The 288,358-nt window shown below is 46.6% G+C and overlaps 3 non-coding genes across 3 annotated transcripts; 2 read left to right on the top strand and 1 right to left on the bottom strand.

The window, feature by feature from the left end:
• Window positions 1-166,926: 166,926 nt before the first annotated feature.
• On the bottom strand, window positions 166,927-167,000 carry trnai-aau (transfer RNA isoleucine (anticodon AAU)). The gene has a single exon. It is a non-coding gene; the product is annotated as a tRNA-Ile (tRNA).
• An 81,250-nt stretch (window positions 167,001-248,250) lies between these two features.
• On the top strand, window positions 248,251-248,332 carry trnal-uaa (transfer RNA leucine (anticodon UAA)). The gene has a single exon. It is a non-coding gene; the product is annotated as a tRNA-Leu (tRNA).
• Window positions 248,333-251,937: 3,605 nt separating this feature from the next.
• On the top strand, window positions 251,938-252,019 carry trnas-cga (transfer RNA serine (anticodon CGA)). The gene has a single exon. It is a non-coding gene; the product is annotated as a tRNA-Ser (tRNA).
• Window positions 252,020-288,358: the final 36,339 nt, after the last annotated feature.

The following is a 288,358-nucleotide window of genomic DNA, read 5'->3' as shown; positions in this document are numbered from 1 at the left end:
GTCAGAGAGAGAGGAAGGGCGGGACGGGAGGGAGAGAGATTCAGTCAGAGAGAGACGGAGGGTGGTGGGGACTAAGAGACCAAAGTAGGGGGATCGAGAGTGAGAGAAGATGGAGAGAGAGCGAAGGAGCAGGGAGAGACAGAGGGAGAGAGAGAGGGAAGGGAGAGATAAGGTGAGGGAGGGAGAGAGAGGAATAGGGGAGGTCATAATGAGAGAAGGGTCAGAGAGAGAGGGGATAGAGTGAGGGGGACAGAGAGAGGGTGACAGAGAGGGGGAGAGATAGAAAGGGGTCATAAAAGTGACAGAGAGAGGGGGACAGAGAGGGTGACAGAGAGAGAGGGGGACAGAAGAGAGAGGGGACAGAGAGAGAGGGGGACAGAGAGAGGGGTGTCACAGATAGAGTGACAGAGGGGGGACAGAGAGAGAGGTGTCAGAGAGAGAGAGGGACAGAGAGAGGGGTTGACAGAGAGAGAGGGGGACAGAGAGAGAGAGAGGGGGACAGAGAGAGAGGGAGACAGAGAGAGAGGGGACAGAGAGAGGGGGACAGAGAGAGGGGGGAACAGAGAGAGAGGGGGACAGAGAGAGATTTGGCAGAGTGAGATTGCGACACAGAGAGAGGGGGACAGAGAGAGAGGGACAGAGAGAGAGGGGCAGAGAGATGGGGGGTCAGAGAGAGGAGGAGAGAGAGAGAGGGGGGACAGAGAGAGGGGGACAGAGAGAGGGGGGACAGAGAGGGAGGGGTCAGAGAGAGGGCGACAGAGACGGCGGGACAGAGAGAGAGGGGGACAGCGGGTGTGAACAGAGAGAGATCGGGGCAGAGATAGAAGGGGCAGAGAGAGAAGGGCAGAGACAGGGGAGCAGAGACGGGGGGACAGAGACAGGGGGGCAGAGAGAGAGAGGGGGTCAGAAAGAGGGTGACATAGAGAGAGGGGGACAGAGAGAGAGATGGCGAACAGAAAGAGCGGAGGACAGAGGGAGAGGGGACAGAGAGAGAGGGACAGAGAGAGGGGGGGGGAAGAGAGAGAGGGGCAGAGAGAGAGGGGGTCAGAGAGAGGGCAACAGAGTGGTGGGACAGAGAGAGAGGGGGACAGAGAGAGGGAGAGAGAGAGAGGGTGACAGACAGAGAGGGGGACAGAGAGAGTGGGGGACAGAGAGAGAAGGGGACAGAGAGAGAGGGGGACAGGGATAGAGGGGGACAGAGAGAGGGGGAGAGAGAGGTGGGGAGAGAGAGGGGGGAAGAGAGAGAGGTGGCAGGGAGAGGGGGACAGAGAGAGTGGTCAGAGAGAGATGGAGAGAGAGAGGGGGACAGAGAGAGGGTGACAGAGAGAGGGGACAGAGAGAGTGGGGTCAGAGAGAGAAGGGGACAGAGAGAGTGGAAAGACAGTGAGGGGGTAGGGGGAGAGAGAGGGGGGGCAGAGAGAGAGGTGGCAGGGAGAGGGGGGAAGAGAGAGTGGCGGTCAAAGAGAGGGCGAGAGAGAAGGGGACAGAGAGAGAGAATAGGACAGAGAGAGAGGGGGACAGAGAGAGGTGGAGGGAGAGAGGGTGACAGAGAGAGAGGAGGACAGAGAGAGTGGGGGTCAACGAGAGAAGGGTACAGAGAGAGGGGGAGAGAGAGTAAAGGGGGTAGAGAGAGCGGGGCAGAGAGAGGGGGACAGAGAGAGGGTAACAGAGAGAGAGGGGGACAGAGAGAGAGAGGGAGAGAGAGAGAGCTGGGGCAGAGAGAGAGGGGGACTGAGAGAGGGGGACAGAGAGAGATGGCGACAGAGAGATGGCGACAGAGAGAGGATGACAGAGAGAGGGGGGAAAAGAGAGAGAGGGGAGGACAGGCAGAGTGGGGGACCAAGAGAGAGAAGGGAAACGAGAGAGGGGGGCAGAGAGAAAAGGGGGGTCAGAGAGAGGGTGACAGAGAGGGGGTCAGGGAGAGGTGTGACAGAGAGTGGGTGACAGAGAGGCAGGGCAGAGAAAGTGGGGGACATAGAGAGAGGGGACAGAGAGGGGACAGAGAGACGGTGTGGCAGAGAGGGGGTGACAGAGAGAGAGTGGGACAGAGATATGGGGGACAGAGAGGGAGGGTGACAGAGAGAGAGGTGGACAGAGAGAGAGGAGGGCAGAGAGAGAGGGGGACAGCGAGAGGGCGAGAGAGAGAGAGGGGGGAGAGAGAGAGAGTGGGGGACAGAGAGAGGGGGGACAGAGAGTGGGGTTCAAAGCGAGGGGGGACAGAGAGAAGGGTGACAAAGAGAGGGGGACAGAGAGAGAGGGGCAGAGAGAGAGGGGTCAGAGATAGAGGGGAACAGAGAGAGGGTGACAGAGAGAGTGGGGGACAGAGAAAGAGGGAGAGAGAGAGGGGAGGACAGAGAGAGAGGGGGACAGAGAGAGAGGGCGACAGAGTGATGGCGAGAGAGAGGGGGGTACAGAGAGAGGGGGGAACAGAGAGAGGGGAGGACAGAGAGAGAGGGGACAGAGAGAGAGGGGGATAGAGAGAGAGAGGGAGAGAGAGAGTTGGGGCAGAGAGAGAGCGGGACAGAGGGAGAGGGAGAGAGAGAGTGGGGGCACACAGAGAGAGGGCGACAGTGAGATGGCGACAGAGAGAGGATGACAGAGAGAGAGGGGGGAAAGAGAGAGAGAGAGGGTGACAGAAGGAGAGGGGACAGAGTGAGTGCGGGACAGAGAGAGAGAGGAGGGCAAAGAGAGAGGGCGACAGAGAGAAAAGTGGGGTCAGAGAGAGGGGGTCAGAGAGAGGGCGACAGAGAGAGGGGGAACAGAGAGAGGTGAGACAGAGAGAGGGGGACAGAGAGAGGTGGGGCAGAGAGAGGACAACAGAGAGAGGTGGGCAGAGAGAGGGGGGATAGAGAGAGGGGGGATAGAGAGAGGGGGGGACAGAGAGAGAGGGGACAGAGAGAGAGGGGACAGAGAGAGAGGGGGAAGGAGAGAGAAGGGCACAGAGAGAGAGAGGGGCAGAGAGAGGGTGGTCAGAGAAAGGGCAACAGAGAGGGGGGACAGAGAGAGAGGGAGACAGAGAGAGAGGGGTACAGAGAGAGGGGGAGAGAGAGAGAAGGGGACCGAGAGAGAGGGGGACAAGGAGAGAGGGGGACAGAGAGAGGGCGAGTGAGAGAGAGGGGGACAGAGAGAGAAGTGGTGAGAGGGAGACGGGTAGGAAAGAGAGGGGGTCTGAGACAGGGGGAGAGAGAGAGGGGGGTACAGAGAGAGAGAAGGGACAGTGAGAGTGGGGGACAGATTGAGAAGGGAACAGAGAGAGAAGGGGACAGAAAGAGAGGGGGACAGAGAGAGAGGGAGAGAGAGAGAGAAGGGGGTCAGAGAGAGAGGGGACAGAGAGAGTGGAGGGCAGAGAGAGAAGGGAACAGAGAGAGAAGGGGACAGAGAGAGAGCGGGAGAGAGAGAGAGGGAGAGAGAGATAGGGGCACACATTGAGAAGGGGACAGAGAGAGTGGGGGTCAGAGAGGGCGAGAGAGAGGGGGACGGAGAGAGAATGGGACAGAGAGAGAGGGGACAGAGAGAGGTGGAGAGAGAGAGAGGGTGACAGAGAGAGAAGTGGACAGAGAGAGACGGCAAAGAGAGGGGGACAGAGAGAGGGGGAAAGAGAGAGAGGGGAGGAGAGAGTGGGGGACAGAGAGGGGGCGTGTGAGAGAGAGGGGGGACAGAGAGAGAAGTGGACAGAAAGAGAGGCGTAGGAGAGAGAGGGGGAGAGAGAGAGGGGGAGAGAGAGAGAGATGGGTACAGAGAGAGAAGGGGACAGAGAGAGTGGGGGACAGAGTGAGAAGGGAACAGAGAGAGAAGGGGACAGAGAGAGAGTGGGAGAGAGAGAGAGGGAGAGAGAGATAGGGGCACACATTGAGAAGGAGACAGAGAGAGAGGGGGACAGAGAGAGAGGGAGACAGAGAGTGGGGGCAGAGAGAGAGGGGGACAGAGAGAGAGGGTGACAGAGAGATGGCGACAGAGAGAGGATGACAGAGATAGCGGGGGAGAGAGAGAGAGAGAGGGTGACTGAGAGAGAGGTGATAGAGTGAGTGGGGGACGGACAAAGAAGGGCACAGAGAGAGAGGGGCAGAGAGAGTGGGGTTCAGAGAAAGGGGAACCGAGAGAGGGGGGATAGAGAGAGAGAGGGACAGAGAAAGGGGGGCAGAGAGAGGGGTGATAGAGAGAGGGGACAGAGAGTGAGGGGGTCAGAGAGAGGACGGCAGAGAGAGAGGGGGACAGGGATGGAGGGGGGCAGAGAGAGTGGGGGACAGAGAGAGAAGTGGACAGAGAGAGAGGGGTAGGAGAGAGAGGGGGACAGAGAGAGGGGACAGAGAGACAGGGGTACAGAGAGCGAAGGGGAAAGAGGGAGTGGGGGAGAGAGAGAGGAGGACAGAGAGAGAGGGCTACCCAGAGATGGCGACCGAGAGAGGATGACAGAGAGAGAGGAGGACAGAAAGAGAAGGTGACAGACAGACAGGGGGTCAGAGAGAGAGGAGGGCAGAGAGAACGCGAGAGAGAGAGAGGGGAGAGAGTGATGGTGGGGACAGAGAGAGGGGGGACAAAAAGAGGGGGGCAGAGAGAGGGGTGACAAAGTGAGGGGGACAGAGAGGGGGGAACAGAGAGAGGGGAGGACAGAGAGAGAGGGGCATAGAGAGGGTGTCACAGAGATGGCGGCAGAGAGAGTGGGGGACAGCGTGAGAAGGGAACAGAGAGAGAAGGGCACAGAGAGAGAGGGGGACAGAGAGAGAAGTGGACAGAGAGAGCGGCAGAGAGAGAGGGGGACAGAGAGAGCGGGACAGAGAGAGAGGGGAGGAGAGAGTGGGGGACAGAGAGGGGGCGTGTGAGAGAGAGGGGTGACAGAGAGAGAAGGGAACAGAGAGAGAGGCGTAGGAGAGAGAGGGAGACAGAGAGAGGGGGAGAGACAGAGAGATGGGTACAGAGAGAGAAGGGGACAGAGAGAGTGGGGGACAGAGTGAGAAGAGAACAGAGAGAGAAGGGGACAGAGAGAGAGGGGGAGAGAGAGAGAGGGAGAGAGAGATAGGGGCACACATTGAGAAGGGGACAGAGAGAGAGGGGGACAGAGAGAGAGGGAGAGACAGAGTGGGGGCAGAGAGAGAGGGGGACAGAGTGAGAGGGTGACAGGGAGATGGCGACAGAGAGAGGATGACAGAGATAGCGGGGGAGAGAGAGAGAGAGGGTGACTGAGAGAGAGGTGATAGAGTGAGTGGGGGACGGACAAAGAAGGGCACAGAGATAGAGGGGCAGAGAGAGAGGGGTTCAGAGAAAGGGCAACCGAGAGAGGGGGGATAGAGAGAGAGAGGGACAGAGAAAGGGGGGGCAGAGAGAGGGGTGATAGAGAGAGGGGACAGAGAGTGAGGGGGTCAGAGAGAGGACGGCAGAGAGAGAGGGGGACAGAGAGAGAGGAGGGCATAGAGAGTGGGGGACAGAGAGAGAGAAGGGCAGAGAGAGAGAGAGGCGGCAGAGAGAGGGCGAGTGAGAGAGAGGGGGACAGATAGAGAAGTGGACAGAGAGAGAGGGGTAGGAGAGAGAGGGGGACAGAGAGAGGGGACAGAGAGAGAGAGGTACAGAGAGAGAAGGGGACAGAGAGAGTGCGGGAGAGAGAGAGAGGAGGACAGAGAGAGAGGGCTACCCAGAGATGGCGACCGAGAGAGGATGACAGAGAGAGAGGAGGACAGAAAGAGAGGGTGACAGACAGACAGGGGGTCAGAGAGAGAGGAGGGCAGAGAGAACGCGAGAGAGAGAAAGGGGAGAGAGTGATGGGGGGGACAGAGAGAGGGGGAAAAAGAGGGGGGCAGAGAGAGGGGTGACAAAGAGAGGGGGACAGAGAGAGAGGGGAACAGAGAGAGGGGAGGACAGAGAGAGAGGGGCATAGAGAGGGGGTCACAGAGATTGCGGCAGAGAGAGTGGGGGACAGCGTGAGAAGGGAACAGAGAGAGAGGGGCAGAGAGAGAGGGGGACAGAGAGAGGGGGACAGAGAGAGAGGGGAGGAAAGAGTGGGGGACAGAGAGGGGGCGTGAGAGAGAGAGGGGGACAGAGAGAGAAGTGGACAGAGAGAGTGGCGTAGGAGAGAGAGGGGGACAGAAAGAGGGGGAGAGAGAGAGAGAGATGGGTACAGAGAGAGAAGGGGACAGAGAGAGTGGGGGACAGAGTGAGAAGGGAACAGAGAGAGAAGGGGACAGAGAGAGAGGGAGAGAGAGAGAGGGAGAGAGAGATAGGGGCACACATTGAGAAGGGGACAGAGAGAGAGGGGGACAGAGAGAGAGGGAGAGAGAGAGTGGGGGCAGAGAGAGAGGGGGACAGAGAGAGAGAGGGTGACAGAGAGATGGCGACAGAGAGAGGATGACAGAGATAGCGGGGGAGAGAGAGAGAGAGGGTGACTGAGAGAGAGGTGATAGAGTGAGTGGGGGACGGATAGAGAAGGGCACAGAAGAGAGGGGCAGATAGAGAGGGGTTCAGAGAAAGGGCAACCGAGAGAGGGGGGATAGAGAGAGAGAGGGACAGAGAAAGCGGGGGCAGAGAGAGGGGTGATAGAGAGAGGGGACAGAGAGTGAGGGGGTCAGAGAGAGGACGGCAGAGAGAGTGGGGGACAGAGAGAGAGAAGGGCAGAGAGAGAGGCGGCAGAGAGATGGCGAGTGAGAGAGAGGGGGACAGATAGAGAAGTGGACAGAGAGAGAGGGGTAGGAGAGAGAGGGGGACAGAGAGAGGGGACAGAGAGAGAGGGGTACAGAGAGAGAAGGGGACAGAGAGAGTGGGGGAGAGAGAGAGAGGAGGACAGAGAGAGAGGGCTACCCAGAGATGGCGACCGAGAGAGGATGACAGAGAGAGAGGAGGACAGAAAGAGAGGGTGACAGACAGACAGGGGGTCAGAGAGAGAGGAGGGCAGAGAGAACGCGAGAGAGAGAGAGGGGAGAGAGTGATGGGGGGGCAGAGAGAGGGGTGACAAAGAGAGGGGGACGGAGAGAGGGGGAACAGAGAGATTGGAGGACAGAGAGAGAGGGGCATAGAGAGGGGGTCACAGAGATTGCGGCAGAGAGAGTGGGGGACAGCGTGAGAAGGGAACAGAGAGAGAAGGGGACAGAGAGAGGGGGGACAGAGAGAGAGGGGGACAGAGAGAGGGGGACGGAGAGAGAGGGGGACAGAGAGAGGGGGGGGACAAAGTGAGGGGGACAGAGAGAGAGGGGGACAGAGACAGAGGGGCAGAGAGAGAGGGGATCAGAGAGAGATGGGGACAGAGAGAGGGAGAGAGAGGGAGGGTGAAAGACAGAGAGGGGGACAGAGAGAGTGGGGGAGAGAGAGAGAAGGGAACAGAGAAAGAGGGGGACAGGGAGAGAGGGGGACAGAGAGAGAGGGGCAGAGAGTGGGGGTCAGAGAGAGTGGGGATAGAGAGAGAGAAGGGCAGTGAGAGAGGGGGGCAGAGAGAGGGCGAGTGAGAGAGAGGGGGACAGAGAGAGAGTGGACAGAGAGAGAGGGGTAGGAGAGAGAGGGGGACAGAGAGAGGGGAAATAGAGAGAGAGATAGAGAGGTACAGAAAGAGAAGGGGACAGAGAGAGTGGGGGACTGAGTGAGAAGGGAACAGAGAGAGAAGGGGACAGAGAGAGAGATGGACCGAGAGAGAGAGGGACAGAGAGACAGGGTGACAGAGAGAGAGGAGGGCAGAGGGAGAGGGGGACAGAGAGAGGGCGAGAGAGAGGGGGAGAGAGAGCGAGGGGGACAGAGAGAGAGGGGAAGAGAGAGGGGGTCAGAGAGAGTGCGACTGAGGGGGGAACAGAGAGAGGGGTGGACAAAGAGAGGGGGGACAGTGAGGGGGTGACAAAGAGAGGGGGACAGAGGGGGAGGGGAACAGAGAGTGGGGAGGACAGAGAGAGAGGGGACAGAGAGAGAGGGGACAGAGAGCGGGTGGGACAGAGAGAGAAGGGGACAGAGAGAGAGGGCAGAGAATGAGGGGTCAGATAGAGGGCATCCGAGAAGGGGGGACAGAGAGAGACGGGGAGAGAGAGAGATGGGGACCGAGAGAGGTGGAGAGAGGGAGAGGCTGACAGACAGAGTGGGGGATAGAGAGGGGGAGAGAGGGGGGAGAGAGAGAGGGGCAGAGAGAAAGGTGGCAGGGAGAGGGGGACAGAGAGAGTGGGGGGTCAGAGAGAGGTGGAGAGAGAGAGGCTGAAAGAGAGGGGGGACAGAGAGTAGGGGTCAAAGAGAGAAGGGGACAGAGAGAGGGGGAGAGAGATTGAGAGTGGTAGAGAGAGGGGGGCAGAGAGAGAAAGGGTGACAGAGAGTGAAGGGGACAGAGAGAAAGGGGCAGAGAGAGGGGCTCAGAGAGAGTGCGACAGAGAGAGGGGGTGACAAAGAGAGGGGGACAGAGAGAGTGGGGGCAGAGAGAGGGGGGCAGAGAGAGGGTGGCATAGATATGGGGTACAGAGAGGGGGACAGAGAGGGAGGGGGACAGGGAGAGGTGGGACAGAGAGGGGGGGAAGAGAGAGAGAGGGTGATAGAAGGAGAGGGGACAGAGTGAGTGCGACAGAGGGAGGGGGGATAGAGAGAGGGGGGACAAAGAGAGGGGCGAGAGAGAGAGTGCGACAGAGAGACGGGGGACAGAGAGGGGGGGACAAAGAGATGGGGACAGCGAGAGGGGTGAGATAGAGAGGGGGACAGAGAGAGAGAGGGTGGCAGAGAGAGAGGGGGCAGAGAGAGGGGGGCCAGACAGAGGGGTGACAAAGAGAGGGGACAGAGAGACAGAGGGGCAGAGAGAGAGAGGGGGGCACAGAGATGGCGACAGAGAGAGGATGACAGAGAGAGGGAGGGAAAGAGAGAGAGTGGGGGACAGAGAGAGGGGGGACTGAGAGAGAGGGGGACAGAGAGAGGTGGGGACAGAGAGATGGGGGGACAGAGAGAGGTGACAGAGAGAGGGGGGGACGGAGAGAGAAGGGCACAGAGGGAGAGGAGGGCAGAGAGAGAGGGAGACAGAGAGTCAGGGCGACAGAGAGATGGCGACAGAGAGAGGATGACAGAGACAGGGGGAACGAGAGAGAGAGGGTGACAGAGAGAGAGGGGACCGGGTGAGTGGGGGACAGAGAGAGAGGAGGGCAGAGAGAGGGGGGGACAGAGAGATGGGGGGACAGAGAAGGAGGGGACAGAGAGAGAGGGGGACGGAGAGAGAAGGGCACAGAGAGAGAGGGGCAGAGAGAGAGGGTGGACAGAGAAAGCGCAACAGAGAGGGGGGACAGAGAGAGAGGGAGACAGAGAGAGAGGGGGACAGAGAGAGGGGAGAGAGAGAGAAGGGGACAGAGAGAGAGGGGGACAAGGAGAGAGGGGGTCAGATAGAGGGGAGAGAGAGCGGGCAGAGAGAGAATAGGACAGAGAGAGAGGGGAACACAGAGAGGTGGAGATAGAGAGAGGGTGACCGAGAGTGAGGAGGAGAGAGAGAGGGTTTCAGAGAGAGAAGGAGACAGAGAGCGGGGGAGGGAGAGTAAGCGGGGTAGACAGAGAGAGCGGCAGAGAGAGAGGGGGGACAGAGAGAGGGGAACAGAGAGACAGGGGAACAGAGAGAGTGGGGGACAGAGAGAGAGAAGGGCAGAGAGAGAGGGGGCAAAGAGAGGGCGTGTGAGAGAGAGGGGGACAGAGAGACGGGGGACAGAGAGGGGGGACAAAGAGATGGGGACAGCGAGAGGGGTGAGATAGAGAGGGGGACAGAGAGAGAGGGTGGCAGAGAGAGAGGGGGCAGAGAGAGGGGGGCAGAGAGAGCGGGGCCAGACAAAGGGGTGACAAAGAGAGGGGACAGAGAGACAGAGGGGCAGAGAGAGAGGGGGCAGAGAGATGGCGACAGAGAGAGGATGACAGAGAGAGGGAGAGAAAGAGAGAGAGAGGGGGACAGAGAGAGGGGGGACTGAGAGAGAGGGGGACAGAGAGAGGGGGGACAGAGAGATGGGGGGACAGAGAGAGGGGACAGAGAGAGAGGGGGATGGAGAGAGAAGGGCACAGAGGTAGATGAGGGCAGAGAGAGAGGGAGACAGAGAGTCAGGGCGACAGAGAGATGGCGACAGAGACAGGATGACAGAGAGAGAGAGAGGGAAAGAGAGAGAGAGGGTGACAGAGAGAGAGGGGATAGAGTGAGTGCGGGACAGAGAGCGAAGAGGGCAGAGCGAGAAGGCGACAGAGAGAAAAGCGGGGTTAGAGAGAGGGGATCAGAGAGGGGGCGACAGAGAGGGGGGGACAGAGAGATGTGTGACAGAGAGATGGGGACAGAAGTGGGGGCAGAGAGAGGGGGCGGGTTTATATACAGAACCCACGCATTTCCCCCCCCACACGCATTTCCCCCCCACCACATTTACCCCCCCAAGGCATTTCCCCACCCCACGCATTTCCCCCCAATGCAGTGTTCTTTCTCCATCCAAATACAGCAGGACCCTCAAATAAATGCCCCCCAAAACACATAAGCCCTTCCTCCCCTCTGTGTCTATATATATATATATAGATAGATATATAACGTTAAGCCCCTCCTCCCCCCCGTGTCTCTATATATCGATATATAACGTTAAACGTCACACAACACTAGCTTTTGTCCCAGTCCGACACTGGCATCTCCATCATTGAAATATAAAGATCACCGTTGTCTGTGTGTGTCTGTGTGTGTCTGTGTGTGTCTGTGTGTGTCTGTGGATTCCTTGTGGCAGAAGTGATTTAATTCTCTCTGTCTCCGCGTTGTCCTGAGCTTCAGCTCCTGGATCCAATCTCCTCCTCACCCCCAGGGTTAGAGGGGGTGGGGAAACACACTGAGAAATAAAAACAAATCAAATTGAAATAAAATACAACAGTGGCACCAAAAGCACAGCAAGATCCCACAGCTCTCTGCCTTCCCCAATCTCCCATGTGACCCTGGTTCAGTTTAATTATTGCAGAATGAATGAATGAATTGCTGGCCATCACAGTGACATTGAAATACACAGACATCCCCGCAGAGCGGTTGGCCTGAGGCTACAAACATTAATAACCACGTACGCACAGTGAGATCCCACAAGCAGCAATCTAACCCCACACACATCGTGGGTGATGCTGGTTAAGGGTTGACGTATTTGTGTCAAATCCCAAGGCCCCAGTTACCTTAGCCCCAGGCTTCAAACCTGTTCAAAAAAGATAAGGCCGCAATCCGACAAGACCCAGTTGAGCAGAGGTCCTGGTAAAAGCCAGCCCGCACCCCCGACCCCTCCCCAGAGAGAGGAGATTAAACCTCGGGGTAATACACAGACAAAACTCACCTGTGCCCAACAGGCTGCAGCCTTTCAAACAGGCCTCAGGCCTCAGGCCTCAGGACTGCGTTTCCCCCCCTCTGGAGGAAGCTCATGTTTGAAGGTTTCCTGCTCCCAAACACACACTTTTCAAATCCTCAAGTGGCCAGGAAGATCCCTTTGGGAGGAAAGAGGCAGCATTAATGGGAAGGATGAGCAGGAAAATCTTTCACAGGGAGATAGCGCAGCGAGATCCCGGCTTTTCCCCTCTCAGTGAGACAGACAATTTCTCAGGAATATCCAAACACAAACACAAGTTGTGTTTTCATGTTGAAATGTTCTTGAAATGACGGGTTTGCTGATAAAAGCCACTCACTGCCTGCAACGATGGCATTAGGGCAATTGACGCACAGCAAGATCCCACAAGTGACAGTGCTGCAGAAGCACGATAATCTGATCATTTTTATTATTTCCTGTCACCCCAGAATCAAATATTGCAGCTATTTCACAATCTCACACTGCCCCCCCCCTCCTGTTTCTCTTGCTCTCACCATTTTCCATTTCTTTCTCTCACTCTCCTCTCTCTCTGTGTCCGATTCGATCACCCTGCCCTCTCTGTGACCCACTTTCCTCTGATAGTGTGACAATTCTTTCCAGAGGGTCAGATATTTTGGGTTCGAGTTCCCTCCTGAGGGAGTCCTGTCTCCCAGATCCTGGGGGTTTCCCCTGTTTGTGTCACCGATGCCCCGGTGACTTTAACCCCAGGCTTCAAACCCGTGATCTGACAGGTCCCAGTGAACCAGAGGTCCCGACAAATCAGGCTCCCACCCCCCAGCCCATCCCTAGAGGAGATGAAACCTCGGGGGAAGAAACAGACCCCCCACTCACCTGGGCCCCACGGGCTGCAGCCTGGCCAACAGGCCTCAGGCCTGTGCTCCCCGCCCTCTGGTTGTTCTTGTCCAAGGCTTTCCTGGCCCTCAGGCATTTTGGATCTTCACTTTCCTGCTTTCCCGACAAAAGTTCCTCGGGATAAAAGAGAGAAGAGATGAGTTGGTTGGGGTGGGGCGGTCAGGGGAGCTTGAGCAGTGTGATGCAAAATTACACAGCAAGATCCCAGTTTAAACACAATCCCACCACTCTCTTCTCCCGTCCCCAAATGCACTTCATAACCTCACAGCAACATCAAAATAAAAACAAATCATAAGAAAGTAATTAACCAGAGGCTGGAAACATTATTAAACACACACACACACACACACACACATACAGTCACAACCAGAGAGGGAGGGCTGCTCACTCTCCATACAGAGAGAGAGCAGGGTATGAGAATGAATCTGACCAATTCCTTGCGCACATTTATTCTGGGTGAGGGGTTAGTGGAGCCCAGCCCTGCCCTCTCTTTGACACGTTGCATCGTCTGTCAGTCTACCCCTGGGATGGGCTCTGTCTGAGTGACATGTTAATTCCCAGGACAGGAGCCTTGTGGGATCTTGCTGCCCACTGAGATGTTCATTCTGGGGCAACAAAGTGTCATCTTTCCCAGTTGCGACAACTCTCTTTTTGCTTACTGAAGCCTTATTAGTTGTGTCAGTGTGGTTTGAAAATATTAAAGATTACTCCCACACTAGCGTCTCAGAGCCTGGCTGTAGGTAGGCTTCCTGAGACACACACACACACACACACATACACACACACACACACACACACACACACACACACAGGGCTGGGAATGGAAAGGGTGGGTATTTGCTGAGCTTTTCTTGGGATTTTCCTGCTGTATGTGTGATTCCTAGAATTAATCTCTGTCTCTGTCCCTGTGTGTGTCTCTCTCTCTGTCACTCTCTTTCTCTCTGTCTCTGTCCCTCTCTCTCTGTTCCTGTGTGTGTGTGTGTGTGTGTCTCTCTCTCTCTTTCTCTCTGTCCCTATGTGTCCCACTCTCTCTCTCTCTCTCTCTCTCTCTCTCTGTCCCTGTGTCTCTCTCTCTTCTCTCTGTCTCTGTCCCTCTCTCTCTGTTCCTGTGTGTGTGTCTCTCTCTCTCTTTCTCTCTGTCGCTGTGTCTCACTCTCTTCTCTGTGTCTCTGTCTCTCTCTCTCTCTCTCTCTTTCTGTCTCTCCCTGCCCTGCTCTACACCCAGCCATTTCTAACTTGATTTTGAGTCTTTTATTTCCTTTCCCTTTCTCAAAAATATTGGCAGAGTTTGGGAATTTAAATCATAGATCACGTGCCTGCCCCTCAACACCCACATTTCACCCTCACAGCTCCCCTGCCCCCATACACACAGAGACACACACAGAGAGACAGACACACACCGACACACACACACAGAGACACACACACCCCGACACACACAGAGACAGACACACACCGACACACACACACACACACACAGACACACGCACACAGAGACACACACACCGAGAGACACACACCGACATGCACATACACAGAGACACACGCACCCTGACACACACACAGAGACAGACACACACACACGGACACACACACACACACACACAGACACACACACAGACACACACACAGACACAGACACACACAACAGACACAGACACACGCACACACAGACACACACACAGACACAGACACACACAACAGACACAGACACACACCGATACACGCACACAGACACACACACAGGCAGACACACACACCCCGTCACACGCCGAGACACAGACACACACCGACACGCGCACACACAGACACACACACAGAGAGGGGGACAGAGAGTGGGACACACAGGGACAGAGAGAAAGAGAGAGGAGAGACACACACACCCCGACGCACACACACACACACACACACACACACACACACACACACAGACACACAGACACGCACCGACACACACACAGCCACACACAGAGACACAGACACACGCACACAGAGGCACACATACAGAGTCAGACACACACCAACATGCACACACAGGCACACACCGACACACACATGGAGACACAGACACACACCGGCGCACGCACACACACACCCCGTCACACACAGAGACACAGACACACACCGACACGTGCACACACAGACACATACACAGAGACACAGACACACACAGAGATACAGACACACGCACACAAAGGCACACAGACGCGCGCACACACACACACAGACACACACCCTGACACACACCGACACACACACACAGAGACAGACACACACCCCGACACACACACACAGACACACACTCAGACACACCCCAACACAGGACATGGGCACTGTACACAGATTTAGTCTGGGGGTGGGGGGAGAGAGTCAGTGAGGGTCTGAGCTCAAGTATCATCACAGAACTGTCTCTGTGTGTGAGAGATAGTGAGACCAAGCCTCTGTGTGTGTGTGTGTGTGAGAGAGAGAGAGAGAGTGAGACCAAGCCTTTGTGTGTGTGTGTGTGTGTGTGTGTGTGTGTGAGAGAGAGAGAGAGAGAGAGTGAGACCAATCCTCTGTGTGTGGGTGTGTGTGTGTGAGAGAGAGTGAGACCAAGCCTCTGTGTGGGGTGTGTGTGTGAGAGAGAGTGAGCCAAGCCTCTGTGTGTGTGTGTGTGTGTGTGTGAGAGAGAGAGAGAGAGAGAGAGACCAAGCTTCTGTGTGGGTGTGTGAGAGAGTGAGACTGTGTGTGTGTTTCCATCGGAGTGCCCAGTTTCCACGTCAGTGCTGTCCCTTCATAATGTAACTGTGTATAAACCACGTGTTTATGTCCTTGTCCCAGTAATGATCCACTAAACTATACACTGTCTCTCACTCTCATTTACTCACACTCTCACACGTGTACACACACACCCTCACACACCACATTCATTCCCTCGCACACATGTCCTTTCACACACTTGCAGACATCCAAACCGACATGCACACACACACACACACACGCAGTCACTCACAAATGCACACTCAAATATTTTCACACGCACCATCACAATCTCTCTCTCACACTCACACACAAACATACACTCTCTCTCTGTCTCTCTGACATACACACACTTTCACTCACTCATTCTCTCTCTCTACACCCTCTCTCTCACACACTCGCTTCCACCCGCACTCTTACACACACACTCTCATGTACACTTTCTGACACACGTACCCCCACACACTCACATTCACCATCTCATACATGCTCACTTTCACACACTCACACTCTCTCTCTCTCCAAAACTCTGTCTCTCTCTCACACACACTTGCAAATTCGCTCACACATGCCCTCTCTCTCACGTGCGCACTCACTCTCATTCACTTGTACACACACTCTCTCTCACATGCACACACACTCGCATGCACTCACTCTTTCATATACACTCACACACTTCCTCTCTCACTTTCACCCTTTCTTTCTCACACTCACACACACTCTCATGCGTGAGCACATCATATCTCACACACGCTCACTCTCTTTCTCACTCACATGCGCACATTTTCTCTCTCTCATGCGCACACTTGCACACAGGCATTCTCTCTCTCACACACATGAATTCTCTCTCTCACACACACACAAATTCTCTCTCTCTCACACACACACGCGCATTCTCTCTCTCGCACACTCATTTTCTCTCACGCACGCATTCTCTCACACATGCATTCTCTCTCTCGCACACTCATTCTCTCTCTCACACACTCATTCTCTCTCACTCACGCATTCGCTCTCTCTGTCTCTCCCATACTCATTCTTTCTCTCACACGTGCATTTTCTCTCTCACAGACGCATTCTCTTTCACACTCATTCTCTCTCTCACGCACACATTCTCTCTCAAACACTCATTCTCTCTCTCACACACACATTCTCTCTCTCAAACACTCATTCTCTCTCTTTCTCCCACACTCATTCTCTCTCTCACGCGTGCATTCTCTCTCTCACAGACGCATTCTCTCTCACACTCATTCTCTCTCTCTCTCACACGCATTCTCGCTCTCTCTCGCACATGCATTCTTTCTCACACACGCATTCTCTCTCTTGCATTCTCTCTCTCACACACGCATTCTCTCTCTCGCACACACGCTTCTCTCTCTCACATACGTGCATTCTCTCATGCACACTCATTCTCTCTCATGCACACTCATTCTCTCTCATACACGCATTCTCTCTCTCACACACACATTTTCTCTCTCGCACACACGCGTTCTCTCTCACACACGCACGCATTCTCTCTCTCACACACATTTTCTCTCTCACACGCACGCATTCTCTATCTCACACACGCATTTTCTCTCTCTCACACACACATTTTCTCTCTCACACACATGCATTCTCTCTCATACATGCATTCTCTCTCTCTCACATGCACTCATTCTCTCTCTCACACACACGCATTCTCTCTCTCACACACACATTTTCTCTCTCACACACACATTTTATCTCTCACACACACGCATTCCGCATTCTCTCTCACACACACACATTTTCTCTCTCTCACGCATGCATTCTCTCTCACACACGCATTCTCTCTCTCTCACACACGCGCATTCTCTCTCTCACACACACGCATTCTCTCTCTCACACACACGCATTCTCTCTCAGACACGCATTCTCTCTCTCACACACACGCATTCCGCATTCTCTCTCTCTCACACACATGCATTCTCTCTCTCACACACACGCATTTTCTCTCACACACACACGCATTCTCTCTCACACACGCATTCTCTCTCTCACACACACGCATTCCGCATTCTCTCTCTCACACACATGCATTCTCTCTCTCACACACACGCATTCTCTGTCATACATGCATTCTCTCTCTCTCACATGCATGCATTCTCTCTCTCACACGCATTCTCTCTCTCACACACACGCATTCTCTCTCTCACACATACGCATTCCACATTCTCTCTCTCTCACACACACATTCTCTCTCACACACGCATTCTCTCTCACACACACACATTTTCTCTCTCACACACATGCATTCTCTCTCTCTCATACATGCATACTCTCTCTATCACATGCACGCATTCTCTCTCTCAAACACACGCATTCCGCATTCTCTCTCACACACACACGCATTCTCTCTCACACACACACGCATTCCGCATTCTCTCTCTCACACACACGCATTCTCTGTCTCACACACATGCATTCTCTCTCTCACACACACGCATTCTCTCTCTCTCACACACATGCATTCTCTCTCATACACACATTCTCTCTCTCTCTCACACACATTTTCTCTCTCACACACACGCATTATCTCTCATACACGCATTCTCTCTCTCACACACACGCATTCTCCCTCTCTCACACGCATGCATTCTCTCTCTCTGTGTCCCCCACTCTCTCTGTCCCCCACTCTCTCTGTCCCCCACTCTCTCTGTGTCCCTCTCTCTCTCTGTGTCCCTCTCTCTCTCTGTGTCCCTCTCTCTCTCTCTGTGCGTCCCTCTCTCTCTCTGTGTGTGTCCCTCTAACTGTATCCCTCACTCTCTCTTTCTCTGTCTGTCCCTCGGTCTCTCTGTCCCACTCTCTCTCCCTGTGTCCCTCACTCTCTCCCTGTGCCCCTGACTCTCTCTCTGTGTCCCTCTCTATCTTTCTCTCTCTGTCACTCTCTCTGTGTTCCCCCCTCTCTCTATATATATATGTATCCCTCCCTTTCTCTCGATCTCTATCTCTTCCTGTCCCTCTCTCCCTCTTACTGTCCCTCTCTCACTGTCCCTCTCACTGCGTCCCTCACTCTATCTCTTTCCCTCTCTCTCTACGTCCCTCACTCTATCTCTGTCCCTCTCTCTGCGTCCCTCACTCTATCTCTGTCCCTCTCTCTGCGTCCCTCACTCTATCTCTGTCCCTCTCTCTCTGCATCCCTCACTCTATCTCTGTCCCTCTCTCTCTGCGTCCCTCACTCTATCTCTGTCCCTCTCTCTCTGCGTCCCTAACTCTATCTCTGTCCCTCACTCTATCTCTGTCCCTCTCTCTCTCTGCATCCCTCACTCTATCTTTGTCCCTCACTCTATCTCTGTCCCTCACTCTATCTCTTTCCCTCTCTCTCGACGTCCCTCACTCTATCTCAGTCCCTCACTCTATCTCTTTCCCTCTCTCTCGACGTCCCTAACTCTATCTCTGTCCCTCACTCTATCTCTGTCCCTCTCTCTCTGCGTCCCTAACTCTATCTCTGTCCCTCACTCTATCTCTGTCCCTCTCTCTCTGCGTCCCTCACTCTATCTCTGACCCTCGTTCTCTCTGCGTCCCTCACTCTATCTCTGTCCCTCTCTCTCTCTGCGTCACTCACTCTATCTCTGTCCCTCTCTCTCTGCGTCCCTTACTCTATCTCTGTCCCTCGTTCTCTCTGCATCCCTCACTCTATCTTTGTCTCTCTCTCTCTGTGTGTCCCTCACTCTATCTCTGTCCCTCTCTCTCTGCGTCCATCACTCTATCTCTGTCCCTCACTCTATCTCTGTCCCTCCCTCTATCTCGGTCCCTCACTCTATCTCTGTCCCTCTCTCTCCGACCCTCTCTGTCCTTGTCCCTCTCTCTCTCTCTCTCTCGGTCCCTCACACTCTCTCTGTCTGTCACTCACTCTGGGTCCCTCTCTCTCTCTCGATCAGTGTCCCACTCTCTCTGTCCCTCGCTCTCTCTCTCTGTGACTCTCTCCGTGTCTCTCTCTCTCTCTGTATTTCTCTCTCTCTCTGTACGTCACTCTCTGTGTCCCTCTGTCTCTGTCTTGTCCCTCTCTGTGTCTCTCTCACTCTCCCTCTCTCTGTCTCTGTCCCCCTCTCCCTCTCTGTGTCCCTCTCTCTCTCTCTCTCTCTCCCTGTCCCTCTCATTCTCTCCCTGTCCCTCTCACTCTCCAAGTCACACTCTCTCTCTCCCCCTGTCCCCCCCTCTCTCTCTCACTGTCCCTCTCTGTCTCCCTGTCCTTCACGCTCTCTCTGTCCCTCTCTCTATCTCTCTCCCTGTCCCTCACGCATTCTCTGTCACTCTCTCTCTCTCTCCCTGTCCCTCTCTCTCTCTGTCCCTTTCTGTCTCTCCCTGTCCCTCACCCTCTCTCTCCCTGTCCCTCTCTCTCTCACTGTCCCTCTCTCTCTCCCTGTCCCTCTCTCTCTCTCTCCCTGTCCCTCTCTCTCTCCTGTCCCACTCTCTCACTCTCCCCTGTCCCTCTCTCTCTCTCTCTCTCTCTCTCTCCCTCTCTCCCCCTGTCCCTCTCTCTCTCTCCCTGTCTCTCTCTCTCTCTCTCTCCCTGTCTCTCTCTCTCTCCCGGTCTCTCTCTCTCTCCCTGTTTCTCTCTCACTCTCTCCCTGTCACTGTCTCCCTCTCACTGTCCCTCTCTCTATCTCCCTGTCCCTCAATCTCTCTCCCTGTCCCTCTCTCTCTCTCTCCCTGTTCCTCTCTCTCTCTCTCTCTCTGTCTCTCACTCTCTCTCCCTGCCTCTATCTCTCTCCCTGTCCCCCCTCTCTCTCTCCCTCTCTCTCACTCTCCCTGTCCCTCTCTCTCTCTCTCTGTCCCTCTCTCTCTCTCTCCCCGTCCCTCTCTCTCTCTCTCCCTGTCCCCCCTCTCTCTCTGTCCCTCTCCCACTCTCTCTCTCCCTTTCTCTCTCCCTGTCACTCTCTCTCTCTGTCCCTCTCCCTCTCCCTGTCCCTCTCTCTCTCCCTGTCCCTCTCTCTCTCTCTCCCTGTCCCCCTCTCTCTCACTGTCCCTCTCTCTCTCCCTGTCCCTCTCTCTCTCTCTCTCCCTGTCCCTCTCTCTCTCTCCTGTCCCACTCTCTCACTCTCCCCTGTCCCTCTCTCTCTCTCTCTCTCCCTCTCTCCCCCTGTCCCTCTCTCTCTCTCCCTGTCCCTCTCTCTCTCTCTCTCCCTGTCTCTCTCTCTCTCTCCCGGTCTCTCTCTCTCTCTCCCTGTTTCTCTCTCACTCTCTCCCTGTCACTGTCTCCCTCTCACTGTCCCTCTCTCTATCTCCCTGTCCCTCAATCTCTCTCCCTGTCCCTCTCTCTCTCTCTCTCCCTGTCCCTCTCTCTCTCCCTGTCCCTCCCTCTCTCTCTCTCTCTCTCCCTGTCTCTCTCTCTCTCCCTGTCCCTCTATCTCTCTCCCTGTTCCTCTCTCTCTCTCTCTCTCTCTGTCTCTCACTCTCTCTCCCTGTCTCTCTCTCTCTCCCTGTCCCCCCCCTCTCTCTCCCTCTCTCTCACTCTCCCTGTCCCTCTCTCTCTCTCTGTCCCCCTCTCTCTCTCTCCCCGTCCCTCTCTCTCTCTCTCCCCCTGTCCCCCCTCTCTCTCTGTCCCTCTCCCACTCTCTCTCCCTCTCTCTCTCCCTGTCACTCTCTCTCTCTGTCCCTCTCTCTCTCCCTGTCCCTCTCTCTCTCCCTGTCCCTCTCTCTCTCTCTCCCTGTCCCCCTCTCTCTCTCTGTCCCTCTGTCTCTCTCTCTGTCCCTCTCTCTCTCCCTGTCCCTCTCTCTCTCTCTCTCCCTGTCCCTCACTCTCTCTCTGTCCCTCTCTCTCTCCCTGTCCATCTCTCTCTCTCCCTGTCCCGCTCTCTCCCTGTCCCACTCTCTCACTCTCCCCTGTCCCTCTCTCTCTCTCCCTGTCCCTCTCTCTCTCTCTCCCAGTCTCTCTCTCTCTCCCGGTCTCCCTCTCTCTCCCTGTCCCTCTCTCTCTCTCTCTGTCTCTCACTCATCTCCCTGTCTCTCTCTCTCTCCCTGTCCCCCTCTCTCTCCCCGTCCCTCTCTCTCTCTCTCCCTGTCCCCCTCTCTCTCTCTCTGTCCCTCTCCCACTCTCGCTGTCCCTCTCTCTCTCCCTGTCACTCTCTCTCTCTGTCCCTCTCTCTCTCCCTGTCCCTCTCTCGCTCCCTGTCCCTCTCTCTCTCTCTCTCCCTGTCCCCCCCTCTCTCTCTGTCCCTCTGTCTCTCTCTCTGTCCCTCTCTCTTTCCCTGTCCCTCTCTCTCCCTCTCTCCCTGTCCCTCACTCTCTCTCTGTCCCACTCTCTCTCTCCCTGTCCATCTCTCTCTCTCCCTGTCCCTCTCTCTCCCTGTCCCTCTCTCTCTCTCTCCCTGTCCCTCTGTCTCTCTCCCTGTCCCACTCTCTATCTCACCCTGACCCTCACTCTCTCTCTGTCCCTGTCACTCTCTCTCTGTCCCTCTCTCTCTCTGTCCCTCTCTCTCTCCCTGTCCCTCTCTCTCTCTCTCTCCCTGTCTGTCCCTCTCTCTCTCTGTCCCTCTCTCTCTCTCCCTGTCCCTCTCTCCCTCTCTCCCTGTCCCTCTCTCTCTCTCTCTCTCTCCCTGTACCTCTCTCTCTCTGTCCCTCTCTCTCTCTCCCTGTCCCTCTGTCTCCCCCTGTCCCTCTCTCTCTCTCCCTGTCCCTCTCTCTCTCCCTCCCTGTCTCTCTCTCTCTCCCGGTCTCTCTCTCTCTCTCTCCCTGTTTCTCTCTCTCTCTTTCCCTGTCCCTCTCTCTCTCTCTCACTGTCCCTCTCTCTATCTCCCTGTCCCTCAATCTCTCTCCCTGTCCCTCTCTCTCTCTCCCTGTCCCCCCTCTCTCTCTCCCTCTCCCTCACTCTCCCTGTCCCTCTCTCTCTCTCTCTGTGTCCCTCTCTCTCTCTCTCCCCGTCCCTCTCTCTCTCTCTCTCCCTGTCCCCCCTCTCTCTCTGTCCCTCTCCCACTCTCTCTCCCTTTCTCTCTCCCTGTCACTCTCTCTCTCTGTCCCTCTCTCTCTCCCTGTCCCTCTCTCTCTCCCTGTCCCTCTCTCTCTCTCTCCCTGTCCCCCTCTCTCTCTCTGTCCCTCTGTCTCTCTCTCTGTCCCTCTCTCTCTCCCTGTCCGTCTCTCTCTCTCTCTCCCTGTCCCTCTCTCTCCCACTGTCCCTCTCTCTCTCCCTGTCCCTCTCTCTCTCTCTCTCCCTGTTCCTCTCTCTCTCTCCTGTCCCACTCTCTCACTCTCCCCTGTCCCTCTCTCTCTCTCTCTCTCTCCCTCTCTCCCCCTGTCCCTCTCTCTCTCTCCCTGTACCTCTCTCTCTCTCTCTCCCTGTCTCTCTCTCTCTCCCGGTCTCTCTCTCTCTCCCTGTTTCTCTCTCACTCTCTCCCTGTCACTGTCTCCCTCTCACTGTCCCTCTCTCTATCTCCCTGTCCCTCAATCTCTCTCCCTGTCCCTCTCTCTCTCTCTCCCTATCCCTCTCTCTCTCTCCCTGTCCCTCCCTCTCTCTCTCTCTCTCTCTCTCTCCCTGTCTCTCTCTCTCTCCCTGTCCCTCTATCTCTCTCCCTGTTCCTCTCTCTCTCTCTCTGTCTCTCACTCTCTCTCCCTGTCTCTCTCTCTCTCCCTGTCCCCCCCCTCTCTCTCCCTCTCTCTCACTCTCCCTGTCCCTCTCTCTCTCTCTGTCCCTCTCTCTCTCTCCCCGTCCCTCTCTCTCTCTCTCCCTGTCCCCCCTCTCTCTCTGTCCCTCTCCCACTCTCTCTCTCCCTCTCTCTCTCCCTGTCAGTCTCTCTCTCTTTGTCCCTCTCTGTCTCCCTGTCCCTCTCTCTCTCTCTCCCTGCCCCCCTCTCTCTCTCTGTCCCTCTGTCTCTCTCTCTGTCCCTCTCTCTCTCCCTGTCCCTCTCTCTCTCTCCCTGTCCCTCACTCTCTCTCTGTCCCTCTCTCTCTCCCTGTCCATCTCTCTCTCTCCCTGTCCCGCTCTCTCCCTGTCCCACTCTCTCACTCTCCCCTGTCCCTCTCTCTCTCTCCCTGTCCCTCTCTCTCTCTCTCCCTGTCTCTCTCTCTCTCCCGGTCTCCCTCTCTCTCCCTGTTTCTCTCTCTCTCTCTCTCCCCCTGTCCCTCTCTCTCTCTCCCTGTCCCTCTCTCTCTCTCTCTCCCAGTCTCTCTCTCTCTCTCCCGGTCTCTCTCTCTCTCCCTGTTTCTCTTTCACTCTCTCCCTGTCACTGTCTCCCTCTCACTGTCCCTCTCTCTATCTCCCTGTCCCTCAATCTCTCTCCCTGTCCCTCTCTCTCTCTCCCTGTCCCTCCCTCTCTCTCTCTCTCTCTCTCTCTCCCTGTCTCTCTCTCTCTCCCTGTCCCTCTATCTCTCTCCCTGTTCCTCTCTCTCTCTCTCTCTCTCTCTCTGTCTCTCACTCTCTCTCCCTGTCTCTCTCTCTCTCCCTGCCCCCCCCCTCTCTCTCCCTCTCTCTCACTCTCCCTGTCCCTCTCTCTCTCTCTCTGTCCATCTCTCTCTCTCCCCGTCCCTCTCTCTCTCTCTCTCTGTCCCCCCTCTCTCTCTGTCCCTCTCCCACTCTCTCTCTCCCTCTCTCTCTCCCTGTCACTCTCTCTCTCTCTGTCCCTCTCTCTCTCCCTGTCCCTCTCTCTTTCTCTCCCTGTCCCCCTCTCTCTCTCTGTCCCTCTGTCTCTCTCTCTGTCCCTCTCTCTCTCCCTGTCCCTCTCTCTCTCTCCCTGTCCCTCACTCTCTCTCTGTCCCTCTCTCTCTCCCTGTCCATCTCTCTCTCTCCCTGTCCCGCTCTCTCCCTGTCCCACTCTCTCACTCTCCCCTGTCCCTCTTTCTCTCTCCCTGTCCCTCTCTCTCTCCCTGTCCCTCTCTCTCTCCCTGTCTCTCTCTCTCTCCCGGTCTCCCTCTCTCTCCCTGTTTCTCTCTCTCTCTCTCCCCGTCCCTCTCTCTCTCTCTCTCCCTGTCCCCCCTCTCTCTCTGTCCCTCTCCCACTCTCTCTCCCTTTCTCTCTCCCTGTCACTCTCTCTCTCTGTCCCTCTCTCTCTCCCTGTCCCTCTCTCTTTCCCTGTCCCTCTCTCTCTCTCTCCCTGTCCCCCTCTCTCTCTCTGTCCCTCTGTCTCTCTCTCTGTCCCTCTCTCTCTCCCTGTCCGTCTCTCTCTCTCTCTCCCTGTCCCTCTCTCTCTCACTGTCCCTCTCTCTCTCCCTGTCCCTCTCTCTCTCTCTCTCTCCCTGTCCCTCTCTCTCTCTCCTGTCCCACTCTCTCACTCTCCCCTGTCCCCCCCTCTCTCTCTCTCTCTCCCTCTCTCCCCCTGTCCCTCTCTCTCTCTCCCTGTACCTCTCTCTCTCTCTCTCCCTGTCTCTCTCTCTCTCCCGGTCTCTCTCTCTCTCCCTGTTTCTCTCTCACTCTCTCCCTGTCACTGTCTCCCTCTCACTGTCCCTCTCTATCTCCCTGTCCCTCAATCTCTCTCCCTGTCCCTCTCTCTCTCTCTCCCTATCCCTCTCTCTCTCTCCCTGTCCCTCCCTCTCTCTCTCTCTCTCTCTCTCTCTCCCTGTCTCTCTCTCTCTCCCTGTCCCTCTATCTCTCTCCCTGTTCCTCTCTCTCTCTCTCTCTCTCTGTCTCTCACTCTCTCTCCCTGTCTCTCTCTCTCTCCCTGTCCCCCCCCCTCTCTCTCTCCCTCTCTCTCACTCTCCCTGTCCCTCTCTCTCTCTCTGTCCCTCTCTCTCTCTCCCCGTCCCTCTCTCTCTCTCTCCCTGTCCCCCCTCTCTCTCTGTCCCTCTCCCACTCTCTCTCTCCCTCTCTCTCTCCCTGTCAGTCTCTCTCTCTCTGTCCCTCTCTGTCTCCCTGTCCCTCTCTCTCTCTCTCCCTGTCCCCCTCTCTCTCTCTGTCCCTCTGTCTCTCTCTCTGTCCCTCTCTCTCTCCCTGTCCCTCTCTCTCTCTCCCTGTCCCTCACTCTCTCTCTGTCCCTCTCTCTCTCCCTGTCCATCTCTCTCTCTCCCTGTCCCGCTCTCTCCCTGTCCCACTCTCTCACTCTCCCCTGTCCCTCTCTCTCTCTCTCCCTGTCCCTCTCTCTCTCTCTCCCTGTCTCTCTCTCTCTCCCGGTCTCCCTCTCTCTCCCTGTTTCTCTCTTTCTCTCTCTCCCCCGTCCCTCTCTCTCTCTCCCTGTCCCTCTCTCTCTCTCTCCCTGTCTCTCTCTCTCTCCCGGTCTCTCTCTCTCTCCCTGTTTCTCTCTCACTCTCTCCCTGTCACTGTCTCCCTCTCACTGTCCCTCTCTCTATCTCCCTGTCCCTCAATCTCTCTCCCTGTCCCTCTCTCTCTCTCCCTGTCCCTCCCTCTCTCTCTCTCTCTCCCTGTCTCTCTCTCTCTCCCTGTCCCTCTATCTCTCTCCCTGTTCCTCTCTCTCTCTCTCTCTCTGTCTCTCACTCTCTCTCCCTGTCTCTCTCTCTCTCTCCCTGTCCCTCAATCTCTCTCCCTGTCCCTCTCTCTCTCTCTCCCTATCCCTCTCTCTCTCTCCCTGTCCCTCCCTCTCTCTCTCTCTCTCTCTCTCTCCCTGTCTCTCTCTCTCTCCCTGTCCCTCTATCTCTCTCCCTGTTCCTCTCTCTCTCTCTCTCTCTGTCTCTCACTCTCTCTCCCTGTCTCTCTCTCTCTCCCTGTCCCCCCCCTCTCTCTCTCCCTCTCTCTCACTCTCCCTGTCCCTCTCTCTCTCTCTGTCCCTCTCTCTCTCTCCCCGTCCCTCTCTCTCTCTCTCCCTGTCCCCCCTCTCTCTCTGTCCCTCTCCCACTCTCTCTCTCCCTCTCTCTCTCCCTGTCAGTCTCTCTCTCTCTGTCCCTCTCTGTCTCCCTGTCCCTCTCTCTCTCTCTCCCTGTCCCCCTCTCTCTCTCTGTCCCTCTGTCTCTCTCTCTGTCCCTCTCTCTCTCCCTGTCCCTCTCTCTCTCTCCCTGTCCCTCACTCTCTCTCTGTCCCTCTCTCTCTCCCTGTCCATCTCTCTCTCTCCCTGTCCCGCTCTCTCCCTGTCCCACTCTCTCACTCTCCCCTGTCCCTCTCTCTCTCTCTCCCTGTCCCTCTCTCTCTCTCTCCCTGTCTCTCTCTCTCTCCCGGTCTCCCTCTCTCTCCCTGTTTCTCTCTCTCTCTCTCTCTCCCCCTGTCCCTCTCTCTCTCTCCCTGTCCCTCTCTCTCTCTCTCCCTGTCTCTCTCTCTCTCCCGGTCTCTCTCTCTCTCCCTGTTTCTCTCTCACTCTCTCCCTGTCACTGTCTCCCTCTCACTGTCCCTCTCTCTATCTCCCTGTCCCTCAATCTCTCTCCCTGTCCCTCTCTCTCTCTCCCTGTCCCTCCCTCTCTCTCTCTCTCTCCCTGTCTCTCTCTCTCTCCCTGTCCCTCTATCTCTCTCCCTGTTCCTCTCTCTCTCTCTCTCTCTGTCTCTCACTCTCTCTCCCTGTCTCTCTCTCTCTCTCCCTGTCCCCCCCCTCTCTCTCTCTCCCTCTCTCTCACTCTCCCTGTCCCTCTCTCTCTCTCACTGTCCCTCTCTCTCTCTCCCCGTCCCTCTCTCTCTCTCTCCCTGTCCCCCCTCTCTCTCTGTCCCTCTCCCACTCTCTCTCTCCCTCTCTCTCTCCCTGTCACTCTCTCTCTCTCTGTCCCTCTCTCTCTCTCCCTGTCCCTCTCTCTTTCTCTCCCTGTCCCCCTCTCTCTCTCTGTCCCTCTGTCTCTCTCTCTGTCCCTCTCTCTCTCCCTGTCCCTCTCTCTCTCTCCCTGTCCCTCACTCTCTCTCTGTCCCTCTCTCTCTCCCTGTCCATCTCTCTCTCTCCCTGTCCCGCTCTCTCCCTGTCCCACTCTCTCACTCTCCCCTGTCCCTCTTTCTCTCTCCCTGTCCCTCTCTCTCTCCCTGTCCCTCTCTCTCTCTCTCCCTGTCTCTCTCTCTCTCCCGGTCTCCCTCTCTCTCCCTGTTTCTCTCTCTCTCTCTCCCTGTCCCTCTCTCTCTCTCACTGTACCTCTCTCTATCTCCCTGTCCCTCAATCTCTCTCCCTGTCCCTCTCTCTCTCTCTCCCTGTCCCCCCCCTCTCTCTCTCTCTCTCTCTCTCTCTCCCTCTCTCTCTCTCTCTCTGTGCCTGTCCCTCTATCTCTCTCCCTGTCCCTCTCTCTCTCTCTCTCTCTGTCTCTCACTCATCTCCCTGTCTCTCTCTCTCTCCCTGTCCCCCTCTCTCTCCCCGTCCCTCTCTCTCTCTCTCCCTGTCCCCCTTCTCTCTCTGTCCCTCTCCCACTCTCGCTGTCCCTCTCTCTCTCTCCCTGTCACTCTCTCTCTCTGTCCCTCTCTCTCTCCCTGTCCCTCTCTCTCTCCCTGTCCCTCTCTCTCTCTCTCTCCCTGTCCCCCTCTCTCTCTTTGTCCCTCTGTCTCTCTCTCTGTCCCTCTCTCTCTCCCTGTCCCTCTCTATCCCTCTCTCCCTGTCCCTCACTCTCTCTCTGTCCCACTCTCTCTCTCCCTGTCCCTCTCTCTCCCTGTCCCTCTCTCTCTCTCTCCCTGTCCCTCTGTCTCTCTCCCTGTCCCACTCTCTATCTCACCCTGACCCTCACTCTCTCTCTGTCCCTCTCACTCTCTCTCTGTCCCTCTCTCTCTCTGTCCCTCTCTCTCTCCTTGTCCCTCTCTCTCTCTCTCTCTCCCTGTCTGTCCCTCTCTCTCTCTCTGTCCCTCTCTCTCTCCCTGTCCCTCTCTCCCTCTCTCCCTGTCCCTCTCTCTCTCTCTCTCTCTCTCCCTGTACCTCTCTCTCTCTGTCCCTCTCTCTCTCTCCCTGTCCCTCTGTCTCCCCCTGTCCCTCTCTCTCTCTCCCTGTCCCTCTCTCTCTCTCTCTCCCTGTCTCTCTCTCTCTCCCGGTCTCTCTCTCTCTCTCTCTCTCTCTCCCTGTTTCTCTCTCTCTCTTTCCCTGTCCCTCTCTCTCTCTCACTGTCCCTCTCTCTATCTCCCTGTCCCTCAATCTCTCTCCCTGTCCCTCTTTCTCTCTCCCTGTCCCTCTCTCTCTCTCCCTGTCCCTCTATCTCTCTCCCTGTCCGTCTCTCTCTCTCTCTGTCTCTCACTCTCTCTCCCTGTCTCTCTCTCTCTCCCTGTCCCCCTCTCTCTCTCTGTCCCTCTCTCTCTCTCTCCCTGTCCCTCTATCTCTCTCTCTGTCCCTCTCTCTCTCTCTCCCCGTCCCTCTCTCTCTCTCTCCCTGTCCCCCCTCTCTCTCTGTCCCTCTCCCACTCTCGCTGTCCCTCTCTCTCCCTGTCACTCTCTCTCTGTCCCTCTCTCTCTCCCTGTCCCTCTCTCTCTCCCTGTCCCTCTCTCTCTCTCTCTCTCTGTCCCCCTCTCTCTCTCTGTCCCTCTGTCTCTCTCTCTGTCCCTCTCTCTCTCCCTGTCCCTCTCTCTCTCTCTCTCTCTCCCTGTACCTCACTCTCTCTCTGTCCCTCTCTCTCTCTCCCTGTCCATCTCTCTCTCTCCCTGTCCCTCTGTCTCCCTGTCTCTCTCTCTCTCTCTCTCCCTGTCCCTCTGTCTCTCTCCCTGTCCCTCCCTCTATCTCACCCTGTCCATCACTCTCTCTCTGTCCCTCTCACTCTCTCTGTCCCTCTCTCTCTCTCTCTGTCCCTCTCTCTCTCCCTGTCCCTCTCTCTCTCTCTCCCTGTCTGTCCCTGTCTCTCTCTCGGTCCCTCTCTCTCTCTCTGGCCCTCTCTCCCTCTCTCCCTGTCCCTCTCTCTCTCTCTCTCTCCCTGTACCTCTCTCTCTGTCGCTCTCTCTCTCCCTGTCCCTCTGTCTCTCCCTGTCCCTCTCTCTCCCTGTTCCTCTCTCTCTCTCTCCCTGTCCCTCACTCTCTCTCCGTCCCTCTCACTCTCTCTCTGTCCCTCTCTCTCTCTCTGTCCCTCTCACTCTCCCTGTCCCTCTCTCTCTCTCTCTCTCCCTGTCTGTCCCTCTCTCTCTCTCTGTCCCGCTCTCTCTCTCTCTCTCTGTCTCTCTCTCTCTCTCTCCCTGTCTCTCTCTCTCCCTGTCCCTCTCTCTCTCTCCCTGTCCTTCTCTCTCTCTCTCTCCCTGTCCCTCTCTCTCTCTCCATGTCTCTCTCTCTCTCCCTGTCCCTCTCTCTCTCTCCCTGTCTCTCTCTCTCTCCCTGTCTCTCTCTCACTTTCGCTGACCGTCTCTCTATCTCCCTGTCCCCCCCTCTCTCTCCCTGTCCCTCCCTCGCTACCCCTGTCTTTCTCTCTATCTCCCTGTCCCTCTCTCTCCCTCTCCCTGTCCGTCTCTCTCTCTCCTTGTCCCTCTCTCACTCTCCCTGTCCCTGCCTCTCTCTCTCTGTCACTCTCTCTCTCTCCCTGTCCCTCTCACTCTCTCCCTGTCCCTCTCTCTCTCTGTCCCTCTCTCTCTCTCTGTCGCTCTCTCTCTCCTTGTCCCTCTCTCTGTCTCTGTCCCTCTCACTCTCTCCCTGTCCCTCTCTCTCTCTCTGTCCCCCCCCTCTCTCTCTCTGTCCCTCTCCCTCTCCCTGTCCCTCTCTCTCTCTCTGTCCCTCTCTTTCTCTCTGTCCCTCTCTCTATCTCCCTGTCCCTCTCTCTCTCTCCCTGTCCCTCTCTCTCTCTCTCTCTCCCTGTCCCTCACTCTCTCTCTGTCCCTCTCTCTCTCTCTGTCCCTCTCTCTCTCTCTCCCTGTCTCTCTCTCTCTCCCTGTCCCTCTCTCTCTCTCCCTGTCCCTCTCTCCCTCTCCCTGTCCCTCTCTCTCTCTCTCTGTCCCTCTCTCTCTCTCTCTGTCGCTCTCTCTCCCCCTGTCCCTCTCTATCTCTCTCTCTGTCCCTCTCACTCTCTCCCTGTCCCTCTCTCTCTCTCTGTCCCTCTCTCTCTCTGTCCCTCTCTCTCTCCCTGTCCCTCTCTCTCTCTGTCCCTCTCTTTCTCTCTGTCCCTCTCTCTATCTCCCTGTCCCTCTCTCTCTCTCCCTGTCCCCCTCTCTCTCTCTCTCTCCCTGTCCCTCACTCTCTCTCTGTCCCTCTCTCTCTCTGTCCCTCTCTCTCTCTCCCTGTCTCTCTCTCTATCCCTGTCCCTCTCTCTCTCTCTCTCCCTGTCCCTCTCTCTCTCTGTCCCTCTCTCTCTCCCTGTCCCTCTATCCCTCTCCCTGTCCCTCTCTCTCTCTCCCTGTCTCTCTCTCCCTCCCTGTCCCCCTCTCTCTCTGTCCCTCTCTCTCTCTGTCTGTCCCTCTCACTCTCTCCCTGTCCCTCTCTCTCTCTCTGTCCTTCTCTCTCTCTCTCTCTGTCCCTCTCTCTCTCCCTGTCCCTCTCTCTCTCTGTCCCTCTCTTTCTCTCTGTCCCTCTCTCTATCTCCCTGTCCCTCTCTCTCTCCCTGTCCCTCTCTCTCTCTCCCTGTCCCTGTCTCTCTCTCTCTCCCTGTCCCTCACTCTCTCTGTCCCTCTCTCTCTGTCCCTCTTTCTCTCCCACTGTCTCTCTCTCTCTCCCTGTCCCTCTCTCTCTCTCACTGTCCCTCTCTCCCTCTCCCTGTCCCTCTCTCTCTCTCTCCCTGTCCCTCTCTCTCACTGTCCCTCTCTCTCTCTCCCGGTCCCTCTCTCCCTCTCCCTGTCCCTCTCTCTCTCTCTCCCTGTCACTCTCTCTCTCTCCCTGTCCCTCTCTCTCTCTGTCCCTCTCTCTCTCTCTGTCCCTCTCTCTATCTCCCTGTCCCCCCCTCTCTCTCCCTGTCCATCTCTCTCTCTCCCTGTCCCTCTCTCTATTTCCCTGTCCCCCTCTCTCTCTCTCCCTGTCCCTCTCTCTCTCTTCCTGTCTTTCTCTCTCTCCCTGTCCCTCTCTCTCTCTCCCTGTCCCTCACTCTCTCTTTCTGTCCCTCTCTCTCTCTCGCTCCCTGTCCCTCTCTCTCTCTCTCCCTGTCCCCCTCTCTCTCTCCCTCTCCCTCTCCCTCTCTCCCTGTCCCTCTCTCTCTCTCTCTCTCCCTGTACCTCTCTCTCTGTCGCTCTCTCTCTCCCTGTCCCTCTGTCTCTCCCTGTCCCTCTCTCTCCCTGTTCCTCTCTCTCTCTCTCCCTGTCCCTCACTCTCTCTCCGTCCCTCTCACTCTCTCTCTGTCCCTCTCTCTCTCTCTGTCCCTCTCACTCTCCCTGTCCCTCTCTCTCTCTCTCTCTCCCTGTCTGTCCCTCTCTCTCTCTCTGTCCCGCTCTCTCTCTCTCTCTGTCTCTCTCTCTCTCTCTCCCTGTCTCTCTCTCTCCCTGTCCCTCTCTCTCTCTCCCTGTCCTTCACTCTCTCTCTCTCCTTGTCCCTCTCTCTCTCTCCCTGTCTCTCTCTCTCTCCCTGTCCCTCTCTCTCTCTCTCCCTGTCTCTCTCTCTCTCCCTGTCTCTCTCTCACTTTCGCTGACCGTCTCTCTATCTCCCTGTCCCCCCCTCTCTCTCCCTGTCCCTCCCTCGCTACCCCTGTCTTTCTCTCTATCTCCCTGTCCCTCTCTCTCCCTCTCCCTGTCCCTCTCTCTCTCTCCCTGTCCCTCTCTCACTCTCCCTGTCCCTGCCTCTCTCTCTCTGTCACTCTCTCTCTCTCCCTGTCCCTCTCACTCTCTCCCTGTCCCTCTCTCTCTCTGTGTCCCTCTCTCTCTCTCTGTCGCTCTCTCTCTCCCTGTCCCTCTCTCTCTCTCTGTCCCTCTCACTCTCTCCCTGTCCCCCTCTCTCTCTCTGTCCCCCCCTCTCTCTCTCTGTCCCTCTCCCTCTCCCTGTCCCTCTCTCTCTCTCTGTCCCTCTCTTTCTCTCTGTCCCTCTCTCTATCTCCCTGTCCCTCTCTCTCTCTCCCTGTCCCTCTCTCTCTCTCTCCCTGTCCCTCACTCTCTCTCTGTCCCTCTCTCTCTCTCTCTCTCTCCCTGTCTCTCTCTCTCTCTCCCTGTCCCTCTCTCTCTCTCTCCCTGTCCCTCTCTCCCTCTCCCTGTCCCTCTCTCTCTCTCTCTCTGTCCCTCTCTCTCTCTCTCTGTCGCTCTCTCTCTCCCTGTCCCTCTCTATCTCTCTCTCTGTCCCTCTCACTCTCTCCCTGTCCCTCTCTCTCTCTCTGTCCCTCTCTCTCTCTGTCCCTCTCTCTCTCCCTGTCCCTCTCTCTCTCTGTCCCTCTCTTTCTCTCTGTCCCTCTCTTTCTCTCTGTCCCTCTCTCTATCTCCCTGTCCCTCTCTCTCTCTCCCTGTCCCTCTCTCTCTCTCTCTCCCTGTCCCTCACTCTCTCTCTGTCCCTCTCTCTCTCTGTCCCTCTCTCTCTCTCCCTGTCTCTCTCTCTCTCTCTCCCTGTCCCTCTCTCTCTCTGTCCCTCTCTCTCTCTCCCTGTCCCTCTATCCCTCTCCCTGTCCCTCTCTCTCTCTCCCTGTCTCTCTCTCTCTCCCTGTCCCTCTCTCTCTCTGTCCCTCTCTCTCTCTGTCTGTCCCTCTCTCTATCTCCCTGTCCCTCTCTCTCTCTCCCTGTCCCTCTCTCTATCTCTCTCTCTGTCCCTCTCACTCTCTCCCTGTCCCTCTCTCTCTCTCTGTCCTTCTCTCTCTCTCTCTCTGTCCCTCTCTCTCTCCCTGTCCCTCTCTCTCTCTGTCCCTCTCTTTTTCTCTGTCCCTCTCTCTATCTCCCTGTCCCTCTCTCTCTCCCTGTCCCTCTCTCTCTCTCCCTGCCCCTGTCTCTCTCTCTCTCTCCCTGTCCCTCACTCTCTCTGTCCCTCTCTCTCTGTCCCTCTCTCTCTCCCACTGTCTCTCTCTCTCTCCCTGTCCCTCTCTCTCTCTCACTGTCCCTCTCTCCCTCTCCCTGTCCCTCTCTCTCTCTCTCCCTGTCCCTCTCTCTCACTGTCCCTCTCTCTCTCTCCCGGTCCCTCTCTCCCTCTCCCTGTCCCTCTCTCTCTCTCTCCCTGTCTCTCTCTCTCTCCCTGTCCCTCTCTCTCTCTGTCCCTCTCTCTCTCTCTGTCCCTCTCTCTATCTCCCTGTCCCCCCCTCTCTCTCTCCCTGTCCATCTCTCTCTCTCCCTGTCCCTCTCTCTATTTCCCTGTCCCCCTCTCTCTCTCTCCCTGTCCCTCTCTCTCTCTTCCTGTCTCTCTCTCTCTCTCCCTGTCCCTCTCTCTCTCTCCCTGTCCCTCACTCTCTCTTTCTGTCCCTCTCTCTCTCTCGCTCCCTGTCCCTCTCTCTCTCTCTCCCTGTCCCTCCCTCTCTCTCTACCTGTCCCTCTCTCTCTCTCCCTCTCCCTCTCTCTCTCTCTCCCTGTCACTCTCTCTCTCTCCCTGTCCCTCTCTCTCCCTGTCCCTCTCTCTCTCCCTGTCTCTCTCTCTCTCTCTCTCCCTGTCGCTCTCTCTCTCTCTCTCCCTGTCCATCTCTCTCTCTCCCTGTCCCTCTCTCTCTCTCTGTCCCTCTCTCTCTCTCCCTGTCCCTCTCTCTCTCTCTCCCTGTCTCTCTCTCTCTCTCCCTGTCCCTCTCTCTCTCTCCCTGTCCATCTCTCTCTCTCCCTGTCCCTCTCTCTCTCTCCCTGTCCATCTCTCTCTCTCCCTCTCCCTCTCCCTGTCCCTCTCTATCTCTCTTCCTGTCCCTCTCTCTCTCTCTCCCTGTCCCTCTCTCTCTCTCTGTCCCTCTCTCTCTCTCCCTGTCCCTCTCTCTCTCTCTCTCCCTGTCCCTCACGCTCTCTCTGTCCATCTCTCTCTCTCTCCCTCTCCCTCTCTCTCTCTCCCTGTACCTCTCTCCCTCTCCCTGTCCCCCTCTCTCTCTCCCTGTCCCTCTCTCTCTCTCCCTGTTCCTCTCTATCTCTCTGTCCCTCTCTCTCTCTCCCTTCTCTCTCCCTGTCCCTCTCTCTCTATCCCTGTCCCTCTCTCTCTCTCTCCTTCTCTCTCTCCCTGTCCCTCTCTCGCTCCCCATGTCCTTCTCTCTCTCTCCCTGTCCCTCTCTCTCTCTCTCCATGTCCCTCTCACTCTCTCTCCCTGTCCCTCTCTCTCCCTGTCACTCTCTCTCTTTCTGTCCCTCTCTCTCCCTGTCCCTCTCTCTCTCTCTCTGTCCCTCTCTCTCCCTGTCCCTCTCTCTCTCTCCCTGTCCCTCTCTCTCTCTCTCCCTGTCCCTCTCTCTCTCTCTTTCCTTCTCTCTCCCTGTCCCTCTATCTCTCTCTGTCCCTCTCTCTCTACCTGTCCCTCTCTCTCTCCCTGTCCCTCTCTCCCTCTCTGTCTCTCTCTCTCTGTCCCCTCTCTCTCTCTCTGTCCCTCTCTCTCTCTCTCCCTCTCTCTCTCCCTGTCCCTCTCTCTCTCCATATCCCCCTCATTCTCCCTGTCCCTCACTCTCTCTCTCTCTCTCTCTCTCTCTCTCTCTCTCTCCCTGTGCCTCTCTCCCTCTCTGTGTCTCTCTCTCTCTCAGATAGCCCGGAGTAAGCTGCAGCCTGGAATCTAATCGCGGAGTTCAGAGTGGTTTATATACAGAATAACAGATCGCCTGGAGTGAGTTACAGATTGGAATCAAATCGAGGTGTTCAGGGTGGTTTACACACAGAATAACAGGTATCATTTAGTGAGTCACAAAATCGCGGAGTCATACACTCCTAGGGATGTATAGCATGGAAACAGACCCTTTGGTCCAACCCGTCTATGCCGACCAGATATCCTAACCTACTCTAGTATCTTTTTCAAGCACTTGGCCCATCTCCCTCCAAAACTTTCCATTTCATATACCCACCGAGCTGAACTTTAAATGTTGCAATTGTACTACCCTCCACCACTTCCTCTGACAGTTCATTCCATTCATGGACCACCCTCTGAGTGAACAAGTTGCCCCATCGGTCTCTTCCATATCTTTCCACTCTCACACTAAACCTCTGCCCTCTAGTTCTGGACTCCCCTACACCGAGGAAAAGGCTTTGTCTATTTTTCCTATCCATGCCCGTCATGATTTTATAAACCTCGATAAAGTCACCCCTCAGCCTCTGATGCTCCAGGGAAAACACCCTCAGCCTATTCAGCCTCTCCCCGTCACTCAAATCCTCTGGTTTATGTAACAGAATAACAGATATCCCGGAGTGAGTTCCAGCCTGGAATCGAATTGAGGGGTTCAGAGTGGTTTATATACAGAATAACAGATAGCCCGGAGTGAGTTACAGCCTGGAAACTAATTGAGGGGTTCAGACTGGTTTATATACAGAATAACATATATCCCGGAGTGAGTTACAGCCTGGAATCTAATTGAGGGGTTCAGGGTGGTTTATATACAGAATAACAGACATCCTGGAGTGAGTTACAGTCTGGATCTAATTGAGGCCTTCAGAGTGGTTAATATACAGAATAACAGATAGCCCAGGGTGAATTACAGCCTGGAATCTAATTGAGGGGTTCAGGGTGGTTTATACACAGAACAACAGATCTTCCCGGAGTGAGTTACAGCCTGGAATCTAATTAACGGGTTCAGAGTGGTTTATATACAGAATAACAGATATCCCGGAGTGAGTTCCAGCCTGGAATCTAATTGAGGGGTTCAGTGTTTTATATACAGAATACCTGATAGCCCGGAGTGAGTTACAGTCTGGAATCTAATTGAGGGGTTCGGAGTGGTTTATATCCAGAATAATAGATATCCCGGAGTGAGTCACAGCCTGGAATCTAATTGAGGGGTTCAGGGTGGTTTATATACAGAATAACAGATAGCCCAGAGTGAGTTACAGCCTGGAATCTAATTGAGGGGTTGAGAGTGGTTTATATCCAGAATAACAGATAGCCCGGAGTGAGTTACAGCCTGGAACTAATTGAAGGGTTCAGAGTGGTTTATATACAGAATAACAGATAGCCTGGAGTGAGGTACAGCCTGGAATCTATTTGAGGGGTTCAGAGTGGTTTATATACAGAATGACAGATAGCCTGGAGTGAGTTACAGCCTAAAATCTAATTGAGGGGTTCAGGCCTGTTTATATACAGAATAACAGATAGCCCGGGGTGAGTTACAGCCTGGAATCTAATCAAGGGGTTCAGGCTGGTTTATGTAACAGAATAACAGATATCCCGGAGTCAGTTAAAGCCTGGAATGTAATCGAGGGGTTCGGGGTGGTTTATATACAGAAAACAGATACTCTGGAGTGAGTTAAGGCATGGAATCTAATTGAGGGGATCAGGCCTGTTTATATACAGAATAACAGATAGCCCAGGGTGAGTTACAGCCTGGAATCTAATTGAGGCCTTCAGAGTGGTTTATATACAGAATAACAGATAGCCAGGAGTGAATTACAGGCTGGAATCTAATTGAGAGGTTCAGAGTGGTTTATATGCAGAATAATAGATAGCCCAGGGTGAGTTACAGCCTGGAATCTAATTGAGGGGTTCAGTGTGGTTTATACACAGAATAACTGATAGCCCGGAGTGAGTTACAGCCTGGAATCTAATTGAGGTGTACAGAGTGGTTTATATAAAGAATAACAGATAGCCCAGAGTGAATTACAGCCTGGAATCTAATTGAGGGGTTCTGAATTGTTAATATACAGAATAACAGATATCCCAGTGTGAGTAAATGTCTGGAATCTAATTGAGGGGTTCAGTGTGGTTTATATACAGAATAACAGATATCCCGGAGTGAGTTACAGACTGGAATCTAATTGAGGGGTTCAGAGTGGTTTATATACAGAATAACAGATAGCCTGTAGTGAGTTACAGCCTGGAATCTAATTGAGGGGTTCAGAGTTGTTTATATACAGAATAATAGATATCCCGCAGTGAGTTCCAGCCTGGAATCTACTTGAGGGCTTCAGAGTGGTTTATATACAGAATAACAGATAGCCCAGGGTGAGTTACAGCCTGGAATCTAATTGAGGGGTTCAGAGTGGTTTATATACAGAATAACAGATATCCCAGGGTGAGTTACAGCCTGGAATCTAATTGAGAGTTTCAGGGTGGTTTATATAAAGAATAACAGATAGCCCAGATTGAGTTACAGCCTGGAATCTAATTGAGGGGTTCAGAGTGGTTTATATGGATGATAACAGATAGCCTGGAGTGAGCTACAGCCTAAAATCCAATTGAGAGGTTCAGAGGGGTTTATGTACAGAATAACAGATAGCCCAGGGTGAGTTACAGCCTGGAATCTAATTGAGAGGTTCAGGGTGGTTTATGTAAAGAATAACAGACAGCCTGGAGTGAGTTACAGTCTGGAATCTAATTGAGGGGTTCAGAGTGGTTTATATACAGAAGAACAGTCAGCCTGGAGTGAGTTACAGCCTGGAATCTAATTGAGGGGTTCAGAGTGGTTTATATAAAGAATAACAGATAGCCCAGAGTGAGTTACAGCCTGGAATCTAATTGAGGGGTACAGAGTGGTTTATATAAAGAATAACAGATAGTCCAGAGTGAGTTACAGCCTGGAATCTAATTGAGGGGTTCTGAATTGTTAATATACAGAATAACAGATATCCCAGTGTGAGTAACTGTCTGGAATCTAATTGAGGGGTTCAGTGTGGTTTATATACAGAATAACAGATATCCCGGAGTGAGTTACAGCCTGGAATCTAATTGAGGGGTTCTGAGTGGTTTATATACAGAATAACAGATAGCCTGTAGTGACTTACAGCCTGGAATCTAATTGAGGGGTTCAGAGTGGTTTATATACAGAATAATAGATATCCCGCAGTGAGTTCCAGCCTGGAATCTAATTGAGGGGTTCAGAGTGGTTTATATACAGAATAACAGATAGCCCAGGGTGAGTTACAGCCTGGAATCTAATTGAGGGGTTCAGGGTGGTTTATATACAGAATAACAGATATCCCAGAGTGAGTTACAGCCTGGAATCAAATTGAGGGGTTCAGAGTGGTTTATATACAGAATAACAGATATCCCAGGGTGAGTTACAGCCTGGAATCTAATTGAGAGTTTCAGGGTGGTTTATATAAAGAATAACAGATACCCCAGATTGAGTTACACCCTGGAATCTAATTGAGGGCTTCAGAGTGGTTTATATACAGAATAACAGATAGCCCAGGGTGAGTTACAGCCTGGAATCTGATTGAGGGGTTCAGAGTGGTTTATATAGATGATAACAGATAGCCTGGAGTGAGTTACAGCCTAAAATCCAATTGAGAGGTTCAGAGGGGTTTATGTACAGAATAACAGATAGCCCAGGGTGAGTTACAGCCGGGAATATATTTGAGAGGTTCAGGGTGGTTTATGTAAAGAATAACAGACAGCCTGGATTGAGTTACAGCCTGGAATCTAATTGAGGGGTTCAGAGTGGTTTATATACAGAATAACAGTCAGCCTGGAGTGAGTTACAGCCTGGAATCTAATTGAGGGGTTCAGAGTGGTTTATATAAAGAATAACAGATAGCCCAGAGTGAGTTACAGCCTGGAATCTAATTGAGGGGTACAGAGTGGTTTATATAAAGAATAACAGATAGCCCAGAGTGAGTTACAGCCTGGAATATAATTGAGGGGTTCTGAATTGTTAGTATACAGAATAACAGATATCCCAGTGTGAGTAACTGTCTGGAATCTAATTGAGGGGTTCAGTGTGGTTTATATACTGAATAACAGATATCCCGGAGTGAGTTACAGCCTGGAATCTAATTGAGGGGTTCAGAGTGGTTTATATACAGAATAACAGATAGCCTGTAGTGAGTTACAGCCTGGAATCTAATTGAGGGGTTCAGAGTGGTTTATATAGAGAATAATAGATATCCCGCAGTGAGTTCCAGCCTGGAATCTAATTGAGGGCTTCAGAGTGGTTTATATACAGAATAACAGATAGCCCAGGGTGAGTTACAGCCTGGAATCTAATTGAGGGGTTCAGGGTGGTTTATATACAGAATAACAGATATCCCAGAGTGAGTTACAGCCTGGAATCTAATTGAGGGGTTCAGAGTGGTTTATATACAGAATAACAGATATCCCAGGGTGAGTTACAGCCTGGAATCTAATTGAGAGTTTCAGGGTGGTTTATATAAAGAATAACAGATAGCCCAGGGTGAGTTACAGCCTGGAATCTAATTGAGTCCTTCAGAGTGGTTTATATACAGAATAACAGATAGCCCAGGGTGAGTTACAGCCTGGAATCTAATTGAGGGGTCCAGAGTGGTTTATATACAGAATAACAGATATCCCAGGGTGAGTTACAGCCTGGAATCTAATTGAGAGTTTCAGGGTGGTTTATATAAAGAATAACAGATACCCCAGATTGAGTTACACCCTGGAATCTAATTGAGGGCTTCAGAGTGGTTTATATACAGAATAGCAGATAGCCCAGGGTGAGTTACAGCCTGGAATCTAATTGAGGGCTTCAGAGTGTTTTATATACAGAATAACAGATATCCCAGGGTGAGTTACAGCCTGGAATCTAATTGAGAGTTTCAGGGTGGTTTATATAAAGAATAACAGATAGCCCAGAGTGAGTTACTGCCTGGAATCTAATTGAGGGCTTCAGAGTGGTTTATATACAGAATAACAGATAGCCCAGGGTGAGTTACAGCCTGGAATCTAATTGAGGGGTTCAGAGTGGTTTATATAGATGGTAACAGATAGTCTGGAGTGAGTTACAGCCTAAAATCCAATTGAGAGGTTCAGAGGGGTTTATGTACAGAATAACAGATAGCCCAGGGTGAGTTACAGCCTGGAATCTAATTGAGAGGTTCAGGGTGGTTTATGTAAAGAATAACAGACAGCCTGGAGTGAGTTACAGTCTGGAATCTAATTGAGGGGTTCAGAGTGGTTTATATACAGAATAACAGTCAGCCTGGAGTGAGTTACAGCCTGGAATCTAATTGAGGGGTTCAGAGTGGTTTATATGAAGAATAACAGATAGCCCAGAGTGAGTTACAGCCTGGAATCTAATTGAGGGGTACAGAGTGGTTTATATAAAGAATAACAGACAGCCCAGAGTGAGTTACAGCCTGCAATCTAATTGAGGGGTTCTGAATTGTTAATATACAGAATAACAGATATCCCAGTGTGAGTAACTGTCTGGAATCTAATTGAGGGGTTCAGTGTGGTTTATATACTGAATGACAGATATCCCGGAGTGAGTTACAGCCTGGAATCTAATTGAGGGGTTCAGAGTGGTTTATATACAGAATAACAGATAGCCTGTAGTGAGTTACAGCCTGGAATCTAATTGAGGGGTTCAGAGTGGTTTATATAGAGAATAATAGATATCCCGCAGTGAGTTCCAGCCTGGAATCTAATTGAGGGCTTCAGAGTGGTTTATATACAGAATAACAGATAGCCCAGAGTGAGTTACAGCCTGGAATCTAATTGAGGGGTTCAGGGTGGTTTATATACAGAATAACAGATATCCCAGAGTGAGTTACAGCCTGGAATCTAATTGAGGGGTTCAGAGTGGTTTATATACAGAATAACAGATAGCCCAGGGTGATTTACAGCCTGGAATCTAATTGAGGGCTTCAGAGTGTTTTAAATACAGAATAACAGATATCCCAGGGTGAGTTACAGCCTGGAATCTAATTGAGAGTTTCAGGGTGGTTTATATAAAGAATAACAGATAGCCCAGAGTGAGTTACTGCCTGGAATCTAATTGAGGGCTTCAGAGTGGTTTATATACTGAATAACAGATAGCCCAGGGTGAGTTACAGCCTGGAATCTAATTGAGGGGTTCAGAGTGGTTTATATAGATGATAACAGATAGCCTGGAGTGAGTTACAGCCTAAAATCCAATTGAGAGGTTCAGAGGGGTTTATGTACAGAATAACAGATAGCCCAGGGTGAGTTACAGCCTGGAATCTAATTGAGAGGTTTAGGGTGGTTTATGTAAAGAATAACAGACAACCTGGAGTGAGTTACAGTCTGGAATCTAATTGAGGGGTTCAGAGTGGTTTATATACAGAATAACAGTCAGCCTGGAGTGAGTTACAGCCTGGAATCTAATTGAGGGGTTCAGAGTGTTTTTTCTTTACAAAATATCAGATACCCCGGAGTGAGTTACAGCCTGGAATCTAATTGAGGGGTACAGAGCGGTTTATATACAGAATAACAGATAGCCCAGTCTGAGCTACAGCCTGGAATATAATCAAGGGGTTCAGGGTAGTTTATATACAGAATAACAGATAGCCCAGGGTGAGTTCCAGCCTGGAATCTAATCAAGGGGTTCAGGCTGGTTTATGTTACAGAATAACAGATATCCCGGAGTCAGTTAAAGCCTGGAATGTAATCGAGGGGTTCGGGGTGGTTTATATACAGAAAACAGATACCCTGGAGTGGTTTACAGCCTTGAATTTAGTCAATGGGTTCCCAATTTGAAACCACAGAAGGTCAGTGTGGGATTTGAGAAACCCTTCATTTGGGATAACGCCTCTCCAGGCATTATTCTGATCCAATGCTCCAAATCTACAATTTAGTGGCTGAGCTCTTTCAGGTTTTGTATATTATGTTTCTCTCATATATTAGGAGCTTGGAAAGTAAGGCACACCTTACTGGAATGTCACATTGTCTCTCCGCATTCACTGTAAACAGGTTCTGGGATTTACATTTTAACCATCTTCAAAGAGCTGTCTCCATTTCCTATCTCTGCTGGCATCAATGAATGGAAATGGCTTTTGACACATTGCCCCCTCTCCCTTGCTGAAAGTATTCCTGACACAAATCAGTCAGGCAGACATTTTAGATTTGTCCACAGCCACCATTTTATATCCGCAAAATGATGACATTGAGTTTATAAATTAGGAAAAGCAAGAGAGACTGGTAACATCAATACAGTTTGAAAATATATAAAACATTGAACATGCACACAGAATCACAGACACACCGAATCACACACACAAGGATACAGACACCTTCCAAAAGTTGTCTCCATTTCCTATCTTGCAAGAGAATTCATGTCATGATGATGCATTCATGCAGGACAGTAAACAGCTTTTGAGACTTTCCCCATTGTGACAGAAATTCAGCCCCAATCTGAAACTTGGAGATATGTTACAGGACAGAAATGAACCAGCAGCTTTCTGTGTTTCTGCTCCCAATGTAACATTTGACCATTTAGTTTATCTTGTCTTCGGTCTAACATCCAACAAGGATCACTTCACAGATCCATTAACAGATCCCCAGGAGTGATTTCCAGACAGGAATCTAATTGAGGGGTTTCGGGTTTACATACAGCATATGAGGTACCCAGGAGTGAGGGACAGACTGGAATCTAATCGAGGGGTTCGGGGTGGTTTATATACAGAATAATAGAAAGGCCGGAAAGAGTTACAGCCTGGAATCTAATTGAGGGGTACTGGGTGGTTTATATACAGAATAACAGAAAGGCCGGAAAGAGTTACAGCCTGGAATCTTATCACTGATTTCGGGGTGGATTATGTACAAAGTAACAGGTTACCCGGAGTGAGTTATGTCCTGGAATGTAATTGAGGGGTCAGGGTGTTTTATATACAGAATAACAGGTAGCCTAGAGTGCGTTACAGCCTGAAATCTAATTGAGGGGTTCAGAGTGGTTTATATACAGAATAACAGATATCCCATTGTGAGTTACAGCCTGGAATCTAATTGAGGGGTTCAGGGTGGTTTATATACAGAATAACAGATAGCCCGGGGTGAGTTACAGCCTGGAATCTAATTGAGGGGTTCAGGGTGGTTTATATACGGAATAACAGGTAGCCCAGAGTGCGTTACAGCCTGGAATCTAATTGAGGGGATCAGGGTGGTTTATATACAGAATAACAGATAGCCCAGAGTGAGTTCCAGCCTGGAATCTAAGCGAGGGGTTGAGTGTGGTTTATATCCAAAATAACGGATAGCCCAGAGTGAGTTACAGCCTGGAATCTAATCAGAAGAATAACCCATCCAGACCCATTTCCCCACATTTACCCCTGACTAATGCACCTCACCTTCCCATCCCTGAATACCATGGGCAATTTTAACATGGTTTGGATTGGATGGTTAATATACAGACTAACAGAGCCCAGGAGTGTGATCCAGACTAGAATCTAATCAAGGGTTTCAGGGTGGTTTATATACAGACTAACAGGTAGCGCGGAGTGAGTTATCGAGTTACAGAATCATCGAGATGTGTTATAAACGAAAATTGCTTCTTAATAATCGCTCTAGACAAATTCAGGAAAACAAAGTTTTATTAGCAAGTCTGCAGAGTTGGGCACCCTTCTGAGAAAAAGGTGCGCTGAGGTTTACAAAGTTTCTCATTATATACAGCACAAGTCCCTCCCCTCTTTGGCTCTAAAGAGTCACGAGGTTCACATTCTAAACCGTCAGTATTTTTCCATTCTGCACCCTTGTCACAAAGTCTGCAGCGCGAGTTGTTTTTTTTTCTACCCTGTAGTCTTATCGGTCAAGGACTTATTCTTCTCTGTCTGTGTTAGTGGTCTTATCAATCTGTAGCAGATGTCTCTTGAGTTGTTTTTCTATCCTGTAGTCTTATCAGTCAAGGACTTATTCTTCTCTGTCTGTCTTAGTGGTCTCATCAATCAAGGACTTGTTTTTTACTCTGCTCACAAAATGTCAGCATTTGCATAATTTAAATTATCCCACTTTTGAGTGTACAAAATGTTCTTACAAAAGAAGCATGTCTTGTCCTTTATTATAGAGAAGACTGTTTTACCCCACCCCTATGGCTCTATTCCCCTTAGTTTTTAGGGTCATGCACATCTTAATTGTTTGAACTGAAATCGCCTCTCACAATTCCACCCTTTTTCTTTTTAAGATGTGCATGACTAAGATAAGCCTCCTCCCATCAAGGGCCCGGGAAATCCTTGGTCTTTCGCAGCAACAGAACCTTAAGTTCCTGCGTTCCATGTTGGGGTACCGCCACTGCCTGGAATTGGGAAATATTTTTCTGTATTAAAGATTGAACGCAGAGGGTCAGGCAGGGTAATATGAGTAGAAACATTACGCCCCCCCCCCAGCCACCAGTAACGCCGTGCGCCACCAACTACCACCTAGGAGACCATCCCACCATCCGATGCCACCAAGAGGACGCCAGGATTGCACCGGCACATGGGCCAATTTCCGAATTTTATCGGAAATTTTCAAAACCGCTTTACCATTATCGTCAATTTGCAGACAGCAGTTAGTCAGGTTAAACTTCCCGCACACGCCCCCTTCCGAGGCCAACAGATAATGCAAAGCAAGCCGGTTTTGATATATAGCAGCCCTCATCTGATTCTGCTGCTTAGCCAGCAACTCTAGGGCCAGGGCGGTCTGGTTAGTAATGACCTCTACGACTGCTTGGAGCCTGATAATTCGATTTAACATATAGATAGGAGTACGATATCCCCATGATCCGTCCTGTGCCCACGTAGCCGGCCCGTAGTATTCAATAATCCGGGCCGGTGGCCACTCATCCCCCCAATCACCGACTTGGATATCCCTTGGCGACCTACGCAGGGAGTCAAAGAGTTTAACTCCCAAATCATCGTCTTCCTCCCGGGGTAATAGGAAGAATTCAGGTCGTATTAGACCCAGGAAGCATACTCCAGCCCATCCCATGGGGAGTTTGGAGTATGCCTGATTACCACATATCCAAAATAGGCCATCTGGAGCAGGCCCTCCCTGCCTCACAACGTCATCCCACAGCTCCTTTACTCCAGGGACGCCCTCATAAGGACCAGGACCACCGCAATTCCAGTATTCGGACTCTTGGCCCCGTGGCAGAGTCTGGACAGGATTATCCCAGCATCGATTCCCCTGGCAACCACCGCTCCAGACTCTCATCATGTCATCGGAAGAGTCAGCACTTAACTCGTCAGAGGAGGAATCAGTACGTAACGGAACGCAATTTTGATGCTCTCGGTTTGCAATGTACCAAGTAATATCCTCAGGCCACCATACTTGTGTGGTGGCATTCTATACACTCTGACAGGGACTAATTCCTACCTCCACGGTCCCCTTGCCTTCAACACATAACTGGCCCTCAGGGCTATTTGTCAGTCTCCACCCCTGGCTTTTCATTTCGTTGACATGCGTCCAATTGTATTTAAGCAATTCCCATATGTCTAAGCTTTGACCAGACCACGGCCATTGTTGTGACATATGCGGCCCCCCACAAACCCAGCAATTTCTAACATTTAAAACAGTGGCAATCCTAGAGGTGAGATCAATAAACAGGTTTTGTGTTACATCAGGGAGCTTAATCTTCTCTTCTACCTCTTTGTATACAGATGGCACTTTAGAGACAACGACCGTTCTCTGACGGTCCTGCTCTTTCTCCAACTCCCGATCAGTGTTCTGTACTCTGGTCTCCTTGACTCTGTCAACCTGCTCTCTGAGCAACATGGAGGGTAGGCCCCACTACCCAGCTTTGTTAACACACACCCAGCGGTCATTTTTAGGGCATCCACGGACTTTGCCACCGTATCCTTTATTATACACTTGATAATAGGGTTTTCCACCCTCCCAACATTCTTGCCGTGCATTCACATCGTAACACCGATCGTTCACATTGGAGTGAGACACAAATGATCCCGAGTAGATCTGACTCCCAAGTCTCACCGTAGTCCGACATTTGTCACATCTCCCCTCGCCCTCTCCCACATACAGGAGTAAACTGATCAATATCCCCACCAATACAGTCCAAGTAGAGTTCATTGTCACTGCCTTTTCAGCTTTACCACCAACGGCTTGTCCCCTGGCCCGCATGTCCAAGTGCTCTCTCCTTCTGGTGGAATAGGCCCCTTTATCCTCGATGCGTGGGTCCACCCTTTTTCTTTCGTCCGAACAGCGGCTTCAGTTGTTAATAGGACCAGGAACGGTCCTTCCCACTGCGGCTGGAGCTTTTCGGCCTTCCAGGTCTTTACAAGTACCCAATCTCCGGGCTCCACCTTATGCAAGAGGAAGTCGAGCGGCGGAGTCTGAGCCAGGAGACCCTTCCTCCGGAGTTCTGTAAAAGAACGGGATAAGGCCAGTAAATAGTTTCTGACAAATACATCTCCCCCTTGTAGAGTGGGACACCCATCAACCTTACTCCAATATGGTAATCCGAATACCATCTCATAGGGGGAGACCCCGATATCCCGGCGAGGTGCTGTACGTATCCTCAATAGGGCAATGGGAAGGCACTTTGGCCATGGTAAGTTAGTTTCTGACATCAGCTTAGTCAATTGGGTCTTGAGCGTGCCATTCATCCTCTCAACTCGACCCGAGCTCTGGGGATGGCAGGGTGAATGGAATTTCCATTGTATACCCAGGGCAGAACAGATCAAACGGTGTAGCTTAGCAACAAAATGTGTCCCGCAGTCTGAGTCGATAGATTCCATTATGTCATATCTCGGGATTATGTTCTCTAACAATAGTCGGGCCACGGTTGGTGCATCGGCTTTGGCAGTTGGGAAAGCCTCTACCCAGTGAGTGAAATGGTCTACTATTACTAGCAGATACTTCCATCTCTGTACTGGGGGTAATTCTGTAAAGTCTATTTGGACCCTCTGGAATGGCCTAATTGAGAGGGGCTGACCACCAGCTGGCATAGAACGCATGGCTTTCTTGTTAATACGCTGGCAAGTGGGGCATCCGACTATTTCTTGTTGGGCTAACGTGTATATCCCCCTGCATACATAGTTTCTCAGGATCGTGTCACACATGGCTTGCACCCCCCAATGGGTCTGATGGTGTAATCGGTGCAGAATACCCCGGGTGATCTGTTTGTTCAGTACTTGTCTCCCATCAGGAACCGTCCACTTCCGGTTAGTTTCTAGCCGGGCACCCAATTGATCCATTTTATCAATCTCCCCCTGGGTGAAGACGGGTTGTTTAGCGAGCCCTTCCCTCAACGGTATTAATGTTAATAATTGGACGGGTTTTTCGACTGCTGCCCGCTTGGCTTCCTCATCTGCCAGCCGGTTTCCCACCGCTTCCGGTGTCGACCCCTTCTGGTGACCGGGTACATGGACTACTGCGAGTTCTGTAGGTAACGGCAGGGCTTCCAACGTTAGGCTGATCATTTGTTCGTGAGCTAATTCTTTTCCCCGGGAAGTTATCAATCCTTGCTCTTTCCAGATTTTCCCGAAAGTATGAACGATTCCGTATGCATACTTTGAGTCAGTATATATGGTCCCCACTTTCCCTTCCAACAACTTCAGGGCCCTCTGGAGGACGTACAACTCACAGGATTGGGCTGACCACTGCCCGGGCAGTCGTCCGGACTCGATCGTCTGTTTCATTGCACCATCTACGACAGCATAGCCACTGTACCGTACCCCACTGATGCACCGGGAGGACCCGTCGATGTACAGTTCCTGTCCTTCACCCAGAGGGGCCTCTTGCAGGTCCTCTCGGCTTTTGGTCTGCATGTCTACAAATTCCACACAATCATGCTCCTGTTCCCCATCCGTATAGAAACTGGGCAGGGTTGCATCTGAGATCTTTTGCAAAATTGAGATCGTCTCCGGTCATCAAAATCGTCTCATACTTCAGGATGCGAGAGTCTGTTAACCAGCGGTGAGCCTTCTGAGTCAGTATGGTACTAACCGAATGTGGGGAGTATACTGTGATTCTTCCTCCAAAGGTAAGATTCCGGGCCTCTTCTACTAACATTGCCGTAGCTGCCACTGCCTGTATACAGGTCGGCCATCCACATGATACAGGGTCTAACATTTTTGACAAAAATGCAACCGGCTGACATTTCCCTGCACGCAGCTGGGTAAGCACACCCTGGGCAATTCCGCCGGCGCTATTGACATATAACTGGAACGGTTCCTTCAGGGCGGGTAAAGCCAATACCGGAGCTCGGATCAGTTTACTTTTAATAATATTAAATCGCTGCTCCTCCTCATCTGACCAGTCCACCTTTTGTCCTTCTTGTCCCAGTTTGTCGTACAAAAATTTTACTAGAGTGGTGTAACTTTCAATCCATATCCGGCAATACCCTACTCGCCCCAGGAATTGTCTGATTTCCTTCTTCGTCCTGGGAATTGGCATACCCGTAATCCCTGATATCCATTCTGGCGTTTTACGGCGATGCCCCTTACTGACTTGATGGCCCAGATATCTTACTTCTTGCTCCACAAACTGGAGTTTTGTCCTGGAGACGCGTAGGCCCTGTTTCCCCAGGAAGTTCAGCAGGGCAACGGTGTCTGCTCGTACCTCCTCTTCTCTTGGTCCTGAGAGTAAGAGATCATCGACATATTGGAGCAATTGATTCTCCGCGTTACACCGAAATCCTCCTCAGATCTGTTCCAGTATTTGTCCAAACAAGTTGGGTGACTCCGTGAATCCCTGCGGCAAGACTGTCCATCTTAACTGTCGCTTTCGTCCTGTGAAGGGATTCTCCCATTCAAATGCAAAAAGGTTCCGACTTTCTTCGTCAAGGGGGCAACTCCAGAAGGCATCCTTCAGATCTATTACGCTGAACCATTCATGTTCGGGGGAATTTTACTCATTAACGTGTAGGGATTGGGTACCACCGGGTATCTAGACTGGACTACTTCATTCAACCCCCGCAAGTCTTGCACCAACCTATACGTCCCATCCGGCTTCCTCACAGGGAGTATTGGAGTATTGAAAGGGGACATACATTCCTCCAGCAGTCCATCTGTGATTAATCTTTCTATCACAGGTTGTAACCCTTCCCGTCCTTCCATAGCAATCGGGTACTGTTTCCTTCTTACCGGGCCTCTTCCTGGTGATTTGGAGAGGTTTGATGTTTAGACCCCCTCTGTTCCCCTCTCGGTACCATACGTCCGGGTCTATTTGTTGATCATCTTCTTCGGTGAGGGCGAACAACCTTACCACCATTTCCCCGTTACTTGGTACCGTTCCGATCCCTAGTTTGACCTTCAAGTCTCTTCCTAACAAATTAAACCCCGCCGATGGCAGTAGAAGGAGGTCTCGTTTATTAGTTCTGTTTTCATACCCTATTTCCACGTCCTCCACTACTGGGACTTGCAATTTCTTTCCTCCAATGCCAGATACCCCCATAACTGTTCTTCCTGCTCAGGCGCCGGGGGGGTATTTGGATTATACTTGATCTTTCGGCTCCCGAGTCCACCATAAATGTGATCTCCGACCCTTGGGGCCCTACTTTCAAGTTTACCAGGGGTTCCTGTCGAGAGTCCTTTTGCCCCAAGGGTAGGAACCCCCGACCCCCCTAATCTTCCTCCATCAGGGCGTACGACCGCACCTCCCGCTTGTAGCGGGGGCACTCTCGCTTAAAATGTCCCTCTTCATTACAGTAGTAACATCTGAGTATCCTCCTCGTTTCCCTGTCACGGCCTCGAGTTCCTCCACCCTTCCTTTGTTCCAGCCACGGTCCTCTTTTCCTCTGCTCTTGCCACGACTCTCCCCTTTCCTGTTCCTGCCACGGCTCTCCCTTTTCCCTCCTTCCAGCTGTCACTTGCTGCACCGTCTGCATCATTAACTTTGTCGCCTTCTTTTGCTTCTCATCGTCCCTTCTCACAAACACCTTTTGCGCCTCCCGTAGTAGTTCACTTAGAGGTTTACTATCCCAATCATCCATTTTCTCTAACTTCTTTCGTAAGTCCGGCCAGGCTTTTGATACAAACTCGACCCGTATGAGTTGTTGTCCCACATTCGTCTCAGGGTCCACCCCAGCGAACTGCTGCAAGTTCTTCCTAATCCTGTCTAGGAAGTCCGTAGGGGTTTCCTCCGGGTTTTGATGATTACCAAAGGCCTTGGTAAAATTGTGCCCCTTCGGGGCTGCCTGCCTTATTCCTTTTATCCAATATTCCCGCATGTCCCTCATGTTGCGCCGTCCTTCTTCCGTTTGCTTATCCCACTCGGGGTCAGTGAGGGGAAACTTCTGCTCCCCTCCTGCTCTTCCGTCTCTCTCCCAGACCAAGATCGCAGCTTGTCGTATCATCTGTCGCTCCTGGCTAGAGAACAATGTTCCCATGATGGAATACATCTCTTCCCACGTGTAAGTATTCGGCCCCAGGAACTGATCTAATTGTTCAGCCAGGACCATGGGGTCCTCTAGTAGGCCCTTCATCTCCCTCTTGTAATTCCGCAATTCAGTACTCGTCAAGGGGACGTTCACATGTCCCGTCCCTCCTTCCTCACCTCCCATGGGCACTTCCCGGAGTGGATTCATTCTTGCAAGGGACAGAGTTTTGCCTGCGACTCTTTTCAGCCTGAGATCTAGTCTGTACTCCTGAGGCTCCTGGTGGTTCCTCCCCGTTTTCTTCCCCTTCCCCTGAATCGTCGTCACACGAAGGAACATTTTGTGGGGCAGACGGGGTCACGTAGGGCGGCGGTAAGTGATCTAAAGGTTCCCATTCTTTCTGCCCTTTCGAGTCTTCATTAGTTACCTTCATTTTGCAAGATATTGTGACCGGTAGCCAACAAAGGGCGTAATCACTTTCCTCCCGAATAACATTAGGTTTTGAATTGACATATAAAATTAGAGCTTGCCAGACCCAGTCTTCGTCAGTGCCGAATTTCGGCCACCACACTGAGTCTCCCTGAATAGGTTTCAGGGACCACGTTTGACAGTATTTCACCATCTTTTTTCTAGATTTTCCTTTTCTCCTACCCTGATCCCAATTATTTAACATTCTTCCTAACGGACTATCGTCAGGTACCCCGGGGTATTGTTCATTATCTACGTTCAAGCCTGCCTTTCCCTTATTTGCCTTGGATCCCTTATTTCCCATTGCTGAGGACTTTGTAAAATCGGAGATTTCTGTATTATCCCGTGATAATCTATCACTATTTAGCCAATTCCCGGACCTTCAGTCCCGTGATCGCCCAGGTCCCTTTGCAGGCACCCCCGGTCTTTGGATTCCTGTGTCCTACGTCTCTGTGAAACAGATCACAGGCACCCCGTAGGTCCACGTTCCTCTGCAAACACGGTCTCTGCAAAATCTCCCACAGACGAGCCCCGGTCTCTAGATTGCTGAGTCCCACGTCTCTGTAGAAAAATCTACAGGCACTCCGCAGGTCCCCAGTCCTCCAGAAACACGTTCCCCACAAGTTTTTTCTTACCTGGGTTCGGTGCACCGAAATTACTCGATCGTTAACCGACCCCACCGCCTCGGTCACAACCCCTCCTTTGTTTTCCTGAGCCTTCCGGTTATCGCTCGCTCAATCTGCGCGGGGCGACAAGCAAGGAATCAGGGACTGCCGAACTCGGCAGGGTGCACCTTCTCCGATGTCCTTCCTCAGCCCCCCTTGCGGCCGGAGCGTTGATCGGACGAGCCCCCAAGTTTGTTAGAAACGAAAATCGCTTCTCAATAATCGCTCTAGACAAATTTAGGAAAACAAAGTTTTATTAGCAAGTCTGCAGAGTTGGGCACCCTTCTGAGAAAAGGCGCGCTGAGGTTTACAAAGTTTCTCATTATATACAGCATAAGTCCCTCCCCTCTTTGGCTCTAAAGAGTCACGAGGTTCACATTCTAAACAGTCAGTATTTTTTCCATTCTGCACCCTTGTCACAAAGTCTGCAGCGCGAGTTGTTTTTTTATTACCCTGTAGTCTTATCGGTCAAGGACTTATTCTTCTCTGTCTGTGTTAGTGGTCTCATCAATCAAGGACTTGTTTTCTTACTCTGCTCACAAAATATCAGCATTTGCACAATTCAAATTATCCCACTTTTGAGTATACAAAATGTTCTTACAAAAGAAGCATGTCTTGTCCTTTATTATAGAGAAGCCTGTTTTACCCCACCCCTATGTCTCTATTCCCCTTAGTTTTTAGGGTCATGCACATTTTAATTGTTTGAACCGAAATCGCCTCTCACAATGGGGGAGATATTAAATGAATATTTTGCATCAGTATTTACTATTGAAAAGGATATGGAAGATATAGACTGTAGGGAAATCGATGGTGACATCTTGCAAAATGCCCAGAGAAACAGAGGATGAAGTGCTGGATTTCTTGAAACGGTTAAAGGTGGATAAATCCCCAGGACCTGATCAGGTGTCCCCGATAATTCTGTGGGAAGCTAGAGAAGTGATTGCTGGGCCTCTTGCTGAGAAATTTGTATCATCGATAGTCACAGGTGAGATGCCGGAAGACTGGAGTTTGGCAAACGTGGTGCCACTTTTTAAGAAGGGTGGTAAAGAGAAGTCAGGGAACTATAGACCGATCAGCCTGACCTCGGCGGTGGGCATGTTGTTAGAGGGAATCCTGAGGGACAGGATGTACATGAATTTGGAAAGGCAAGGACTGATGCGGGATAGTGAACATGGCTTTGTGCATGGGAAATCATGTCTCACAAACTTGATTGAGTTTTTTGAAGAAGTAAAAAAGAAGATTGATGAGGGCAGAGCAGTGGATGTGATCCATATGGACTTCAGTAAGGCGTTCAACAAGGTTCCCCATGGGAGACTGATTAGCAAGGTTAGATCTCATGGAATACAGGGAAAAGTAGCCATTTGGATATAGAACTGGCTCAAAGGTAGAAGACAGAGGGTGGTGGTGGAGAGTTGTTTTTCAGTCTGGAGGCCTGTGACCAGTGGAATGCCACAAGGATCGGTGCTGGGCCCTCTACTTTTTGTCATTTACATAAATTATTCGGATGCGAGCATAAGAGGTACAGTTAATAAGTTTGCAGATGACACCAAAATTGCAGGTGTAGTGGACAGCAAAGAGGGTTTTCTCAGTTTAAAACAGGATCTGAACAAGATGGGCCAATGGGCTGAGAAGTGGCAGATGGAGTTAAATTCAGATAAATGCGAGGTGCTGCATTTTGGGAAAGCAAATCTTAGCAGGACTTCGACATTTAATGGTAAGGTCCTAGGGTGTGTTGCTGAACAAAGAGACCTTGGAGTGCAGGTTCATAGCTCCTTGAAAGTGGAGTCGCAGGTAGATAGGATAGTGAAGAAGGCGTTTTGTATGATTTCCTTTATTGGTCAGAGTACCGAGTACAGTGGTTAGGAGGTCATGTTGCGGCTGTACAGGACATTGGATGGGTCACTCTTGGAATATTGCATGCAATTCTGGTCTCCTTCCTATCGGAAAGATGTTGAGAAACTTGAAAGGGTTCAGAAAAGATTTACAAGGAGGTCGCCAGGGTTAGAGGATTTGAGCCACAGGGAGAGGCTGAACAGGCTGGGGCTGTTTTCCCTGGAGTGTCAGAGGCTGAGGGATGACCTTATCGAGGTTTACAAAATTATGTGGGGCATGGATAGGATAGGATAAATAGACAAAGTCTTTTCCCTGGGGTCAGGGAGTCCAGAACTAGAGGGCATAGGTTTAGTTTGAGAGGGGAAAGATATGAAAAAGAGACCTGAGGGAGAACTTTTTCACGCAGAAGGTGGTACGTTTATGGAGTGAGCTGCCAGAGGAAGTGGGGTGGAGGCTGGTACAATTGCAACATTTAAGAGGCAATTGGATGGGTATATGAAGAGGAAGGGTTGGAGGGATATGAGCTGTGTACTGGCAGGTGGGATTAGATTGGGTTGGGACATCTGGTCGGCATGGACAAGTTGGACCGAAGGGTCTGTTTCCAGGCTGTACATCTCGATGATTCTGTAACTCTGTAACTCACTCGGGCTACCTGTTAGTCTGTGTATAAACCACCCTGAAACCCTCAATTAGATTCCAGTCTGTATCACACTCCTGGGTATCTGTTAGTCTGTATATTAACCATTCAATCCAAACCCTGTTAAAATTGCCCCTGGTATTCAGGGATGGGTAGGTGAGGTGCATTAGTCAGGGGTAAATGTGGGGAAATGGGTCTGGATGGGTTATTCTTCTGATTAGATTCCAGGCTGTAACTCAATCTGGGCTATCTGTTATTTTGGATATAAACCACACATAACCCCTCGCTTAGATTCCAGGCTGTAACTCACTCTGGGCTATCTGTTATTCTGTATATAAACCACCTCGAACCCCTCGATTAGATTCCAGTCTGTCCCTCACTCCTGGGTACCTCATATGCTGTATGTAAACCCTAAACCCCTCAATTAGATTCCAGACTGGAAATCACTTCTGGGGATCTGTTATTGGATCTGTGAAGTGATCCTTGTTGGATGTTAGACCGAAGACAAGATAAACTAAATGGTCAAATGTTACATTGGGAGCAGGAACTCAGAAAGCTGCTGGTTCATTTCTGTCCTGTTACATATCTCCAAGTTTCAGATTGGGGCTGCATTTTTGTCACAATGGGAAAAGTCTCAAAAGCTGTTTACTGTCCTGCACGAATGCATCATCATAACATGAATTCTCTTGCAAGATAGGAAATGGAGACAGCTTCTGGAAGGTGTCTGTGTCCCTGTGTGTATGATTCGGTGTGTCTGTGATTCTGTGTACATGTTCAATGTTTTATATATTTTCAAACTGCATTGATGTTGCCAGTCTCTCTTGCTTTTCCATATTTATAAACACAATGTCATCATTTTGCTGATATAAAATGGTGGCTGTGGACAAATCTAAAATGTCTGCCTGACTGATTTGTGTCAGGAATACTTTCAGCAATGGAGATGGGGCAATGTGTCAAAAGCTATTTCCATTCATTGATGCCAGCAGAGATAGGAAATGGAGACAGCTCTTTGAAAGTGGTTAAAATGTAAATCCCAGAACCTGTTTACAGTGAATACGGAGAGACAATGTGACATTCCAGTAGTGTCTGCCTTACTTTCCAAGATCCTAATATATGAGAAAAACATAATATACAAAATCTGAAAGAGCTCAGCCACTGAATTGTGGATTTGCAGCGTTGGATCAGAATTATGCCTGGCGAGGCGTTATCCCAAATTGAAGGGTTTCTCAAATCCCATACTGACCTTCTGTGAGTTCAAATTGGGAACCCATTGACTAGATTCAAGGCTGTAAATCACTCCGGGCTACCTGTTGTTCTGTATATTAACCACCCTGAACCCATTGATTTGATTCCACTTCCTGTCATGTTAAGCTCATGTTCCCAACACAATTTAATCTCAATAATGATCAATGTATCACTGGTCCTCCAATCTGCTGGCACTACCATCATGTTAACTTACTGATGTTTACGTACATGATCAGCTGTAGCATCTGAACAATACTGCTTCAGAATTTCTCATCATTTCACACGGAAACATTCAGCTTTTTCTATTCTTACTGCAAATCACCTTCCAAAATATTCTCTTGCACCTGCCAATGTTTTCAATATAATTCACAAAACACTGACAGCAGGGTAGATGACATGATAGGATGTAGCAAACTGTTACACTCAGTACCTTCATGTTACAATGTAATAATATTCAGTCAGAAACATGCCCTGGGTCAGGGATAAAGCCTGCCTGGGTCTGGAAGTGGGGACTGGGCAGAGAACGGGGTTTTCGTCTGTCACTGAGTTAGTTTGGAAATCTGTGCTGCACATGGGCATTTCTCCACATTATATTCAGTTTCTATATGTGGGACAGAGACAGAGTGAGGGACAGAGAGAGAGAGAGAGAGAGAGAGAGTCAGACAGACAGAGAGAGAGAGAGGGACAGGGAGAGAGAGAGAGGGACAGGGATAGAGTGCGGGACAGGGAGAGAGAGAGGGACAGGGAGAGAGAGAGTGAGGGACAGGGAGAGAGAGAGGGAAAGAGAGAATGAGGGACAGAGAGAGAGAGAGAGACACAGAGAGAGAGACAGGGAGACAGTGAGGGACAGGGAGAGTGTGAGGGACAGGGAGAGAGAGAGAGGAACAGGGAGAGAGAGAGAGACAGAGAGAGAGAGAGAGAGAGAGAGAGAGACAGGGAGAGAGTGAGGGACAAGGAGAGAGAGAGAGGGACAGGGAGGGAGAGGGACAGGGAGAGAGAGAGAGACTGGGAGAGAGTGAGGGACAGGGGCAGAGAGAAAGAGACAGAGAGAGAGAGAGACAGGGAGAGAGAGACACAGAGAGAGAGAAGAGAGAGAGATGGGGACAGAGAGAGAGAGAGACAGAGAGAGAGAGAGACAGGGAGAGAGAGGGGGACAGGGAAAGAGTGAGGGACAGGGAGAGAGAGAGAGAGAGAGACAGGGAGAGAGAGAGACACAGAGAGAGAGAGAGACAGGGAGAAAGTGAGTGAAAGGGCGAGAGTGAGGGACAGGGAGAGAGAGAGAAACACAGAGAGAGACAGAGAGACAGGGAGAGAGAGAGACACAGCGAGAGAGAAAGGGAGAGAGAGAGAGACACAGAGAGAGAGAGAGAAACATGGAGAGAGAGAGAGACACAGAGAGAGAGACGGAGAGAGAGAGGGACAGGGAGAGAGAGAGGGACAGGGAGAGAGAAGAGGGACAGAGAGAGAGAGAGACAGGGAGAGACAACGAGAGAGAGAGAGAGGGACAGGGAGAGAGAGAGGGACTGGGAGAGAGAGAGGGACAGGGACAGAGAGAGAGAGGGACAGGGAGAGAGAGAGACACACACAGAGAGAGAAAGGGACAGGGAGAGAGTGAGGGACAGGGAGAGAGTGAGGGACAGGGAGAGAGTGAGGGGGAGAGGGACAGTGAGAGAGAGACACACAGAGAGATTGAGGACAGGGAGAGAGAGAGACAGAGAGAGAGAGGGACAGGCAGAGAGAATGAGGGACAGTGAGAGAGAGAGAGAGGGACAGGGAGAGAGAGAGAGGGACAGGGAGAGAGTGAGGGGGAGAGGGACAGAGAGAGAGAGACACACAGAGAGATTGAGGGACAGGGAGAGAGAGAGACAGAGAGAGAGAGAGAGAGGGACAGAGAGAGAGAGACAGAGAGAGAGGAGCAGGGAGAGAGAGAGAGAGGGTCAGGGAGAGAGAGAGTGAGGGACAGGGAGAGAGAGTGAGGTAAAGGGAGAGAGAGTGGGATACGGAGAGAGAGAGACAGGGAGAGAGTGAGGGACAGAAGAGAGAAAGAGGGACAGGGAGAGAGAGAGACACAAAGAGAGAGAGAGACAGGGAGAGAGAGAGGGACAGGGAGAGAGTGAGGGACATGGAGAGAGAGAGAGAGACAGGGAGAGAGAGAGAGGGACAGGGAGAGAGAGAGTGGGAAACGTAGAGTGAGAGGGACAGAGCTGACAGTGTCACACACAGTGGACAGAGAAACAGCGTCACACACAAGCAGTGGACTCTATCGGAAAGATGTTGTGAAACTTGAAAGGGTTCAGAAAAGATTTACATGGATGTTGCCAGGGTTGGAGGATTTGAGCTCTAGGGAGAGACTGAACTGGCTGGGGCTGTTTTCCCTGAAGCGTCGGAGGCTGAGGGGTGACCTTATAGAGGTTTACAAAATTATGAGGGGCATGGATAGGGTAAATAGACAAAGTCTTTTCCCTGTGGTTGGGAGTCCAGAACTAGAGGGCATAGGTTTAGGGTGAGAGGGGAAAGATATAAAAGAGACCCAAGGGACGACTTTTTCACACAGAGGGTGTTACGTGTATGGAAAGAGCTGCCAGAGGAAGTGTTGGAGGAAGGTAGAATTACAACATTTAAGAGGCGTTTGGATGGGTATATGAATATGAAGGGTTTGGAGTGATATGGACGGGTGCTGGCAGGTGGGACTAGATTGTGTTGGGATATCGGGTCAGCATGGACGGGTTGGACCGAACGTTCTGTTTCCATGTTGTACATCTCTACGACTCTAACTTCCATACCCTTCATTTTATTATCATCCATGTGCCTATCCAGAAGTATATTAAATGTCCCTAATGCATCTAATTTTACTGCCAGCACTGGCAGTGCAGTCCACTCAGCCACCACTCTGTATAAAACGAACCTACCTCTGAGATCTCCCCTCAAGCATCCGCTAATCACCTGAAAATTATACCCTCTTGTAATAGCTATTTATGTCAGGGTAGAAAATCTCTCTCTATTCAGTCTATGACTTTCGTCACCTTGTTTACTTCTGCCAAGTCACCCCTCACCCTTCTTCACTCCAATGAGAAAAGCCTTAGCTCCCTCAACCTTTCTTCATAAGACATGCCCTCCAGTCCAGGCAGCATCCTGGTAAATCTCCTCTTTACCATCTCTAAATCTTCCACATGCTTCCTGTAATGAGGGGACCAGAACTGAACACAATATTCCAACTGGGGTCTAACCAGGGCTATGTACAGCTGCAGCATAACCTCAAAGGATTAAAACTCAATCCCAAAACGAATGAAATCCCACACAATATATTCCTTCTTAACAAGCGCATCAGCTTGGGTGGCTACTTTGAGGGATCTAGGGCCTTGGAACCCAGGATCCCTCTGTTCCTCCACACTGCAAAGGATCCTGCCTTTAACCCTGTATTCTGCATTCAAATTCAATCTTCAACATAAATGACTTCACTCTTTTCCAGATTGAACTCTATCTGCCATTTCTCCGCCCAGCTCTGCATCCTGTCAATGTCCCGTTGCGACCTACAACAGGCTTGCACACTATCCACCACTCCAACAAACTTCGTGTCATTGGCAAGAAAACAAACCAACTCTTCCAGTCACACATCCAAGTTATTCGTAAAATCACAAAGAGCAGAGGTCCTGTAACCACTCCCTGCAGACACCACTGGTCAGTGAGCTCCAGGATGAATTCTTTCCATCTGTCAGCACCTTCTGTCTTCTGTGGGCCAGTAATTCCGTATCCAGACAGACGGGTTTTCCTGTATCCCAGGCCTCCGTACTTTCTGAATGAGACATAAAGATGTTTTGTCACATTCTCAAAAGATTCAATAAGACTTGTAAGGCATGACCTGTCCCTTACAAAACCAGGCTGACGATCTCTGATAAAACTATGGTTTCCCAAAGAATAATAAATCCTGTCTCCCAGAGTCCTCTCCAATAGTCTGCAAACCACAGACAGAAGACTGGCAGGTGTGCAATTCCCAGGATTATCCCTATTCCCTTTCCTGAGCAAGGGAATAATATTTTCCAGCCTCCAATCATCTGGTCTGACTCCAGTGGACAATGAGGGTGCCCAGGTCATCACCAGGTACGCAGTAATCCACTCCCTCACTTCGTGTAGTAACTTTGGACGCGTCCAGTCTAGTTCAGTGACTTATCTATCCTTATCTTTTACAAAATTCTCAGCACATCCTCCTTCTTAACATTCACCTGTTCACGCTGTGCTCACAAACGACAAGGCCCTTCTCAACAGTGAATACTGAGGCATAGTATTCATTAAGGACCTCCCCTACCTCCTGTGACTCCAGGCACAAGTGCCTTCCACTATCCCAGATTGGCCTTATCCTCACTCTGAACATCCTCTTGTTCCTCGCATAAGTGTAGAATGCCTTACGATTTTCCTTAAACCTTCCCAACAAAATTTCTCATGCCCTCTTCTAGTTGCCCTAAGTCCATTCCTCGGTTCCTTCCTGGTACCATCAGAGAATCCCTACAGTGTGGAAATGGGCAATTTGACCCAAGAACTCCATATCAACCCTCCAAACCGTATCTAACCCAGCCCCATTCCCCGACCCTATTACTCTCCATTTGCCCTGTCTATTGCACCAAACCTACCCATCCCTGAACACTGTGGGTAATTTAGCATGGCTGAGTCACCGAACATCCACATTCTTGGGCTGTGGGGGGAAACCGGAGCACCTGGAGGAAACCCACGCAGACACGGGGAGAATGTGCAAACTCCACACAGACACCTGAGGCTGGAATCAAAATGTAGTCCGTGGTGCTGTGAGCTAGCAGTGCTAATCATTGAGACACCGTGCTGCTCCATGTTCCCCTCTAGAAACTTGTCTGACTCTTGATTCCTCGACATTAAGTAAGCTTCCTTCTTCCTGTTGACTAGATGCTAAAGTCCATGTGGACAACGTTGACTGCTCTGCCTTCATCTATCTTTGGCTACCTCCTCGAAGAGTCAATCCGGTTTGTGCAACATGGTTTCCCACTCACAAAACCATGCTAACCATCTTGAACCAGCCCTTGCCTTTGTAAATGTAACGAGTTCCTTTCTCTCAGAATCTCCTCCAACAACTTCCCTATCACTAGGCTCGCAGGGCTGTAATTTCCTGGCTTTTCCCTGCAGTCCTTAAGCGATGGAACAGCATTAGCCGCACTCCAGTCTTCCAGTGCCTCACTGTGTCTGTTGATCATATAAATATCTCTGTTATAGACACTGCAATCTCTTCCCTAGCTTCCCACAATATTCTCGGATTAACCCAATGAACTACTGAGGATTGATCTACCTTTATTTGTTTTAAGATTCCAGCACTTTCTCTTCTTTGGTGAGGATTCTTTCCAAGACATCGCTACTTATTCCCCAAGTTCCCAAGCTTCCATGTCTTTTGCCACAGTAAATACTGACAGGACTATTTTGTCTAATATCTCACTAATCTCCTCTGGTTCCACACATGGGTGACCGTATTGATCTTTAAGGGGCCCTATTCTCGAACAAGTTATTCTTTACCCCTTATTGAAACTTGCGCAAAAGCCTCTGATAATTCAAATACACCATATTCCCTATACCACTACACCACTCCTGCAACCTTACAATTCTACCATTTATATTCACACCACCAAATTAAATCCAGTAGGCTCAAAATCAAATTCGCTTTTATCAAATGTGTTTCTAAGTGGCCAGTTATTGTATATTGACATATCCTTTCTAACAATTTCCGAATGATCTCGACTTACTGTTAGGCTAACAATATTTGGTTTCAGACTGACAGCAGAAAGGGTTGAGAGAGTTCTTGTTTATCAATCTGAAAAATGTAGCTTACAGGGTCAGCAGGTAATAGAGAAGGCAAATCAAATGCTGACATTTATTACAGAGGGAATGGAGTCTAAAAATAGGCAGGTCTAGCTAAAACGATGCAAGGTACAAGTCAGACCACACCTCGAATATTATGAACAGTGTGAGTGCCTGAAGGAAAGATATTATCACATTGGAGGCAGGTCAGAGAAGGTTCACTCGGCTGATCCTGGGAATCCAGGGATTTTCTAATGAGAAGAGGTGGAGGACGTGGAGGTTGAGCCCATTGAAGTTTAGATAATGAGAGAGAAATGGAATGAAACATACAAGATTCTGAGGGGGGGCTGATCGGGCAGATGCTGGGAAGTTAGAAAATAGAACAGTACAGCACAGCAACAGGCCCTTCGGCCCACCACGTCTATGTTGTCCAAGATACTATTCGAACTCATATCATCTGCCTGCACTTGGGTCCATATCCTTCTATTCTCTGCCTGTTCATGTTTCTGTCTAAATCCCACTTCAAACCTTTACTCACATTTCCGCTTCTACGACCTCCCTCGGTAACATCCACTCTACGTTAAAAAAAAACTTGTCTCACACATCTGATTTAAACTTCCTCTTTCTCACCTTAAACCTATGCGCTCCAGTATTTGAAACTTACACATTGGAAAAGAGATTCTGACTATCTACATTATTTATCCCTGCTCCAAATGTTATATTCCTGGACCTGGACACCTGTCAGCCTCTGATACTCCCACAAAACAATCCAACTTTGGTTAATTTCCTCTAACACCTAACACACCCTTAAAAACCCTAACACAGGCAATATGCTGATAAACCCGTTTTGCACCCTCTCCAAAGCCTCCCCATCCTTCCTATTGTGTGGAGATGAGACCTGCACACAGTACTCCAAATGTGGCCAAACAAACGTTTTATACAATCACAGCATCAGATGCAAATCACTATACCCAACATTGTGACTGATGAAGGCTAGTACTCCATTTGCTTTCTATCCCATCTGAAACACTTCTGTTGCCATTTTCTGGGAGTTACTGACTTGCACCAAGATCCTTCTGTATATCAATATCTCCGGAATGACGGTTCCATCATATCTGTTCACTGTCATTCCATCTGCCTTATGGTGAATACAGGGTGTCATTCCTCAGTACTGGGGGGTTGAACAGATGGGTAGAGGTTACAGAGATTCGGAGGCGTACAGGGGCTCGATGATGTTAGAGTAAAACAGAGTTACATCTGATAAAGAATGTCAGAGGGACAAAGGGGTTTGGGGATTGGAGGAATTTACAGAGATAAGGGAGCTGGATTAGATTCTGGAGATAGGGATAGGGATGGCCGTAGGGAGAGGCAGGCAGTCTGAGAGGCACAGACGGGGAGTGTGTCCAGGAGAAGTGTATTGTGAATACTAACAGACATATGGAAGATTGTAGTGACTGAAGAAGTTTATAGTTATAAGAAGGCTTCTCGGTTCTGAAGGTTACAGAGATCGGAAGGCAACAGAGAATGCCAGGTTACTGGGATGGAGACAGTTACACAGATGGGAAGGGCTGCACAAACTAAAAGAGGTTCCTGTGGTCGCGAGTGGAATGGTATCGGGAATGAGGGTGAAATTTTACAAGATAAAGATCAAAGAATTGGAGAAGGTTAAGGAGATTACAAATTTTTCACAGCCAAGGAAGGGTTGGAGGAGCTGGAGAAGATTACATAGGTAGAGACGGATGGAGAGGTTAAAGACAAATACATTGATATGGAGGGTGGTATTGGTGGGAGAAGCTTACAGGGAGAGAAAGGACTGTCAGGTTTTACCAGGATGAAGGAATTTAGTATCTACTGCAGATGTTTAGGAGTTAGGGTGTTAGGGATTGGAGAACCTGAGAGAGACAGAGAGAATGGTGTGGACTAGAGGAGATTCCAGACAGAGGTAGGATTATCGGGATTTGAGGATATTACAGAGATCACGAAGACAGCATGGGCCAGGATTGATGCCTGTGATCCCCTGTGCTGTCGCATTGAGGACCAGTATAGCAGAGGTGAAACCAGGACCCTCAAAAGATGGTGGGAATGAAACCTAGAATGTTCCTAGCCTAGATCTGTGTCTATGTCCGGTCTTCCAGGTCTGAATATAGAGGTCGACGACCCCCACGCTGTGCTGTTTACTGTGAGTGATCTTAACGGCTGCAGGAATTACTGAAGGCTCCAGATCTCCCTCTCCATCTCTCTCTGGCTGACCAACCAGCTTCAATGAGGTGATGGATGAGACAGGAGTTAGGAATATCCTGATTACCTGTAATAGACAGAAATAGACAGAATGGGAAATTAGACTGATGCAATGAGGATAACTCATGCAGAGTGGCACAGAGTCCAGCAGAGTTCTCGAAAATCCCAGTCTCCATCCCTTGCCCGTGCTGCTGCATATCTCTGGAGTGGACAATTCTGTTGACTCAGGATCTCAGACCATCTGTAAAAGGGAGAAACACTGACAGAGGCAGCAAATAGACCGACACAGCGAGGGATACCAGATGGAGAGATACTGAGTGATATCACATTATTAGACACTGCATTAACAGGGAATTGTTTGAATTTGTAACAAAGACACTGGGATAATTGTGAGGGGATTCAACCTTCCTATCTCATCATCTCTTTGGCGGTGGGTCACAGATGAGGCTGACTCTCTCCCACTCCTGGGCAGTGCGGGTCCTGAGTTGGCTGTACAGACCGATGTGGCCTTCCACAGACTCTGTTACACTTGGGGCAGAAGGTGGCCATGGGAAGGGGACAGCGCGGTCCTTGTGCTGTTTTCTCCTGGATTCCTATATTTCCCCACAACAAGTCTCGAGGTGCTCGACACATTCCCAATGCTCCTTCCCCACTTCGGATGGTCTTGGGCCAGGACTTAACAGATTTGATTAAGAAACGAAAAAAAAACCTATCAATTCTGAAGAAGCCAACGTTCAGAAATATGGACTCATTTGTTAAAGAGATCGCTAGGGAGTCTCCGAGCAGGAGGGGTGCAGTAGGAAAAGGAAACGTCAGCGTTTAATCAGATGATCAGAACAGGGAGAATTGAAGGTCCTGGAGGTGGTGAGGGTGTTACAGAGAGGGGCAAAGGCCTGAACAATGTTACAAAGCCAGTACGAATTGCTGCAGCTAGAGCTGTTTGCAGAGGTAGGGATGGACATTTGTATTTTCATTGATTCATACATGGCCTGAGGATGTCACCAGATGGACCAGCATACATTACCCCACTGCTCATTGCCCAGAGGCAGCTCAGAGTCAGCCATATTGCTGTAGGACTGGAGACACATGTGAGCCAGAGCAGGCAAGAATGCCAGATGTCCCTCTCCAATGGACATATGTGAGCAAGTTGATTTTTACCAGATAATCAACAATGCTTATACGGTGGCCTCACTAATGTCCTGTACAGATACACCATGACATCCCAACTCCTACTCTCAATGCTCTGCCCAATGAATCTTAACCATCACAAACGCCTGCTTCACCAGCCTGTCTACCCGTGACGCTACTTTCAAAAAACTGTACCTGAGTCCCTGGGTCACTGATTGACAACAGTACCCAGCCCGAACATTAATTGTACAAGTCCAGCCTGGTCTGCTTTACTACAATACAACATCTTGCATTTCTCCACCTGTTATTCCTAACCTCACTGGTCCAGCAGTACTGTTGATTCCATTGTACTCTTCAATAATCCTCTTCACTGTCCACATTATCACCAATTTCAGTCTAACTCACAAACTTGCTCACCATGACTCCTGTACTATCATCCAAACTGTTTATATAAAGGATGCACAACAGTGACCCAGCACCGAACCCCATGGCACACCGTTGGTCACAGGCCTGCAGTTGGTGTGGCAACCCTCTATGAACATGCTCTGTCTCCTACCGTCAATCTGTTTTGTATCTAGTTAGTGAGCGCTCCCTGGTTATGTCTGATCTAAACTTCCCAACCAGTCTGCCATGCAGAACCTTGTTAAAGGCCTTGAGAAAGTTCATGTGGACATCGTGTACTGCTCTGCTTTGATCTCTCACTTGTCTATCTCCACACTCACATTTGAGACAAAATTTCCCATTCACAAAGCCATGCTGACGATCATTAATCTGTTCTTACCTTTCCAAAGACATGATGATCGTTTCCCTCAGAATCTCCTCCAACAAATTACCACCCTGCCATCAGTCTCACTGGTCAGTCGTGGCTGTTGATGATGCAAATATGTCGGGGAGGGGCCCTGCAATTTTCCTCCCTCGCTTCTCACAAGGCGCTGGGATATATCTGATCATGTCCCAAGGTTTTATCTAACATTTATCATGTTAAGACATCCAGCACCTCCTGTTCTCCAATGTGAACTCTTTTCAAGACATGCCTATGTATTTTCCCAAGTTCCCGAGCTTCCATGTCTTTCTCTACAGTAAACCCTAATGCAAAATATTTGTTCAGTATCTCCCCCATCAGCAGTGATTCACACAAACAGCCTCATTGACCTTTCAGGGGCCCTATTCTCTCACGAGCTATTTTTTAGCCCTGGTTGAAACTTGTCAAAATGCTTCTGAAATTTCAAATATCCCTCTACCGCAACTAGCCTCCCCCAACCTTATCTATTTTGCCATTTAAGGTCACACCAAAATATAGAATTCAACAGATTTAAAAATATTCCCCTTTTATAAAATCATACATCTCCCATTGTTTCTAAGTATCTAGTTATAATTTATTGTCATATTTTTATAGCACATTCCAGCATGTTCCCGACTTACTGTCAGGCTAACACCATTTGGTTTCAGACTGACTGCACAAAGGGTTTTGGGAATCCTTGTGAATCAAACTGAAACAGGTAGCTTACAGAATCAGCAGGTCATAGAGAAGGCAAATCAAATGTTGCCATTTATTACAAAGGGACTGGAATCTAAAAATAGGGAAGCCTTGCTAAAACGATACAAGGTACAAGTCAGACCACACCTAGATTATAATGAACAGTACCCGTGCCCTCAGGAAAGACTTTCTTGTATTGGAGGCAGGCCAGGGAAGGTTCACACGGCTGATCCTGGAGATGGCAGGATTTTCGAATGAGAAGAGGTGAAGTAGATTGCCCTTGAACCTATTGGGGTTTTGAAGAATGGGAGAGAAATTGAATGAAACATCCAGGATTCGGAGGGGCTTTGACAGGTTAGATGTCGTTAAATTAGAAAATCGAACAGTACAGCAGAGTAATAGGCCCTTCGGCCCACCATGGCTGTGCTGACCATGATGCTGTTCTAAACTAATCCTATCTGCCTGCACATGGGTGATATCTCTCTATTCTCTGTCTGTTCATGTTTCTGTCTAAATGCCCTTCAAATGTTTGCTCTCGTTGCCACCTCTCCCACCTCCTGAGCAACTTCTACCCTCTCGGTAAAGACAACTGGCCTTATTCATCTCACATAAAACGTTTAGCTCTCACCTTAAACCGATGCGCCCTAGTATTTGATATTAATACATTGGAAGGAGTATTCCAACTATCCACACTATTCACCCCTCTCCTAATGCTATATACCTGTACCAGGTCACCCCTCAGTCTCCGATATTCTCGCAAGACAATCGAACTGCGTCCATCCTCCTTACAGTCAACACATTCTCATCCAGGCAATATTCTGTCAACCCTCTGTTGCAACCTCCCCAAAGCCTTCCTGTGGTGTGTCGATGAGAACGACACGCAACCTTCCAAACATGGCCGAATGAAGTTTCATTCAGTCACAACATGACATGCAAACGTCAGTACTCAATACTGTGAACAATGAAGGTAAGCATACCATACTCCCCCTCTACCACCACATCCTGTTGTGTTGTTATTTTTAGGGAGCTATGGATTTGTTTCCAATGTCTCTCTGTTTATCAATGTTTCCAGCTAGTCAATTGCTGTATTTGTCTCTTCCATTTGACTTCATAAATGCATCACTTCACACCTGTCCCGATAAAATTCAATTTGCCACATCTCTGTCCAACGTTCCAGCTGAAAGTTGCAACTGCTGCAACCTTGAACACTCTTCCTAACTATCCACAATTCCCCTAACTATCCCTAATCATTACATGCCTTTCTAAATGTCGTCTGCAAAAATTACCATTCAAACTGCTGACCTTTTCATCTGAATCACAGATATAAATTACACACAGACATCACAGCACTGATCCTTGTGAAACAGCATTGACCACAGACGTCCAATCAGAAATTGACCACTCCACATGCCTCTGTCTACTATCACCAAGAAGATATTGCACCCAACTTAACAACGAGCATGGATTGTGATTTGATCTTCCAGATCCCCTGTGCAACTTGGAAGCTGTCTATTCAAAACGACTCTATATTTTGATTCCCAGATTAAATTGGCTGTCTCACTAATGCACTGACTCCATCCTTTCTTCACAACAAAACGGGACCTTGTTTGGTTTTTTGCTGATCCTGCCTAAATCCCTACAACCCCTCAATAATCACATCACTGTCATGATCATTCTGCAGCCACACCTCCACAATAACAGTTCGATCATATCTGTTCCCTTCAGTTAATGCTGTCATTCCATCTGCCTTGTTGCAAATGCATGGCACGTGTCACCGAGAGAGGGCCTTTGAGGGATGGTTAGAGGTCACAGAGTGGGAGAGATGTTTGGGAGTGTGACGACGTTGCAGGGTTAAACATAGTTACAGTTGCTACAGAATGTTTGCAGGAGAAAACATTTTATTGTTTGGAGGAAGTTAGAGAGAGAAAGCGTCTTTGATTAGACTTCAGAGATAGGGATGTGTATAGGGTTGTGGATTGTTATATGGACTATGTTGATCAGGGCGTAGAAACATTCACATATTCCAGGATGTCGTACATTTAACAACAGTTGTGGGATCTGGAGAATATCACAGTGAGAGGGAGGATGGTATGGACTGGAGCATATTACAGGGAAAGGGTGGGGAGTATGGACTGGAGAATGTTACAAGCACATGGAAGATGATATAAGCTGGAGAATGCTGCAGCAATAGAGAGGAGTATATGGGCTGGAGGATGTTGTACGGACAGGGATGAAGTTGTAGACTGGATACAGTTAGAAGGAGAGATGAATTTATACATTGGAAGGTATGTCAGAGAGAGCGAGTGGTGTGCATGCTGCAAGATACGACAGGGATAGGGAAGCTTGTAGGGATTGGAGGAGAGAGAGTGATAGACAGTCTTGTGAGAGACCAGATTCACTTATGAGCATAGGATTTGCTGCAGTGAGCAGACCCTTTTGCAGACATAAATGAGGATACAATGGCTACAAAGCAGTCACACCTACACATAGGTATAGAGGAACTGAAGGAATTGAAGAGATTACACAGGCTAGGAGTGTTGTATGCAGTGGAGGAGATTAACCTGAAAGGGATGGTTTTAGAGACTCAACAATGTTAGGAAATAATGGGAGTTGCAATGGTGAGAGCAGGTTTCAACAATTCGGAGGATTGACAGATAGCAATGGTACAGTAAAGGGAATTGTAGTGCCTTCCCTTTCATAAGCAATCCATAAGCACTTACAACAGCATGTTTGACATGTGCATTATCTCTCGACCATTCATCAGACAGCGCTGCAAATACTTCACTGACTCTGCCGACCAGCTTAGACTGAACTAGCATTACCCAGAAGACCTCGGACCACTCTACCTGTCTATGCAATTTTTTAAATGAAATACAGAGTTCCTTGACAGTAGAGTCATAGGTAGTGAGGATAGTGAAGAAGGCGCTTGGTATACATTCCTTTATTGGTCAGAGTATTGAGTACAGGAGTTGGGAGGTCATGTCGCGGCTGTACAAGACAGTGGTTAGGCCACTTTTGGAATGCTGTATGCAACTCTGTTCTACTTCCGATCGGAAGGATTTTGTGAAACTTGAAAGGGTCCAGAAAAGATTTACAACAACGTTCCCAGGGATGAGCTATAGGGAGAGTTTGAACAGGTGATGGTTGTTTTCCCTGGAGAGTCAGAGGCTGAGGGTGACCTTATAGAGGTTTATAAAATCAAGAGGGGCATGGATAGGGTAAATAGACAAAGGCTTTCTCCTGGGGTGTGCGAGTCCAGAATTACAGGGCAAGGTTTAGGGTGAGAGTAGAAAGATATAAAAGATAAAAAGGGGCGACTTTTTCACGCAGAGCATAGTACATATATGGAATGAGCTGCCAGAGGAAGTGGTGGAGGCTAGAACAACTGCAACAGTTAAAAGGCATCTGGATGGGTATATGAATAGGAAGGGTTTAGAGTGAGATTGGCCAGGTGCTAGCAGGTGGGACTACATTGGGTTGGGATATCTGAGCTGCAGGATGGGACCATGAATGGGTTGTGGAACCTGGAAGGTGTTATGATTTGAACCACAGGTAATGTTTGATTGGATCTTTCAGCCGATCTTACAGATGGTACAATTGCAACATTTAAGAAGCATTTGGATGGATATATGGATAGAAAGGGTTTGGAGGGAGATAGGCCAGGTACTTGCAGGTGGGACTAGATTGGGTTGGAATGTCCTGTCGGCATGGCTGGGTTGGAATGAACGGTCTGTTTCCATTCAGTACATCTCTATGACTGTAAGATCAGCTGAATGGTCCAATCAAAAATTACCTGTCGTTCAAATCATAATATCCTCCAGGTTCCACAAGCCATCCCCTGTCCCATCCTGCAGGTTCAATGAATCCCGGAACCTCTAACCTTCTGCAAGTCCCACGTCCCTTCCAACATTTGTAACATTCTCCAGGTTCTGCAGCCCTTCATACCTCGCAACATGGCCCAGACTCTCCAACTCCTCCTTCCTCTGCAATGTTCCCCAGAAGAGCACTGGAGGATGGTGGGGGTTACAGAGTTATGGAGGGACATCAGGACGGGAGGACTTTGCAGACATTAGGAATATTGGGACTTGAGGAGGTTTCACAGTTTATGAGTGTTGGAGGGACTGTAGGAACTTACAATGATAGGGATAGTTTTAGATTGGAGGATTCTGCAGAAAACCTTTACGTGGTTAAAGCCAGGATTCTTAGCAGCGTGCAGGAACAAAGGGATCCTGTGTCCCTCAGGTTCCCACCCAAGTTGACAGGCTGTTAAGAAGGCGGATGGTGTGTTGGCTTTCATTAGCAGGGGCATTGAATTTAAGAGATGTGAGATTTTGGTGCAGCTCTCCAGAACCCCAGTTAGACCACACTTCGAATATTGTGAACAGTTCTGTTCACTTCATTATTGGGAGGACGTGGAAGCTTTAAAGACAGTGCAGAGGAGATTTAGCAGGATGCTGCCTGGACTGGAGGGCATGCCCATAGAAGGTAGATTGTGGAAGCTAGGGCTTTTCTGATCACAGCGAAGGAGGAAGAATGGTGACTTGATAGAGGTGTACAAGGGAATGAGAGGCCGAGATAGAGTGGATAACCAGAGACTGCTTCCCATGGCGAAATGGCTATCACAAGGGGACACACGTTGAAGGTAATTGGTGAAAGGTTTAGCTTAGATATCAGAGGGATATGGGCCAGGTTATGGCAGGTAGGACTAGATTGGGTTGGGATATCCTGTCGGCATGGACGGGACTGGTACATTATTTACACAGAGTGTGGTGGGTGCGTGGAATGGACTGCCAGCCATTGTTGTAGATTCAGACACATTACAGACATCTGAGCAACTCTTGGATAGGCACATCAATGATAGTAATATGTAAGGTATGTAGGTTCGTTTCATCTTCAGAGTAGGATAAAAGGTCAGCACAATATTGAGGGAGGAAGGGCTTGTACTGGAATGTGCTATTCCATGTTCTAAATAGCAAGGGTTATGATGGCAGCAAGAGGTTTCGGGAAGCGGGAGAGGATGCGATCTGAATGAAGTGACACAAATAGGAGGTGTTGCTCAGGTTGTATGAGGTAACAGAGACAGCAATGGTCTGATCTGGAGCAGATGACCCAGACTGGGAGAATTGTGGGGACAGGAGGTGCTTTCACAGGGATGGAGGAGCATAGAGCCACAGGAGGTTCCAGAAATGTGGAGAGCTGTCGGGCCTACAGGAGGACATGGAGATGGGGAGGTTGGGAGGAATGGAGCAGTTTACAGGGATAAGGATGTTGGTAGGATGGGGTGTTTTACACAGACAGGAATGTTTCAGGTGAATGGAGCTGAGTACAGAGATAAAGTGGGTTGTACAGATTGGAAAAACCACTAGACGTATGGAGGGTAGTCGTGACTGAAGATGTTTATAGACACAGGAAGGCTTCCTCTACAGGTTATTTAAATAAAGAGGGTGTGGAATCAGACAGATTCGCCAAGTGATAAAAACAGCAATTTTGGTTGGAGACAGTTTCACAGATTAGGGAGCATTAGTAACCTCCTCCAGTTTGGTCAGAGTGGGAAGGGTTGTAGGGGAGGGTGATGTTTACACATGGAAGAGCTGGAGAAGATTGTGGAAATGAGTAGATGGATGGAGACACTGGAGGAGCTTACATTGACAGGGTGGGTGCTGGCAATGAAAAGATATCACACAGATAGTGGATCTTGTAGGAACTGTATTGAAAGAGTCACAGGCATTGGAATGACTTCTGCAGATTGGGAGTATTACAGGGACTGAGAGGATTGTAGGGTCTCCACAGATTGATCGTGTCTTTAAGAATATGTAGACACGGAAATCTTAAACCCAATGTATGCAGTCTTCATTTCAAGACCAGAGCCTTATTATCCCTCATCAGCCAAGGATCCCTAACCCTTCCAGCTTTTCCCTTTATCCCAATGGGGCATACTGGTCCTGGATTCTTGAGATCACACTTTGAAAAGCCTCCCATTTGCCAGTTGTTCTTTTTCCTTCAAACAGACTCACCCAATCGATTAGAATCATAATGTGGAGGTGCTGGTGTCGGACTGGGGATCACCCAACACTCGGTCCCAGTCCAACCGGTTTATTTGAAAGCACTAGCTTTCAGAGCACTGCTTCTTTATCAGGTGGTTGTGGAGCACAATCCTAAGGTACAGAATTCATAACAACAGGATGGCAGTGTCATGGAATATAATATCAAACAAATTTAGTTTAAGCCTTTCATCTGTTACAGTGATCACCAGCCCTTCCAAAGCGAGTTGGATTATAACTGGGCATTGTGCAATTTTAAATTCACGACATTGACGATGGCCAGATCCTGCAGAATGGCCCCAAACCTGGCCCTGTTCCAGTTTTCCTCTTCAATCTGTAGTCCTGCTGATCTTTCTCCATAACTATGTTAAAACGAAGACAGTTGTGGGCACTGGACCCAAAGTGCTCTCTCAATGACACTTCAGTCACTTGCCCGACCTCGTTTTCTGAGGGGAGGTCCAGTGTTGCACCTGCCTGAGTAGAGTAGGGCCCTCTGCATATTGATTTAGGAACCTTTCTTGGACACATTTGAAAAATTGCTCTCCGTCCAGGTCTTTTTATACTCGAGGTGGCCCAGTCAATACAGGGAATATTAAAATCTCCAGCCTGCACTCCTCTATTATTCCTATAGTTATCTGCAATCTCTCTACACCGCTGCTCCTCTGGTATCTGTTGGGTCTACAACAGTCTACAGTACAGTCCCAACAAAGTGACCACCCCCCTTCTTCTTTCTAACTTCTAACCATGTGGAAGTTTAACTGAATATATGTTTTAAAAATTGGAATTAACAATCCATAAGTAAACATTGATAAAAATCCAAACACTTGACCTTCAGAGAAAGACAACAGTTCACTCTCATTTGGTCTGCACGAAATACCCACAGCAAAGTGTTTGCCTCTCAATTACCCTGTGAAATGGGCGAGCCAGCTGCTTAGCTCAAGGGCAGCAAGGGATGGGCAATAAAGACTAGTCAGCCAGAGACACCCACATCCCAAACCTGATTTTTTTTAAAAATCCATTCAGATTGGTCCCAGCACAGTTCCAGTGGAACAATGTCCTGGGCAATCACGTTGGTAGATTTATGGACAGGGCTTTAAACTGACAGAGAGGATGCAGGGACAGGCTTCAGGTGAAAGGAGCTTTCCAAATCCAAAGAGAAAACGTGAAGCATCAGAGCAGCGTGGGAATGTGACCGAAGACAACAGAAAGGAACAGGATGGGACAAAGTTTAACTAAAACTGTAGATCAGCAAATCCATTTGTAACAGGCAATTTAGGGAACGAGGAAATTATGTTTTTTTTTATGAATGGACAAAGTCTCTGCAACAAGATAGATGGATTTGTGACACAAAGATAAAAGATTAGATTAGATTACTTACAGTGTGGAAACAGGCCCTTCGGCCCAACAAGTCCACACCGCCCCGCCGAAGCGTAACACACCCATACCCCTACATCTACATCTACCCCTTACCTAACACTACAGGCAATTTAGCATGGCCAATTCACCTGACCTGCACATCTTTGCAGGACTGTGGGAGGAAACCGGAGCACCCGGAGGAAACCCACGCAGACACGGGGAGAACGTGCAAACTCCACACAGTCAGTTGCCCGAGGCTGGAATTGAACCTGGGTCTCTGGCGCAGTGAGGCAGCAGTGCTAGCCACTGTGCCACCAGAGAGATGTGGTTAACGGGTGAACAAAAGATGGAAAATAAATATTCAATGGTTCACAACCTTGTGCAAATTTAGGAAAAATGGACGACGCTAACAATAATGGGTAAGAAAGGCATTACAGAGAAAGCATTTGGCATCAGATCATGAAGTAGAGTCAGTCTGAATGTTAATTCTGGTTCCTACTTGCCAAGGACACAAGCAGCAGAACAGTTTTAGACCACCCACCAAACAGCATTTCATGGCTCGTCACTGCAATAAATAGGAATTCATTGGAATTTTTAATAAATGCATGGTGAACATTTAGTGAAATGTCAATATTCGCAAATATGACAACAGTGATATTGGAAGGGGAGTTCAGAGAATTTTTTTCAGTGTTTCTTAGAATAACACATTGTGTAACTGGCGAGGGACGGAACTGTCTCAGAGTGACTGTTGTGTGATAAAACATAGTGAATGAGTAATGTCACCTGGAGAGATCCTCTGGGAAATTGTGATAACGTGCAGTTTAAAGAAATATAAAGTTTTAAAGTGAATCACAGAAAGGACAAGTAGAAACAAAAATAGCCAATTACATGGGTTTGAGAGGAGAACTGACCAAGTTATCAGGCTAAACAGACTGAAACATGTGTCTGGAAATGAACAGTGGAAAACATTTGAAGGAACAGTGTAAAATACTTAACAAAAGGAAATTCCACTGAAACAGACAGAAACTCAGCAAGAAATCCCCACCGGTCCCTCACTCAGGACAAAATGGATCATATTAGATTATAAGGCTGAGAAGATCACCACAAAGTACTTAAAATCCTGAAGTGAGAGAGAGTTTTAGGAATAAGTTTTAAAAGGGATTGCAATGGGTCTGCAAGCAGGAGGAGGGCAGTGGAAAGGGGAATCGTTGTCAGGGTTTATTGACACGATAGGAACAGGGAGAGATGAAGGTGCTGGAGATAGTGAGAGAGTTACAGAGAGTGGTCAGGGCCTGAACGGTGTTTCAAAGCCAGTACGAATTGCGACAGCTGGAGAGATTTGCAGAGGTAGGGAGAGACATGTGTATTTTTATTTATTCATTTGTGGGATGTGGGTGTCACTGCCTGGACCAGCATTCTTTGACCCCATGCTAATTACCCAGAGATTGTTGGGGCCCTGGTGGATATATTTAATACTTTGCTGGCAACAGGTGAAATGCTGAATAACTGGAGGATCGCTAATGTGGTTCCGTTGTTCAAAAAGGACAGCAGGGATAGGCCAGGTAATTACAGAGCAGATAGTCTGACAGCAGGGGGAGGGATATTATTGGAAACAATTGTGAGGATGAATCAACACTTGCAAAGGTAAGGATCAACTCGGTTTAGTCATCTCGATTTGGCAGAGGAAGATACTGTCCGAGGGATTCAGATTAGTTTTTTTGAAATGGTGTTTAAGTATATTGATGAGGGCTGTTCAGATGATGTGGTTTACATGGACTTGAATAAGTCCTTAAACATGGAAGGCAGGTCCAAAAGGACTGGGTTCCAAGGCAAGTTGGCAAATTGGATGCAAAATTGGTGGAAAGAATACATTCACCAGCGGGTGTACCACAGAGATCTGTGCAGGAAACATTGAACATTTATAACTCGGATGTGAAAGCAGAAGGTTTCATTAGTCAGTTTGCAGATGACATGAAAGGTGAGGGTGTTGTTCACAGTGAGGAGGATGGTCTCCATTTGCAGTCCGATGTCGATCGGATGATAATCTAAGCAGAGTTTTGATCTGATTGAAGTGAGGTAATACTCTGTGGGAGGTACGATAAGAGAAGTACAGACATAATAAACGGTCGGTCCTTGCCGAGTACTAAGGAATACAGGGACCATGGTGGACAAGTCCATAGATCCCTGAAGGTGTCAGCACAGGGAGACAGGGTGGTAAAGGCACCTCAACTGGGAGCGGGAGAGGGACCCATATCCTGGTGGGGTGAATTGCTAGAGCTGTTTGAGAGGATATAACCTGGTCTGGCAGGGTATTGGACCTTAAATAAACGTAAGTCCAGAAAGAAGATTGAGGCTGGTACACGAGTTAAAGACAGCAATTTCAGCAGACAAGGCAGGCAAGAACATAGCAGGGAATGGGGGAAAACTGATGATTAAACTGCATTTATTTCAATGCAAGGGGCCAGACAGCTAAGGAAGATGACCTCAAGGCATGGATGGGAACATGGGACTGGGATATTATAGTTATTACAGAAACACAGCTGAGGGATGGGCAGGACTGGCAGTTCATTGTTTCAAGGTGGAGATGCTACAGGAAGGGGAGGCAAGAGAGGACGTGTGGTGGTGGGTTTTTATTGCATGAATCATTACAGCAGTACTTAGAGAGGATATTCCTGTGGGATCGCCCAGTAAAGCTATGTTAGTGGAACAGAGAAATAAGAATGGGTCATCACTTTGATACGATCGGACTGCTGACCCCGAATAATCTGTGGCAGACTGAGGAACAAATATGTCGGGACATCTTAAATATCAACCATAATAATAAGGCTGTTATGGTTGGGGTTTTTAAACTTTCCAAACCTAGACTGGGAGTGCCAGTGTTCAGTGTTTGCAAGGGAGGAATTTGGAAATTGTGTTCCAGAAAACTCCTAATCAATATGTAAATGGCCTGAAAAGATAAAGGGGCAAAACCTGACCTCCACTTGGTAATCAAGGTAGGGAAAGGGACTGAGATTTGAGTGGGAAAACATTTTGCCAAAGTGACCACAGTTCTAGTAATTTGAAAAGGACAGGCCTGGTCCACAAGTGCAAGTTATAAAATGGATCCTGACCAATCTTGATCGTATTAGCCAGGAACTTTCAAAATGTGATTGGGGAAGGGAATTATTTACAGGGAAAGGGAAGTTTGTCAAGTGAGAATATTTTAAAAGTGAGATAAACTGATCGATCAGTGCCAGCATTTTCCTGTTTGTGTGCAGGTCAGTGCTGACATCATGAGGGAACACTGGCTGTCTATCGAGGGTTTGGTCAAGGAAAAGGGGGCAACATGTCAGGTATAGCCAGCTGGATCAAGGGAATCCCTGAGGATAGACAGGGGCTGTAGGAATACACTTTGAGTAGAAAACAGGAATGGAGAAAGGCTAAATTAAATAGCCTCAGCAGAGAAGGAAAGGGGAATCCAAAAGTGATTGCATCAGTATATTAAGAGTGCATAAGTAACTCAGGACAAAATAGTGTCCATTAAAGATCAGTGAGGCCATCGATGTGTGGAACTGCAGGATATTTGCTAAGATCGTAAACTATTTTTTCACTCCAGAACTTACTGTGGAGAAAGACTGGGGAACTCAGGGAACAAGAGTAATACATTAGACCACAATAGGTGTACTGTGCAATTCCAGTCTCTCTGCTACAGGAAGGATGTTGTGAAACTTAAAACTGTTCAGAAAAGATTAACAAGATATTGCCCGGGTTGTTGCTGAATAAGCTGGGGTTACTGTCACCGGAGAATCGGAGACTGAGGGATGACCTTACAGAAGTTTATATAAACATGAGGGGCATGGATAGGGTAAGCATTCAAGGCCTTTTCCCAGAAGTTGGGGAGTCCAAAACTAGAGGGCATAGGTTTAAGGTTAGAGGTGAATGGTTTACAGAGGGACTGAAGGGACAGCTTCTTCACATACATGGTGATGGGTGCATGGAATGATCTGAAAGAGAAAGTAATGGAGACTGATACAATTACAACATTTAAAAGGTATCTGGATGGGCATCGGAATAGTAAGGGTGTAGACGTATTTGGGCCAAATGCTGAAAAAGGGAATGGATTTATTTAGATCTTCTGGTAAGCCTGGACGAGTTGGGGACTGAAGGGTCTGTTTCTCTGCTATACATCTCTATGACTTGAAAAGAGTGCATGCTCTAAAAGAGGTGGTGCTGGAGGTTTTAAAACACAAAGCTATGGCTAGTCCCAGAATCTGATTAAGTGTATCACCGGAAACTGTGGGATGCTAGGGACGAAATTGTGGAGCCCCTAGCAAAGGTATGTGTACTACTGACAGCCATGTGTGATGGGCTGGCAGGCTGGAGGGTAGCATCATGGACAGTGAAGGAGGTTTTCTGAGATTGCAAAGGGATCTTGATGAAGGGAGTGAATGGGCTGAAAAACTAGAAATGGAATTCAATCTGAATAAATACGAGGTAATGTATTTGGTAAAACAAACAAGGGTCGAATTTAAACAATTAATGTTAGGGCCTCAGTTAGTGTTTTAGAGCAGAGGGACCTCTGGGTTCAGGTACATAATTCTTGAAGGTTGCATCACAGGATGGATAAGACAGTGCTTGGCATGCCTGACTATTGCTCAGTCCATTGGGTGGAGGATTTGGGACCTCATGTGGAGATTGCACAGACATTTGTGAGGCCTGTTCTACAATACTCTGTCCAGTTCTGGTCACCCAGTTAACAGGGAGGATATTACTAAGCTGCAGGGTGTTCAGAAGAGATTTACCAGGATATTGCTGGGTATGGAAGGCTTGAGTTCTGAAAAATGGCTGGATAGGCTGAGTGTTTTTCCACTGGAGCCTGGAGGTTGAGACATGATGCTATAAAGGTTTATGAAAAAAATGAGGTATATAGATCATTTTAATGGTAGTTGCCTTTTCCTCAGGATGGGGGAGTCTCAAGAGGAGGGGCCACATTTTTAAGATTAGAGGAGAGAGATGTTCAAAAAAAAGACATGGGGCGATTTGCTGCACAGAGGGTGGTTTGAGTGTGGAATGAACTTGCTGAGAAAGGGGTTGATGTGGGTACAATTACAATGTTTAAAAGATATTTGGATAAACAGGTGAATAGGGAAGGGTTGGATTGATATGGGCCAGCAACAGGCAGCTGGGAAGAGTTTAGTTTTAGATTATGGTGGGTATCAACTGAAGGGACAGTTTCCATGTTGTATGGCTCTATGGCAAGAATATGGTTTGATTCCATTATTGAAGAAAGGATCAGGGCTGGGTCCACTGATGTGCATCATCTACATAAACGATTTGGTTGAAAATATAGGAGTGATTGTGCGAAAGTTTGTTGATGATCAAATGAATGGTGTAATGGGCATTAAATACGGTTATCAAAGGAGATCTTGACCAACTGGGCCAGTGGGCCAAGGAATGAAAGATGGAGTTTAATTCAGATGTTGGATTTTGTTAAGACAAACCAGGGAAGAATAATAGTTAATGGAAGGGCTCTGGGCAGTGTTGTCGAACAGAGAGAGAGAGACCAGGGGGTGCAAGTTACATTGTTCCTCGGAAGTGGCATCACAGGTGGACAGGGTGGGGAAAGCAACATTTGGCACATTTGCCGACCTTGGCCAGCACTTTGTGACATACGTTGGAGATATTTGTAACATTGTCCTAAATATTTCCCTTGGGCAGAGAAGGCCACGGGGTGACTCTAAAAATGGTGAATAACCAAGGGTAGGGGAGTCCAAAACTAGAGGATGTAAACGGGAGGTGAGATAGCAAGGATTTAAAGAGGGAGCTGAGGGGGAACATTATCCACAGAGGATGGTGCATAGACGGAATAGACTGCCTCAGGGACATGGGAGAAACAAGAACAATGACAACACGGAAAGGAATTTGGGCAGGTAGATGGAGAGGAGAAGGTTTGAAGAGATAAGGGCCAAATGCAGGCAAATGAGACTCGTTCAGTTTAGGTAACATGGGCAGCATTGAGGAGTTGGGCCACAGGTTCTGTTTCCGTGCTGTATCACTCTGTATCCAGTTAAAGCAGATTAGTGTACCAAAATAAGGCATGTTGTAGACACTGAAGCAAGTTACAGCGATGGGGATGGTAGTCTGGAATGCAGTACGTCTCAAATATGTGGAGGGAGTATCGGGAAGGGAGGAGGTTACAGAGACAGGGACTATTGTAGGAGTTAAAAATGACTGAAGACACTGGTGCATAAGCCATGCCATAGTTACTGTGTTGTAGAGTCGTGAGTCTTAGTACAGTGTTGGAGGGAGAACACAGAACAGAAAGATCCCAGGCAGCATTCACAACCTCTCGTTGGAGGCCTCCTCTCCCTTCTGTTGTCCTGATGCTCACTAAGACAGCACAGGCCTGGATTGATAACTATGAACTCCCCATGCTGTCTCAGTGCAACATAAGTTAAAATAGACGTGCTGATTGAGTATGGGGTGTGTTTATGCTGTGCTCCCCATCTAGCACTGTATCTATGTCATGTCTTGTTCGCGATGTTTGGAGCCCTTTCATTGCTCTCTGCTCTGTGCACGATGAGTGATCTTACCTCACTGCAGGATTTATTGATGGCTCCAGATCTCCCTGCCCTTTGTCTCTCTGGCTGACCAAACATCTTCAATGAGGTGATGGATGAGACACGCAACAGTTGGGAAGTCTATTAAGTCAGCAGCTTCATGAGTTCCTACAGGAGACAGAGAGATAGACAGAATGGGAAATTAGACTGATGCAGTGAGGGTTACACAAGGAGAATGGAAGTGAACCCCACAAATATCTGGAAAATCCCAAACTCCATCCCTGGCCTGTGCTGTTGCGTCTCTCTGGAGTGGAGAATTCTGTTAGCTCAGGATCTGGAGTAGCTGCAATAGTGAGAGATGCTGACAGAGGCAGCAATTAGACCCACACAGTGAGGGATACCACATGCACAGCGACTAAGTGATATCACTGGAGTGCTGGAAGACCCCAGGATCACACAATCATGTTGGAAGAATGGGTTTAGCTTCATGTGTCAGTGCTCAGGGATGAGCAACCAGTGAGCAGGTGAAGTGATGGCCTAGTAACATTATTGTTAGGGCATTTGTCCAGAACCTCAGCTAATGCTCAGGGGCAGCAGGTTTGATTCCCATCATAAGATATGGTGGAATTTAAAATCAATAATTTTAAAAATAGCAATGAACAATCCATAAACAAATATGAAACCATTGCTGGTGTACAAATATCACAATCCCTTAGACTAGATTCCAGACAGTTTGGAAACAGGCCTTTCGGCCCAACCAGTCCACGTCAACACTCCGAAGAGTAACCCACTCAGACCCATCTCCCTCGACCTCATACACCTAACATTATGGGCAATTTAGCATGGCCAATTCGCCTGGCCTGCGCGTCTTTGGACTGTGGTAGAAAACCAGAGCATCCGGGGGCAATTCATGCAGACATGGGGAGAACTCCACACAGTCACCCGCGTCTGGAATCGACCCTGGGACCCTGGTGCTGTGAGGCAGGAGTGCTAATCACTGAGCCACTATGCTGCCCACTTGCCCTTTCGACAACGAGATCTGATCATCCTCATGTGGTCTGCATGACATACCCACAGCAAAGTGTTTGCATCTCAAATGCCCTCTGAAATGGCCGAGCACGTTACTCAGCTCATGGGCAGCTAGGGCTGGGCAAGAAAGGCTGGTCAGCCAGAGACACCCACATCCTCTACCTGATTTATAAAAAAACAAATCCATTAGGATGGTCCCACTGGAACTGTGCTGGGACCAGTATCCTGGCTAATCATGTCAGTAAGTTTATGGACAGGGCTTTAAACTGACAGAGAGGATGCAGGGACAGGATTCAGGTCAAAGGAGCTTTCCAAATCCAAAGAGAAAAGGTGGAGCATCGGAACAGCACGGGGATGTGGCCATAGACAAGCAGAAAGGAACAGGATGGGACAGTGATTCACCAAAACTGCATCAGTGAATAGGATTGTGACAGGAAATTGTGGGAAAGAGTAAGTTATGTTTTTTTTTGAATGGACGAAGTCTCATCAATAAGGCAGATGGATTTCTGACACAGAGATAGAAGAAATTTAGACACCAGAGAGATATGGTTACAAGATGAACAAGAGTTGGACATAAATATTCAATGGTTCACAACTTGCAGAAACTCAGGCAAAATGGACGACGCTAACAATAATGGGTCACAAAGGCATTACAGAGAAAGCATTTGGCCTCAGATCATGAATTAGAGTCAGTCTGAATATAAATTCTGGCTACTACTTTCCAAGGACACAAGCAGCAGAACAGTTTTAGTCACCGAACAGCATTCCATTGCTCATCACTGCATTACACAGGAACATTGGAATTTTTTGACAAACACATTGTGATAATTTTGGAAAACTTCAATATTTGTATAATCTGGGACAACACACGGTCAACATTGATATTGGAAGAGGAGTTCAGAGAATTTTTTTTCAGCGTTTCTTTGAAAAACACATTGTGCAACTGGCTAGGGACATAACTCTCGCAGAGCGACCATGTGATGAAACTTAGTGAATGAGTAATGTCACCTGGAGAGATTCTTCGGGAAATTGTGATAAAGTGCAGTTTAAAGAAATATAAAGTTGTAAAGTGAATCAAAGAAAGGACAAGCTACAACTAGAAATGAAAATAGCCAATTACATGGGTTTGAGAGGAGAACTGACCAAGGTAAACAGGCTAAACAGATTGAAACATGTGTCTGTAAATTAACAGTGGAAAACATTTGAAGGAACAGTGTAAAACACTCAACAAAAGGACACTCCATTGAAACAGTAAACACCTCAGCAAGAAATTCCCACTGATCCCTCACTCAGGACAAAAGGGATTATACTAGATTATAAGGCTGAGAAGATCACTACAAAATGCTTAAAATCCAGAAGTGAGAGTGTGTTTTAGGAGTAAATGTTAATGGATTGGAATGGGTCTGCTCGCAGGAGGAGGGCTGTGAGAAGGGGAACCATTGTCAGGGTTTAGTGACACAATAGGAACAGGGAGAGGTGAAGGTGCTAGAGGTGGTGAGAGTGTTACAGAGAGTGGTCAGGGTCTGAACGGTGTTACAAAGCAAGTACGGATTGCTGTAGCTGGAGGGGTTTGCAGAGGTTGGGAGGGACATATGTATTTGTATTTATTCATTCATGGGATGTGGGTGTTACTGCCTAAACTAACATTCTTTGACCCCTCTGCTAATTACCCAGAGGGTAGCTCAGAGTCAGCCATATTGCTGTGCGTCTGGAGTCACATGTCGGCCAGACCAGGTTAGAATATTTGATGTCCTTCCCGAAAGGAGGTTAGTGAACTAGATGAGTTCTTCCTACTGATCAACAATGTTTTATGGTGGCCCCACCAATATCTTTTACAGGCACAACATGACATCCCAACTCTTGCTCTTAATGCTCTCTCCAATGAAGGTAAACATCTCAAACGCCTGCTTCACCAGCCTGTCTACCTGTGACACCACTTTCAAAGAACTGTGTACCTGCATCCCTGGGTCACTGACTGATAACATTACCCAGTATCCGAACATAAACTGGACAAGTCCCACCCTGGTTTGTTTAACCAAAATGGAACACCTCACCTTTATCTAATTAAACTTCATCCGCTATTCTTCAGCCCACTATCCCAGCAGTACTGTTAATCTTGTTGTATTATATATAATTTACTCCACTAACCACTTACCACGAATGTCAGTGTCACCCATGAAGCTTACTTACGAGGAAACCAATATTCCCATCCAAACCATTTATCCAAATAACAAACAACAGTGGGCCCACTACACCGCTGGTCACATACCTCCAGTCAGAAAAAACATGTCCCCCTTCACCCTCGTGGCTCCTACCATCAAGTCAGAAAAACAACATGTCTCCCATCACCCTCTGTCTACAGCCATCAAGCAAATTTTGTAACCAGTTCACGAGCTCCTCCTGAATGCCATATTCTTTTTGCACTGATCTGAGCTTATTACCCAGTTTACCAGACAGAATTTAGAACACAGACCAGTTCAGCCCAAGACCCTTCGGCCATGATTTCCTGCAAACCTTTATCCAACTGTAAGATCAAACTAACCTACATACCCTTCATTTTACTATTATCCATGTATCTGTCCAAGAGTCTATTAAATGTCCCAGATGTATCTAATTTTACTACCACCATTGGCAGTGCATTCCAACCACCTACCATTCTCTATCCTCTGATCCATCCTCCAATCACCTTAAAATTACACCCCCTTGTGATAGCCATATATGTCATAGGAGGAAACGTCTCTGACTATTCACTCACTCTGTGCCTCTCATTACTTTGTTCACTTCTACCAAGTCGCCCCGCCCCTTTCTTCACTCCAATGAGAAAAGCCTTAGCTCCCTCAAACTTTCTCCATAAGAAATGCCCTCCATTCCAGGCAGCATCCTGGTAAATCTCCTGTGTACGCTCTCTAAAACTTGCACATCCTTCCTGTAAAGAGGGGACCAGAACTGAACACAATATTCCATGTGTGGTCTCACCAGGTCGCTATAAAGATGCAGTAAAACCTCACGGCTCTTAAAATCGATCCCCTTGCTAAAGAAAGCCAACACAACATTAGCCTTTTTAACAAACCTACCAACGTGCGTGGTGATTTTGACATGGACACGGACCCCATGATCTCTCTGTTCCTCCACACTGCCAAGTATTCTGCCTTTCACCCTGTATTCTGTATTCAGGTTCGACCTACCAGAATGAATCACTTCACACATTTCCAGATTGAACTCCATCTGTCACTTCCAGCCCAGCTCTGTGTCCTGTCAATGTCCCATTGCAACCGACAACATCCCTCCCACATTACCCACGACTCCACCAACCTTCAGGTGATTGGCAAACTTACTAACCCACTCTCCAACATCCACGTCCAAGTCATTTACAAAAATCACAGAGAGCAGGATCCCAGAGCCGATTGTTACAGAACCCCACTGGTGACTGAGATCCAGGCTCAATACTGTACATCTGCTGCCATACCCTGTCTTCTCTCAGCCATCCAATCCTGTATCCAGACAGACAAATTTCCCTGTATCCCAATTTTCATTCTTTTCTGAATGAGCCATCAACGTATTCTGCCATATCCTCAAAGAATTCAATAAGGTTTGTGAGGCATGACCTGACCCCTCACAAACCCATACTGACTGTAGCTAATTTAACTATGGTTTTCCAAGTAGTCATAAATCCTGTCTTTAGAGTCCTCGCCAATCATCTGCAGAACATAGACATACGACCAAATCTGTAATTCCCAGAATTCTACCTCCATAATATGGTCCAGACTCTACAAATCTTCCCTCCTCTGCCATGTTCCCCAGAAGGGCACTGGAGGGTGGTGGGGGTTACAGAGATAGGGAGGAATATCAGGACAGGAGGATTTTGCAGACATTAGGCGGTTTGCAGTGCCAAAAGGAGGCTTCAGTAATTGTGAGGTTTCATGGTGATGATGGCATTTGAGGAGGGAGGGAGGGAGGGAGGGAGGATAGTAGGGAAATGAGAGGGTTTCACAGTTTAGGTGGTTTGTTGGGACTGCAAGTGGTTACTGAGTTGGGGAGGGTGTAAGCACTGGTGGATATTACATAAACGTGTGGTTTTGTTTGCAATAGCAGGAAGAGGATTCAGGAAGCTGGAGAGTATGGGGTCTGAACGAGGTTACACAGAGAAGAAGGACCATAGAGCCACAGGAGATAACAGAAATGTGGAGACCTATCGGACCTGCAGGAGTTCATGGAGCTGGGAATGTTGGGAGGGATGGAGAAGCTTACAAGGATAAGGATGTTAGTAGGACAGGACTGGATCACCGACAGGGAGTGTTTTAGAGAGCTGAGCAGATTACAGAGATAAAGAGGTTTGTATCGACTGGAAGAACGAACAGAGATATGGAGGGTAGTCGTGACTGGAGATGTTTACAGACATAGGAAGGCTTAGGTTCTGGGGGTGATGGAGGCTGTGGAACCTGGATTTCGTTTCAGAGATTGGGATAACAATTTTGGTCAGAGACAGTTTCACAGATAAGGGAGCATAGCACAAACAGGAGGAAGTTGTAGAGGAAGGTGACGTTTAAACAGATAGTGGTGTAAGAGCTGGACAAGGTTATGGAGATGGGTAGATGGTGGAGACACAGGAGGAGCTTACATTGACATAGGGGTGATAGTGACAGGAGGGTGTTAAATAGATAATGGGTTTTGTAGGCACTGGATTGGGAGAGGCACAGGCATGGATTGAGTTTGACCGATCAGGAATACTGCAGAGATCTGAGAGGATTACACTGATAGGGATGGTGGTCGGGTCTCCACAGAGTGTTGGTGTTTAGGGAATGGAAGAGATTTGGTAGATAGGGAGGGATGTAAGAGCTGCAGGAGCTTATGGAGAGTTGAAGAGTTGGAGCAATTTGCAGAGGTAGGTTTCTCAGGCAGGAGTAGGTTATAGATAGTGAGGGTTGTGTGGTCGGAGTAAGTCAAAAAGAGGAGAGTTTTCGCGTCTGGAAGAGGTTAAACTGACAGGGAGAGTTGAAGCAAAACTGTATGGAGAAGGTTACACAGATAGGGAGGTGAGTAGGGACTGAAGGTGAATACACAGACATGGAGGGTTGTATTGTTAGATGGAGCTGAGAGGGATAGGGACCGGTGTAGGGATTTACACAGATAGGGAAGGTTGGGTGTTTGGAGAAGGTTACACTGATACAGACAGTGTTAGGGAGTGTTTAGTGGACTACAGAGGAGCTCAGAGAGAATGTATTATGGGGATTGGAGGAGATTACAGACACAGAGATGGGTTCGGGTTGAAAAGAGCTTCTACAGATCCTCGGTGCTGTAAGGCTGGAGGGAGGTTATAACAGTGAGTGTTGCCAAGACTTAATTACTTCACTGATATAGAGCAGGTCTCAGCACGTAACTGTCAAAGGGAAGTTGAGACAGTCCAGATGAGTTTACAGAGATACAAATGTTTCAAGAGGGAACAATGATTGGGACTGCTGTGCCAAATGGTAATAGTTATAGGGAGGGTTCTAAAAGCAGGAAGAGGTGACAGACATATCGATCTTTGTAAGGACTGGAGAAGCTTACATAGGCAAGGGGTGTTTTAGAGTCTGGAGGAGATTACAGTGTTAAGGAGAATATTGGGGAGAAGGCCAGGTGTAAGAGACGGGGATGGTTGACAGGGCTGGACAATAACCTGAATAGAATCGCCATCGTGTGCAACCAGGCCATTCGGCCCAACCTGTCCATTCCAACCCTCTGAAGACCATCTGACCCAGACCCAACCCTCCACCTGTACATTAAACCCTGCATTTCTCGTGGTGAACTTACTTAAACCACACATTCCTGAATACTGCAGTCAATTTATAATGGCCAATCCACTGATGGCGCAAATTTTGGACACACACAGCAAGGCAGTGACACGCAAGCACACACAGTGAGAGGGATAACGCAGACACACAGCGAGGGAAGGACATGCAAACACACACACACACACACACACACACACAGTGAGGGGGATACATGCAGACACACAGCAAGGCAGCGACACGCAAACACACACAGTGAGGGAGATACCCGCATTCACACAGCAAGGGAAGGACATACACACGCACACAGTGAAGGGGATACACACAGACACACAGCGAAGGAAGGACACACACACACACACACACACAGTGAGGGGGATACCCGCAGACACACAGTCAGGGAGGGACAATCACACATAGTGAGGGAGGGACACACACACACAGTGAGGGAGGGACATCACACACAGCGAGGGAGGGACAAGCACACACACAGCGAGGGACACACGCACACACACAGCGAGGGAATGACGCGCGCGCGCACACACACACACACACACACACAGTGAAGGGGATACACGCAGACATACAGCGAGGGAAGGACACACACGCAAATCGAGGGAGGGGACTCACAGCAAGGAAGGTACACACACACAGTAAGGGAGGGGCACGCACACTCGAAGCAAGGGAGGGACACGCACACATGCAGCGAGGGAGGGACACGCACACAGCTAGGGAGGTACACTCACATACACATACAGCGAGGGAGGGACACGGACGCACACAGCAAAGGGGGGCATGCATACGCACACACACACAGACACAGCGAGGGAAGGACACGCACACACAGTGAGGGGAGGACATGCACACACACAGAGTGAGGGACACACACATGAGGGAGGGACACACGTACACAGCGAGGGAGGGACACACAGCGAGGGAAGGACGCGCAACACACAGACACACACACAGCGAGGGAGGGACATGCACACACACAGAGTGAGGGACACACACACATGAGGCAGGGACACACGCACACAGCGAGGGAGGGACACATACAGCGAGGGAAGGACGCGCACACATAGACACACACACAGTGAGTGAGGGACACGCACAGACACACAGCGAAGGGGAACGCACAGTCACAGCAAGGGAGGGACACGTACAGACACAGCAAGAAAGGGATACGCACACACGAGGAAGAGACGTGCACACACATAGTGAGGGAGGGACATGCACACACAACGCGGAAGAGGCACACATACATCGAGTGAGGGACACGCACAAATACACACAGTGAGGGAGATACATGCGACACACAGCGAGGGAGGGATACACACACAAAGCGAAGGAGGGACATGCAAACACACAGTGAAGGGAATACAGGCAGACACTCAGCAAGAGAGGGACACACACACACTGTGAGGGACAGGGACACACACACAGCGAGGGAGGGACACACACACACACATACTGAGGGATGGGGACACACACACAGCAAGGGAGGGACGCGAACATACACACAGTGAGGGGGATACATGGAGACACACAGCGAGGGAGGGACACCCACACACACACACACACACAGCAAGGGACGGGGACACACACATGCAAAGCGAAGGAGGGACACGCACACATAAACACACACACACAAACACAGAGCAACGGAGAGACATGCACACACAGGAGGAAGGGTCAAACATACACACTTATGCTGAGGGGAATACTCACAAACAGACAGTGAGGGAGGGACATGCTCATACACTGCAAGGGAGGGACACATACACACATGTCGAGGGGGAGGGCATGTGCACAGAAATTGAGAGGGGGCACACACACACAGCGAGAGGGGACACACACAGACACGGCAAGGGTGGGACACACGCACACAGCAAGGTAGTCACGGACTCACACACACAAGGGACAGACACACACACACACGAGGGAGGGGTATACACAAACACACAGAGCGAGAGAGCGACACGCACAGAAACAGCAAGGGAGGGACACGCACACACACGGGGAAGGAGGGACAAGCACACACACGGCGAGGGGGAGGGCATGTGAACAGAAATTGAGAGGGGGCACACACACACAGTGAGAGGGGACACGCACAGACATGGCGAGGGAGGGACATACGCACACACAGCAAGGGGGGACAGGCACTCACACACCGAGGGGGCGATGCAGATTCACAATGATGGGCATATGCACAAAGAGTAAGGGAGGGACACACACACACACACACACACACACACACACACACACACACACACACACGGGACGGACACACACTCACAGAGCAAGGGAGTGACACGCGCACACACAGCTAGGGGCACACACACACACACACACGCACAAAGCAAGGGAGACACACACACACACACACACACACACACACACACTGTGGGAGTGACACGCAGTGAGGGAGGGACACACACATACACACACACAGCGCGAGGGAAGGACACTCACATACACTTAAGAGGGACACACATACTCACAGCAAGAGGGGGACACGTACACACAGCGAGGGAAGAACACGCATATGCGCAAGCACAAAATTACAGACACAGAGCGAGAGAGGGGCACGCACACACACAGCCAGTGAGGGACATGGACAAACACAAACACATACAGAGCAAGAGAGGAACATGCGCACAAACATTGAGGAGGATACACATGCACTCACAGCGAGGGAGGGCCACACAAAAACACGCACAACAAAAGACACACACACACACAGAGCAAGGGGGTAACTCACACATACACAGTGAGGGAAGAACACGCACACACACACACAGCAAGGGAGGGACACACACACACACACACACACGGACAGCGAGAGAGCAAAATGTGCATTAGGAAGCACACAAACACAGACACACACAGCGAGGGAGGGAGGGACAAACACACGCACACACACACAGAGGGGGAGGGACACGCGCATGAGGAACCAAACAAACACAGACACACACACAGCGAGAGAGGAAGACACACACACAGTCAGAGAGGGACATGCATACACAGCGAGGGAGGGACACACACAGAGAGCAAGAGAGGGACATGCGCACACAAAGCCAGGGGGGAGACATGCTCACACAAAGAGGGGGAGACGCACACACACACAGACCAAGGGGGGAACTCTCAAATACAGAGCGAGAGAGAGAGAGAGACACACACACAAACACACACATGCACAGTGAGGAGGGGGACACACACACACACACACACACACACACACAGAGCAAGGGAGGGACATGCATACACAGCGAGGGAGGGACACACACAGAGAGCAAGAGAGGGACATGCGCGCACACAGCCAGGGGGGAGACACATGCTCACACAACGAGGGAGGGCCAACACACACACACACACACACACACACAGAGTTAGGAGGGACACACACACACACACACAGAGCAAGAGAGGGACACGTACACACCCACCAAGGGGGGAACACACACGCACACAGCGAGGGAGACACACACACACACACACACAGCGAGGGAGGGACACACACACAGAGAGGGAGGGACACGCACACAGACACAATGAGGGAAGGACATGCACCCACAGTGAGGGAAGGACATGCACGCGCACATACACAGAGAGCGAGGGATACACACACAGTGAGGGAGGGACACACGCACAGAGCGAGGGAGGGACACGCTGAGACACACAGCAAGGGAGGAAGCATGGACACACACAGCGTGGGAGGGACACACACACACACACACACACAGCAAGGGAGCGACATGCGCACACATAGCGAGGGAGGGACACACAGCGAAGGAGGGACAAGCACACACACACCGTGAGGGGGAGGGCATGTGCACACAAATTGAGAGGGGGGACACACACACGCAAAGCGAGGCAGGGACATGCACAAATACACACACATACACAGCGATAGAGGGGCACGCACATACACACAGTGACGGGGATACATGCAGACACACGAAGAGGGAGGGACACACAGCGAGGGACAGGGACACACACACACACAAAGCGAAGGAGGGACACGCACGCATACACAAATACAGCAAGGGAGGGACATGCATGCACACACACACAGCGAAGAAGGGACACGCAGAGATGCACACACACACACACACACACACACACGGAGCAAGAGAGGGACACGCACACGCACAGCGAGGGAGGGACACACACACACACACACACACACACACAGAGGGAAGAACATGCACACACAGCGAGGAAGGGACACACACGCACGCAGCAAGCGAGATACACACTCAGCAAGGGAGGGACATGCACAAACACACAGCGAGGGAGGGACTCACACACACGCATGCACACACACATACAAACACTCAGATCGAGGGAGGGACACGCAAACATAGCGAGGGTAGGACATGCACACACAGCAAGGGAGGAACATACACAAACACACACAGCGAGGGAGGGACATGCTCATACACAGCAAGGGATGGACACACACACATATGCGCGCGCACACACACACACACACAGGAAAGGAGGGACAAGCACACACACGGCGAGGGGGAGGGCATGTGCACCGAAAGTGAGGGGGGCACGCACACACAGTGAGAGGGGACACGCACTGACACAGCGAGGGAGGGACACACGCACACAGCAAGGGGGGACATGCACTCACACAGTGAGGGGGATACACAAAAAGAGCAAGGGAGGGGGACACATACATGCACACACAGCGAAGGGAGAAGCGCACACACAGTGAGGTGGATATACATAAAGTGCAATGGAGGGACACACATACACACACACACACACACACAGAGACAAGGGACGCACACACACACACAAAGAGCGAGGGAGTGACACACGCACATACTGCAAGAGGGACACACATACTCACAGCAAGAGGGACACACACACAGAGCAAGGGAGGGACATGCATACACAGCGAGGGAGGGGCACACACACACAAAGAGCAAGAGAGGGACACTCACAAACACAGCAAGGGGGAGACACATGCACACATAGCAAGGGAGGGCCATGCACACATGTGCACAGCAAGATGGACACACACACACACACACACACAGAGCAAGGGAGGGATACGTGCACACACAGCCAGGGCGGGATATGCACACACAGCGAGGGAGGGTCACACGCAAACACACACACACACACACACAGGGCGAGGTGGAGACACATGCACACACAGCGATGGAGGAACACGCACATACACACACTGAGGGGGATACATGCAGATACACGGCGAGGGAGGGACACACACAGCGAGGGACTGGGACACACATGCAAAGCAAAGGAGGGACACACACAGCGAGGGACTGGGACACACATGCAAAGCGAAGGAGGGACACACACACAGACACACATACACAAACACAGAGCAAGGGTGAGACGTGCACACACAGTGAGAAAGGGACAAACACACACATTTATAGTGAGGGGAATACACGCAGACACATAGTGAGGGAGGGACAAGCACACACGTCCAGGGGAGGGCATGTGCACAGAAATTGAGAGGGGGCACATACACACAGCGAGAGGGGACACACAGACATGGCAAGGGTGGGACACACGCACACAGCAAGGTGGTCACGGACTCACACACACAAGGGATGGATACATACACGCAAAGTGAGAAAGTGACACGCACAGATACATACACACACAAACACAGCGCAAGGGAGGGACATGCACACAGGCACACATGCGCACAAGGGACAGACACACACACACAAAGTGAGGGAGGGACACGCACAGATACACACACACACAAACACATAAACATAGAGCAAGGGACGGACGTGTGCACACACAGTGAGGGAGGGACACAAACACACAGCGAGGGAGGGACATACAAACATACACAGTGAGGGGGTTACCCGCAGACACACAGCAAGGGAGGGATACACACACACATGCAGTGAAGGAAGGGACACACACATGTCAAGGGGGAAGGCATGTACACAGAAATTGAGAGGGGGCACACACACACACAGCGAGAGGGGACACACACAGACAGGGCAAGGGAGGGACACGCGCACACAGCAAGGGGGACACGCACTCACACACACAAGGGTCGGACACACAAAGCGAGAGGGGTTCACGCACACACATACACACACAGAAACACAGAGCAAGGGAGGGACGTGCACACACAAACACAAGGGATGGACACACGCACAAAGCGAGGGAGGGACACGCACACATACACAAACACAGAGCAAGGGACGGAGATGCACACACGCACACAAGGGATGGAAACACACACGCAAAGCAAGGAAGGGACACGCATAGCGAGGGGGGCATACACGCGCACACAGCGAGGGGGGACACACGCGCGCACACACACAGACACACAGAGATACAAACACACACAACGAGGGAGGGACAAGCACACACACGGCGAGGGGGAGGGCATGTGTACAGGAATTGAGAGTGGGCACACACACACAGCGAGAGGGGACATGCACAGACACAGCGAGGGAGGGACACACACACAGCGAGGGGGGACATGCACTCACACAGCGAGGGGGATATACACAAAGTGCAATGGAGGGACACACACACAAAGAGCGAGGGAGTGACAAGTGCACACACAAAGCAAGAGTGGGACACGCACATACACTGCAAGAGGGACACAAATACTCACAACAAGAGGGACATGCGCATGCACAAGCACACACACAGAAACACACACAGCGAGAGAGAGAGACACACACACACAGCGAGAGAGGGACACGCGCACACACAGCCAGGGAGGGAGATGGACACCCAGCGAGGGAGGGTCACACAGAAACACACACACAGAGTGAGAGAGGGATACACGCACACACGAGGTGGAGACACATGCACCCGCAGCGAGGGATGGCCACGCACACACACGCACAGCAAGAGGGATACACACCCACACAGCAAGTAGGGGAAACTCACACTTACACAGCGAGAGAGGGACACACACACACACACACACACACACACACACACACACACATACAGAGCGAAGGGGGATACGCACACACACACACACACACACACACAGCGAGGAGGACCCGCACACTCACAGCGTGGGAGAGAGACACACTTACCCACACACACACACACACACACACACACACACACACACACACAGAGGGAGGGACACGCACGTAAACACAGACCCAGAGCGAGGGAGGGATGCGCGCACACACAGCGAGGGAGGGACACACACATACACAGCGAGGGAGGGATACGCATACACAGGGAAGGAGGGACAAGCAGACACACGGCAAAGGGGAGGGCATGTGCACAGAAATTGAGAGGGACACACACGCACACGGCGAGAGGGAACATGCACTCACACACTGAGGGGAGATGCACACATACAGTGAGGGGGATATACACAAAGAGCAATGGAGGGAGAGACACACACACATACACACACACACAAGGGAGGGACACACACACACACAAGGGAGGGACACACACACACACACACAAGGGAGCAAGGGAGGGACACACACACACACACAAGGGAGGGACACACACACACAGCAAGGGAGTGACACGTTCACACACAGTGAGAGAGGGACATGCGCACACAGTGAGAGAGGGACATGCGCACACACATAGAGTGAGGGAGGGACACACACATACACAGCAAAAGGAAGGACACGCGCACATACACACAGCGAGGGGGGACATGCATACTCACAGCAAGGGAGGGAGACGCACACACAGAGTGAGAGAGAGACACATACACACAACACGAGGGAGTGACACACACGCAAACAGCGAGTGAGGGACACGCAGAGAGGGGGGACACACACAGACACATACTGTGAGTGTGTGACACACACACACACACACACACACAGAGCAAGGGACACACGCAGCAAGGGAGGGACTTGCTGAGACACGCAGAGAGGGAGGAACACGCACACGCAGAGCGAGGGAGGGACACGCGTGCACACAGCGAGGGGGGACATGCGCACACACAGCGATGGGGGACACACGCACGCAAAGCGAGGGGGGACACGCGCACACACAATGAGGGAGGGACACGCGCACACACAGCGAGGGAGGGTCACACGCACGCACAGTGAGGGAGGGACACGCGCACACACAGCGAGGGAAGGATGCATACACACAGCGAGGGAGGGACACGCGCACACACACACAGAGAGGGAGGGACACGAACACACACGCACAGCAACAGGGACACACACACACAGAGCAAGGGGGGAAACTCTCACACACACAAAGCGAAGGAGAGACACGCACACATACAAAAAGCGAGGGTGGGACCACACACACACACACACATACACACGCACACACACACACACACACACACACACACACACACACACACAGCGACAGCGAGGGAGCAACATGTGCATGAGAAAGCACACAAACACAGACACACACAGCAAGAGAGGGACACACACACTTACAGCGAGGGAGGGACACACACACACACTCACAGCGAGGGAGGGACACACACACACACTCGCAGTGAGGGACACACACACACACACTCACAGTGAGGGAGGGACACACACACACTCGAGGGAGGGACACACACACACACGCACTCGAGGGAGGGACACACACACACTCGAGGGAGGGACACTTACACACACACACACACACACACACTGCATGAGGGACACACACATCAAAAGCGACATGCACACATTGAGAGAGGGACACGCGCACTCACACACACACACTCACACAGCAAGGTAGGGACACACAGACACATACTGAGTGAGAGATACGCATACACACACATTCAGAGCGAGGGGAGGACACCCTCACACACTGCAAGAGGGGCACACACACTCACAGCAAGAGCGACACACACAGAGCGAGGGGACACACACACACACACACAAAGTGAAGGAGGGAGACACGCAGACATACGCACAAACACACACACACACAGTGAGGGAGGGACACGTACACATCCACAGTGAGGGAGGGACACGTACACATACACAGTGAGGGAGGGACATGCTCATACACAGTGAGAAGAGTTACACACACACACACACACACACACAGAGGGAAGGGGACATACACACACACACAAACACAGAACAATGGAGGGACACGTGCATACGTAGTGATTGTCTCCTCGGACGTGTAATCGTCCAGCTCTCACTCCAGTCTGCTCTCTCACAGGGTCACCGCCTCTGTGACTCCCAGGTACAACTAGGCCTCAATCCTCAGTGCTGATTTATATTCTCCCAGATGTGAATCAGCCTCAAGCTCCTGCTCCAAGTTGCTCCCTCACACGGTCACTCCCTCTGTGACTCGGTGCTGATTTCAAGCCTCCTGCTCTGATTTTTATCCAAATCCAAGTCCCAGTCGGCCTTGACCCTCGCTGCTGATTTATATTCTCCCGCTCTGTGCTGCTCTCTCTCAGGTTCTCTCCCCTTGTGTGTCCTAGGTAATGGTAGGCCTCAAGCCTCAGCTGAGATTTATAACATCCCATTCCACACTGCTCTCTTACAGGATCGCCGTTGTGCCTGGAAGACAGTGGGAAAGAGGAGGATTAGACAGAGCAGAGGGTGTTACAGTGATTGAGGGAGCTGTAGGGGATGAAACAGGTTATCTGGGGAGCTAGGCTGACCTGCAGTAACTAAAGAACGTTACTGGAAGATACAGCGAGAGTTGCAGACACTGAAGAAGGCAAAGGAAATAGAGAGATGACGGCTTGTTCATGACGGAGCTTTGTAGAGTCTAAAGGACTTCAAAGTTTGTGAGAAGATTTGTCGCTCGGGTGCTCATTGTTGTGGTTCTGTTCGCCGAGCTGGGAATTTGTGTTGCAGACGTTTCGTCCCCTGTCTAGGTGACATCCTCAGTGTTTGGTAGCCTCCTGTGAAGCGCTTCGGTGATGTTTCCTCCAGCATTTATAGTGGTTTGTATCTACCGCTTCTGGTTGTCAGTTCCAGCTGTCCGCTGCAGTGGCCGGTATATTGGGTCCAGGTCGATGAGCTTATTGATAGAATCTGTGGATGAGTGCCATGCCTCGAGGAATTCCCTGGCTGTTCTCTGTTTGGCTTGTCCTATAATAGTAGTGTTGTCCCATTCAAAATCATGTTGTTTGTCATCTGCGTGTGTGGCTACTAAGGATAGCTGGTCATGTCGTTTCGTGGCTAGTTGGTGTTCATGGATGCAGATCGTTAGCTGTCTTCCTGTTTGTCCTATGTAGTGTTTTGTGCAGTCCTTGCATGTGATTTTGTACACTCCATTGGTTTTGCTCATGCTGGGTATCGGGTCCTTCGTTCTGGTGAGTTGTTGTCTGAGAGTGGCTGTTGGTTTGTGTGCTGTTATGAGTCCTAGTGGTCGCAGTAGTCTGGCTGTCAGTTCCGAAATGTTCTTGATGTATGGTAGTATGGCTAGTCCTTTGGGTCGTGGCATGTCTTCATTTCGTTGTCTTTCCCTGAGGCATCTGTGGATGAAATTGCATGGAGTTTGACCCCACCCCGCAGCTCACCAATAGGATAAACAACACACTGAGAAACCTCCAAAGAAAATGGACAGATAACCAGATTTGACATCCAGAGAATGAAACCTGAAAGCAACAACACCCTCAGAATCTATGGACTACCCAAAGTGCACAAACCAGACATCCCTGACCCATAGTATCACTACCAGGGACACCATCACACAAACTGGCTAAAGAACTACAGCAGAAACTGAAACACCTGATCTGCGGATCCAGACACTCTATACAATCAACACAGGAATTCTTGGACATCATCAGAAATATACACATAGACAAGGAAGAATCTATGGTCTCATTTGATGTAACGGCACTGTTCACCTCTATCGACAAACCCCTATCCAGAGAAACAATAGCCAACCTGCTGGACTGACACAACAGACAACAGGACGGTGAACCTATCAACAAAGACTGCATACTCAAACTACTGGACTTGTGCCTCACAACACACTTCACATTCAACAACCAAATATATGAACAAATCAACGGCACACCCATGGGCTCACCCATCTCTGGACTCATAGCAGAAGCGGTAATGCAAAGGTTAGACCAAACAGTTTTACCGCAAATTCACCCAAACTCTGGGTCAGATATGTGGATGACACCTTTGTAATCATTAAAAACACAGAAATAGAGAACACACACCGGATCATCAACGCCACACTCACAGGAATCCGATTCACTCGAGAGGAAGAAAAGGACAACCAACTCCCGTTCCTAGACGTGATGGTACAGAGAACACCGAATGGAGAATTCACCACAAAGGTTTACAGGAAAGCAACACACACAGACCAAGTCCTGAACTACGAAAGCAACCACCCCAACACACACAAAAGAAGTTGCATCAAGACACTGTTCAAAAGGACCACAACATACTGCAGTACACGAGAACTGCAAAAAGAGAAAGTAGAACACCGATACAATGTATTCGTCAAAAACGGATACCCCCACAATTTCATTAGGGATTGTCTGCATGGATTTGCTAGACGACTGTCATCTGATATTGATGAGGGCAGTGCAGATGATGTGGTTTATATGGAGTTCATTAAGGTCTTTGACAAGGTCCCACACGGAAGGCTGGTCCAAAAGGGAAGATCCCATGGGATCCAAGGTAAGTTGGTAAATTGAGTCCACAATTGGTGGAGGGTTGGTTTTGTGATTGAAAGCCTTTGCCCAGTGGGTGTACCACAGGGATCTGTGCAGAAGCCATTGCTGTTCCTTATGGACATTAATCACTCGGATGTGAAAGCAGAAGGTAACATTAGTAGGTTTGCAGATAACATGAAAGGTGAGGGTGTTGTCCACAGTGAGGGGGATGGACTCAGGCTTCAGTCTGATATCGATCAGATGATAAACTGAGCAGAGTAATGACAGATGGAGTTTACTCCTGATCACTGTGAGGTAATGCACTGTGGGATGTCTCATAAACGAATGATAAACATCATGAATGGTCGGTCCTCCTGGAGTACTGAGGAATAAAGGGACCTTGGTGGGCAAGTAGCTGGATGTCTGAAGGTGTCAGCACAGGTAGACAGGGTGAGGAATACACCGGAACTGGGAGCAGGAGGGGGACCCACATCCCAGTGGGGAACGTTGCTGGAGCTGCTCGAGAGGATTTAAACTCGTCTGACAGGGCTGTGTGACCCCAAAGAGTCGTAAGGCCCGAAAGAAAGTTGAGGCTGGTACAAATGTTCAAGAGAGCAATATAAGTAGACAAGGCAGGCAAGAACATAGCAGACAATTAGGGAAAACTGGTGGATTAAACAGCAGTTATTTCAATGCAAAAGGCCAGACAGATAAGGCAGATGAACCCAGAGCATGGATGGGAACATGGGATTGGGATCCCATAGATATTACAGAAACACAGCTCAGGGAGCAACAGGAGCAGCAGCTCAATGTTCCGGAGACAGATGCTACAGGAAGGATAGAACAGGAGGCAAAACAGGTGGAGAGCTGGTGGGTTTGATTGGGGGGAAACATCCCAGCAGTACCTAGAGGGAGGATTCATGTAGGATCGCCCAGTTAAACGATATTAGTGGAGCTGAGAAATAAAAATTGGTCATTAGTTTTCTAGGGTCGGACTACAGCGATAGGCAATGGGAGATGAAGGAGCAAATAAGTCAGGAGATTTCAGATATCTCTTAGAATAATAGGGTTGTAATGATAGGGGGATCTTAACCGTCCCAAACCTGGACTGGAATTGCGACTAAGTTAAACATTTGGATGGAAGGAATTTGTTAAGTGTGTTCCGAAAACTCCCAGTCATTATGTAAGTGGCCCAACTGGAGAATGGGGCTAAACCTGACCTCCCCTTGGGAAACAAGATCAGGAACGGGACTGAGGTGTTAGTGGGGGAGCACTTTGGAAAGTTACCACAATTATATTATTATGAAAATAGCGGTGGAAAAGGACAGGCCTGGTCCACAAGTTAACTTTATTCAATGGAGCAAGATAGGATGAGACAGGAATTTTTAAAGTAGATCTGGGGAGGCTATTGGCAGGGAAAGCGAAGTCTGGCAAGTAGGAATATTTTAAAACCGAGATGAAAGGAGAGTTCAGCGCCAGCGTGTTCCTGTTAGTGTGCAGCTCAATGCTGACTGAATAAGGAAACACTGGCTGTGTTTCGAGGCTGTGGTCAAGAAAAAAGGGGTCACATGTCAGATATAATTGGCTGACTCAAGGGAATCCCTTCAGGAGCATCGGGGCTGTAGAAATACACTTAGGATGGAAATCAGGAATGTAAAAAGGGGACACGAGATAGCTTTGGCAGAGAAAGTTAAGGAGAATCCAAAGATACTCTACAAGTGTATTAAGAACAAAAGAAGAGCTCGGGACAAACCCGGTCTCCTTAATGATCAATGAAGGCAACGATGTGTGAAACTACAAGATCCAAAAACAAATATTTCACTTTGGAACTTACTGTGGATAAAGACTGGGGCATTCAGCGAACTAAACAGTGTTTGGCCTGACCACTATTGGAATAGTGTGTGCAATTCTGGGTCTCAATGCCATCGGAAGGATGTCGTGGAACATGAAAGGGTTCAGAAGAAATGACCAAAGATGTTGCCAGGTTGGAGGGTTTGTGCTTCAGGGAAAAGCCTGAATAGGCTGACGCTGTTTTCACTTGAACATGGGAGGCTGAGGAGTTAACTGATAAAAGACGTTTAAAATCATGATGGGCATCGATAGGGTCAATAGACAAGGTCATTTCCCCAGGCAAGGGAAACTTTTCAAAGGGGTCTAAAGGACAACTGGCTCCCGCAGAGTGGATGGAATAAGCTGCCAGAGCAAATAGTGGAGGCTGATAGAAATACATTTAAAAGGCATGTGGATGGGTGTATGAATAGCAAAGGGTTCAGAGGGATATTGGCAAAATTGTGGCAAATGTGACTAGAAACGTCATACAGGAGTTGGTCTGAAGGGCCTGTTTCTGTGCTGTACATCTCTATGATTCAATGTCTTGAAATGAGTCCACATTATAGAAAAGGAGGTGCTGGAGGTTTTAAAACACAAATTTAGATAAATCCCCAGGACCTGATCAAATGGATCACAGGACATTGTGGGAAGCTGGTGAAGAAATTGTAGGGCCTCCAACAGAAAAAAGGGGTCACATGTCAGATATAACTGGCTGCATGTGATAGGCTGATAGAGTGGAGGGTGGCATTGTGGACAGTGAAGAAGGTTTTCTGAGATTACAAAGGGATCCTGATGAAATATGTGAATGGCTGAAAAACTGTTGATGGAGTTCAATCTGAATAAATGTGAGGTAATGTATTTGGTACAACAAACACGGGCAGGGCTTATACAATGAATGGCAAGACCTTCAGTGGTATTGTAGAACAGAGGGACCTCAGGGTTCAGCTACATAATTCTTTAAAGTTTGTAACATGGAGAGACAAGATAGTTTTAAAAAAGGTGCTGGCCTCACTTGCTTTCATCAATCAGTCCTTTGGATATAGGAGTTGGAAGTCATATTGAGATTATACAGGCCATTGGTGAGTCCTCTTCTGGAATACTGTGTCCAGTTCTGGTCGCCCAGTTATAGGAAGAATATTATGAAGCTGGAAAGGGTTGGGAGGAGATTTACTGGGATGTGGCTGGGTACGAAAGGCTTCAGTATAAAGAAAGGCTGAATAGGTTGGTATTTTTCACTGAAACCTGAATGTTGATAGATGACCTCATAGAAGTTTATAAAATCATGAGGGGGACAGATAGAGTTAATGGGAGTTGTCTTTTCCCATGGACAGGGGAGTTTCAAGACAAGGCACTACATTTTTAAGTTTAGTGGAGAGTTGTGGACGAGATGCTTTGGAGGGCATTTTTAACCATGTGGGAAGGGAAATTGCAGTCTCTAAAGAAGGAGGCCACCTGGTGTGTTCTGTGGTGGAACTGCTCCTGCTGGGAGCAGATACGGCAGAGGCGGAGGAATTGGGAATACGGGATGGCATTTTTGCAAGAGGTTGGGTGGGAAGAGGTGTTATCCAGGTAGCTGTGGGAGTCGGTGGGTTAGTAAAAAATATCGGTGTCACGTCGATCATCATTAATGGAGATGGAGAGGCCCAGGAAGGGGAGGATGGTGTCAGAGATAGTCCAGGTAAATTTAAGGTCAGGGTGGAATGTGTTGGTGAAGTTGATGAGGTGGCGCCAATGTGGTCATCAATGTAGCGGAGGAAGAGGTGGGGAGGGGTGCCGGTGTAATTACAGAAGATCAACTGTTCTACATCGCCAACAAAGAGACAGGGATAGCTGGGGCCCATACGTGTTACCATGGCTACCCCCTTTGGTCTGGAGGAAGTGAGAGGATTTGAAGGAGAAATTGTTAAGGCTGAGGACCAGTTCAGCCAAACGAATGAGAGTGTCGGTGGAAGGGTACTGTTGGGGACGTCGGGAGAGGAAAAAACGGAGGGCTTGGAGGCCCTGGTCATGGTGGATGGAGCTGTAGAGGGATTGAATATCCATGGTGAAGATGAGGCGTTAGGGGCCGGGGAAAGGAAGTCTTGGAGGAGGTGGAGGGCGTGGGTGGTGTCTCGAACGTATATGGGGAGTTCTTGGACTAGGGGGATAGGACAGTGTCGTGGTAGGTAGAGATGAGTTCAGTGGGGCAGGAGCATGCTGAGACAATCGGTCGGCCAGGGTGGTCAGGCTTGTGGACCTTGGGAAGGAGGTAGAACCAGGCAGTGCGGGGTTTCCGGACTATGATGTTGGAAGCTGTGGGTGGGAGACCCCCTGAGGTGATGAGGTTCTGTATGGTCTGGGAGATGATGGTTTGGTGATGGGGGGGTGGGGTCATGGTCGAGGGGGCAGGAGGAAGAGGTGTCCTCGAGTTGGCGTTTGGCTTCAGCGGTGTATAGGTTAGTGCGCCAGACTGCCACTGCACCCCCTTTATCCGCTGGTGAAATGGTGAGGTTGGGATTGGAGCAGAAGGATTGGAGGGCTGCGCGTTGTGAGGGTGAGAGGTTGGAGTGGGGGAGGGAGAGTAGACAGGTTGAGGGGGTTAATGTCCTGGCGGCAGTTGGAAATGAAGAGGTCGAGGGCAGGTAATAGGCCAGCGCGGGTTGTCCAGGTGGATGCAGTGTGTTGGACGTGGGTGAAGGGGTCCTCGGAAGGTGGGCAGGAGTCCTGATTGTGAAAGTAAGCTCTGAGGCGGAGGCGAGCGAAGAATTGTTCGACAGCACGGCGTGTATTAAATTCATTGATGTGTGGACGGAGGGGGATGAAAGTGATTGGTTTGCTGAGGGCTGATCGTTCGTCCTCAGTAAGGGGAAGGTCTGGAGGGATGGTGAAAACTCGGCAGGGCTGGGAGCTGGGATCTGGTGTGGGTGTGGAGCTGGGAGTGGGGGCGGAGCCTGTAACTGGAGTGGGGGGAATGGGGGCACCAGAAATATGGGCACCAGAACTGAACACAATACTCCAAGTGTGACTGCACCAGTGTTTTATATAGTTGCAGTATGGTATTTCAACTTCGGAACTCAATCCCTCCACGAATGAAACGTAACGCACCGTTTGCCTTCTTAACAGCACTATCATCCTGGGTGGCAACTTTCAGGGATCTATGTACATGGACTCAATGTTCCGTCTGCACACCAACACTACCAAGAATCTTTCCATTGACCCAGTATTCAGCCTTCCTGTTAATCTTCTCAAAGTGCATCACCTCACATTTAGTTGCATTGAACTCTCTTTGCCACCTCTCAGCCGAATTCTGCAGGTTATCCAAGTCCCCTTGCAACCTGTAACATTCTTCCACACTGTCCACTACTACACTGACTTTAGTGTGCAAATTTACTAATCCATTCACCTATACCTGCAGTGTTCCCAAAACAGATCCTGGTGGCATATAACTGGTAACTGGACTCCAGGCTGAATATTTTCTATCAACCACCACTCGCTGCCTTCTTTCAGAAAGCAAGTTTCTAATCCAAACTGCTAAATTACCCTCAATTCTATGCCTCTGCATTTTCTCCAACAGCCTACCATGTGGAACCTTGTCAAAGGCTTTACTTTTGTCCATGTATACCACATCAAATGCCCTACCCTCAACTACAAGCTTGGTGACCTTCTCAAAAAACTCAATGAGGTTTGTGAGACATGACCTGCCAATTGACAAAACCAAGTTGACTATCTGAAATCAAATTGATGTTTGCCAGATGATTATAAATCTTATCTCTCATAATCCTTTCCTAAACCTTTCCTACAAGAGAAGTAAGGCTCACTGGTCTATAATTACCTGGGTCATCTCTCCTGCCCTTCTTGAACAAGGGCACAACATTTGCAATCTTCCAGTACTCTTGTACCAAATCTGCAGACAATGACAACTCAAACATCCAAGCCAAAGGCTATGCTACCTTCTCCCCAGCATCCCAGAGAATCCTCGGATAAATCCCATCCAGCCCAGGGGACTTGTCTATTTTCACTCCTTCCAGCAGTGATAACACCTGTTCATAACTAACCTTGATAATTTCTAGTCTAATATCTCATACCTCATTCTCCTCCTCGACAATATTCTCCTTTTCATGAGTGAAAACCGATGAGAAATGTTCATTTAGCATCTCTCCGATCTCCACAGGGTCAACACTCATCTTCCTATTTTGTCTGGGATTGGCCCTATTCCTACCCTAAGCATCTTTTTATTCCTCACATAACTATCGAAAGCTTTAAGGTCCTCCTTTATTCTATTTGTTAAATACTGCTCGTGTCGTCACTTTGCTCTTCTTAACTCTCACTTTAAATCCTACTCAGCTGATCTGTAATTCTCTATCGCCTCATCAACACCTAAGCCTCCTTCTTCTCCGTAACAAGAGATGCAGTTTCCACAGTAAACCTTGGTTTCCTTACCTTATCACTTCCTCCTGCCTGACAGGGACATACGTATCAAGGACACACAATATCTGATCCTTAAACCAGCTCCACATTTCCATTGTCTGCATTCCCTGCATTTTGCTACCCCATTCTGTGCATCTCATTCTTGCCTAATAGCATTATAATTGCCCTTGCACCATCAATAACTCTTGAACTGTGGCATGTACTAATTCCTTTCCATCGCTAAACTAAACTTAACTGAATTATGGTCACTCTATCCAAAGTGCTCACCTACAACTAAATCCCCCATAATGACCACCCTGTTACTTTCAGTCCTATCCAGAATAGTTTTGCTAATCCTCTCTTCCACCTCCCTAGAACTCTGCGGAGGCCTATTTTTAAAAAAAACTCCAAGCAGTGTGACCTCTCCTCTTCTGTTTCTAACCTCAGCCCACACTACCTCAGGAGACTAGCCCTCATCAAAAGCTCTCTCAGCCACCGTTATACTCTCCTTGACTAACATGACATGCATTGTCCCAATTGCAGAGCTTCTAACTCCATGAGACAGCCATACTCTCTGACAGACAGACTCAGTCTAGAACCTTCTCTGTCCTTAAGACCTTATGCACTGCCTGTGCTCCTCCATTTCCCCTTTGCACATTCCCTTTCCAACCCACCCCACCTGCATCACTCCACGAATGGTGCTGTCAATGGCAGAAGTCTGTGGAATACCGTCCCAAACCTTCTCTATCCTCCTTTAAGATGTATTTTAAAATCATTCTCTTTAATCATTGTTTTGATCATCCATGAAGCACCTTAGGGGATTTGCCATTGTAAAAGATCCCATACAATGCAAGTATTTGTTGTTATTGCTGTACATTAGGAGAAACAGGAATGATGCATTCAAAATTCTATCAAGAAAGTCACTGACAGCTTAGTGTGCACGCCACCAAATAATAACATCACATTGGGATGGGCAAGAAACAAAGAAATAACTATTGCCTGTAAAAATGGTACGGTTATTATCTACATGTAGATTAAATCGAACCAGCTCAGTCAGGGTAGCCTTGAGTTTATTAAGTGTATCCATGATAGTTTTCTTGAACAGTTTGAAATGGAACTGACAAGGGAGCAATCTATCCAGCATCTAGCCCTGTGCAATGAGACAGGAATAATGAATGACCTCAGAGTTAGGGAGCCTCTTGAAAGAAGTCATCACTATATGGTTGAATTTAGAATACATATGGAGAATGTGAAGATAAAATCTAATACCTGGGTCCTGTGCTTCAACACAGGGAACTACAATAGAATAAGGGAGAACCTGGATACAGTAGACTGGAAACAAAGATTTTATGGTGGGACAGTTGATGAGCAGTGGAAGATTTTAAAAGGCACTTTACAAAGTGCTCAACAATGGCATATTCCAGTGAAAAGGAAGGACTGTAAGAAAAGGCATACTCTGCGATGGGTATCTAAGGAAAGCAATCAAATTGAAAGAGAAGGCATGCAAAGTGGCCAAAGACAGCCTGAAACTAGAACTGGGAAAACTTTAAAAGTCAACAGAAAGCCACAGAAGAGCTATAATGAAACGTAAGATAGAACATGATAAAAATAAACTAGCACAGACTATAAAGACAGAGAGCAAAATTTTATATTGAATGAGAAAAGAATGGCTAAAGTAAATGTTGGTCCTTTGGAAAATGAGAAGGAACATTTAATTATGGGATATCACAGTGAAGGAAATAATATCTTGCCAATAATTAGCAAAGAGACAAAGATAGGTGAAGATTTGGAAATTATCATTATTATGGAACAGCTAGTGTTGGACTGTTGGAGGGAATTGAGCTTATGACAGAAAAGTCTTCTGACCCTGCTGGAAGGCATCCCAGGGTACTAAAGGAGATGCCAGGAGAAATAGCAAATACAAATTTTCCAAAATTCACTGGACTCTGTGGCAGTCCCAGCAGATTGGAAAGCAGCAAAAGTGATGCCACGTTTTAAAAAAGGAGGTGGACAAAAGGTGGGGAATTATACACAAGTTAGCGTCTTCTCTGTCGTGGGAAAGCGGCTTGGGTCTATTATCAAGGAAGAAATAGCAGGGAATCTTAATAGAAATTGTCCCATTGGACAGACAGAGCATGGGTTCATGTAGGGCAGGTCATGCTTCACAAATCTTTTGGAATTCTATGAAGACATTTCGAACAAGGTGGACAACGGGGACCTTGTGGATGTGGTGGACCCGGATTTCCAAAAGGCCTTCAACAAGGTGCTGTGCAAGAGGCTGTGGCATAATATAAAGGTGCATGGCGTTAGGAGGAGAGTATTAGCATGGATAGAAGACCGGTTGACTAACAGGAAGCAAAGTGTGGGGATAAATGAGTACTATTCTGGCTGGCAATCAGTGACTAATAGTGTGCCTCATGGATCAGTGTTGGGTCTGCGATTATTGATACAGATGATTTGGAGTTGGGGACCACATGTAGGGTGTCAAAGTTTGCATATGAGACTAAGATGAGTAGCAGAACAGAGTGTGTGGAGGACTGGGAAACTTTGCAGAGGAACAGAGATACAGAGAGTGAGTGGGCAATGGGCTGGCATTTGGAATAGAATGTTCATAAATGTAAAGTCCTACTGTTTGGATGGAGTAACATTAAAAATGAGATTATTACTTAAATTTTAAAAAGTTGCAACATTTGCTATGCAGGGGCACCTGAGTAACCTTCTGCATGAAGGTTGGTTACCAGGTACAACAATCAATTCAGAAAGCAAATGGAATTTTAGCCTTCATTGCTGAAGGGATTGTATTTAAAAGCAGAGGTTATGTCCCAGCTGTATTGGGTGCTGGTGAGGCCACACCTGGAGTCCTGCATGCAGTTTCTGTCTCCTTACTTGCTCAAGGATGTACCGGCACTAGAGGGGGTGCAGAGGAGGTTAACTAGGTTGATTCCGGAGTTGAGGGGGTTGTCTTCACAGAGACTGAGTAGATTGGGATTATATTCATTGGAAATCAGAAGAATGGGAAACATATAAAATAATGAATGGAATAGATAAAATAGAAGGAGAGAGAATGTTACCACTGGCAGACGAAGCCAGGACAAGAGAGCATCACCTCAAGATTTGAGGCAGCAATTTTCGGACTGAATTGAGAAGGGGCTTCTTGACCTCGATGGAATTCATTGCCCAGGGAAGTCGTTGATGCTGGTTCAGTAAACATTTTTAAAGCTAAGGTAACTTTTTCTTAAAAGAAATAACTAATTAATTAAGGGATATGGTGAGAACGTTGGTAAATGGTTCTGCGTCCACGAAATCATCAGCCATGATCTTAATGAATGGCAGAGCAAGCTCAAAGTGCAGGACGGTCTTCTCCTATTCCGAGTTCTTTTGTTGTTATATATTGAATTCCTCCCACACTCTTGACTCTCAGGTGCTGGTGATGGATTAGGATGGACAAAATTAAAATTCACAGAACACCAGGTTATAGTCCAACAGGTTTATTTGGAAGCACTCGCTTTGCAGCTTCTTCATCAGATGGTTGTGTGATTTTTAACTTTGTGTCTCACTCTTGTAACTGAGAAACAGCAACAAAAGCCACGAAGCAGTGTTCATGCTCCAGGCAACAATGGGCCCCTGGTGGTTGATGTCAGCGGAAGACCAATGGAAACGCAGGGGCACAGCTGGAGGACCTGGTGGGGCATTTGGTCCTCCGACCAATCAGAGTAAATGAGGGACGGGACTAGACTATACCACGTGATCATCCTCACAGTGGATATGCGGGACGTGTTGATGGAGAGCTGTTGGTAAGGAAAAAAATAAACAGCAGGACGTTGGACGGAAATGATGTTGGTATGGGCTGAGAGATTTTACAAACATTTGGTGCACATCAGAATATACAAATTTGAAACTTACAGTCCCGTTTTTGCAGTAAACGGGAAAATAACCTCATCGTATGATCACCACCATCTTTATTCGGGGCAAAGATTCACTGGACACGTGGGCGGCCGCCAGCTTTGTCGGGGGCAAAGTTCAGAGGTGTGCATGTGCAGCCCTCCCTGCTAGAGAGTCACAGGGCAGAATTTACCCAGAGCACATTCAAACGCAAAGAAATGGATGTATTTTTTCTGGATTTGTTTCTTCATCCATTTAAATGATTTGCATGTGAATAGAGCCGGTATGGTTCGTAAGTTTGCAAATGACACCAAAATTGGAGGTATTGTTGTCAGTGATAAAGGTTGTCTCAGAATACAATGGGATATTGATCAGATGGGCCAATGGGCTGCGTAGTTGCAGATAGGGTTTAATTGAGGTAAATGTGAGGTGCTGCATTTTAGAAAAGCAAATCAGAGCTGGACTCACACTGAATTGTAAGGTCTTGGAGAGTCTTGCTGAACAAAGAGACCTTGGAGTGCATGTTCGTAGTTCATTGAAAGTAGAGTCAGAGGTAAATAGGATAGTGAAGAAATTGTTTGGGATTCTTCCCTTCGTTGGTCAGAGCATTGAGTAAAGGAGATGTACAGCACGTAGGTTCGGCCACTTTTGGAATATTGTGTGCAATTCTGGTCTCCCTCTTCTCAGTTTGAGGCACTGAAACATGGAAAGTTTGAGAATTGATTTTTTTTTAAGTATGTTGCCAGGGTTGGAGGATTTGAGTTGCAGGGAGAGGCATAATCGGCTGGGGCCATTTTCCCTGGAGTGTCATCGGCTGAGGTGTGATTTTGAAGAGGTTAATAAAATCAGGAGGGGCAAGGATCGCATAAATAGACAAGGTGTTTACCCTGGGGAGGTGGAGCCCAGAACTAGAGGATATAGGTTTAGGGTTAGATGGGAAAATTCAAAAGGAGCCGAAAGGGCAACCAAAATTGTAACATTTAAAAGGCATTTGAATAGGAAGAGTTCAGAGGGATGTCGGTCAGGTGCTGGCAAATGGGAATAGTTTAGGTTAGAATATCTGGTTTGCATAAATGGGTTGGACTGAAGAGTCTGTTTCGGTGCTAGACATCTCTGACTGTGGGATCATAAAAGTTAACACTGCTCTGATTCACCTCTTGGCTCCTTGATGACCACTTTTTCATTATCTCGCTTCCTCAGTCTCACATGAGTGTATTTTTGCCATGTTTAGTATTTTACTACTACGTTCACAGACCTTTTTGTAAATGGATTGTCCACTGCAGCCCGACTCCTGACCGTATGCTGCTCCATTATCAGGTTATTTTTTCTACAATATCTTTGACAGTCAAGAATTCTTTTTTCCAATAGTGAGTGGATTTTTCTTCCATTTCTGACAGTCAAATTCTGCACCATTTTCATTCCCTATAATTCATATTGCACTCCCTGAAACATCATGTGTATTTCTCCTCCCACAGATACCAGTGATCATTGCCAAAGCCCTGTTGCCTGTGGAGAGGGTGATGTTTGACTTCCTTGTACAGCTGCAGTTTGAATGGTGAAGGCACTCCCACAACATGGTTGGGTAAGAGACATTACAGATTATTCACTCAGCGATAGTGAAAAGTAGAAGATATCTGTACAAATCAACATGTTTTTAATTTCACAAAAATATTGAGAACTTTTGACATAAGGCCACAGCTGGAGAATATTATGTCCGGTGACCAAACCCATTGCCAAATAAGCAATTTTTCAGGAATGCCTTAAAGGAAGAAAGCAGATCTTAGAGGGTGGGAATTCCAGACCATGTTGCCTTGGAATCTATATAAACAGTCACACAGCTGAACTCAAAAATAAACACATCATTGGGAGTCTGAACTGAAATGAGTTATTGAGATATGAAAGGGTGTGTGGTGCAGGAAGATAGGAATGATTACAGCCAGGAATTAAGTCAAGGGTGTGAAAGTACATTGTTGTTGCTTGTAAATGGGCGCCTTTTGATGGATCAGCAAGTTCTGGTACAAGTGAGCACTTGGGCGGTAGAGTTTTCAATATTCTGAAGATTATAGGGAGGGTGATTGTGGGATGCTGGCCAGGAGTGGGTTTAAATAATGAAATCTAGAGTTAACAAAAGGAATGAATGAGAGTTTCAGTAAATGAGCTGAGACTGTGGTGAGGTCAGGTGATATCACTGAAGTCGAAATAGTGGTCTTGGAGTGGGACTGGGCTATCACCCTCACCTCGCCTCTGGAATTCAGCTGTTTGTCAGTTTGTGAATCAAGTTTGTAACAAGATCAGAAGCTGAGTGGCTCTGGCAGAACCCAAACTGGGTGTCACAGAAGGTTATTGCTGAGCAGCTGCGTGCCAGCACTGTTGATGACACCTTCCATCACTTCACTGCTGAGCGAGTGTCGACTGATGGAGGGAAATTGGCTGGGTTGGATGTGTCCTGCGTTTTTGTGTTGAACATCCCTGGGAAATGTTCCACAATGTCAGTAGGTGCCAGTGCTGGACTTGTCTTGGTGGGCAATAATTTCTGGAGCACAGCCATCAGTATTATTTCCACAATGTTGGTAGGGCCGACAGCCTTTACACTACTTCTCCATTTCTTGATCTGATTTGAAATAAGTTTTCAACAAAGTTGATTCACGTCTGTGATGTCAGGGACCAATGTAGAAGGCTCATCCACTTGGCACTGCTGACTGAAGATTGCTGCAAATGCTGTTGTCTTTTCTGTTGCATGGATGTGTGAGACCCCTCCATCAGTAAGGGTGGGGATATCTGTGATGCTTCCTGCAGTGAGTTGTTTAATTGTCCATCACCATTCCTGACGAAGTGTGGCAGCATTGCAGAGCTCCGATCTGATCCATTGGTTGTTGGATCACATAGTTCTATTTGGTGTTGTTTGTGCTGTTTGGCATGCAGGTTGGGTAGCTTCACCAGGTTGGCACCTCATTTTTAGGTATGCCTGGTATTGCTCCTGGCATGCCCTATGAAACTCTCCATTGAACTCGGGTTGATTCCCTGGCTTGATGTTAATGGTTGAATGGGGAATATACCAGGCCATGAGATTTCAGATTGGGCTGGAGTACAGTTCTGCTGCTGTTGTTGGCCCACAGTGAGACAGAAGTTGCAGGGTCAAGAGGGCTGATTGTGTTGTATTTTCCAGTGCATTGGTAGATGTAATGTGGTCCATCCAGTTTCATTCCTTTGTTGAGACTGTGCAGTGATTAATACAATGAGTGATTTGATGGGCCACTGTCAGGAATGCAACTTTTAAAAAAAGGTTTTGTGATTTACACATGAAAGAATTCAAACTATCATGGTATTCGAACAGATGAAAGACTCAACAGACAATCAAGATATTTTTCAATGTATAATTTCAGTTACATCACACTAAATTTTTGCTATAAATTCCGTGCCTTAGAATTATGCCCTCCACAATCACCTGATGAAGGAGCGGTGCTCCGAAAGCTAGTGTGCTTCCAAATAAACCTGTTGGACTATAACCTGGTGTTGTGTGATTATTAACTAAGAATATTACAGCAGTACTAACAGGGCTGCATGTAACCAGGCTCAGTCCAGTTAATCAATACATTCGGAAGGATTTCCTCCAAGTTTGTTGACGCAATATTAGTCAAAACCGTCAACTTCAACCTGCAATCTTTCTCTTTACAAAAACTTCAGGCTGACACAAAGCTCCCCACCCCGCTGCAATGTGGCAACTGGGCCCGGCCCAGGAATTGGAACTGGGACATTTGTGGACTGTGATCTCAAAGGAAGGGAGCAAACATAATTCTGACAGATTAGTCCTCAAAGGTGAGTAGCAAGTTTGAGACAAGGCAGGTGATATGTCATCTTGCACTTAGCTTAATTGCATTTCTTATTTACAGTAGTATTTTGCAAAGTATAAAACTCCATTCCATGGTTGGGGAGTTTTACCCTAGTTGATCACAGTTGCTGCCTCTCACTCCCCAAGTCAAATTATAGGATCTATAACAAAACAATTAACTGCAGATACTGGAGACATAAACCCCAGAAACAAAGTGCTGGAGAAACGCACCAGTTCTGAGGGCATCGATGAAGAGAAAAAAATGTTACATTTCAAGTTCACTGACTCTTCATCTGAACGGACAAAAGGTCATGAGTCTTTGAACTTAGAATGTTTTTTTTCCCCTCAGAGATGCTGCTGGACCTGTGGTTCTCCAACATTGTGCTTTCTATATTGAACTTTATTTACAAAACAGGTCGGAAAATACTAATCTGCAAAAGTGAAAAGTTCATTGTAAACTTGAGCGTGGTGTCCACACTTGAGTTACACAAGCAGGTCTCTTTTTAAAAACAAGATTTAACTCTGTGACATTCCATCTCAAAATTGGCCAAGTTACACCAGTAATAAAGCTCCTCCACCCAATGAGGCACTTCAGCACAACATCCTGCAGTGTTACACACAGCCATCTTTACCAAAGAATGATCACATGTCACAAAATTAAAGGCCAAGAGCATGTCTTTTTAAAGAAGCTGAAGTCAAACTCTCAATTTTTTTGCAAGGATTTTTATTAAACCTGATTGAAAATTTAAATCTCAGAGCATAATCTTTGCTTTTTTAAACAAAGTTTGTGAGAAAGATCCCACATCTTGCTAAAGGTTCAGTTCAGTCTGATACATAGAGCCAAAGGTCAAGCAAACATCACACTTTCCATTCACTTCTACAAAGGGGTGACATCACATTTCTTCAGGATTTAAAGAATTTTATAAATTGTTTGTAAAATCATTTGTCATGTTAAAGAACTGGACAATAAATGTCATTGTATGCAATAAGAGTGAAGCCTGTGACAGCAGATTTATCTTTGGGGGGCAGTGTGTGTGCTTTCTAAATTCTGGGAGCACTTTGGGAGACTGCTCCCAGATGGTGATAGTGAGCATATCTGGAATGCACTGTTTAGATTTGGGAGTCCTTGGGAGACAATCTGTGATTTCAATAGTACTTGGCTTGCGGTGTTGGTGTACAGTAAGCAATTCATAAATTTACTTGTGTATTGTTGTTGACTACCTGAATACCAGGTTGCCTTCAATAGTGTGAAAGCATCTATTGTAAATACTTGGAATATTCCAGAACTGCCCAGTGCTTGGCAAATTCAGGGGGGACAAAAAATCACAATTGAGTAATTTGAAATTCAGAATCCAAGAGGACTTAACCACTGAAGTATTCAATTTAAATAGTTAAATGGAGTGCTCACATTTGAAATACCTAATATCCATAGGAATGGGTGGACTGACAGAATTGGGACCAAATTCCAGGCTGGGGAGTGTGAAATGTGCTTTGATAAAGTCACCTGCATTTACCGACAGTAATTTGTCAAGCTCGGAAATTTAAAAAAGAATTCGAGCTTCATTGCTGCTCCAGTCGTGTCACAAGCTCTGTGAAAAAAAATAACAATGTTCAGGTTTATTGCATACACTCTGAAACACGTGTTTCTTCTACAGATCCTGCAAGTTTCCCCAATGAGCAGAGTCCATCCAAAAGGTGTTGCTAACTTTGGCCAACTCATTTCTTTCCGAGCCTCTATAGCCTGAAGAGTGACCGGAAGCAATTACTCTACATATGTGGGAACATTACCGATAAGGAGTTTTTCCTTCAGAATTGACTTCCATATATTCAGTGTCCAGAAAACATAAAAAGCTTGTTACTTTTTATAGAGCAATGATTCAGTGGGAGTAAAATGCTAACCTTTTAATAATCAAGCTGCCTAAATTTTAAAAATGAACACTTCTTAATAGTTCACTCGATCCTAACGAAATATTTTGAGCAAAACAAATCACATGATACATACTTATTCAGAGAACAAAACAAGTTTGTTCATTGAAGAACCTAGAGAAAAAGGAACTGAAATAATGTGAGTTTGATTTACCTCAATCATCATTTCAAGTGCATTCTCTGCATAAATTCTCCTTTTACTCCTCGAAGTTTTCAACTTCTTGAATAATTGATAGAATGAAATCACAGTTGTACAACACAAAATCAGACCCTTCAGTATAACTTGCCCATGCTGACCAGATATCCAAAATTAATCTACACCCATTTGCCAGCATTTGTTCCATATCCATCTTAAACCCTTTCTACTGATTCAGTTTATTTTACTTTATCAGCACTTGAAATATTGACTTTTTTTTTCTCCCAACATTGGTTAAAGAAATCATAATTTCATTCATCAAAGATAATTTTGTAATCTTTCACCAAGAAACAAGTGAGAACAACATATTGCTGAGTGCAAAACAAAATACTGCAGCTGTGCGATATCTGAGAACACCCTAAATGTGAGGCACTGATATTTTGGTGTAACCTGCAGTCTGGCCAAATTGCAGCAAAAAGCTGTTCAATTTTATCTGCAGACTATTGAATGCAAAATCCTCCTTGCGCAATAATGAGGCAGCATTTTGGGATATCATTTTTAAAATATATTATTTTCAAAATTACTCACAATTAAGAGCGATCACATGTTGCTGTCTGCATAACACAGTACGAAAAGGAATTAACAGAAAACAACATTTTTTTCTGAGTTACGAATTCATTGATATTGCATGGGTCCAGCATTTATAAGTAATCATTTTTTAAAAAATAAACACAGATACATTTACTTACTATGTTGGAGTACAGTCAAGTTTCTTACTGAACAGTGACAGGATTGGACAGAGTCCACATGGATTTAAGAGAGGGGAATCATACTTAGCAAATCTACTGAAAGAATCTACAGAGTCGAATATTAAAGTAAGAAATAGAAGAACATTTAGTAAAGCTTATCATTAAACATGGTAAACTGGGTTTTGTGAAAGAGAAACTATATTTGACAAATTTGCGACAGTTCATGGAGGAGATAACAAGCAGGGGTGATAAAGGGCATTCCAGTGATGTTCTGTATTTGGATTTTTAAAATGCAAATGATAAGGTGCTACATAAAAGTTAATTGCACAATTTAGGAGCTCATGGTATCGGCGTAATGTATTAGCATGGATTGGGGAATGGTTAACCACACTGGCTGTTGCTGAGTCCTCACTTACAGTACTGTATACAATGTTAGCTCCCATATTTAATAAAGGAGACCATTCAAAAAAGATTCACTTAGCTGCTTCGAGGACGAAAGGATTGACCTATCAAGAATAGATACGCGGGGTGATCTTATGGAAACAAGACTCTGACAAGCTTGACAGGGTGGATGTTGACTAGATCTTTGAGGACCAGTGAAGTTTCAAACCAGGGGACACTACAGAAGGGAACATTCATTTTAGAAAAAGTAAAGAATTTTTTCTCTCAGTGAATGGCTAGAATTTTCTCGCCCAAACTTTTGTGAAAGTTAAATGGGGGAGCGGAATGGTTGGGGTACTCTTCGGAGGGTTGCTGGGCCGAATGCCTGTTTCCACACAGTAGGGAATCTATGATTCTATCTCAAATTATTTTAAAAGAGGGTAGTAGATTTTTGAAATATTGAGCAGTTTTGGGCTATGCGGATCAAGTATAAAAGAAGTGTTGAGGTCTGGGTTGACCCAGCCATGATCTGATAGAATGGGGGGAACAAGCTGGAGGGAATGAATGCCCTACGCCTACTCCAATTCCTTGAGCCTCCGTTTCATGTTTTTTTGGCTCCAAAGAAGAGTGTGATACAATGTGCTAAAGATCTCAGATGTTGTGAAAATGGAGTGTTTATGTACTGGTTCATTTGGCATTGATTCATCAATCACAGCGATACAGTCATGAGTGGGAAGGCAATTCCCTCCATGAATAAAGGAAATCTACTGCAGAGCTCACACAAAGGGATCCTTCCCCTCAGTCAACTCTCTCATCACATTACCCAACATATCAGCAAAAGTAGGACACACTGCACATGCGAAAGCGAACAAAGGGACCCTGGGTGATTGATGTCGGCACCGGACCAATAGTTAAAATAGTTTTAAGCTAGGAAATAACTTTGGATTGTTGTAGCTGACCACAAAAGAAGAAGTAAGGGTATTTTCACAATAAAGCTTATAGTAACAAGACAAAGAATGCAGTCATCCAAGGACACGGACAGCCTGGTACGTCGAAAAGGAAAGAGAAAAACAAGTGAAGTAATTATCTTCAGGTTAGTCACAAGTGAAGGCCAAATAAGGGAATGAAATGAAATAAATGATTATGATAGGGTAAGATTAGGGAAAGGGGGCGATGTGAGCCTGCAACACACAAACTGTATAAAAATGATTGCATAACTGATATCTTTGCCAGGCTAGCGGGGTGCCCGGACTTGCACGTTTGTAATAAATAGTCCTTGTTTCCATGGCTTTGTCTCCGGCTGAATTATAAGTGAGTTTTGTTTCTAACACTTATGAATAGGAGCCTTTTGATTTCTGCTGAAAATATGTTGCTGGAAAAACTCAGCAGGTCAGGTAGAATCCAAGGAGCCGGAGAATCGATGTTTCGGGCATGAGCCCTTCTTCGGGCTCATGCCCGAAAAGTCGATTCTCCTGTTTCTTGGATGCTGCGTGACCTGCTGCGCTTTTCCAGCAACACATTTTCAGCTCTGATCTCCAGCATCTGCAGTCCTCCCTTTTTCTCCTCCCTGTTGACGGATGAACATGTTTGGGGTGAAGTGAGCACATGGGCGATAGAGCTTTCAATTTTTCTTGAGATTACAGGGAGGTTGAATTTGGGAGGCTGGCCAGGAGTGTGTTTGGATAATTAAGTCAGGAGATAACACACGATGGATGAGAGTTTCAGTATATGAGCTGAGATGAGGGTGGAATCAGCGAGAACGAGTGGTGTTGGAGTGGGACTGGGCTGTCACTCTCACCTCACCTCTGGGATTCAGCTGGTTGTCAGGTTATGAATCAGATGGTAACACAATCTGGAGCTGAGTGGCCCTGGTGGAGCCTAAAATGAGTGTTGGTCAGCTGGCTCTTGCTGAGCAGCTGCTGCTTGGTAGCCCTGTTGATGACTACTTCCATCATTTTACTGCTGATCGAGTGTGGACTGACAGAGGGAAATTGCTTGGTTTAGATTTACCCTGTGTTTTTGTGCTGAACATACCTGGGCAATGTTCCACATTGTCGGTCGATGCCAGCGCTGGAGCGGTACGTGGCTTGGTGGGTGGCAAGTTCTGGAGCACAAGCTATCAGTATTATTGCCAGAGTGTTAGCAGGACCCATAGCCTTTAAACTACTTAACCATTTCTCTATATTATTCAAACTAAATTGAACTGGCTTAAAGCTCACATCTGTGACGTTAGGAACCACTGGAAAATGCTGAGATGGATCAACCCACTTTGCATTTGTCTGAAAATTGCTGCAAATGCTGTCATCTTATCTTTTGCATGGATCTGTAAGGGTGGGGATGTCTGTAGTGCTTCCTGCAACAAGTTGTTTAATTGTCCATTACCATTCACAACTGGGTGTGGCAGAACTGAAGAGCTCTGATCTGATCCATTGATAGTGGGATTACTTAGCTCTGTTGCGTGCTGCTGATGCTGTTTGATATGCAGATGATCGTGCTTGGTCACTTCACCAGGATGGCACTTCATTTTTAGGTATGCCTGGTGCTGCTCTTGGTATGCCATCCTTTCCTGTCCATTGTGATGGGTGAGTGCGGGATGTACAAACCCATGAAATTACAGATTGTGCTGGAGTACAGTTCTTCTGCTGTTGTTATCCCACAGTGCCTCAGGGAGATCCAGTTTGAGTTCCTCCATCTGTCCCAATTCGCACGGGGATAGTACCACTCAGCACAATGGAGATTTTTCTCAACTTTAAGGTGAGGCTTTGTCTCCAAAAAGACTGTGGGATGGTCGTTCTTACCGATACTGTCATGGACTGATGCATTTGCAGCTGGCAGATTCATACTGATAAGATCTAGTATGTTTTTCCCTCTTGCTGGTTTCGTTACTGCCTGCTGCAAACCCAGTTGAGTAGCTATGTCCTTGAGGACCCGACCAGTCTCAGTCAGTAATCCTGCTGCTGAGCTACTCTTGGTAGAGGACATTGAAATCCTGTACCCAGAGTAGGCTTGTCACCATTTTATTGCCTCAGTGCTTCCTCCAAGAGTTATTCAACATGGAGGAGCACTGATTCATCAGCCGTGGGAGCACGGTACGTGGTAATCAGCAGGAACCATGAGACTTCCAAAGTCAATGCTAACTACTCTCAGGGCAAATGATTCCTGTGTGTACACTACTGTGTCATCACCTCCACCTGGTCTGTCCTGCCGGTGGGACAGGACAATCCAGAGATTTCAGGAGAAAGTGAAGACTGCAGATGCTGGAGATCAGAGTCGAGCGTGTGGTGCTGCAAAAGCACAGCAGGTCAGGCTGATGAAGGGCTTAGACTCGAAACATTTATTCTTCTGCTCCTCGGATGCTGCCTGACCTATTGTGCTTTTCCATCACCACACTCTTGATATCGAGGGATGGTGATAGTGGTGTCTGGCCATTATCTGTAAGTGATAACCCCGTGAGTATGAATATGTCAGGCTGTTCCTTGACTAGTCTGAGACAGCTCGCCACGTTTTGGCACAAAAAAACAGATGTTAGTGAGCAGGATGTTGCAGAGTCAAGAGGGCTGGTTATATTTTCTAATGCCTTGTTAGATGTCAAGTGGTCCATCCAGTTTCATTCCTTTGTTGAGACTTTGCAGTGATTAATACAGTGAGTAGCTTGTTGGGCGACTGTCACGTTGGCAGGATTTTTTTCACCATTGACAATGGTTCAGTGGAGATCAGGAGATTCCTAATTCCAGTTATTTTTTTCTTGAATTCAGATTCTACCATCTGTCGAGCTTGGATTAGAACAAGGACTTCAGTTGTAGAATTTAATATTCTGGATAAAAGTTAAATATATTAGGTTTGTTCACTCATTTTAAATATCACTAATCCTGGTTTTGTTTCTTTGTAAAACACTGTCCATCATCCTATCTCCTTCATCCTTCCCTCCAACAACAAGAGCAAGGAGCACACTGAGTTTCTCTGTCACTAAGACTGAGACAATCCGATCAGCTGCCTCTGCTGCTTCTCTCCCTCCCACTAGCCCACCGAGAGAAACTGCCTCACATGGTGTTCCTGATTTTTGTCCGAATCTTACATCTTTCTCCAGTCTCCTGTCAAGCCTTATCAGAGCTGATCTTGATCTTTTACTAGTCTCGCTAAACTACAGACATTCCAACTCTGTTTACTCCTCATCACTCCCCCTCGCCAATTCAGAGGTATTGTTCCTTGTTCTGTCTGTCTGTCTTTTCTGGTTATGTCCTTCTCATCCCATTCTGCAAAAAAACGAACATTTGACCTCACCATCATTTGTAAATCCTGCTCCATCTCCACTATCCCTTGCATTTCTGAATTCCTTGTATTTGGTGTCCCTCAAGGATCTCTCCTTGGCCCCTCCTGTATCTCACCCACATACTGCCAGGAGGTTACATCGTCCAAAAGCACTATGTTAGGTTTCACTTGTACACTGTCAATGCCAAGCTCTCCCTCCCCATCATCCCTCTCCATTACTCCACTGTTGCTCAGTTACCAAACTGCTTATCACATTCCAACTACTCGATTATCTGCAATTTCCTCCAATGGAACATTGTTACGGTTAAACCCATTACCTTCAGTTGCTAATACAAATTCCTTCCCCTTTCTGCTGAGCCCCTCCCTCTCACTGGGTGCAGTCTGAGGCAGAACTACACTCTTCACAACATTGCTGTCATACTTGTAACCCCAAGGTGACCTTCTGATCAGACATCTACACAATCACAAATACCAGGAATACCAATCTCTAAAATGTTGCTTGTCTCCACCTCATCCTAGCTCTATTGCAACTGAAACCCCATACCCGTGTCGGTGTTGCCTTAAACTTGATGAATCTGAAACAGAACCCTTGATTTCGTGACTGACCCAGAATCTGCTAGGTTTAAGTGTTTCCTGCACAATTACTCCCCGATCCCTTTGTGGTGCAGATTTCTACAGTTTCCACCATATAAATAGCACTCTGTTCTTTTATTATCTCCTCCAAAATGACCAACTTCCCATTTTCCCAAATTATACTCCATCTGACAACTTGTTGCCCCCTTCTCCTGTGCATCTCTCTCTCTCTTCACAATCCTCTTAGAACTTTACAGTTATGCCTTTGCTAGGAGTCCCCCCACCCCCATTTTTCTAAACATTTACTGGGAGCACTGGGCAGTGTGAAGCATGCAGGGTTGCTCTATTTTTAGAGGCACTCTGTGGGAGGAGCTTGCTGCCCATTGGTCAGAATAGAGACAACTTGCCCATCCAGCTGCATGAGCCTTTCACACCCCATGTCTTATTGATGAGGCACAGTGGCAGCACGGAAGGAAAGAAAAGGAAGGAAATCCTGCTCTCCACATCTCACTGACTCTTGGAACATTCTGTCCCATGTGTCAAAGATCTGCCCTGTTCAGTCACATGAAGTCCCAAAGTGGAAACTCCTAGAAACCCACACAGATTTCCTTCTGAACTGACTGTTGACCTCCACAAGGGGTAATGTGTGCAGTCATCCTGGGCCAGGAGGAGGGGATGGTGCGAGTTTCTAACCTGAACTGACAGTGATGGATTTTATAAACTTGTATTACAGGATACTACAGGTGGACATTCAGATGGTAATCTCAGTCATTGTAACACCTAACTCTGAATGAATTAGTCAATTCATCAGGACCTGGATATTCGCGTTGTGTGTGAGCATTGTATTCCATCTGAATCCCATTTGCTGCATAAAAGTTCTCCTTTGAATCTTCCCAAACCTTTAATGTGTGTCCTGTAATCCTTGTATCATGAGCTGATGGGTGTAAGGTTTATTACTATAACGTGTAACTTTTCTAAACCCCTCTGTCACAGCTCCCCGCAATTGCCTTTGCTACAAGGAGAACAACCTTAGTTTCCCCATACCGCTGATTCCCCAATGTCTGTTTGCTCTCTATAAGGCACACATCAGGATCGTGTTGGAACATTCTCCACTTGCCTGCATCGGTGCAGGCCCCAACAATATTAAAGAAAGTGAACATCCTCCAGGACAAAGCACTGTGTCTGAGTGCTGTCCCATCCACCACCTTCAGCATTCCCTCTCCCCATCCCAGAGACACAGTGGCATCATTGTGTAAAAGGTAAAGGCAGCATTGTCCTACCAGGCCATAGGGCTGCTCTCTCATTAGGGAGGAAACTGGAGCCCTTGGAATAAACCCATTCAGACACTGGGAGAATGTGCAAGTCCCACAGAGACAGTTGTCCAAAGCTGGAATCGAACCTGGGGCCCTCGCAGCAGTGTTAATCACTGAGCCACTGTGCCACCCTAAAATTGTAATTTGTTTCACAACTACCACTTCCTCTGATAGTTCATTCCACACATAAACCTTTGTCTGAACAAAAATTTTAAAAAAAATTCCCGAACGCCTTTTTAAAGCTGATCTTCTGTCACCTTAAAAGGTATGTCCCCAGTCTTGAATCACGTCCCTTCCTGGAAAGGACACCAGCTGTTCACGTTACTGATACCAACCCTCCATGATTTGAGAAACGTCTAATAAGGTCACTCCTCAGCCTCCTGCGCACCAGTGAAAGAAGTCGCAGCCTATCCAGCCTCTGCTTATAACTCAAACTAACCATTCCCATCAACATCCTGGTAAATCTCTTCTCAATCCGCTCCAACTACATAATGTCTTCCCGATATCAGCATGACCAGAACTGGACACTGACTTCCAGAAAAGGCCTCCCCACCATCCAAAATAACGTCCCAACTCTTGTACTCAAAGGTCTGAGCAATGAAGGCAATTGTGCTAAGCACCTTCTTAACCACCCTGTCTACATGTGACACAGACTTGAAAGACCCAAACCCCTCGGCCTCTTTGTTCCATATCACTACTCGAGGCCCTGTTTTTAATTAGTGTAAGTCTGCCCTCGTTTGTTTTTTCAAGATGTAATATTTTGCATTTATTCCAATCCAAAAATCCCAAAAAACCCTGAGCATTAAAGATAGTAGGAGTATACTTAAGAGGGAAATCAGGAGGGCAAAAAGGGGACATTAGATCGCTTTGGCAAATAGGGTTATGAATAATCCCAAGGGTGTTTATAAATACATTAAGAACAAAAGGATAACTTGAGAGAGAATAGGGCTCCTCAAAGATCAGTAAGGTAGCCGATGTGTGGAGCTGCAGGAGATGGGAGAGATACTAACTGAATATTTTGCATCAGTGTTTACTGTGGAGAAGGACATGGGCACTATAGAATGTGGGGAAATAGATGTCGACATGTTGAATATGTCCATCTTACAGAGGAGGACGTGCTGGGTGTCTTGTAACCCGTAAAGCTTGGTTAATCCCCAGCACCTGATCAGGTGCACCCGAGAACTCTGGTAAGCTGGGAATGTGATTGCTGGGCCTCTGGCTGAGATATTTATATCATCGATTATCACAGGTGAGATGCCAAAAGACTAGAGGTTGGTTAACGTGGTGCCACTATTTAAAAAATGTGGTAAGGACAAGCCAGGGAACACTCGATCGGTGAGCCTGACATTGATGCTGGGCAAGTTGTTGGAGGGAATCCTGAGGAACAAGATGCACGTGTATTCTGAAAAGCAAGGACTGATTCGTGATAGTCAGCATGACTATGTGCGTGGGAAATCATGTCTCACAAACTTGATTGAGTTATTTGAAGATTCATGTGAAGATGTATCAAAGAGGATTGTTTAGGGCAGAGGTAGACATGATCTATGGAATTCAGTAAGGCGCTCGACAACGTTCCCCATGGAAGACTGGTTAGCAAGGTTAGATCTCATGGAATACAGGGAGAACTAGCCGTTTGGATACAGAACTGGCTCAAATGTAGAAGGTAGGGTGGTGGTGGAGGGTTGTTTTTCAGATTGGAGGCATGTGACCAGTAGAGTGCCGCAAGGATCGGTGCTGGGTCCACTACTTTTCGTCGTTTATATGTACGCTTTAGATATGAGCATAGGAGGTATAGTTAGTAAGTTTGCAGATGACACCAAAATTGGAGGTATCGTGGACAGCGAAGAGGGTTACCTCAGATTACAACAGGACGTTGTTCAGATGGGTGAGAAGTGGCAGATGGAGTTTACTTCAGATAAATGTGATGTGCTGCATTTTGGAAAAGCAAATCTTAACAGGACTGATACACTTAGTGGCAATTTCCTACATAGTGTTGATGAACAAAGATATCTTGCAGTGTAGGTTCATATTTCCATGAACATAGAGTTGCAGGTAGATAGGATATTGAAGAAAGTGTTTGGAATACATTCCTTTATTGATCAGAGCATTGAGTATAGAAGTTGGAAGGTCATGTACAGGATATTGGTTAGGCCTCTTTTGGAATATTGTGTGCAATTCTGTTCTCCATCAATCGGAAGGAAGTTGTGAAACTTGAAAGGGTTCAAAAAAGATTTACAAGGATATTGCCAGGGTTGGAGTGCTTGAGCTGCAGGAAGAGAGCAAAAAGGCTGGGGCTTTCTTTCCCTGGAGCATCAGAGACTGAGGGATGACCTCCGTAGAGGTTTATAAAATCATTAGTAGCATGGATAGGGTAAACAGACAAGGTCTTTTCCCTGAGTAGGAGAGCCCAGAAATAAAGAGCATAGGTTGAGGGTGAGAGGGGAAAGATATAAAAGGGAACTAAGGAGCAAATCTTTCACGCAGAGAGTGGTGCGTGTATGGAATAAGCTGCCAGAAGAAGTGGTGAAGGCTGACAATTATAACATTCTAAAGGCATTTGGATACTTGACATGAACAGCAAAGATTTAGAGGGATGTGGCCCAGGTGCTGGCAAGAGGGATAAGATTAGGTTCGGATATCTGGTCGGCAGAAGTTTCTGTTTAGTGCTGTTCATCTGTGACTCACAGCTCAGTGGGTTTCGGTCTCTTCAAGGATAAATTTTAGTCTGTTTTATTTTAGTAAAGCGACAACATTCAGTAGGGCGACGGCTTATATCTTTAAATATACATCTTATGATATTTGATTAAGTTTTTTAATATAAAATATTGGTACTAATTTATTCTAGAGTAGTGTTTTGTAAAGCTGCAACGCTGTGTGCCTTTTTCTGGGTCTGTGAACTGTTAAGGTGCAGAGGTGGCCATTCGTACAGTGATGTGCTCTTCCTTTTGGTTTTAGGAGTTTAAGGGAAGTTTCAGCGATCCTGATTGTCTGCAGGAAGTGAGGATGCAAATCCTGTAGGATTTCATGGACCAGATGGAGCGATGGTTAAAGGTAATGAAGAATTTACAGGAGCCGGGGTGGGGGGGGATAGGTGGCAGTTTCAGAAAGGTAGGAAAACTGCCATTCCAGTCAGGTAGATGGGTTTCCTCTCTGAAAGCAAGGAGTGGAGGGCAAGTAGTGTAGGAGTCTCCTGTGGTTATTTCCATCTCAAACACGTATACTGTTTTGGAAAGCGTCAGGGGAATATCGCACTGACAGCCAAGTTCCTAGTGGAATGGATCTAGTGTAATGTGAGGTATATCAGGTTCCACGTGATCGATGGTGATAGGGGGCTCTCTGGTCTGCAGCACAGACTGCAGTTTCTGTAGCTATCAGTGAGACATCAGATTGGGATGGTGCCTCCTTACTGTCTGGGTGAAGGATGGCTCCGAGGGTGCAGAATATACTGAAAGGGGAGAATGATCAGTGGGAGGTCGCTGTACACTGGTACCAATGACATAAAAGAAAAGGATGAAGTCCTGATGAGAGAAGATAGCAAATTAGCCTGGAGGATAATAAGCAGGCCCTTGTGGGTAGTAATATCTGGATTACTCCCGGTGCCACATGCTCGTGAGAGTAGGAATAGCAGGGTAGAGCAGATGAATGCATGGCCAAGGATCTGATACAGGGGAGAAGGATTCACATTTTTGGATCATTGGAATCTCTGCTGGGGTAGAATTGAGGTGCATAAGAAGGATGGATTACACCTGAATTGGAAGGTGTCTAATATGCAAGCAGAGAGATTTGCTCGTGCTACTCGGGAGACATTAAACCAGTGAGGGAGTGGGGGGTAAACCTAAAGAGATAGTGAGAAAGGAGGTAAGTCTGAGGCTGGTATAGTTGAGAAGTTAGACAGGCAAGGGCAAGGCACAGAATGAGGTAGGACTGACAAGGTACAATAGACAATCGGTGCAGGAATAGGCCATTCTGCCCTTTGAGTCAGCACCACCATTCATTATGATCATGGCTGATCATCCACAATCAGTATCCTGTTCCTGTCTTATCTCCGTGACACTTGATTCCATTATCTTTAACAGCTCTATCCATCTCTTCCTTGAAAGTATCCAGAGACTTAGCCTCCACTGCCTTCTGGGGCAGTGTATTCCATGTGCCCACTACTCTCTGGGTGAAGACGTTTCTCCTCAACTCTGTTCTAAATGGCCTCGCCCTTATTTTTAAACTGTGTGCTCTGGTTCTGGACTCACCCGTCCGTGGAAACATGCTTCCTGCCTCCAGAGTGTCCAACCCTTTAATAATCTTGTAGGTATTCATCAGATCCGCTCTCATTCTTCTAAACTCAAGTGTATACAAGCTCAGTCGCTCCAATCTTTCAACGTATGATCATTCCGCCATTCCGGGAATTGACCTCGTGAACCTACCCAACACTCCCTCAATAGCCACAATGCTCTTCCTCAAATGTGGAGACCAAAACTGCAGACAATACTCCAGGTGCAGTCTTACCAGGGCCCTGTACAGCTGCAGAAGGACCTCTTTGCTTCTATATTCCTCTTGTTATGAAGACCAGCATGCTGTAAGCTTTCTTCACTACCTACTGTACCTGCATGCTTGCTTTCATTGACTGATGTACAAGAATACAAGTTCAAGATCTCGTTGTTCTTCCACTTTACCAAACTTGACTCCTTTTAGATAGTAATCTGCCTTCCTGTTCTTGCCGCCAAAGTGGATAACCGCACATTTATCCACATTAAACTGCATCAGCTATGCATCCGTCCACGCACTTAGCCTGTCCAAGTTAACCTGTATTCTCATAACATCCCCCTCACAGTTCAGCCTGCCAGCCAGCTTTGTGTCCTCAGCAAATTTGCTAATATTACTTTTAATATGTTCATCTATATTAATAATGTATATTGTAAACCACTGCAGTCCCAGCACCGAACCTTTTGATACTCCACTAGTCACTGCCTGCTATTCCGAAAGGAAGCGTTTATCACTACTCTTTGCTTCCTGTCAGCCAGCCAATTTTCAATCCAAGTCAGTATATTCCCCTTTGTAAATCCATGCTGACTCTGACGAATCCTTTTACTGCTATCCAAATGAGCCATACTTTCATCTTGTATAATTGACTCCAGCATCTTTCTCACCACTGACATCAGGCTAACTGGTCTATAATTCCTTGTTTTCTCTCTCCAACCTTTGTTGAAAAGTGGGACAACATTAGCCACCCTCCAATCTGACTCTACATCTCCTGATTCTGTGTCTCCCCCTTTGCAAGGGGCTGAGCGTAATCCCTCAGCAACAGGGCCATCCCACCTCCTCGACCCATCGCAATGTCCTTTTGATAGCACTGCACTGCATTTATTTCAATGCAAGACACGGAATGTTTAACATGGAAAGCAGATTAGCTTAAGATATAGTTTTGGACATGTGACTGGGATACAGTGGGTATTGCAGAAACGTGGCTTAGATTGGAAAGGACAGGTAGCTTAATGTCCCAGGGAATAGATGTAAGAGGAAGGATAGAAAGGGGGATAAGAGAGAAGGTGGAATGGTGTTTTTGATTAGGGATACATTATTGTTGTGCTTAGGGAGGATATTTGTGTGAGTTCGCCCGTTGAAATTACTTGGGTGGAACTGGGAAATAAGAACAGGATGATCACCTTATTGAGGTTGTCTGTGTGGGTTTCGTCCAGGTGCTCTGGTTTCCTCCCACAGTCCAAAGATGTGCTGGTTGAGTGGATAATCCAGGCTGAGTTGCCCAGAGTGTTCAGGGATGTGCAGGCTAGGGGTATTGGACATGGGAAATGCAGCGTTACAGGGGTAAGGTAGGGAGCTCTGAGGGTCAGTGTGGATGTGATGGGCCAAATGGCCTGCTTCCACACTTGGGATTCTCTGACGATAATTCTACTAGTTTTAAAATAGTTGCAGAAAATAATAGACCAGATCTAAAAGTTGGTGTTCAAAATTGGACAAAGGTGAATTTTGACGGTACAAGGCGAGATCTTTCAATATTTCTTTGCAACCTCCAGATAAAGGGACGGCTGCAAAGTGGGAACATAAGGAAGAGGAGCAGGAGTAGGCCATCTGGCCCCTCAAGCCTGCTCTGCCATTCAATAAGGTCAGGGCTGATCTTTTCATGGCCTCAGCTCCACATTCCTGCTCTCTCACCATAACCCTTAATTCCTTTCCTGTCACAAATCTACATTTTGTCTTAAAGAAATTCAAGTTGATAATGTCAACTGCTACACTCAACAGGGAATTCCACAGATTCATAACCCTTTAGCTGAAGAAGTTCCTCCTCAACTCTGTCCTAAATCAGATACACCGTTATTTTGACGTTATGCTCTCTAGGTTGACCTGCCCCCCCACCCCCAATGTAAATAACCTCCCTGCTTCTATCTTATCTATTCCCTTCTTAATTTTATTTTTTCCAATACAACTTCCCATTCTTCTAAATTCCAACAAGTATTGTCCCAGTCTATTAAGTCTCTCCACATACACCAACCCTCTCAACTCCCGACCCCAACCAGTGACCCTCCTCTGAAACCCCTCCAGTGTCAGTAATTCTTTGCTGAAGTAAGGAGATCAAACCTGTACACAGTACTCCAATTGTGGCCTCACCAGCACCCTGTACAGCTGCAGCAGAAACATCCCTCTCGCAAGGAATGTCAATGGACCCTTCACCATCTCTTTTAAACCCCTGGGATGCATTCCATCATGGCCAGAAGACCCATGTACATTTGGGCAATTATCTTTCCCAATACTACCTCTTTACTGAGAATGACAGTTTCCATGTCCTCATCTGCCATTGCCTCCATAGGCCTGTGAAAATGATGCAACAAGAGAACATAGACAGTATGTTCCTGTTAAGGCCAAGTCTGGTAGGTGTAGAGAATGCTGTGTATCGAGAGAAATTGAGGGTCTGGTCAAAAAGATGAAGGAGGGATATGGCAGGTACAGACAGCTGGGTTTAAGTGAATCCGTCGGAGTATAGGGGCAGTAGGAGTACACTCGAGGAAAAACAGGAGGGCAAAAATGATAAATGAGAGCTTTGGGGGAAAGAGGTTTAAGGACAATCCAAAGAGATTCTACAAAACACTAAGGACAAAAGAGTAACCAGGCAGAGAATAGGGATCCTCAAAGATCAACAATGAGATACGAAGGTAAACTGGCCAATAATATAAAGGAAGATAGTAAAAGCTTTTTATCGGTATGTGCAAGGCAAAAAAATGGTTAGGACTAAAATTGGGCCCTTGAAGACAGAAACAGGGGAGTTATATTACGGGGAACAAAGAAATGGCAGAAGAATTAAATGGGTACTTCAGATCTGTGTTCACTGGGGAAGACGCAAGCAATCTCCCTGAGGTAACTGTGGCTGAAGGACCTGAACTTAAGGGAATTTATATTTACCAGGATTTGGTGTTGGAGAGGCTGTTAGGTCTGAAGGTTGATAAGTCTCCGGGGCCTGATGGTCTACATCCCAGGGTACTGAAGGAGGTGGCTCGAGAAATCGTGGATGCGTTGGTGATTATTTTCCAGAGTTCGATAGATTCGGGGTGGGTTCCTGAGGATTGGAGGGTGGCTAATGTTATACCATTTTTGAAGAAAGGTGGGAGAGAGAAAGCAGGAAATTATAGACCAGTTAGTCTGACCTCAGTGGTGGGAAAGATGCTGGAGTCTATTATAAAGGATCAAATTATGGCACATCTGGATAGTAGTAACAGGATAGGTCAGAGTCAGCATGGATTTATGAAGGGGAAATCATGCTTGACTAATCTTGAATGTTTTGAGGATGTAACTCTGAAGATGGACGAGGGAGATCCAGTAGATGTAGTGTACCTGCACTTTCAGAAAGCTTTTGATAATGTCCCGCACAGGAGGTTAGTGAGCAAAATTTGGGCGCATGGTAATGGGGGCAAAGTACTAGATTGGATTGAAAATTGGTTGGCTGACAGGAAACAAAGGGTAGTGATAAACGGCTCCATTTCGGAATGGCAGGCAGTGACCAGTGGGGTACCGCAGGGATCAGTGCTGGGACCGCAGCTTTTTACAATATATATTAATGATATAGAAGATGGTATTAGAAATAACATTAGCAAGTTTGCTGATGATACAAAGCTGGGTGGCAGGGTGAAATGTTATGAGGATGTTAGCAGATTACAGAGTGACCTGGACAAGTCAGGTGAGGGGCAGATGCAGTTTAATGTGGATAAATCTATGGTTATCCACTTTGGTGGCAAGAACAGGAAGGCAAATTACTACCTCAATGGAATCAATTCAGGTAAAGCGGCAGTACAGAGAGATCTGGGTGTTCTTGTACACCAGTCAATGAAGGCAAGCATGCAGGTACAGCAGGTAGTGAAGAAGGCTAATAGCATGCTGGCCTTCATAACAAGAGGAATTGAGTATAGAAGCAAAGAGGTGCTTCTGCAGCTGGACAGGGCCCTGGTGAGACCACACCTGGAGTACTCTGTGCAGTTCTGGTCTCCAAATTTGAGGAAAGACATTCTGGCTATTGAGGGAGTGCAGCATAGGTTCACAAGGTCAATTCCTGGAATGGCAGGATTACCTTACACTGAAAGACTGGAGCGACTGGGCTTGTATATCCTTGAGTTTAGAAGACTGAGAGGGCGTCTGATTGAGACATATAAGATTATGAAAGGATTAGACACTCTGGCAGGAGGAAACATGTTTCCGCTGATGGGTGAGTGCCGAACCAGAGGACACAGCTTAAAAATAAGGGGAAGACCATTTAGGACAGAGATGAGGAGAAACTTCTTCACCCAGAGGAGTGGTGGCTGTGTGGAATGCTCTGCCCCAGAGGGCAGTGGAGGCCCAGTCTCTGGATTCACTTAGGACAGAGTTGGATAGAGCTCTCAAAGATAATGGAATCAAGGGTTATGGAGATCAGGCAGGAAGAGCATACTGATTAGGAATGATCAGCCATGATCATATTGAATGGTGGTGCATGCTCGAAGGGCTGATTGGCCTACTCCTGCACCTATTGTCTATTGTCTAACAAGGCTGTCTGTGGAACCACAGAAGGTGGGAGAGATACTATCCGAGGATTTCATGTCAGCATTTACTGAAAGAGAATATGGAAGCTGGATACTTTGGAGAAATAAATAGTGATAACTTGACAACTGTCCATATTACAGAGGAGGTTGTACTGGATGTCTTATACATAAAGCTGAGTAAATCTGGGGGACCTGATCATGTATATCTCAAATCTTTGTGGGATGTTAGGGAAGTGATTGCTGGGCCCCTCGCTGAGATATTTCTATCACCGATAGCCACAGGTGAGGTGCTGCAAGACAGGTGCCATTATTTGCGAAAGGTGATGAGGAAAGGCCAGGGTTAAATACACTGGTAAGCCTGAAGTCAGTGGCAGACAAGGTGTTGGAAGGAATTCTGAAGGACAGGTTTATATGTAATTGGAAAGGCAAGAAGTGATTATGGATAGTCAGCATGGCTTTGTACATAAATCACTAACTTGGACTTCAGAAAGACATTCAAAAAGGTTCCACATGACAGACTGGTTAGCAAGTTAGACACCATGGGATGCAGAGAGAACCAGCTATTTGGATACAAATTGGCTGGAAGGTTGGAGACGGAGGGTAGTGCTTTTCGGACTGGAGGCCTGTGATGAGAAATATGGTGTCAGGATTGGTGCTGGATCCACTGCTTTTCATCATTTATATGAATGATTTCTATGTGAATATATGAGGTATAGTTAGTAGGTTTACAGTAGATATCAAAATTTGAGGTGCACTAGACAGCGAAGAAAGTTACCTCAGAGTACAATGGGACTTCACTCAAATGGGCTGAGGATTATCAGATCGAGTTTATTTCAGGTAAATGTGAGGTGCTCCATTTTGGAAAAGCAAACGAGGGCGGGAATTATACACTTAATGGGAAGGTCCTGGGGAGTGTTGCTGAACAATGAGACCTTGGAGTGCAGGTTCATAGTTCCTTGAAAGTGCAATCATAGGCAGGGTAGTGAAGAAGGTGTTTGGTGTCCTTGCCTTTACTGGTCAGTGCATTGAGTAGTGGAGTTGGGACGTCATTTTGTGGCTGCACAGCACATTGATTCAGCCACTTCTCGAATTCTGCTTTCAGTCCTGGTCTCCCTGCTATCGGAATGATATTGTGAAACTTGAAAGGGTTCGGAAAAGATCCGCAAAGATGTTTCCAGGGTTGAGGGTTTGAGCTATATAGGTAGAGGGTGAATAGGCTGGGGCTGTTTTCTCTGGAGCATCGGATACAATTGTGAGGGGCATGGATAGGGTGAAATCCCAGGGTCTTATTCCCAGGATATGAGAGTCCAAAGCTTGGGGGCACAGGTTTCACGTGTGAGGGAAAAGATTTAAAAGGGATCTAAGGAGCAACGTTTCCAGCTGAACATGGTACATTTATGGAATGAGCTGCCAGAGGAAGTGTGGAGGCTGGTACAATTACCCAGTTATGCCTTTGAGATGTTGTATGTGATTAGCAAAAGTTTAGAAGAATATAGGCCAAAAGCTAGCATATGGGATGAGATTAATTTAGGATATCTGATCGGCAGGGACAAGTTGGATCGAAGGGTCTGTTTCTCTGCTGTACATCTTTATGGCACGACTCAAATTAAGATGGGTTTCTCTTTTATGGAGAGTTAGCAGAAGGTCAGATAATTCTCCTTGGAGCTGAGGTTAGGCAGTGATTTTGACCAGGAGCAGATTTGAATCCAGGATATTTAATTTACAGAGAGACAGAGGGAGAAATTATTAACGTCACAATTTTTAGTAACTACTTTCAGGTAACTGGCAAATAATGCAGGTTAAAAATGTGCAGATTATTTTACTCACTAAATTCTAAGCATCTGGAACAGTTTGACCGACAGCTCGATGCAGATTCAGTAGTTTTTGTCAAAACAAATTTGGAATTTAACGTTTTTAAGGAAGGATTTGGAGGGCTACAGACAAATGCGAGGTGAGTTGGGATAGACTGGCCCCATCTTCAGAGGGGGAGAGTATAGCCCCAATGGGCTGAATAGCCCCAAACCCCTGTGCTCTGTGTAACTGTCCAATTCACTGTGAATGATGAAGCTCATCCCAGGGCAGAGTCATAGAGACATACAGCATGGAATTAGACCCTTTGTCCGAACTGGTCCATGCTGACCAGATATCCCAACCTAATCTAGTCCCATTTGCCAACATTTGGCACATATCCCTCTACACCCTTCCTATTCACATACCCATCCAGATGCCAAATGGTGTAATTGTACCAGCCACCACCACTTCTCTGAACATAAGATTCTATACACGCACCAATCTCGGTGTGAAAAAAGTTGCCTCTTTGTTCCCTTTTAAATCTTTCCCCTCTCACCTTAAACCTACACCCTCTCGTTCTAGACTCCCCCACCCCAGGGAAAAGACCTTGTCTATTTTTCCCATCCATACTCCTCATGATTTTATAAAGCTCTATGAGGTCACCCCTCAGCATCCGATGCTCTTGGGAGGAGCCCACTCATGTCACAATGGGCCCGGTGATTGACATCAACTTCAGACCAATAGGAGAATTGGCGTGATCCTCCAGCCAATGGAGGTGAATTGGGGTGGGTCCAGCAGGCCAACACGTGGCCATAAGCTGTGCAGGCGCAGTGTCACGGTGAGGGTGAGGGTGAGGGTGAGGGTGAGGGTGAGGGTGAGGGTGAGGGGGGGGGGACCCAGTGAGTGTGAAGGGAGTGGGAGAGACTGCAAAGTCTGGGGAAGAAATGGAGCTATTGTGGACTGGGAGGGTTTATAAATGCACGGTTTTAGGCTGCTAGACCTGAATTAGAAATTCCTGGTAAATTAGAACCAAAAGAACTGCGGATGCTGTAAATCTCACACAACAACCAAAAGGGACTGGTAAAGCTCAGCAGGTCTGGCAACATCTGTGAAGAGAAATCAGAGTTCACATTTTGGATCCGCTGACCCTTCCTCAGAACTGATGTTACTGAAAAGAAATGTCGGTTTATATGCAGAAGGTAAGGGTTAAGGAGTAAATGATAGGTGGTGATAGAGTCCAAAGAGATGGGAGCAGTTGGATAAAGGAGTGGATAACGATCTGGCTGGGGGAGTATTAATAGCTGTTTATGGGGACTGTTAGTGGCTAACCATAGGTAATGTGTAATGGTAGGCTATGTAATAACAAGGCCTGGCATGTGTGTTAAGAGGCTAGGGCGCTAGGCCATTGGAGAGTTCAGGACCTAAAATTATTGAATTTGATATTGGGGCTAGAGGGGTGCAGGGTCCCCAAGTAGAAGATGAGGTTTTGTTCTTCCAGCTTGCGTTAAAGTGTGGCGCTGGAAAAGCACAGCAGGTCAGGCAGCATGCCAGGAGCAAGAGAATCGACGTTTCGGGAATATTCCTTTCATCAGGAATGCCAGGATTTAGGGGGGGGGGGGGGTGGGTTGTAAGAGGGCTGAGAGATAAATAAGAGGGATGTGTGGGGTTGGTGGGAAGGGAGCTAGGAGGGCAATAGGTAGATGTAGGTGGAGGGTAATGGAGAGAGGGTGGAGCGGATAATTGGAAAGGAATATGTACAGGTGGGACAGTTCAAGAGGGTGGTGTTGAGTTTGAGGGTTGGATCTGGGATAAGGTAAGGGAGGGGAGATGAGGGTACCTGATTCTTTGGTTAATGGGTCCCAATGTGGAAGATGAGGTTTTCTTCCACCAGGCGTCGGGTGGCTGGGATTTTGTGGTGGTGGCCCAGGACTCGCGTGTTCTTGGCGGAGTGGGTGGGGAAGTTGAATTGGTCGGCCACAGGATGGTGGGCTTGGTTGGTGCATGTGTCCCAGAAATGTGCCCTGAAACATTCTGCAAGTTGGTGTCCTGACTCCCCAGTGGAGAGGAGACCACATCGAAAGCAAAGGCCGTAATTGGTGAGGTGTTTGGATGTGCAGGAAAATCTCTGCTGGATGTGGAAGGGTCCTTTAGAGGTGAGGGGGAGGTGTGGGCACAGGTTTTACACCTCTTGCATTGGCAAGTGAAGGGGCTGGGAGTGGAGGGTGGGTTAGTTGGGAGCATGGATCTGACGAGGAATTCAGAGTGAATGGTCTTTGTGGAATGCTGAAAGGAATGGTGGGAGCTGAATGTAGGTGATTGAAATGGCGGAGGATGATGCGTTGTATCTGGGTGGAAGGTGAGGAATGGGGGGTCTATCCTTGTTGCAGATGGAGAGGTGTGGTTCAATGGCAGAGGTGTGGGAAATGATGGAGATACACTGGAGAGTATTGTTGACCACATGGGAGGGGAAATTGCGGTCCATAAATTAGTGGGTTGCTTTGGTATGTTCTAGAGTGTTCTGCCAACATGCATCAAGCTTCGCTGGAACACTGCAGTAAGCATGAGACAGATGTTGGCCAGGGAACAGACTCGTGTGTTAAAGTGACAGGCAACTGGAAGCTCACGGTGTGTTTTGCAGCAGAACGTTGATCATCAGCTGCCATTTCCAGCACCTCCACTGAGATGCTGCCAGACACAGGTTCCTGTCCCCTTCATTAACAGCTATGCACCCTCCCAGCCAGATTGTTATCCACTCCTTTGTCTTTCCCAATGTTACTGTCTCTTTTGGGCTCTGTCCCCACCTATCATTTACACATTAACCCCTATCTCCTGCAGTCCAACGATATGCAGGTTCGATGAATTGGCCCAGCTAAATTTCCTGTTGTGTTTAGGGATGTATAGGTTAGGTGCATTAGTTAGGAGAAATGTAAAATAATAGGGTCGGGGAATGGGTTTGGTTGAGAAACTCTTGAGAGAGTGGGTGTGGACTTGTTGGGCCGAATGGCCTGGTTCCACACTTAGGGATTCTAATTTTCCCAGCTGTTGTCCGTTCTGAGGAAGGGTCACTGGACCTAAAATGACCCTTGTTGTGTGCAGGAGGAGGAAACGGGAAAGGTGAGTTGGATCCAGTTTAGACTGGGAGGGTTTAATTACACTCTGAACAGGTAGTTAGGCCTGAATTAGAAACTCTTGGTCCCACGTTTACAGCAAATGGGAAAACGGCTGTAAGCCTCATACTGTGATAGGTCCTGGGTTATTGTCGCCATCTTTCCTTGGGGCAAGGTACAGCGAGGCACATGGACATGTCCTCTTCCTGGGTGGCGGGGGTGGGGCGATTTGAAGAGGGACATTTACACATCAAGCACATACCAGGGAAATATTTGTCTTTACTGTTCAGCCTGCACTGACTGAGAGTTTTGTTTTGTGAATTCATTTTATAGGATATTAATTGAGAATAATTGAGACAGGGATCGCAAAAGCAATTTTCTATCGTCAGCAGGGTCATCAGGATCTGAATGCCATTGACATTTAACTGTGGAAGGAGAAAGGTGTGTCTGTACTGTCTGTGGGAAAGTATTTTTTTTTGTTTTCAAGCAGAAAGATGTTCAAATTCGTGGTTGGATCACCCTTGGGGTTTGTGCTCAATTCTGGCCCCTGCAGCTGTGGAAGCGGGTATTGGCCTGAGAGGGAGCACAGATTTATCCAAATTATACCTCGTCTCTTAATAGGAGCTGTCAGATTTAGACCCAATCACCCACTTCATGATGTTAACCTGTAAACTCTCTTTATTTTCAATTCACTGCAAACTTCTCATTAAAATTCCTTATGGACGATCCAGTTCCTGATCTCCCATTGGGATGCATTGGGACAGTACAGGAGGCTGAGGGTAGTGTAGGTGTGAGCAGACAATGAAAATGACAGGGCTGCACTGTGAGGGCTGCTTGGCTCAATGAGAGTGTTTTCGAGTTGGGTGTAAACAGAGCGAGGGGAGACAGGGAGAAGGTGAACCACAGCTGCAGTTTTAGTTCAGGCCGTTCAGAAATTCACACGGTCCCAATGGGAACAAGCAAGAGTATTTTTAAAGTTTTTAAAGTATAAAATATCAGCTTCAGTAAAGATCGGGGCTTTTGATTATAATGGAAAATGTTTGAAGCGAAGGAAGGTTGCTGGGTCATTTAAATGCTCTTAATGGGAGTAACTCGCTGCATCGAGAGAGACGTTGTGACAGGAGACCTCAGACCAGTGGTGTGCTCCTCTTGCACAATGTGGGAAATAAGGGACACTTCCAGTGCCCATGACGGCGATGTGTGCAGATAGTGTGCCCATCTGCAGCGACTGGGAAACTGCTTTTCAGAACTGGAGCTGAGAGTGGACTCACTGTGGAGCAATACTGAGAATGTTATGGACAGCACATTTAGTGAGTTAGTCACACTGCAGGTGAGGGTTACACAGACAGAAAGGGAATGGGTGACCATCAGATCAAATAAAAGGCTCAGGAAGGAAGTGCAGGATTCTCCAGTGATCATTCCCCTTTTCAAACAGATATTGTGCAGCAGTTGGGATTCTATAAGGGGGGAATCAGGTGGGGTGGACTCTCAGGGGAAATCAGCAACAGCCAGGTTCATGACACCACAGATCGCTCCGCTGCCCAGAACTGGAGAAAGGAGAATGGCAGAGCTATACTGACAGGGGATCCAGTAGTCAGGGCCAGAGACAGGCGCGTCTGTGGCCACAGTAATGAATCCAGGACAGTGGAATTGAACCCCAGTCCATTTATTGATAAATGCACAGACCAATAAAGGTCAGCGTCTGAAATGCAACCTTCAGCACTTGATCACCCTGAAGCTCTACTTTCCAGGGTCTGTGCACTTGTTCTGAGCCCTTCAGAGGGATTGAAGGGGATAGGGAGAAAACAGGAACAGGGTTGTGTTGTAGATCTACAAAATAACTCTCGGTCTCCCCACTCTGTCTCCCACCCCACAACGCACCTCCTCCCCACCGCAGGGAAAAGACCTTGAGTATTTACCCTATCCATGCCCCTACTGATTTTATAAACCTCCATAAGGTCACCCATCAGCATCTGACGCTCCAGAGAAAACAGTGTATTCAGCCTTTCCCTGGAGCTCAAATCCTCCAACCCTGGCAACATGCTTGTAATACTTTTCTGTCTCCTTTCAAGTTTCACAATATTGTTTTGATAGGAAGGAGACCAGAATTGCACTCAATATTCCAAGCGTGACCTAACTAATGTCCTGTAGAGCTGCAATATGACCTACCAACTCCTATACTCAGTGCTCTAACAATAAAGGGAAGCATACTAAACACCTTCGCTATCCTATCTACCTGCGATTCCACTTTCAAGGAGCTATGAACCTGCACTCCAAGGTCTCTTTGTTCAGCAGCACTCCCGAGGACCTTACCATTAAGTGTATACACCCTGCTAATATTTGCTTTCCCAAAATGCAGCACCTCACATTTATCTAAATTAAACTCCATCTGCCAGTCCACAGCACATTCAACCATCTGATCAAGATCCCGTTATAATCTGAGGTTATCCTCTTCACTGTCCACTACACCTCCAATTTTGGTGTCATTTTACTAACATTACTTCCTATATTCATTTATATAAATTATGAAAATTAGTGGATCCAGCACCGATTCTTTGTGACACCCCACTGGTCACAGGTCTCCAATCTGAAAAGCAAACTTCCACCACTACCCTCCTGTCTTCTACCTTTGAGCCAGTTTTTTTTATCCAAATGGCTAGTTCTCTCTGTATTCCATGAGATCTAACCTTGCTTACCAGTCTCCCACGGGGAACCTAGTTGAATGCCTTACTGAAGTCCATGTAGATCATTTCCAACGCTTTGCCCTCATCAATCCTCTTTGTTGTTACTTCAAAAAAAATTGGCTCAAGTTCATGAGACGTGATTTCTCACATACAAAGCCGTTATTAATATCCAGGACTTAACTCTGTACATTGGGGTCTGTGTTAATATTCTGGATAAAGTTCCCATACACCAGCTTTGTGTTGTTGACTGTGTACTGGGTCTTGTTAATAACACCAACACAGGTGAGTTCCTTTAGAAAGGCAGTCCCTATATCCCTACCCCCTCCCACCTGCTCTGTCTCCTCCATCCCCACCGTCGACAGTAAGTGGGAGGAGCTCATGGATTTTCCATGTGAGTGAGATTGAGAGAATCTTCCCTTCTTTCCACTAGCCCACCAAGAAATGGTGGTAGTGTCCTTACCTCTGGACCAAGAGAATCGGGTTCAGAGTTTGGTAACAGTGGCTTTGAAGAGGCTGATTGGAAAACATGCCCAAGCCACCAGGCCATACTGTCTCCCAGCTGTCTCTGCCTGAGTCTCCAAACAGAACCTTCCTGTAGTTTCTCTCCTGTCAGACTCTCCCATTACTCAGTTTGTCCAGGATCCCCTCCTGCTGCTGCACTGATCCTGTCCCTCACTGACCTGTCCATCCCCCAGTGTCCTCCACAATCATTCATTGTTTACAATCCCATTGTCCCAGTCCTGCAGCCCCGCCCCCTCCACTCTATTGGGCACAGCTGCTGTCAATCACCCACGCACCTGTGTGATCTGGAGCATGCTCTGTAGGAGGGGAGACCTGTGCACGGGCGCAGTGCTGGCCAATTGTTGGCATATGTGCAGGGTGGGTCAGTGCCAGGGAGGGAGGCTGTGGGAGTATAGGATTAATCTGTCATTGGCTGCTCCTTCCCTTCCTCCCTCTGAGAACAGGATCCAGGGGAATGGTCCATGCTATTGTATCGTGACAAGTGGTCGGCGTATCTTTCGGGGGAGTAATTTGCAGAAAGTTATCAGAACTCATGTGAAGATTCAGGAATGTAGTGGAAAGGAACAAAGGTAGGCCTGCAATTAAAGTTCTAATTTGGTTCATTTTAGTTCAACCAGATATGATTTGTCCAGTGTGTGCAGGATGGTTCTTATCCGAGGGTCGCTGTGGGGAAAATAAAGAAGAGGTTCCAGATTGGGGAAAAAAATCAGTTTGTGTCTGACCAGGAAGGAAACCCTGCAAGGTGGGCGGAGGATTCACCAACGCCCAGGAGGCTCTATGTCAGAGTAATAGACTTGATTAGATTAGATTTCCTGCAGTGTGGAAACAGGCCCTTCGCCCCAGCGGACCAGCCAGTCCACATCGACCCTCGGAAATGTAGTCCACCCAGACCCATTTCCCTCTGACTAATGCACCTAAACTATGGGCAATTTAGCATGGCCAATTCATCTGACCTACCTACGCATCTTTGGATTGTGGGAGGAAACCAGAGCACCCGGAGGAAACAGACGCAGAGAACAGACAATCACCCAAGGCAGGAATCGAACCTGGGCCCCTAGTGCTGTGGGGCAGCAGTGCCATCGTGCCACCCCTTTGTTTTGGTTCTTAGACTGCAAGCAGGAGCTAGGAATCTGAATTCAACGAGAGGAGAGAGTGTGTGAGAACAGGGTGAGGAGGAAAGGAGTGAGGAGATTGGTTTGGATTTCAGTTCACAGAAGAGAGAAATTGTGAGACTGAGATTTAAAGCTTTGGGGGAACAAAGAAACTACAATTTAATGCTATAATTGTCTTATGAATTTCCATCCTGTGTTAACGGTGGTGACTTGTTTTCTCTGTTGTAGAGTATTGAAAGGGCGGATTTGTGGATGAGAAATTCAAATTGAACTTCCTGTTCAGTTTTGATAGTTACTTGATCTGTGCCGATCTGAATATCATTGGCCTTTTCATGTGGAAGGAAAGGTGTTTATTCTGTCCGTGGGTGAATATTTCCTGCCTGGTCTCTCTCACCCTTCAATTCATTGCAAATTCAACATCTGTCTCCCTTCAGTAAATTTGCTCATTGTCCTGGCATCCACCGCATTTTGAATCGGGAATTCTACAGATTCACAGCACATTGAGATAGGTACATTCTTCTTCATGAGAATAGAATAGAATCCCTACAGTGCAGAAACAGGGTAATCGTCCATGGAGTCCACACCAACCCTATGATGAGCATCCCATTCAGACTCACCCATTCCCTGTATTTCCCATGGTTAATGGCTTAACCTGCGCAGGCATGGACACTGGGAATTTCGCATAAGCAATCCACTTAACCTGCACATCTTTGGACTGTGTGATGAAACTGGAGCACCCAGTGGAAACCCGCACAGACACGGGGAGAACGTGTAAACTCCACACAGTTGCCTAAGGCTGGAACCAAATCCAGGTCCTACACGCTGTGAGTCAGCAATGCTAATCATTGAACCACCTCTGCTTAAAATCTGCTCCTCCTATTAAACTCGCCACACCACAGTTGGCTGAATCTATATTCCTTACATCAGCAAATCAGGTTGTGGAAGCAGATGTCTCAGTAAAACCCAGTGACAGTCCATATGTTCTGTGTGTCTGAATGGGGATCCGATACACAACACCCTCCAGTCTACAATTTTCATTGACTTTCCAGAGACAGGGCTCCAGTGGCTGCATGGGGACTACAACTCCCACAATCCCTGAGAGGCAGGGACCATACGTGTGTGGGGAAACCCGGCACTGTACGTTTACAGAATGTGGGCGGGTTTTGGAGCATGTGCTTTGAGTAAATATATTTTGCGGAAAGTTTTTCACACTGTGATTGGCAGGAGAAGGAATGAATCCGCTCATAGTATTGATCTGTTGGGGATGGGGGTCAAAGTGTCATTACACCCATGTAGGACCACTCTTCATCCCCAATTCATTGTAATGTTGGGAATTAACTAATGGGGAACGAAGAAGGATCTGACCCATTCTCGCAGACTGAAGGTTCCTCTTCTGTCCAGAATCTGCCACCTCCCTTTCTGCTTCCTTTTGTTTCATTCTGCTGTGACATTATTGACTTGCAGCAACTGAAAGGAAAGGAAGTGAACCCAGAAAGGGTGCAGAGTCTAACCAGGGATGGGAAGTGGTGACATGGATCTGTTTATCAGTTACTCCATGAGAATGGGGAGGGTATACATTAGGGGGTAGTAGAGTCAGAATGGTGGTAGAGAGTAAGTGGGCTGGAGGGTTACAGCTTTGAGGGAAGAAAGAGGAAAAAGATATTCCAGAGAAACTAGAACTGTCTGTTCTGAATTTCTAATCTGTACATATTCCTTTACGCAGGGTGCTAGACGGTGAAGATTTGCAGACTGAAATCTCAAAATCATGTGCAGATCATGATTAAGTTAACCAGTATTTGAAGAAGCAAAGATAGAGAATCACTCGGCCAAAATCCTGCAACAATCTCCTCGCAGCATTTTCGATCTCTCTGCACCAAATGGACTGTGAATTGTACAAGACAGCAGCTCACTACCATCTTCTCGAGGGTAACGAGAGATGGGGAATAAATGCTGGCTGAGCCAGTGATGCCCATATCCTGGAAATGGGTTCTGTCTCTAGTTGCTGAACCCCGGTTGATGTTACTGCAGGATGATAAGGGATACTGAGTACATCCTCCAGGAGGCAGCACCATCACATTACCCCTGCCTACACCCACACAGTAACACAACCACATCACTGGAACAAAAGGCAGTGAAGCTAAAGGAGGGCTTAGACATAGTTCTTTGAGGTAAAGTCATGAAAAGGGATTGGAACACAGCAGGAACAGGAGACTGAGCTGGATGGTCAGATGTTTCCCTTTGAATGGTGGAGCAGGATTGAAAGGCTGAATGGTATCCTCCTGCTGCTATCTCCCAGGTATGTATATAGTCGTGGAGCCCGGGTAGGAAGGAGTCGGCAGGGATTCTCCAGGAGATTGCACTTCCACAACAGTTTTCAGTGAGGGATGGTTTGATGGATTTTATTTAACATTTATCTTTAACACCAAGTTTGTAAATTTTGGTTTTAAAATGTTGTAAATGTTTTTTTTGCACAGCAAATAAGATTAACGAAAATAACGTAAACTGTCTGAAAATAACAGTTTTAAAACTTTCAACCTCCTGTAAAACAAAATCCTGTCTATTCCCAGACACCATCACTTTCCAGCTACTCAAACTCCAGGGAAATATTCCCTCCCTGTCTGAACCTTTGGATTGATTTAACAGCTTTTCAGTTCTCGTTCTGTGAGATGTGAAGCGTTCTTTTTCCTTATTTCTCTGACCCAGAAATGTGATCACTGCAACCTTCCCACCATCAAAATCATCATTACACCATTTTGGTTGGTTAACATATAATCACCAGCAGTGCAAAAGTGAGGACTGCAGATGCTGGAAACCAGAGCCTAGATTAGAGTGGTGCTAGAAAAGGGCTTTTGCCAAAATGTTGATTTTCCAGCTCCTCAGATCCTGCCTGACCTGCTGTGCTTTTCCAGCACCACTCTAATCTAGACATATAATCACCAGCAGTAAACCATTTGTGTAACCAATAGAATATTTCCAAACAAAGCCCATTACGGGCCAAGCAAACCATTACAAGTGACAGAATGAGAAGGGACTAAATCAAAGTAGAGTATTGCGGAGGGGGCAGCGATGAAGATAAAGCCCTATATCCCCTACGGTGCCCACCTCCATCTAAAGGCATCGAGAGCATTGATGCAAACCACATGCTCCTTCTCCAAGGGCACCCTGCTCTGTAGCCTTTATTCTCAATCATAGAATAAAATCCCAACAGTGTGGAAGGAGAGCATTGGCCCATCAAACCCTACCGACCATCCGAAGAACATCACGCCCAGAGCACTCTAACACTGTAACACTGCATTTCTCTTGGCTGATCCACCGAGTCTGCACAATCTTGGATCCTGTGGATAATTTAGCATGACTGTTCCACCTAACCTGCACATCTTTGGACTATGGGAGGAAACCAGAGCACCTGGAGGGGACCCACTATAAAATGGGGAGAATGTGGGATCTCCACACAGGCCGTTGGACAAGGCTGGACTCCAACCTTGTGCCTGATGCTGTGAGACAGCCGTGTTCCAGTCACAATTTAAATCAAAACACATGATCCCTGTTCATTGTCACATTGCTGTTTGTGGAGACTTACTGCCCAGAGATACATCCTGAGGTTCAGAAAGTGGCAATATAAGTTCAGTCAACTCCAACACAGTTAATGTGATTAATAACAACAACAACATCAATACTCCAACAGTGTCATCATGTACAAGGTCCACTCCTGACTTTGATGGACAGTAACATCAGAATCAGAGTCCTGCAGTCCACACGGAGCAGGGGGATGACCACTTCCCTTTGAGCACTCACTGGGCTCTCAATCGTGTTGAAGACGCAGCAAATCCCTTGTCACACAGAGGGGTGAACAGCTCCTACCCAGAGTGAACCCGCTGGGGTATCAGGGGATGGTATGAATCACTGAATCCCTTCTCCCACACTGAGCATCTGAATGAGCTCTCCCCCTATGTAGGCTCACTGGGGTGTCAGGGGGTCAGGATGAATCACTGAATCCTCTCTCACACACTGACCATCTGAATGGCCTCTCCCCCTGTGTGGGCTCACTGGGGTGTCAGGGGGCAGGATGAATCACTGAATCCTCTCTCACACACTGACCATCTGAATGGCCTCTCCCCCTGTGTAGGCTCACTGGGGTGTCAGGGGGCAGGATGAATCACTGAATCCTCTCTCACACACTGACCATCTGAATGGTCTCTCCCCCTATGTAGGCTCACTGGGGTGTCAGGGGGTCAGGATGAATCACTGAATCCTCTCTCACACACTGACCATCTGAATGGCCTCTCCCCTGTGTGGGCTCACTGGGGTGTCAGGGGTCAGGATGAATCACTGAATACTTTCTCACACCCTGACCACCTGAATGGCCTCTCCCCCTGTGTGGGCTCACTGGGGTGTCAGGGGTCAGGATGAATCACTGAATCCTCTCTCACACACTGACCATCTGAATGGCCTCTCCCCCTGTGTGGGCTCACTGGGGTGTCAGGGGTCAGGATGAATCACTGAATCCTCTCTCACACACTGACCATCTGTATGTCCTCTCCCCCTTTGTAGGCTCACTGGGGTGTCAGGGGGCAGGATGAATCACTGAATCCTCTCTCAAACACTGACCATCTGAATGGCCTCTCCCCCTGTGTGGGCTCACTGGGGTGTCAGGGGGCAGGATGAATCACTGAATCCTCTCTCACACACTGACCATCTGAATGGTCTCTCCCCCTGTGTGGGCTCACTGGGGTCTCAGGGAGTCAGGATGAATCACTGAATCCTCTCTCACACACTGACCATCTGAATATCCTCTCCCCCTGTGTGGGCTCACTGGTGTCTCAGGGGGTCAGGATGAATCACTGAATCCCCTCTCACACCCTGACCATCTGAATGGCCTCTCCCCCTGTGTGGGCTCACTGGGGTGTCAGGGGGCAGGATGAATCACTGAATCCTCTCTCACACACTGAACATCTGAATGGCCTCTCCCCCTTTGTGGGCTCACTGGGGTGTCAGGGGGCAGGATGAATCACTGAATCCTCTCTCACACACTGACCATCTGAATGGCCTCTCCCCTGTGTAGGCTCACTGGGGTGTCAGGGGGCAGGATGAATCACTGAATCCTCTCTCACACCCTGACCATCTGAATGTCCTCTCCCCCTGTGTGGGCTCACTGGGGTGTCAGGGGGCAGGATGAATCACTGAATCCTCTCTCCCACACTGACCATCTGAATGTCCTCTCCCCCTGTGTGGGCTCACTGGGGTCTCAGGGGGTCAGGATGAATCACTGAATCCCCTCTCCCACACTGACCATCTGAATGTCCTCTCCCCCTGTGTGGGCTCACTGGGGTCTCAGGGGGTCAGGATGAATCACTGAATCCCCTCTCACACCCTGACCATCTGAATGTCCTCTCCCCCTGTGTGGGCTCACTGGGGTGTCAGGGGGTCAGGATGAATCACTGAATCCCCTCTCCCACACTGACCATCTGAATGTCCTCTCCCCCTGTGTGGGCTCACTGGGGTGTCAGGGGGTCAGGATGAATCACTGAATCCTCTCTCACACCCTGACCATCTGAATGGCCTCTCCACCTGTGTGGGCTCACTGGGGTGTCAGGGGGTCAGGATGAATCACTGAATCCCCTCTCCCACACTGACCATCTGAATGTCCTCTCCCCCTGTGTGGGCTCACTGGGGTCTCAGGGGGTCAGGATGAATCACTGAATCCCCTCTCACACCCTGACCATCTGAATGGCCTCTCCCCCTGTGTGGGCTCACTGGGGTGTCAGGGGGTCAGGATGAATCACTGAATCCTCTCTCCCACACTGACCATCTGATTGTCCTCTCCCCCTGTGTGGGCTCACTGGGGTGTCAGGGGGTCAGGATGAATCACTGAATCCTCTCTCACACACTGACCATCTGAATGTCCTCTCCCCCTGTGTGGGCTCACTGGGGTCTCAGGGGGTCAGGATGAATCACTGAATCCTCTCTCACACCCTGACCATCTGAATGGCCTCTCCCCCTGTGTAGGCTCACTGGGGTGTCAGGGGGTCAGGATGAATCACTGAATCCTCTCTCACACACTGACCATCTGAATGTCCTCTCCCCCTATGTGGGCTCACTGGGGTGTCAGGGGTCAGGATGAATCACTGAATCCCCTCTCACACACTGACCATCTGAATGTCCTCTCTGCCCTGTGTGGGCTCACTGGGGTCTCAGGGGGTCAGGATGAATCACTGAATCCTCTCTCCCACACTGACCACCTGAATGTCCTCTCTGCCCTGTGTGGGCTCACTGGGGTCTCAGGGGGTCAGGATGAATCACTGAATCCCCTCTCCCACACTGACCATCTGAATGTCCTCTCCCCCTGTGTGGGCTCACTGGGGTGTCAGGGGGTCAGGATGAATCACTGAATCCCCTCTCCCACACTGACCATCTGAATGTCCTCTCCCCCTGTGTGGGCTCACTGGGGTGTCAGGGGGTCAGGATGAATCACTGAATCCTCTCTCCCACACTGAACACCTGAATGTCCTCTCCCCCCTGTGTGTGGGCTCACTGGGGTCTCAGGGGGTCAGGATGAATCACTGAATCCCCTCTCCCACACTGACCATCTGAATGGCCTCTCCCCCTGTGTGGGCTCACTGGGGTCTCAGGGGGTCAGGATGAATCACTGAATCCCCTCTCACACACTGACCACCTGAATGGCCCCTCCCCCCTGTGTGGGCTCACTGGGGTGTCAGGGGGTCAGGATGAATCACTGAATCCCCTCTCCCACACTGACCATCTGAATGGCCTCTCCCCCTGTGTGGGCTCACTGGGGTCTCAGGGGGTCAGGATGAATCACTGAATCCCCTCTCCCACACTGACCATCTGAATGGCCTCTCCCCCTGTGTGGGCTCACTGGGGTCTCAGGGGGTCAGGATGAATCACTGAATCCCCTCTCACACACTGACCACCTGAATGGCCCCTCCCCCCTGTGTGGGCTCACTGGGGTCTCAGGGGGTCAGGATGAATCACTGAATCCCCTCTCCCACACTGACCATCTGAATGGCCTCTCCCCCTGTGTGGGCTCACTGGGGTCTCAGGGGGTCAGGATGAATCACTGAATCCCCTCTCACACACTGACCACCTGAATGTCCTCTCCCCCTGTGTGGGCTCACTGGGGTGTCAGGGGGTCAGGATGAATCACTGAATCCTCTCTCCCACACTGACCATCTGAATGTCCTCTCCCCCTGTGTGGGCTCACTGGGGACTCCGCAGGTGCTGCATTTGAGTGAATCTCCCCCCACACTGGGAACAAGTGAATTATCTTTTCCCAGAGTGAGCTCGCTGGTGTTTAAGCAGGTCAGAGGACTGCGTGATTCATTTCCCACACACTGAGCAGGTGAATGGCCTCTCCCCAGTGGGAATGCACTAATGTCTCTGCAGGTGAGAGATTTGAATGAATCCTTTCTCACACATGGAGCAGGTGAAGGGGCTAAACCAACTGTGCCATCTCTGGTGCCTCAGCAGATTGTAAGATCAAGTAAATCCCTTCCCATACGTGGGGCAGGTGAACGGCCTCTCCTCAGTGTGACTGTGTCGGTGAGTGTTCCACTGGAAGGGTTAAGTGAATTCCTTCATCTGATTGAGCCCGTCCTCCTGTTTCTCTCCGTTATTATTGACAATCTCACACCCAAACCTGTTCCAGAGAGTGTTCCAGAACAGGCAGAATGGTCAGCTGCAGCTGGTCACCTGACCGGTCACTGGTCCTGAAAGATTCACTCTCCACAGATGCTGCCAGAACTGCTGAATGTTTTCAGCGATTTCTATTTTTTTTCTGATTTCCCAGCATTTGCAGATGTTTAATTTTCCAATACTCTTCTTGTCTGTTACAGAGGAGTTTATTGATGAAATTAGAGGGTTTTGAAAATTGTCCGTTAGGTCACACAGCAGCTATGATCATCATGAATGGCAGAGCAAAGTCGAGGGGCTGAATGGCCTCCTCCTGTTCCAATGAAAGTTATATTGTCAGCTTGTGGTAACATTTCCCCTCACTGCTCACTTCACCTCCATGTCGAATACACTGTTACTGACTGAACAAACCTCCTGTGTTTGAAATTAACTTGCTAATGTTCAGTGGCTCCCTCTCCTACCACCCGGGTTTAACTCTCATCATGGAATGCTGTCTCGTATTACTGCAGGAATGCCCACAAGGACTAATCCTGGAGTCTGTATCCCCTGGGATCCACAATCACCGGTTATTTCCTTCTTCCTATTTCATTCTGACTATTGAACTCTCGGTTTCAATCCAATCTCCTGTCATGCTCTTCAACATGCCCATGTGGGTGGACTCGAGGCAGCTGGGATTTAATGAAGGGAAGTGAGGATTAGGCGGAATCACGAGGAGTGATGACAACAAAGACAGTTCTCATTGTAACGGCAGAGTTTCTCCGTGACCCAGGGAGTGGTGAGGCACCTGAGTTTGTGGGCGGAGACAGATTCAATCAGGGGTTTGGTAAGACACACAGACATTGACCTGTCCATCTGATTGTTAACTCAGACAGACAGAAAGTAAGATGCACATTTAGACAGCACCTTTGATGATCTGGGGCAATGAAACATGCTTCCAATCCAATGATTTCAACCTCAATCGCTGAAAACAGAGACACAAAGCTTTCTACTTGTAACAGGTTGTCTCTGAGCCTCCTCTTTTCTTGAGAAAAGCATTTTGAGCTGTTCAGCCTTTCCTGGTGATTATAACCGCTATGTTCCTGTAAGATTTCTGACTGTACCTTTATTTTCCTCTTCCTTGTGAGTGATGAAAGTTGCAGAAACAGTTCCTGTCCTGTGAGGGGTTTTGGTTAGAGTATTTATATTTACAAATCCATTCTCACCCTCTCACACAGTGTGAAATTGATGTAAAACTGAAGGAAATGAGTGAGTGAGCACCCACAGAATCATAAAGGAAGCATATGTATCTGAGTTGAATGAATCTGGCATGAGGAAAACATGACAACAATCACAACTAGTTAGAATCACAGAATCCCGTGGGTGCAGGAAGTGTTTATTAAGCCCATCGAGTCTGCAATGAATTGCTCACCCACCCTACCCCCATAACCCCACATTAACCATGGCTAGCCCAACCCACCTAAATTGCACACTGCGACCATGTTAGCATGGCCAATCCAGGAACGTTACACATCTGTGGGATGATCACAAATTACATACAAATGCTGGGAATTGTGGATGAAGGCTCATAAATACTTGACTCTGACACAAATGCTCTGCTTTTCAAAATAAAATCTGGGGGACACTGCAACCGGAAACATTTCTGATTATCTAAGGAGGAAGAGAACTCAAAACTCGCGCCATAGACCCGGGGGGGGGGGGGGCAATGAAAGTTACAGAGGTCTGGGAAACTTCAGAAATGTAACAGGTTGTGAGCAAGGTCGGGGGGGGGGGGGTCGGTGGAGACAAGGACATAAACACAGTCTGTCACACGGGGGATGGCAGGAGAGATTAAACAGCAGAAATGGTCGTCCCTCAAGGCCATGTGGAATGGAGTTAGAGCTGGGAAAGAAACAAGGACATAGGGTGTGTGCAGCTGCCAAAGAAATATGTTAAAAAACAGATTATAAAAGCATAGAGGGCAGAGTTCAGTCTGAAATGTTTGCTCTCAATGGTGAGTACATAAAGCTGTAAAGCCTGGGGAGTTCTATTACAGACAATACATACCCAGGATTGGCCAAGTGTGCTGTAACTTTCTGATATTTCTTTTTCTGACATTTATAGTTCAAGTCTGATGACGATAGTAACTTTTCAAAATTGTACTGGAGTTTAATATTCTGGAGAAATGTCAAATAAATCACATTGATCATATGCTGCAGATCTTAGTCCATTACCCTGCATGTTCCAGCATTTCAGTTACATCCATGTCCTGCCGGTGGGACAGGACATACAGGGATGGTGATGATGGCGTCTAGGACATTATAAGCTATGATTCTGTGCGTATCACTGTCAGCTTGTTGCTTGACTAGTCTGCGTTCCAACTCACCCAATAAGATGTTAGCAGGTTGAGACAGTACAGTTGGAGCTCCTCTGCTCGCCAATTCCTTTCCTTTCTGCTTTTTTAGAATTTCATTCTCTCATTCTCCCCTTTGCAGACTCTGACACAAGTGTCTACCTTGAATCATGACAATTAAAAAAAAAATGTCTCTACAAGAAAACCAATGGAGGAAAATATATTATTCTTGCATCAACTGCATTTTTAAACAAAGACAATTCTGTTCAATAAACACTGTCTCAATTTTTCCTTCAATTCAATCAATCAATATTTTGTCCCTCAGTTCACCGATCTTCATAAATAGCCAATCAATTTCAGAGGAACATGCTGATAAAGTATTGAACCAATTTATCTGTTTAGGTTTTAGCATTAGTTATCAAGTCATTACCATTACATTAATTGCATAATAATTGGCCTGGGTAACAAGTGTACGGAGGTTCACAATTTAATTTATTGACTTTTTGAAAAATGGTACAATATATCTTTTTTTCAGGATTCTAACAGTAACTGTTAAGGTATTTGCATGACAATAATTATAATATGCTTTAGTTTAGTCTTGCTAACAACTACAGTGAAGTTTATATTTGAATTTAATCCAATCTTCCCTACTACCTATGCAGTAATATAAAAATCCATTTTATTTCCAATCAACACACCTACAAAAGAATCCATTATTTCTGATGCAATGCCCACTGTCGAAAATATGACTTTTGCTCATTTGAATGATCTGTGTAATTCCAGCTTTATAAATTTAGAAAATCCTAATTACTTTTCCCTGCAATAATTCCGTTCATTTCTGCAGATAGCACAGTCAAATAACAAGATGAAATTTATCATTATTCTTAAGTATCGTAATAGAGTTTTGAAAATCTATATGTTGTTAATATAAAATAATTGTTCATTTCAATCCATAGAATATAGAACAGTACAGCACAGTACAGGCCCTTTGGCCACGATGTTGTTCCGACATTTTATCCAACTCTAAGATCAAACTAACCAACATGCCCTTCATTTACTATCATCCATGTGCCTATCCAAGAGTCGTTTAGATGTCCCTGATGGATCTGAATCTACTACCACCACTGGCAGTGCATTCCACACACTCACCACTATCTATAAAGAAAATATCTCTGACATCTCCGCACAACTTCTCCCATTCATCTTAAAATTATGCCACTTTGTCGGGAAAAGTCTTTCATTATCCACTCTATCTATGCCTCTCATCAACTTACCCAAAGCTATCAAGTAAACTATTATCCTCTTTCATTGCAATGACCAAAACCCCAGCTCTGTCAACCTTTAGTCATAAGACATGCCTTCCAGTCCAGACAACATTTTGATAAATCTCATCTGCACTTTTTCTAAAGCTTCCACATCCTATGTCTTATGAGGTGATCAGAACAGAACACAATATTCCAAGTATAGTCTCATCAGGGATCCATAGAGCTGCAGCATAACCTCGTGGCTCTTAAACTCAACCTCCCCATTCATGAAAGCCAACACGCTATGCACTGTCTTAATAGCCCTATCACCTTAGATGTCAGCTCTGAGGGATGTATGGACATGCACCCCACGATCCCTCTGTTCCTTCACATTGTCAAGAATCCTGTATTTAATCTGAAAAATATGCATTCATATTTGAAATTCCAAAATGAATAATTTCACATTTTCCGAGGTTGAACTCCACCTGCCACTTCTCAGCCCAGCTCTGCATCCTGTCAATGTCCTCTAGCAACCTGCAAAAGCCCTCCACACTATCCACAACTCCACCAACCCTCGTGTCATTGGCAAACTTCCTAATCCACCCTTCCACTTCCTCATCCAAGTCATTTGTAAAAATCACAAAGAGCAGAGGTCCCACAACTAGTCCCTTCAGAACATCATTGGTCACCGTGCTCCAAGCTGAAAACTATCCATTTAATCTCACCCTGTCCTCTATGGGTCAACCAATTTATTTTCTAACCAGGCCGGGTTTCCCTGTATCCCATGTCTCATTACTTTCTGAATGAGCCTACCATGGAGAACCTTATCAAACACCTTGCTAAAATCCTTATACACCACACCCACTATTCTGTCCTCACCAATGTGTTTGCCACAACCTCAAATAATTCAATGAGGCTTGTGAGGCATAACTTGCCGCTCACAAAGCCATGCTGACCATCTCTAATCAATCTATGCTTTTCCAAATAATCATAAATCCTGTCTCTCAGAATTGTCTCCAAGAATTTGCCCACAACTGATGTAAGACTGACTCATCGATGATTCCCAGGATCTTCAATAAGGGAATAACTTTTGCCACCCTCCAATCATCTGGTATGACTCCAGTGGACAGTGAGGATGCAAAGATCATTGCCAAAACACAGTAATCACTTGCCTCCCTTCCCATAACAACCTAGGTTATATCCTTTCTGGCCCAGGGCACTTATCTATCCTCATGATTTTTACATATTTTCAGCACATTCTCTGTCTTAACATCGACCTGTTCCACCATATCAACCTGTTTCACGTTGTCCTCACAAGGAACAAGGTCCCACTCACTCGTGAATATTGAAGCAATGTACTCAGTAAAGACCTCCCCTACCTGCTCAGACTCCTGGCACACGTTTGCTTCAGTATAAGGGATATAAATGTGGAATTATGTCTCAGCACTGAATTAATGTAAAGATATTGCAGTGTACAATCACTCGACTACTTTGAATATTGAACGGTATTTTAACTGAGAAAACACAGTTAAATTGATTTGATTATGTTTCACTTCATGCTAACACTTATTGTATTTAGAGGGGCAGCCGGGAAGGAGAACGGTGAGTATAAATACTCCCCCTTTAATCACCAACGGTCATTTGAGTGGGAGCAGCGGCCGAGGAAAAACGAACCCGGGAGACTACAGCTAAGGTAAGACAGTTTGTTTCAAAATTACTTACCTGTAGCGGGCAGCGGAAGTGAGGTTGGAGCGCATAGCTGGGCGGGAAGGTAAGTGATTAGTATTTGAGTGGGTGTGTTCTAGACCCCAGGTCCTACTTCCGTAGGGCCTCCCTCCCACCCTCCTCCTCTAACCTAACTTTAAAGTCCACAGGTTATTGACTCAGTGTTCTTGTTTTTGGAGACAGTGTACAGTCATGGCAGCGCAGGCGGTGGAATGTTGCTCCTGCAGGATGTTTGAGGTAGGGGTGACCACCGATACTCCTGCCGACTTCGTGTGCAGGAAATGCAGTCAGATCCTGATCCTCACCGAACGAGTTAGGGAACTGGAACTGGAGCTGGATGAGCTGAGGATTATTCAAGAGGCTGAGAGGGTGATCGATAGAAGCTACAGGGACATAGTTACGCCAGAGAACAGAGGTAGCTGGGTAACAGTTAGAGGTGGGAAGGGGAAGAAACAGGCAGTGCAGGGTTCCCCTGTGGTCGTTCCCCTAAAAAATAAGTATGCAGCTTTGGAAACTGTTGGGGGGGACAGCCTTGCAGGTGTAAGCTGCAGTGAAGGGGTCTGTGGCTCTGAGATTCAGAAGGGAAAGGGGGAGAAGAGGAGAGCGCTAGTTATAGGGGACTCTCTAGTTAGAGGGACGGACAGGCGGTTCTGTGGACATGAGCGAGACTCTCGGCTGGTTTGTTGCCTCCCGGGTGCTAGGGTCCGAGACGTCTCGGACCGTGTCTTCAGAATCCTTAAGGGGGAGGGTGTGCAGCCAGAAGTCGTGGTACACATTGGCACCAACGACATAGGTAGGAAGAGGGTTGGGGAGGTCATTCAAGAGCTCAAGGAGTTAGGCTGGAAGCTAAAAGCTAGGACAGACAGAGTCGTCATCTCTGGGTTGTTGCCGGTGCCACGTGACAGAGAGGCAAAGAATAGGGAGAGAGTGCAGTTGAACACGTGGCTGCAAGGATGGTGTAGGAGGGAGGGCTTCAGATATTTGGACAATTGGACTGCATTCTGGGGAAGGTGGGACCTGAATAAACAGGACGGGTTGCACCTGAACCAGAAGGGCACCAATATCCTGGGGGGTAGGTTTGCTAGCACTCTTCGGGGGGGTTTAAACTAATTTGGCAGGGGGATGGGATCCGGACTTGTAGTCCAGCAAGTAAGCTAGCTGTGTGTCAGGATGTCCAAGACTGTAGGGAGGCTGTGGAGAAGGTAGCACTGACAGGGACTACTTGCGGACACAGAGATGGGCTCAAGTGCGTATACTTCAATGCAAGGAGTATCAGAAATAAGGTGGGTGAACTTAAGGCGTGGATCGGTACCTGGGACTACGATGTTGTGGCCATCACGGAAACATGGATAGATGAGGGACAGGAATGGCTGTTGGAGGTTCCTGGTTACAGATGTTTCAGTAAGATTAGGGAGGGTGGTAAAAAAGGAGGGGGGGTGGCATTGCTAATTAGAAATGGTATAATGGCTGCAGAAAGGAAGTTTGAGGGGGATCTGCCTCTGGAGGTAGTATGGGCTGAAGTCAGAAATAGGAAAGGTGCAGTCACCTTGTTGGGTGTTTATTATAGGCCCCCCAATAGCAGCAGAGATGTGGAGAAACAGATTGGGAAACAGATTTTGGAAAGGTGCAGAAGCCACAGGGTCGTAGTCATGGGCGACTTCAACTTCCCAAATATTGATTGGAAGCTCTTTCGATCAAGTAGATTGGATGGGGCGGTGTATGTGCAGTGTGTCCAGGAAGCTTTTCTAACGCAGTATGTAGATTGTCCAACCAGAGGGGAGGCCAGATTGGATTTGGTACTCGGTAACGAACCGGGACAAGTGGTGGGCTTGTTGGTGGGTGAACATTTTGGTGATGGCGACCACAATTCTGTGACTTTCACCTTGGTTATGGAGAGAGATAGGTGCGCACAACAAGGTAGATTTTACAATTGGGGGAAGGGAAATTACGATGCTGTAAGACAGGATTTGAGGAGCATACGTTGGGAGCATAGGCTGTTAGGGAAGGATGTGGTGGAAATGTGGGACTTTTTCAAGGAGCAGATACGACGTGTCCTTGATATGTATGTACCGATCAGGCAGGAAAGAAATGGTCATGTGAGGGAGCCTTGGTTGACGAGGGAGGTTGAATGTCTAGTAAAGAGGAAGAAGGAGGCTTACATAAGGTTGAGGAAACAAGGTTCAGACAGAGCAGTGGAGGGATACAGGATAGCCAGAAGGGACCTGAAGAAAGGGATTAGGAGAGCTAAGAGAGGGCATGAAAAATCCCTGGCGGATAGGATCAAGGATAACCCCAAGGCATTCTATGCATATGTGAGAAACCTGAGAATGACGAGAACGAGGCTAGGTCCGATCAAGGACAGTGGTGGGAGACTGTGTATTGAGTCGGAAGAGATAGGAGAGGTCTTGAACAAGTACTTCTCTTCAGTATTTACGAACGAGAGGGACCGTATTGTTGAAGAGGAGAGTGTGAAACGGACTGATAAGCTAGAAGAGATACCTGTTAGGAAGGAAGATGTGTTGGACATTTTGAACAACTTGAGGATAGACAAGTCCCCCGGGCCTGACGGGATATATCCTAGGATTATGTGGGAAGCAAGAGAGGAAATTGCAGTACCGTTGGCAATGATCTTCTCGTCTTCACTGGCAACTGGGGTGGTACCAGGGGACTGGAGAGTAGCGAATGTTGTGCCCCTGTTCAAAAAAGGGAATAGGGATAACCCCGGGAATTACAGGCCAGTTAGTCTTACTTCTGTGGCAGGCAAAGTAATGGAAAGGGTACTGAGGGATAGGATTTACGAGTATCTGGAAAGACACTGCTTGTTTAGGGACAGCCAGCACGGATTTGTGAAGAGTAGGTCTTGCCTTACAAGTCTTATTGAATTCTTCGAGGAGGTGACCAAGCATGTGGATGAGGGTAGAGCAGTGGATGTAGTGTACATGGATTTTAGTAAGGCATTTGATAAGGTTCCCCATGGTAGGCTTATGCGGAAAGTCAGGAGGCATGGGATAGAGGGAAATTTGGCCAATTGGATAGAAAACTGGCTAACCGGTAGAAGTCAGAGAGTGGTGGTAGATGGTAAATATTCAGCATGGAGTCCAGTTACAAGTGGAGTTCCGCAGGGATCAGTTCTGGGTCCTCTGCTGTTTGTAATTTTTATTAATGACTTAGAGGAGGGAGTCGAAGGGTGGGTCAGTAAATTTGCAGATGATACAAAGATAGGTGGAGTTGTGGACAGTGAGGAGGGCTGTTGTCGGCTGCAGACGGACTTAGATAGGATGCAGAGCTGGGCTGAGGAGTGGCAGATGGAGTTCAACCCTGCCAAGTGTGAGGTTGTCCATTTTGGAAGAACAAATAAGAATGCGGAATACAGGGTTAATGGTAGGGTTCTTGGTCAGGTGGAGGAACAGAGGGATCTTGGGGTCTATGTACATAGATCTTTGAAGGTTGCCACTCAGGTGGATAGAGTTTGTAAGAAGGCCTATGGAGTATTATCGTTCATTAGCAGAGGGATTGAATTCAAGAGTCGTGAGGTGATGTTGCAGCTGTACAGGACTTTGGTTAGGCCACATTTGGAGTACTGTGTGCAGTTCTGGTCGCCTCACTTTAGGAAAGATGTGGAAGCTTTGGAGAGGGTGCAGAAAAGATTTACCAGGATGTTGCCTGGAATGGAGAGTAGGTCGTACGAGGATAGGTTGAGAGTTCTCGGCCTTTTCTCGTTGGAACGGCGAAGGATGAGGGGTGACTTGATAGAGGTTTATAAGATGATCAGCGGAATAGATAGAGTAGACAGTCAGAAACTTTTTCCCCGGGTACAACAGAGTGTTACAAGGGGACATAAATTTAAGGTGAAGGGTGGAAGGTATAGGGGAGATGTCAGGGGTGGGTTCATTACCCAGCGAGTGGTGGGGGCATGGAATGCGCTGCCCGAGGGAGTGGTAGAGTCAGATTCATTGGCGACCTTTAAGCGGCATTTGGATAGGTACATGGATGGGTGCTTAATCTAGGATAGAAGTTCGGCACAACATCGTGGGCCGAAGGGCCTGTTCTGTGCTGTATTGTTCTATGTTCTATGTTCTATGTTCTAACCATAATAAGAGTTTCCTTTTTACATATATGAAACTTACTTAAAATTCATCGCACGTTTATGTGAAGAAAATTGAATTAGCATGCGTTTGTTCCTTCCTTTATCAATGACTGTTCATTTTGAAATTGTGGAAGTTCTACGTTGTTGACAGGAAGGGAACTTGACTTCGGCTGAATGTTCATATTGAATGACTGATGCATTTTTAAAATTAAAGTACAATGATCACACAGTTTTGTCAATTTGTCTTTCAAAGAATTGCCATGAGATTCTCTTTATTTAAGACTATCGTTCATTTATTCTAATGTTAGTGTAAAATATTGTTTAATTTCCAGTCCATTACACACAGAAACTACCTAATTAATTCCCATTCAAATTACTACAATAAACAGCTGATTAGTTTTCATTTGAGTAACCATATTAAACATAATATTGTAGTCCTGCCGTCCTGAGTGGGAACATTACGAAAGGAGCCTGTGGAGCTGTGGCAGTGTCTCTATTACTAAACCCGAGTGAAGGTTTCAAATCACACCTTCACCACAAATATATCAAGAGCTATCTGAATGGAGATTAGAGAGTACCTAAGAACAGATTGAACTGCTTTTCAATCCAACATTAGATCTGCTTTTATCTATTATATCAATCATCACAAAATCTGATGCTTATTTGTGTCAGGTTACCAAGAAATATGTGTTGGAAAATTTGCTTTAGCCACTTTGCTTTTACAAAAGACTTACATCTGTTCCTGTTTTATCTGACTGGAAGAAATCTGAAGAGGATTTTCACTTTTACTAAGAAAAGGGGAGGTGTTTCCCATATAAATTAATGCTTCTTCGACGAACACCTTTTCAGTTTATGTAAGGTTTCATAATAACGCTTTACTTTCGGTTAGTGGGGAGACCTGTATCTAATTCTGTCGCTTATAAATTCCTGGAGAATATTTGAAAATGTTGCAGAATTAAAGATTACGATGTCGAAGTAATGAGATTGATCTTTTATTGCTGCAAAGGGGCAAGTCCAAAAAATTGAAACACATTAAACATTATTCTGTCGTTGTATAAATTGAAAATAAAGTTGATATCTTCTTCAGTAAACTAACAAATGCTACCACGTATTACTTGTCAGTCAGCTGATTACCGACTTTGTTACTAAATGTTGTGATTCATCTATATATTATTCTGTCCTTTGATCAAAATGAATTTGTAATTGTTGTCCAGTTTATGAATTGTCAGAAATTTGTTTTTAGTTTTCCATTCACCTGTTCATTTTGACCGTAAGATTGAAATCCTTTGGAAATATTGGAGTTTGTTCATTTAAAAATAAGGTTTGCACATCTCACTTCTTGTATTATGATTCAAGTATGTTTTCTGGTGGAATTCTAGGAAATATCAAACATTTGTTGGCTTCAAATAAGGTCTTTAACACCCAGTTACCAATCTGTTGTTAATGTTTCAGCTGTTACATTGACATTGATTAGGCAGTCATTCAGAGAGATCAACTGACAATTATAAACTTGCAGGATTATTGAATTGAGAAAAAGATACAGACGTGGAAACATTCTTTAGAAGGAATTGCTTTTTCATTCAAATGTGTAGGCTGTTCAAGAATTCTATATCGCCTTCCATTGGTTTTCTTGTCGAGAACGTAAATTTATAATTCATGTGAGTTTTAATGTGTTCTGTATTTTGAAATTTGTATCAGATTTAAGAAGAAAAAGAGGAGCAATTAACATCAAACGTTCAGTGAATAGAAAGCACAGTAAATTAACTTGATAGAGGTAACTTTTAGTATTGTCTCTGAATATTTAGTCAAATATTTCTAATGGCAAGAGCATTGTGCCGGTAAAGCACAGCAGGTCAGGCAGCATTCAAGGAGAAGCAGAATCGACGTTTTGGGCATAAGCCCTTCATCAGGAATCTTTTCGATACTCCTGCTCTTTGAATGCACTCTTGCAACATCACAGCTTTCCTCACTTTCTCCAAATATGCTTAATAAACATGAACTGAAAATGTTAGCATCAGCAGCTGAACAATACCAAATAAACACATTTTTTGCAATATTTAGAGTGAAAACTTGTTTGAGAACATGCATCAAATCAGATCGAACAACATCTCCTGCCGTTAGAACACTTGGCCCTTCATGACAAAGAATAACCATGCTTTGAACAACCAGTATGGTGTATAACGACTGAACTGAAATACCAGAGAACAACGATTGCATTTATTGAAGGGAATGATAACCAGATCCTTACTGTGATAGTGCGATTGATCTCAGAAACAATAAAATTTTACTGTGATTATTCTCTGAACAGTAATTAGATGGTCATGAGGATCTTTGTGCGACTTTATGTGCAGTGTTTTGTTTGAACATTGATTTCAGTAACATTGAGATATTTTACATATTGACAATTGACAGTTAAAGGTAAGTTTAAAATGGAAAAGTTAAAAAAAATTGTCAGTTTTGTTTAGCGAAACACAATTCTAAGTTTATACAATCCCTACTGTGTGTAAACAGGCCATTTGGTCCAACACACTGCATCCACCTGGACTCCAACACACTGCATCCACCTGGAACTCCAACATACTGCATCCACCTGGACACCCCGCGCTGGCCGATTACCTGCCCTCGACCTCTTCATTTCCAACTGCCGCCGGGACATTAACCGCCTCAACCTGTCGTCCCCCCTCCCCCACTCCAACCTCTCACCCTCACAACGCGCAGCCCTGCAATCCCTCTGCTCCAATCCCAACCTCACCATCAAGCCAGCAGATAAAGGGGGCGCAGTGGTAGTCTGGCGCACTGACCTCTACACCGCTAAAGCCAAACGCCAACTCGAGGACACCTCTTCCTACTGCTCCCTCGACCATGACCCCACCCCCCATCACCAAACCATCATCTCCCAGACCATACAGAACCTCATCACCTCAGGAGATCTCCCACCCACAGCTTCCAACCTCATAGTCCGGGAACCCCGCACTGCCCGGTTCTATCTCCTTCCCAAGATCCACAAGCCTGACCACCCTGGCCGACCCATTGTCTCAGCATGCTCCTTCCCCACTGAACTCATCTCTACCTACCTTGACACTGTCCTATCCCCCCTCGTCCAGGAACTCCCCACATACGTTCGAGACACCACCCACGCCCTCCACCTCCTCCAAGACTTCCGTTTCCCTGGCCCCCAACGCCTTATCTTCACCATGGATGTCCAATCCCTCTACACCTCCATTCGCCATGACCAGGGCCTCCAAGCCCTCCGTTTTTTCCTCTCCAGACGTCCCCAACAGTACCCTTCCACTGACACACTCATTCGTTTGGCCGAACTGGTCCTCACCCTTAACAATTTCTCCTTTGAATCCTCCCACTTCCTCCAGACCAAAGGCGTAGCCATGGGCACACGTATGGGCCCCAGCTATGCCTGTCTCTTTGTTGGCTATGTAGAACATTTGATCTTCCGTAATTACACCGGCACCACTCCCCACCTCTTCCTCCGCTACATTGATGACTGCATTGGCGCCACCTCGTGCTCCCGCGAGGAGGTTGAGCAATTCATCAACTTCACCAACACATTCCACCCTGACCTTAAATTTACCTGGACTATCGCTGACACCTCGCTCCCCTTCCTGGACCTCTTCATCTCCATTAGTGACGACCGACTTGACACTGACATTTTTTACAAACCCACTGACTCCCATAGCTACCTGGATTACACCTCTTCCCACCCTATCTCTTGCAAAAATGCCATCCCGTATTCCCAATTTCTCCGCCTCCGCCGTATCTGCTCCCAGGAGGACCAGTTCCACCACAGGACACACCAGATGGCCTCCTTCTTTAGAGAACGCAATTTCCCTTCCCACGTGGTTAAAGATGCCCTCCAACGCATCTCGTCCACATCCCGCACCTCCGCCCTCAGACCCCACCCCTCCAACCGTAACAAGGACAGAACGCCCCTGGTGCTCACCTTCCACCCTACAAACCTTCGCATCAACCAAATCATCCACCGACATTTCCGCCACCTCCAAAAAGACCCCACCACCAGGGATATATTTCCCTCCCCACCCCTTTCCGCCTTCCGCAAAGACCATTCCCTCCGTGACTACCTGGTCAGGTCCACACCCCCCTACAACCCACCCTCCCATTCTGGCACTTTCCCCTGCCACCGCAGGAACTGTAAAACCTGTGCCCACACCTCCTCCCTCACCTCTATCCAAGGCCCTAAAGGAGCCTTCCACATCCATCAAAGTTTCACCTGCACATCCACCAATATCATTTATTGTATCCGTTGCTCCCGATGCGGTCTCCTCTACATTGGGGAGACTGGGCTCCTCCTAGCAGAGAGCTTTAGGGAACATCTCCGAGACACCCGTACCAATCAACCAAACCGCCCCGTGGCCCAACATTTCAACTCCCCCTCCCACTCTGCCGAGGACATGGAGGTCCTGGGCCTCCTTCACCGCCGCTCCCTCACCACCAGACGCCTGGAGGAAGAACGCCTCATCTTTCGCCTCGGAACACTTCAACCCCAGGGCATCAATGTGGACTTCAACAGCTTCCTCATTTCCCCTTCCCCCACCTCATCCTAGTTTCAAACTTCCAGCTCAGTTACTGCCTCCTTGACTTGTCCGACCTGCCTATCTTCTTTTCCACCTATCCACTCCACCCTCTCCTCCTTGACCTATCACCTTCATCTCCTCCCCCACTCACCCATTGTACTCTATGCTACTCTCTCCCCACCCCCACCCTCCTCTAGCTTATCTCTCCATGCTTCAGGCTCACTGCCTTTATTCCTGATGAAGGGCTTTTGCCCGAAACGTTGTTTTCACTGCTCGTTGGATGCTGCCTGAACTGCTGTGCTCTTCCAGCACCACTAATCCAGCATTTGGCCCAACGAGTCGACACTGACGTTCCAAAGAATAATCCACTCAGCACCATTCTGCTCTCAGATAACTGGACACTTACCCCTGACTAATGCATATAACCTACACATCCCTGAACAGAACGTACAGCTTAGCATGGTCAATTTACCTAACCTGCATATCTTTGGATTGTGGGAGAAAACCAGAAGGTGGCCCTGTGTATTGTTACAAGACCATTATACCAAGTACCATCCCCAAAGGACTTAAGATGTATCTCTGAGCTGCGGTACTGTCTCTGATTATCTACGTCCCACAATTTACTAAACTGCATGCATCAGCGTCTATTTCTTGCGGATTATCAGATGCAGGGACCGTTAATAATACATATGAAATTATATTTGACAAAATCCCAATACGAAGAGAGATGGCATCATAACTCTAAGATCCCCAGCATTCTAAAAATTCTGCTGAAGTACAATAAAACTTAATACACAATCCTACAGAAATAATCCTGCGCTCGCGTCGCCACTGTATAATCAGTTACTCTAAGTCTCTTCAGCCTGAGTTTCAGCGGGTCTTCCGTTGATTCGGCTGTCCAGACTTCTTCCTCAACTGGAGATTTCACTGGCCCTTTGATCCGAGTGTAGTGAGTTCAGCCTTTCTCCGCTGTCCTTATTGCCGTTTCAGTAATCAAAGGATCCTGATATGGCCCTTCCCAGTCCGGCTGCAATTTAGTCTCTGTCCATGATTTTACTAAGACCCAATCTCCCGGCCGGATGGGATGAACGGTGAATTCAAGGGGTAGAATCTGTGCCAATAAACTCTGTTTCCTGAGGAAATTCCCAACCCTTTCATTATCTCCTGTAACACTTTAGAGGTAAAATGAGTTCCTTGGTCGAAATCTATATGGTTCACTAGCCCATATCGGGGAATTATGTGCTCCAATATTGTTTTACACACCACACTCGCAGTGGCAGTAGCTCGGGTGTATGCCTCAACCCAACCAGATAGATGATCTACTATGACCGGTATATATTTTAGTCTTCCTGCTCTGGGTAGTTCAGTATAATCTTCTTGTATCCTCTGGAAGAGTGTCAATCCCGGGTCTCTTCCTCCCGTGGTCTGTTTTCTCAAGACTTTATTATTTACCTTTCTGCATATGATACATCCCTCACATATGTGTTTAGCAATTGTATATATTCCTTTACATCCATATTCCCTAAGAACTAAAAGATACATTGCTTGTACTCCCCAATGGCTGACTTGATGTAGGACAGCCATAATTTCTCGCATCATCATTTTGTTTAACATTTCCCTTCCATCAGGTAACATCCATTGCCCATCTGCTGTTTTTTTTTTCAGCCCCAAAATCTGTCCATTCTTTTTTAATTCTTTCAGTAAATATAAGAGCTTCCGGGGATCAGGAACAGGAGATATTAGGGAGTGAATTAGCACTCCTTGTGTGTCCAGGCCTGCTTTCTTAGCCACTTTATCGCCTAATCTATTCCCCCTAAGTTCTGGTTCATTTCCTTTCTGATGACCATTTACATGCACTACCGCTATTTCTCGGGGGAGTAATAGGGATTCCTAGACCCGTTTAATCAACTCCTCGTGTGCAAATTCCTTCCCCCGGCTATTGATCAGTCCTCTTTCCTGCCATATCTTTCCGAAAGTGCCAACACCAAATACATATTTAGAGTCACTGTATGCTGCTCCCTCTTTATTTTCTAACGCCCTAAGGACACTTTCCAATGCATAGAGTTCGCAGGTCTGAGCTGACCACCCATTTGGCAACCTTCCTGCCTCTACCACACCACCTTCCTTCCCGTCTACAACTGCATACCCAGTATGTCTTTTCCCTTCAGTCACCCGGGATGATCCGTCTATAAACAGTGAGGCTCCTGCATGAAGCGGAACATCTCTCAGGTACATGCAAACCTTAGTTTGGTATTCTATAATGTCAAGGCAGTCGTGCTCTGGATTCTGAGGAGATTCTCCTTCCCCTTTCCAAAGAAAGGCAGCTGGATTTAAAGAATTATGCGTGACCAACACTAGATCATCCTTTTCTACTAATATTGCCTCAGATTTCAGAACCCGCGAGTCTGTCAACCATCAACCCGCTTTTTAGTTTAGGATCGTTCTCACTTGGTGTGGGGTGCTTACTATTCGGGCTCCCCCAAATGTAAGCTTCCTGTTTTTCCCCACCAACAGTGCAGTGGCAGCCACAGCCTGCACACACTCAGGCCACCCCGGGATACTGGATCCAATAGCTTCGAAAGATATGCTACTGGCTGTTTCATTCCTCCCCACCTCTGGGTTAATACTCCAAAAGCCGTGCTCTTAATATATGGTAGCAAAGAGATGGAAAGGTTTATCTAGAGAAGGTAAGGCTGACCCGGGGGCGTGGATCAGATCTCTTTTGAATTCTTAAATAGTTCTTTTTCCTCTTCTTCCCAACTCAGACACTTTGGTTCCTCCTCTAATAGTTTGAGATATAATTTATTTATCTTTTGAGCATAAGAATCAATCCACAATCTGCAATATCCCGTTAAACCCCAAAATTATGATATTCCCGTTTATTCCTGGCAGCACATTCCCCACTATTCCCTTTAACCCTTCCAGGCTTCCCTTTCACTTCCCTCATGAACAAAATGTCCCAATATTTCACTTCTCAGTCCACATATTATAATTTGTTTTTTGAATCCCATGGTCCCTGCTGACCCAGGAAATTCATTTTTTTTCGTGGCTTCTACTACTCTTTCTCTTCTCTTTCCTGTTACTAAGAGGTCGTCCAAATACTGCAACAGGGTAGTTCCCTTGGGGCTGCTAAATTTCTCCAATATTTGTTCTAACATCTGTCCAAATAAATACTGGGCGGCACGGTGGCACAGTGGTTAGCACTGCTGCCTCACAGCGCCAGAGACCCGGGTTCAATTCCCGCCTCAGGGGACTGCCTGTGTGGAGTTTGCACGTTCTCCCCGTGTCTGCGTGGGTTTCCTCCGGGTGCTCCGGTTTCCTCCCACAGTCACAAAGATGTGCAGGTCAGGTGAATTGGCCATGCTAAATTGCCCGGAGTGTTAGGTAAGGGGTAGATGTAGATGTAGGGGTATGGGTGGGTTACGCTTCGGCGGGGCGGTGTGGACTTGTTGGGCCGAAGGGCCTGTTTCCACACTGTAAGTAATCTAATCTAAATTTGGGGATTGCATAAACCCCTGGGGGAGCACGGTCCTCTGGTATTGGTGTTTCTGTCCTTTTTTTGGGATCTTTCCATTCAAAGCAAAACATTCCTACTTTCCTCCCAAAAGGCATCCTTTAAATCGATCACACTAAACCATTTGTGGTCATGAGGGATCGTACTTAATAACGTACAATTCAATATTCTCAACTCCTGCATCAATCGATAACTTGGATCGGATTTATGCACTGGTAGAATTAGGATATTATAAGGAGACATACTTAGCTCCAACAGTCCATCTCTAGCCCATCAATTACTGGCTGCAGTCCTCGTTTACCTTCAATGGAAATGGGATATTGTCGCTCATAAACAACATCCCCTTATCCTTTTTAAACTTATTTCTATGGGACGGATCTGTATTTTTCCACGATTGCCTTCTCTAGCCCATATAATAGGGTCTACCTCTCTCTCCACATCTTCTGTCAACATTGCCATTTGTACAACTAATTCTTTTTTTCCTGAATTCAAATCTCCAGTCCTAAGAGGGTATTTAAATCTCTCCCTACTAAGTTACTTCCGATATCAGGGATATACAACTGTTCCCCTGTAACTGTATCCTTCGGACCTTCTATCATCATAGGTTCAAATACTGGAACAGGAAATTCTTCCCCTTGAACCCCTGGAAACAGTAATTGACCGTGTTGATATTCCTACTTTCTTTGGTTTAAAATTCAGCGACGACCCTGCTGCCCCGTATCTACTCGGAAGACTGCCTCTTCCCCACAGGGTCCCAGCTTCAATTTTATCAAGAGTTCCTGGAGGCTCACCGGGGCAGGAAACCCTGATACCGTGATTGTGAACACCGGCAATAGAGGCATTTGCTTTCTGCAGGATGCATGCATTGGTCGGTTAGCTCAGCTGGTTAGAGCGTGGTGCGAATGACGACAAGAATGTGGGTTTAATCCCCACATGGACCATGTGCAGCGTTGGTAAGAGCTGAGCTAACAGATCAGCGCAGCTGGTACGATGAAAGCAAATGCGGCTGTCCATTTTCTGCTTCTAATCGATCGCACGAGAGTCTGAAGTATTTCCTTTCGTTGCAAAACTTTTCTACAAAAAAACATTTACTTTTCCGAACGCGCATACTCGAGTTAACCAGTTGCTCTGATATCTAAAAATAAGCACAATGTCCGGACGCATACAATTTCAATCGCAACGCCACCAGCTCAGCTGCAGCTTGTCACGTTGACAAATCTCGTCTGGAGAACTGTACCTTCAACGATCGCTCACTGTTCTTCTGGATACTCACAGACCTTTGGAGTCAGGGTTATGTGCTGCTGATTAACTGCTACGAACCTTATGCCAAATGCATTTGAATTGTAATCTATCAGTGGGGTTCTTTCTGCTCCCGAACGACGCAGTTGCTTCGCTGTCAGCAACAGCTCAGAAGTCAATTGCACGTTTTGCTCAATGACTCATGTTGCTTATGCAATCTTCGTTTGACAGTAAGTTATCAGGCCTTCCTGCAGAGTTTGTCAGCGACAGGTCAGCTGCTAAAATGATTGCTTCAGACAGCATGCTACACCCTACATTTGAAAATGGAAAAGGTGCAAACGTTGACAGGCTGAACACTCGCTCACTATTTGGCCTGGCGCGTCAGAGGCTGGGAGCTGATCTTACGGAGGTTTTTCAATCATGAGGGGAATGAATCGGGTAAATAGACAAGTTCCTTTCGCTCAGGTGGGGCAGTTCAGAACTAGAGGGTATAAATCTGGTGTGGGAGGGTGAGAATTCGAAAGGCAGTGAGGGGCAACGGCTGCACGCAGAGGGTGGTGCGTTTCTGAAATAAGTTACCAGACGAGCTGGTGATGGATGTTATAATTCCAATACTGTTAAGGAATCTGGACGTGTACTTGAATAGGAAAGGTTTAGAGAGAAATGGGTCAAGTGCATGCAATCGCGGCTGGATCAGTTGAGGATATCTGTTCGGAATGGACGAGTACGACCGAAGACTGTGTTTTCAGTGCTGTCCATAACTAATGGCTCTATGATAGTGTAGGTGAAATGATAAAAAAAGATAAATAAAAACAAGAAGTAAAATTGTCTGAAGTTGTTGAATTCAAACAACTTCAGGTAATTTTATTTCAGTTATTTTATTTAACTTTTTTAGTTGTGTTTTTTTTCACTGTTCTGTACCTCTTATTTCTTGACTGTTTCTCTTTCTCTCGCTCCCCACTCGCTCAATACCTTTTTCCTCTCCTCTTCCCGCTTTGCTACCCTTCTCCCCTGTTTTCCATTTTGTCTCTGCTTCACCCCTCCCTCACATATTTTGTCACATAGCGCTGACTTCAGCCTGGGTCATTCACGTCTCTTAATCTCCCTTTAATCTCTCCATGCACTGTCATTATCACCTTTGCATCTGGAGCCTTGACTCACCTTCTCTCAGCGTGGTATAAATAGCTCCATAATACTCCCCCTTTGTTTTTATCTTTATCTTTAATCAGTTAGACTCGAAACGTCAGCTCTTTTCTCTCCTTGCAGACGGTGCCAGGCCTGCTGAGATTTTCCAGCATTTTCTCTTTTGGTTTTAGATTCCAGCATCCGCAGTAATTTGCTTTTATTAATGGTTCTATGATATTGCTGGTGATCTGATAACTCCAGTGTCGATGCATGAGAGGTGAGCAAGCGAACGAATTTCCTCTGGAAGTCGTGTGACGAGTATTAACAGAGATCCAGGAACAAACCACGAACGAATGTTTGATTGAATTGAAGCCTGAACTCTGGTTCTCCTCCGAGACTGTGCCAGGTCTGCCTAATACTGCACGTATTTCATGTTTTGCATTTGTTGGTGAAAACAACTGAGACTGGTTGTTTTGCTGCAGACAACATCCACCAGTCATCAAGGGTACAGCGATCAAGTCGCGCGTCTAACCCTGTCAAACGTTTTATTGCACCAATCGCGTTTCCGGCTTTGTGGAGCACTTTGTTTGGAAACGCAGAAACCACACAAGCGCTACATGTGGTCAGTGTGGGGATCGAACCCACGACCTTGGCGTTATTAACACCACGCTCTAACCAGCTGAGCTAACCGACCAACGCTGGCGGCCTGGTTAAAGCAAATGCCTATATTGTCGGTGCTCACAACCACGGCTGCTCTGCATTTTCTGCTTCTAATCGATCGCACGATAGTCTGAAGTATTTCCTTTCGTTGCAAAGCTTTTCAACAAAAAAAACATTTACTTTTCCGAACACGCATACTCGAGTTAACCATTTGCTCTGATATCTAAAATTAAGCACAATGTCCGGACGCATGTAATTTCAATCGCAACGCCACCAGCTCAGCTGCAGCTTGTCACGTTGTCAAATCTCGTCTGGAGAACTGTACCTTCAACGATCGCTCACTGTTCTTCTGGATACTCACAGACCTTTGGAGTCAGGGTTATGTGCTGCTGATTAACTGCTACGAACCTTATGCCAAATGCATTTGAATTGTAATCTATCAGTGGGGTTCTTTCTGCTCCCGAACGACGCAGTTGCTTCGCTGTCAGCAACAGCTCAGAAGTCAATTGCACGTTTTGCTCAATGACTCATGTTGCTTATGCAATCTTCGTTTGACAGTAAGTTATCAGGCCTTCCTGCAGAGTTTGTCAGCGACAGGTCAGCTGCTAAAATGATTGCTTCAGACAGCATGCTACACCCTACATTTGAAAATGGAAAAGGTGCAAACGTTGACAGGCTGAACACTCGCTCACTATTTGGCCTGGCGCGTCAGAGGCTGGGAGCTGATCTTACGGAGGTTTTTCAATCATGAGGGGAATGAATCGGGTAAATAGACAAGTTCCTTTCGCTCAGGTGGGGCAGTTCAGAACTAGAGGGTATAAATCTGGTGTGGGAGGGTGAGAATTCGAAAGGCAGTGAGGGGCAACGGCTGCACGCAGAGGGTGGTGCGTTTCTGAAATAAGAATAGAAAAGAGAAAACAGAAAAGAAGAGAAAAGAAGAGAAAAGAGAAAAGAAGACAAAAGAAGAGAAATGAAGAGAAAAGAAGAGAAAAGAGAAAAGAAGAGAAAAGAGAAAAGAGAAAAGAAGAAGAAGCCAAGAGAAGAGAAAAGAAGAGAAATGAAGAGAATGAAATAAGCTGGTGATGGATGTTATAATTCCAATACTGTTAAGGAATCTGGACGTGTACTTGAATAGGAAAGGTTTAGAGAGAAATGGGTCAAGTGCATGCAATCGCGGCTGGATCAGTTGAGGATATCTGTTCGGAATGGACGAGTACGACCGAAGACTGTGTTTTCAGTGCTGTCCATATCTAATGGCTCTATGATAGTGCAGGTGAAATGATAAAAAAAGATAAATAAAAACAAGAAGTAAAATTGTCTGAAGTTGTTGAATTCAAACAACTTCAGGTAATTTTATTTCAGTTATTTTATTTAACTTTTTTAGTTGTGTTTTTTTTCACTGTTCTGTACCTCTTATTTCTTGACTGTCTCTCTTTCTCTCGCTCCCCACTCGCTCAATACCTTTTTCCTCTCCTCTTCCCGCTTTGCTACCCTTCTCCCCTGTTTTCCATTTTGTCTCTGCTTCACCCCTCCCTCACATATTTTGTCACATAGCGCTGACTTCAGCCTGAGTCATTCAAGTCTCTTAATCTCCCTTTAATCTCTCCATGCACTGTCATTATCACCTTTGCATCTGGAGCCTTGACTCACCTTCTCTCAGCGTGGTATAAATAGCTCCATAATACTCCCCCTTTGTTTTTATCTTTATCTTTAATCAGTTAGACTCGAAACGTCAGCTCTTTTCTCTCCTTGCAGATGGTGCCAGACCTGCTGAGATTTTCCAGCATTTTCACGTTTGGTTTCAGATTCCAGCATCCGCAGTAATTAACAGTGATCCAGGAACAAAACACGAACGAATCTTTGATTGAATTGAAGCCTGAACTCTGGTTCTCCTCCGAGACTGTGCCAGGTCTGCCTAATACTGCACGTATTTCATGTTTTGCATTTGTTGGTGAAAACAACTGAGACTGGTTGATTTGCTACAGACAACATCCACCAGTCATCACGGGTACGGCGATCAAGTCGTGCGTCTAACCCTGTCAAAGGCTTTATTACGCAGATGACGCTTCCGGCTTTGTGGGGCACGTTGTTTGGAAACACAGCAACCACACAAGCGCTGCATGTGGTCAGTGTGGGGATCGAACCCACGACCTTGGCGTTATTAGCACCACGCTCTAACCAGTGATGTGCTTAGAATTAATCTCCTCATTGAGGAAATCACATTGGAATTAACTCAGAGATTATTACCTCAAATGATTTCTGCAACAAAGGTGTTATTCATAGAATCCCTATAGTGTAGAAACAGGCCATTTCACCCATCGACTCCACACTGATATGCTGAAAACCATCCCATGCAAACCCTCATCCCCCCAGCACAATCTCTGCACACCTGACATTTTCCATGAGTAATCCAGTTAACCTGCACAATTTGGGACTGCGGGAGCAAACTGGAGTACCCGATGGGATTACTTGCAGGGACAGGGCGAATGTGCAAACTCCACACAGATAGTGACCGAGACTGAAATTGAACCCATATATCTCGTGCTGGGAGGCAGCAGTGCTAACCACTTAGCTACCTATGTGGGCAATACAGCCTGCCTGCACAATCAACCCTCAAAACGTGGCATATCAGAAGGGAGAGTCCATACATCTCCAAACCTGTCATTGAGCAACAGGAGGAGGACATTGAGATCTTGAGCCGTTTGGTCAGGAATAGGCGCAGGGCATGCAATCCATCGAGTTTATAATGTAGCAACACTAGGAGGACATTCAGCCCATCGAGTGAGTAAAGCAGGAACAGAATGAGTCCAATCAGCCACTCATGCCTCTTAAACAGCAATTGGAGCCGATCTTTTACAGCCTCGTTCCTGCCACAACGAATTGTGAAAGGGACTGTCGAGGTTATGGAAATGGAACAACTTCAAATAACCAACTTCACTGTTTATTTCAGTTATGAAGAAATTAACAAGAGACTTTCAAAGTCAAAGCACAATCCATCACAGTCGACATGGTTTTATTACGGGTAAATCTTGTTTGAATGATTTATTTAATTTTTTTAAAAATGCGACAAACAAGGTGAACAAAGGGGATCCGAATGATGTATTATAGCTGGACTTTCAGAAGGCAATGCATAAAGTGCCTGACAAAAGATTAATATAAAATACAAGAGCATATGGAGTTAGGAAAATTTATTTGCTTGGAGAAAATATTGGCTAACCAATAAAAAACCATGACATGGAAGTGCTGGCTTTGGACTGAGTTGGACAAGGTCAAACATCACACGGCACCAGGTTATCGTCCAACGGGTTTCGTTAAAAACACAAGCTTCCATAGCGCTGCTCATTCATCAGGTGTTCGAGAGAGAAGATCTTAGAAACAGAATTTGTGAGGAAAGATCAAAAGGTTGTGCAACTCATGTGCATGAATTGAACACATCGAAATGGTTCCTAAATCTTTAATCAGTTCGAATCGAGATTAAGGTTTTGATTGTTTAATATGCAAAGCAGAGAATTTATTTCAAGTCATTGCCTGGAGACACCTTCAGGTATTATCGATGTAAAGGAGGTGACCCCTCCAATCGGGCAATGTATTTTACAGTGAGGTCTTGTTTGGAGTGTGTCTGTGTCTTCACGTGGAGTCAGTCTGGGTTTATGTCCAAAGTAGGAGTTTATAAAATACCGCATTGACTGACTGTATACAAATTATATATTTTTTGACAAAATATAATGCATCTGCAAATACAAATCGGCAAATGCAAATTCAGCTCAGATGTGTGTGTGTGTGTGTGTGTGCGTGTGTTTGCATTCAAGCAGATGTGTGTGTTTGACAGCGAGGTGGAGTGTCTACGTGAGGGGGTGAGAGACATGGTATGCCTGCGTGTGAGAGAGGGGGGAGTGTATTTGAGTGTTGGGAGGGGAGGGAGAGAGTGCATGGGTGTATTTAAGGGGTAGAGCGAGAGAATGCATGCGTCCTTGTTAACACACAGACAGATTTGATAGATCCACTTCCCCACACACACTCTCACCATGGTTTCAGAGCTTCCCCTCTCTGCAGCCTCTGCTCCATTTGTTGTTCATGTTACAGACCCAGATGCTGTCACTACACTCCCGTTCCTCCATCCAGAGTTGGGTCACCAAATCCTCAGGTCTCCCTGAATGTCTGAGGCAGCTCACAGCACAACCTCCAGTGAACCATCCGCAGCACCTCCACGAACCTTTCAGTAACAGGAGTCAGTCAGAAGCCCCACAGCTACAAGTTAGACACCTGGTCCTTTACAATAATACCCAAGGGGCTTCCTCATGTTACTGACCACACGGTCATCTGAGAGGGACCAACAGTCTTTCAGTGGACAGGCACAGACCAACTTTCAAAGGCATGTCTCAAAGCTGCTGGATCCCACGACACAACATGGAACAACAGCCCCCCACATACCATTTCATTGTTTCTGAGCTTCACAATACCAACAGTCGATACATTCGGGAGCCACAAAACAACACCAGGGAAAGGCACAGAAAAACAAACAATGAATTAACTGATAACATGTTGTCAAAAAATGGATAAGGAGACAGGGAAGTGAGACAATGGTGGGTCCAATTACAAGAATGGAAACATTCATTATAGCCAGATGATTGCCGAATTATTGCCAGATTAGTTGAAATGGTTAGTTACATCAAATTCTGAATCTGCCTCACAGAACTATCCCAGACACCATAAACTGGAGCAAGGTACCAGCCAGAATGGAGAGCTGTGCCGACCATGCAAGTGGACTACTCTATAAACTCGAATACATGCTCGGCATGGGGAGCCTTGCAAATCTTTGCCAGTATATTACGACTATACGTGCACTGCATTTCAGACTTGCACCGGAAGATTTGCAACCCATGCAGTGAATGACAAATGTATGGTTCTGTATCTCCACTGCACCAGTATAAGGCGAGATATTTTGTGTGTGTGTTCGTGTGTGCGCGTGTGTGTGTGTGTGCGTGTGCGCGTGTGTATATGTGTGTGTGTGTATTGGCGACAGTAGATATGACATTTGTTGTTTGAGAGAGAACAGACATGGAGGAAATCAGATTAAATGTGACAGGAGTTTGTGTAATTAACAGAGGGAGACTGAGAACAGTGTCATAGACAGAGGTGACGTCGATGTTGTGAATATTAAAGGAAAGGCATTGCCAGAACCAAAAACAATATAAATCAATCCGTACTGGAATGATGGGATTTTGGTCTGCATTTAAATGCAAGCCATGGAGTATCAGACTCAAATTTGCTTTGGCAAGTTTGAAGCTGGGAGAGTCAGCAGCAGATTATTGGCTTCATTAAGAGTATTTCATAGCTCAAAATTAAAGTAGCAGATGGGATGAACCAGTGAAGTATATTCTGCAGGTGTTGATAGTTACAATTAGAAATGGTCAGGATATGGTGTCTGTAATCAGCTCGTGGCTAAAAGCATCACCATAGATGTGACTCATCTGTTTCAGCCTCAGTTATTGACCAGGGGTAAGATGGAGTGAGAGGAACGAAATGGAATTTGTATCCAGAACAGAAGATAGTGACCTCCAAGCTTTCAATATTTAAATAGCAAGGGCAGTGATGCAATGAATCCTGGTTCATAGCTGAAACTGAGTAGGTCACTCAACAAGGCACAGTCAGAACTAAAGACGGAGAGAAAGAATGAAACAAGTTCACTGTTGTTCCTGGTAGTTTGGAGAGTGAATGTTTATAGAGTAGAGTAATTGAAAACAAGAGTAATACAGTCGCACATGGTTCATGCAAATAATAAATAGACAGCGAAACTTACCAGGGACTCCAACAATAGCCAGGATAGGATAATAAAAATATTGAATAATGTAAAGTGCATATTTGATCCGCGGTGATAATAGCTACCAATAATATGTAGAAAGAATTGAAACATAACTGGATAAACTCCCGTTCGTTGTTGGAACATTCCAGTTTAATGTTCTCAGATTCTGATCTCTCTTCCCCTTCTCTCTGGAGCTGATGATCCCTGTTAGTGCTGTCCGTGTTGCTCCCACTCATACCATGGGATAACATATTGAACAGAGCCCATTTATCATTCAAAAATAGAAACCCTCCAGTGGGATAGTTATAATCAACGGAGACTGACATTAATCACAATCAACAAACAATCACATTCAGTTAACCAATTCCATACATCATGTTACATATCACAATGAAAGGAAAAATCTACTCAGTTTGAATGGAATGGATAAAGTTTGCTGAGGGATCGATTATAAATCTTTCAATCTTTTTAATCTTTTTTCCCTGAATGTGGGAGTATTGCCGGAACACAGCTGTATTGTATATGTTTTGCCCTGTTTCTTTATGGGACTGGGATACAATAACATACCGGCTGCAAAAGATGTCTGGTGGGGAAGATTCCAGATACCTTTCTGTAATGCTGCTCCTAGTTGGAAATGCCTTGTTATCAAGTCCTTGCATAACCTTGAGAAATCATTCAGAGCTTTAAAACTGCTGCTCAGAAACAGGGAAAAACAGGAGGCAGTCACTCAACTGCTCGAGCCTGGAACACAGGAACAGGAGAGAGTCACTCAACTGCTCGCGACTGGGACACAGGAACAGGAGGGAGTCATTCAACTGCTCGAGACTGGGACACGGGAACAGGAGGCAGACACTCAACTGCTCGAGGTTGGGACACAGGAATAGAAGGCAGTCCCTCAACTGCTCGAAACTGGGACTCAGGAACAGGAGGTAGTCATTCACCGACTCAACACTGGGACACAGGAACAGGAGGCAGTCACTCAACTGCTCGATATTGGGACACAGGAACAGGAGGCAGTCCCTCAACTGCTCGAGACTGGGACACAGGGACAGGAGGCAGTCACTTAACTGCTCGGGACTGGAACGGGAGAAATCAGGGGGCGAGTGAGGCCCCAGGGTCCTGTTACGCAGGAACACAAGGAGATGACTCACTCCCCATCAGTATGGGTCACTGGGAGAGAAGGGGAATTGTCTTGTTTCAGACAAAAAATATCAGAGCTTTGAAACTGCTGCTCAGAAACAGGGAAAAACAGGAGGCATTCACTCAACTGCTCGAGCCTGGGACACAGGAACAGGATGGAATTACTCAACTGCTCGAGATTTGGACACAGGAACAGGAGGCAGTCACTCAACTGCTAGAGGATGGGACACAGGAACAGGAGGCAGTCATTCAACTGTTCGATACTGGGACACAGGAACAGGAGGCAGTCACTCAGCTGCTGAATACTGGGACACAGGAACAAGAGGCAGACACTCAACTGCTCAGGACTGGAACGGGAGAAATCAGAGGGCGAGTGAGGCCCCAGGTTCCTGTTACGCAGGAACACAAGGAGGTGACTCACTCCCCATCAGTATGGGTCACTGGGAGAGAAGGGGAATTGTCTTGTTTAAGACAAAAAATAAAAGAGCTTTGAAACTGCTGCTCAGAAACAGGGAAAGACAGGAAGCATTCACTCAACTGCTCGAGCCTAGGACACAGGAACAGGATGGAATTACTCAACTGCTCGAGATTTGGAAACAGGAACAGGAGGCAGTCACTCAACTGCTAGAGGATGGGACACAGGAACAGGAGGCAGTCATTCAACTGCTCGATACTGGGACACAGGAACAGGAGGCAGTCACTCAGCTGCTCAATACTGGGACACGGGAACAAGAGGCAGACACTCAACTGCTCAGGACTGGAACGGGAGAAATCAGAGGGCGAGTGAGGCCCCAGGTTCCTGTTACGCAGGAACACAAGGAGGTGACTCACTCCCCATCAGTATGGGTCACTGGGAGAGAAGGGGAATTGTCTTGTTTCAGACAGAAATATCTGAAAATGTTGCATGAGCGAGCCATTCAATCCTGCTCTAACATTCTCTAAGACCACGGCTGATCTGATTGTGATTTCCTCATTCCGCTCTCTGCAGACTCTGCTCCATTCGTTGTTCATGTTGCAGACCCAGATGCCCTAACTGCAGCCCCCATGACCCATCCAGAGGAGGTCACCAAAGTCTCTGGTCTTCCTGAATGTCCCACAGCAGTTTAAAGCACAGTCTCCAGGAAACGGTGCTCAACATTTCCACGAATGGACCAAAACTAGAATTAAGTCAAACGACACTCAACTGCAAGTAGGAACCTGGTCTGAATCAGTAACAGTTGAGGGGATTCCTCATGTTACTGAGCACACGATCAGCAGCGAGTGATTAACACAGGCATTCAATGGATAGGCACAGAGCAAGTTACAAAGATGTGCCTGAAAACTGCTCGAAACCGACTATTCAAAATGGAGCACAGGACAGGATACTTGGAAGTCAAAGAAAATGCAAGCTATGCATTTTTCACATTGTTTTTAAGCATCTTAATGTTAGAAACTGATGCTCTCGGGTGAACAACATTCAAGGTACGGTGGCACAGTGGTTAGTACTGCTGCCTCACAGCGCCAGAGACCCGGGTTCAATTCCCGCCTCGGGCGACTGACTGTGTGGAGTTTGCACGTTCTCCCTGTGTCTGCGTGGGTTTCCTCCGGGTGCTCCGGTTTCCTCCCAAAGTCCAAAGATGTGCAGGGCAGGTGAATTGGCCATGCTAAATTGCCCGTAGTGTTAGGTAAGGGGTAGATGTAGGGGTATGGGTGGGTTGCGCTTCGGCGGGGCGGTGTGGACTTGTTGGGCCGAAGGGCCTGTTTCCACACTGTACGTAATCTAATCTAATCTAATCTAAAAAAAAGGTAAGAGGAAGATATGGGACAGTTATTCACATTAAAACTGGACAATTAAAACTGGATGTCAGGGTTTAAATACCAACAGTTTTAAATAGCAACAAATGGGAGGGATTTGGGAAATAGACAGAGAGAGAGACTTAGATACAGTGCTATGGGAGGATGTGTTCACAGGTTTCAGAATGCTGAAGTGAAGCCATTTGGATGGCATCTCACAACATAAACTGGTATTTCCGGGAATGAATAATTAATGGGATATTTGAGTGAGGTCAGACAGGGACATGGAGTCTTGGAGATATGCAGCACGGAAACAGATCCTTCAGTCTAACTCGTCCATGTCGATCAGATATCCCAAATTAAACGAGTCCCATTTGCCAACATTTGGCCCATATCATTGTAAACCCTTACTCTTCATGTACACATTCAAATGTCTTTTAAATGTTGTAAGTGTAACAGCCTCCTCCATCTCCACTGGCAGCTCATTCCAAACATGCACCAACCTCTGTTGGAAAAAGTTGCTCCTTCGGTCATTTTTAAATCTTACCACTCTCACCGGAAATCTATGTCCTCTAGGTTTGGGGAAAAGACCTTGGCGATTCATCCTATACATGCCCCTCACGCTCCAGGAAAAATCGCCCCAACGTACTCACCTTCTCCCTATAGCTCAAGTCCTGGCAACTACCTTATAAATCTTTTCTGACTCCCTTCAATATTCATAATATCTTTCCGATAGGAGGGAAACGCGAATTAAATGCAATACTGCAAAACTGGCCAAACTAGGTGCTGTACAGCAGCAACGTGACCTGCCAATTCAAAGCACTAGCCAGTAAAGGCAAGCATACCAAATGCTTTCTTCACTATCCTACCAACCTGCGATTCTACTTTCAATTAACTATGAACCTGGCTTGCAAGGTCTCATGTTTCAGGAACACCCCGCAGAACCTTACCATTAAGTGTATATGTCCTTTCCTGATTTGCATTTGCAAAATGCAGCACCTCACATTTATCTAAATTAAACACCATTTGCCACGCCTCAGCCCATCAGCCCATCTGATCAGGATCCTATTTTACTCTGAGGTAAACCTTCTTGCTATCCACTCAACCATCAATTTTGGTGTCAGATGTAAACTTACCAATTATCGCTGCTATGTTCGCATCCAAATGATTTACATAAATCGTGAAAATAGTGGACCCAGCACGGATATTTGTAGAACACCACTGGTCACAGACCTCCTGTTGGAAAAGCAACCCTTCACCACCACCCTCTGTCTTTTACCTTCGAGCCAATTTTATATCCACGTGGCTAGTTCTCCATGTATTCCATGTGAACTAAACTTGTTAACCAGTCTGCCATGTGGAAAGGGTCAAATGTTTGAATGAAGTCCATATCGACAAGGTGCACCTCTCGGCCTCAATGAATCCTCTTAGTCACTTCTTCAAAATAAATCTCCGTCAATTTAGTGAGACAGGATTCCCCATGCTTCAAGCCATGTTGCCTATCCCTTATCAGTCCTTGCCATTCAAAATACATGCACACCTTGTGCCACATAATCCTCACCAACAATTTGCCCTCCACTGACGTCAGCCTCACCGGCTTTTCCTTACCATCCTTCTTAAATGGTTTTAGTAATTCCACCAAGTTATCAAATCTCCTATCTCCCGGTACCTCACCTGTGGCAATTGACAATACAAATATCCCAGCAAGGGGCCCAACAATCACTTCCCTCGCTCCCACAGAGTTCTCAGGTACACCTGATCAGGTCCTGGGGATTTTCCCACCTTTACAGGCTTTACGAAGTCCAGCATCTCCTCCTCTGGTAATGCAGACACTTTTCACGATACCACTGTTGAGTTCTCTGGCTTCCATATCCTTCTGCACAGTCAAAACGCTTGTTCAGTGTCGCCTCCATTTCCTGTGGTTTCGCACATCGGCAGCTTTGCTAATCTTTAGATGGCCCAAAACTCTCCGGAGTTACTCTTTTCTCCTAAATGATTGGGTAGAGTAGATCTGGATTCTCCTTAACCCTATTTGCCAAAACTATCTCATGTCCCCATCATGGCCTCCTTATATCCCGCTTAAGTATACTCCTACTGGCTGTAGACTCACTGGACATTGACCTTAAATCTGGAATTAAGAGGCTAATGATGATGACAAAGACATTTTAGATTTTTGGAAAAAACCCAACTGGTTCGCTGATGTTCTTGAAGTAAGTCAACTGCCACCCTCACCTGTCATTGGTTACATGTGACTCCAGATCGACAATAATGTGTATGACTCTTAACTGCCCTCTAGGCAATTAGTATTCGGCAATAAATGCAGGCCCAACCAGCGATACTCTCATCCCATGAATGAATACTGAAAACCCTCGATTCCTCCTCTCTCTACCTGAAATATGTTTCCCTCTTATCCATGACCAGAGCCTCAATTTCTCCAGTCCTCCAGCATTCCTTACACTTACCAGCCTTACCCTTCATCCTAACAGGGACATACTGTGTCTGGGCTCTTGACATCTCATTTTTGAAGACTTCAATCTTCACAGTTGGCCCGTTATTTGCGAATATCTGTCCAAATCCAGTTTGGAAGTTTTTGATAATATCATCAAAATTGGCCTTACTCCAATTTTGAACATTATCTTTTAGACCCAGTTCATTCTTTTCCATCTCTATTTTAAAACTAACGGAATTATGATTATTTGTCCAAAGGTGCGTCCTAACTGATATCTCAGTCACCTGACCTGCCTTATTTCCCAAGCGTAGTTCATGTTTAGCTCGTTCTCTGTGATGGAGAGTATTGGATAAGCAAATGCAGCTTTTTTACTGTTAGTGGGGTCAGCAGTGTATTCGACTCATTGGATTGAATCTAACAATAATTCGTCTCCTAGCCATTTTCACTGAGTGTGACAGAGGGATCGACTGCACAAAGCCGAGCTCGTTTCCTGGTGCTATCTTATAAAACTTTTCTCATTAACCCCCACCCCATGGTGTCCCTCTCATTCAATGCTAGCCCTATTCTCCCACCCATCATGGTTGGAGGTATTCAACATCGCCCAGATACCCCTGGATATTCCGTGATCCCTGGCACTGGTGCCATCTTTAAAAGGCCAATAGGCACACGGCTGAGCTTTCTCAGTTTGGAGCTGCCCTGCACAGTTTACCCCGAGTATTGCAGATAATGGAAAATTACAAGACGGTTTGTCGACAGGGGAACGGAGGTCCTACTGGATGGGCGAGTACAGAGGGGGGCCTTACTCTTCCCAGAGTGGGGCCACACCACCAGACCCACCAAGCATGGTCTGAGCTCTCCACCCAGCTCAGTGCAGTATCTGCGGTCTGAAGAAATGTCCAGCAATACATGACAAGCATCCAAAACCTTCCCCGCTCTGCCAGGGTCAGTGTCACTCTATTCCCTCTGCTCCCTCACACTCACTGTATATCTGTAATAGCACCGACCCCGAACAAGGCTCATGGCCCACCACTCTCACTGCTGCATGCAGCACCTTCCCCCGTCTCTCTCTCTCTCTCTCTCTCTCTCTCTCACCCCCTCTCTGTCCCCCCACTATCCACCCCCCCCCCCTGGCACTAATTAACTATGGACTGACTCCCTCCGGACACCTCACCATATCTCCTCCTACCTACACCAGCACTAACAACAGCGCCACCCACTCCTACCCTCCCTCCCTCCCCTTCTCCCATTCCAGGAGAAACAGCCTGGAATAGGACAGAAAGTGCCAAGCCGTGTGGTGGAGTGCCCGATATCCATTCCCTCACCCCGCTCCCCCCGCCATGTGGGGAGTACCCTGGTAGGAGCCGGAGAGGACCGGGATGCCTCGTGTGGAGATTCTGAAACATCCACGTCCCACCGATCGAGTAAGGAGCAATGTTCAGTGAAGGGAAATTCTCACTTTAAACCCACTGGCAGCTCCTTTTCCCCCCGGCACAACTTGGAAGCCATGGCCCTGATGCCATCTTCCTTTTGTGTTGAGCTGTTACAAATAGAATCCCCACAGTTTCGGTGGGCAGCAGGGTGGACTCACAACACACCCATCTCCACCACCTCCCAGGAAGCGGGCACCGAGACTCCTTCCTCCTGTAAACAGCTCAGATACTGACACTAATTTGTGAGATTTTCCGCTACCCCCACTTGTCCTGACTTCTTCGATAATCTGTGCTCATACATCCACCACCCTCTGCTCTTGCACCTCCTTTATAACAGTATAGCCTGTTTAATGTTACCTTTCAATGTCCTTCCTACCAAAGAGCATCACCTCACACTGTTCAGCTTTGATCAGCATTTGCCATACGCCTGAACACTACACCAAAATATAACTTTCCTGATGGACTTCTATGCTATCCTCAACAAACTTTACAATTCTTCCAAGTTTGATATCTGCAAAGATTGAAATTGTCCTACAATCATACTCCACACAGAAATACTGACACACACCAGACAGAACGACTGTAATATTGACAAGGTTACCATGGAGCGAGAGAAATACTGACACTCTCCATGTCTGGAGTGTCAATGAACAGCAAGTGCCTCTATGTGTGTATATTCGTGTGTGTATCTGTGTGTGGCGAATCTGGCAGTCTCTGTGGTGTTTAAAGTGATGTAATGTCCCCCGACACGAGTTCTGAGTAATGGTCACTCGATCCAAAACGTCAACTTTCATTTCTGTCCAAAGATGGCTTCCAGAGCTGCTGAGCTTTCTGTTGTTGTCAATCTCTGTTGCACTCCAAACCCCATCACCCACCTCCCACCTCCGACGTCACTGTAATCGTGGTGGTAAAGTGTGTAAACCATCAGGGATTCAGTTTGGGAGGGAGAGAGAGGGCAGCAGTTCACAGCACTATCCAATCTAAATTTTGATTGCACCAACACACACACACACACACACACAGACACACACACACAGACACACGCACACACAGACACACACACACACACAGAAGGTTGGTGTGGACAGGATTGTCATTGGACTGAAGCGCTCAGAGTGGAACAGTTTCATGTGCACAAATGTTCTCTAATGTGGAAACGGTTTGTCACTGGGTAGTATTTTTAATACACAGTATTCTCATTAAAGCATATTTCCATTGCAATTATATCCAAGCAAATCCGAGTAGCCACATTGCAAGGCGATGAGATTAATTTTAATGCACTTCCTGTAACTTGCAATTTTTAATGTCTTACTCTTACCAGTAACTTACATGTGAGAAAGGATTGAAAAGACCGAAACCAGACCAGCAGAGTGTGGGATTGATCACTTTAAAGAAACGAGGGAAAGGGAGAGGAAGGGAGAGCGGTTTTGACCCCGTTTCAGTGATTCACACCAAAAACAACAAGAGTTCCAATTCCACAGAGATGCAGAGACAGAAATCCACACACTAATGCAGGAACACATCTAACAAGCACAGAGATAGACATGCACATAATGGTACACAGCGACATATGTAGACACACGGGAAGAGACAAACACAACAGAAACATGCAGATAAATAATTGGATATGTAAATACACATAGACTCATCGAGTTATACAGGGTATTTGCAAACAGATCTATCGGCCCATACAGTCCATGCTGACAATAATTCCAAACTAAACCAGTCCCATCTGCCTGCGCTTCGTCCAGATTTATCCAAACATTCGCTTATTCTTGTACTTAATCAAGTGCATTTTAAATGCTGTAACTTTACCCATAATCCATCACTTCCTCAGGAAGTTCACTCTCTACATGAACCACACGTTGTGTAAAAAAACAACCTCACGGGTCCTGATCATGTTGCCCCAATAACTCTGTAGGAGGATAAGGAATTGATTGCAGGGCCCCTTGCTGAGATGTTTTTATCATGAATAGCCACAGGTGAAATGCTGGAATTTATGAGTTTGACTAAAGTTGTGCTATTAAACAAAATGGAAAGGAAGAGCTAGGGAACTATAGATTGGTGAACCTGATATCAGTGGAAGGCAAGTTTTTGGAGGGAATCATGAGGTACAGGATTTACATGTATTTGGAAAAATACATTAGGGATAGACAAATGTGAGGGCTGGAAATGCTGGAGATGAGAGTCTAGATTAGAGTGGTGCTGGAAAAGCACAGCAGGTCAGGCAGCATCTGAGGAGCAGGAAAATAGATGTATTGGGCAAAAGCGCTTTATCAGGATAGGCAAATTGGGTTGTGCCTGGAAAATCATGTCTCACTAACTTCATTATTTTTTGTTTAGAAGTAACGGAGAAGATTGATGTGGGCTGAACGCTGGATGTGATCTATACAGACTTCAATTAGGCATTCGACAAGGTTCTGCATGGGAGACTGGTTAGCAAGGTTAGGTCACATGGAATACAGGGGGAATTAGCCAGTTGGATACAGAATTGGTTTAAAAGTAGAGGACAGAGGGTTGTGGTGGAGGGTTGTTTTTCAGACAGGAGGCCTGTGACCAGTGGAGTGCCACAAGGATCGGTGCTGGTTCTGCTACTTTTCATCATGTATATAAATGGTTTGCATATGAACATCGGAGATATAGTTCGTAAGTTTGCAGATGACACCAAAATTGGAGGTATAATGGCCAACAAATAAGATTACCTCAGATTACGACAGGATCTTGATCAGATGAGCCAATGGACCAAGGAGTGGCCGACAGAGTTTAATTTAGATAAATGTGAGATGCTGCATATGGGAAAGGCAAATCAGGGCAGGACTTATACACTTAATGGTCAAGTTATGGGGAGTGGTGCTGAACAAAGTGACCTCAGAGTATAGGTTTATAGTTCCTTGAAAGTGGATTTGCAGGTAGATAGAATAGTGAAGAAAGTATTTGGCATGTTATTGGTCAGTGCATTGTGTATGTGAGTTAGGAGAATGGGTTACATCTGTACAGGACAAAGGTTAGACCACTTTTAGAATACTGTATGCAATTCTATTCTACCTGCTGTAGGAAGGATGTTGTGAACCCAGAAAGGGTTCAGAAAGGGTTTACAACAATGTTGCCAGGACTGGAGTGTTTAAGCTACAGTTGGAGGCTGAATAGGCTGTGGCTGTTTTCCCTGGAGCATCCGAGGATGAGGATTGAATTTAGAGGTTGTTAAAATCATGGGTGCAATGGTTAGAGTGAATTGCCAAGGTCTTTTCCTTAGGGTAATGCAGCCGAAAACTAGATGGCAAAGGTTTAAGGTGAGATGGGAAAGACATAAAAGGGATCCAATGGGCAACATTTTCATGTGGAGGGTGGTTGTGTGTAATGAGCTGCCAGAGGAAGGTGTGGAGGCTGGCACAATTACAACATTTAAAAGGCATCTGGATGGGCAGACGAATGGGAAGGGTTCAGGGAGAAATGGGCCAAATGCTGGCAAAGGGAGGAGATTAATTTTGGCTATCTAGTCTGCATGGATGCGTTGGACCAAAGGGACTGTTTCCATGCTATACAGCTCTATGACGCTATGTCTTTTTAGAAAGGTGCTCCTCTTATCTAAAAACAATCCCCCACTCGAGGTAAAATACGCCTACAATTCAACATTATCGATACCCCTCATGATATTATAAATCTCTATAATGTCACCTCTCAGCCTCCTACGCTCCAGTAGATAATGTCCAAGTCTATTGACCCTGTCGTTATAACTCAAAGACTCCATTCCCCGCAACATCCTGATAAATCTCTTCTGAACGCTCTCGAACTTGATAATATCCTTTATATAACAGGGCGGACAGAACTGCACACAGTCCTCCAAGACATGCCTCACGAATGTCCTGTGCAACCTGAACATACCGTCCCAAATCCTGCACTCAAAGGACTGTCTACTGCTACTTGTCATGTATATAAATGATTTGGATGTGAACATGTGAGATATAGTTAGTAAATTTGCAGGTGACACCAAAATTGGAAATGTAGTGGACAATGAAGAAGGTTACCTCAGAGTAAAATGGTATCTTGATCAGATGGGCCAATGGATTGAGGAGTGGCAGATGGAGAGATATTTAGATAAATGTGAGGTGCTTCATTTTGGAAAGCAAATCAGAGCAGGACGCATACACTCAATGGTAAAGTCCCGGAGAATGTTGCTGAACAAAGAGACCTTGGAGTACAGGTTCGTAGTTCCTTGAAAGTAGAGTTGCAGGTAGATACGATAGTGAAGGTGTTTGGTATGCTTTCCTTTATTGTTCAGACCACTGAGTACAAGAGTTGGGAGGTCATATTGTGGCTGCAAAGGACATTGGCTCGGCCACTTTTGGAATATTGTGTGCAATTCTGGTCTCATTCCCATTGGAAAGATGTGAAACTTATAAGAGTTCACAAAAGATTTACAAGGATGTTGCCAAGGCTGGAGGATTTGAGCTGTAGGGAGAGCCTAACTAGGCTGGGGCAGATTTCTCTGTGGGTGAATTATAGAGGTTCATAAAATCATGAGAGGCATGCAAAGGGTAAATAGCCAATGTCTTTTCCTTAGGGTGGGCGAGTCCACAACTGGAAGGCAAAGGTTTAGGGTGAGCGGGGAAAGATTTAAAAGGGACCTCAGGGGCAATTTTGTTTTTGCACAGAGGGTGGTGCGCGTATGGAATAAGTTGCCAGAGGAAGTTGTGGAGGCAGGTCAAATTAAAGTTTTTAAAAGACGTCCGGATGAGTATATGAATAGGAAGGGTCCAGAGGGATATGGGCAACGTGTTGGCAAATTTAACGAGATTAGGTTAAGCCAACTGGTCGGCATGGACGAGTTAGACCAGAGGGTCTCTTTCCACGCAGTACCTCTCTATGACTCTATGTCTCTATTATGAAGGCCTGCAAGCGAAACACCTTCATAACCACCCTGCCCACACATGATACAAACTTCAAAGAATTATGCCTGAATCCATAAGTCGTTCTGTTCTACAACACTACTATTGGCTCGACTTTTCATTGTATATGTGTTTTCTTTGTTTGTTTTACCAAAGTACAATACCTTGCATTTATCAACATTATACTCCATCTGCCATTCTTTAGCGAGTGAGTGATCGTACTGGGGAAGAAAGGCTGGAAAGTAATCAGCTGCCTGTATCATTTAATAGTTTTAGGAAGAGGGCAGTCACACGTTAGAGGTGGGAAACAGTGATCGGTGTTTGAGGCCAGAAAGTATGTGCTTTCTTTGTCTCAGATGTTCAGTATTGATATCTATTCGAGTTCCTTCATAGTGCAGTGTGTGTCTGCATGACTTCATTCCCTCATGTTGCAGACTACAGATAATATTCATTTATGCTGGAAATAATAGCCAAGTATTTAAAGATGTTCATATTTTATCTCGAAATTAGAGCACATAAACTCGATATCCTACAATTGAGGCAAGTACCTTGTATTTTTTAAACAATATTATTATTCTCACTGTTTTTTTCAGTAAAGTGAACCAGATTTCAATGAATCAATACCAAACTGATAGCTGGCACTTAAAATTAAACATTTAGGCACTGTTTAGGTCTTGTGTAGTCAGTAGTGTTCCTACCGCTGATGCAGAGCTCTGGATTCTATTCCAATTCCTGAATTTGTCTGAACGTGTCCCTAGCTCGAGACCAAACAGTCTGGATTCAGGTGCAGAGATGTGTCACAGCATGTCAGAACAGGCTGCTGAACAAACACACAGGAGAATAGTGTTCGAAGTTCAGGGACTATTGTGGAGTGGTGGTAGGGTCCCTACCTCTGGCTGCAAAGCTCTAGGTTCAAATCCTACTAGACGTGTTTTATAATATGTTTGAACACGTTGACTAAAATGAGTTTAGAATTGTGATTTGATCGAGATGGAAGAGGTTTCAGTATTCAATTTCAGAATTTAAGCTCCGGATGACTGAAACCATAGGCCCTGGTTTGGAGTCACATTTGCACCTTCTAGAGGTTTATAAATTCATGAAGGGCATGGATAGGGTGAGTAGTCAAGATCTTTTCACCACGTTTGGAAGTCCAGAATTAGAAGGCATATATTTAATGTGAGAGGGGAAAGATTTTAAAGGGAGCTCAGTGGCAACATTTTCACTCAGAAATTGGAGCGTGTATATGATGAACTGCCGGAGGAAGTGGTGGAGGTTGGTATAATTACAACATTTAAAAGGCACCCAGTTGGGTATTTTAATAGGAAGGATTTAGAAGGATATGGGCAAATTGATGACACATAGATCAGATTTCCTGCAGAGTACAAACAGGCCTTTTTGCCCAACAAGTCAACACCAACCCTCTGAAGTTACCCACCCAGAACCACTTAACCTTGACTAATGCATCTGACACTATGTTCAATTTAGCATGGGCAATTCACCCAATCTGCACACCTTTGGACTGTGGGAGGAAACCAACGCAGACACTGGGATAAAGTGCAAACTCCACACAGTCAGTCACCCTGGTAATATGAGGCAGCAGTGCTAACCACTGAGCCACCGCACCGACCCAAATAGGGCACGATTAATTTAGGAAATCAGGTTGCATGGACGAGTTCGTCAAAAGTGTTTGCTTCAGCGCTGTACAACTCTAGGATTCGTTAAGACAGTTGATCAAGGTACCTGTCCACTTTATAGCCAATCTTGGTTTCATCTTTCTAACTACACCTTCCATAATTATCATCTGAATCATTTCTATAAATGCCAAACAAAAATGGATTGAGCATAAGTCCCTGTGGAACACCACTGTGCAGTATCACAAAGCTTGTCCCTTTTCTCTGAAAGTTTCTTTTTTTTCCCAGAGGTATCGTATGTAGCTCTAAGCTCCAAGGTGACTGGTTTGGTCCAGAGATTAAACGGTGTTGTGATCAAAGGTATAATGAAAGGGGAGTGGTCAGCTGTCTCGGTGAGCTGTTTGGTCCAGATGGAGTTCAGCTGTGTGGACAATCTCTCTCTCTCTCTCTCTCTCTCTCTCTCTCTCTCTCTCTCTCTCTCTCTCTCTCTTTCTCTCCCTCTCTCTCTCCTTGTGCCCTTCTAACTTCATCCGGTTAGCAGATGTGCCACCTTTCCAGTTTTTAATGGGGGTTTGCTTCTTGGGACTGGTGTGTACGTTCAGAACAGCTAATTTAGTCTAGTTTGAATAGACTTAGATCTGTAGGGTTCTTTATTCTGTTCTTTGTGTTTCATTGTGTAATTTTGTGAATTACATTTTGTCTATATTAAAACATGATAGTCAACCTAGCTGGGTTACTCTGGGTAATTTTCACTGTGCAATTATTGAAACAAATTGCATTCTTAAGCAGGTCTGTCCTGCCTGCTTAAGAACGTTTTGAGTGAGCTGGCCTAGAACATAATATCATGCCTCCAGTCTGAAAAATAGCCCTCCTCAATATTGCTGCCTCCTGCTATTAGGCAAACACACACACAGGTACACAGATCCACACGCACACACACACACACAGATACAGACACATACACAGAGAAACACACAGACAGACAAACAGACACACAGACAAATGAACACACTCAGACACATGCACAGAGACACACATACGCACACAGACACACATACACAGATACACACGCACAAAGGCACGCACACAGCGTCACACAGACACATACACAAGCACAGACACACAGAGACAAAACATGCACGCAGACACACACGGGCACACAAACACACACACACACACACACACACACGTTCAGACACACATACACACACACAGAGACACATTAGCGTCTTTAGGATAAAACTAGATAAGTTATGCTTTAAGATGGGATCAAGGCTTGTTGTGAGTAGGCAGGAGAATTGGCCTGAAAAACATGTCAGCCATGATCAGTAGCTCAGTAGACTGAATGGGCCAAATGGCCTTTTGTCTGCACTACTTTTTTTACGTTCTACGGTACATGCATTTGTCTGTGTTTGTGTGTACACTTGTATGTGAACGTGTCTGTGTGTGTATCCGTGTTTTTGTGTCAGTGTTTTTGTGTGTTTGAGTGTGGCTGTGTGAACATGTCTGAGTGTGTGTTTGAGTGCGTCTGAGCGTGTGTGTTTGGGTGTGTATTTGAGTGTGCCTGTGTGTGCTTGTCTGTGTATGTATCTGTGCGTGTGTCAGTGTGTGTTTGTGCTCCTCAGTATTTTTAGAAATGGAAATATCAACGTACATTTTTGTAATTTCTATTCTGTTTGACATTCACCTTTCCATCATAGTTTGAGGAACTTGTTTTCGTCATGATTTTGTTATTTTAACAAATGAAAGAAATCAACCTGACCTCTTCCGAAGTTGACCCTGACCCAATGTGAGACCTATATCTCTAGCCATATCATCAACCTGGTTTTACCGATAATTTGCTGTTACCAATTGAGGAGTGGCAGTAGAAAAGATAACAGTTACACAACAACTCAAGGAACTCTGGACCAGTGAGCCAGACATCAGTGGTGGGTGAATTGTTGGAGTAGTTTCTGAGGGATAGCTAATTGCTTGCATTTTCAAATGCAATGATTGATTGGGGATAGTCACCATGGCTTTTTGCATGAGAAATCGTGTCGCACTGATTGGACTGAGTTTGTCAAAGAGGTGACAAAGCAGATTGTTGAAGGCAGTGTTGTAGATGTTTTCCATGCATACTGGAACAAGTTGTTCGACAAGATTCTGCATATTAGGCAAGTTAGTAAGGTTAGATCACGTGGGAACCAGCGCACCCAAGCCAATTGAATAAAAAATTAGATTGAAGGGAGGAGACAGAGGTTGGTAGAGGATTGCTTTTCAGACTGGAGGCCTGTTTTAAGGTACGAGGGGAAATATTTTAGAGGGAACTTAGACGCATTGTTTTCATACGGGGAGGGGATGGGGTGTCCATATGGAATTATCTGCCAGAGGAAGTGGTGGAGTCTGGCATCTTTTTGGGTATCTGAATAAGGAGCTTTAGAGGAATATGAGCCAAATGCTGTCAAATCAGACACGATAATAATGGGATGTCTGGTCAGCACTTACACAATTGCATGCTTTATGACTCGAGAAGAGGAATGAGCAGAAATTCTAAACAGGCATTTCAAGTGAGAATTCTCTTCCCCACAAGTTTGAATTCTCTCTTTGTTCACATTTATTCAACCCTGAGTTAGTTAAATATTGGACAGAGAAGTGGCACGCAGACAGGAAAGTGGAGCTGAGACCACAACCTGATCGGCCACAATCGTAGTCCCTGGTAGAGAAGGCTCAAAGTGTCTAATGACATACTCCTGCTCCTCAGTTCCATGTTTCTGTGTTCCATTCCGCCCATCAAACCTGCTAGATACGAGCAGTTAGAGGCTACTTACTGCTATACCCTGGTACACAGAAACAGAGGAGACCATTCAGCCCCTCAAAACTGTCCAACCCAGTTTGGGCTGGTTTGGAAAGTGCAATTGGAAAACCCAGGCTGGGGTGTGAAAGAGGCTCCTCATCACTCCGAACTGAGCTTCCCCTTTCTGAAACTTGTGCTTCGTTTGTTGGTCAAGTTGTAGACCCAGTTTCACTGTGAATACAGCCTCCATTCCTCACCCAGAGATGATCCAGCTAATCTGGTAATATTCAATAACAGAGCTTCCAGGAGAGTAACAGTGTCTACTTTCCAATAACAGAATGTGAGAACATCACAAACAGGAGAATGTTATTCATCCACATCATCCACACTCACCGACCACCCCCACCATACCACACCCCACGCCCCACACCCCTCCCCCGCAAGCCTGCCTTGCCCCACAATAAGATCATAAGTTCCAATATCCGCTTTCATGTCCAATTCTTCACAGCCCACAATGCTCTGACTGATCAAAAAACACTCCCTGCCCCCACACTGTGGCCTGTTGATATGACCAAAAGATGTGAACACAAGGGCTCAGGGAAGAGTGTCAGGCCCTGACATCAAGGCAGCATTTAACCAAGGGCGGTCTCAATGAGCCTGAGCAGGATTTCACTTAATGGCAATGAGTTGTAAACTTCCCTGGTTAGAGTGATTTAAAGCATAAAGCACAATGATTGTGATCTGTGTACAAAAATCCAAGCAGTCCTGGACATGTCTGTAAAAGATCCTCAAGGAAGCTTCCTCAGCACAAACATCTTCAGCTGTTTAATAAATATCTTGCCCACACCATAAGATCACAAGTGGGGGTGTTTACTGAAGATCATGCAATATTTAGAGAAAAAGACCCCTTCAGCTCCTGAAGCAGTCTGTGTCCATGTGCAGCAAGACCTGAATAACATTCAGGCTTGTGCTGTTGAAATGTTGGTAACATTCATGTAAGAGTACTGCTGGACACTGCACATTTCCACAGTTAAAAGGAAGAGCTCATTCAGCTCCTCACGCTCGTTTCACAGGAATATGAGGAAAACATTCTGCTCTATGAAATGATTGGAGAAGTGTAGAGATAGCCCATTTAGTGCCTCCATACAATTACACAAGAAGGGCGGAGTCACGTGTTTCGGACCACACCAGAGCCCCTCCAAAATAATTGAAGGCGGTAGTCTAAACTCTAATGTTTTCTTATTTTAATGTAAATGTAAAGTGTCTGTTCCAGATGCAATGTGCCTGGTCAAACTACAAGACCATAAGAAAAACACAATTTATTTACACACTACAGTTAAAATACAGGCAAACAAACAGAAATTCCGAAAAATATGTGGCTTCCAGAACAGCACACAGCATTGTATCTATGGCCTAACCAATGGCATGTTTTGCTCATATTATTTCGCCTCGGTGCGTAAACTCTGTGACTACAGTCCCGTGTGCTTTCTTAACTAGCTATTACACTGTCCAGTCACATTTAGAGATATGTGGAGAAACACCCTCTGAGCTTCCTAGTGTGCTGCCATTTATTGAGTACTCCCCTATGTGGTTCCTTCTTCCACACTGCATCACCTAATATTCATCAGGTTTGCATTCCGTCTGCCATTGATCTGCCCATCTGACCATTCCATTTGTATCTTCCTGTAAAATAAGGCCTTCCTCCTCACTGCCAACCACCTGGCCAATCTTTGTATCAAACACAAAATTACTTATTACACTCAACCCCCAAACCCACTCTTCCCTGCACATTCACATCTACATCATTTATGAATATCACAAATAATAAGATACACTGCACTGCTCGCTGTGGTACACCACTGGATACTGGTCTATCTCCACCAACTTTCCAGTAACTTGTCAAAACATCGCTGTTCTCTCGTCCTCTGGCATCTCCTTCGCGACGAGATTCGACTGAAACATTTAGGTCAGATCATTTCCTCTCTTGTCTCAAACAGTATCCTGAGATACAACTCATCTGGACTTTAAATCATTCAAAACCATCAATCCCAACTTGCATATTATATCAATTTGTTCGAGAGCTTCACAATGCATCTTCTTGAATTCTGTACATGCTCCTCCTTCTCCCAAGTAAAACGGATGTGAAGCTCTTGTGTCACAATCGATCAATGTTCATCAGCTTCACACACAGATAGCCGCATTGGTTTTGAAATTGTTCCCTGGTTATTCTGTTCTGATCGATATTTTTGTAGAACATCTTGGGATTCCCCCAACCTTGCCTGCTGCACTTCTCCATGCCCCTGTATTAGTCAATCTGCTGTGCATGAATTTTCTAAGATCCCCTGAGATTCTTCGAAACAGTACAGAACACAGGTATAATCCCATCCGCACTGCATGCAGCCTGTGCAGAACGCTTTTACATCGATATTCCAATTTCCATTAAATGAAGGCCAACTTTACTTTTACCTTTCCATTTCCAAATGTCCCTCCTGAACAGCGTTGGTTTAATTTTATTTAATATTCACGTTCTGAACTCTTAAACATCCACCTGAATATCCAACTATATTACATGCAATGTTTCTTTATTGTCTCCATCTACATGAAACATCTTCAAACCATTTCAAAAACACTTTGTTAACAGTGATTATTCGGGTGAGATCCAAGATGGTGGCGATCCAGTAGGACTGCCCTGCTGAGCTCTGCACAAGAACCCAGACACAGTGGTGCGTTCATCCTCTATTTCTTCCCTATTGTCGTAAACATCGTTCGCTTTTGATCCCCAGTATTGCTCTCTGCCATTTTAAGTGAGTAAGGAAAATGTCTAAGAGAAAATGACCATGACGATCACAACCAGCAGGGCACTTCTGCAATGGATACGCCCGCGGCTGTGATGTCGGCCTCCGCGAGCACCCCAGGGAACTTATTTGTGAAGCAGAGCCTGGTCTCGGAGTGCAGGAGCGTGCGAGAGAAGATTGATTCAGCAATGGAGGTGACCTGAATCATGGTGAACTGATCTCAGCCATGCTGCAGAAGCAATACCAGGAGATCCAGCATCTCGGGCCACATGTCGTGGAGGTGGAAGAGCAGACCGTGGCTTTGGAAACCATGACAGGATCCGCAGCGGGTCAGGTCCAAGCCCTAGAATTTTAGATACAGGCCTTAGTAGAATAGGTCGTGGACCTCGAAAATCGGAGCCATCAGAAGAACATCAGTTTGGTCGGGCTGCTGGAATGAGAAAAAGAAGACCAGCTCGTCAGCTTCTTGGAACAATGGCTCACACAATTTTTGAAGCTGCATGTCAGGGCAGACAGGGTGCGGGTCGAGCGGACCCACCGGGTAGCAGTGTACAGGCCCAGATAGAACCAACATTCCTGCCTGGTCCTAGTGTAACTCCAACACCATAGAGAAAAACAGGTGCTGGAAGCTTCTCAAGCTCTGCGGAAGGATACATAGGTTCTGATCTACAAATGATCACAAATTGTGTATTTCTATGGCTGTGATCCGCAAGAGGCAAGCCTTTGATATGGCAAAAAGGAGGCTGAGGGACGTGAATATTCTGTACTTGGGAAGATATCCAGCAATATTATGTTTCAGGCATGGAATGTCTGTGTTTAATTTGACTCACTAGAAAACGCAAAGGACTTCCTGTATACATTAAAATAGACTGGCTGGTTCAAATACTATTGACAAATGTGTTCCCTTTGTTTTCTCTGGGCTTTGCCTGGTTTACGTCGTTTTAGTTTTTTTTAGTATGTGCAGGTCCCATTTTTCCTTTTTCTCTCTCCTCCTTTCTTCCTCCCCTTCCATTATCCTTTGTTTTTTCTATCATTTGCTTTTCGTTTATCTCTCTTAGTATGGAATGGGAAAGGGGGTTGGGAAGGTGGCGGTGGTTACATTTTGTTTCTTGGATGAAGGTATGGATGGGACGGGGTTGAATGTCCACTTTTACTTTTCTTGTTGTAAGACCCATGTAATGTTTTTTAACTTTGTTTTGTCTGGGATGGGAGCGGCTTCAGCGAGGAGGAGCCATGGGGGATTAGTGGTAGTATGAGCGTCCCCTATGGGCAAGGGGGAAAGCCTCTGCTTATTTGTGTTCTATGTTGGTTCATGGTCAAAGTAGTTGTTAGAAGTTTTAATTTGGTTTCTTTTGTCGTTATATTTTCAAGTTTATACGAATTGTTTACAGCTTTCACTCGGCGCTCTATAAATGGGATTCTTCTCTCAGTGGTTCATCGGCTTCTTCGGATGGTTATGGCTAACCGCTCGTTTAAATGGTGCACCTGGAATGTTAAAGGGAGTCATTCACTCATTAAGAGAAAAAGAAATATACGTTCAAGCCTTAAAAAATGAAATGGTTGATGTAGTCCTGCTGCAAGAAACACATCTGACTGATAAGGAACATTGAAAGTTATGCAGGGAATGTTCAGCCAAGTGCTTTTTCATCCTTTAATTCAACAAGTAGAGGAGTAGCTACACTCATTCATAAAAACCTTCCACTTCAGTTGTTTGACCAAATTAAGAGTGAATGTGTGTGGTCTCTGATCCTTAAATCTTTAATACATGGAGAGGAAGATGGGACCTTGATTAATATTGCCCCAGCACACCCCCTCAAATTACAGATAGTTGCACTCTCCGAGTTGATGATCCTTGAAGCAAGTCATACAATTAAGGGGAAACTTTAACTGACGTATAGACCCCGAGGTGGATAGTATGTCGAGGGGTTTCGCGGGTATTTCCCCGCCACCCAGGCAGCTGGTGGACTTGAACAGGTAGCTGGGTTGGTGGATGTGTGAGATGTCTTCACCCTGAAGATCGGGACTTCACCTTTTTTTCTAACCCACATAAATGCTATACTGGGATTAACATGTTATATGCCACATTGGTCTTTTTAAATTCAGTGCTGTCCTGTAGAATTGGGAACATAGCCATTTCTGATCATGTGACAGTGTACATGGAGGTCAAGGATGGTGGTGAAGGGTCAGGCTCACGGCACTGGCACGTGGATCCTTTCCTCCTGAAGGATAGCAAATTCATTGAGCATTTTTCGGGGGAATTTAAATGATTTTGGAACATTAACTTGTGTACGGCCAGTAATCCAGTGCTCTGGGAGACTGCCAAAGCGTAGTCAAGAGGTTTGATTATTTCTTACTCGGCGACTCAGAAGCGGCAGAAGGGTGAGCAGCAACGTACACTTGAGGCTTTGCTGAAGAAAGCTGAGACACCATAGCTTGTCAGACCGTCCGTAATTTAATTGCCGCAGATTACAGCCCTCCGGACTGCTCTGAATGCTGCACTCGCACAGATAGCAAAGAGAGAGATTTCCTTTGCGAAACAGAAGTTATTTGAGCATGGTGATAACCAGGTCGATATTCGGCGTATTTGGCCAGAAAGAAGAATGCTGCTATTATCACCCGCGATCCCAAAACGATTAAGGGAGCGTTCAAGATGTTCTACTCTGGGTTGTTCCAGTCTGACGTTCAGAGCTGCAATTTGTCCAGGTTAATAGGAGGCCATCTCTTTAGACTGCCCCTCTGCTAATCCGAGATTAGATTAGATTAGATTACTTACATTGTGGAAACATGCCCTGCGGCCCAACAAGTCCACACCGCCCCGCCGAAGCGCAACCCATCCATACCGCTATATGTACCCCTTACCTAACACAATGGGCAGTTTAGTATGGCCAATTCACCTGACCTGCACATCTTTGGAGAGTGGGAGAAAACCGGAGCACCCAGAGGAAACCCACGCCGACACGGGGAGAATGTGCAAACTCCACACAGAGAGTCGCCTGAGGCGGGAATTGAACCACTGCTAACCACTGTGCCACCGTGCCGCCATGGGGCAAACTGGGAAGTGAACAATAACACAGGACACACATCCCCTCTCCATGGATCATCACATGGGGCAGTCCGGGAAGTGAACAATAGCCTAGCACACACATATCCCAATCCAAGGATATCCACATGGGGCACAACAGGAAGTTAACAATACCCCAGCACACAACTCCATGTCCATGGATCACCACATGGGGCACACCGGGAAGTGAACAATAACCCACCACACAGACACCTCTGTCCATGGATCACCACATGGGCACACCGGGAAGTGAACAACAGGACAGCACACACACACACCTCTGTACATGGATCACCACATGGGCACACCGGGAAGTGAACAACAGGACAGCACACACACACACCTCTGTACATGGATCACCACATGGGCACACCGGGAAGTGAACAACAGGACAGCACACACACACACCACTGTCCATGGATCACCACATGGGGCACACCGGGACGTGAACAAAAACAGCACAGACACCCCTGTCCATTAGTCACCACATGGGGCACACCGGGAAGTGAGCAATAGCCCTGCACACACACACCCCTGTCCATGGATCACCACATGGGACACACCGGGAAGTGAACAATCGCCCAGCACACGCACCTCCCTGTCCATGGATCACCACATGGGGCACACCAGGAAGTGAACAATAACACAGCACAGATACCCCTGTCTATGAATCACCACATGGGGCACACCGGGAAGTGAACAATAACCCAGCACACACACACCCCTGTCCATGGATCACCACATGGGGCACACCGGGAAGTGACAATAACCCAGCACACACACACCCCTGTCCATGGATCACCACATGGGACACCGGGAAGTGAACAATAATCCACCACACAGACACCTCTGTCCATGGATCACCACATGGGCACACCGGGAAGTGAACAACAGCCCAGCACACACACACCACTGTCCAATGATCACCATATGGGACACACCGGAAAGGGAACAATAGCCCTGCACACACACACCCCTGTCCATGGATCACCACATGGGACACACCGGGAAGTGAACAATAGCCCAGCACACGCACCTCCCTGTCCATGGATCACCACATGGGGCACACCAGGAAGTGAACAATAACCCAGCACACACACACCCCTGTCCATGAATCACCACATGGGGCACACCGGGAAGTGAACAATAACCCAGCACACACACACCCCTGTCCATGGATCACCATATGGAGCACACCGGGAGGTGAAAAATAACACAGCACAGATACCCCTGTCCATGGATCACAACATGGGACACACCGGGAAGAGAACAACAGCCCAACACATACTCACCACTGTCCAATGATCACCATATGGGACACACCGGAAAGGGAACAATAACCCAGCACACACACACCCCTGTCCATGGATCACCACATGGGGCACACCGGGAAGTGAACAATAACCCAGCACACACACACCCCTGTCCATGGATCACCATATGGAGCACACCGGGAGGTGAAAAATAACACAGCACAGATACCCCTGTCCATGGATCACAACATGGGACACACCGGGAAGAGAACAACAGCCCAACACATACTCACCACTGTCCATGGATGACCATATGGGACACACCGGGAAGTTAACAATAGCCCAGCACACACACACTTCTGTCCATGGATCACCACATGGTGCACACCGGGAAGTCAACAATAGCCCAGCACAAACACTTCCCTGTCCATGGATCACCACATGGGGCACACCGGGAAGTGAACAATAGCCCTGCACACACACACCTCCCTGTCCATGGATCACCATATGGGGCACACCAGGAAGTGAACAATAGCCCAGCACACACACACACACACACTTCTGTCCATGGATCACCACATGGGGCACACCGGGAAGTGAACAATAATCCATCACAAACACCTCCCTGTCCATGGATCACCACATGGTGCACACCGGGAAGTGAACAATAACACAGCACAGATAACCCTGTCCATGAATCACCACATGGGGCACACCGGGAAGTGAACAATAGCCCATCACACACATACCTCCCTGTCCATGGATCACCACATTGGGCACACCGGGAAGTGAACAGCAGCCCAGCACACACACATCACTGCCCATGGATCACCACATGAGAAACACCAGGAATTGAACAATAGCCCAGCACACACATGCCCCTGTCCATGGATCACAACATTGGACACACCGGGAAGTGAGCAATATCCCAGCACACACACACCCCTGTCCATGTATCAAAACATGGGGCACACAGCGAAGTGAACAGCAGCACAGCACACACACTCCCCTGTCCATGGATCACCACATGGGACACACCGGGAATTGAGCAGCAGCCCAGCACACACACGCCCCTGTCCATGGATCACAACATGGGACACACCGGGAAGTGAACAACAGCCCAGCACAGACTCAACACTGTCCATGGATCACCATATGGGGCACACTGGGAAGTGAACAATAGCCCAGCACACACACACACACACACTTCTGTCCACGGATCACAACATGGACACACCGGGAAGTGAACAATAACACAGCACACACCCACCACTGTCCATGGATCACAACATGGGACAAACCGGGAAGTGAACAATAGCTCAGCACGGACACCTCCCTGTCCATGGATCACCACATGGGGCACACCAGGAAGTGAACAACAGCCCAGTACACACACTACCTCCCTGTCCATGGATCACAACATGGGACACACCGAGAAGTGAACAATAGCCCAGCACACACCTCCCTGTCCATGGATCACCACATGGGGCACACCGGGAAGTGAACAATAGACTAGCACACGCATACCCCTGTCCAATGGGTCACCACATGGGGCACACTGGGAAGTGAACAATAGCCCAGCACACACCCCTGTTCATGGATCTCCACTTGGGGCACACCGGGAAGTGAACAATAATCCAGCACACACTTCCCTGTCCATGGATCACCACATGGGGCACACTGGGAAGTGAACAATAGCCCAACACACACCCCTGTTCATGGATCTCTACATGGGGCACACCGGGAAGTGAACAATAATCCAGCACACACACCACTGTCCATGGATCACCACATGGGACACATTGGGAAGTGAACAATAGCCCAGCACACACACACCTCCATGTCCATGGATCACCACATGGGGCACACTGGGAAGTGAACAATAGACAAGCACACACACACCTCCCTGTCCATGGATCACTACATGGGACACACTGGGATGTGAACAATAACACAGGACACACATACCCTTGTCCATGGATCACCACATGGGGCACACCGGGAAGTGAACAATAGCCCAGCACACACACACCTCCCTGTCCATGGATCACATCATGGGACAAACTGGGAAGTGAACAATAACACAGAACACACACACCCCTGTCCATGGATCACCACATGGGGCACACCGGGAAGTGAACAATAGACTAGCACACACACACCTCCCTGCACATGGATCACCACATGGGGCACACTGGGAAGTGAACAATAGCCCAGCACACACCCCTGTTCATGGATCTCCACATGGGGCACACCGGGAAGTGAACAATAATCCAGCACACACTTCCCTGTCCATGGATCACCACATGGGGCACACTGGGAAGTGAACAATAGCCCAGCACACACCCCTGTTCATGGATCTCCACATGGGGCACACCGGGAAGTGAACAATAATCCAGCACACGCACCACTGTCCATGGATCACCACATGGGACACATTGGGAAGTGAACAATAGCCCAGCACACACACACCTCCATGTCCATGGATCACCACATGGGGCACACTGGGAAGTGAACAATAGACAAGCACACACACACCTCCCTGTCCATGGATCACTACATGGGTCACACTGGGATGTGAACAATAACACAGGACACACATACCCTTGTCCATGGATCACCACATGGGGCACACCGGGAAGTGAACAATAGCCCAGCACACACACACCTCCCTGTCCATGGATCACATCATGGGACAAACTGGGAAGTGAACAATAACACAGAACACACACACCCCTGTCCATGGATCACCACATGGGGCACACCGGGAAGTGAACAATAGACTAGCACACACACACCACCCTGCACATGGATCACCACATGGGGCACACTGGGAGGTGATCATCAGCCAAACACTCACCGCCCCCCTGCCCATGGAGCAGTACATGAGATACACCGGGAAGTGAGCAACAGTCAAACACATACACTTCTGTCCATGGATCACCAGATGGGGCACACCATACAGTGAACAACAGACCAGCACACACCTCACTGTCTATGGAGTATGACATGTGACACACCGGGAAGTAAGCCACAGTCAAACACACACCCCTGTCCATGGAGTACCAAATGAGATACACCACGAAGTGAACAACAGCCCAGCACTCACCTCCCTGTCTATGGACTACCACATGGAACATACCTGGAAGTGAACAACAGCCCAGCACACACACCCCTGTCTATGGAGCACCACATGGAACACATTGGGAAGTGAACAGCAGTCTGACACATACCATTTCATTGTTTCAGAGTTTTGCAATGCCAGGTCTCGATACACTAGGGGTCCAAATGGGACCCACAGCCGGGACGTACAGGAGACCACGAGCCATACGTTTTGCACATTGTTTCTGAGCTTCATAATGATTTCCCCGGTATTCCAGGTATATGAGCACCAACGGCCAGGTTAAGGTACAGAAGGACGGATATTCATGTGATAATTGGATGATTACTTGATCGACAAGATCGACAACGTGGCTCTTCTCAGACAAATGGGATTAACTGGATGAATAATACTTTCTCAGGTCCAACAACAAAAATAAGAATATAAAGTAACTGTGGTGACAAGTCAGCTGAAATCCTCGTCACAGAATCAGACACCATAATCCAGATGATATATCTGTGCAGCATGTAGCAGTGTTCAGACCAGGCTAGTGTACTGCTCAATACAACCCATCAATCTGTGCAGACCACACCAATCCATGAACTACCTCTTCAGCACTGGGAGCTATGCATTAAACAGCAGTGAATTGTTATGTAAACCAGGAGCATTTACCCTCCCAGCATGTAGAGCAGTGTACGCCACCCCAGGGCATGGATCTGTAAACCAGGAGTAGCTACCCTACCAGCATGTAGAGCTGTGTACACTGCCCCAGTGCATTGTTCAGTAACACTGTGTTAGATCACTGCCCAGCGTGGGGAACCCTGTAGCCCATGCTGGAAGTGACAGGATGTGCAGCTCCAATCCATTTGCAGCTCCATATCTCCATTGTATCAATGGATGTGGAATATCTCAAGAGGAAGGAGGAAATAGGGACTTAGGGTTAAGTAGGCAAGGATCAGACAAGGCTCTAGAGGGTTACAAAGTAGTCAGGAAGGAAGTGAAGAACAATCTCAGAACAGCGAGAAGCGGGCATGAAAAAGACTTGTTGAATAGGATTAAAGTAAAACTTAAGATGTTCTATACTTCTGTGAGGAACAAGATGATTACTTTAGTGAGGGTAGGGCTCATCAGGATAGTGGAGGGAACTTGCGCCAGGAGTCGGAGGACATAGGGGAACATAGAACAGAGAACACTACAGCGCAGTACAGGCCCTTCGGCCCTCGATGTTGCGCCAACCTGTCATACCAATCTGAAGCCTATCTAACTTTCACTATTCCATGTACGTCCATAAGATTGTCCAATGACGACTTAAATGTGTTTAAAGTTGGCGAAAATACTACTGTTGCAGGCAAAGCATTCCAACGCCCTCTCTTTAGGTCTTTCCTGGCTACCTTGTAACCCTCAAGTGCCCTAACTGAGCCTTCACATCCCATCCTAACATAAGTCTCCGTCTTCCTCTTAACCAGAGATTCCACTTCATTCGTAAACCACGGCTCCCGCGCTCTACAGCTTCCTCCCTGCCTGACAGGTACATAGTTATCTAGGACACACAGTAGCATTTCCTTGAATGAGCTCCACAATTCTAATGTGCCCATCCCCAACAGTTTCCTTCCCCATCATATTCTTCCCAAATCTTGCCTAATGGCACCGTAATTGCCTTTCCCCCATCTGTAACTCTTACCCAGTGGTATACACCTATCCCTTTCAATCACTAAAGTAAACGTAACAGAATTGTGATTGCTATCACCAAAGTGCTCACCTACTTCCAAGTCTAACACCTGACCAGGCTCATTGCCCAGTATCAAAACTAATGTGGCCTGTCTATATACTGTGTCAGGAAGTCCTCCTGCATACACTGGACAAAATCTGACCACTCTATAGTACTCGTGCTATCGTGTTCCCGTTCAATATTTCAAAATTTGAAGTTCCCCATTACAACAACCCTGTCGCTATCACTCCTATCGAGAATCATATTTGCTATCCTTTCCTCTACATCTCTGGAACTATTCGGAGGCCTATAGAAAACTCCCAACAGGGTGACCTCTCCTTTCCAGTTTCTAACTTCAGCCCATACCACCTTCGTTGACGAGTCCTCAAACATTCTTTCTGAAACTGCAATACTGTCATTGACCAACAATGTAACACCTCCCCCTCTTTTAGCATCTTCTCTGTTCTCACTGAAACATCGAAATCCTGGAACCTGCAACAACTATTCCTGTCACTGCTCTAACCATGTCTCCAAAATGGCCACAACATTGAAGTCCCAGATACCAACCCATGCTGCAAGTTCACCCACCTTGTTCCGGATGCTCCTGGCGTTGAAGTAGACACACCTCAAACCAACCTCTTGCTTGCTGGTGCCATCTTGCATCCCTGAAACATAATTTTAGACCTCCCCACTCTCAACCCTTTCTATACTTGAACTACAATTTTGGTTCCCATCCCCCTGCTGGATTAGTTTAAACCCACCCCAACATCCTTCCCAAATTCCACCCCCCCCCAGGAGATTGGTACCCCAGGAAATGAAGCCCATCCTGCTTGTAGAGGTCCCACGTACCCCAGAAAGAGCCCCAATTATCCAAGAATCCAAAGCCCTCCCTCCTGCCCCATCCCTGCAGCCACGTGTTCACCTACTCTCTCTCCCTATTCCTTGCCTCACTAGCACGTGGCACGGGCAAGAAGACAGAGCCAACAACTCTTTTCATCCTCGCTCGAAGCTTCCATCCTAGCTCCCTGAATTTCTGCCTTTAATCCCCATCTCTCTTCCTACCGATGTCATTGGTGCCTATGTGGACCACGACTTGGGGTTCTCCCTCTCCCCCTTAAGGATCCCAAAAACACGATCTGTGACATCACGAACTCTGGTCCCTGGGAGGCAACACACCAACCGTGAGTCTCTCTCGTCCCCACAGAACCTCCTATCTGTCCCCCAAACTATGGAGTCCCCAATGACTACTCATCTGCTCCTCTCCCCCTTTCCCTTCTGAGCAGCAGGGACAGACGCTGTGCCAGAGCCGTCTACCCCACTGCTTTCCCCTGGTAAGTCCCTCCCATAGTATCCAAAATGGTATATTTATTGTTGAGTTGAATGGCCACAGCGAATCCCTGCACTGCCTGCCGGTTCCCTTTCTGACCCCTGATTTTAACTCATTTCCCTTTTTCTAGTACCTGAGGAGTGACTATCTACCTGTAACTCCTCTCAATAACCCCCTCTGCCTCCCGAATGATCCGAAGTTCTCGCAGCTCCAGCTCCAGTTCCCGAACACGGTTTTCAACGAGCTGCAGTCAGGTGCACTTACAGCAGATGTCGTCAGCAGGGACACTGGTGTTGACCCTTACCTCCCACATTCTGCAGGAGGAACATTCAACTGCCCTAACCTCCATTCCCACTAGTCTAATTCCCAAAGAGTTGTTGAAAAAAAATAAGGAATAAAAAAACTCGTTAACTTTCCAAGCTGTGGCACAGGTACTTTATTTTTGGTTAGAGGAGGAGGATGGGTGCTTTAACAGATTTTAAGGCAAGGTAAGCTTTTCTGGGTGTTTGGTTTACTTCACAAACGGGTTCGTTGCTGTGTCGCAACAGCACACTTAGAACATTGTGTTCAGTTCTGGTCGCCTTGGAATAGGAAAGATGTAGAAGCTATAGTGAGGGTGCAGAGGAATCCCTAGGGATCAACAGAAATATTGGCACACACCACACGATCGAGTGAAATATTGAGGAAATCACCACGTGAAAAATAAATACTGGCAGATTCTGCATGTCTGTATAAACGTCAGTGTGTCAGTGTTTGTGGTGTGACTGTACTGATGCCTGTATATCTGTGTGTGCACGTGCATCAGTGTATTGGCATTTCTCTCTGTGTGCTTTAGTATTTGTGTGACTGCACCAATCTCTATGTATGCCTGTGTATCTATATGCATATCTTTGTGTATCTGCGTGTCTCTGTGCATATCCGTGTGCACAGTGGATCTGCCAGCATCTGTGGTTTTTAAAGTTATGCAATGTCCGCCTCTGCTGGCCTTCACACTCTACTGCATTGATGGCAGTGGAGGGAGAAAACCATAAGAGATTCAGTCTCGGAAGTGGGGAGGGGGAGGTAGATCACAGCACCATCCAAACTGACTGCAGCATCTGCACATGCGCACACGCACACATTTGGGGAGAGGGAGGATCATATTTGTACTGAGGACACTCAGTGTGGCGAATGTTCCTGAGTAATATCTGTGCTCTCTCTGCAATGTGAAAGTGATTTGTCGTTGAAGATTATTCGTTGCACAGAGTGTACACCTTAAAGAATTTTTCCACTGCAACTGCATTCAAGCAACTCTGACCAAGTCATATGTAAGGTGATGCGATGAATTTATTACATGTTCTTTAAATTGAAATATTTTATAATTCACCTCAACAAGGTGTAAGTGAGAAATGTTTGAAAAGTCCTGGAACTGACCCAGTGGTGATGGTAATATATCGAGGTATCAGACAAAACTCTTCTGTGCATCCAAAGATATTTGCAAAACCAAACAGCCGTGCAATGTGAGAGATTCACAGTATTTGATGTCCTCTGATAGAAAAAAAACTGACACTTGTGCAGTGGCATGGGGAGACCAGCAGAAGGTGGCATTGTATGACTATAAATTTAACAGGGACAGACGTAGAGGTGGAAGAGGGCAGTCAGGGTTTGTCTGAATTTCAATGGATTTACCCCCAAAATCACGGAGCCTTCATTTCACAGAGATGCACACAAACGTACATAGACACATTAAACACACAACACATACATACCGATGTGGACACTTACACACAAACACATGCACACGCCCGCACACAGACAACGTGTTTTCTTTAAGATCGAGATAAGTATGTTTTTCATGAATGAGGGAATCAATGGTCAGTTGGTGAAGGCAGGAGAATGTGGCTGAGAAACATTTTAACCGTGTTCAAACGGCACAGCAGATCCAAGGGACTAAATGAACTAATTCTGTTCCAATTTCCTATTTTGTGAAGGGATTCATTTTGGAAGTCGAACTTGAATGCAGATTACTGGGTCAAATGTTGGATTCGTAGCAGTGTGGAGGAACAAACGGATCTTGGGGTCCATGTCTGTAGGTGTCTCAGTTGCCACCTAAGTTGATAGGGTTGTTAAGAAGGAGTATGGTGTGTTGGTTTTCATTAGCAGGTGGACTGAGTTGAAGAGCCGCATAAGAGTTGAGGAGTTGAAGAGTTGAAGAGGTGAGCATAATTTTAAGGTGTTTGGAGAAAGGTTTTAGAAGATGTCAAAGGCAGTAAGACAGCAGCCCCCCTCCCTCTCCCCACAAACCGGGTCCCAGGTACAGTGAGACAGCTATGCTAACCACTGAGACACCATATCCTCCTCCCCCTCCCCTAAACCGGGTCCCTGGTACTGTGAGACAGCCGTGCTAGCCACTGAGACACCATGCCCCCCTCCCCATCCCCCCAAAACGGTTCCCTGGTACTGTGAGACAGCCGTACTAACCACTTAGACACCATGACCCTCTCCCCCTCTCCTCCAAACCGGGTCCCTGGTGCTGTGAGACAGCCATGCTAACCACTGAGACAACATGCCCCCCCTCGCCATCCCCCTGAAATCGGGTCCCTGGTACTGTGAGACAGCCGTACTAAGAAATGAGACACCATGACCCTCTCCCCCTCTCCTCCAAACCGGGTCCCTGGTGCTGTGAGACAGCCATGCTAACCACTGAGACAACATGCCCCCCCTCCCCATCCCCCTGAAATCGGGTCCCTGGTACTGTGAGACAGCCCGACTAACCAATGCGACACCATGCCCCTCTCCCCCTCCGACCCAAACCGGGTCTCTGGGACTGTGAGACAGCCGTACTGACGACTGAGACACCATGCACCCCCTCCCCCTCCCCCCAAACCAGGTCACTAGTACTGTGAGATAGCCGGGCTAAGCACTGAGACACCAAGCCCCCTTCCACCTCCCCCCAAACCGGGTCCCTACTACTGTAGGACAGCTGTGCTAATCACTGAGACACCAGGCTTCCCCCTCCAAAACCAGGTAACTGTACTGTGAGACAGACATGCTCACCATTGAGACACTATGCCCCCTCCCCCTCTCCCCAAACCAGGTCCCTGGTACTGTGAGACAGCCGTGTTAACCGCTGAGACACCATGACACCCTCCCCCTCTCCCCCACTCCGGGTCCCAGGTACTGTGAGACAGCCATGCTAACCACTGAGACACTATGGCCCCTCCCCATCCCCCCTAAACCAGGTCCCTGGTATTGTGAGACAGCCGTGCTAAGCACTGAGACACAAAGCCCCCTTCCCCCTACCCCCAAACCAGGTCCCTGATACTGTGAGACAGCCGTGTTAACCGCTGAGACACCATTACACCCTCCCCCTCTCCCCCACTCCGGGTCCCAGGTACTGTGAGACAGCCGTGCTAAACACTGAAACACCATGCCCCCCTCCCCCTCCCCCACAAACTGCATCCCTTGCACTGAGAGACAGCCGTTCTAACCATTGTGACACCATGCACCCTCCCCCTCCTCCTGTCGCCCAATCCGGATCCCAGGTACTGTGAAACAACCATGCTAACCACTGAGACACAATTCCCCATCCCCGCCCTCTCCCCCAAAACGGAGTCACTGTGCTTGGTAATACTGGGGAAATGTAAATAAAAGTGATGAGCTTAGAGCTATGATGTTGTGGCAATAACACAGACATGGGTATCTCAGGGGCAGGAATGGTTGCTGGATGTTCCAGGGTTTAGAACAATTAGAAAGAATAGGGAGGAGGTAAAAAGAGGAAGGGGTGTAGCACTGCTAATCAGAGAGGGCATCACAGCTACAGAAGTTAACATTATCGAGGAAGGTCTGCCTACTGAGTCAGTATGGGTGGAAATTAGGAACAGTAAGGGAGCAATCACATCAGTACGGGTTAAATACAGGCCCCCCAATAGAAGCAGGGATATTGAAGAAAGCATAGGTCGGCAGATTTTGGAAAAGTGTGAATGGAATATGGTAGTTGTAATGGGTGACTAACTTTCCCAATATTGATTGGAACCTCCTTCCAGCAGATGGTTTGGAAGGAGCTGTTTTTGTAAGGTGCGTTCAGGAGGGTTTCCTAAATCAGTACGTTGACAGGCCGACGAGGGGAGAGACCATTTTGGATTCGGTGCTCGGCAATGAGCTGGGGCAGGTGTCAGATCTTGCGGTGGGAGAGCATTTTGGTGATAGTGACCACAAATGCCTCATCTTCTACGTAGCCATGGAGAAGGAGAGAAGCAGGCACAATGGAAGAATATATAGTTGGGGAAAAGGAAACTATGATACTATCATACTGTGTTGAGAAGCATGGACTGGGAACAATTGTTCCATGGAAAGGGCAGAATAGACATGTGGAGACTGTTTAAGGAACGGTTGTTGCGAGTGATGCATAAATGTGTTCCTCTGAGACAGGCAAGAAGTGGTAAGATAAAGGAACCTTGGGTGACGAATGCGGAGGAGCTTCTTTTCAAAAGAAAGAAGGCAACTTACGTAAGGTGAAGGAATCAAGGGTCTTGCTCAGCTCTAGAGGATTACAGGCAGGCGAGGAAGGAGCTCAAAAATGGTCTGAGGAGAGCCAGTAGGGAGCAGGAAAAAGGCTCGGCAGGAATGATTCGGGAGAATCTCAAGGCATTTTGCACATATATGAGGATTAAGAGAATAATCAAAGAACGAGTGTGGCCGATCAGGGATAGCATAGGGAACTGGTGGATAGAGTGTGAGGAGGTAGGGGAAGCCCTAAATGAGTTTTTTGCTTCTGTCTTTACAAAAGAAAAGGACTTTGTAGTGACTGAAACCATTGAGGAGCAGGTAATCCTGCTGCAACAGATAGATTGAGGAAGCTGATGTGTTGAAAATTTTGTCAAAACATTAATATTAACAAGTCGCCAGGGCCAGACCAGATTTGTCCTCGGCTGCTATGGGAAGCGAGAAATGTGATTGCTTCGCAGCTTGCGAAGATCTTTGCATCCTCGCTCTCCACCAAATTCGAACCTGAGGACTGGAGGGAGGTAAATGTAATTCCTCTCTTCAAGAAAAGAAATAGGGAAATCCCCGGAAATTACAGACCAGTCAGTCTCACGTCTGTCATCTGCAAGGTGTTAGAAAGGATTCAGCGGGATAGGATTTATGACCATCTGGAAGAGTGTGGCTTGATTAAATGCAGTGAGCACGGCTTTGTGAGGGGCAGGACATGCCTCACGAATCTTATTGAGTTCTTTGAAGATGTTACTACAAAAGTTGATGAGGGTCGAGCGGTGGATGTTGTGTATCTGGATTTCAGCAACGCATTAGATACGATTTCCCATGGTAGGATCGTTGAGAATGTCAGGAGGAATGGGATACAGGGAAATTTAGCTGTCTGGATATAGAATTGGCTGGTCGACAGAAGACAGCGAATGGTTGTGGAAGGAAAATATTCTGCCTGGAAGTCAGTGGTGAATTGTGTTCAACGGGCTCTGTTCTTGGCCCTCTGCTCGTTGTAATTTTTATTTATGACTTGGATGAGGAGATTGAAGGATGGATTAGCAGGTTTGCAGACGACACAAAGGTTGGAGGTTTCATTGACAGTATACAGGACTGTTGCAGGCTGCAGCACGACATTGCCAGGATGCAGAGATGGGCTGAGAGGTGGTAGATGGAATTCAAACTGGATAAATGCGAGGTGATGCATTTTGGAAGATCGAACTTGAAAGTTGAGTACAGCACCAAAGGCAGCATTCTTGGCCATGGGGAGGAACAGCGGGATCTTGGTGTGCAGGTACATAGATCCCTTAAAATTTCCACCCAGGTGGACAGGGTTGTCAAGAAAGCCTATGGTGTTATTGGTTTTCATGAACAGGGGGATTGAGTTTAAGAGCCGTGAGATCTTGTTGCAGCTCCATTTACTCATACCCCTATACTTATTCTCCAATTTCCTCATACTCCGACACTGAATTCTCCTGCTTTTTCATATAACGATACTAATTCTGCCATTTCCTCATATCCCAGTATGATTCTCTCATTTTCTGATGCCCGAATTCAAATCTCGCATTTAGGAGTGCCCTACTCTAATTGTACATTTTAATGGTGACTTGCACCAAATATCTAATTTTGGTCCACTCCGCACCACTTCTTCCATTAACTATGTCGCTGCAATGATTCTCCCATGTCGTGGTCCACTGCTGTAATTCTCCAATTTAGGCGTTTACTGCATCAAATTCTCAAATTGCCAATTCTGCACTAATCCACCCTTTCGGTCATGAACTGAAGAAACTCTCCCACTGAGTATTGCCTTGCCCCAACTCTCCTGTGTTGCTGTTTCCTGACATACATCTTCCACATAATGGTTTACTGCTCAAAGTTTGTTCATTAATTTCGCCCTGCATCGAATGGCCACTTTCCTGCACTTTACAACATTTTTCCGACTTACTGATTCCTGCCCGTGTTCTCCCATTTAACTATGCTCTGTTCCAACTCTGCATGCTTTAAGCACCCCACACCAATTCTCTAATTCAATATTGACCTGAAACAATTCTCATGTTCATTGATATCCGAATCAACTTCTCCCAGTGTGGGGAACGCGACTTTGACTCTATGAGATAGTGGTGCCATACCCCAATTCGCTGTTAAAGTTCCACTGTGCAATTTTTCCATTTTGTGGATGGTGCCACAATTGTCCCAAACACAGCTTCACTTCCGTGCACCATTCTCCCATTTTCGAATCCTGCACGAATCTTCTTTTCATCAGTAACTGCACCTCCACCACATTTAATATTATTCAGCACCAGTTCTCCCACGTCTTCCACCAATTCTGTACTTTCATGACATCGGCACCAACTCTCCCATTATTGATGCCCTGTGTCAAGTGTCCCATTGCGTTGTTTACTGATACACTTCCTCCACGTATTAGCTTCCCTGCTCCAAAGTTTTTTTTCATTTCTTGGTGGGCGGACTCGAATCTCGACTTTACTGCTGCTTACAAAATTGTTCCTTCTCAATGATTCCCTGCCGCTATTCTTCCATTTAGAGGTGTTCTGCTAAAATTCTTTAATGAATAGGCAATTTGTACTAATTTTCAAATGTAATGGCACTGTGCAACAATTCTCCCATTTACTGATACCCAACAATTCTCCCACTGCCTGACACCCTGACACCTGTCGTGGAAATTTAATTGACTCGAATCAACTGGTAGCAAGAGCAAAGGAAAGGCTTTATTTTTGAACCTCTGCATGCAGAGCGGCCAATACACTTGGCAAAAGTTATTATGTAAGGGCTGTGAACAAAATTCACATATTCGTATTATAATATTCTTATCACATGCTCAAGGACAAGTGTTGGGAAAGATTCCAGCTCATATTTTCTCATTCCCATGCCTTGGACAGAATTGTCTTTATGTTTTCCGAAGCTTTTTTTTGAACTCGGCTGCTCGGAAGGCCAGGTGAAATGTTTGCAAAGTTCCACAAAGACAAGCTGACTCCTCGACGCAGAATTCAGCAAAGTATTTGCATATTTCAGCGAAGTACTAAATATTGCAAAACATTCTCTGACAGATTTCACAGTAAATGTTAATTTTGATAATTTTCCATTACATTTTCCAAATTTTTGTCATTTTACAACAAGGACAACAACCAAATAAAAAGCCAGATATCTATATATCAAAAATAATTTATGAACATCAGGCATTTCCTCAGACACCACCTAACTCGAACAAAGCTTTGTGGTGGTTTTTCCATTTCCCTGGTTTGCCCGATACACAGCCCATCTTCACACGTCACATTCATCAACGTCGCTGTAGGGTGCGGACAAGCAATCGGATCTTCCTTCTTTGGGGCCACTGATAGTTTATCATTTCGTATCCTACTGCATTCATAAGCAAGTGGTGTAGGCAGGTACACAACTAGGGTCTTATTCAAAGCAGTATGAGTAAGACCAGTCCTACAACTAGTGGAATGATAAGGGTCCATTACCCCCATCCTCCATAAGGGACGAGAGCCATCGGGAGGAGGAGTCATCTGCTCGTGGAGGCGGTCATTTAGCTGCCTTCATACCATTTATTAAACCAGTAATATTTTGGGACTCATCAGGAACATTAATACAGCACGAGGTACCTAACATTTTGCAGACACCCCATCTCTCGGCCGTCAGGATGTCTAGTACTAATCGATTTTGTGTCACTGCTTCCTAACCGCCATTAACTCAGTGTTAATGTGGGCTCGGCCTTCCTCCGTCTCATTTGCAAATACACCATATGCGAGGATGTTCTGCGAGTGTGTACCCATTCCAATGCAGAGGGATGCCCCTTCGAGTTCGGCAATTGCTGCCTTTTAGGGCGAACACTGTTGTGTTGGTGGACAGTATCGCGGTGTAGCAGCACCCCTTTCTCCCTAGGGGAGTGGTGGCACCCTTTCGCGCCACCTGCCCATATTATACTGCCATCCTAATTAGATTAGATTATTTACAATGTGGAAACAGGCTTTTCCGCCCAACAAGTCCACACACACCAGCCGAAGCACAACCCACCCATACATTTACCTAGCACCTAACACGACGGGCAATTTAGCATGTCCCATTCACCCTATCTGCACATCTGGTGACTGTGGGAGGAAACTCACGCAGACTCAGGGAGAATGTGCAAACTGCACACTGTCAGTCGCCTGAGGCGGGAATTAAACTGGCTTCTTCGCACTGTGAGGCAGCAATGCCAACCACTGTGCCACCATGCCGCTCATGGTCTGACCATTGATAAAGGAACAAGCAATGTTTATGGTCGTATCATTTGTGTATGTTGCTGTGCAAGAGTCATTGTTCAAGTACAGCATCAATGTACACTGGGAGATACCCAAAAGGAGTCTCCCCCGATTGGTGCAAATACACGTTTCTCCCCTGCAATCCACTATCTGGAATGCTGTGGATGGTAGCGTGTCAGGCTTGGGTCTGTAGTTAGCCTGGAGTTCGGGTGGTGACACGAGATTTGCCCAAATTGCTCCCCACTATCATGGCCAGGCTAGTCGCCTCCCGTGGAAGCAGACAGCTGGCATTTCTCGCCAGGCTCTCAGTAATTTGCTGGGCAGTCTACCTTTGGGCTGTGTGCAAACATATCCAACAAGTGTCGCCAACGTCTAATCTCTCGTTTTGTCTTATGACCAAAGCACATGCTCTATTCCCTTCACATCTAGCAATGACCCTTCGCAGCTCCCAACCTACTGGCGTCGCATTTATGCCATTTATATCCAGCAGGCAAATTCCCCTCCTGCTTTAAATTCGCTTTCTCGTCACGGCCGTCTCCCTTCGGGTTCGCGTTTGTCAATAATGCCCTTTGCCCGGCTTGGGGTTAGGTCCATGATCTGGTTGCCATGCCCCACTGCTCCTATCATCTGTAGTACATTATGCACTGCATCTCGGAGGGCGGGGGTGTGGCGACTGCACCACTATATTCACCTGTCTACAGATGTCGGAGAAGGATCTATATATTCCACACCACGAGACTCCTGCATTGCTCTTCTGAGCCTTACTTTGATCATAGAATATCTATTTCCCATGTCAGGTGCCCCTTTTGCTGTGGTGGCTACTACTAAATGCCAGTCACCGGCGCGGCATGGATCCCTGCATAAATCTTAATTATCCAATTTATAGTCGACCTTGTTACTGAACGGCTATGGGTCGCATGGAAAGATCCACTTCGTCCTATCAGTTAAGATTACCGTCAGCTGCTGCATCCCAGACGCCCCTGCCCTTATGAATAGTCCTACCAGGGCGCTTGCTCACAGTGTGAACTGGGGCAGGCCCACACTTGCTTAAGTCTTCTAATAAATACTTGCTCTAAATTTGTTTTGGTGTTGTGCGATGTCTCCTCAGTCCCAGCTGCAAGTTTGTAAGGGCTAGCGTGTATCCACGTGGCTGTTCCGGCGACCCTAACAGCTATCTGTGCTGTAAGGGGTACTTGAAACGGTCCCAGCCACCTCTTCGCCTTCCTGTTTCCCTCCTGAAGTCTTTAGCCACTATTTGGGCTCCAGGTTTTCGATCATACATCTTCCCTTCTGCTGATTGGGGTAGTGCTGTCTTCACTTGATTCTGTATTAGGGACAGAAGTGTAGAGAGTTTCATGCAGTAACACAACATCTCATCCTCACAGTGGCCTGTTATCTTGCTTCCATTACGTCTCGGGACAATTCCTGTGTTTGGCTGCCTACCAAACAAAATTTCAAACGGGCTAAGGTTAGCTCTCCCTCTCCTCCTAGATCTCATACACATTAGCATAATTGGAAGTGCCTTTGTCCATGTCATCCCTAGGTCCTCACAGCATTTTCTCAATATATTTTTTAAGGTAGAATTTTCTCTTTCCGCTGCCCTAACGCTCATTTGGTGGTAGACACAGTGTTATCCCATGTTTATTCCCAAATACTCACGAATCTGCTGTAGGGCATTATGGACAAATGGTGTCCCACTGTCACTACTAAGCCTAGAGTGTAGGTTTGCTCGCTGAGCTGTAGGTTTGCTATCTAGACGTTTCGTTATCTGGCATATGGAGGTTAGTGGGCTAGTGTAGGTTAAGTGGGCTTGGATCGGCGCAACATCGAGGGCCAAAGGGCCTGCACAGCGCTGTATTTTTCTATGTTCTAGGTCACATCATCAGTGACGAACGCCAAGTGAAGAGAAGCTGTTGTCTCCTGCTTTCTAGTTGTATGTTTGTCCAGGATGGGGTTCCTGAGGTTTGTGGTGATGCCATTTCCTGTTCGTTTTCTGAGGGGTTGATAGGTGCTATCTAGATATATGTCTTTTTTTATGGCGGTGTGGTTGGAGTGCTAGGCCTCAAGCAATTCTCTGGCATGTCTTTGCTTAGCCTGTCCCAGGATAGATGTGTTGTCCCAGTCGAAATGGTGTTTAAATTTCATCCGTGTGAAGGGGTACGAGGAAGAGAGGGTCGTGTCTTTTTGTAGCTAGCTGGTGTTCTGTATCCTGGTGGCTAACTTTCTTCCTCTTTGTCCTACGTATTGTTTGTGGCAGTCCTTGCATGGAAGTTTGTAGATGACGTTGGTTTTGTCCATGGGTTGTACTGGGTCTTTTAAATTTGTTAGTTTTGTTTGAGACTGTTGGTGGGATTCCGAGGAGTCTTAATCGTCTGGCTGCCCCTTCTGAGACTTCATTGATGTATAGAAAGGTCGATAGGTTTTCTGGCTGTGTTAGGCCTACTTGTCGTTGTTTGTTCCTGAGGAATCTGTGGACTGTATTTTTTAAATTATCTGTTCTTCTTAAATACGTTTTATAGGTGGTTCTCCTCTGTTTTCCGAAGTTCGTCTGTGCTGAAATGTGTGGTGGTTCGTTGGAATAGTGTTCTGATACAGCTTCCTTTTTGCGTGTTGGGATGGTTGCTGATGTAGTTAAGTATTTGGTCAGTGTTTGTCGGTTTGCTGTATATGCAGACACACCAGAGAATTCCGAGAGGCCTCGCACTCCAATCACAACGCCACAAACAAATACATAGATCGATTTACCATCTGTCAACATCTCAGAAAACGAATAGGAAATGATATCAATACAAACCCCAGGAACCTCATCCATAACAAGCATATAAATAGAAAGCAGGAGACAACATCTTCCCTTCACTTCACTTGGAGGTCGCCACTGATGATGTTACCTAGCCAGGTAAGGAAATGTCTGGATATCAAACCTACAGCTCAGCGAGCAAACCTACACCCTAAACCTCAACCGGAGCGATAAACCTTCACAAACCTTGGGACTACTAAGCCTCTCAGGGATGCTCCATCTCGGAATTATTTCAGTTAGGAAAGCTTTGGTTATGGCACTGGCATTCTGTTTTGCCGTGGAGAACGCTTGCACCCATTTGGAAAACATATCACCTATTACCAGACAATACCATTTTCCTTCGCAGGGTGTTAGTTCGATAAAATCCAGTTGTAAATGTTCAAATTGTTTTTGGGGTTTTGGAAGCGCTACATGACTCATCTGTATTCCCCTCCCCACATTATTGTTACAGATAACACATCTTTCACAATATTTCTGTAAGTAATGATTAAATCCCTCAGTGTACCCCACTGTGCTGAAATGCTGTCATATCTCCCCTCTTTTGACGCATGTTCCTTACCATGTGTCCGTTTGGCATAGAATGGAAATAATGATCGTGGTAGAAAAGGTTTAACATTGGGGCCACACCATACCCCTTACCTCAAACTGCACTCTGCTTTTTCCCACTCAAACGTTTTTTCAAGCCTGGACTTCGACTGTGACTCCCGTACGTCTGCTGTTGGGGTAAGGATTTTTGTCATTCCCATGTCAAACTGATCATTTACCGGCTGCTGGACTGCCGTCCTTGCCGCTGAGTCTGCCCTTGCATTTCGTTATTTTTCGTGTGGGCTTCATATTTACACACAGCGATTGATTTAGGCAATAGGACCGCTTCCAAGAGATCAGAAATCTGATCACTGTGTGTGATGGGCTTTCTGGTGAAGGTCAAGAAGTCCCTGTATTTCCATAGGGTTCCAACATCATGCGCAACTCCGATTGCGTATCTGCTATCGGTTAAATATTCGCTGTCTTTCCCTTAGCCAATTTACATGCCTCAGTCAATACAACCAGCTCCGCTGCTTGCGCTGACAGTTGAGAAGGGAGTGATCCCGCTTTGAATACCTCATGGGTAGTTACTACAGCATCCCCAATACAATTCTGGCCTATCTCCTTGCTCCTGAATGCTGACCCATCCACAAAAAAAACCGCCATATTTGGATTCTGAAGTGGTGAATTCTGCAAGTCCTGTCTAGGCAGCACATTTCATTAATTACAGCGATACAATCATGTGGGTCTCCGTCTCCTTCTCTAGTGAGAGGACTAGCAGCATTAAGGACGTTACATTGTTTTATTGCAATTTTAGGCTTCTCCAATAACACAGTATTGTATCTGAGTCAACGTGCTTCCGACGTATGTGCTGTCTTTTGCTCGGAAAGCAGTAAGGATACTGCATGTGCGATCAGTTTGGTTAAGTCGCCATAGCCGATTATATAGCAACCACAGCTCACAGGCATTTACGCAATCCTGCCGCTACGAGGTCTAGCTTAGCCGAAGAATAAGTTGCCAGCCTGAATTTTCCCCCATGATCCTGCAACAACACAGATGTCATGCAGCCATGTTTTTCATCCACCATTTGACAGAAGGACTGTTTGGATTCGGAATCCCCAGTGTAGGTGTACTTTGAAACGTCTTTTTCAATTCAACTCGGCTGGTGTGATCCCTTGCAATGGGCCTTGGTTCTGCTACCCTTTTCCATGGGCTATGTCACTTCAGGGCACCTCAAGATTTGTGTAATGTGGGATACACGTTCTTCAGTATGAGCGTATGCCCAAAAAGGATAGCAATTGTTTCCTCATGTGAGGCCTTGGAATTTGCTCAATTACTTGCACTCTGTCTTGACCAATGGCCTTCCATTGTTCAGATATTAAGTGACCGAAGAACTTCACCTGTTGTTGCATAAATCGAAGCGTTGCGAGACTGGCTTTGTGCCCTTCCCTCGTGCAATGCAAGGGAATCATTCTCAAATTGTTCCGCTGTCGGTGCTACTAGTAAGCAATCGTCTACAGATTGCAGAAGCACAGACCCAGGCGTTAAAACACGAGTCTCCAGACTCCTGCGTAGAGCCTCATTATATATGGTGGGTGACTCACAGTAACATTGACAAAGTCGTGTGAACTCATAAGACTTCCCTTTGAATGAAAAAGTGAACCAGAATTGACTATCTGGATGCACCATTACACGAAAGAATGTATTTGCTAAATCCACAGCAGGGAACCATTTGCTGTCCGGTGGAAATTGAACTAATACAGTGTAGGGTATGGGAACATTTGATGCGCGCGGGACAGCACTATTATTCACTGCCTGCAGGTCTTGTACAAACCTGCATTCCTCCGGTTCACTTGTAATTTTTGCCTTTTTGATCAGAAAATGGGAGTTCTCACCGGTGAGTATACACAGGGGATTATCTCTCTAGCCTTTGGGAAGGATTGAAAGACTGGAGTAACTACATCCATGGCCTCGGGTTTTAACGAGTATTGTGCTCTGCAAGGACAATACTCCGACTTCGTGGTTACTCGTATTGGTTCACAACCTCGTATATGCCCCACATCATGTTTGCCTTTTACCCATAATTCAGTAGGGACCGTTATTAATCTTGGGTCTGAGAAGTTTATCTTAGGGAAACGCCAGGCCAGCCTCTAGGCTCTTCAGGAGTAGAGGGGGTTACCTTGACTGTTCTATTGCCTGGGTTAGAAAAATTAATTTCTTCCTTTTTGTCCGCACGTTTGCATTGAACCACATACCACATCGTCCCAGAACACCCAACATTTCGTTCTTTATGCCTTTGGTACCCATGGCCCCAAATCCTGCCACCAATCACTGGACACTTTCGCCAGTGACACGCGAGGAGCATAGCCTTCCACATCAAAAATATAGAGCTTACTTGCCGTCGCAGGTACTTTACATAAGTTCACACTGACTGCACATCTGCCATCCCTTCAATAAAATTCGCACAATAACAACTGACCTGGTTTAACCAATCTCCTGAACCAATACTTCTCTTATGGTTCCTCAGGGCTATCGTGGTGAATGTGTGCTGTGCAGTGCAGCATATTCCCGCAAAAAAAAATCGGTGCTAATAGGATTAACATGGTTACTTGCTTCCAGGGCGAGTGAATTGCTCACTGAACTCATTGCTCACTGGCTTAATCGCCACTTATAGACATACACCAGGGGTGGTGGGTTGTATTTTATAGTTTACACTTGTGAATTCTCCCTTTGAATTACCTGCAAGCCCGTCGGAGTACTGAGCAAATACAACCCCAGTCTCACTATGAGATCCCGAGCCATCAAATGTAAAGGACAGAATTCCGCTAACAAAATTGAGAATTAGAATGGATACACATTACTGATTTCACACAATATGGGTGAGGTAAAACTCTCTCATATCACGACGCCTGATGCCTCCATTGAGTTCAGGAACATTCCACTCATCTTTATTGGTGTCAACTCTCTGAACTGTCTTGATTTGAGGAGTGAATATGCTGGCCATAGATCTACCAAAAAGTTCGCAGGTGTACCTTCCACATATAACATAGAGGTAGGTATCGACATATACGCATCATTGTTATATTGAACATATTGTCCACACTTCGCAATCTCAATGTTCAATATAGAGTTGGGATACATCTCAGTGCCCGCTAGGTTAGTAGAAGTGATTAGCGTTCGGGATTCTTCATTGCCAAGGATAAAGGAAAGAGGTTAACCTGTGCCTTGTGGCCTGCCCACCTCAACCTCAGTCGTCCCCTGACAGTCACCATGCTGTCCAGCCTCCAGGTCCGATTGAGGCTGTCTGTGCGGGCACTGTCTTGACCAGTGGTCCATTGCTCCACAAAAAAGCATCAGCCAGATCCATCTCTGCAAGCGCACTTTTGTGATCCCTTCCTTTTTTGCGAACTCCACCTGTGCCTCTCTCTTTTCCTGCAGTTCCTCCCTCCAATAGCTGAACTACTATTTGCATCATAATAAGCTCAGGTTCATGTGATTGCTGTTCTTTCTTTAATTTCCGGTTATGGTTCTCTTGAGCCAGTAGTTTTTAAGCATGTATCACGTATTGTTCTATCTAATTCAACTTTCTCGCGTCCCAGGTAATACACGCATATTTTTACCTATTTTGTTCTTTCGTACTTCATTCCATTGATGAAGCTGCTCGTCAGATGTGCCTCATACGGTGTGATCTCTGCCGTCGTTATGTCTTTGGGTGGTATCAGTCCACAATAGACGTTATCGACTTCCGTGAGGGGCTAAAGGTACTGGGACATTGTCTCAACTTCTTTAGGGATTCTTGCTTCAATTGATTGTGGGTACGATATGCTATTGGTGATTCAGCAGACCCTGAGGCGGCGACCATTGACTTGGAATCTTGGTGAAGTGGATCTCGTAAGGGGGTGTAGCTCTTCGAGGACACCCATTAAGGTCAGGATCTGATCCAGTCTTAAGACACTGTCCAGTTTAATTAGGTTGTTTTCCATGTGTGTGTGCATGTGCGCTGGTGTTTGTACGTGTACTTGATCTATCTTTATTTCGAGATTTTCTTTCGCTGAAATCAGGCTCAGCCTTCAACATGTGATAAGCACTCCAATTCACAGGTTCTATTTTACCCTTCCGTTTCTCCTTCTCTCTCTCCTCCAACGGTGACCTCAGCATTTGCAACTGAATATTACTAAAACTTCCTTCCTCCAGAAAAACACATTCCTTGATTTACATTTTTAACTGCTTTACAGAAACTGGGCCGTAATTATTTAACATATATTGTATTTTTTCTTGACCATTCCGAGTTGTCTGTCGACCCTCTTTTTGTTCGCTCTTGCTGGAGCCGATTTTCATGGATATTAGAAAAGTGTTCATCTCTCTCTGTCTGTCACTCTGTCTGCCTATCTGTCTATCTCTCTCTTTCTCACGGTGCCATAGTCTTCTCTTTGCCAATATAACTTGCTTTTACCTCCGGAGGTCCCCTCTCATTGGGCACGACCGCCTCATTGCCTTGGTTTTCACAAACCAAGTACCCATGTAACTGGTACAGCTTTGGCGACTCCAACGCTGTCCATGGTGGCTCCAAGTCTCAAACCACCGTTAATCTTGCTGTCTCTTAAACTCGCTAGAGACGGCAATCCTTTCCCTTGAGCTTTACTCGAATACCGCACGAGAGTTCACTGGTCCCTCTTCCTGGTTTATCTCTTCTCTTCGAACGAGTCTTTATGTCGGATTACTTTAGCCACAACTCTTACCCTGACCCTATTCGATTCGGAACGCGACTCTGGGGCGATCCACTTATCACCAGTCCTCTCACTCAAAGGGGCCAATTCAGCGCTCGAGGTGAACTGAAAGACCTTCAAGGCAGTGGCGCATACACCTCCTGGGAATCTTCAAAATCTTACCCAGTCGCAGGGTCACAGGCGAGCCCCCGAGTTTACTGATGTGGAATTTCAATCGACTAGACGCAAATGTTAACAAGAGCAAAGAAAAAGTTTATTTTTGAAATTTGCAGAATGGACCCGACACATTTGCAAGACGCCTCATAAAATGGACGCCTGACGGTTTTCACATATTCCCTTTATACTATATATCGCCTTGCCTGATCAGACCTCAAGCCAGGAACCTGGATCAGTCGAGTTCCTTTCCACACATGGAGTTGCTTTATCTAATTCATTAACTGCTGATATAATAGATTATTGGCCTTGAGAGTCAGCTGAAAATTAGGTTGAACTTTACATTTTTTCATGTGAGGGGTCAGTGTGACAGTGACGCAGTAAGAGTGAGTGGTCAGGCTGATAGTGACGCAGTAATTGGAAGGAGATCAGGCTGATAGTGATGCAGGAAGTGTTACTGTGTCAGGCTGATCCTGACGCATAAAGTGGGAGGGGTCAGGGTGATAGTGACGTAGTAAGTGTGATGGGGTCAGGCAGAGACTGACGCAGTGAGTGTGAGACAGTCAGGGTGACGTGAGGGAGTAAGAGTGAATGGTCTGGCTGATAGTGACGCAATAATTGAAAGGAGATCAGGCTGATAGTGATGCAGTAAGTGTTACTGTGTCAGGCTGATCCTGACGCATAAAGTGGGAGGTGTCAGGGTGATAGTGACGTAGTAAGTGTGATGGGGTCAGGCAGAGACTGACGCAGTGAGTGTGAGACAGTCAGGGTGACAGTGAGGGAGTAAGGGTGTGCGTTCAGGCTGGTTGTGACACAGTAAGTTGAGAGCGTCAGGCTGATAGTGGCCAATAAAAGTGAGGTGTTAGGGGAATAGTGACGCAGTAAGTGTGAGGCGTCAGGCTGTTAGAGATGCGGTAAGTCTGAGGGGTCAGTCTGATAGTGAAACAGTAAGTGTGAGGGGGTCAGGCTGATAGTGTCACTGTATGTGTGAGGGGTCAGGCTGATAGTGATGCAGTAAGTGTCGGTGAGTCAGAGTGATCCTAATGCAGGAAGTGATGCGGGACAGGGTGATAGTGACGCAGTGAGTGTGAGGGGGTCAGCGTGATGGTGACAAAGTAAGTGTGTGTGTTCAGGCTGATATTGATGCAGTATGTTGAGGGCGTCAGGCTAATACTGGCCAGTAAGTGTTAAGTGACAGGGTGATAGTGATGCAGGAAATGTGAGGAGTCAGACTGACAGACACGGTGAAATTGTGAGCGGTCAGGCTGATAGTGATGCGGGAAGTGTGCGAGTGTCAGGCTCATAGTGACGCAGTAAGTGTGTTAGGAGTAGAGTGATAGGAACACAATAAGTGTGAGCGGCTCTGGATGACAGTGACAGGTCAGTATGAAGGGGAGGATGGTAGTGATCCAGTGAGTGTGAGGTGTCAGGATGACAGTGAAGCAGACAGTGTGAATGTGTCATTGTGATGATGACATGGCAAGTGTAATGGGGTCAGGGTGACAGTGACGCAAATGCTTTCAGGGGGTGAGGTTGTAGTGATGCAGTAATTGTGAGGGGTCAGGGTGATAGTGATGCAGTGAGTGTGAGATGTTGGTGTGATAGTGACGCAGAACATTTGAGGAGCCAGGCTTATAGTGACGCAGTATGGGCAAGGGGTCAGGGTGACAGTGATGTAGATGCACTCACAGGGCCAGGTTGTAGTAAAGCTGTAAGTGTGAGTGTCTCAGGCTGATAGTGATGAAGTAAATGCGAGGGGGCAATGCGGTTAGGGATGTAGTAAGTGTGCAGGGGTAGTGCTAGAAGTGACGCAGTAAATGTGAGTGTTGAAGCTGAGAGTGACGCATGAAGTTTGAGGGGATCAGGCTGATCTTGACGCAGTAAGTGTGACGTTGTCAGGATTATAGTTACACTGTAAGTGTATGGGGGCACAATGATCTTGACGCAGTAAGAGTGGGGAGTCAGCGAGATAGTGACGCAGTAAGAATGAGTGGGTAAGCCTGATAGTGACGCATTATATGTGAGGGAGTCAGCCTGGTACTGGCGCAGTATGTGTGAAATAGTCAGGCTGATATTGATGCAGTTAGTGTGTTGGGGTCAAAGTGATAGTGACACAATAGGTGTAAGCGGCTCAGGAGGACAGTGACACAGTGGGTGTGAGATACCAGTGTGATAGTGACACAGTAAGTGTAAGGGGTCAGGATGACAGTGACACTAAGTGTACGGCCCTCAGTGAGAGTGCCACAGCAAGTGTGGGGTATCAGGGTGTAAATGACGTCGTAAATGAGAGAGGGGCATTGCGATAGTGAAGCAGTAAGTGTGAGGCATCAGTCTGATACTGACACAATAAATGTGATGGAGTCAGGCTGATAGTGACACAGTAAGTGTGAGGGGTCAGCCTGATAATGACACAATAAGTGTAAGGATTCAGGGTTATAGTAACATGGGAAGTGTGAGGGCGTGACTGAAAGTGACGCAATAAGTGTGTGGCGGTTAGGCTGATGGGGATGCAATAAATATAAGGCTAGTAAGGTGAAAATGGCAAAGACTGTGTGAGTGTGTCAGGGTGATAGTGACGCAGTAAATGAGAGAGGATCAGAGTGAGAGTGACGCAGTAAGTCTGAGGAGTCAGACTGATATTGACGCAGTAAGTATGAAGCGGGGAGAGTTTTAGTTACACAGTAAATGCGAGGCGTCAGACTGAAACTGATTCAAAAAGTGTGAGTGGGTCAGGGTGATATTGACGCAGTACGTCTGAGGGGTCAGGTTGTTAGTGACACAGTCAGTGTGATGGGGCAGAGTTTTAGTAACATGGTAAGCGTGAGGCGTCAGTCTGATACTGACACAAAAAGTGTGATGGAGTCAGGCTGAGAGTGACGCAGTAGGTTTTAGGAGTGAGGGTTATATTAACATAGGAAGTGCGAGGGCGTCACTGATAGTGATACAATATGTGTGTGGCTGTCAGGCTGATAGTGACGTAGTAAAAATGAGGATGTCAAGGTGAAACGGGTGTGAGGATGGCAGATGGACAGTGATGCAATAAGTGTGAGGGGTTCACGCTGATATTGAGGCATACAAGTGTGAGGGGCCAGGTTGATAATGACGCTGTGTGCCGGCGGGTCCGGCTGATAACATCTCAGAAAATGTGAGTGTCTCAGTGTGACAGTGACGCATTACGTGTGAGAGGGTCAGGGTGATAATGACAGAGAAAGTGTGAGGGGGTCAGGTTGATAGTGATGCTGTAATTGTAAGCTTGATCAGCGTGATAGAGAGGGCCTCAGGCTAATAGTGACACAGCAATTGTGAGGCTGTCAGTGTGGTCGTGACGCAAAATGTGTGAGCGGGTCAGGCTAATAGTGATGCAGTACGTGTGAGGTGTCAGGCCGATAGTGATGCAGTAAAGGTGAGAGTCATGGTGTGCTCGTGATGCAGTAAGTGTGAGCCGCTCAGGATGATACTGACGCAATAAGCGTGAGGTTTCAGGTAGACACCCATGCAGTAAGTGTGACGTGTTCAGAATACAGTGGCGCAGACACTTTGAGGGTGTCAGATTGAGAGTCACACTGGAAATGTGAGGGGACAGGTTGATAGTGACACAGGAAGTGTAAGAGGTCAGGCTGATAATGATATACTAATTGTGATGGAGTCGGGATAATAGTGGTGCAGTGAGTATGAATTGTCAGGGTGATAGTGACGCAAACGGTGTGAGTGGGATAGAGTTATAGTGATGCAGCAAGTATGAGGAGGTCAGAGTGATAGTGTGCAGGATATGGCTGAAGATGACGCAAGAAGAGTGAAAGGTTCAGTGTGATCTGGACGCACTAAGTTTGGGGGGTCAAAGTGATAGTGATGCTGTAAGTATGAGTGGGTCAGTCTGATAGTGACACAGTACATTTGAAGGGATCAGGCTGGTAGTGATGCAGTAAGCGTGAGGGGGTCAGGCTGATATTGATGCACTAAGTGAGAGTGTCAAGGTGATGGTGACGCATTAAGTGTGAGCAGGTTAGCGAGAGAGGGACGCCGTTAGTGAGTGGGGTTTGGCTGATAGGGATGCAGTAGGTGCGTATGTGTCAGGGTGTGAGTGGTGTAGGAAGTATGAGGGTGCCAGAGGGATAGTGACGCATTAAGTATGAGGGGGTCAGAGTGATTGCGACGCAGTAATTCTGAGGCGATCAGAGAGATACCAACGCAGTAAGCATGAGGGGTTCAGGCTGTTAGTGACGCTGTCAGTGTGAGTGCCTCAGCCTAATAATGATGAAATAAATTTGAAAGAGTAATGCTGATTGTCAGGTGATAAGTGTGAGTGAGTCAGGCTGGTAGTGACGCTGGAGGTGTGTGTGTTGAAGCTCATAGTGAAGCAGTAGGTGTGAGGTGGTCAGTGTGATTGTGGCGCAGTAAATGTGAGAGGGTCAAGGTGATAGTGACATAGTAAGTGAGGAAGCAGTGTTGTAGTGACACGGTAAATATGAGGCGTCAGTCTGGTACTTACATAATAAGTGTGATGGAGTCAGGCTGATAGTGACACAGTAAGTGTAAGGAGTCAGGATAAAAGTAACATAGGAAGTGTAAGGGCGTGACTGATAGTGACAAAGTAAGTATTTGGCAGTCCGGCTGACAGAGAAACAGTCAAAATGAGGGTCTCGAAGTGAAAGTGGCGCAGTAAATGTGAGGGCGCCAGATGGATAGTGATGCAGTAAGTTTGAGGGGTTCACGCTGATATTAAGGCGGTAAGTGTGAGGGATCAGGTCTATAGTGATGCAGTAAGTGTCAGCAGGTCAGGCTGATAGTGATGCATTCTAATACCAAATATCCAAGGCTCACTGTAGTGCTGAATAGCGAGACTTCTCAAGGCTAAGACAAAAATCAATACTTCTCATCCTGGTCATAAATCACAGTTTTAAATTTGTCCTCTCCTGTTTCTAGATTCACCAATGAGGGAACAAAATGTAATTGCACCACCCTGTTTATCTCTTCAAATATTTTGCAACTCTCAATGAGATTACCTCTCTTGTGTTGAAACTGTTAAAAAAGAACGAATTTGCCCAATTTCAATTCACAGGACTAACGTTCCTCCATGACATCAAGACTAATCACCATTCGTGGTATTCCTCATATGGCATTAGTATCTTTCCTAAATTGAGGGTTATAATTCCTCATACTGTAGTCCAAGTGTGGTCGAACTGAGCCACAATACTTTGGAAATAATGCTTCGTTCTCGTGCCCTGAAATCCTTCTGCAGCTTTCACAACAGACTTCTACAACTGCTACTGGATTTCAATAACTTATTAAAAACTTCTCCAGGATGCAATTCTAAAAATCTGTTCATCAGAATTTCTACTTCAAACCTTCGACAAATAATCTCCACACATTTCCCTCCTGACAAGTATGATAAAGTCAAATCGTTGCTATTTATTAAATCATGAGGGACATGGATAGGTTGACTGGTCAAGGTGTTTTCCTGCTGGTGAGGAAGTCAAAATTTAGAAAACATCGGTGGAAAATTAGTGGGTAAGGATTTAAAAGGGACGTCAGGGGCAACTTTTTCAGTCGTGTCCAGAATGAGCTGCCAGAGAAATTGTTGGAGACTGGTACAACTGCAACATTTAATGGCATCTGGATGGATATATGAGTAACAAGGTTTAGAGGGATGTGGGCCAAATGTGGGCAAATGGGACCTATTAATTTAGGATAACTGTCCACCATGGGCAAGTTGGAAAGAAGGGCCACTTTCCGTATTGTATTGTTCAAGGACTTGATGACTCTAGAACAACCGCAAAAACTTTGCAAATAATTCCGTCAAGACGATTTCAAGTTCCAAATCTTCGGTCAATCTTCCTCTCTTGTGCTCACAAGTTCATTACCTGATGTCAGAACTTACGGATTAGTTGCTGGATCCATTCCTGAAAATTGGTTCTGCATTCTTTCTAATTCCGATTTTTTTTTACGAATATAGCTAGTGTTTATGGACTTAGCATCAGTATTTCTAATACCATATTTCGATGAATATTAAAACACAACTTTGGCACCAGATGATGAGCAATTGAGTCAAAGTCGATCGGACACAGTGAGACAATGATCCTCTCTTCATGTGGTGTGCATCCGTGACTCTAAAATTCGATGAAGTATCATTCCCACAACTTCAGCTGTGTCAGAATCTAGTTTGCAGTGAAAGCCTGTCAATCTGCTAAGGTAACGTTCGTCGGGGTCTCTGCAAAGGATTTGGCAAAATCTTTGGGTTTTGACAATTTGTTTAGATTAGCTTAGATTACATTACAGTATGGAAACAGGCCCTTTGGCCCAACAAGTCGACACCGACCCGCCGAAGCGCAACCCACCCATACCCCTACATTTACCCCTTACCTAACACTACGGGCAATTTATCGTGGCCAATTCACCTGACGTGCGCATCTTTGGACTGTGGGAGGAAACCGGAGCACCCGGAGGAAACCCACGCAGACACGGGGAGAACGGACAAACTCCACACATTCAGTCGCCTGAGGCGGGAATTGAACCCGGGTCTCTGGCGCTGTGAGGCAGCAGTGCTAACTTCTTCAAATAAATTACGTATTTCATGAATTCAGTTCTTTTACTATGAAAATTGGCAACTTTGCTGCAGCTGTGATGGCCGAGAATGTAAGGCATTGGCTTTGAAATCTAATGGGGTCTGCCTGCGCAGGGTCGAATCCTGTTCACAGCGTTGAATCTTTTAAAAGTCATTAATTCCTTTGCAGTATTTGGATTTCGTGGAGCTTGAGCTTTGCATTCAATCGAAAGTAAATTGTCAACAGTGAAGAATCCGAAGTAATTTCAAGACGTCTAATTGAATAAATTATATGTCGAGACACAAAAAGCCACCAACTTCCAACACGAATCAGTTTCAAAACATTTGTCGAACTATCGTGAAATTTGAATGTTCGGGGGCGGGGGGGGGGGGTGAATTAAGCAAAACAAGAAGCAATGCAATGCATTTACCTGCAGGTGATGAGTTTTTTTTAGGATCAGTTGAAAGTCAAGCTGAGAAAGTTCAACCTAATTTACAACTGACTCTCAAGGCCAATAATCTATTATATCAGCAGTCAATGAATTAGAAAAAGCAACTCCATGTGTGGAAAGGAACGCGACAGATCCAGGTCCCTGGCTTGAGGTGTGATAAGGCAAGGCGATATCAGCAGAGTAGAATTTTCTGGAAATATTAGAAATGGAATGTTAACGGCCTTCTGCTGTCCATATTCGTAAGAAACTGCATTAAGAACAGAATTTGAAAATTAACGATGAAAATCAGACTGAGCCCTCTGCTTGTGGTGAAGCATTGTTCAGAACAATAGGTTGTTGTTGAGGCTAAAATTGACCAAAATAATCAATGGGGATCTTATCCACGGCCTTTGTTGGAGCAGTTGGTGTGGAGAGCTCAGCTTGAAGAACCAAATGACAATTATTCATCTTGGCTGCCTGAATTGCTTAGTTAAACATACTCCCAGTTTAATGTAAAAACCTTTGCTATCAGAGCTAGATGTTTTCATGTCAGCATGTTCCGATATGAGAAGACACTCCATGGAGTAGATGTGACTTAAATTTTGACTCGAACGTCAGAGATGTTGACACATTTCTGCACCAAAACAGCACTACCATTGGTATCAAATCAAACTGAACAAAGGACTAGTTCACTTAGACATTTCCTTTCTGCAGACTCTGCCAATAGACCGTTCAGGCCCGATGTAGGAATAGGGCGTGGTGACATGTGTCCGCAAGTGGATCACTTCATTCTTGCTCACGATCCATAAACCGTAATTCATTTTGAACTTCTTAGCCATCAGCATAATAAGTGTTACATAAAGCACAAGTTTGCTTCTCGAAAGCAAGAGCGAAAGCTTATTCAATACAGACGCAAATTCAAGTTGTCCCGGTCGACCAGAAGACAGATATCACGAAACAAAGTGAATACAGAAGACAATCAGTGTTTTCTGGGAATCAAAAAGATGTACTGGAAGAACGGAAACATATATTTGCAACAAAAGTCACATACCACTTCCAGACTATATGTTTTTGAACCGTTATCTTAATGTCCACCATTGCTGCAAAAATTATCTTAACAACTCAGAACTTTGTGTTCTTTGATATTGTCTCCTTCATGTTTCTCTTGAAACTAAAACCGAGCAATAGTAATGCACCCAATTTCACTTGCAAAGATCAGAAGAAGATCAACTTATAAGAGAACAGAAATAAAGCTACGTCTGTCTTTCGAGAGAAAACACAGTTACCATTTCGACTCCAAAATGTCTCCTTCAGAATTCTGCGCAATGAACTCGAAATAGTAGACCGAATATCAGAAAAAGAGTCCATAATGCCGCGAATACACCACACGCAAGCGCATCAAGTCCTACTCGAATATGCTGTATTACTACTCTCAACATCAGTGGAGAACGGAACAAAGCTCATTCTGCAGTTTCAAACCTGTTATGACGTAGTTTGTAAAGTCAGAAATATGATTAGGTAAAAAGCGGGATGAAAGCGGGACATCAGAAGTCTGAAAAAAGCAAGTGCGTGCTTTGCTTTGAAGAAGGTTGGCAGTGATGAAAATGGAAATTAACTACAGTGAGGGGGGCTTAATTAATACTCAGAATCGTTGCAACACACAGGTATGCAATTCTTTTTGCTGGGTTTCTGTTCTGCCATTTTATAATCACGACTGCTGTCGGGTTTGGTTTCCATTCCAGGCTGAGGTGACTGCCTGATGGAAGTTTGCACATTCGCCCAATTTCTGTGTGGTAGCTCTGGTTTGCTGCCACATTCTAAACATTTGCAGGTTATTTGGATTCACCATTGAACGCACATGGTTACAGAGACAGTGATGTGGAGAGTGTCTGAATAGGACGTACTTCAGAGGATTTTTGTGAACTTAAATAGACAGAGCGGGGTTAGTCTGCTGTTTCCTGGGTGAGCTCCATGGACAGAGAGGGGTCAGGGTATTCTTCCCTGAGGGAGAGACTTTGACAGAGTTGGATTAGTTGCTCTTACCTGTGTCAGTCACGCAGATACAGTAGGGTCAGTCTGCCCTTCTCTGGGCGAATTTCTTTCACAGAGTGGTGACAGTCTGCTCTTCCTTGCCTGAGTGAAACAGAAAGAGCGGCGTCAGTATTCTCTTCCCTCGATAATTTATGTTGACAGTCTGGCTTCTATCTGCTCTTCTCTGGCGAGTTACATTGTTAGAGTGGGGTTAGTGTTCATTCATTGGGTGAGTGCCATAGACAGAATGGGATCAGTCTGCTCTTCCCTGAGTAAATTACATTTATAGAGTGGGGTCAGACTACTCTTCAGTGCAGTTTTATTGACCGTGTAGGATCAGTCTGCTGAGTTACACTGAGAGTGTGGGGTCAGTCTGTCCTTCCCTCGGTGAGTAACACTGACTGAGTGGCGTCAGTTTGCTCTTCACTCAGTGAGTTACATTGACAGAGTGGCATCAGTCTACTCTTTCCTGTGCGAGTTACATTGACAGAGTGGCGTCAGTCTGCTTTTCACGGAGTGAGTTATTTGGACAGTGTGGGATCAGTCTGCTCTTTCCTGGGTGAGTTGCATTGACAGAATGCGGTCAGGCTGCAATTTCCTAGTTGTGTTAAAGTGATCGCGTGAGGTCAGAGTGTTCTTCTCTGGTTGAGTCTCATTGACAGATTGGGCTTCATCTGCTCTTCCCTGGGAGAGTCATATTAACAGAATGGGGTCAGTCTGCTCCTTTCTGAGTGAGTAATATCACAGAGTGCACTCAGTCTGTTCTTCCCTGGGTGAGCTACGTTAAGAGAGTGGTGTCAGTCTGCTTCTCCACGGGCGTGTTACTTTCTCAGAGTCGTGAGAGTCTGCTCTTCTCTGTCTGAGTTTAACAGCAAGTATGGTTTCATTACTGTCTTCGCTGGATGATTCACATAGACAGAATGGAATACGTCTTATCTTGTCTGAGTGAGTTACTTTGACAGAGTGGGGTCAGGCTCGTCTCGCTGTTTGTGTTTCATTGACAGAATCAGATCAGCCTGCTCTTTCCTGGATGAGTGACAGAGACAGAATGGGTACAGCCTGCTCTTCTCTGAGTAGTGTCATTCTGCCATTTACTGGGTGAAAACGAGGTAAAAATAATGACTGCAGATGCTGGAAACCAGATTCTGGATCCGTGGTGCTGGAAGAGCACAGCAGTTCAGGCAGCATCCAAATAGCTTCGAAATTGACGTTTCGGGCAAAAGCCCTTCATCAGCAATAAAGGCAGTGAGCCTGAAGCGTGGAGATATAAGCTTCTGGGTGACTTACATATAAAGTGTTGGGTCAGTCTGCTCTTCCCTGGATGACTAACATTGACAGAGTGGCGCCAGTCTTCTCTTCCCTGGGTGAGTTACATTAACAGAGTGTGGTCAGGCCATAATTTCCTCGTTGAGTTACATTGATCGTGTGATGTCAGACTTCTGTCTCCTGGTTGAGTTACATTGACAGAGTGGGATCCATCTGCTCTTCCCTGGGTGAGTTACGTTAGCAGTTTGGGGTCGGTCTGCTTTCCGCAATCCTGGAACTCCATCTCTAGTGGTTTCTTGTCAGTACCCCCATACTAAGATTTGAGGAGTTAATAAAAGTAAATCGTCCCCTACATCTTTGGGATAATTAGGGATGGGCAGTGTATCTTATCTCATTGAAAGACAACTGTGTCCCAGAAATGCATGTTCTAATTCGACACCGCAAGTGGTTGGGAATAACTTGAGGAGAGGTGCAGGGTAGAATAATTAAAGTCAAATGCACTGATGCCGAGGAGACATAACACAAGATGTGAGTGTGGAGCTGATGGTGCAAGGCTCAGTGTCAGTGCTATTGGTTCAGCATTTATTGCTCACTGTTCGCAATGACTCACACACCACTGCTGCCAATTCACAACAATGAGCCTGTTCATCTTGGTTTGAAAATCCCTGCGTGTGTATTAACGTGGTTAATGGGACGTGAGAGGAGATAAGCACATCCTCTTTATTCTGTCAGTTTAAACAGACGAAAATATCTGTTGGATGCCAATGCAAGAGGATACTGTCTTTTTCTGTGCCTTTTTAGTTGTGCATGCTCAGCATTGAAACGTCTGTTTTTGCACAAGCAGAGTTTGATTGCCATTCATACTGAGCAACATTAACACAGAAAACGCGTTTTCGAATTCCTGTGATCAAGTGGTTCAGGCATTGCACATATGGACGAGAAAGCTGGCTCTTAACGTGGCGCCATGGCTTAGCTGGTGAAAGCAGCTCCCATCACACTGGTGCCTGCTCATTGTATTGAAAGCTCGTTATTTCTCTCAAGTATTGTGTTGTTGATCGAGAAACTCAGTGTCCTGTTTGAATTGCTGTACATTCTGATTTCGCGTTCCGGCTTCATTTTCCTGTTTAAATCCAGTAGGTTGCTCTTTTTAACTACTATTTTAACCTGGAGATTCTTCCCGCAGTTCCACAAGCACTTCTGCTTCTCATCCTCTTATTCTCATTACTTCATTCCCATTTTTGTGATTATTAAGTGGTGAGGCAGGAGACAATGCAGCATTCCCGGGAAATGTTGTGGTAATGGCACTGACACCACGACATGATCACCCTCATTCTCTGCTGTCAGCATTCATTCGTTGTACACCAACAGTAAATGCATCGTTGTTCTTCTTCAGCTATCATGTAATTACTTTCTTTTTCTGTTGGATAAGGAAATCAACTTTAACATCGAAAGAGTCTTTAGATTTTGAGGAAAAAATGTCTCCTTGCCTCAGGTCGAAGTGACAGACGCATTATCCAGAGAATGTGAGAACACTTTGACCGACCCCAGCCAGGCGTCAGAAAGCCTGTCAGCAGTTCGAATCTCAAACTGTTTCTGAATGTCAGGCTTTTCAATAGCAGAAATGGGAAATGAGGGATATGGACAGCCAGAGAGTCGGAGAATGTGGAAAAGGCCCAGGAGGATACAGAGACAAATATAGAAAAAACAAAGACCCATATTGAGGCAGACACTGAAAGAAACAATTCTCCATTCGGCGTGACTGCTAAATAACGGAAACTAAAAGGAAATGTAGACTTTAAAACATAGCCTTCCACCAGCTCGGGAAAATGAAAGTAGCATGACAGCTGATTAAGTCCTTTTAAGATTGTAAATTCGATGTTTGTAAGATCAAGAGTGATTTTGATAAATATCCTGATTCGACAGATAAGATTATCATTTTCCCAACAGTATAATCTAGAAATCTATAACTAACCTGTTTCTGTCCATCTTAAGAAACAAAGCCTGTTTCTCTCCACAGATGTTGCCAGGTGTAGCGGGTTTCTCTATCAATTCTCGTTTTTAGTTCATATTTCCCAAACCTGTATCTTTTTGATTTTTGATAACCTGGCACAAAACCAAGCATTACCAGGTTCGGACCAGTGGTAAGAAATACTGGTACCACGAAATATTTGCACAGTAAAACATGCATTCGCTGTCCGAGAATAGAACCAACACTATTGCGGTTAGAGTTCCAAATCCTAACTACGAGATTACACGGAATGAAGACAGATGCTCTTGCACTTATTCTCAATGAAATGGATTTGCCATTTCATTTCTGATCAGTTTCACTGCAGATTGGTTTCTACTCGTCTTAAAGTTTGCAGAATGGAAAATACCATTTGGCTCATGGTGCAGTCTGGTTTAAAGACATTCATCGATTCTATTCCCAGTTTACAGATTTGGTCCATAACCTTGTGTGTTCTGATGTTTCCAGTGCAAATAGCAGTGAGGTTCTTGCTTTGATCTTAGATGACACAACAATGGGATTGAAGTTTGACATAGTCACACTGTGTTATTCCCCACGTCGTGTCTCCCGCAGAAAGAGATACACAGACACATTCCCCGAGAGTGGCAGAGTTCTCAGGATTTGACCAGCACCTTGTGCTTCACTTCAGATGTCCGCTCCAATATGCAAGTTCAACCTCCAAAAGACAGCTTTTGGTTCAACCAAAGCCAGTTCTACAGACAATGAGAGACGTTGATCTGAGCTAGAATTTGAATTGGACGAAAGAAACTGCGAATTCGAAAACCCAAACCCTTCCGTTACTGACAGACAACAGGAATGGACTAGCACGCTGCATCCTCGTGATTTTAAATGCGAACCGACAATCCCCTAATTCGACATCAGGCGTGTTACCAATTCCATCACTGACCCAAAGACCAGGTTTGGATGTGACAGTTTGTCTATAGGTAATGTAAACGTCCACATCAGGGAAACAGCATTCACAACGTGAATAATCAGCAAACATAATCACCGTCACTGTTTCACTTGGAATGCCCCACTCTGTGAAACATTTCCTTTCACTGTACTTTCATAATTGAAGTTTTTTACATTCCAGAGCCTGAACTAATTCAGCGAGAAACCACTGGTCATTTCGAGCCCATCATCTGGAATGAGGCGAGTTGAACGTTGCCTTTCTTGCTGCCAACACATCAGCGCAGCTCAAAACGAGCTCGTTTTAGCATCAGTCTTTACTTAACTTGCTGCAGTATATCTGCTGAACAACATCAGATTATCCCAGCATTGCCTTCTTCACATTGAAACCAAGGGTGACAATATTAACCGACTTGGAAACTTGGAGAGAGAAACACTGCTGACGAAGACGATTATGACGTGAAGAGCAGGCACTAGAGTTTGTACAGGTCCCAAAGGCTACTGCAGTATCAATAGACATCCCTGAATATGAGTCTGAGTTTACATTGCCCAGAACAGGCTTTCATTCCCAGTCAGGAAATGAAGATTTAATTCTCTTCTTGTGAATTATCCGAATGAAAACTAAATCTTGGTTGGACCCAGAACACACATACGGATCCTGCCAGAACAATTCAGTGATCGATCAGCATCTGTCTGGAAGGACAATGGCAGCAAATACAAGCAAAAGCTATCACCGCAATTACCCCTCCAAGGTTCTCGCGTTTCCCAGTTGAAAATATCTCGCTGTTCCTTCAATGTCACTACTTCTAAATCCTTTCCTCATGGCATCATGCCTGTACCCCGCTACTGAGGACATCCAGGGTTCTGCGGAGTAACTCAAAATCTCAATCTTTCGATTAATTAGGGATTGACGGTGCATCCCATCACATTGAGCAATGACTTTGTCCCAGTAATACGTTTCCAAAAGCTGCAGTTTCTAAGGGAACACTTGCAAGCTGTCGGGAATAAGTTGTGATTCGGAGATGCCAGTGTTGGAGTAGGGTGTACCAAGTCAAAAATCACAGAACACCAGGTTATCGTCCAACAGGTTTAATTGGAAGCACACTAGCTTTCGGAGCGATGCTCCTTCATCAGGTGTTTGTGGAGGGCTCGATCGTAACACAGAATTTTTAGCAAATATTTGCAGTGTGATGTGACTGAAATTATACATTGAAGAATTGATTGTCTGTTAAGCCTTTCATCTGTTGAAAGAAGTGAAACTATCACTGTATTCTATGTGTAAATCACAAAACCCTTTTTTTAAAAAGTTGCATTCTCGGGATAGCTGTTAGCAATGGCAATAGCTATACAATATGTTGAAGATGTTAGCCGCCTGTGTTCTCTGTCTATGACCTGATGTTTAGATTGTTTCCAATCCAAAATGTGAGATAACAGAGTTTTACATAATTTCATGCAGTTTTGGAGCTCAGAGTTCTACATGAATGTATGTGGTTTCTGAGCAAAATGCAATGTAACTCTGAAACTTCCAAAAAAATTCAGCACACAAAATATATGTGTGCATGTGGGTATTTGTCTATGTGTGTGTGTCCAGCGAAACCAAAAACTGACAACTCATGAACAGAAGCAGAACTGACAAAGAGAACATATTTTCAGACACACGGACTCATGAATGCTGTCTGTGAGGCAGAACGAGTCGTCTGGGTCATGAGCTGCTCACACAAATTGCAGCGAGGCAATTCCAAACGGTGCTTTCAATGTACTGGCGCCGAAGAGTACCAATACTTCCAGGAAAGTGCTCAAGTAACATGAATCAGAACTGACTAATAATGAACCATGAAAAGTGAAGATTACCAATCACAGTCTCGGTTAGATGAGGTGAACAATTGGGCTGATGTCTCCACCGGATCGAGAGGACCAATCACCAGCCTCTCTCATCAGGACAGAAATTAAGGAAATTAGGGAAAAGTAACCAAGTTTCGGATCGCAATTTCCCTCTTTTTCGCAACAACAACAGAAAACTGCGAGCAGATTCATTGTAGAACCTAATTTCACATCAACAGGGAAATAAATATCTCCATTCACTTTCAGAGAAACTGTGAAAAATGCAAATTGTCTGGAATATGAAAGTTTGGCGCAGCCTGTTTTTAAGTCGCATATTATGCTGGTGGCATTTTGAGCTGGAGGGGAACGTGACAACTACAGCAGAAGGGGAAACCAGCGTGGGCACTGACATGTTGGTTGTTTTCTGCTGTGCCACACCACAGCCGGGTTCGAAGAAATGACTGCTTTTTCTGTTCAACTTTAACAAAACTGATCCCTGCAAAACGTTGCCAGCTTAATCCATTAGCACACGTGGCCGCTCAGGGATGCAAACACAAGCCTTCTTAAGAAGTGGAATCTGAAATCAGAGTCTCAGGTTGCTCAGCCACGCGAGCACATAGGCCAAAACCGGAAACCCAAGATCATGTACCTGATGATACCCTGCAGCATACTCACAGCAACTGCACCAGTTCTGCAGAATAAGCGGTGGGAAGGAATTGCTCTGTCTGAGCGGTCGTGCTAGTTGTTCTCATCAGCAAATATGGCTTTGAATTTGTTAGCCCATATCTGCTGCCAAGCTGAAACGGAATGCAATGCTGATTAGTCGCTGTGTGAAACTTTGTTCATTCTCTCTCCTCAGATAAAGTGATCACTGGAGATGATGAATTCTGCTCCTGCCAGAAAAGACGACTCTCCTGCTGCTCAGATGAACTGAAAAACTGGTTGAGCACTAGAATCCGAGAATGGCAGAACACGTAGCAAGAGTATTCGAAACCCACAGCCAATAAGACTTCCAACTTTAATTTTATTTCTCCATAATAGTGCATTATCCAGCAGAGCCATGAGCAACTGCCACCTGGCTGCAAGCTGAGTTTGAAACCTCTGTGGGAATCAAGGACATGTGACTCACTTATTGTCGCTAAATCAAACAGTTCTCACTTTGAGGTGTGTAAAAATTAGTTCCTATACATATTCAGGGAAGGTCAAAGGCGATCTGAGATGTCAAAGAGGTGGTCACTGTTCGTGATTGCTCTTTGTTCGAGTTGTGAAAAGGTTTCCCGCTTTAGTCACATTCACGTTTCTTATTGATGACTGAATCAGACAGAAGGTGTTTCACCAGAGCTGCACGTGACTTGCATTCCTCTCCCTCGTTGTCATACTTTCCTGGAAACTCTGTGAGAACAAGAAAACAAAGTACATACTGTCATTTGGCAGCCTGTCTGTGATCTCCTCATTTTCAGTTACAACATGGCTTAGACTTCAGGCCACACGGTAATATTAGACACAGTATGAGAACAAGAGACGATAGTTCATCTGTGCCTGTAAATCTTTCCATTCTGAATGAACTGTATCCGTGTCTGCTGCTTCGAAACTCGAATATGTGAACTGCTCCAAACTATGATTGAGGATTTCTGGTTTTGTTTGACACACGTTGAGAAACGCCAGACAGCGTTCAAATGAAACTTTCAGAGCACATTTTCGGATGCATTTGACAGAGACGAACATCATGAATCCAGTGTTCGCTGTGACAGAAGGAAATGAATACTCTCCTTGTTACTGATCCAGGCCAACTTCGCATGTACAGCAAATGCGGTCCTGTTGTTACAGAAAGGATCAGTGCCCTGTAACTGTGTCCATAAAGTGGACATGAATGAAAAAATAAAGAATACCATGTTGAAATATCCAGGAAATATTGGCTGAAAAGGCGCAGACAATTTTGCCTGCAGCGGCAAGACAGAGGAACATATGTAACTGCACTCTTAAACAGGATGGCCAGCAGTGATATAAACATCGCCACATATGAGGGACACTGCGAATAGAAATTTGAAAATGAAATTCACGCAGCAGGTATTCGGAATTATATTCATTCCACCGCTACAGTAGTATTGGGCGAGTAAATTCAAAACAAGGCTTGTTGATGAATATGCAATAAAGCCCCATCGATCATGATATGAAAGACTGTCGTCCATAAAGAGGGAACAACAATGTTTCTTCTAAGCTTTGTACTGGGCCACTTTCGCACAAACTGATACTGCTACTCTCCAGTAAATATCAGGGCTCGCGGCATGCACTCTTAGAAATGGTGACCATCAGTGCTGGAAACATCCCTGCATATTCAGAACAAGGAAGAAAACATATCGAATTAAAGCGAAGATGGAAATTAATTGGACTGATATTCCCTTTCACCACAACAGCTAAAATGTGCGGGGATATACAGAGTAAGGTTTACTGACCGGGTCAGAAAGCAATTACCTCCACATATCTTGACACACAAGCCTATTTTTCTTTCTGTCCTTTTTTTTGTTTGAAGCGCTGATCCTTTCCGTAGGAGATGAAGATGATCACTGCTCCACCACAGGATCATAGTGGGGCCAGAGACCCGATCGAGCTGCTCAGAACAGTTCGTGTTTGCCGAGAATCACTGAAACTGAGATTGATAACACGTAGATACGGTGTAACAGCTGCCAACACATGTGGAGGGTTTTGGGACGGATTAGGACCCACTCTGGGAAAAAGACTGGATCCTAAGACTGGGGAGTAAGTGTTCAGGGAGAGGACTGGAGAAAGGGGTTAAGAACGATATTAGCCAAGATCGAATGGCGAAGCAGACTAGATATTCTGAAAGCGCTAACCGTCCTCCTATGTCTTCCAATCTCTGGCCATTTGGTATCAAAGGAAATAGAAACAGAGTTATTTGTTCAGTTGGAAGTCCTGGGCAAAGTGAGAGATAGAACAAGCATGATACAATTTTAGAGACTGGGAAAATGTTTGGAGAGGAAGCAATAAATGTGAAGCTGGATATTAAGTTTGAAGTCAGGGCATATTCAATAAAAAGGAAGTTTGTAGAAAGGCAGAGGGACTTGGAGATGGAAAAAGAAGTGTCACCAGTCCCGAAATCTCATTCGGATTTCATTTTCAAGTTGCGACCGGACCTGCTGAGATTTTCCAGAAATTTCATTTGTTGATTTTGAAACAGAAGATGGGAGTGATCCTGGACCAATCAGCTCTCCCATGTTCAAGTAATATTTGACTTACCCGTTCGATTAGATCACATTTGTCCCACACTGAAACCTCAGAATCCTTCCCCACCCCCACCCTCGTTACTGTCAATAAACTGTTCATTACATCAACTTACATGAGCACACAACAAGAACAATTGCAAGACGTTCGGGGAGAGCTCCGTTACGTTCCATCAGCACATTCTAAATCAGTTAATTGTTGTTCAGGACCAATGATACATTAAGCCATCTCTGTCAGACCACTAACAAATGGCCATTCGCGTTCTGTGTTTTTGAACACTTTGGTTGGTGCACGGATGTACTGGAATCTCACCTTTTGAAATGGACATCATTCATAGTATTTTCAGCTGCACTGATAAAGTTGTCTCTGGCGCTTCCAGTAAAGTGCAGACAGTTTTCACTCAGAAACCGACATGTGATCAAAGCAGGAGGACATATGTGTTAACGAAAGCAACAAGAATGCTCCACCAGCGTTGGTTTGCAGTTCTGCATGTGGAACGAAGAGCTGGAACTCTAATAAACAGTGAAAACGACTATTATGGAGCTTGGACGCACGACTCTCTAATTAAACACCTCACATTTCACCGAACTGAGATATCCAGGCTTGGCACACGACGAATTAGTTTGCTATTTTATTCTGAGCACAATTCACCTGGCACAGTAATTTGCAAAGATCCTCACTCCTCACAATCACAAAGATCATAATTCACATCTTTCACTTTTGTTATTTCTTCAAAACATTACAATCTATTTAACACTTGTCCCGGCATTTAAGATTCAACCCGAATATTTTCATATGAAGTGATTTCTAGTCACTCTGGCAGACAGTAAATCAGTCGGAAAATTACCTTAGGAAACCCAATCATTTCTGTCCACAGTATTGGGAATTTCCCATCTGCTGACGAGACAGCGTCCTCACAATCAACATTTTCTTTGTTCTTCCTGCCTAAAATGCTTACCACTTCTTATTTTTAAGACAGGAGTTTTGTTTATAACACGTTCCAAGAACAGGAACAACCTTCCAATCTCCTGAAGCCGTTTCCTATTTAAAATGGAAGTTTTGTTCCTTTCCCACGGGAAGAGCAGTTAATGAGAAAGGAGTTTCCACGAGCTGTGGCCCAGGGTTTGGCAGGAAGCCCTGATTGAAGCTGCAGTGGCCGCTTTCAGTTGGCATCGGGGGAATTGGAGGTCATGGTGTCGTATTCTGCTGCGTGTAACCGTCTTGCTCCCTGTGGACGCGGGGTGAATCATGGATGAGTTTTCGGAACCACACTGCCTTCCAGTCTCTGGCCATCTGCTATCGAAGGAAATAGAAACAGAGTTATTTGTTCAGTTCGAAGTCCTGGGCAATGTGAAAGATGGAACAGTTCTGATACAAAATTGGAGACTGGGAAAATTGTTGGAGTGGAAGTAATAAAAGAGAAGCTGAATGTAAAGTTGGAAGTCAGGAGACGTTCAATAAAAAGGAAGAGTGTGCAAAAGCAGGTGGAGATGGACATGGAAAAGAAGTGTCACTAGTCCTGAAGTCTTAAATCGATTTATATTTCCAAGATGCTCCCAGACCTGCTGAGAGTTTCCAGTAATTTCATTTGTTAGTTTAGAAACAGAAGATGGCAGTGATCCTGGACCAAACAACTCTCCCGTGCTCTGGGGATAATTGACTTACTGTGTCTATGTCCCACACTGAAACCTTACGATCCTGCCGCACCTCCACTCTCGTTACTGACAATATACTGCTCATTTCGTTAAACACAAGAAGAACAATTGCAAAACGTTGAGGGAGAGTACCCTTCGGTTTCCATCAGAACGATCTGAATCACTGAAAATTGGTTCAGGACCCATGTGACATTGATCCTTCTCTGTCAGACCCCTCGCAAGTGTCCATTCGCTTTCCGTGCCTTTGAACACTTTGGGTGGTGCACGGTAGGTTTGGAACCTCACGTTTTCAAGCGGACATCATTCATTGTATTTTCGGCTGCACTGATAAAGTTGTCTCTGGCGCCACCAGTAAAATGGAAACAGTGTTCACTCAGAAACCGACGTGTGATCAAAAGCAGGCGGACAGATGTGTCAATGAAAGCAGCAAGAACATTCCCCTGCGAAGGGTTGCAATACTGCACATGGAACGAAGAGCCGGAATTGTATTAAGCAGTGAAAGCGCCCATTGTGAGGCTTGCACCCACCACCCTCAGATTAAGCATCTCACACTGCACCGACTGAGCTAACCAAGCACGGTGCACTGTGGATTAGTTTGCTATTACATTGCAAGCATAATTCATCAGCAATTTGTTAGGATCCAGTTCATTCTTCCTAATCACAAAAATATCTTTCACACCTTTCACTTCAGTTATTCCTTCAAAGCATTACAATCTATTCCGCACTTGTCCCGGTATTTAAGATTCAACCTTAATATCTTCATATTTTTACCCTCACCTTTACGTCACTGATGTGATTTCCATTCTCTCTGGCAGACAGTAAATCGGTCGGGAAATTACCTAAGGAAACCCAATCATTTCCGTTTACAGTTTTGGGCATTTCCCATCTGCTGACGAGACAGAGTCGTCTCAATCATCACTTTCTTTGTTCTTTCTACCTAAAACCTTTACCACTTCCTATTTTAAAGTCAGGAGTTTTATTTATAACACGTTCCAAGAACTGGAGCAACGTTCCAATGTCCTGAAGCCCTTTCCAATTTAAAGTGAAAGTTTTGCTCCTTTCACACGGAAAGAGCTGTTACTAAGGGAGCAGTTTCCACGAGTTGTTTCCCATGGCTAGGCAGAAAGTCGCTGATTGAAGCTACAGTGGCCGCTTTCTGTTTGCATTGGGAGCTTGGAGAAAGTGATGTCGTATTCTGCTGCGTGTAAACGTCTCACTCCCTGCGGACTTGGGGTGAATCATGGATGAGTTTTCCCGGTTACAATGTCAATACATGGTCGGGGTAAATGCTGGTGCTGAAATATTTGAGGCTTATTGCCTGGGTGGGCTCGAACCACCAACATTTCAGCCAACTGCGCTGACCAGTTGACATACAGAAACTGGCAACGCAGATATCCGAAAGCAAAGTTATCGACGGGATATGAGGATATGTTGGACAGCAGGAACTTGCGTTGTTTTCAGAGACAGTCGCTGATTTTATCACCGAGAGGGTAAGCACACTGAGGATGTGCAAACACTCAAATTAAAAGGCATCCACACATGCGCAGTTCTCTCACATACATAGCCACATTGATGCTCACTTGCAATGCTGGTATTCGAAGCCACGATTCGATAGAAACTGAAGCTTAAATTCCAGCACATTAGACCGCTCGCTCACGCTACTACACAAAAGCCAACACTCAGCTTTGTTATGACTAGTGTTTCAGCATGGATTCACTTCAGGCACTTAGACCTCGGAAATTTTGTAATGAAATTGGCATAATTTAAGAAGAAAGACCAAAAAAAAAATTACAGACTAAGAAAAGGCCCTACGTCCATTCAAGCCTGAGCCGATCCAAATCTACTGTTTAAACCTGTCACCCAATTCCTAAGCATCTGTATCCCTCTGCTCCCCACCTACTCATGCATCTGTCCAGACGCCTCTTAAACGTATTTACCGTGATTACCTCTCCCGTCTCTGCTGGGAACGCGTTCCAGACACCCACCACCCGCTGTGTCAAGTAGATGACGCGTGTATCCCTCTTAAACTTTTCACGTCTCACCTTGAAAGCGTGACCTCTCGTTTTTAATCCTTCAACCTGGGAAATAAAACTTTTCTCTATCTACCCTGTCTGTACCCTTCATGATTTTGTAAACTTCAAAAAAGGTCTTCCATAAACTCCTTTTTTCCAATGAAAAGAAACCTAACCTACTCAACCTCTCTTATTAGATTGCACCTTCCATATGAGGCAACATCTGCTTAAACATTTTACACGCCCTCTCCAAAGCGTCCACATACTTTTGGTAATGTGGCGAACAGAAAATTACACAGTATTCTAAGTGTGGCCAGACCAATGTATTGTTCAATTTTAACATGACTTGCCAGCCATTTTATTCAATACCCCATCCAATGAAGCCAAGCATACTATATGCCTGCTTGACTACTCTATCCACCTGTGCAGCAAACTTCATTGTGTAATGGACCTGCACTCACAGATCTCTCTGTCCATCAACTTTTTTCCCCCAAACCTCTTCTGTTCATTGTATAACCCCATCTAGAATTAGACTGACCGAAATGCGTCACCTCACATTTGTCTGTTTTGAACTCCAGCTGCCACTTCTCCGCCCAACTTTCCAGTATATCTAGATCCTCCTGTATTCTTTAACAGTCACTTATACTTTCTGCTAGTCCAGAAATCTTCGTGTCATCTGAAAACTTTCTGATCATTGCAACAGTGCTCTCGTCCAGATCATTTAAGTATATCATAAACAACAGTGGCTACAACACTGACCCCTGTGGAGCACTAATGGTCATCTTTCTCCATTTCCAGAAACTCCATTCAACTGCCACTCTCTGTCTCCCATTGCTCAACCAGTTCTTTATCCACCAGTCTAGAACACCCTGCACGCCATGTTACTTTAATTTCTGCATTTGGTTACCATGGGGAACCTTATCTAACTCCTTACTGAAGTGGATGTATATGACATCAACAGCCTTTCCTTCATCTATCAAGTTGGGCACTTCCCCGAAAAACTCTATGCCTCTCACTGATATGCACATTATTTTCGAAATATGAATAGATCCTATGCCTGAGTACCTTCTCCAGCAACTTTCCCAACACTGATGTTAGGCCCATTGTTCTGTAGTTATCCAGAATATCCCTACTATCCTTCCTGTACAGGGGACAATATGAATAACGTTCCAGTCGGCCAGAACCTCACCTGTGCTGAAGGATGCCACGAAGATATCTGTCAGGGCCCCAGCTATTTCCTCTCTCACATCATTCAGGAACCAGGAATAGATCCCATTCGTTCCTGGGGATTTGTCCACATTAATTACCCCTAGCCTGCCCAACACAGCTTCCCTACTTGTGTCAACATGATCCAGACTAATCAAATGTCTTACTCTAGACTCAACATTCATCATGTTCCTCTCCTCAGTGAACACTGATGCAAAATAATCATTCAGAATTATACTCACTCTCTCGGATTCGACATACAGCCTTCTTTAATTTTCCTTTAGTGGACCAATCCTTTCTCTGGTTACCCGCTTGCTTTTTATATATGAATAATAGGCTTTAGGATTCTCCTTAATTGTGCTAGCGTGAAGTTGTTTCATGACCCCTTTTAAGCCCCTTGATTCCTCGTTTAATACTTGTCCTACTCATCTCATATTCTTCCAGGGACCATTATGTTGTCAGCTGCCAAGGCGTTATGTATGCTTCCCTTTTCCTCTTGGCGAGTCGTACACTTGTCCTGTCATCAACAGTGCACGATTATTGCCTTTCAAATCCTTTGCCTTCAACGGCACATGCCTCTCCTGCACTATATTTAACCTAGCTTTGAAAGCCTGAAACGTATGAACTGTAGACTTTCCTACAAATAGCTGTGTCCAATCTACATTTCCGACCTCCTGCATAATTTTGATGTAATTAGCTTTGGCCCAGTTTAGTACTCTTTCCTCAGGACAACTCTCATCTTTGTCAATGAGTATGCTAACACTTACAGAATATTGGACACTTCCCAAAGAAATCACCCACGGCAACTGCTATCACCAGCCCTGGTTTATTCCTCAATATCAGTTCCAATATGGCCTATTCCCTCGTCTGACTATTGATATACCGCTCCAGAAAACTCACCTGGAGGCTTCTTACAAATGGTATCCCATCCAGACCTCTGACGCTAAGAGTATCCCGGTCAATGTTGGGAAAACGGAAATCTCCAATCAACACTAAATTATTGACTCTACGTCTTTTCATGATCTGTTTAACTATTTTTTCTTACACCTCACGCTCACTGTAATACAGCCCCCAAAAGGATGTGGAGGCACTGGAACGGGTGCAGAGGAAGTTTACCAGGTTGTTGCCTGGTATGGTAGGAAGATCCTATGAGGAAAGGCTGAGGCACTTGGGGTTGTTTTCATTGGAGAAAAGAAGGTTTAGGGGTGACTTGATAGAGGTGTACAAGATGATTAGGGAGTTAGATAGGGTTGACAGTGAGAACCTTTTTCCACGTATGGAGTCAGCTATTACAAGGGGGCATAGCTTTAAATTAAGGGGGGGTAGATATAGGACTGATGTTAGGGGTAGGTTCTTCACTCAGCGAGTCGTAAGTTCATGGAATGCCCTGCCAGTAGCAGTAGTGGACTCTCCCTCTTTATGGGTATTTAAGCGGGCATTGGATAGGTATATGGAGGATAGTGGGTTAGTGTAGGTTAGGTGGGCTTTGATCGGCGCAACATCGAGGGCCGAAGGACCTGTACTGCGCTGTATTCTTCTAAAAAAAATCTAACCTCACCCATCTTATTTCACTGCTCCATCTCACGACACAAGCCCTCCATGGTGTCCTCCTTTCGCACAGCCATGATATCATCCCTGACCAGCAATGCAACTCATTCCCCTTTTATTTCCCTCCCTGTCCCGTCTGAAGCGTCTATATCCTAGAACATTTGGTTGCCAACCATGCCCTTCCTTCAACTAAATCTCTGTGTTCGCAATAACGTCATATTCCCAGGCACCACTCTAAGCCCTAAGTTCATCTGTCTATACTCCATGATTTAAAGTAGATGCATTTCAGGCCACCAGTTCTTTTGCATTCATCTGCTCTATGCCTACTCTTCCCATTATTAATGCTAGCTTCCAGATTCTTAGCGTTTCCAGTTTCCACCTCACTGCCGAATTTTAATCTTGTGGTTCCCAGCCCCCTGCCACATTAGTATAATACCTCCCCAAAACAGTAGCAAAAACTCCCGAAAGGACATACATTCCCGTCTGGTTCAGATGAAGATCGTCAATTTTCTTATAGTCCCACATTCCCCAGAATTGGTCACAAAATCTAACAAATCTGAAACCCGCCCTGCAGCACCATTCCTCAACTCACGTGTTCATCGTGCCGTTTTTTTTTTATTCATTTCTTCGCTGGCAGTCACATGGCACCGGCAGTAATCCTGAGATTACTGGCTTTGTGGTACTCTTCTTTAATTTCTCTCCGAGCTCCCTGAATTCTCCCTGCAGGTCTTCATCTCGTTTTTTTCTCGTTGGTGCCTGTATGCACCAAGACAACTGACTGTTCACGATCCCCTTTTCGAATGCTCTTCAGCCGATGGGCGACATCCCTGGCCTGAGCACTTGGAAGGCAACATAACTCTCCAGAATTGCTGATGCTCCACAGTGAGTCCACCCATAGCTCCAGAGTGGCCACGCGGTCAAACAAGTGCTGCAGCTGGACACACTTCTTGCAAGTGTAAGTTTAGAAAACCTTTACAAAGATTTGCAAGGTTTGCCGTGCTTGGACAAAAGAACGAAACTGAATAGGCTTTGTCAGATTCCCAGGAGCTTCAGGGCTTAGATATGGCCTCACAGAAGCTTATAAAGTCATGAGGAAGACAGACAGAGTAAATAGTCAGGGAGCACTTCTTCACAAGACAAGCGAGTTCAAATCTACGTAGCAAACGTTTAATGTGAGAGAGGAAAAATTTAAAAGGGATGTGAGGGACACATGTTTTTCCCACAGAACTTTTGTGTGTGTGGAATGAATTGCCACATTTAGTGGCAAAGTCTGGTGCACTCACAACATTTCAAAGGCATCTGAATGGGTGTATAGACAGGAAGACCTCGGAGAGATAAGGCACAAATATTAGCAGAAATGTATGGATTAATTTCGGTTATCTTTTCAGCAAGGGCAAGTTGGATCGCGGGATTTGTTTCCATGCTCGACACGTCTGAGATGCTCCAGCCACCGGCAACGGTTTGAATACACCATTTGCAAAAAAAACCCATGTTGTTTGTTCCTCAGCCAGCGAGTTTGGCTATTTTGTTTGGAGGGTGGATGAGCCCAACCAACCCAGAGATGAAGGTTTTCCGGATATTTGCTGCCAATGGCCATTCTTTAGATTAGATTAGTTACAGTCTGGAAACAGGCCCTTCGGCCCAACAAGTCCACACCGCCCACCCATACCCCTACATCTTCATCAACCCCTTACCTAACACTACAGGCAATTTAGCATGGCCCAATTCACCTGACCTGCACATCTTTCGACTGCGGCAGGAAACCGGAGCACCCGCAGGAAACCCACACACACATCGGGAGAACGTGCAAACTCCACACAGTCAGTCGCCTGAGCAAGGAATTGAACCCGGGTCTCCGGCGCTGTGAGGCAGCAGTGCTAACCACTGTGCCACTGTGCCTCCGTGCCGCCCACACAGTTAAGCAGAAGCCTCTAGACACACTGCGCCTGGAAGGTCTTCTTGACACTTTCCCAAGTTCGCCATCAAAGATTTTGGCTGAAGAAAAATACCTCACATATCGCATTACCCACTTTGCTCTCCAGCGAATCCAAAAACTGAATGCTCTTAACGTGGAACAATATCAAAACTGAAAAGGCAGTACCATGATCAGACACACCGAAGCTTAAGTGCTGTCTGTGAGGCACTGTGAGTCGTCTCTGACATGAAAAACTCGCACAAATAACAGCGAGGCAATTCCAAACCTACTGGAGATTTAGTGTATTGCCAAGTCCCAGAAAGTGCTCAAGTATCATAAAACAAATCACAACAACGAACCATCAAAAGTGAACATTCCCAATTATGTCCGTGATTAAATTAGGCCATCAATGCGCCGGTGCCCCCATCTGATCGAGAGAGCCAATCACCTTTCTCCCTCACCAGGACAGTAATGAAGGAAATGAAAGCATAGCAACGATTCACATCGCGATTGCCCACCTTTTCGCCACAACATCAAAAAACGGCGAACAGATTCAATGCAAGATCTTCTTTCGAAATAACGGTGAAATAACTATGTCTATTCACTTTCAGAGTAAACGGGGAACAACGCAGGTTGTCTGGAATATGAATAACCAACAGAGACAACTTGGGTCCCAGATTCTACTGATGTACAGACTTTCATATGAAAAGGTACCTTGGGTGATTGCCCTACACCCAGAAATCTTCTGGCTGCCTTCGGTTTGCCCTGCCACATTAACCTTGTGCTGCTCTAATCGAATTTGTAGTTCTTGCCATTTGTCCGTATTGCTACTAGGGATAGCTGGTCATGGCAACTCGTGACTGCCACACAAATTCTTTGCCAAAATTGGATAGTCCCGCAACGTGATTCGCAGTGCACGAAATTTGCAAAGAGTATATGCCACGCGGCAAGTTAAAAAGCACGCTTCCATTTATTAAAGTAAGTTTCTGGGAACTGACAGCCAGATTCCTCCTTACACTCGGAATTATGACAACACATAAACCAACAGCCTCTCTCAGAGACAAGTGACCAATGCCCATCTTGTGCCGGACAAACGTAGTTGACAAGATTGCACGCAGGGACTGCACAGAAAACTATAGAGGAGAAGCAGAGAGACGACCGTCGAGCTGCATTCATGCAGTTCAGTTACACTGTAAACCCCATGCACAGCTGTTCCTTGTAGGTACACACAGGGCACTGAGTGTCTCTGACTCCGGGTCTTGGATCTCGGATTATATGACCGTCTGCAGCACTGGTTACTTCCTTGTGTGAGGTAACTCCCGATGGAACATATGTAAAACACGATAGCTCATTGAGAAATAGGACCCAAGAGACGTATTTCTGTTGTGTTTCTAGTCCTGTTCCTGACATAACATCCAGCATTGTACTTATTGTGTGCTTCCTGACAGTTCGGTGCATGCTTCCGTGATCGCATTGTGTGCAGTAATCTGCGTTTTAGCTGCAATTACGTGTGTTTGAAACCTCGGACCACCGGCCTCTATTTTATTTTCCTCTTCTCGTGCGCAATTGCAACACAGTAAATGATCAATTAATATTGGAAAATGACATACACAGGCGTGTGAAAAGCCCAGTTTCCATGTCAATTATGCAATGATTAGAGATTACTTTGATTCAGGAGATAAGGATGGAAAGTGTGTTTGGGTAGAGATAAGGAACATTGAGGAAAGGGGAAACCAGCCGCTGTGGCTTACAAGAACACTAACAGTAACCATAGTGTAAAAAAAAACGTACAGGAAAAAGTACCTCCTGTGAATGATGAAAGAAGGCAAGAATTATGGGAGACATTCAGTTCCCTTCTTCCTCTCCCGTTTGAATTGTAAAGAAACTTTGAAGAAAAACAATCGAAAAGTTATATATGCCCCATCGAACAACGTGCGCCATACCTTGGTCATTGACTACTGTAGATTAGAATACTTACAATGTGCAAACAGGCCGTTCGGCCCAGCAACTCCACAACGGCCCGCCCGAGCCCAAATGCATTCCTCTCCTTTAACCCCGTCAATTTAGCACGGCCATTTCAACTAACCGGTACATCTTTGGACCGTGGGACAAAACCAGAGCAAGCGCACGCAGCCACGGGGAGAATGTGCAAACTCCACACATTCAGTTGCTTGAGGCGGGAATTGACCCTGATTCAGTGGCATGGTGAAACAGCAGCTCTCACGATGGTGTCAGCGTGAGATGGGACTTATTTGCCTTCTTTAATTGGGAAAAATCTCTGTCATTGTGAGCATCTGGAAAGATCGGTTCCTTCGCCAGAAAAAGAAATGAATATGTCATTAAACTTTGTTTGTTTCATGTCCAAGAATACTCACATCAATAGCTCCCTTGATTACCTCTACTGGTCATGTTTGCAAAGAGATCTAGCAAATTGCCAAGTGTGATTTTCCTTTCAATGAATAATTTTGACTCAATTTGGCTGCAAATGTCTTTTCCTAACTTTGTGCTTTTCTTCTTTTACATTGGTGTCTCGCACCTAACAAATGACAGCAAAGGTATGAAAGGAGATGGAAACATGTAACTCAAGTCAGCGGCAGCTTTCAATGAGATCATGGCTGATTTGGTCAATGCTCAGGGGGTGCTGCTGTCTGTAGTCATGGTCGAGTGGCTAAGGCGATGGATTTAAAATCTATTGGGGTTTCCCCACGTAGGTTCGAATCCTGCTGACTACGTTAGGAATGCTTTCCTGCTGGAACAATTAAATGTTCAGAAAGCCAGCTTTGCAAACCAGGCCTGTAATTTGGTTAGACTTGAGAAACTCGAGTTCTTCATTTTAAATGCTCCACATTTAAAACATTATCTCTGTTTCTCTTTCCAGATACACTGCTCGACACATCGGGTTTCTGCAGTTGTTATTGAACGCCCTGAGCAGAAGTGCTGCTTTTCATTAGATTCCTTTAATCCATTGTCCTCTGTTCTCTGACTCTGGTCATTGGCAACACTTCCTCCTGCTCGTCAAAGTGCTCATTCCCCACCGCTCCCTCTCCCATCATAACAAACAACCGCAGGAAATTGCCACTTAACCATCTTTGTTCCAAAGTGAAACTCACCAGCCTCGGGAATCTCTCCACCAATTGGGACTTCTCATCCCTGCACATGGTGCAAGCCAGAGGATTGTGAAGAGATACTGTGAAAATATTGTCAGTTGGCAGTTGGAAAAATGTTTAGGAAGCAAACCATATAATTTAGGCTCCAGCTTTGGAAATCTTGAGAAACTCTTTGGGAAATGGAATCAGAGGAGATTGAAGAAGTGTAAATTGTCAGTCCGAGTAGAGGAAGGGACATTGACTCTGATGTTCTCGGCACAGGAACTGATCTGAGACATTGAATGAATTCTCGCTCCCGTAGGTGAGGAATACAAACTTCATCTGGACTGTGGGACAATGAAAAACTCTGGAACACTCAAGACACTACAGCACGAGTACAATAGATGGGTCAGTTTTTGTCCAGTGTGTGCGAGAGGGCTTCCTGACACAGTATGTAGACATGCCTTCAAGGGAAGAAGCCACTTTGGATTTAGTACTGGGTAACGAGCCTGGCCAGGTTTTAGATTTGGAAGTAGGTGAGCACAGTGGAGACAGCGATCACAATTCTCTCAGGTTTACTTTCCTGATGGAAAGGGATAGGTGTCCCACACGGAGCAAGAGTTTCAGCTGGTGGAAGGGAAATCACGATGCAATGAGGAAAGATTTAGGAAGTGCAGAGTGGGGTAGGAAACTGTAGGGGGTGAGCACATTAAAAATGTGGAGCGTATTCAAGGAAAAGCTCCTGTGTGTCCTAGATAAGTATGTACCTGTCAGGCAGGGAGGAAGATATAGAACGCGTGAGCCGTCGTTTACTAAGGAAGTGGAATCCCTGGTCAAGAAGAACAAGAAGTCTTATGTTAGGTCAAAACGTGAAAACTCAGTTCGAGCGCTCGAGGGTTCCAACGATATCAGGAAAGACCTAAAAAGAGAGCTGAGAACAGCCAGGAGGAGACATGAGAAGTTGTTGGCAGATAGGATCAGGGTTATCGCGAAGGCTTTCCATAGGTATGTCAGGAATAAAAGAATGACGAGCGTTAAATTTGGGACAATCAAGGATAATAGTGGGAAGTCGTGTGTGGAGTCAGTGGAGGTGGAGGAAGCACTAAATACATATTTTTCGATAGAGTTCTCTGTAGATAATGAAAATGTTGGCAAGGAAGATACAGAGATACTTGCGTCTAGACTAGAAGAGATTGAGGTTCACAAAGAAGAGATATTAGAATTACTGCAGAGTGTGAAAATAGATAAGTCAGCTGGGCCGGATGGGATCTATCTGATTTTGTTTAGCAAATGTACTGCAGGAAAGTACAAATCAAGCTGATGCTAACAACGGCTCGTTTTGAGCCGCTAATTTGCAGTGAAGTGGCGGCGCCAATAAAAGGTGTCACGCAGCTCGTCTAATTCCACATCCTGAGCTCGAAATGACCAGATGTATCTCGCTGAGTTTCGGCAGGGTCTTGCTTGGACGACACCATGACACGCTTTCACTGGAGTGGATCATGACATCGCGTCGGGACTGTGAATAAAACGATGGACACTTCCAGCAGAGAAGGAGGCGACCCTGAAGCAGGCAGCTGAGGACAAATGTTTCTCCTTTGCCAGTGAAAGGCACTGCTTCACAAATTGGAAACTTCGAAGTGAAGCAGTGTTGGTGATTATCTTCGCTGCTTGTTCACCTTTCAAATTCTGATTCCGTGAAAGTCTATGGCATTACGTATCGTCATTCTGCCGCTGCTGAGCGTGTCGATTGGGCCAGTGGCATAATGGATAACGTATCTAACTTCTGATCAGGAGATTGTAGGTTCGAGTCCTAACTGGCTCGAGGGGAATGTCTCACTTTAGCCGTGCCCCACGTTGACGCTCCTCTGTGAAGTCCTGCCGGGTCCTCGCTTCTGTGCTTCCGCATATAAAACTTGCATTTGTCCTATTGTCCATTTAAAATTCCAGCTCACAACAACGGAGACCTCTGTCGGTTTGGGGTATCTTTCTGTGTGTACCCCTTTGTGGGTGAAATGAGCATGAGTTCCTCAAAAGAGTTACAAGTCGTTGTGGAAGTGTCATACATCTGCCCCATTATTGTGCCATTTAAGAACACAGGATAAAGTCATTGACATTTCACCTGGGAACATTCGAACACAGGAGACATTGGGCCAAAGTTGGAAACTGCGACTGGAATAGATGGCTCTCTGATTAACCGCAACGCACACAGGCGGAATGGCCTTTTCCCACTTTGTGAATCTACGAAGACAATTTGAAAATAATCTGCAACGAAAATGTTCATAAAGGGTGTTTTATTTACACCAAATACGATAGTATCTATCGCCTTGTCTTGTTATTTACTTGTGAGGATTCGGTACTCTCAGCACCGTGGCCCGGATCGTATTCCGGCTCATGGAATGGTTGTATTGTTGAGCTAACATGTCGGTGTCCCAGTACTTCTGCCGATTTTCCGATGCGAGCAGGTCATTGGTTTTGCCCAAACCATGATGAATGTTCACATAATACAAATAGCTGCAGTTGCTGGAAATCTGAGCCAAAAACGAAAATTGTTTGCGGAATGCAGAAAGACTGGCAACAGAAACATCGACTTTCCTGCTCCTCGGATGCTGCTGTGCTTTTCCAGCATTTTCTGATCTAAAATCGGGTTTCCAGCATCTGCAGTCCTCACTTTTGCCGAGTTCCTTCAGTGTCGCTGGTTCCCAATTCAAGAACTCCATCTCTAGCGGTTTCATGTCTCTACCTCCATGCTGTGGAATTGAAGAGTGAAGAAAAGTAACTCACCCCCTCAATCTCTGGGGTAATTAGGGGCTGATAGTGAATCGTATCACATTGAAGTATATCTACAAGCGACTTAATCTCTGTCTTTTATTGGGAACCATCTCTTTCATTGTAACCATCAGGAAAGACCATTTCGTTCGCTAAAAAATAATGAATATGTCATTAACCTTTGTTTGTTTCATGTCCAAGAATACTCAGATCAATAGCTCCCTTGATTACCTCTGCTGGTCATGTTCGCAAAGAGATCTAGCAAATTGCAAAGTGTGATTTTCCTTTCAAGAAATAATTTTGACTCAATTTGGCTGCAAATATCTTTTCCTAACTTTGTGCTTTTCTTCTTTGACATTGGTGTCTAGCACCTTACAAATGACAGCAAAGGTATGAAAGGAGATGGAAACATTTCACTCAAGTCAGCGGCAGCTTTCAATGAGATCACGGCTGATTTGGTCAATGCTCAGGGGCCGGTGCTGTCTGTAGTCATGGCCGAGTGGTTAAGGCGATGGATTCGAAATCCATTGGGGTTTCCCCACGTAGGTTCGAATCCTGCTGACTACGTTATGAATGCTTTCCTGCTGGAACAAATCAAAGTTCAGAAAGCCTGTTTTGCACACCAGGCCTGTAATTTGATGAGACTTGAGAAACTCGAGTTCTTCATCAGAAATGCTCCACATTTAAAACATTATCTCTGTTTCTCTTTCCAGATACACTGCCCGACACATCGGGTTTCTGCAGTTGTTATTGAACGCCCTGAGCAGAAGTGCTGCTTTTCATTAGATTCCTCTCATCCCTTGTCCTCTGTTCTCTGACTCTGGTCATTGGCAACACTTCTTCCTGCTAGTCAGAGTGCTCATTCCCCACCGCTCCCTCTCCCATCATTACAAACAACCGCAGGAAATTGCCACTTAACCATCTTTGTTCCAAAGTGGAACTCAACAGCCTAGGAACTCTCTCCACCAAATGGGACTTCTCATCCCTGCACATGGTGCAAGCCAGAGGATTGTGAAGAGATACTGTGAAAATATTGTCAGTTGGCAGTTGGAAAAATGTTTAGGAAGCAAACCATATAATTTAGACTCCAGCTTTGGAAATCTTGAGAATCTCTTTGGGAAATGGAATCAGAGGAGATTGAAGAAGTGTAAATTGTCAGTCCGAGTAGAGGAAGGGACATTGACTCTGATGTTCTCGGCACAGGAACTGATCTGAGACACTGAAAGAATTCTCGCTCCCGTACGTGAGGAATACAAACTTCATCTGGACTGTGGGACAATGAAAAACTCTGCAACACTCAAGAAAATATCCAAATATTGACTGAGATCACGACAGTACGAATACAATAGATGGGTCAGTTTTTGTCCAGTGTGTGCAGGAGGTCTTCCTGACACAGTATGTAGACATGCCTTCAAGGGAAGAAGCCACTTTGGATTTAGTACTGGGTAACGAGCCCGGCCAGGTTTTAGATTTGGAAGTAGGTGAGCACAGTGGAGACAGCGATCACAATTCTCTCAGGTTTACTTTTCTGATGGAAAGGGATAGGTGTACTCCACGGAGCAAGAGTTTCAGCTGGTGGAATGGAAATCACGATGCAATGAGGAAAGATTTAGGAAGTGCAGAGTGGGGTAGGAAACTGTAGGGGGTGAGCACATTAAAAATGTGGAGCGTATTCAAGGAAACGCTCCTGTGTGTCCTAGATAAGTATGTACCTGTCAGGCAGGGAGGAAGATATAGAACGCGTGAGCCGTCGTTTACTAAGGAAGTGGAATGCCTGGTGAAGAAGGAACAAAGTCTTATGTCTGGAAAAAACGTGAAAACTCAGTTAGAGCGCTCGAGGGTTCCACCGATATCAGGAAAGACCTAAAAAGAGAGCTGAGAAGAGCCAGGAGGAGACATGAGAAGTTGTTGGCAGATAGTATCAGGGTTAACCCGAAGGCTTTCCATACGTATGTCAGCACTAAACGAATGACGAGAGTTAAATTTGGGACAATCAAGGATAATAGTGGGAAGTTTTGTGTGGAGTCAGAGGAGATAAGGGAAGTACTAAATAAATATTTTTTGACAGTGTTCGGGATAGAAAATGTAAATGTTGGCACGAAGATATATAGATATTTGCGTCTAGTGTAGTAGATATTGAGGTTCACAAGGATTAGATGATAGAAATACTGCAGAGTGTGAAAACAGACAAGTCCCCTGGGCCGGATGGTATCTGTCCTAGGATCCTCTGGGAAGCAAGGGAAGAGATTGATGTGCCTTTGGAATTGATTTTCAAATCATCGTTGTCTACAGGAATAGTGCCTATGGAATGCAGCATAGCATATGTTGTTCCCTTGTTCAAAAAGTTTCGTAGAGACAACGCTGGTAATTGCAGACCAGTGAGTCTCACTGCAGTTGTTGGTAACGTGTTGGAAAAGGTTATTATTGATAGGATTTATGACCATCTTGAAAAGAATAATCTGATCAGGGACAGTCAGCACGGTTTTTTGAAAGGAAGGCCTTGCCTAACGAATATTGTTGACTTTTTTGACAAAGTGAACAAACAGGTAGATGACAGTAACCCGGTTGATGTGGTGTATATGGGTTTCAGCACGTTGTTCGAGAAGTTTCCCCACAATAGGATATTATACAAAATGCAGAGGAATGGAACTGTGGGAGAGATTGCAGCTTTGATCAGTAATTGGCTTGCCAATAGGAAACGGTGTTGTAGGTGTTGGAACATGTTCTTCTTGGTGTCCAGGTCTTGGCGGCGTACCACAAGGGTCGGTGTTACATCCACTGCTGTTACATGAGATCTAAACTTGCCAATCAGTCTCCTATGGGGAACATTATTGAACGCCTTACTGAAGTCCATATAGATCACATTTACTGCTCTGCCATTATCAAGCTTCTTTGTTACTTCTTCAAAAAACTCAATCAAGTTTGTGAGACATGATTTCCCACGCACAAAGCCATGTTAACAATCTCGAATCAGTCCTTGCCTTTCCAAATACATGTACATTCTGTTCCTCAGGATTCCCTCCAACAATTGGAGTATTCTTGGCAGATGCAGTTTCATGTAGGGAATGCGAGGTCATATACTTGTTGGGAAGAATCAAAAGACACACTACTGTTAAAATCGATAGAAACGCAAAATAAGTGCGGTGCAGAGGAGTCTCAGTGTTCTTATACATGAAAAGAACAAAGGTTAATCACATATTTATTTCTTGCTGGCAAAACAAAGCCTTTTCTGATGCTCACAATAAAAGAGATGTTTTCCAAGAAAATAGGAAAATTAAGTCACCAGTAGAGTAATTAATTACCAAGATATCATTCGTGATGTTTTATGGGACATGTGGGATTTTTTGGATTTTGGTTCTCCAAACGTTTTTACAATGGAACCGAGAGTTTTAGATGGGAAGTAAATATCACGCATGACTCTTGCCATTTTTGTCACTCACACGCATTTTTCCCCCTTGTACGATTTATTTCGCTTTGTGGTTACTGCGAGTGGGCTTGTAAACTACACATTCTTGTGAGTCCATTCCTCACTGTTCCTCAACTCCAGCCAAACAGACTTTACATCCTTATTTCCTGAATCAAGGTAATCTCTAACCATTGCATAAATGTCATTAAAACTTCGGTATTTCACACGCCTCTGTATATCATCTTTCAATGTCAATTGATCCTTTACTGTATTGCAATTGTGCATAAGAAGAGAAAAATAGAATGGTGGACCTACTCTTCATACACCCGATATTGAAGCGAAAATGCAGATTTCTGCCTATGAAACGATCGTGGAACCATGTGCCGAACCCTCAGGAAACACAGAATAAGTGCAGTGCCTCAGGGCATGTCAGGGACAGCACCAGAAGGACAACAGAAATGCTGCTCTAATCTCCTATTTTGGATGTATTAGTCAATGAGCAATAGAGTGTGACATGTGTTCCATCAGGAGTTATCTCACACAAGGACGTAACCAGTGCTGCAGACGGTCATATCATCCGAATTCCAAGCCCTGGAATCAAAGACATTCAATATTCTGTGCATAACTGCAAGGAACAGCTGTCCGAGGCGTTTTTACAGTCGAGATAAAATTATGAATGCAGCTCTCTAGTTGTCAGCCTCTTTCTCCTATGTCGTGTTCCGTGCAGTCCATGCGTGGAATCTCGTCAACGACGTTTGAACTGCACCTGATGGGTATTGGGCCTTGTTTTCTCGTGAGTTGTTGTCTGAGTGAGGCCCTCGGTTTCTGTGCTGTCATATGTCCGAGTGTTCGGAGGAGCCTGGATATCGTTTTCCAGAATTTGTTTTTAACACAGGGAAGCATGATTTAAAAATTACCTCATAGCAAATCCTCGTTGCGAACTTTGTGAGCCATGCATTTGCGAATGAAGGTGGGTGGATATTGGTTCTTGGCAAAGAATTTGTGTGGGCATCAGTCCAGCAATCCCTAGTAGCAATACGTACAAATGGAAAGGGCCACACATTCGACGAGAATCGCACAACAATCATAGGACAGAGCAAGCAGAAGACTGCCAGACAATTCCAGGAAGCAGGGCACTCATCCATGGATTCCATCCGTTGTACCCAATCTGCAATCCCAACTAACGGAAGCAGCGGGAATGAAACCAAATGAATTCGTACAAAACATGAGAGCAACGCTTCACATGAACCTCTGCAGCGCTGAGAATGTCACCCAGAAAGGGAGAAAAAGTCTGCAAACCATCTTCCTAGCGTCACCAAACCTTTCAACAAGAACTCCAGAAGCATCCGAACTTCACATCTTTCTGCTCCAAAACACTCCACTTTTCCACAACAGAGAATTGCACACTCAACTACTGCGTGTAAGATGAGAATTGCAGCCCCTACACGACCAAGGGTGGCAGTAAGAGGGAGGGGAAACAGCTGACACTGTCATTCCACAGCTGCAAACGCTCTCTTTGAAAGGTACATTATCGTATGAATGTCGAGGCAGCAGGAGAATATGGGAACTAAACAGCCTGCGCTGTGTATTCATATTCTGGACAATGTGAGTTGTTCACAGATTTCCCTGAAAGTGAGTGGACGTCGTTATTTCACCGCTGTTGTGAAGCCAGATCCTGCACTGAATCTGAACCCTCGTTTTTTGTTGCTGTGGCTAAAAAGTGGGCAATCGCAACGTGAAACTTTGTTATATTTCTCTCATTTCCTTCATTACTGTCCTGGTGAGGGAGGCTGGAGATTGGCTCGCTCGATCAGATGGAGGCACCAGTGCATTGTTGACCTAATTTAATCGAGAATATAATAGGTAATATTCACTTTGCATGGTACATTTTTCTGTTTTGTTTAATGTTACTTGAACACTTTCTGTTATTTGGCAATGCACTAAATCTCCAGAATGTCGGGAACCTCCATTTGGAATTGTTTCGGTGTTATTTGTGTGAGCAGTTCTTGACATACACGTCGCGCACTGCCCCACAGAGAGAAGTAATGAGTTTGTGTGTCTGATAATGACTCTGCCTTTTGAGTTTTGCACCAGGTCCACGTTAAGAGCTGTCAGTTTTGGATTCACTGGAGAGTTGAGAGGATAACACGATTTGTGAGGTGTTTTTTTCGTCAACGAAATTATTTGATGGAGAACTTGAGAATGTATCAAGGAGAATGGTCATTGTCTGTAAATGTCTGGAAAACATTCCTCTCTGTGTCATTTAAAATCATCATTCCTTATGAAAAACAAATTCAAAAACGCTGACTTAGTAACAAACAGCATGCGTTTTTGCAAGTGGTCTATTCAAACTGTTGTCAGGTACTGGAGTGTCACAGAATTGTCGAGCACGGAAGCAAACCTTCCTATCCAACTTGCACCTGTTGAACAGATGACCTTAACTAATCTAAACATATTTGCCAATATTTGTCCCTTATCTCTCCGAACAATTCCTGTCTGCATACCCATCTAGATGCCTTTGAAGTGTTGTGAGTGCACCAAACTCTGCCACTTAATGTGGCAATTTATTCTACACGCACAAAAATGTCTGTATTAAAAACAAATGTCGCTCACATCCTTTTCAAATTGTACGGCTCTCACATTAAACCTATGCTATCCAACTTTAAACTCACGTGACTTCTGAAAAAGTGTAGATTGACTATGTTCTCTGCTCGTCTACCTCATGATTTTGTAAACTTTTCCAAGGACATTCCTCAGGCCTGAAGCTCCGGGGAAAACTGTCGAAAAATATTCAGCTTCTCAATAATGCCCACACCATGCAAACCTTTCAAATCGTTGTAAATATTATTTTTTAAAATTATGCTAAGGTATTCATAGAAAGTGCCAGGGGATATTGCCTGAAGTGATGCGATGCTGAAACATTAGAATTGACTGGTTTCGCGCTTAGTTATCGTCAGGGAGTGTCGCCGCGTGGTTTAATGTAGGTAAAAGCAATGAATGCAGATGCTGGAGACCAGATTCAGGATTAGTGGTGCTGAAGAGCGCGGCAGTACAGGCAGCATCCGAGGAGGAGTAAAATCGACGTTTCGGGCGAAACACTGATTTCCTGATGAAGGGCTTTTGCCTGAAACGTCGATTTTACTGCTCCTCGGATGCTGCCTGAATTGCTGTGCTTTTCCAGCACCACTAATCCAGAGAGGTTTAATGTGCTGGGTTGTGGATCCAGTCTCTATTGCGTCGTGGGTTTGAAACCCAACTTTGCAATAGAACCACTGCAGGCAGCTTTTTATGACAGAACTATACAGGTCCTGCTGTTGCTTTGTGGGTGTGTTTGTTACTCCTCGAGTCTCTCACCCTCTCTGCGATAAACACGGGAACATGAGCAACTGATTCTGAAAATAATGAGAACTACTGCTGTCCACATCCTCTCGATCACTGTGCGTTTGGATGTGTACGTGCACAATTTTGCTGCCAGTTGCTGTGTCTCAAATGGTCAGAGCATTTGGCTGAAATGTTGGTTGTCCTAGCCCAAAAAGATATTTCACATCAAGTGTTGAGATCGACCATGTACTGACAATACAACCACGAGAACTCATCCATGATTGACCCTGAGTCCGCAATGAGTGAGACGGTCACGTCAGGCAAAATGTGACCCCACTCTCTACAAGCCCCTGCTGCCAACAGAAAGAGGCTACTGCAGTTTCAATCAGCGGCTTCCTGCCCAGCCCTGGGACACAGCTCATGGAAACTGCTTCCTCAGGAACGGCTGTTACCGTGTGAAAAGGGTAAAACATTCTAATTCAAATTGGAAATGTCTTCAGAAGATTGTTCCTGTTTTTAAAACATTTTATAATCAGAATTCCTTTCTCGTATATTAGAAGTGGTAAACTTTGTAGGCAGGAAGAACAAAGAAAGTGTTGATTGTGAGGACTCTGTCTCTTCAGCAGATGGGATTCCCTACACTCTAATCAGAAATGATTTGGTTTCCTGAGGTATTTTCCCGATTGATTTGCAGTCTGACAGAGTGTCTGGGAATCACTTCGGTGACCTAAGGATCAGGGTCAAAATATGAAAACATTAACAGAGAATAGTAAATCCCGGGGCAAGGCCTAAATGGATTGTCATGGTCTGAAGGAATAAATCTGAGAATTGAACGACTTGGAAAATGTTATTTGCAATGGGGAGGAATGAACGAGATTTTTGAAAATTGCCGTGTCAGCTGAATTAAAGTCAGTATGAAATGATAAATTAACCAACACCAATCCTGCTCTGGTACGCTCAGTCGGTCGAGCTTGAGACCTTTCATCTCAATGGTGTGGGTCGAGACCCACGCAGGGCGCTGTTGTTTGTTAATAGGTTTGCCACTCTCCATTAATGTTGCAAAAGCGAATTCACTCGCTCAGGCAGGTTTTGTTGACACAATTTTTTCCTCCGTTTTTGATCATCTCTTGGTTTCTGAGTGAAAACTGTCTCCACTGTACTGCAGGTGCAAGAGACAAGGTTATCAGTTCAGCCGAATATGCTATAAATGGTGTCCCTTCCAAATTGTGAGGTTCCATTCCAAATGTACCCCAACCAAAATGTCCTGAGACGTCGAATGCGAATGGCCACATGACAGTGACAGCTGCATGTCAAATGGTGCTGCAATAGAATTAACTGAATGAGAATGCTCTGATGGAAACCGAATGGAACTCTCACTGAAATTTTCCCAATTCACTCGGTAAATGATGTTGTCGTGTACCCATATGTGTTTACATAATGAACAGCTTATTGTCAGTAACAGGGGTGGGGCTGATGCAGGATAGTGAGGTTTCCGTGTGGGTCAGAAGTGATTTGTTCGAATAGGGAATTCAAACGTCCACAGAGCAGACATAGCTGATTGGTCCAGGATCAGACTTTTCCCTTCTGTTTCAGTACCAACAAAAGAAATTGCGAGAAAATCTCAGCAGGTCTGGTAGAATCTTGGAATGGAAAACCGAGTTAAGTCTTCAAGACCAGTGAAACTTATTACTCCATGTCCATCTCCGTCTACCTTTTTATTGAATATCTCCTGACTCTCAACTTTATACTCAGTTTCTCTTTTATTACTCTGTCTCCAAATATTCGCCCAGTCTCAAAATTTAATAGCAGAACTGTTCCATCTCTCACCTCGCCGAGTTATGAGAGGAGGACTTCGAAATGCACGATTAACTCTGTTTCTATTTCCTTAGATACTGGATGGTCAGAGACCAGAAGGCATCGGAGGACAGTTAGAGCTTTCAGCCCATCTGGTCTGCCCGCCATTCGGTCATGACTCATATCGTTCCCAAACCAATTTTCAGCCTTCTATCTGTGACACTTAGCTCCCCTGAATTTAGGATCCAGTCTTTTTCCCAGAGTGCGAATGAAAATGTCCCAACCGTCTCCACATCTGCTGGCAGCTGTTACACCGTATCTGTGTGTGATCGAGCTCAATTTCAGTCCCACACAGCAAACACGTCTGTTCTGAGCAATGCAATCCCCGCTGCATGACAGATCGATCGGGTCTCAGACCCCACGGTTTTTCTGCGAGGCAGTAGTTAGCTGCTTCACCACCCACGGCAAGGACCGGTGCTTCAAAATGTGGAGACAAAGAACGATAGGCACCAGAGTTTGTACAGGTTAGGTCGAAAGGGTTATTGTCAACTTCAGTGGAATCCCTGCTTCAGAGTCTGGGTTTGAATCGCTCAGGCCTGGATAAAATTCCAAGTCAGGAAATGAAGATTTATTTCTCTTCTTGTGGCTACTCTGAATGAAAACCATTTTCTGCTTCAACAGAGAGCACAGACCCTGTTCTGCCAGAAGGAATCCAGTGATTGATTGCATCCAACTGGAATCATAGAGTCATAGAGATGTACTGCAGGGAAACAGACCCTTCATTCAAACCTGGCCATGCTGACCGGAAATCCCAACCCAATTTAGTCCCTCTTGCCAGCACATGGCCCATATCCCTCCAAACCCTTCCTACTCATATACAATTTCAAATGCCTCTTAAATGTTGCAATTGTATGAGCCTCCACCACATCCTCTGGCAGCCATGGCAGCACAGACACCGAATAAATTGTCACTGCAAATCCCCTCTAAGGATCTCGCCTTTCTGAGCTGAAACTATCTCGCTTTTCATTCAATGTCGCTATGTCTAATTCTTGGAACTCCCTCCCTATCGACATCATGGCTGTATCACTGTGTTGAGCACTTCGAGGACGAAGTAATGTAACTTACCATCTCAATCTCTTGAGTAATTATGGTTGGGCAGTGAAGCCTTTCCCAAAGAGTGACGTGCATTCTCCAGAATTTCGTTTGAAAAAAATTCAGTTTCCAAGTGGACATCCGAAAGTGGTCCAGAACAAAAGTAAAGTTTCGAAGGGAAAGTAGAATAAACTGAAAGTCAATGATGACTGAGATGAATGAGGCAGAAAGTGAGTAAGGAGCTGTTGGTACAAGGATCAATGTCAGTGATAATGGTTTAGCCCTTACTGCCCACTGTTAACACCAACTCACACACCACTCCTGGTAAATTCACCACAATTACCCTGGTCTCTTGGTATGAGTTTCCATCTGTACATATTCAGGCGGTAAATCGGCCCCGAGAGGATGAACGCATACTGTTTATCCTGTCAGGTTAAAGAGGTGAAGGAATCAGTTTGAAATCAAAGCAAGAAGTGATTGCCTCTTCCTGTACATTTTCAGTGGACAGTCACCAGCTGTGAACTTCTTTCCTGCACAAACGGACGTTGATATAAATTCTCATCGAGCAGCTTTATTACAGAAAGGTAGTCCGATTAACTGTGATCAAATATTTCATTAAATGCCTTGATTGATTTGAAGAACCGTGTCTGTGGTTTCGTCAGTTAAATCATATGGTAATAACCAGACGTTAATAGTGTCAAATGCTGTCAAATGATCTGTACATTGAAAGTTCATTGTTTAAACTTCTTGTAAAAGCCGTATTGTTTATCCAACATCGCGAAAGTAACAGATCAGCATGCTTCTTGTGTTTGAGCTCAGACCGTTATTATTTCGTGCTCCCAAGCCCTACCTCCTGATGTGGACCCATTAGTCTATGTTCTATCCTGCTAATTCAACGCAGAGTTGTTTTTACTCTGTTCGACAAAGATTTGTCTATCTCTTCTACTATTATTCTCCGTCCGTCTTTTCAAGTTTTTTGGGAATAATGAAGAGACGCAGGAGACACTGCAGACTTGCAGGACAATGCTGTAGTAATAACGCATCCAATGAGATAATGGCTTTCATTGTCTGCTGTCACCATTCATTGATTTTCGGCAAACGGCAATGGCATCATGCAAATCCTATATTTGGGGTGAAACTGCTTTTTTTTCTGGTCTATTATGAATACTAATTAGAATTGTAAAAGCTCATAATGTTTTGAGTGAACAAATGTCACCTGATCTCAGACCTAAGTAACACAGACATTACTTGGAGACTGTGAGCCCAGTTCTACACACTCTGGCCGGTGGTGGGGGGGGGGGGTGGGGGGGGGGGAGCAAGCCACGGAAAAAGCCTCCGATGTTAACACTTTTCCAGGAATAGAAATGAAAAATGAGGGATACTGACAAACAGAGAGTGGGAGAATGTAGAAGACAGTGAGATGGTACAGAGAGACAAAGGGACACAAATAGAAATTCTCCATTCACCATGGCTGCTCATCGATATAATGGAGAAGAAAAAGGTAATGTAGGCCAGCCTTTCACCAACTCATGGCAACAGCAACAGCATTACAGCCGATAAAGCAATTTTGCATTTTTACAGATGACTTCTGTCAGCTAATGAGAGATTCTGGTAAGTATGCTGTTTAGCGAAATGAAATTGAAAATTACCCAGGCAATAAAACAATAAAAAGCATAAATAGCCTGAATCTGTGATATGAATCAATAAATCTATTTGTCTACACAGATGCTGTCAGGCGTGCAGAGTTTCTCTGTCAATTCCTGTTGTTGATTCAGACTTCCAGGATTCACACTTCTTTGTTTTATGCTTGTCTGAATCCTGTTTGTGGCAATACTGGATTAATGGCCAGTTCCATACAAATTCCCTGCTTTGGGAAGGTTGTCAACAACATAAACAGTCAGAGGATATCCCCCATTGCAACAGCAGTGAGACCACTGAGTCCTTAACAGGAGACTTCCACGGAAAGTGAAATATGGCGCTGTATGTTTTCTCAATGATTCCTATTTTACTTTTTTCATTTGTGATCATTTTAGCTGCACGTTCAGTTTATTTCTTTCTTCCATTTCTGTTAGCTTGGAAAAGGCCTTTCCACCCATCTGCAGTGCGGGTCATTGGACATTCATCTGTTCGAGTCCTGGAGCTACTATTTCTTGGAGGACCTTCTGCACTGCATCTCGGGTGGTGTTGGTGCGAGGCTGTACCACTATATTCACCTGTCTATAGATATCGGAGAAGTATCTATCTATTCCACACCACCATGCTTCCTCCTCGCTCTTCTGAATCTTGGTTATTATTACCCTTGCCATGGCACCTCCTTCTTTGATAACAGGAAACCGATATCCTTTGTCAGGTGTACCTGTAGCCGTGATGGATACTACTCAGTGCCAGGAACTGGGTACACAAGGATCTCTGCATAAATATTTATTGCCTTATTTATAGTCGTCCTGGTTACCAAACGGGCATGGGTGGCATGTAAATGTCAACTTAACATCCTTGGTTAAGATTACCGTCTGCTGTTGTATCACAGACACCCCTGCCTTCACGACTCGTCCTGCCATGCAGCCCCATATTTCTATGATTCTTCTAATCATTACTTACACTTTTTTGGATCCGGTGTTGGCCGATGTCTCCTCAAGGTCAGCTACACGTTTGCAACGGCTGGATGTATCAACGTGGCTCTTTCGGCGATCTTAACAGCTGTCTGTGTTGTAGGGAGCCCTTGGAACGGTCCCAGCCAGCTCTTCGCCTTCATGCTATTGCTCCTGAAGTCTTTCACCACTATCCACTCTTCAGGTTCGAGATTGTGCATCTTCCCTTCTGCTGATTGGGGTCGTGCTGTCCTTCTTTTGATTCTGTATTTGGGACAGAAGTATGGAGAGTTTTATACCGTAACATAATATCTCGTCCTCACAGTGGTCTGTTATCTGTTTTACAATCGGTCTTCGCCAATTCCTGTATTGGGCCACCTTGCAAACAAAATCTCAAACGTCCTAATATGTACTCTTCCTCTCCATCATATACATTAGCACAATTGGAAATGCCTTTGTCCATGTCACCTCCAGTTCCACACAACATTTTGCCAATTTATTTTTAAGGATAGTTTTCTCTCTTTCCACTGCCCCACCGCTCGCTGGGTGGTCGGCACAATGTTGCCTCACCTTTATTCCCAAGTTATCACTGATCTGCTGGAGGGCAATATTTATAAATGGCTTTCCATTGTCGCTTCTTAGCCTTTCAGGGATGCCCCATCTCGGAATTATTTCAGTTACCAAAGCCTTGGCTACTGCACTGGTATCCTGTTTAGACGTGGGAGGACTTCCACCCCATGGGAAAACATCAACTATTACCAGACAATGCCTTTTCCCTTCGCTGTGTGTTAGTTCAATCAAATCCATCTTAAATGTTCAGAGGGTCTTTGGGATTGGGGGTGTTCTGCCTGATTCATTTGTATTCCCCTCCCCACATTATTAGTGGCACAAATAACACATTATTCACATTATTTTTATGAGTAATGAGTAAATCCCTTTCTGTACCAGCGTGCTGAAATATTGTCGTACATCCCCACTTTTGACACATGGTCCTTACCATGTGTTACTTTGGCATAGAAAGGGAATAAAGATCGTGGTAGACAGGGTTTCCCACTGGGGCCACACCACACCTATTCCCTCATTCTGCACCCTGCCCTTGTCCATTCACGCTTCTCCTTCATTGTGGCCTGAGACTGTAACTCCCATAAGTCTGCTTTGGATTACAAATATTTGACATACACATGTCAAACTCATCACTTGGCGGCTGATTGGCTGCCGTCCTTGCCGCTCAGTCTACATTTTCATTACCTTGAGAAATTGAATCATAATTTTTCCTGTGGGCTTCACATGTACATACAGTGATTGATTTAGGCAATCGGACTGCTTTCAGGAGGTCAGAGATCAGGCCATTTTATGTGATTGGCTTTCCAGTGGAGGTCAAGAAGCCCTTGTTTTTCCACAGGGATCCAAAATTATGTCCAACCCCGAATGCATATCGGCTGTCGATGTAAATATTCACTGTTCTTCCTTCGGCCAATTTACATGCCTCAAACAAGGCAATCAGCTCTGCTGCTTGCGCTGACAAATGAGAAGGAAATGATCCCGCTTTGACTACCTCGTGGGTAGTTGCTACAACATACCAGACACTGGCCTATCTCTTTGTTTCTGAATGCTGACCTATCCACAATAAAACCCCGTATACAGATTCTAAATTGGTGAATCCTACACGTTTGGTCTCGGGCTTCAAATGTCATTAAGTACAGCGACACAATCATGTGAGTCTCCGTCCCCTTCTCTGGGGAGAAGACAAGCAGCATTAAGGACGTTACATCGCTTTATTGTCATGTTAGGCTTCTCCCATAGCATAGCATTGTATGTGAGCCAACGTGCAGCCGACATGTGTGCTGTGTTTTGCTCAGAAAGCAGTAAGGATACTGCATGTGGGACCAGTCGGTTTAATTTCACAAAGCCGACTATATCCCTGGAAGCTACAAGAGCCTTTTCAAATGCAGGCACGACACAGAGGCATTTATGCAATCCTGCCGTTACAGGATCTAAGTTGAGGTGAAAAATAAGCTCCTGGCCTCAGTTTTCCACACATCATTCTGCATCAGCATAAATATCATGCAGGCACGCTTCTCATCCACTGTTTGTACAAAAGGCTTGTTTGGATTTGGAATCCCAGTGTCGGTGGAGTTTGGAGTGCCATTTCAATTCAACAAATGCACTCTAGGCCTCAGGGGTCACTGCCACGGACTCTAGCTCTGCAAACCTGAACCATGAACGATGTCACTTTTAGGCGCCTAAAGGTTTGCGTAATGCAGGTTAAACATTCTAAGTAGGATCACATGACCAAAAAGGATAACAATTGTTTCTTCATGTGAGGCTTTGAATTTTGCTAGTTTGCTTGAACACTGTCTTGACCAATGGCCTTTCCTTGTTCAGATATTAAGTGACCTAAGACCTTCAACTGTTGTTCCACAAGTTGTAGTTTTGTGAGACTAGATGGCAGAGCATCGCAAGCCTACCTTTATCACATTATTTCTCTGTTGATGCTGCGATTAAGCATTCGTTTACATACTGCAGAAACGCTGACCCCCCCCCCCCGGTTAAAACAAGAGTCTCCAGACTCCTGTGTAGAGCCCCGTTAATTATGGTGGGGACTCACAGTAATCTTGAAAATGTCACGTGAAAGTATACCATTTGCCTTTGAATGGAAAAGTGAACCAGAATTGACTTGGGGTGTAACGGTACACAAAACAAGGCATTTGCTAAATCCATAATAGAGAGTCATTTACGTCCAGTGGAATTTGAGCCAATATAATATAGGGGTTCGGAACATTTGGGGTGTGCAGAACAACAGCGTTCTTGATAACCTGCAGGTCATGAACAAACCTCCATTCCCCCGATTCACCTGGAATGTTTGCCTTTTTGAACAAAAAAAATGGGTGTTCTCTCCAGTGATTATTCACGGGGGATTATCACTCCAGCCTATAAGAGAGATTCAAAGACTGGAGTAATTCCTTGCACAGCCTCGGGTTTTAACGGCTCTTTTGCTTTGCAAGGACGATACTCAGACTTCGGGGTTATTCTTAAGGATTCGTTTGAGCCATAAATCGTGTTTGCCTTCTGCCCTGAAATCAGTTGGGTGACCATTTTCATCATAGTAAGCTGAGCTTTAAGTGTTTGCTTTTCCATCTTTAATTTCCGTTTTTCCTTCTCTTGGGCCAGAACGTTTTCTGCATATAGCGCGAGGAGTCCCATCAAATTCAGGTTTCCCGTGTCCCAGGTAAAACATTGGCAAGACGCCTCATGTAATGGGCGCCTGATAGCTTTCACATATTCCCTTTAAAGTATAATTTGCTTCTTCTTATCAACACTTCAAGGTCAGTGGCCTGAAACATTCGAGTTCCTTTCCAGATATGGAGTTGTTTTTTGCTAATTCCTTTGCTGTTGATATGGTAGTTTGCTGGCCTTGTAAGTCTGCTATTAGTTCGGTTTAAATATACATAGATTTTCTTTCTGTCTGCAACACTTGCCCCCTGCAAAGTCAGGCCCTTAGTTTCTTTTTGTTTCCCTGTGCTTTTATTCGTTTCAAAACAAATGTTAATTTTCCATTGCAATGGATATCACATTATTTTCACAGGTCGGTGCAACATCGAGGGCCGAAGTGCCTGTACTGCACTGTAACGTTCTATGTTGTAAGATACATTTCCTGCTGGTTTCCGATGTTTCTCCTCACTGTGGAAACTTCCAGACACATCTTCCAGTGATTTGTCTGCACTTCATTCAATCCAGAAAACTGTAGTTCCTGCTGAGAATGTGATCTCTCTACAATGGAGAGAGGAAAACAGAATCGGTAACAAAGCTGAGATCACTTAAGTTCTGTCCAGAATCAACAAAAATTACCCCAGTCTTCCAGTGTCCTGCCACTTTAAGATTGCATTGTGTACCCAAGCCATCATACCAGTCTCTGGTCTGCTGCAGTTTTTCTTCAAGGCACAGCGCAAGCTGAAAGATCGGGCAACTCATTTTCTACTGAAAGACCATGCAGATTTCAGGACCCAACATCGAGTTCAAACATTTTGGATCCTGTCCACCCTCTTCCACATTTTTCACCCACCCATATATCCCATCAGTTCCGAACACGACTCATTGGACTCGAAGCGTTCACTGTCCTTTCTCATCATAGATGGACAAGAGCTGCTGATTTTGTTCAGACATTTTGGCATTTCTTCAAAGTGTATTTCTTTTTCCGTTGTAATCGCAAGACTGCAGGAACCGTCTGATTGCAGGAGGAGAAGTTCACAGGAGATGAAAATAATGTCAAGGGCTGGACCATTCCCATTGTGAAGGTAGATGAGCTAAGCTGGGGCTGTGTAACTAAGCACAGAGAAGGCTGAGTGAGAAACTGATTAACAAGCACATATTATGAAGAGGATAGATATGTATGACAGGAATAAGGATTTTCGGGAAGGAATAATAACCAGTGACATAGATGAAAAGCAGGAGAAAAGCGGTTTAGAGGAGATTTAGGAAGAACGCTTTCACCCATAGAGTGTTGTTCATCTGGAATTTCTTATTTGAACGTGTGGTAATGCTAAGTGTTCTGACGACATTTCAGCAGTATGTAGCCGAACACTTAAAGATCCAGAGCACACGTGGATAAGGACCAGATACTGGAAAGTCTGACGAGGTCAGACAGACGTGAGATGGGTGTCCCGAACGAAATCATTCTAAGGCAAACCTTTGTGCTGAAAACTGGGTGAGGCCGTGACTCTGTGGTGCAATGGAAAGCACGTTGAATTTCTACGCCTTTCTTAATACTGCCATTCAAAAGTTGTCGATTCAACTCTCATCAGAGTCGAGTTTTAGTTTATGGTTTGAAAGGTGTTCAGACCAGACTCGGCTGCTCATCTGCAAAACCTATAACATTCATGCAGAAACCCAACTGTCTCGAAATGCAACATTTTCCTCACAGTGATGAATAGCTTCGATGTCTATTTATGGTAGAGATCGATAAATATGTGTTAGCCACTTGGCAACACGATGGGATGGATACGCTGAAAAAAGACATAAAAGTGCTGTGTGATCTATGAGGGTACAGAATGGCGTGGCGGGGCAGGAGCAGTGTTAAAAATGGCCTACTTCTGCTTCTTTCTGCTTGAGTCTTTTCTGGCCCAGGTTTTTAAACAATCACAATGAGAACAATGTGAATCTATACCAATTAATATTTTCTGTCTCACCTCCACTTCGCTACCCTCCAAGCTGGAATAGATAGCTCCTGTTTCAGCTTTAGGTCAGACAGTGGAGGATTCTCACAAGTTCTCTGTCAGGCTGAACATCGCTTCATACAGGTTTCCAAGTGGACACATGGAGCAAGCGATGGATGCTGGGGATTGAAGGACAGATTTCCTTCTTGCTGGGCTAGAATTCTTGCCAAGGTAATGAACGTGAATTTCTGACATTTTGAAACTTACTCTGGATTCTTGCGACTTTACTAATTAAAATAAAATTCAATTTGCCCTTGCATAACATGATTAATTTTTCACTATTTATAAACAACTATGCCAGGTGCCCTTGGATGTATTAATGCAGAAGATTGTTGACGTTGTGTACAGTGTGGGTCATTGTGCCGTACGAACATTCCAAAGGATGCTGGTGAAGAACCAGTGAATCGAATTCTCTGACGAATTGATACCGATAGAAGGAAAATCCCAGCACAGTGGCGGCATAACATTGCCTGTGATCAACGCAGGAAGCCACGGTAAACGAACACAGAATTCAATTCTGCCTATTTTCACCACATTTTGCTCTTCATTTTCCTGAACCGGATGCTCCATAATCGATGATCCATCATCAGTATAACCTCCTCTGCGCTGGGTTTCATTTCAGATCTTCAGCAAAAAAGGAGTAATTGGTTTGATGGACCCAGTGGTAAGATCAGTAGCCATTGGTCATCAGTACACGGAAGCTCCAGTGGTGCAATTCGTCAGTTTGATGTAATTGCACGACAGACTGGAAGTGCGTAAGGTGCCAAAGTTGCACATTCGGTTCTCGCCAGGTGTTGGTTTTACTGATAGTGACCAGAGATGATTGCAACTTCAAGCTGAAGAACAGTTCAAACACCGAATATTACACCGCAATAACGTTCATTTTGGCCCTAACGTTGCATCGACCTGTGATACCAATCTGACTAGTATTTTACCATCATAATCCGCAAGTTTATACAATGACCATTTCAATGCCCTGAAAGTTGTTGAGTCTACGAGTGTTGAAGGCAAGGCGTTCAGCATCCTTACTACTCACTGATCAAGGAACCTACCTCGGTATCTATCACCCTAAATTTATATCGATGTGCCCTTGTGCCAAAATTACCATTTGAAGAAAAATGCCTTCACTGTCCACCTTATGGCAACCTCTGATCATCTTCTATGTCTCTCTAAATTCACCCCTCAAACTTCTTGTCGCTATCAAAAACCGCCTCAAGGCTCTCAACCTTTCCTCATAAGACCATCTCTCCACAGAAGGCAACATCCTAGAAAATGTCCTCTGCACCCTTTCCAATGCTTTCACATCCATCGTATAATGTGGTGACCAGAAATGCATGCAACTCTACGATTGCGGCCGCACCAGTTAACTTCTGGAGCTGCAAAGTGATAATTTCACTCTGAAACTGAATCACTCTCCCAAGAAAAACTAACACACCGTACTCCTTGCAAACAAACCTGTCAGCGTAGGTGGTAACTTTCCGAATTTGAGGTACATGGGCACCGTGATCGCTCTGCACATCTACACTTCCAAGAATATAACAATTAGCTAAGAACTCTCTATTCTGACCGCCATGATGTCGATTCGAGCCGAGATCGCTGCAATCACAACGCAGAATATGAAGTACTAAACGGTTCCAGCATTCCACAGGCCACACTTGTAAACTACGATCAGTTTGGTAGCAGAGGGACTGTCAGGAAGAATGTACAATATCAGGACTTGGCGACAGGCATGTGGGAACGCAGAATGAACCGAATCTTTAACTTTAGCGTCCCCAGAGACTGTGGACATTCCATGAATGAGAGTACTGGAGAATGGGATTAATGAAACTCTCCAAACTCTTGGGAGAGTGCAGAACATTGTTGAAACGTATGTTTCAATAGCATTATAGTTGAACATCGGCTACTTCATCGCTGTGCCCACACAAGGCAGTACCAACTGCTGCAGGCAATCACACATCATCCCAGTTCCAGACCCGGAATCAGAGAAACTGTAGTTCATATTCTGCGTTGTGATTGCAGCGACCTCGGCTCGAATCGACATCATGGCGGTCAGTTCATTCAAAGTTTTACTTTTGGTGAAACACGGTCAGAAATTGATAATTTTTACATGATAATATTTTCTGAGGTGATGATCTGTTTTCCATCGAATTTTGTTCTCTGATGTTTCTGCGTTTTATGTATCAGGATTTAAACCCAAAAGTTCTCGAAGATGTCTCTCCCTCGCACTCTCCCTAACTCTCTTTTCCGTCCCTCATCCCATTTGACTGAGACATTGCACAATCAAACATACATTTTCACGTTGAAGCATTCACGAAGATCCAATTGTAAACTGGGTTGGAATGACGGGAGAGAGGCGCGTGTATTTCCGAGGTTGGGACATCTCCTGGTCAAAAGCGGGGTGGAAGGGAATACTTGCCCCCATTTATAATATTATGACCATAAACAGTACATGTTGCTGAGACAGCCGATTGGCGCATCTAAAGCGTGTGGAGACTTTAACTTTGGGGTGGCAAGGTTCGAAATTTTATTTTCCTGTTTGGATCAGTGTTTTTGACATTGGCATCTGCTTTTGTTTGCATCAGCTCAGAATCAGCTTCTTGTTCCCAATAAATACTGCAACCTGGAGAATGTGGTGTTGTGGTTATGTAATAAACTAGTCATCCTTGGGGACTCACACACGGAACTGGTAATGTTAAAGTTCGATTAATAAAACCTGGAATGGAAGCCTGACCTCAGGAACAGAGAACATGACTTTAATTTCCTGCAATCCCAATCATGCATGTCCCTTCTGCAGGGGATGCTACCATCTTTACCCAATCCTGCCTACTTGTGACTCCAGGAACTGAACAACATAGCTGACCCTTAATCCGTGAATGATGACCGTGTGGGTCAGCAGGCCATTCGGCCCATTCCAGTCGACACCATCCCTCTGAAGCACATCCTATCAGACCCACACTCCATACCTATTCTGTTCGCCGTCATTTCCCATGGCTGATCCCAGTAACCTGCACACTTTGAGACTGTGGGATGAAACTCACACAATCAAAGTGAGAATGTGCAAACTGCACACAGTCGCACGAGACTGGTATCGAATTCATGTCTCTAGTGCAGCGAGACAGCAGCGAATCAGAAAGAACAACATATGTTGTCCTGACCAGCGACATCTACATCCTATGGGGAGATCAGTAAGCCTAAAAACACGTTCACAACATGGACAACGGGACTTGCGTCTGCGTGGACTTTATTTGAACCAATCGTTCATCCTGGGAAGATACAAGGACACCGATATCACAGAGAAACCAGCGTAATGCGGGATTCAATTACCTGCTGAATTCGAAACTCATCTACTCATCAAACTGGGGACAGACTATTCAACAACCCCGTGTGTGGGACGGGCTCAATGAGCAGAAGAACCTCGAGATTTACCAGCAAGATTACGTATCCCAGAAGGAGATCAACTAAACTGTCAACGCTGCTGTTAATCCAAACCAGCTGCCAGTTTCATAGCGTCAAAGTCATAGACTCACACAGCTTGAAAATAGGCCTTTCAGTCCTACCAGTTCATACTGAACATAATGTCAAACTAAACGAGTCGCATCTGATGGCTCTTGGAACTGCTGAGGGTTAATAATGCCCTTGTGATATTATTACTGCATTGCTAATATGTATGTCCAGATATAATTCTGTGGACACGGGTTCAATCCCTGGCAAGGCAGATGCCGGAATTTTATTTAAACAAATACCTAGAGTCTAATGATGATGTTGAATCAGTAGATCTGATTCACTGATGCCTGATAGGGAAGGAAACTGCCTTACCTATCTAGTCTGGCTGGTCTGTGACTCCAGATCCATAATATCGTAGTTGATTCTGATCTTCCCTCTGGGCAATAAATTATGTACGAGGCATGAATGAATAGCTTTTGTTAATCCCACTGATACTTTCCAACTCATTTATCAATCCAAATATCCTGTAAATATTGTAAATGTACTTTCATTCATCACTGCCTCAGGAAGTGAATTGCACACATAAACTATCCTCTGTTTTAAAAAGTCTCTAATGTCTTATTTTAAATCCCTCTTTTCACTTCGAACATTTGCCCTCTCGTCTTGAAGTGCCCCTCCTTGGAGAAAAGACAGTTACAGACAACTCGAGTCGAACTCTCAATAATTTATAAATTTCTGTCAGGTCGCCTTTCAAACTCCAGTGCTCGAGTGAAAATATTCTCAGCCTATCCAGCCTTTCGTTATAACACAAACCTTCCCCACGAGCCATCCGCTGGTATACCTGTTCTAAACCTACTCCAGCTGAATAATTTCCGTGCTATTACTGGGCGACAAGAACTGGACACAGTTTTCCAGGAGACGCATCTGTCCTATTCAACTTCAACATAACGTATAAACTCCTTCGCTCAAAGGACTGAGCAACGAAGGCAAGACGACATTTATTTTAACCATTCTGTCCAGATATGAAGCAAATTAAAATGAATTATTTACTTGCATTCCTGGCCTCCATGTTCCACAACACGATGCAATGCCCGATCACGAATTGTTTCAGCCCTACTAAAATTTGATGTAGCATAATGCAATACCTTCCATTTATCCAGATTGACCTTCATGTGACATTTTTCAGCCCAAAGACGCAATGGATTAAGATCCTTCTGGAACCTTAGATCACCTTCTTTAGAGTTTCCAATTCTGCTGTCCTTTGCCAGCTTATGAACCATGGCTTCGATGAGTTCTATTGTTTTCGCATACAGGTCAACGATTTTTAATTATTTGTCGTGGCCATCATTTAGCAGTTTGCAAATCAGGTAACAATTATTCATGTCGTTAACCATGAGGAAGAAAGCCATAGACTGCAGGGAGATTGGAAACAATTGGCAAGAAAATGTGCTGAAAGGAATTCAATCCAGTGAAGTGGGTGATAATGAATTTGGGGAGAATCCGTGATAAAAATGTGAATACTGATTGGTTTAAAGTAATAAAAGAGAAATTGGAGCAGACATTCACGAATGTTTGAAGGTGATTGGACAAGGGATCAAGTGGTCTCGAGGGGTTGGAGATACTTTCTGTTCTTGACCGCAGGTGAGAATATAAGAGCAGGGAAACGATGCTGGAACTTAAGCAACGGCCTATTCAAGATCAATAGACAGGCGAATCAAATGGACGGAAGTGCGTACTGCATGTGCTGGAAATCAGAATCAAGATTAGACTGGTGCTGAAGAAGCACAGCAGGTCAGGCAGCATCCGAGTTGCAGAAAAAAACTAACGTTTCGGGAAACGCCCTTCATCAGGAAAAAAGTTGGGAGCCTCGTGGGTGGAGCGATAAACGGGAGGACTGCGTCTGGGAAGAATTTAGCTGAGATTGCAAGAGGAGGATAGAGATGGGGTTAAATGTGATAGGTCGGAGAAGAGGGCGGAGCGGATAGGTGGAAAGGAAGATAGACAAGTGGGACAGGTCAGTAGGATGGTGGCAAGTTAGAAAGTTGGAACTGGGATAAGGTGGCCGTGGAGAGATGAGGAAACTGGTGAAGACCACGTTGATGCCCTGGGGTTGAGGGTCCCGAGGTGATAGATCTTGCGTCTGGTGGTGAGGGAATGGCGGTGGAGGAGACCCAGGAACTGCGTGTTATTTGGGAGAGTCGGGGGACGTGGTAATTGATGTGTTTGGTCATGGGGCGTTGGAGTTGAATGTTGCGGGTTCCCTGGAAATGTTCTCTGAAGCGCTCTTCGAGAATGTGTCTGTTGGCACCAAAGTAGAGGAGACAGCATCGCGAGCAACAGATGCAATAAATGACATGTGTGGAAGTGCACACGGACATTTGATGGATTTGGAAGGCTCATTAGGCCTTGGAAGGATGTGAGAGGGAAGATGAGGGTGCAGGTTTTGCATTTCCTGTGGTGGCAGGGGAAGGTTCCGAGAGGGGGGCGGGGGGGTTTGGAGGGCGTGGACTTGACTAGGTAGTCGTGGAGGAAAGAGTCTTTGTGAAAAGAGGATAGGGGTAGGGAGGGAAATATAAATTTCCCTGTCACTGCAGGAATTGCAAAACCTGCACCCACATCTCCATCCTCACCTCTATCCAAGGCTTTCATGGAGGCTTCCACGTCCATCAAAGTTTCTCCTACACTTCCACACATGCCATTTCTTGTATACGTTCCGCCTGATGCGGTCTCCTCTCAGTTGGAGAGAGGAGATGTGTTCTCATACAATACTTCAGAGAATATCTCCAGGATACCCGCAAGAATAAACCCCAGTGCCCCATGGCCAAACATTTCAACTCCTCCTCCCATTCTCCCGAGGACATGAAGGTCCTGGGCCTCCTGAATCGCCACTGCCACATGACCCGATGCATAGAGGAAGAAAGCCTCATCATCTGCCTCGGGACCTTTCAACCGCATGGCATCAATTTGGCCTTCACCCGTTGCCTCATTTTCCCTCCCCCTACCTTACCCCAGTTCCCTCCTTCCAGCTCAACACCATCCGCCTGACTTGTCCCACCTGTGCATCTTCATTCCCACCTAACCAATCGCTACTTCTCTGACATATCATGTTTACCCCCCGCCTGCATCCACTTACAGCACTCTCCGCTACCTTCTCCCCAGCCCCACCCCCTTCCCATTTATCTCTCCATCACATGTGCTCCCAGTCTCATTCCTGATGAAGGGCTTTTGGCTGAAACGTCCATTTTTCCTGCTGCTCAGATGCTGCCGGACCTGCTGTGCTTCTCCAACACAACTATAATCCTTCGGGGAGTCAGTTGATTGAGAGGATTTTGAGATATTTTCTATTGTTGACCACAGGCTGTGGATGATAGCAGAACTTTAGCAACCACCAGTTGAGGGAACCGCTAAAGGACTGAGCACAAGTATGGTCACGGCATAAATCAACATTTTTCTAAAAAGTGTAAGATATAAGATGGAAGGCTGAAGTATGCAACTTTGCCCATCAAGGCCGTTTCACCAATGAGTTTCTCACTGATTCCTTTCCAAGTTAGGGTGCTATGGGCTTTGGAGGGGAACTTGAAAATGGTGGCGTTTCGTTGCATCTTCCAACCTTGTCCTTATAGTCAGTACAGCTGTTGAGCTTTGAAGGTTGTCAAAAATGCCCGAATGACTTACTCCAGTGGATCTGGGAGTTGGTGCACTCTGCTGCAATTGTGCCTTAGCGGTGAAGGGAATGAATATTGCAGGTGCTGAAGAGGGTACACTCAAGTGACTGCATTGTCGAGGACGGTGTCCAGTTCCTTAAATGTTATTGAAGTTACATCCATCTCGGCAAATGGAGAGAGTGAAATTCCACGTCTCATTTGTGCCTTACAAACGATGTATGATTACCAGAACAATGAGTTGAGTTTATAATCAAAAAAAGTATCAAGAACATGTTATCGTTGTCAAAGTGTTTATGTAGCCAGTTTCTATAAGTTTTTTCCCCGAAATAATAGCTCTGTGGACAATTAAACGGGGTAATTTGTTTACAGTAAAGTTATTGAATGTCAATAAGATATGATTAGTTTCTCATTTGTGTGAATGATCATTACACTATTTCGTCCTTGTGTGGACCAATCTGATTCCAGTCGCTGTCTGATTTCAAGATCCAATTCCCGAGAGTGCTTGAAATTTCAACCGTTTCTTCACATAAATGTCTCCACCTACTGTAATAATATGTAAGGATGCTACAGGGGACAGCAGAGATTAATGAACATGTTGTCAACACTGGAGAAAATGGAGCTTCGTGGAATGATTGTTTTGTCTGGGATTATTCTGCTTGTAACAAAGGAGACGGAGGGGAGCTCTATAATCACATAACAACATTTCTAAGCGCTCAATATTTATGGGATCTTGACAGGGTAGTTACAGGCAGGTGGTTCATCCTCTGGTATGAGGAGAGCACCAGAGGACATGAACTCAGAATTAGATATTGCCGATTTAATTCAGAAATGAGGAGTAATTTCTTTGCACAGGGGCCAGTGGATCGGTTGAACTCCTTGCCAAAATTGTTGTTGAGGCTGAGTTGTTGTGTATTTTCAAACTGTGCCAGACAGATATTTAACCAGAAAAAGCTTGGTCGAGGCAATGCTGGAGAATGGAGTTGAGGATTATCAGATCAGCCATGAGTTCGTTGAATGGTGGAGCAGACTCGATGGGCTGAATGGCCGACTTCCAACCCTTCATCATTTGGTCTAACGCCTTATTTTATTGATACCTTTAGAATTCTGAAAGAATGGGATGAAGCGATAGAAAAGGTTTCTCAAACTGATCAGACAGATCTGGAACTAAGCTCATAAGTTCATGAACAAGAAATGTGCTGTGGCCTGGATATAACAAATGGCACTGGGCACACCGCAGATGGGTATGAGCAGACGCTGTCATTGCTAAAGGAAATTGGTTGATCTAATATTGTTGCCAACTTGGTGATCACGTTGGATGATGGATCGTGGTATGATTCACACAGCAAAACGTTGTGAAAGAATGAAAGATTCGTTTCATTGGAAACGTTTTCTGCGGTTCCAATTCAATTGACTATGTAAAATGCTGATCAGAATTTTGTGTGGAAAGACATTAAAATTCACAATCCCACTGGATAAACTATTGCACTCAATCTCTCCTTATTGTTTCACTTTCATTCGATGTAAAGTCATAGAAAGTCAAGATGGAATGAAAAGCGAAAAGAAACGTTTGTACTCCTTTTCATTATCCTAATGTAACTTACAACAGAATCAAATTGCTTTACTTCGACTTTGATGAGGTATCGATTTATCACAAATCTCCGCTGTGATGAAGGGCAAGAGCAAGATTCTCCATCGAACGTATCCTAAAGATGCGAGACACAAAGGGAAACCACAGCTGCGTTTCATAGAAGTAACAGTGAGAGGAGGATTCAAATCCACACATGCGCAATGGAAGAGCAACCCGTCGCCTGAATCCCTGGGACACTTCAGCCCATTGCAAAGGGGCTCACATGTGACCCCGTCAACACCACATTTGGTGCACCTCGGGGATGAGAAATTCCCTGACAGGAATCGAATTCAAGCCATTATGTTTCTGCTTTCAGCGGAATAATAATACCAGCAAAATCCAAGGGATTGACCTCGTCCTTGGAAGGAATACTTTGTCCTTGATTTATTTCGAGTCGGAACTGTCTCAGAATGACCCAGCAAGCATGGAATTCCCGTTAAATTCACACGCACATTTTGTCTTGACGCATAATTTCTTCAGACAGTTTCTCTCTCACGTGAAGAAGTATATACGGAGATAGAAGTGAAGGTGATGTTTTAGCTCGATGGTCTTTCTCATATGGCTGAACCTGAACTAGGTAAAATTCCCGGAAGTGAAGTTTTGTTCGTTTCATTTTCTTAATTTTGCTGCAACATCCCTCTGTTCATTCCAATGATCGGAAGTGAATTAGATTTATATGATTGGAACGCTCAATGTTGTGTTCAATTTTGCTCCGAATTTATTTCAGCTTAATGAAAATACTGATGAGAAAAACAGAAGGTTAAACTACAAAACAAGATGCCAGTTTTGATGCTCAGTTACTTTGGCAGATTTCAATGGGTGTCAAATGAACCCAACATCGTGGCGATCGTCCTCCCATCTTTCAGGCAAGGGATTAACGCAGGAATTCGATATCCAAGAGACGGGTCACTTCCTATTCATCATGGAATAGCTTTCCTTGTCAATATACCAAATCTGCTCAGTTCCATTTATAATGCTTCATGTGGAATATTAAGATAAACCTTTCAAACCTCTGAGCTTTTTTTCAGCTGCATTCGTTTCCGATATTCATTTGCATCTGAAGTCATCAAAATTAGACATTGTTTCCTCGCACCTTCTACCCTCACACCCTCCTTTGCACGTTTACCTGGCCACAGGCTGTCTCTCTCCTGGTGAAACTCGCTGTTTGTGTGTCTCTAAATGTGCCTTTCCAAATATTTTGGAAACGGATTCTATGAGTGACAGAAATTCTGCTCCCATCATTTATTTGTCCTGCATCCATGGTTTTGAAAGCCTGACGTTCAGAAATATACGAACTTGAAAGAGTGAAGTTGCCACATATTTACTCTCTCCAAACCCCAAATACTCTGGAAAACTTCCATTCGGTTTTCCTTGGTTCAGTGTGAAATTTTCCAAAACACGAATAAATAAAATTCCATCCCCACTAAACGCCATCAGCATCGTCTCTAATGCCTTAGCGGCCCAGTAAATGCTGGCAGTGTCCTCTCTGATAGAATCACAGATTCCCCCGACAATGCAGAAAGTATAGTTCAGCCAATCGAGTTTGTTGGGAGACTCTGATCAGCATCTCAACCAGACCGAGCTCCCGTCTCTGTCCCCCCAGGCCTCTGGCTTGTGATTTATAATAAACCTGTTGGAATAAAACCTGGCATCGTGTGACTGCTGAACTTATCACTGCGTTACCCATGGCTAATTCACTTAATTTACTGAATTCACTCTCTGGACAGATCAGAACAGTTTAACATGGCCAATCCACCTAGCCTACAGACTTAATAGCAGTTCGAACCACTGAGCAAATGTACCATCACATCGAACACGATCTGTATCATGTGCAATGGCTTTACACACTGGTAACTCCGCATAGTGAAAGCAAGATGCGCCCACCAACCCGAATTCAATGCATCCAAACGCGGTTCTACGTTGTACAACGGCAGTAGTTCTGCTGGAAATGTTTCTGCACTCAGATCTGAATGGATTTACTCTGTTTTCTTCCTCAGATTCCTGCTTTAAGTAAACACATCAGTCAGGAACAACTCTATATAATGGTTTTCATTGCAACACAAACACAATGTGCAGTTTACAGAAGTTACGTGTTTGCACTTTCACTGACACTCTCTCTTCCCAGGAGCTGCAGTCCTTCCCCAGCTGATTCAGACAGCACTGTCCTTCCTGTGACATGTACCATCGGGAATGGAAGGCCAAGCATGAATAACCTTCACTGGGGAACAGAACGACAGGTTTAAAACATTTACGATGCCCCCAGCGGAGAATTGAGCCCCGTGACAGGCGGGGACACTAACCACGATACTGTGGAGGACAATAACATCGAAGGAAACCTTTCAGCCTGTTGTGGCCGCACTTGACCAACACAACTCCTAAACGACCTGAATCAAGTTTTCCATTGTTTAGCCCATAATCTTACATGTTTTGGCATCGCAATTTAACATCTCAACTTTTTTTAAGGTTAGAATGATTTCCGCCTCTCTGACCCTTTCCGCAAATCTACTCAAACCTTTCTGCCTTTTCCCGTAATCTCTTGGCCCCAGTGTTCGATTCCCCCAACAATAACAAAAGCTTCTTTCAGTCTATCCTATCCGTATCCCTCAGTATTTAGTCCATCTCAGTCATGTCTTCTCCAATCTCCTCTGCTCGGCGACAAACAATCCCAGTTTGTCCAATCTCTCCTCACAACTGAAACTCTTCAGCCCAGACAATATCCCAGTGAATCTCTACTGCAACGGTCCCAGTGCGATCACATCCATGCAGTACTCTGAATTGCAGAACTGCACACAGTAATCTAGCTGAGGCCGAACGAACCTATTTTTCTATTCTGTTACAGTATGAGGGCGTCGATGGCTCGGCAGTATTGATTGCTCTCCCTAAGTGCACAGTGGGCAGTTGAAACTCAACTATCTTGTACTGAGTCTGGAGTCACAGGGAGCCCCGAACAGGTAAGAATGACAGTTTCATTCCTTAAATGACGTCAGATGGTTTTGTTTTTTCAACAATTGAACATGGATATATAGGAGTTATTATATTCGTAATTCCAGATATTTATTGAATCCCAATTCTACCACCTAGCATGGTCGGAGTTAAACCCAGGTCCCTGGTGTCGGAATTAACAGTTCAGTATTCATTGGTAATAGCGCTCGGCCATTGCAGAAAAACAGTGAAACTGATCTTATCCAATTCAGTCGCTTTTCCCCAATACTGTTCTGTGCCATTTTCCTGAGCTTGATCCCCCAAATTAATCTCTGGTCCATATCAGTAAAAGGTGCTACATGAGTATTGATCTCACAACAGTGGTAACCAAATGTATCAAATGGTCTGCAGATCCCGATGGTGGGGTTGGGACACGTTCACCCAGCAACAGTGACCCCAGCCACACAGATTGATCGATACCAATGTGAGAGTCTGTATTAGGTTCTGCAATGCCTTAGTGAAATAGGAAATGACTCCACAAACACACGATGAAAGAGCAGCGCTCCGAAAGCTAGTGCTTCAATTAAACCTGTAAGACCATAACCTGGTGTTGGGTCATTTTTAATTTTGTACTCCATAGTCCAACACCGACATCTCCAAATTAATGAAATGGGGGTATGGGATGGAAAGTTCAGTTAGTGATCATAGGAGGGAAGAAATCTCTGAGAACTGGTGGATTTGGATTCTGACATATGAAACACAGAGATGTGAGCGAGCAGAGCTTGAAGGAAAATAAAATCACCTTGTAGAAAATCAAAACTTTAAAACAACTGATTCCTTTGTGTTTCACAAAAGACTGGGATACATAGAGCAATTACTGCCGTGACTCGGATTCGAACCAAGGTAGCTGCGGACACAACGCAGAGTACAAACCACTATACGATCACGGCATTACACAGACAAACACAGTAAACTCATACAATAAGTACAGTATCATAAGGAATGTTAGGCAGAGCATCAAATGCACAATATCAGTGCTGAGCGATCAGTGGCAAATATGTGGGAACTCAGAATGGGCTGACCGTTTAATATCAGTTCCCCCAGTGGCTGTGTTGATTCCATCATTAATGTGTTGAGGGCTGAGTTAAATAGATTTCTCCAAAACATCAAAGTCTCCGGGGACAGTGCAGCTTTTGTTACCTGCACATCCACCAATATCATTAATTGTATCCCTTGCTCCCAGTGCAGTCTCCTGTACATTGGGGAGACTGGGCGTCTCCGAGCAGAGCGCTTTAGGGAACATCTCTGGGATGCCCGCACCAATCAACAACACAGCCCTGTGGCCCAAACTTTCAACTCTCCCTCCCACTCGGCCGAAGACATGGAGGTCCTGAGCCTCCTTCACCGCCGCTCCCTCACCACCAGACACCTGGAGGAAGAACGCCTCATCTTCTGCTTCGGAACACTTCAACCCCAGGGCATCAATGTGGACATCAACAGTTTCCTCATTTCCCCTTCCCCCTCCTCACTCCATTTCCAAACTTCCAGCACAGCACTGTCCCCATGACTTGTCCTGACTTGTCCTACCTGCCTACCTTCTATTCCACCTATCCATTCCACCCTCCCCCCCGACCTATCACCTTTATCCCTTCCACCACTTAACTATTGTACGCTATGCTACTTTCTCCCCACCCCACCCTCCTCTCACTTTTCTCTCCACCCTTCAGACTTTCTGCCTGTGCCTGTATTCTTGATGAAGAGCTTTTGCACGAAACGTCGATTTTACTGCTCCTCGGATGCTGCCTGAACTGCTGTGTTCTTCCAGCACCACTAATCCAGAATCTGGTTTCCAGCATCTGCAGTCATTGTTCTTACCAAGCTTTTGTTGAAATGTATACTTCCATAGCAATGCAGTTTAACATCGTTTACTTCACGAGTTTCCCCACACAAGGCAGTAACCCCTGCTGCCACATGGGCTCATTTCCCAGCCCCAGAATCAGAGGAACTGAGTGGCGCAGTCGCAAATAACCAACTTGAAATCAAGATGGGAATGAGTTCGCAAAGATTCTCGATGGCTCAAGTGACGCAACTTGAGAATGCACGGTGTTTCTATGATGGTTTCGAGGCGCAAGCAATTCCGAGGTTGGGAGTGCTTCTGGTCAAAGACGGGGCAGAAGGGAAAATCTGTTCCCGTTTATAATAACAGCAATCGACAGTGTATCTTGCTGAGACAGCTGAGTGCCACAACTGGAGTGGGGGCAGCTGGTTTGAAATTTAATTTTGCTTCACTATCACCCACGTCCCTGGAATGAATTGCTTTCACCATTTTTATTTCCAATTGTTTAATATCTCCATGCAGTTTGCGTTTTTTTTCCTCATGGTTAATTGCATGATTAACTTTGTATGATTTGCACACTGCTAAATCACGGCAACTCCAAGTAAATAGGAATTATTGATCTATATGAGAAAACAGTAGAATTAACATCAGCATGCTTTGTAGGTTTGCAGGCGACACCAGAATTGTAGACAGTGGGGAAGATTACCTCAGTTTCAAAAGGATCTTAATCAAATGAGTCGTTGGACTGAAAAATGTAACATGGAGTTCAATCTGGATAAATGGCAGGTATTGCATTTTGGTACAAAAAAAAGGTATGGCTTTGCGTATGTTGGAAAACAGGGAAGATCGGTGTGCAGGTAAATAATTCCTTGTAATTTGCATTTCTAACAGACAAGATGGTTCAAAGGCATTTAACATACTTCCCTTCATTGCTCAGTCCTTTGTGTATAGTAGTTGGGACGTTATGTTGAATTTTTGCAGGACATTGATGAGGCCTCTTCTGGAATATTATGTCCAGTTCTGGTCGCCCAGTTGTAGGAATGATATTATTCAGCTGGAGTTGGTTCACAAAAGGTATGCACGCTTGTTGCCTGTGGAAGGTTTGAGTTATAATGAAAGGCTGGATAGGCTGAGACTATTTTCAGACTCGAGATCGGGGTGCTGGAAAACCACATCAGGTAAGGCAGCATCCCAGGAGCAGGAGAATCATTTTTCTCCTCTCAAGTGTCCTTCACCAGGCTCTTCCCCGAAACGTCGATTCTCCTGCTCCTCAAATGCTGCCTAATCTGCTGTGCTTTCCCAGCACAACACTCTCGAGTCTGATCTCTCATCTGCAGTTCTCACTTTCTCCCAGTTGTGTGTGTTTTCACTCTAGCTTAGGGGTTTAAACGGCGATCTGACAGAAGTTTATGAATTATTGAGAGACAAGTTTAGACTTAACGATAGCGGCCTTTTGCCAGGAGGGGGATTTCAAGACGAGAGGGCATATGTTTAAGATGAAAAGAGATTTTTTTTAAAAAATGACCTATGTTGCATTTTCTTAGAGATGGTGTTTTACGTGTGTAATTAACTTGCTGAGGAATTGATGGACGAGGGTACGTTTGCAACATTTAATGTCAATTGATTCCAAACATGAATGGGAAAGTGGGATTTTCAAAATAAATTTATTTTCGCCTTGTACGTCAGTTATTTCCCAGAGGGCATTTAAGCGTCAACCATGACCATCTGGAGTCTCATGTGGGACAGAGCAGATGAATATGACAGTTTGCTTCCCGAACTGGCATGAGGGAATCAGATGGGATTTTCCACACAACTAGTTCAGGTCATCACGAGACTCTTCAATTCCAGGTGCTTATTGAATTCATACTCCACTATCTGTCATGCCAGGACCTGAACCCTTTGTCCCCAAAATACTATCTGGGTTTTGGATTATCAACACAGTAATAAAACTACAAGGGCATTATCACCACTCAGTGGGTACACGAGGAGGCAGATGGGACTAGATTAATTTGGCAGTATGTTCAGCATGGATCGGTTGGACTGAGAGGCCTGTTTTCATGTTGTATGACTCTGACTGACGCTATGAAGCAGATAGCTGGTTGGGATTAACAGCCGCATTGACATCATAATCGAACACCTGATGGGATATGTCATCCTGCTGGAGTCTCTGGAGGTTGTTTTGCTCAGTGATCCCTTCCTACACACGGGACTGGTGAACGGTCTCTCCCCAGTGTTCCTGATTAAATGAGTTTCCATTTCTGTGGTTATTTGAATCCCTTCCAGCAGTTCCCACATTACCTTGCTTTCTCTGTGGTATCAGTGTCCTTTTTTCTACACAGGGTGAATGATCCTTTCAAATTATGTTCACACAGATAAAAATTCCGTTTTCCATGTTGTTCATGTGTTTTCATTCTTCCTCATTCACCCACAGGGTGTGAGTATCACTGGTTAGGACAACATTTATTCTTCACCCCTCGTTCGTTGCTGTCTGGCTACACCACAAACCCGGATGTGATCCCTGCCTCGGGTGTCTGTCTGTGGGCAGTCTACACATTCTCTGTGTGATTGCGTTTTTATTTCTCCCTCTGGCCAAAGATGTGCCAGTTACAGGGATCAACAATGGGAAATGCAGGCTTATGGGACAGGGAATACCCTGGGGTCTGGTGGGTTGCCGCTTCGGATGTACCATGTGGACTGGAAGGTCCGATTAGACTGCTTCGCCACGCGGTGGAGATTCTTGAATTAAGGGTAAGCTCATGTTTTTCTTGTCCTGGTGTCTCTCGTAGGCACGACTGGGTGAAGATGGTAGAATACCCTGCATAAGGGACATGAATGAATGGGATTGCAGGAAATTAAAGTCATGATCTCTGTTTCTGAGATCAGGCTTGCATTTCATGTTTTATTCATCGAACGTAAACATCACCGTTTCCGTGTCCCAACCCCCAAGGATGACTAGTTTAAAATATCACCCCAACACCACCTTCTCCAGGTTGAAGTCTTGACTGTGTGGAAGGAACTGATACTGAGCTGATGCGAGCAAATGTAGCTGCCACCGCCAGTGTCGGAAACACAGATACAAATAGAAAAATCATTTTTAAACCCATCACTGCAAGGTTAAGGTCTCAACACGCTCCACTCAGCTGTCTTAGAAAGATGCACTGTAAATCGCTATGATAGTATAAACGGGGGCAACTATTCCCTTGAGCAGGAGCACACTCAACCGAGGAATTTCCTGCGCCTCTATACCATCACAGAAGGACTGGATGCTCACCTATTGCATCACTGGAACCAGAGAGTAACTCCGCGCACACATTCCCATCCCCATTTTCGGTTGGATATGGGCGGCTGTGCCAATGTTAAGCTAAAATGCTATTGAAGCATACATTTCAACAGTATCCTGTACTGTCCCCCGAGTCTTTGATGTTTTATCGAAATCGATCAATCTCATCCACATGCAGGCCAGACCAAGTAAGGATAGCTAATTCCATCCCGAAATGACATCAGTGAAGCATATATTTTTTTCAACAATTGTCAATGGATATATAATAGTCATTAGATTATTCCTTGCCGTACCTGAGCCGGTCCAAATTAACTAACTAAACATGTCGCCCAATTTCTAAGCATCCGTATCCCTCTGCTTCTCACTTACTCATGCATCTGTAGGCGCATCGTTAAATAATCTACCATGCCTGCCTCTGCTACCTCTGCTGGCAACGCATTCCAGCACCTACCACCCTCTGTGTAAAATACTTTCCATGTCTATCTCCCTTAAACGTTTCACCTCTCTCATTGAACGCATGACCTCTCATTATTGAATCCCGCATCTTGGGAAAAAAGCTTATCTCTATCCACCCTGTCTGTGCCCTTCATGATATTGTAGACCTCAATCAGGTCTCCTCAATCTCGTTTTTTCCTCATGAAAGCAGAAGTAATCTACGCAACCTCTCTTCAGAGCTTGCATCTTCCATACCAGGCAACATCTGCGTAAACCTTCTCCGCATTCTCTCCTAAATGTCCACATAATTTTGGTAGTTTGGCGACAAGAACTGTACAGAGTATTCTAAACGCGGCCGAAACAAACTCTTGTACAATTTTAGCAGGACTTGCCTGCTCTTATACTCAATGCCCTATCCGGTGAAGGCAAGCATGCCATATGCCTTCTTGACCAGTCTATCCATCTGTGCAGTCACCTTCAGGGTACAAAGGACCTGAATTCCCAGATCTCTATTCTTATCAACTTTACCGGAAGCTCTTCCGTTTACTGTATACTTGGCTCTGGAATTAGACTTCCCCAAATCATCACCTCACATTTGCTTGGATGGAACACCATTTGCCACTTCTTTGCTCAACTCTTCTGTCTATCGATATTCCCCTTCATTCTTTGACAGTCCTCTATGTTTTCTGGCTACTCCACCAAACTTTGCGTCATCTGCAAATGTCGTGGTGAGATACTGGGCTAGCAGCCCTTGGAGATTGGAACATGGCAGTTGTTCATCCCATGCTGCAAGGAAACATGTTTGGATGCTTTTCCCCAGTGAAGTACCACTGTTTCCTGATGTAGATCAATAATTCAAACTTTTTCATGAGGAGTCTTGATTTAGAAGTTTACTGATGATACATAGTCGTGCAGTTGACTATGATGAATAATGTCATGGACCGCAGGGATGTATCCATCAGGTGGAAAGGCAAAATGGTGAATACAATTGAATCCAGACCAATGAGTGGTGGTGAATTTGGGGAGTTGTAACAATAACAGTGAGGATTCTGAGTGGTGTACAGGAACAAAGAGATCTTGAAATGGGCATTCACAGGTCCCTGAAGACAGGGACAGGGAGATAAGTTGTTCGGGATGTTTTTGGATATTTCCTATTGTTGACGACAGACTGTGGATGATATTCGATCTTTAGTAACCGCCAGTTTCGGAAACAACCAAAGGAAGGAGCACAAGTCTGGTCCATACAATAATCTACATTTTTAAAAATTAAAAGATGAAAGATAGAGGGCTGAAGTATAAATCTTTGCCCATCAAACTACTTCACCACTCAATGAATTTACCACTGATTCCTCTCCAAGTCATGCTGGCATGAGCCTTGGACGGTAATTTGCAAATGGTGAGGTTCAGTGCATCTTCAACCTTGTCCTTATGGTCGGTACAGTTTTTGAGCTTTGAAGGTTCTGTCAACAAAGCCTGGATGACTTACTCCAGTGAATCTTCTCTGTGGTGCACTCTGCGGCAATTGTGCCTTAGCAGTTAAGGGAATAAATGTTCAGATGTTGTACAATATGCAGTTAAGTGACTGCATTGTCGTGGAGGGTGTCCAGTTCCTTCAGTGGTATTGAAGCTGCACCCACCTCGGCAAATGGAGAGAGTTCCGTTAAACATCTAATTTGTGTGTTGCGGACAATGTAGGCTTCACGAAGAAAGAGTTGAGTTAATAATCAAACAAAGTTGAACCACGGACACGTTTTTGTCTTCAACTTCTTTATATGGGCGCTCAGGTTCCAATACTCGCTCCCAGGACGATTCCACAGAGAAATTCAGTTGCATTGAAGCCATTAAATGTCAATCGAATATGATTAGATTCTCATTTGTCAGAGTTATCTTCGCTGTATTTGGTCCTTCTGTGGGTCAATCCGATTCTAATCGCTTTCTGATTTCAAGTTTCAATTCCCGTCTGCGCCTGAAATTTCAACTCGTTTCCTCGCCGAAATTTCTCCACCTGTCTTAATAATATGTAAGGATGCTGTAAGGGACAGCGCAGACTTACTAACATTTTGCTAACTCTGAATAGAGTAGAACTTCGTGAAATGATTGGTTAGGCTGGGATTATTCTCCTTCAAACAAAGGAGGAGGAGGGGAACTTTATAATCACAGAATGACAATTAAAAATGTTTAATATTCGTGGGATCTTGACAGGGTAGATACGGGCAGGTGGCTTGCCCTGTGCTTTGAGGAGAGCACCAGAGGACATAATCTCAGAATTAGATATTGCCCAT

This window comes from Chiloscyllium punctatum, chromosome 50 (genome assembly GCF_047496795.1).
Source record: "Chiloscyllium punctatum isolate Juve2018m chromosome 50, sChiPun1.3, whole genome shotgun sequence".
NCBI classification, from domain to species: Eukaryota; Metazoa; Chordata; class Chondrichthyes; order Orectolobiformes; family Hemiscylliidae; genus Chiloscyllium; species Chiloscyllium punctatum.
Note: the sequence above shows the minus strand (reverse complement) of the source record. Positions and strands in the feature narration are given on the sequence as shown.